Source organism: Dreissena polymorpha, chromosome 16 (assembly GCF_020536995.1).
Source record: "Dreissena polymorpha isolate Duluth1 chromosome 16, UMN_Dpol_1.0, whole genome shotgun sequence".
Lineage (NCBI taxonomy): Eukaryota > Metazoa > Mollusca > Bivalvia > Myida > Dreissenidae > Dreissena > Dreissena polymorpha.
In genome coordinates, this window is record NC_068370.1 from 34,192,903 (window position 1) to 34,458,772 (window position 265,870).

At 35.9% G+C, this 265,870-nt stretch overlaps 9 protein-coding genes, 2 long non-coding RNA genes and 1 other non-coding gene across 29 annotated transcripts; 8 read left to right on the plus strand and 4 right to left on the minus strand.

The window, feature by feature from the left end:
• Positions 1 to 4,533: 4,533 nt before the first annotated feature.
• Positions 4,534 to 136,778, minus strand: LOC127861407 (uncharacterized). Its single transcript, XR_008040206.1, has 3 exons — positions 136,699 to 136,778; positions 7,724 to 7,812; positions 4,534 to 7,106 (listed from the first exon to the last, which is right to left on the minus strand). It is a non-coding gene; the product is annotated as an uncharacterized LOC127861407 (long non-coding RNA).
• LOC127861386 (kelch-like protein 6) lies at positions 18,714 to 26,629 on the plus strand. 6 transcript variants are annotated; one of them, XM_052399824.1, is made up of 4 exons: positions 18,714 to 18,818; positions 22,682 to 22,738; positions 22,981 to 23,029; positions 23,926 to 26,629. In XM_052399824.1, the coding sequence occupies exon 4, from the start codon at positions 23,945 to 23,947 to the stop codon at positions 25,826 to 25,828; it is 1,884 nt and encodes a 627-aa protein (XP_052255784.1). In that variant the 5' UTR covers positions 18,714 to 18,818; positions 22,682 to 22,738; positions 22,981 to 23,029; positions 23,926 to 23,944; the 3' UTR covers positions 25,829 to 26,629. The 6 variants fall into 6 exon arrangements, with proteins under 6 accessions (XP_052255784.1, XP_052255786.1, XP_052255788.1 ...); XM_052399825.1 differs by lacking the exon at positions 18,714 to 18,818 and adding an exon at positions 18,826 to 18,954; XM_052399826.1 differs by lacking the exon at positions 22,981 to 23,029 and having other exon boundaries at positions 18,716 to 18,818.
• On the plus strand, positions 28,772 to 32,967 carry LOC127861385 (ectoderm-neural cortex protein 1-like). 6 transcript variants are annotated; one of them, XM_052399820.1, is made up of 4 exons: positions 28,844 to 28,934; positions 29,259 to 29,301; positions 29,466 to 29,516; positions 30,760 to 32,967. In XM_052399820.1, the coding sequence occupies exon 4, from the start codon at positions 30,780 to 30,782 to the stop codon at positions 32,748 to 32,750; it is 1,971 nt and encodes a 656-aa protein (XP_052255780.1). In that variant the 5' UTR covers positions 28,844 to 28,934; positions 29,259 to 29,301; positions 29,466 to 29,516; positions 30,760 to 30,779; the 3' UTR covers positions 32,751 to 32,967. The 6 variants fall into 6 exon arrangements, with proteins under 6 accessions (XP_052255779.1, XP_052255780.1, XP_052255781.1 ...); XM_052399821.1 differs by lacking the exon at positions 28,844 to 28,934 and having other exon boundaries at positions 28,988 to 29,301; XM_052399819.1 differs by lacking the exons at positions 29,259 to 29,301; positions 29,466 to 29,516 and having other exon boundaries at positions 28,772 to 28,934.
• Positions 57,806 to 57,877, plus strand: Trnap-agg (transfer RNA proline (anticodon AGG)). The gene has a single exon. It is a non-coding gene; the product is annotated as a tRNA-Pro (tRNA).
• LOC127861387 (histone acetyltransferase KAT6A-like) lies at positions 64,784 to 77,882 on the minus strand. Of its 2 annotated transcripts, none has more exons than XM_052399831.1 (10): positions 77,071 to 77,882; positions 76,614 to 76,791; positions 75,443 to 75,555; positions 74,487 to 74,568; positions 73,917 to 73,985; positions 70,751 to 70,799; positions 69,821 to 69,942; positions 68,431 to 68,497; positions 66,366 to 66,519; positions 64,784 to 65,114 (listed from the first exon to the last, which is right to left on the minus strand). In XM_052399831.1, the coding sequence occupies exons 1-10, from the start codon at positions 77,776 to 77,778 to the stop codon at positions 64,974 to 64,976; spliced, it is 1,683 nt and encodes a 560-aa protein (XP_052255791.1). In that variant the 5' UTR covers positions 77,779 to 77,882; the 3' UTR covers positions 64,784 to 64,973. The 2 variants fall into 2 exon arrangements, with proteins under 2 accessions (XP_052255791.1, XP_052255790.1); XM_052399830.1 differs by having other exon boundaries at positions 69,821 to 69,945.
• Positions 79,690 to 91,732, plus strand: LOC127861392 (kynurenine/alpha-aminoadipate aminotransferase, mitochondrial-like). The gene is made up of 11 exons (XM_052399840.1): positions 79,690 to 79,934; positions 81,262 to 81,361; positions 81,879 to 81,947; positions 82,472 to 82,595; positions 82,969 to 83,043; positions 85,435 to 85,710; positions 86,432 to 86,514; positions 87,253 to 87,349; positions 87,825 to 87,951; positions 89,864 to 90,069; positions 90,518 to 91,732. Exons 1-11 carry the CDS (start codon positions 79,862 to 79,864, stop codon positions 90,569 to 90,571), a joined length of 1,284 nt encoding a protein of 427 aa, XP_052255800.1. The 5' UTR covers positions 79,690 to 79,861; the 3' UTR covers positions 90,572 to 91,732.
• LOC127861396 (cell division cycle protein 20 homolog) lies at positions 94,789 to 103,186 on the plus strand. The gene is made up of 8 exons (XM_052399843.1): positions 94,789 to 95,142; positions 95,754 to 95,901; positions 96,284 to 96,489; positions 97,527 to 97,624; positions 98,941 to 99,157; positions 99,514 to 99,639; positions 101,305 to 101,491; positions 102,679 to 103,186. Exons 1-8 carry the CDS (start codon positions 95,104 to 95,106, stop codon positions 102,795 to 102,797), a joined length of 1,140 nt encoding a protein of 379 aa, XP_052255803.1. The 5' UTR covers positions 94,789 to 95,103; the 3' UTR covers positions 102,798 to 103,186.
• LOC127861383 (membralin-like) lies at positions 113,225 to 139,926 on the minus strand. Of its 3 annotated transcripts, XM_052399807.1 has the most exons (13): positions 139,796 to 139,859; positions 131,483 to 131,554; positions 129,077 to 129,337; positions 124,126 to 124,473; positions 122,617 to 122,770; positions 121,860 to 121,970; positions 121,014 to 121,136; positions 120,352 to 120,452; positions 119,357 to 119,414; positions 118,876 to 118,959; positions 117,466 to 117,598; positions 116,700 to 116,799; positions 113,225 to 114,952 (listed from the first exon to the last, which is right to left on the minus strand). In XM_052399807.1, the coding sequence occupies exons 2-13, from the start codon at positions 131,495 to 131,497 to the stop codon at positions 114,140 to 114,142; spliced, it is 2,301 nt and encodes a 766-aa protein (XP_052255767.1). In that variant the 5' UTR covers positions 131,498 to 131,554; positions 139,796 to 139,859; the 3' UTR covers positions 113,225 to 114,139. The 3 variants fall into 3 exon arrangements, with proteins under 3 accessions (XP_052255767.1, XP_052255768.1, XP_052255769.1); XM_052399808.1 differs by lacking the exon at positions 131,483 to 131,554 and having other exon boundaries at positions 139,796 to 139,926; XM_052399809.1 differs by lacking the exons at positions 129,077 to 129,337; positions 131,483 to 131,554 and having other exon boundaries at positions 139,796 to 139,842.
• Positions 139,927 to 140,016: 90 nt separating this feature from the next.
• On the plus strand, positions 140,017 to 160,083 carry LOC127861397 (BRISC and BRCA1-A complex member 1-like). The gene is made up of 7 exons (XM_052399844.1): positions 140,017 to 140,408; positions 147,896 to 147,954; positions 150,395 to 150,515; positions 150,767 to 150,873; positions 151,447 to 151,570; positions 155,778 to 155,864; positions 156,563 to 160,083. Exons 1-7 carry the CDS (start codon positions 140,046 to 140,048, stop codon positions 156,782 to 156,784), a joined length of 1,083 nt encoding a protein of 360 aa, XP_052255804.1. The 5' UTR covers positions 140,017 to 140,045; the 3' UTR covers positions 156,785 to 160,083.
• A 4,409-nt stretch (positions 160,084 to 164,492) lies between these two features.
• On the minus strand, positions 164,493 to 186,385 carry LOC127861758 (leptin receptor gene-related protein-like). Its single transcript, XM_052400438.1, has 4 exons — positions 186,318 to 186,385; positions 173,256 to 173,330; positions 168,953 to 169,139; positions 164,493 to 168,252 (listed from the first exon to the last, which is right to left on the minus strand). Exons 1-4 carry the CDS (start codon positions 186,383 to 186,385, stop codon positions 168,139 to 168,141), a joined length of 444 nt encoding a protein of 147 aa, XP_052256398.1. The 3' UTR covers positions 164,493 to 168,138.
• Positions 186,386 to 188,756: 2,371 nt separating this feature from the next.
• On the plus strand, positions 188,757 to 229,875 carry LOC127862113 (transitional endoplasmic reticulum ATPase). 2 transcript variants are annotated; one of them, XM_052401100.1, is made up of 18 exons: positions 188,757 to 188,911; positions 193,305 to 193,407; positions 194,760 to 194,932; positions 195,358 to 195,438; positions 198,460 to 198,652; positions 200,588 to 200,719; positions 211,875 to 211,977; positions 212,293 to 212,426; positions 213,555 to 213,690; positions 215,025 to 215,137; positions 216,115 to 216,402; positions 216,688 to 216,900; positions 221,338 to 221,422; positions 222,093 to 222,186; positions 223,791 to 223,920; positions 225,143 to 225,301; positions 225,889 to 226,046; positions 229,042 to 229,875. In XM_052401100.1, exons 1-18 carry the CDS (start codon positions 188,895 to 188,897, stop codon positions 229,136 to 229,138), a joined length of 2,409 nt encoding a protein of 802 aa, XP_052257060.1. In that variant the 5' UTR covers positions 188,757 to 188,894; the 3' UTR covers positions 229,139 to 229,875. The 2 variants fall into 2 exon arrangements, with proteins under 2 accessions (XP_052257060.1, XP_052257059.1); XM_052401099.1 differs by lacking the exon at positions 188,757 to 188,911 and adding an exon at positions 189,531 to 189,565.
• LOC127862120 (uncharacterized) lies at positions 216,918 to 220,432 on the plus strand. Of its 4 annotated transcripts, none has more exons than XR_008040459.1 (4): positions 216,918 to 217,975; positions 218,236 to 219,755; positions 219,894 to 220,089; positions 220,235 to 220,432. It is a non-coding gene; the product is annotated as an uncharacterized LOC127862120 (long non-coding RNA). The 4 variants fall into 4 exon arrangements; XR_008040457.1 differs by having other exon boundaries at positions 218,236 to 218,480; positions 218,627 to 219,755; positions 219,894 to 220,432; XR_008040458.1 differs by lacking the exon at positions 219,894 to 220,089 and having other exon boundaries at positions 218,236 to 219,806.
• Positions 229,876 to 265,870: the final 35,995 nt, after the last annotated feature.

Genomic DNA, 265,870 nt, shown 5'->3' on the forward strand with positions numbered 1-265,870 from the left:
GCGCAGGAAAAACGTGAACCCTATTTTAGAAGTTTCACGAAAGAAATGTTCATGCAAAGAGTACTCTTTTGTCTCGAGAGAAAAAAGCAAGGTAGGCATGATTTCTCTGATCAGCACAGCAGCACAGCTGTAACTAAAGCGATGTATTTCGTTCTGTCACCAGGGAATGAGACGTTGATATTTTTAAAGCAACAGTGGAACGATCCCGTCATAGCACAACATCGTTGGTTGGCGAAGATACATATTTGTTCATCTTGTTCCTGCATTACTCCGAAAGGGACAATAAGCAAATCTACTTCCGATACGACGTAAACAAACAGTAAGAGGAAAACAATTATAATATTATCCGTTTGAAAGAAAGTTTTGGCGACGAAGTGAGAAATGAGTTTCAATTTACTCATGCTTAATCAGGCTGTGATTCAACTTCAAGGATTTTCGGCGTCGGAAAGAAGGAAGTCTTTTAGGAATAAATACAACCTGTCCCTATCAAGAAGTCATGTGCTTGTTCATCTTTCCATCCCAACAATGCTATCAAATATCAAATCTTGGCAACTTCATGATGATGGATCTGTTTTGTGGCAACCCTAGTGATTTATTAGAATCACTGCGCCATAACATTTTCACAAAGAAAGTTGCTACTACCGAAATATTCGTCACTCCTGAGCGACATTCACCAGCATTACTTGCAACGTTATGTTATAGCAAACGCATATACTATCAAATCATTCTATGGATGAGGAGTGCAAATATGAAACCAGCAGTATTGGGATGGAAACAGGACAACGACCTGTTCATTCCAGTCATGACCCACAACAATGCTGCACCCGAAGAACTAGGAACAATCATCCATGGGAACTGTTTTGTAGGATTTAAATTCTTTCGATGCAGCTGCAGACGAAATGGACTCCCCTGTACTGCTGTATAAGGCCCCTGCCAAACTAAAAACTATGATAATCCAAACAATTCACAAATGGTCGTTATTAAGAAAGAGGAGGACGACACCGAAAATTCAACGTCGTGATAAAAATCTTATGGCCAAAGGTGATTGTATATCAAGTGATAATAGACATCTTATGTCATAATTTGGATTCTATTATTATTTAACTTCTTAATGATATCAGCAATTCAATCAAAGTGTTATTTGTCTCCCGAACTAAGGCGTTTGACATTACAATCGTGACGTTTCAGTCAAACGTTATGGACTTGTTATCCTTCGTATAGTGTCGGTAATGATGATAATTAATAGGTTTTGGCGGCCATCCGGAGGTTTGATTTCGGTTAAATTTTGATGTGTTATAAAGTACCATCTATTCTTCCAGGATCAGTTTAATACTTCTTGTAGCAATGTTAAGGGGTTAAAGTGTATATTGACCTGACTAGTAAAAAAGGACAAAATAAAAACCAGGTATCTTTCGTTAAACACGACCAACAAAGTAGATAAGGGTGCGTTTATAAACAGCTCATTTTTCATGCAATTGTTAATTCGACTATTTTAAAACTTGCTAAATAAAAAAATGCTATTTAAAATCGTTTTAATAGGACATATCCAACGAAACACAAACGAGATAATAAGACAATATTCTTCAGTCAACACATTGAGTCGGATCATCATTATCATCACCACAAACACTAACATCATCATCATAATCAGCATCACTATTAACATCATTAACATCATCATCATCATAGTCATACAAAAATAAAATTTATCATACCAATAATAATAAATAAATTTAGCTGATGATGATGACGATAATAATAATAGTAATAATAATAATTAAAAAAATAATAATAACGATAATCATCATCATTATCGAAGCAGCAGAATCGTCATCATCATCATCACCACCACCACCATCAGCAGCATAAAATTCATCATTATCATCATCATATAATAATAACCATAATCATCATCAGAAGCAGCAGAATCGTCAGTATCATCATTACCACCACCACCATCAATATTGTTAGAAAGCTTCGACATCAAATGCTACTACGCATACTAAATTGTAACTTTATTGCTAAACAACATGCATGTCCGGGAGACCTCGATCTAAATATAGTACTAATTCCAAGACGTATCGAATTGTCGTCATGGGCGTTCCCTCAATCTTTTGCAGTATAATGGATGTTAAATTGTATTCTACTGGTTTCACTCTAACTAGCAAGATGTCGGAGTTTATTTTGGTTTACTATAGTTATATAAATAATTGTTAAGAATATATTATACTTAAATATACATGTTGACTTCAAACTATACGCTACGAACATCGCCGAAACGTTACTCGGTAATGACCGTAAATTCTTATTCTACAGAGCTGCGTACACGTCATAATTTTTATGACGTCATCCGGAGTGATTCATAGGGTATATAAACCCAGACTTTTCCGAAGCATTCGCCAATCTTTCCTAACACTTTTCCGACGAAACCTCCTTTGTAATTTAAATATCAACCACTCCGGATGACAGAAAGCGAGGTATATCACAAAGTAAACATTCCCGTATTTTCAGAACAGTTCCACCCGGAGCTGCTCCGTATATGTTATAATAAATAACCAGTTACATTCCTGATGTCCAACAATAATAATAAACAGCAGCCATGTTTGTCCATTGTTATGATGAGTACGGATCTCAGAGAGAGTTATGCCTAGATATGACAATATTATAATTCACCAATGTACCAGATGTTGCATGTGTATAACCTATGTACTTGTATGATGTAATTACCAATGCCATTATATGAATACCATGCGAACCCAATAGAAAAATAAATCAATGTCTTAACCGGAACTCGGTCTTCGTCATCCTTTCATACAAATATTAAATATCGTTGTTGTGCAACAACGGACCTGCGTGCATATGCCTGGAACCTTGTCCCGTTACCGTACCACCACGGCAGGGGTGGCCGGCGGCGGAACAATATTATCATAATCATCATCATTATTTATACAATAATAATAATAATCAAAATAGTAATAATAATAATGATAACTACAATAATAATAATAATAGTAACTACTACTACTACTACTACTACTACTACTACTACTACTACTTCTACTACTACTACTACTACTACTACTACTACTACTACTACTACTACTACTACTTCTACTTCTACTACTACTACTGCTACTACTGCTGCTACTACTACTACTACTACTACTACTACTACTACTACTACTACTACTACTACTACTACTACTACTACTACTACTACTACTTCTTCTTTTAAGTACTACTATACTTCTACTATAATAGTCATTCGTATTCACGCGGAACTTAACGTTCAAATAAAAATTCAAGTTGAAACTAATACTTACTTGATAAATTATGGATCCCTGTCCGAGGATAAACACCTTTTCCAGTGATATCCATCTAAATTTTAATCGGCCCGCAGAGAGCATAACGCCCCGAGGGCTTTAGTCCGAGGGCCGTTTGCGACCTGGGGCCGATTAGCACAGCCCGGCCCGGCTCAGCCGTGTATAAACGTCTATAATATATATCTTACTTTGTGTTGTTGTCCCCTACTAATCCAGTCAGTCTAACATTTTGGGTTTAACTAATTGGAACATAATTTTTCTTTGCATAGAGTGAAAGACATCACTGAAATGTATTTCCACAAAAAGTCCCACAACTTTTGTGAAGCATTAATTCGGATAATTTTGTTAAACATCGCTTAAAAGAAATACTTTTATATGGACACATTAGACATCCGTACAAACAGTTTTACCCAAAACGCTCAGAATTATTACGTCACTGAAATCACTCTCTTACACTTCGGTTCATTTTATTTACCTCTGTCGAGGGCTCACGGACTACTTTCCACCGCACGTGACTTTTAGTCACATGATCATAGTCGCATATTCAAATGGCCGCGCCCATCGGCTTTGCTTTAACTGCTAGTATTTGAAGTTTTAAACTTGGCGCATGCTATTAAATTTTATTTCATGCACATATTTAATGAAGTGAACATATTGCAATATTAACAATGAGACAAAGGTGTATATTTTCATGAGAAATTAATATAAAATTATCAAGAAGCAGCAATAATTGCTGTTTTGACAAGATTTTGAGTTAATGAGAAATGTTGAATATAAATATTGACCAAAGTAAATAGTCTGTATATGATTTACCAATACAATGCCAGTTTGGTACACATAGACCCTGAAGATGTTTACTCAATTATACTAATTCTATGGTAAAATACAAATCTAAAAAAAAATATTCCAGGCCAACACCCGTGCAGTTGTTTTGTTATTATTGTTTTAACAAAATACTTTAGTACATTTAATTGTCCCATGCTTTTCCTGTAAGGGGACAACTGGAAGCATCTATCATACACTTACAAGTTCAATCAGCAATATTTATAATAATAAAAAATTATATAAGATAAATATTATAATCTGTCAGCAAAGTACAGAATCAAAACTGCACAGAACCAAGCTGCTATAACATTAATTCAATTCTTTACATGATCTTTTAAATAAATAATATATCACCATAATTGTAATACTCATGCCTTTCCCCAGGCTTTTTAAGCACCAGGGCAACCCTGTGCCTAAATCTTTAATTTGATTATTACATTTTCTCACCAATTTGTGTTGCTGTAATTCATCACTATCATGAAAGCCATAAAAATACAAAGATTCAACAGCTTTTTAAAGGCTGATTAGTTTAAATAATTATATTTGTTCAATTATTGCACTTTCTCAATTACAGTAACATTTGATTCAGTGCCTAAAATGAAACAAATTCAAAGGGGTAACCCAGTACCTGGTGAATCACACATATTTTTCCCAGTGCCTTAGCAAATTTCTGGAGAAAGACCTGAATTGCTGATACAGTAGTGCATGTCCTTGTTTTGTTCAATGTCAATATATTTTATTCAGGATATTCAGGAGATACAGCAATGCATCAAAGTACATACATTTAAACATGATTACATGTGACAGGATTTTTTGGATATTCTTCGCAGGTGCAGAGGATGAGTTAAACAACAGAAAACAATAAGAGAAAAGGCGACAGTGTGGGGTGTAAATTCGAATGTCCTTACTTTTTTCTTTCATACACTTGCATACTTTTCCATAATTTATATCTAATTAAAATAAAAAGGAAAACTTAACTTGACTTCATTTGAAACCGTCATGTTCAGCGTTATTTATGTTTCAACATACGCTACCATACCAAAAACTTATTTTTTGAGTCTCTTTTCAATCTAAACAACTCTAAATATACATGTAAATGCAAGCACTTAAGTATAAAAATATTAAAATTTGATCTTAACATTTTATCTATAGGAATGCCATTCATTCTATATGAATGGGTACATATTGCACTGATAAATGTAAAAATTGATTGTAGAAAAATATTTATGTATTAAATAATAACTGTGACAATTTACTACTTTAGATAATAAATGTTGTAAAGACTAATAATGCATGATGGTATATTTTGTTTAAAAAAAATATTGTGAATAATTTGCATATACGGGTAGGGCCTAATGTACCACAAGCTGTTTCAGAATATCAACTTGGTTGGAAATATAAAACTTTAAAAAATGTCATGATACATGTATATTACATTAAGAATGTGTCTAAATTTAACTTCAGTTATTTATCAAAATTAAAGATAACACATGTATCCCAGTAAACCTGTTTAAAGGAAAGTGTAAGAAATTATACTGTTTCATGTAAAAATATTACTGGTAAGAAATCATGATAAATATAAACAACAACAACAACATTTATTTCGGCAATTAAGCTACAAATAAGCTTCTAGCATACAATTTGATAAAGCAAACGGTAATTCTTCAGGTAAAGATAAATAAACACCAGATATTGAATAAAATCTATGTTTTTCTTAATACTTAAGATGCACATTTATTTGCCTTGTAACTCATGGCTTTTTCCAGCTGATTGTATAGCCGTTATTCGGTCATATTCCCGATGGAAAAACATATCCTTTTTACAATTCCAGTAAAAAAAACACCAAAGGATATCATATTTTTAATTTTAAAAATTTAGAAAACTTATAGTATTTTCTCAATGTTGGTTGAATTAACGCTTGAATTCCCAATTTCATGAGTAAAAACAGCAGTATATTTAATTTTTTAATGTTTTGTGTGTGGATATTTTTCACAAACTGAAGTTGTTTTTAATGGTGTATATACTGGTAATGGGAAGTTGATACTGATATTGACATTATCAAATAAAATATTCAGGATCAGTGCTTTATTTATGTATTTACAATGAAATCTTTGATTTCAGGAATATATATGATATTTATAAACTAATCAATGCAATTTTAAACCATTGCAATAATTGTATTGAAATGAAAGTACCAATTGAATATTATCAATAAATGGTTTGTTGCAATTACATCATCTTCTGGAGCCCCTACTAGGATTTGGATCCAAACCTCTTTCCAATCGGGTTGACTGGAAAGTATTCTCTCTTGAAATACAGGAGCAGAAATGAAGAATTCAGCAATGCTAAGCATTTCATTTAAATTTTATTTTATCTTTAAATGGAAATAAGACCTAGAACTGCAGTTTATAGATTTATAGTTTTAAGCATTGTGAACAGAAACAAACATCTACTATTCTACATGTAGGTTAGTTAATATGTTCAGAACTTGATATAAATGATCAATAGTATGATCCCACAATGGTGGCAGTTACAAATTAGCAGGTTACCGGTAACCATGAATACTGATCAAGTAATTAACTACATGTTTTATTGTCCACATGTATCTAACAGCATGATCATAGGCACTGGCCCTGATAGCAAGGGGTAAAGATTCAAGTTCCACATGGCTTTACAATTTTCCCATCCTGCAACATTTGGTGCCAAATGTGGTACCATGGCACAAGCAACTCTCAACAAAATCGGTTCGTGGTTTGAATGGATCAGGTTTACAATGATTCCTGTGACTTGAATTCTCGAACAATTTCCAGCTTGGCAGAGCAGAATGTCAGTGCACGAACTTAGTGATTGTCACTAAAGGGGAGATGTTTTGTGGCGCCTGATAAGCTCAACCAGAAGAGCAAGGGGTCCCAGGTTTAAATCCCGGACTTGCTGCACAATTTTCTCATCCTGTGTCATCTAAACATAAAATACTATAGTATATTTGCAATGCACACTATTAAGTATGTGTATAATTGTTACTGTAAAGCATTAAAAGCAATGTATTGAACAAGCAAAGAAGAAACATTTGTACAGTAATAGTGCTTAGTAAGTATTAAACAACATTAAATAAAGTTGACTAGCAATATTTCAACAATACACATGCACATTTGTAAAAGTGATAATTATCTACATACACTGTCAATGAATGAATGATACAGTTAGCATATCAAAAATAATTATAATGATTATTTAATTAGTCTTTTTGCAAAAGATTACGCTTTTCAAACATGCAGACTGACGATATATTCCCATATTCAGCTATTTCATTTGATTACACATAAACATACACGATATGAAACTTCCAATGTGTTTGTAGATAAACACAATCTTTATATCACCATTTCGGCCTTTGTTTACATTTTAGCGGAGTGATGCTTTCTTATTTTTTTCTGCGTAAATGGGCATGAAAATAGTTCTCATAATTGTTATTAAATATGTCGATAAATTAACAATATATGCAGTTTTCAAAGATAATTACTTTAACAAATTATGCCTGGGGTTCTATATATTTCCATGAAAGAGCGTAAAATTACTTTGATGTGTTTTGCCAAGATTCCTAAAATTGAGCCCGTTGCAGAGATGTATGTTGAGGCACGAACGACAACTCTGCTTGGAGAATGCACTGGAATGTAAACGTCATAGTTCATAGTTGAAAACCGATTGTTTTACTTAAGAACATTTGTCATTTTTCTTTTATGTCATTAAATTAGTCGTCGGAAACACCTCGACGGTATGTAAATTATTATATATTAAAAAGTCGTTGATATGTGAGAAGTAAAAGTACTTTGAGAAATGTATTATTGAAATTTAAAAAAAATCGTGACCCCACTGTATCGCGCTATTTTTATAACTCGTACTATTTCGATATCACTGCCACCTACCGGTTGTTATCCCCCGCCATAGGCAATCAGGGATTGTCCGTCCTTCCGTCCGCCCTTCCGTCCGTCTTTCCGTCCTTCCGTCTGTCCGTCCGGCACTTTTGTGTCCGGAGCCATATCTTGGAAGTGCTTTGGCGGATTTCAATGAAACTTAGTATGAGTATATATATGGATAAGAGGATGATGCACGCCTAATGGCATTGTACACCATCTGTTAAAAACAGAGTTATGGCCCTTTGTATCTTGGAAAAATGCTTTTTTGTGTCCGGAGCCATATCTTGGAAGTGCTTGGGCGGATTTCATTGAAACTTGGTATGAGTATATATAGAGATAAGAGGATGATGCACGCCAAATGGCATTGTACACCATTGGATAATAAAGGAGTTATGGTCATTTGTATCTTGAAATAATGCTTTTTTGAGTGTCAAATATAACACTTTGGTGTCCAGAAGCATATTGGCGGGGGATATCAATTCAACGAATTTGCTTGTTTACGCTAGTTACTCCGTACTTTCGTTTTGTTGTCGTATTTCCAGCGAAAAATGTTCCGAGTCGTGGTAAGTTGCTTTATTTATCTATCGGAAATGATTTTTGAATTGATTTCATCATTTTGTTGCACATTTTGTCTTAAAAAGTATTTATTTTGCTTAACATACTTTTGACAGTTTGCGGTCGTCTGTTAAGTTTGACAGGTACGTCTTTTCCGGTTTTTTTTTTAAATAAAAACTACGGAAGCGCATAGGAGTCAAATATATATTTTAATATTGACTGCATATTTAAGCAATATTTTTTTAATGCAAACTTTAGCTTTCATTTTTGATTGCATGGCAATATTACAGAATTTGAACTAATAATTTTATTTCATTTTTCAGGAACCTCCACCAAATAACAGCGTCAGCTGTACGACAGAGAAAACCTACAGAGGGCGTTTGACTTTAGGCGGGGTCTCTGCGTACAGAGCCGCAAGGAAGTACTCTGTACCTGAAACGACCCTTAGGGACAGGATAAAAGGTCGTGTTGATACAGAAGCTAAAGTAGGAAACGAGACCATTTTCACCATGGACGAAGAAAAAAGCGGTACTCCAAGTAATCGGTACAGTATATGGGGAAAGAGTTTGCCGAGTCTTTGGGTAAAGTCATGAAAACCGACCAAAAAAGCCTTAGTGATAACTGGTTCTATGGCTTTTGTAAACGATGGCCTTAACTGAAATCTCCAAAACCAAAAACTAGATCTATCCAGAGCAAAAACTTCAAGAGAAACACTCAATAAATATTCTGATGAACTTTTCAATGTACTCATAGCCAACAACATTGTAGATAAACCCCAAACAATATTCAATATCGACGAATCTGGTGTGAACAGTGAACACACCCCACCAAAAATCATATGTAACAAGGACACTGTTCCCCAAAATATAACGTCTGCACTGTAATCGACGGTTACCATCATTGCAGCTGGATATGCTGTTGGTAAAAGTGTGCCAACCTTATTATGTCTTCCCAGGACAACGTTGGAATTATGACTTTATGAATGGTGCATGCTCAGAGTCAGCAGGGGAGATATCAAAGTCTGGATGGTCCAATTCATCGGTGTTCCTGCATTACCTGACGAAACATTTCATTTCTTATGTTCCAACAGACAGCGAATATCCAACACTAATACACTTTGACTATCACCGTTCGCATATTTCGTTAACATTGGCTGAATGGGCAAAAGCGAATAATATCATCGTTCTGCCACCACACTCGAGTCATTTAACCCAGCCCCTGGATGTAGGCATTTTCGGGCCTTTTAAAAATATCTACTATCAGGAGTGTCAGCGCTTCATGAAGTTAAATCCTGGCTTAAACATTACCAAATACAACATAGCCGAACTAACATCAAAGCCCTATCTCAAAGCCCTTTCTCCAGAGAATTAAATAACAGCCTTAAAGAAGACAGGAATTTCTCCATTTAACAAATCGGCAATAGATGACTCCAAGATAGCACCATCAACAATATTTCGTGAACCTTACGTTGCATCTGAATCAACCATACATGATAAAGAAAAATACTACACCAATCCAGATGAAGACTGCATTTGATGCACAACATGAATCTGAATCCCAGGCTGTTGATTTCTTCACCAATAAGACGATAACAAAAGCATTGAAGCCAAAACCCAAACGATCTGTGCCTCCATTCAAAATCACAAGCAACTTGATGCACGAAACAATGTCCAGCAACTTACAGGCGCAGCAAACAAAATTGTTGTCCCACTAACTACTGAAGATAAAGAAAAGAACACGACAAAGGGACCTAGGCCAAGTACATCTGGACTCGGCAAACAATTTTGAGTCCTGAGGATGCGAACAGCGATGAGGACATTGAGACTGACTCGGAATCTTGTTGCGTTCGCAATAGATTTGAGCCTCCAGGCATTGACAAATTCCCATACATAACATTGGTTACATAAGGAAAATGTGACAAATGTCCACATTAAAATTATGTACAAATGTGAGAGTAATACGACGGGATACTGAGTGTCTGTGTCCACATTGTGAATAAACATGTTTACAGTCTAACGATTGAAAACGCAGATTAATTCTCAGTGTAAAAGTTAAAACTGTTATAGCATTCGGATGCTAAACTGTAATTAATGTACTGGAGGACAATAGTTTCATAGACAATGACAATAAAATGCCTACTTAAATTAGAATAAATATAATACTTCTTTTTAATCTTGCAGATCATGGGTCTTTGCAGTATTTTGTCATGAATGCATTGGTGACAGTACTCCAACAGCCCGTCTTGGTCCAAAGGGATGTCAAACGCTATTGGACATAAATAGTAAAAACGTAAATAAGCAGTAATAAGGACTTCAGTTGAATGTTGCATCGGGTGACATTGTCCATGTTCAGTGTAGAAAAGATTTCACACGGCCTATCTAGGAGCCAGATATATCTGTCACTAACAATGTGTCACGTGTGTTACGCTCTGATACTCAGTTTGATTTCAAACAAAATTGTTTATTTTGTGCAAATCAAGCAAACTTTTCTTTACAAACAAACAAGAGATCTAGTGCTACATATCTTGTAAGAACTTTACACTTTTAGGAATCTGTTGTAGACGTTTGCAATAAAAGGAAAGATGAGTGGTCCACAGCAATTTTGGCTCGTCTGCCCCACGTCATTGAACTTCCTGCAGCAGAAGCCATATACCACCAGTCGAGTAGTGTGAACTTCAGGACCGGAAAAGGTATTCCAAAATGTTACCGTATGCTTAACGCGAGGCCGAGGATTTACAGAAAATCGACGTATTCAGTGGCTCCATTCAATGCCCGTAACACTTCAAATTAACAGTGCAATTCTAGACTTTACACAGACTTTATTTAAAACCAGTGAACAACATAAAGAAGTCGACAAAACAAGATCGGAAAGAGATTGTAAGGACATGCATACTATAATCAACTATATGCGAGAAAGAAATCCATTTGCACAAGAAGACATAAGTCCTTGCAACATTGATTCAGATTTGGTCGCCGACTCTTCACTCCATGTAGATACTGCCAAAAACATTGTAGAAATATTTTAAACACTATGGTTGGAAACTATGTTCAAGACTTTGATTTTAAAAGGTCCATGCAAGCTATAACATTGGTTGGGGAAAAGGGTACAAATATGTCAACAGGAGAGCATATTCATATCGACACTCAGCTTCTTTTTCAACGACTCACAAGCGTAGCTGATAGATTTGTTGATGATGTTGAAAATATATTACACTATGAACTTTGTGGAGTGCCCTCAGCATTGTTTGATGATTCCGGCATACCTAACGAAGCCCAAAAGGCGATACTGGCTGAAAATATTTGGAAAAAAAGCGATTGCAGATCTACTAAATCACAAAACAAAGTCGTCACAACTTTTGTTTTTGATGGCGGATCCCTCCTGCACAAACTGATATGGAACAAAGAAAGCATGTTTGGTGAGATTTGTCAGGGCTATCTCGAGTTCATTAGAAGAAACTCTCAAGGGGACTCCTGTGTTGTCTTCGATGGCTATCCAGAGAGTCCAACAACCAAGGATACAGCACACATAAGGCAAACAAAAGGCATATGCGGCCAAGCGGTTATTTTTCCACTTGACACTCCGTGTTTAATAAAGAAAGATGTTTTCCTGATACATCTTCAAAACAAACAGAAATTCATTTACTTGCTTGGTAAATACTTGAGCAATCGCGATGTTGAAATCCATCATGCCAATGACGATGCAGACATTAACATTGTGAATATCGCTATTGAAAAGGCAAAAACGAAACAAGTTGTCCTGTTTGGAGAAGATACAGATTTACTTGTGCTATCATGCCATCATTATAAAACTAATCTTCAGAAAATAATTTTTAGATCGGCGTAACGCAAAAAAATAGCCAACACGAAGAGAAGGAATGGGACATCGAAAAAACATGCAATGTGCTTGGTAAGACTGTTTGCTATGATTTGCCATTACTACATGCTCTAACTGGGTGTGACACGACCCCAAGAATGTATGGCATAAGCAAGTCATCTGCATTGAAGATGTTGTCGAAAAGTGTTTAAAAGACAATGCCGCGCTTTTAATGAAGCTACTGATATCAAAACCATTCGAGAAAATGGTGAGCAGCTCATTACCATACTGTACGAAACAGAAAATCCGATATCACTTGACGAAATGCGTTTCAAGAAGTTTTCTGTTAAAGTAGCTAGCAGCACATCTCATGTAGAAGTCAAATCTCTTCCAACCACCTCAGCGGCAGCGAAGGCCCACTCTTTAAGGCTTTACTTCCAGAAAAAGGTATGGATTGGCGACAACTCGCTGAATCCTATTGATTATGGGTGGCAAGTTGTCCAGGGAAAGATGCTTCCTCTGAAATCTTCACTGCCACCGGCACCTGACAAATTGCTTTCCATCATTCACTGCAACTGTAAGCTGACCTGCGATGCAAAAAATGCATTTGTAGAAAACATGGTATTGTATGTTAATACTGTTGTGGTGGATGCAGGGGAGTATCGTGTTCAAATTCCGTAAGACCTATAGAACTGAACATGGATGAAAATGAGACTAGTATGGAATGAATTATTTGCTAGATTGCCGGTATGTAAGTGTACATAGATACAAAATGTCTGTTATCTTTAATACACACGTTCAAGAATTTGTATACTGAATATGCTATGCAATCAATGATTTGCTACAAAAGTGCAACTGATTTCATTTCAGTTAGAATTTATTTTATTTATGTTACTTGTTTTTCCTCATATGCATGTGGTACAGACAATTGATGGATGTTTGGTCATTTAGTCATTTATATGTTTGATTATATTTTGTATATATCTATAAAAGTACTATGCATGACATGATGAGATTTGAATCTTTGATTTGTTGCTGTCAAAATATACACATATTTGTCTATCACTAGGAAGTTTGGATAAGCCTGACAAAAATATGTCAAAGCAAATTTTTAATTTGCATAGATAATACATTTAAAATTGAAACCGCTTGTTATCGACTATGTAACTATTTGTGTAGATGCTATTTTTCAATACCTTATTAATCAGCGGGTTTTTTAAAGCCAAATAAATATATAACATAACACTATTGATTTGTGCCAATAATATAATCTACATGTATATTCATATATTATTGGGTAAATATTTTTATGTATATCCTTTTTGTTGCAAACATTTTTTCAGTGGTCTTACGTATGTAAATAGTACACTGTTTACAGTATAGAAAATGAATTAGTGGGTGGGGTAATTTGACCCCGAAAATAACAATTTCAAATAAAAAAAGCGCATATGGCCAGTACGCAGTAATACAATTTAATTGTAAATTGTTTAGTATAATAAATGTTGCTGTTGTGATGCGAAAAAAATAGTTGAATTCATTGTCAATCGCTGTGGACTAATTTTACTAAACCAGTAAGATCACATGAATTTTTCAATAACTTTATCACCCTCTTGTCTAGAACTAAACAATCTTGTTAATGTAAGCGGGTACACTTGAGGACTTTTTAACACAGTTACCATATATATGTTGTTGAAAATGCTAAAACAAATTATGTTGCAATTAGTTCAAGGTTCGACACTTTTTTCAGCTAAATTGACTGGACTATACCGTTGAAACAAGAGCAGACTATTGTTTGCGCTCTGTTTGTCAGTCAGTCTGTCTGTCACACTTTTCTGGATCCTAAGATAATTTTAAAAGTTCTTCATGTTTTTTTCATGAAACTTGAAAAATGGATAGATGGCAATATGGTGATTATGCACGTCATTTCATTTTGTTTCTGCGTCAAGAATTCTGGTTGCTATGGCAACAAATATATATAAAAAAAAATACTGACAATGGTGGAGTTTCACCGGTAGGAGACCATATTGCTTGGCAATCTCTTGGTAATCTTTGTTTTGTTATTTTTATTAAATTTATTATATAACAAGCTTTCCGTATCATCGAGTCACCTGTTTCGGTCGATGTTACAAATAATCGAAAATATTTTAGATGTAATACAATAAAGTCGGCAAAATAACAAATACGCACAGCAAGACTTATTTACAGTCCATCAATTCATTTATTGCTTCCCCTTTTTCCATAACACGCCTTCCTGTCATAGTCAGTAATTGACTGTAGGAAGTATCGAGTAGAAGTAGAACACCAAGATTCTGCCATGAACACATACGAGGTAAGTTGTGTGCTGCGTAACCTGTTTCGGTCGATTGACTCCAGACCTCAATATTTCGGCGAGGGTTGTCCTATCACTACATTAAAAAAGTAGTGACTGGAGCAGGCCTCAGCATACTCGGAACTAACCAAATCGGTGTTTATGTATGTTTATGCTTATGTTGTAAAAAGAGCAAAACACGTACCGATAATATCAAAAATTATCAAAATGTCGATGAGATTCAATTCAGATCAAAATCTTTACTTGTTATGTCCTCATTTTTTAATAACCACTGCGAGTAGCCGTCGGTGTTGACATTTGCTATGTACACACAAAACGATGACGTCATTCGTAACTTGGATAGAGCACAAAAAATCTACGACCGACCGAAATAGGTGATCGACCAAAAGAGCTGACTGGACGATACTTTTATTTTCATTCAATTGATTACGCTATTTATGACGTTTTTCTGTGACGTAATTTATGTGACAAAAATCACCAGTTTAAGCTATTCGCACGTGAAAAGTTTATAATTATATTTAATAGTTTTGAAGCATCGAACGAAAACAAAAGCGTATTTCGGTTTGTGCATGTGTCGTGCATAATTGGAAGCTTTGATTCGATTTTTGTTTTTGGTGACAGTGGTTAGCATTCGCTACGATCGTTTAAAAAGTGTGATTCAAAATAAATATAGATAAACGGATAGAATAACAGAAAACGGATTGCACGTCGTTGTTATTTTATTATTAAAGGCATCGGATTAAAGTTGTCAAAGAGGTAAGTGTGTCTTTTACTTTTACTTTGGTAAAACCTGTTAAATCTCAAACAGAGGCATCAATCTAACGTGTAGCAGAGTTTCAGTTTCAATCGATATTTGTATTATCTAAATTGCGCGCAACCTGTCATTAAATAATCTTATTATGATTATTTTGTTGATTTGTGGCTAAGACTGAATGTGGACCATTTTTTCCAGTTGAACATCACACGCACACATTCTGAGGGCCGATTATTTATAATGACCCCGCAATTGTGATAATGGCATCAAAAACTGTACAAATGTGTTACTATATATAGTAAGGTATGTTTTATTCATATATAATGTTTCTTTTTCGTGTCGAGCAGTTAATACACCATACTGATCACTGATGCGTACGAGACGCCATATTCATTTTCTCGCGGTAAGTAGGTCAACAGGCATTAGGTCACTTAATCACAATTAACATAAGATATCTGCTTAGAAGCTTAACTTTTAGAATTAGTATCATTAATCATGAAACATTAAATTTGATTTTAACATGAACAGTTTAACAGTTTATCGATCGTTTGAACTGCACCACAGTAATAATTCTACTCTTCCGGACAATGGATGCACCTAAATGTGCTTCCTCTTCTGAGCACTTTAACGGGTGTACAGTGTGCCAGATGTACCCAATGTTTACAAACATCATACTGTCACCATTTGATTAACTTCACATCTGGAAAGTTTACGAGCTGTGGTGGAAAACTTTGTCTAGACGCGCAACATATGTCATCATAAATGGATACATCAGGTGATGAAATAGTGTGCGCTGTGCTGGCGTCATGACAGGTTGCTGTAGACGGCTTTGGTGATGTTGTATGTGACGTTTGATTGGAAACGGTAGTTAGTGAAACCAATATATGTGTATCGTCCATAGCCTTTGAGTTGTATGTCAGTATTTTGCTCTGACATTCCCATTACTTTTATATGTGGTGTGAATTTCTTTTTGGGTCTTTGAACAATATGCGTTATGGTTTCGTTCTCGATGAAGCTTTTTGCAGTGGTTGTTGTCAGTTCTTAGTTTGAAGTTTCAACTTTCTCGGATGGCGGTGTGACGTCTGCGTCCCCTCTTTCTTCATCCAAGTAAATAGACGAGGGAGCTGTCTGTGATTCAGAAATAATGTTCCTGTCAAAGGGGTAGATGCCCGATTTTCGGAAAGCTGAAATTATGTTATCTGGGGAAAATGATTTTGCGTAAGGTCGAGAGGACAGTTTAGCAACTTCATATCTTGTAACACAGACTCCTTGGTTACTATGCATACTAGTATATGAATGGCATTCATGAGAGTAGTGTTTCTTAAGTGGTCCAAAAACATCAACGTCAAGGGGCTGTGTCAAATGGCTTGAATGAGGTGGTAGAATAAACAAAACAACATTATTTTCTTTTCCCCATTCTGTCAGGGTTAAAGACAAATGCGATTTCTGCCCATCATATAAGATCAGAGCAGGAGGGCCAGTTTCGTCGAGTTTCACATGTTTTGAAAAAGGCCTCTGTTAATCCAACCATTATCTGACATACCACCGGCAGAGCCTTGCAACGCAACATCTAAAAGATCATCTGACAACCTTTTTCCTGGAAGATGTAGAAATTTGGTACATGGTTCCCTACGGCGTTTGCTGCCCCGATGATAGTAATATTCTTCGTCCTTGAGAATAGCTTGTGCGAATGTGTTTTTAGCACAAACAATCTTTGGAGGACTGTGTTCTGTTGACAATCCTGACTCGTCAACATTAAAAATTCGTTCCGGTGCATTGAGCAAACTGTTTTTATTCAGAATTTTTTCAAGTTCCTGAAAGTAATTGCATATGTTGTTGGATGCCGCTTTGGCACCTGGCAATCCAAGCTTTTGTGGAGCCACAACTTTCAGTTTTCTTACCATCTTCCCCAAAATGCATAGACTCAGACCTTCCCGCGCTTTCAAAGATTTCCCAAGTGATCGAGCATAATCAGCAGACATATAAATTGTATGTTGCTTATTGTGTAGCCGTATCCAATGTTGGCCATGTGTATTACATGATCAGCAAGCATTTTTTTTTCTTCTTCATCATTTAAGAGACGGACAGGACCTGACCTACAGTCGAGGGTGACGTTATGCCTGGTTCTATCCTTAGTGTGGATTTTGGAACCCAATACAACCTGCTTGCCCAATAATCCGACAAGCCTGACAGAGATGCTTGGAAAGCTCTCATTTAAGATTTCCTTGTCATATGGCTTCTTACCACTTCTTATTTTCTGCAAATAAAATAATTGATCGTCCCACTTTAAGACCCAACCCTTATGATCATTCAGTTTCATCCAAAAGTATTAAATTAAGTGGTTTAAGGCCTAATCTTTAATAGTGATGTGTAACCTCAGTCATTTGGGCGGAGCTTGGAATATTTGCATATGCATGACATCAGAAAAGAGCGAGCAGACGATGTGTATATAAGTTGAAAAACGTAAAAATACTGAAAAAATAAATAGAAATTTTGTTTAATTTGGTGGAAAAATGTATTTCTGATGGATAACAATCACAACTAACCAAAATATTACTACTACTACTACTACTACTACTACTACTACTACTACTACTACTACAACCTACTACTACTACTACTACTACTACTACTTCTACTACTACTACTACTACTACTACTACTACTACTACTGCTACTATTACTACTACTGCTACTACTACTACTACTACTACTACTACTACTACTACTACTACTACTACTACTACTACTACTACTACTACTACTACTACTACTATTACTACTGCTGTAATATCATTACGATGTAAATACTAGAATGATATATCATCTTATAACACAATATTCACTCAAACAATAACTAAACAATATCAAATACAACGAAGCCGAACCATTGGGCGATTCCGTACATTATCTTTTAGGCGATTCCGTACATTATCTTTCATAGTACATTGAAATAACTCCATTTACTAGATAAAAGCACACGATGGCACATTTTATTAAATTTACGTCTTTATATTCTAATCAAATTATTTAGACTATATTAATGAAAGACTGCTATATAAGCCTTTACAAAGTTTTTTCTATACACACGTTTATTTACATCAGATGAAGTCACCAATCACATGTTGTTGTTTTTCGTCGATTTTTCGTCTTTGCCTGACCCATTCACGCAATATCCATATCGATGACAGGAAACCATAACTATAAGACGCCTCATACTCATAGATAGTTCTCTCCCCTGCTATTTCGTTCAGGTAATATGGGAGAAAACTGTGTGGAATCGGGCAGTCTGTTATCTCAAATACGTAAGTACAAGTGAACATTATTTACTTCAATTGTGTTTCTACTTTCGCGCATTCAAGCTGTATATTTGAAATGTTAAGGTCTCTTAAACAACAATATATATTTAATTTTAAATATAACCTGTTAGTGAATGTAATTGTAAGTATTAAAATTGCAAAATATTTGAAGTTGAAACGTCACTCCTACTTTCGATTTGCATCTTATGTCAATATGGTCTGATTTCGTTTCGCATATTAATGATTAAGTACGTTTGTAAAAGTTGCTTGATTATGTTAGCTTTTATATTTTTAATTCGCAATTTATCGCACTACCAATATGACTTGTATGGGGGATTTGAACAATTTCAAGTGTTACACTTCACCTACTTTCGTTTTGTTTTTATTTTAAGAAAAAGGAGTACAGTCAACTCGCCAATAGGGGGTAACACTTATAGGGGGTCACTATCGTGTATTTCATGAAAAACATATAATCAAATCAAAAACAGTTGTTGCATAGTGTGTCCCTTGGATAAATGTTCAATTTTTCTAATTTATAAAAAGACGCTCCAACTGTTGATCTGACGGGGGGGGGGAGATAATGCTGTAAGCAGTGATCCTTTATTGGCGATAGTTAATGCTTTTGTGTACATCATTTTAATTTATTATAGGAAATGTTTATTTATTTTCAATGAAACCTTTTTTAATCTGCAATATGGTTAGATGACAGCGTTATAAACTGTTTATTTTATAGTGTTTGTGATCATATGATATGTTTTATTGTCGTACTCTCATTGGTCATTTTTGCAAAAAAATCAGAAGTGTACTGCTGCAAAATAAATTAATAATACAGAAAAATGATATAAAAGCATTTATTTTTACATCTTGTCACATATATACAAAAGCCAAAAGGACCAAATTCTAATGGAAATATTTAACTTTTTTGGCATGTGATTCTCCATTGGCAAGTTGATAGTATATCGAATATCTGATTTAACCACGACCTTATTGCTGTGTGTAAAATATTGGTTAATTTATTTGCATGCCAACGTTTTGATCATTTCCGATATTATTGCGTGTCATATTTTTAAATATTACTTCGCAGTTTGACTCGGTACTTGGTCACTAAATCGTCCGGGGAAGACATAATTGACTATCGATAAACGTTTATAGCACGATAGTGCTTTCAAGATTTGGAAACAAAAACTACCGAAATAACAAAAACTACCGAAATAATATAGTGCCATGATAATACAGAACCCGTTTCATTATCTACCCACAAATGGTTGCCGTACTCGTTCAGTTGGTATGAAAATCGTTTTTGAAAGACTGAATAGGCTACCGAAATTTGCCAGTTTGATATAAATAACCAAGATTGACTTTAATTTTCTATCGAAACGTATTGTCCTAAGATGTTCCATTTAGAAGAATCAAAGGTATGCGAAAATTCGTATTTTGCCATATGCGGTTATCGTAGCTACGGTCCAGCCTGCGCATCTCCCAGAAGGTCAGGAGATACATAATAAGGCCACGAAACCTTGTGTGATTTATAGCGGACATCGCAGCTTATGACCAGACTGCGCAACTGCGCAGACGGTGCTTTAGCTACGCTAGCCAACACACCATAAGACCCATTTTCGCGTAACACGGCTTTAAAAGTATGATTTGCATGTTTGTAAAAAAAACTGTATGTTAATCAAATATAAGAATACCATATATTTAGAAGGTAAAAAAAAACCTCATAATAAACAATGTGAGGACACATATGATGTGATCTCCCGTACTATATTTTTTAGTAACGAACATTTACGTGTTGTTTGCATAAACGTGCAATTAATAACACACATTTCATTCGGTAAATATGCGACAAGCAAGTGACAAAAAAAACAATTTAAACCTTTTTATTGAATTTTATTATTAAAAAATAACCCCGTAGTTTTCTAACTTTATTTTAAAGGCAGGATATTTTAGCGTTTTCGATCGACAAAATCGACCATGGCGATTGAATCGGTCAGATTAAAAAAAGTCAAGGCTACTCTATGCATGTATCAGTATTCCCTAATTTAAAAGAGCTCGGTCAGCAGCTGGAGCTTGTACGTCGCGACCGAGGCGAGTGTCACTCGCAGAAGATTTTCTTGAAGACTCCGAAGAATCGCCATGAGGAATGGTAATTGTCAAAAGGTGGATAGTAGATTCACTACATCGTCTGAGTAGAGTCGGATAGGGAACTTCTGTGGGCGGCTCTGTTAATCAAACGAGTACCGTCTTACCTCGACCCGGACGTCCTTTCCCGCTGGTAATTGTCCGTAGGTGGATAGTGGTTTCACTACATCGCCGGAAGATGGACAGGAGCAGCGGAGGTGGCAGCGCAAAGGACGGACGGAGCGAACCTTGGGCATGGATACAGGCAAGATTTTCGTGGGAGATATGAAGATAATGGAAGTGTCCCACGACTGCGGTACTCAGTACGCTGAACGTGCTGGGGAAACCGTTCTGGGGTTCGGATTGAAGGCTTGTGGCGTTTAGAGAGGCCGTAAAAGCGGCGCAGCGCGCAAGGAGCGAGAAAAAAGGTCTTTTTCAATTGTCAGCTATCCCTTGGCGAAGTAACCTTGTCCTTTAAAGGGGACTTTTCACAGATTTTGGCATATTTTGAAGTTTGTCATTAAATGTTTTATATTGATAAATGAATGTTTTATATTGATAAATGTAAATATTGGATCTTAAAAGCTCCAGTAAAAAATCAAGAATCAAATTTAAAAAAGGAAAAAAAAGTAGCCGGTACCAGGGCTCGAACCAGTGACCCCTGGAGTCCTGGCGTAAGTCTGAAGTAAAAACGCAATAGCCCTCTCGGCTATTCCGCCGGGTATACGCAGTTGAGTATTTTATACCCTATATAAGCAATCTTCGTAGTTTCGTAAATTTAAACGACAACAACAGAACTATCCAAATTATTCAATCGTTTTGCGTCGCAACGCTTTATAATTTTTAGGTTTTCAAATCTCAAAAGATTCATATAATGGCTATATTGGACTATGGTAATTGTTCAGTAATCGTCGGTCAATTAAGTAATCGTTTACCGTTGATTGTTTAACAAATAATTACAGTTTCACCATTTACGTAATATAAAACGATAATCAATACAGTACATTAAAGCCAATGTCGGGCATCATCCTCACACACTGTAAACAATAGTTACTTATGAAAAGTTAAAAGTAAATGGTGAGCAATTGAATCCGTATGGAGAGTAAGTTGTGAAAATAATAACCTTTAAAGTTTTTAATTCCATTGTATGTATATTTCGCTTTTATATAGCCATGTGTTCATATTTGCAATTCAGTACATGTAGTATTTTATGATGACAATTTTAATAGGAATAAATGCACACGATAAGAAAGTATTGACCCATTGAAACTATTGAAGAAATACGTTAATTTACGACTTAAACATTGCATTAGATGGTACGTTCATAAAAATATTGCTGACGGGTGGGAGAGTAGAAGAGTTACACGTTAATTTCAGTACATGAAAATGAATAAAAATGAAATGGAAATACATTAAATGAAGCATTTAATTTCAGGCGAAAAATATATTAAATTATAATGCAATGTTATTTGATTGAGCATTTATTACAATACTCTTTGATACCAATACATTTATTATTAGAATTATGTTATTGTTAATTCTTTTTAGACTCATAGACATGTCTTTAGCGCCAACTTAGATATACGTTGAATTTCTTTTGCAGCGATGTTATCATAAGTTGGATTTGTGTGAATCCTGTATGTAATTATGATAGATTTTAAATCAAAGTCATTTTCTTCCTTTGCGGTTTTTTCTTCAAAATCTCACCACTGTGGACAGTAAAAAGTAAATTATATTGGTGTTTGCAGGTTTTGTGGCCGTCCGATTGGTCTACGTTGAAAAGTCGAACTACATGTACTGTCACTGTAAGTAATATTAAATACGTTCAAAGAGCGAACAACTGCTGTGCCGTCATCGCTTTGATTATTGATGACTTAAACAAAATATATATTTACATACATAAATAACTGAAGTTCCACATTGAACTTATAGCAGTAGACAATAAGTTTCGATTTCAGCTGATTTGCATTTCATTTTATGACATAACATGCTCAATGGCCCGACTCCGCCCATTTTATATCACACAAATTAAATTGTTGTGTTTCAGCAACCCATTAGCAAAGAATTGTTGAAGTGGACGACAGCCTTTGCAAAAGGTACGAAATACTGAAAAAATATGCATGCTTATAACTCATACAATAAATTTACTACATCAATGACGCACGTTACATATGATTCATTATAAACAATTGAGAGTGATTAAAAAAATAATCTGGACTTTTTTCCTTTTGTGCCGCCCCGTATAAACCCACCTGTCGTTCAAGATCAGGTCAATTCTATTTGTTAAAAGGATCTTTTCACGTTTTGGTAAATTGACAAAATTGATAAATGTTGTTTCAGATTCGCAAATTTTCTTTTTAGTTAGGATATGTGTGAGGAAACAGTAATACTGAACATTTAATAGTGTCTAATATAGCCACTATATGCATCTTTTGACGATTTAAAAACCTTAAAATTATAGAGCGTTGCAACGCGAAACGATTGAATAATTTGGAGAGTTCTGTTGTTGTTTAATTTTGTGAAACTACGAAGATTTCGTATATATAGTACAAAATACGTCACTCATTTATACTTGGCAGGTTGGCCGAGCGATCTAATTCGTTTTTACTCCAGGACTCCGGGATCACTGGTTCGAGCCCTTCTGCGGGCTACTTTTTTCCTTTTTTTAAACTTTATTTTTGATTTTTACTAGAGCTTTTTAGATCCAATGTTTACATTTATCAATATAAAGCATTTAATGACAAACTTCAAAACATGCCGAAATCTGTGAAAAGGCCCCTTTAAATGTCAAGAAACAATTAAACGTGTGTGAGCATGGGACCAAGAAATCACATTGGATACAGCCATTAGCCTATTCATAAGCGGCTCTCGATCTACTTGAGTTCTCGTTTTTTTACACCGAGTAGAAAAGTTACGATTTGTTTTAAACACAGCTTAATTTATCTTTTGCAACAATGTATTGAATATATGACATGCCCTTTGTCATTAACAGATTGCGCCTCCAGTCAAATATGGCATCAAAGGCATTGGAGGGGCAAGACAAGAGCAGAGACCTATCTGTTGCCATCCACAAGGGTCTGACAGAGCTGTGGTTGGACGAAGTGTGTACAGATTTTGAAATAGTAACTGACACCAAGACATTCCGCTGTCACAAAGTAGTTCTTGCTGCCATGTCAGACTACTTTCGCGCCATGTTTAGCTCCGGAATGACAGAAGCGATTGAGAACAGGGCGACGTTTCAAGATATTTCTGCGGACGCGTTTGAAATACTTTTTGAAATTCTATACCCACGAAAAAAGAACATGAATATCTTCGAAAACAAATCCGAGGAAGACGTTACAGCACTTCTCAATATGTCCATGAGATTTCAAATGAAATTCCTGCAAGAAATATGCACTGAATATTTTGCAGCAACGATGTCTGTAACCAACTGTGTTGAAAGATGGAAAACTGGTCAATTAATTTTATGCGACTCCGTAACTAAAATGGCTTGGGATTTCATTCTCGACGAGTTTGGAGACTTGGTAGAGGAGCCCGTTTTATTGACATTAGAGTTTGAAGATTTAAATAAGATCCTAAATGATCCAAATCTGTACGTTAAAGAAGAGACCATTATTTGGAAAGCAATCAAAAAATGGATATCCGTTGAAGAAGATAGTCGTAAGAAGCATTTCTTTACGCTGTTCAAGAACTGTTGCCTGTCGGAAATCGACCAGGACTTTTTCCTTGAAAATATCGCATTTGATCCATTGGTCAGAGGCAGCGACGATGTGTCGTGTTTAGTAAAAGAAGCTGTTTTACTTACAAAGCACCCAGGTAACCATGGGAACGTAGAACTGACATTTCGTAATTGCTACACAAAACATCAGACATTGATTGCCCTATGCAAATCTAATGATGACTTTGATCAAGTTGGAAAGATAAGACCCTTTGGCAAGAAACAAAGTTCAACGGACGTTGCCACGTTGGATGTGTACAGTTTGGATTTCACTTCACGCAACTTGAAACGCACGGGGTCTCTGGATGGCGTCGGTTCTAGACCTGCTTGCTGTGTTCATGGCGACGCTCTTTATATTGTTGGCGGAACCGATGGCACTTTGATGAAACTTAAAGGGCCATCTATGGGAACCGTCAATCTTGAAGACATGCCAACGCCGCTTGAAGGTCACACCATGGCGGCGGTGGATGGATGTTTGTTTGTCCTTGGTGGAAAACATGCTTTTCAAGCTAACTCTTCCGTGTTCGCCTATTTTTTAGATACCAATCAGTGGAGGGAGGAGGGAGAAATTCTTGCCCCAGTTGTGGGAGCTTCCTCAATTGCTGTCAATGGGGTAATATACATCGTTGGAGGCAAGCTTGGTCACAATCCAGCCGATTGCATACAGTCTTATGATACCCGAGACAAAGCTTGCAGTATTTTCTATTCACTGCCTTCTCCGTGTGAATTCTCTCGCACACTCTGCAGAGGTGTTTTTCTATATATAGTATCGTCATCCGGCGAAGTCTTTAAGATTTCTACGACGGCTGGAACATGTGAAACTGTTGCTATGATTGCAAACTTTAACCGAAAAAACTTCGGAATCGATTTACGCGATGGTAAATTGTATATCTTTGGCGGCCTTGGAGTGGTTGCCATACAAGAGCCTAAAGTGAAGCACCAAGAGCTCGAACTTGATAGCGGAGATGAAGAGGACGAGGAAGAAGGCCACGAAATTGAAATGTCACTTCCAGAGTCATTTAAAGAAGATTCACAGTTGGTTTCGTTTGAAAACCGGATGGTTCATGAAGTCCTTGTTGTGGACACTAAGACAGGAGAGATAACTGGTAGCGAGCCCCTCCAGACGGCCATGCAGGTGATGGGTTGTGGACTCCTCGTACATGACATCGTGAAATGAGGTTGAGTGTTGATGTGTGTTTTGGGTTTGATTTGTTAATTAACCCTATAAACAGTTACATAAGTTGCCATTAAATGCTATGCATGGAGTGCGTTTAATTTGATTGTTGTATGATTTATATATGAGATGAACACTGACATCATTAAAACGTAATTGTAACTGGGGTGAATATTTATTTTATTACTTTGTTAAAATATTTAGTCAGCGTCACAATATGTCGATAACATTTACATGTATTTGAAAATCGAATTATTACTGGTTTGTTTTGTGGTTTGTTGTATGCATTTGTTGAAATAGAATTCATACATTTTTTATTATTAGCGAGGCTGTTTTCGGAGAAAACACGAGGTATTGTCATAGCCTGCGAGTCGTCCGCCGTCAGCCGTCCGACGGCGTCGTGCTAAAACCTTTACATTGGCTCTAACATCAAAGTGCTTCCACCTACAACTTTGAAACTTCATTTGTAGATGCACATTAATGAGTTCTATACGCCACACCCATTTTGGGTCACTAGGTCAAAGGTCAAGGTCACTGTGACCTCTAAAACAAATATATAAAAATATGGCAAGCTTTCGCAGCCAAGCGTGGCACCCGTTATGCGGTGCTCTTGCTTTAATTTATATTATTATGTATGTTTCATGTGAGCATGATTTCTAGATTAATTGCGCAGCGTGTGTAATATCGGAAATTTGTGATATGTTTAATGTTTATTTTGTTATGTTCGACAATAGCTTTTTAAATACAGAGACATTTCAGAATTACTAAATAGCATTGTTATAAAATAAAATGCGTTGGATCGAATGCATTGAGTTTTTTTTTCGCTACATGGACACTTTTGCCCCAACTTTGACGACCGATTAAAAGTTAATGAACCATTTCGCGTTTTCATTCGATTTATAATTTGCATTAATTACATTCAAGCTAAAGGGCAATGCGTGTTATATGGAATGTCCATATGGGATCACAGGACCTGTACTAATCAACAACAGCATGCCTTTTGAAATTAAATACATTAACACAATTATTGGCTTGATTTTACTCGAACAAAATACATCTACAGACTTAAAATCTCAGATAATTAAACGAAAGTTATATTTAAAAGAAAGACTTGACAACATATAACTAAATTCAAGTTTGGGTTATGGACTTTTATGTGAAAGTTCGTACATTGCATTACATTGTGATTGCAGAATCTATATGAATTGCTGAAACATGGACACATGCCCTCGGTCGCTTTACTGAGACCGACGGAACTGAACTGTCATGGGCAGCTTATGTGATGTTTCCTTGACCAAGCAACCTATCGTTAAAACAGATGTTTTCATAGTTTCACAACGATTTAGAAATAATATGACATATGAAGTGTTCATAAGGATGCTTTATATGCTTTATAAGGAAAACTGCCTAGTGATCTGGTTGTCATGTTTTACATTTAATTCAAAGAAACAAACAGGGCGATGCTTCTTTTTACCACACGGACATTATTGGGACAACATTGTTATGAGACCGCAATTCAGTGTTATATTCCAAAGATAACCACTCTGGGTCCGGGCATTGTAATTTCGGGGAAGACTTTGGAAGAAATGTTCCTTTATTAGTCTGTAAAAATCGTGTTTTTCCCATCTGGAGTGGCCTTTTCGACCCCAGGGAATGACTTAAACAGACGTAGTAGAGGACCACTAAACGATGCTGCACCCTTAATCTAATCCCCTGACATTTTCAGTTTTAGAGAAGATTGTGAAGTTTTCATTGTGAATGTTTATTTTAGTCTGATTACCTACTTAAGAAACGTACTGTAACAATTTGAACAACTTCGAGAGTAACCCAAGAATCCTCACTGTGAAATTGTGTTATAATCTGTGTACGGGATCAGGAGTATAAGGTGAATAAAATCATGCTGACGGACGACGGGCATCACAGTATCATAAAGCAACCAATGAGAACTGTGTGTTCATGTGAGCAGGATAACATGACAAATATCAGATGTTTCATAACTTGTGTGCGTTTTTGGAAAGTCTATATGTTGTATTCATACTATTGCAAAATACTGAATAGTGTAAATAAGTTACGTCTTTCTTGATGAATAAAAAAATTGACACTTTGTTGATATTTTAATGTTGACTTAGTTTACATTTATGTCAATAAATAATTCATTAGGTTTTGGTTGCCAAATTGCATTCACATACCTTCAACCAACATACACAAAAAACGTTCAGATATATACGTAAATAACACGTTATAAATCAACAAATCAATTGGGTGTCGACTGAATACTGGTATTCGCTTCACTTCATAATTTATTTTATTCTATGCTTCAAATCAAGCCACCAATTTTATTTGCGATAAAATATACGTACAATATCTAGTATGTATGTGTACAGAAATTCACAATTGAGAAATCTATTTAAATCTAAAACTTATTTGTAATGATTGCTGCATAGTTTGAAGAAATGAGAAAAAAATATACTACCGTTACATATATAAGACATTCTCTTGCATTTAATAGCATTTTAAACCAGACATGGCTAGTTTTCTTAACACTTTGTTGTATTTACATATTTGGACGATAGACTTTGGTATTAATGTTTTCCGTACATCTGAATAATAAGGACATATAAGAACAAAGTGATATTCATCCTCGATATCACGTTAAATTAGCTATGTTATGGATGTTATGTAATCGCCCATTCATGATACGAATATTGGTAGCTCTTCATATATCTAATAGGTAGTCTCCAAATCGATTCGTAACCAGGGCACGATTTAAAGATGAGCTTGAAAGTAACGTCGAAAATTTGAATGGCACCTCACATAGGTTTGCAATAGACAAAATTAATAATGAACTTCGTCTTAATGTGTTCAGCATTGAGACGGTACACATAGAAAATCTAGCATTCCCTATCTTTTGTATCTCTCGACTGACTTATCGATCTGCATCCTGTGTACTTCAGTTTGCTGAATGATAAAACGTGCTATTTATACCAGCGTTCTTCACAGCGCGTTTCACGTTGTTTATGATTATTTTTGCAGTGAATTAAAACGAAACCTGTTTTACATTTCTATTCGACGTTAGTTTTCTGTGGATAACATAAAATATATTAACGAGGTAAGGTGCTGATCTCTGTAGCATACAGTCATGTTGTTGTTGTTTTTGTCAATATTAATTTGATCAATTTATTCAAACTGTTAACCTATACATGACTTATTATTATCTTAATCAAATCATGTGCACTCGACATATCGATATCGTTATGCTAATGAATTCATGAAATGTTTCTAAATGCATTTATACATATTATTAAAAGGCATGGAAAAAACTGCAATCTCTTGTATTCATATTTACATATAAGTAAATATAGCCAGCGCACTTTACGCTGTAAGATCGTGTTATCGGGTAGAGTTATATAATCGGTATTTTGTGTCTTTGTAGTAAGTCGATATAGTACAAAGCGTTTTTGTACACTGCGAAAAACGTAAGTTCTATTGTTTCATATGTATATAAGATAACGTCAAGTTATGTTAATGTAAACACGAATCTTGCGTTAACAATAGTCTGTTTTCCTGTATTCTGTTCAAAACTTTAAAGCTCAGGTTAGGAGTTCTAATTTAATTAAACCACTTCCTCTTTCGTTTTCAGATGCAACTTGAAGTGACTTCGGACGCATACATGCAATATGCGTTATTTTGTGTAAAGGATGTTGCTGTTTTTAAATGTTTATTTAAGTTATTGTGTTGTTTACATTATGTAAAACATTTATCGGATAACATTTTTTAAGTCCGTTATTGTTCGTTATTCTGAATATCTAGTTTCAGCTGTTTCGCTTTCACTGTTAAAGTATGTGTATTGAATCTTACAGCTGTTTCGCTTTCACTGTCAAAGTACGTGGATAGTTTATTACATTCCACTACTCCTTTTTGGGGTACGATGGTCATTTGCTTAATATATTGCTCTAGTGTCTCCTACCGATGTAACCAGGGAACTATAGGTATACCTATTGTCCTCCCGTTCGTCTGTCTGTATGACCGGTTTTCCGCCCTAATCTTGATCTTGCGATAACTGAAACTGTACTTGAACTAAGTTGATGAAGCTCGGTGTGTGCATAGAGGCTACGATGGGGAATGTGCGTGTTATTTCACGCTTTTTTCGTCGGTTAAAAGGAGGTTGCTATGGTTACTGAAATAATTAAAAACTTAAATCTGGATCATGCGATAACTCAAAAAGTACTTAAGTAGGTTTATGAAACTTGGTAAGTGGCCAGAGGGTCGATTGGGTAATATTTACATGAGTTCGTGTGTTCTTTGTTTGACATGACATGGTTACACAAACATCCACAAACTAAAATCTGGATCATGCTATAAGTCAAACAGAACGTAAACTAGGTGGATTAAACTTGTTAGTTTTGTCCGTCAATGCGTCTTTCGTCGAAAATTGTGGGTCTTGCTTTAACGAAGGAAGTACAAGCTAATTTTATTGAACTCTCTGCGTGGACAGATATCCATTTCGGGAATATGCAGCAGACAAAACTGAAATTACAAAAAAAATGTGGTTGATAGGGTTACATAGTAAAAACTATAATATTGGCACAGCGGCAACTCAAAAAGTACATAAACTAGGTTTATGAACGTGGTATGTGAATAGAGGTCCGTATGGTAAATACGCACGTAATTTATGTTTGTTCGTCAGACCAAAATTCTCGTTGCTATTTTCATAGAAGTAATTGAAAAGTAAAATCTGCATCCTGTCATAACTGACAAGTATTTTGGCTGGATTAACGCAACTTGTGGCGATACTTTCTAACGTCGACAATATTAATCCGGAATGATACTTATATTATGTCTGTGATAAAAAATAGTGTTTTCTTTTATTCTCCAGATTAAAAATGACGATTTTATGTCATTTTATTTACAAAGTGACTTTATTTATGTTTCAGTTGGCAGAAATTAGTTTAGGATGGCTAGTGGAAAAGAAGTTGCAGATGAAAAGAATATGTCTGTTATTCTACACAAAGGCCTGACATCATTATGGCTGGATGAAGTTTGCACCGATTTTGAAATTGAAACTGATACAAAAACATTCCGCTGCCACAAAGTAGTTCTTGCTTCCGTCTCGGACTACTTTCGCGCCATGTTTAATTCGGGAATGTCCGAAATGGCGAGCAACAAGGCGACGTTTGAAGATATTTCTGCAGGAACATTTGATATGCTGTTTACCATTCTTTACTCACTAAAGCAGGGCAAGACTGTGTTTGACAATAAAACAGATGAAGACGTTTCAGAACTTCTTAAAGTAGCCAACCGATTTCAAATGAAATTTCTAGAAGACATGTGCGTGCATTTCTTAGAATACAGCATGACTGTTAGCAACTGTGTAGAACGATGGAAGACAGGTCAATTAATGTTATGTGACCAGGTGACCGGGATGGCGCAGGAATTTATTCTTGAAAATTTCGATTCAATAATCAAGGAGTCCATTTTCTTGACCTTAGAAGTTGATGACCTGCTTGACATCCTGAGTGATTTAAATTTAAACGTTGACAAAGAAGAGTCGGTGTGGTCGGCAATTAAGAAGTGGATCGATTTTGACAAAGACGCCCGCGAAAAACATTTTATGGCGCTTTTGAAGACTTGTTGTCTATCGGAAATTAATAACGATTTTTTAGTTGAAAAGATAGCATTTGAACCTATCGTAAGACGCAATGACGAGGCGTCTGCCTTAGTTCAGGAGGCACTGTCTGTTTCGAAACATCCGGGTGGCCATGGCAACATCGAATTAACATTTCGAAATTGCTCCAAAAAACAACAGACGCTTATTCTGTTATGCGAAGATGACGAACGGTCGAAGACTGATGGCGATATAATCAAGCGTTGCGCAATAGAAGAAATTGATGTGAATGTATACTCAATAGATATTTGGACTGACAGATGTAAATCGCTACCACCGTTGAAAGGTGTGGGGAAAAGTCTGGCTTGCTGCGTCCATGGCGAAAGTTTGTACGTGGTCGGCGGACGACGTGGCACGTTGACGAGGTATAACGGAAACTCACAGACGTGGAAAACGCTGAGCGAATTGTCGACGCCTCTTCAAGGTCACACAATATCAGCGACCGACACATGTATGTTCGTGATGGGTGGGAAATCCAAATTTCACGCAAATAACAAGGTGTATGCGTACAGTTTCGATACAGAAAAGTGGACCGAGGCGGGAGAACTGATGGCGCCCGTTTTCGGAGCATCTTCAGTCGCTGTTAAAGGCATTATTTACGTCATCGGCGGAGAATTCAGACGCGAACCAACAGACTGCATTCAGACGTACGACCCACTAGAGGAAATATCCAGTATATTATGTTCCCTACCAACCCTTTGCGCATTTTCGCGGTCCGTCTGTCGCGGAGAGTTTCTGTATATAGTATCAGCAAGGGGCGAGGTCGTCAAAGTGTCCACCGAGACAGCGAAGTGCGAAACGATTGCATCCATTCCTCACTTCAACCGCACTAATTTCGGAATCGATCTTCGAAATGGTAAATTATCAATATTTGGTGGCAAGTCGCATGCTGTGGCCCGAAAGACTGAAGCAGAGAATAGAAACACTGGTTATAGCGATGCTGCGGAACGGGATACAGAAGAAGGCGACGTTGCTGCGGAACGGGATACAGAAGAAGGCGACGATGCTACTGATGGCGCGCGGTCTTTAAGAACGAAACAAGATTTGAGTTCCCATGATGACCCGCTTGTTCCTGACGTCCCACCGGACCGTGCAGTCCTTGTCGTGGACATTAAGACAGGCGAGATAACTTGTGGGAAACCTCTCACTACCGGCATGGAGGTGCTGGGATGTGGACTCCTTGTACATACGCGAAAATCCGTGAAACCAATTCAGATTGGGCCTCACAAACCAATCGGTCGCAAAATACCCGGCACATAAATAAACTGCATGTCCTGCAATTGTCATCTCACTACGTCCCAAATATACCCCAAATGTACTGTGATGCATCAATATTTACTTATTTATCCTATGATACTGTAATACATGTGTATATGCTGAAATAACAATATTTTATACATTTAAAATCTTTATTTTCACTACAGCTGTGTTGCTTATGCGCACAATACATAAAATACTTGCCTCCAATTGTTATCAAGTAGTTGTTTTATATAATAGTATGTTGTATGGACGTGGTTTGTGCGATAGATGTCAGATTTTGCTAGATGCATTCGTTTGTTATGTTTGTTGTTGTAGTGTTTTATGGTTATACATGGTATTTAATTTGTTTACCTTGTTCAATTTTTATAATTTTCTATACAACTTTTGCTGCATTTAATCTGCTCCACCGATGGGAAGTAAACGCAAGAAACCGAACATAACTGTATTCAAGGATGTTGAACAGATAATCTCTTATTATGGCGTATATTGACTCGGTTTTTCTAATTGGAATGAAAGTGTTTTATCATGGTTGCGGGCCCCATGTATCGAGGAATTAGGAAACTAACCTGACAGGTATGGGGGTGCACACTAGCAAACAAAAATTATATTTTTTACCTCTAAGCGACTCTACTCTTTTTTTAATCAATAATAGTACAAAACACTGCGCTAATCTGATACAGTAGTCAATATATAGCCAATATGACATTTAAATATTTTTTCTGTTACGAAATAAATGCAAAGTAGAAACTGATGGAATATCGATCTTTGTCATATCCCCCCTCCCCCCTCCGCCTAGAAGTCTAACTATTTTTATGTTCCCCACTATAGTAGTGGGGGACATATTGTTTTTGCCCTGTCTGTTGGTTGGTCTGTTGGTTGGTTTGCGCCAACTTTAACATTTGCAATAACTTTTGCAATATTGAAGATAGCAACTTGATATTTGGCATGCATATGTATCTCATAGAGCTGCACATTTTGAGTGGTGAAAGGTCAAGGTCATCCTTCAAGGTCAAAGGTCAAATATATGGGTCAAAATTGCTCATTTAATGTACATTTTTGCAATGTTTCAATATTCAAGATAGCAACTTGATATTTGGCATGCATGTGTATCTCATGGAGCTGCACATTTTGAGTGGTGAAAGGTCAAGGTCTTCCTTCAAGGTCAGAGGTCAAATATATGTGTCCGAAATCGCTCAGTTTATGAGTACTTTTGCAATATTGAAGATAGCAACTTGATACTTGGCATACATGTGTATCTCATGGAGCTGCACATTTTGAGTGGTGAAAGGTCAAGGTCAAGGTCATCCTTCAAGGTCAAATATATGGGTCAAAATTGCCCATGTTATGTCACTTCTGCAATATTGAAGCTAGCAATTTTATATTTGACATGCATGTGTATCTCATGAAGCTGCACATTTTGAGTGGTGAAGGGTCAAGGTCAAGATCATCCTTCAAGATCAAACGTCATATACGGGGACATAGTGTTTCACAAACACATCTTGTTTATTTATTATCAGTAAAGGGACATAAGATTGTTTTGATTGCCATCAAGTCTTTAGTGAGTTTTATCGCCCTTTGTGCTCGTATAAATATAATAAATCCACACACAATTTAACGCAAAAACTAGAACCACAGACGTTTGTTGGGCAAATCATAGATTCTTATCGAGTCCATTACTGGAATAGAGTACTGCTATAATTGATTATTATTTTTAATTTAATTTATTTAATTATTTATATTTATTATATTTAAACAGTTTTAATGTGTTTATAATTTAATGACGTTATTATATTTGCTGGATAACACGTTTTTAAAATTCCATTTGTATAAAAGTCCTTTAATAAATACTAAACAGTTGTATTTGTGATAATTGAGAATTTAACGTCAATGCACCCCGGCTGGATTGACTGATCTTAAAAACAACTCGATGCAAGTCACGCTGGGTATGCGAATACTTCGTTGACGGATGACACTTTACTAACAGAGAACAACAAAAGCCACGCGCGAGAGGTGAGTTCTTCAGCTTTTTCGGCGTAAGCTGCATAAGCCAGCTTTTCACCTTAGCCTGACCTTTGTAAGTGTCCAATAAAATTCCAATAAAATTTCCCGCGGCTAGGTACGAATGAATACACTTCATTTATTCCATTGGCTGATTTGAGTATACCACCAGAACATTGGAAACATATCCGCGTCTTTGTAACACTGTTTTACTGTATGAAACAATTTTATCTCGAATGAAAAGGCTTAATAGATAGAACAGTTTTACACTCAATTCTCGACATCAATACAGTTTGTGCGTACACCTTTTATTTTCAGAGTATTACCAGCGCAAGAGCGTTTATACTTAAAAGGCTATGTTCTCATATTTAGTACTTACTTCCTTATTCCTGTCAACATGTTAACATGTAAAAGTATAAAGAGCAGCGGAAGCGAGGCCTCACTTTAAAGCATTGCATTTCAACCCGCGAGGTATATCGGGTCAATTCGCGGACATTCAGAGTTTATATACAGGTCATCACCGGAGTTGGCGGCGAGTAAAATAATCGTTATATAATAAAGACGCTATCCGTGAACTAGGTGACCTGGAATTTTCTTTAGACCAGAAATATGTTAAATGAAGATATTCAGCAATATAATTATGGTATGTAAATAATAGATTCTTAATGTGTTTTCAACAATACAATGATAAATATTATTGTTGATAAATTTAACAATAATTATTCGTCCATATTGCCTAATGTACTAAAGTGATATTATGAGCATGTAACAGTTTATAGGTGTCTATCGCAACCGTTGATTATTTTTGATGTTTCTACTTCATATACACTTATATTAATTAATGCAGCATCATCATACTAAAACAATATACCAGAAAGAGAAAAATAATGCATTTGAATATCAACCGTACTTTCGTTTGATAACTGATCATGCGTTTACGAGTTAAACCTAAATTTAGTTTTAGTGCAGATTTGTTCATACGACACAAAGACACGAAATTGTTTTACGGATCATTTCAGCTTACAGGACTGGGTGGGTCACGTAAGAATATCGAATATAAAATATATTTTTATAAACAACTGGTAGCAAGGTGAGTTGCAGATAATTAATCAGTCACCACATTTTAACTAACTTTTTTGACCTGTTAATTCTTTTCAGCTCAATTCAACAGTGCAAAATGCCCTTAATATCACTTTAAGCATTAGCACGATGATAATTGATACTGTTAATAATCGAATCAAATAGCAATGCCCGACAAACCACTAAAACAGGTTTGTTCGAAGAACGCGCCTATAAATACGGATACTTCTCGTGTGGCCGGTTGACTCATATGTTTAAATTTCACTTCCATTCTTCTTTTGGTTTTCTGTTTTGTATCTATAGGTTTATGACCAGCAATATGTTATAATGTAAAATAAGCCGCGAAAACTCCCCGTAACATCCCGTACTGCGTGTGATGCAGCTAAGAACTGCACAGAAAAAGACATTCGCTATACTTGATCTCATTCATTAAACTATTTACGCCGTATATCTTTTTTAAAGATATTTCTTGTTTGTATTTATGTTCTGTTTATTTGGTTTTTAGACACAGAACATTGTTTGGGTGATTAATGGTATAGCACTTCGTATTGCGAAGAAAGAAATTAGCGGAAAAACGCTAAATTATTAAAACAAAACGATATAATTCCATCGATTAGCAGCATGAATTAAATGATCAGTACATATTTTAACAAAATAAACATACTTGGAAATAAATCAAGAACGTGCTTACTATTCGAAATAAAAGATCAATATATCCAGTAATGTTACAACATGTTACATTTTAGTTTACTAATGCATTTGAGAAAATTCAAATGTTTTAAGAGTCGCATGCACATTTTTCATCTGCACTTCGTTTACCGATCATCTAAAAAAACAATGGCACTTCGTTTCCCGACATCTAGACACTTTTTTCCAGATATAACACACTCGTTTTTTGTGAATCAAAAATGCAGAATTCGCTGTGGAATACTGTTAAAGTAAGCAGGCAATAAATAAAAATGTATGTACTTAGTACGCAAATAAAAAACGAATTACCGAAGCATGTTCTTATCCCTTTGAAATATGATTATGAATTGGTATAAATGTGAAAGATAAATCTTAAACAAATTGGATATGTCTAATCTATATGACCATATATTTTAAATTACGTTCTAAACGGTTGATCTAAAGCATTTATCTTTATGTCCAAATGAAGGTACTAAGGCTATTTACTAATATATTAGATAGCATGTCATGAATGATCACTCTGCTTAAACTGCCTCTCAGAGATTAATATCAGCAGCGATGCAGGTCCGAAATTCTATTGGAACTTTTTTGCTCAATGCCAGTAAACGAAAATAGCAATAAAAGAACGGGCGGGGTCGATTTAATCACACGACTGATGTTAAAAGTTATGCATATCCGTCTTTGTTTTTAATATAAACACAACACATGCTGCATATGAAGTTGCATATAAGTGACACAATTATTTATTACAGAATGAGTGCATCGGAGCTAATGAATGCCGCCGACGGTTCGTTGTTGGACATTAGTTTAGAAGAAGAATTGTGTACAAGCGAACGGTTCTCGTGTGGAATTTGTTAGGCCAGTTATGCTAGGAAAGCCTACTTGAAGCGTCCTTTGAAGACACATGAGGATGGATGCAAAAAGTGCTCAGTGTGCACTCAGTTCTTTAAGACTGAGGAAGATAAAAGGAAACACATCGAGGACGAACATAGGCCAATCATGTGCGAAAGTTGTGGAAAGGTTTTTTCCACTCGTAACTACATGGAATTCCATCTAGATACCACTTCTGATCAAGTTTGGTGAAGATCGGATGAAAACCGAGAGAGCGGACTCATAATACGGACCGACCGACCGACAGACCGACAGACAGACAAGTTCTACTTCGTTTGTGGGGGGTATACTTAGTACTGACTCCATAATATGACATTTAAACATTTTATGTACGCATTCCTTTTTTCCAGAATCAGTTGTTTTTACGATTTAATTTTACCCTTGTTTCTTTAAACTCAACCAATACAGTGATTTAGGGCCAGGTGAATCGCACTTCGAGCAAACGTTAGCGTTGCGTAAAGGGAAGTGCTCCCTATAAGTAGGGCTCAAAATTAAGGGAGTTTTACCATTCTCTTTAATTTTGTTGCTACGCATAAGTATCGTCTTGATGATGCGATTCAAATAAGCACAACCGACATAGGATTTTATGAAGAACAAATGTGTATATGCCTCATAAAGACCCCTTCACTACCGTTATCTAGAGCCCTGCTATCAGTAAAATTAAACACGATTGTGTTGATCCGCATTATCCGTTGTATTTTCATTTCTCTGAATCTCAAGTAACCAATAAAAAACAAGTTCATTATGTACACATTTATTTAATAATAAATATTATCTTATTTGAAAATTGCAATTATAATAAACATAGTATAAATTAATAGTAATGTGATTTTTGAAAAATATATTTTCAAAATGTTTCGTATGAATAGCCATAATATAAATAAATGCATTTAAGGTAGAAGATAAAACTCAGTTATTAGAGTGCCCGCTTTGTTGAAAGTCTCCGTAATCTGAAGTGCCCTTTATCGGAAAACAAAGTGCCTGCAACTTTATGTATGCCACCTATTACAACATGCACTATCTTTGTTTATATTTCATTGAATACTATCAAATTTCAGTATTTGAAGCACAGTGATTACTCTACATGCTGGAATAGCAAACAAATTCTTGCAATAATTCAAGTAGTTTTATTTTGTTAAAATGTTTACTGTTCATCCAGTTTATGCTGTTTTCCGATCGAATTTTCTATTATTTGGGCAAAACTGTACCATTCTTCCGTGAAATTGTGTATTCCCAATACATAAGGATACACCATTTATCAACTCGACCATGTGTCTTGTCTTAAAAACTAATCTTTAGGATATAACTTTAAATAAAGAAGAGGAACTTACCTCTCGCGCGTGGCGTTTGTTGTTCTCTGTTAGTGAAGTGCCATCCGTCAACGAAGTATTCGCATACCCGGCGTGAAGTGAGCATTCAGATGTGAATGCAGCTTTTCATAAATGAGACCGGAAACCAAATCAGATAAACATATGAGGTAAACGTGTTTTATTGCATCGGCCAAACCATTGCAATCTAATGATAAATCGTTTGCTACAGACCTCTTTTCAGAATGCTTTAGAATAGACGTGTCCTCCGCGTAAATCATACAGTTTTCAAATGCGGACATATGGGACAATAGTATAGCACATGTTATGTGTTATAAGTCCTGAGTGTGTGTATCACATCAGTGCTGTTGTCGTTATAGTTGCGATATATTAGTGTAATTCATTTTCAAATCAAAACAACGTCTGTTGCTCAAAGTTAAATATAAACTACATCAGTATGCATGTCCTACTTTACGTGCTTAGGAGAAAGTCGCGGGCATTCTAGCACGTTAAATATGCACATGTTTTGGTAACAAGAATTCGTCAAAGAATGCAACCAAGATGTTCTTAAATTATATCATATGGTTTGAATAAAGCATGCACTTCTGTTAAGTCATAGAATAAAAATGTTCTTTGCTGTTAACAGAATATACGGGTATGAACCAAGGTAAAATATGAAAAATGCGTCGTCAATCATTTCTATCAAAATCAATTTTGTAATAAGAGCAATGTATTAAAGTATGACGCACCTAAGACATCAGTTTAACCCATTTATGCCTAGCGTATAGAAAAAAGGCCTTGGCAAACAGCGTAGACCCAGATGAGACGCCGCATGATGCGGCGTCCCATCAGGGTCTGCGCTGTTTGCTTAAAGGAAGTTCTGTAAAAAAATATTCTAAATATAGAAATACATGTACTGGACATCCCTAATTTTGGGAAAAAAATGATCCAATTTAGAAGAATGTGAGAGTCCACTAGGCATAAATGGGTTAATTTAAGGCAATGCGGATTGTTTCAATTTTATTTGTTACTGTCGAGATGTAGGTCGACTGGCATTATTTCAGTTTTACAGTGAGGTTTTTTAACGTGTAATAACGCTTACCCACTGCGAAACAAAGAGTCCGACAGTGACACGAACATTTCATGTCTAAACAGCTGTGAAAAGTACATCGAAATACAAAACCAGAGAAATGTATTCAACACTATTATAGCAGTCATTCACCGGAAAGATTTGTTTATTTTGTCGATAAAAAATTAATTATGCTTCGACTGTGGAAAAAAATATTCCCAGATGTAAGGCAAGCCCAAATTAACGCGAGAATTAATATCTAACTTCGTAAAGGAAGACCATATAACAACAGTACAAAAGCGATTTGTTTAACCGCCTTCCAAAGTTGTTCCCCCTTATCAAACGAAACTCGTGTTCGACGTGCAATTCTTCAGATTCAGCCTATTTTCTGATCCAGTGAGTCATATGTGTTGTCCTTCAGTACGTGAACTTTTGTAAGTCTGTACGACTGCTGTTATGTTTTGCAAGGGCTTGTGTGTGTGCGCTTAGCTAGATTTATTAATAGGCTCTTGATTGAAAGAAGTTTACAGTGTCGCTCAAAAGGCAATGAGTAAAGATATTCTTTGAAATGCTCTTATCATAAGAGTAATGCATTTGTACCACGTACTTATTTACGGCGGCATAAAGGGGACATAGGAAATATTTTATTTAACTATTTCTATGCGTGCGCACGTCGTAGCTATGACGTGCGCACGCGGTAGATATGACGTGTGCACGTCATAGTTATGACGTGCCCACGTCATAGCTTTGACGTGCGCACGTCATAGTTATGACGTGCACACGCCATAGTTATCACATGCGCTCGTCATAACTATGACGTGCGTACGTCATAGAAATAGTGAAATAAAATATTTCCTATATTATATTATTTAAATATTTCTATGACGTGCGCGCGTCATAGTTATGACGTGCGCACGTCAAGGCTATGACGTGCGCACGTCATAACTATGGCGTGCGCACGTCATAGCTATCGTTTGCGCACGTCATAGCCTTGACGTGCGTAACTCATAACTTTGACGTGCGCACCTCATAGCTACGACGTGCGCACGTCATAGAGACTGTCAACTAAAATATTGTCTATGCCCCCTTTATGCAACTCTATGACGTGCGCACGTCATAGCTATGACGTTCGCACGTCATAGAGACTGTTAAATAAAATATTGCCTATGTCCCCTTTATGCCACCGTACTTATTACTTAAATTATTCAGGAAAATATTGTTATATCATTTGCAATTTAGATTGTTCTTACTAATTATCTTGAATTTGCAAACAGGCATTCTCGTTTTGTTGACTACACAAGATAGCAACCGTGGTGTTTGGTGTTCATAAACTATCGACTTGCAACAAATCAAATTATAGATAAGCGAGCTCTTATCTAAGTTGAGATGGGCATTAACTCATAATTTCCATCAGTATTACGTGTCTTTGTAGTTTTAAACCCAGTTTTGCAAATCGCTATGTTTGTTGCTACGATGTAAACGACAAACATTTGAAATGCAATTTCAAGTTCATCACCATATTGTTTTATGTAAACATCAAACCTTATATTGTCATGTTTTGCCTATGTCTTTATAATTGTATATTTGTTATTTACTTAGATTCCCATATGTTACACTCCGAGCAGGCATGTGTACGGTCCCAATTCGCTCTTGATTGTTCCGTTTTTCCATACATTTGTTCGGGCAAAGTGGAATAAATAAATAATGCGCCTTTAATAAGTGTCCGAAAACAGGATAAAGAAGAGAAAACGCAAAAGAGGAACTTGCAGAAATCGATCGAAGGAAGTTTGAAGTTAATTCCACGAATTCGATAAGACAGCAATCACATTGGTGAACCATTTTGTCTTGCCCGACAAAAACATCCCTTTGGAAATCTGTCGCTGTGTTACACTTCAGAAAGCTGTATCGACGCGGCGCAAATCCAAAACATCCGGTAAAAGCTGTGAAATATAGGTTACCGGGTTAAATGAATCAGATGCCGTAAGAGATCAATCCAACAGAGTATTGCTGACGACAAGCCCTTCATGTGTTCAAGACATTTCAATCGGCAAAAAAGGCATTGGTTATAGTATTTATTTCTGATAAATTGCCAAAGGGTGCTTATTGTAAATTTATTTAGTGGACTTTCCTTTAAGCAATTTTTTTATTTGCGAGTACTTTTTTAGTTTACACACCTTGTCTGGTGCTAGCTAGCTATTTTACAAATACCTCTTTGCAACACGCGAACGCGTTTGAAAAGCCCTTGTCTATAAATCGACATGTAAACAATATAATTACGCTGGTACAGTGAAACATGTTTAAAACGAACGTCATCGGAACCAGGCCAATCATTCGGTTTTAAGAGCTATTGGGTTTATCAAGATTTTAAGTATGTGTCATTGTCCTTAAAACATGCACTTAAGTATATTTCCTGTCTTACATTCGACAACATAATACGTATGTCTACAATTGTAATAGTATTCGTTATATTTTTGTCGTGTGTCAAAATGTTGATGTGGTACATAAAGCAACAACACAATTATCCATAATCATATTCAGGTATCAAAACGTATGTAAAATACAGCACCAACATATAAGCAATAATTATGATTAATGTATTCGTGTATTAGCACACAATTCAAAAATAGATTGACCGTTTCTAGGCGGTAACGACACGTTTATTCATTTGTATATTTGTTGAGAGTGTGTTGTGTCTTACGTATGTGTCGTTCGCCACACTGCAAATTGGTCAAACGACAATAATAAGATAAAACTTCTTATGATGAGGTTGCTCTTATATTGATATCCCCCGCCAAATATATTTTTTATAGGTGGATGAAGAACTAAAAGAAAAGGTGTCTGTGAAGGCTTGTGTCTGTTACTAATTATTTGATGATCTTGTCATTGTCCAAGCTTGCAACGCCAAACTATGTACATGTTTTAAATCATTTATTGATACACTTTATTAAAATTAATAGAACCTATCCAAGATGTTCCAAAATAAAGCTTCGCATTAACAAATCCGTTATCAAGTCGATTTTTTTTCAAGTAACAAAGGATGCTATTAAAATGTGCTTTCATAAAAAGACGGTGTGAAAGGACAATTATTGTGCATCACTCTTCTATCGCCGTATAAACTCTCCACTTATTTGAAGTGAATGTACACAAATCTTATAAAACATAATTTTAAGGAAGAAATGGTGATAGATCCGCTATTAAAAGCTGATGTGCATCGAATTTTGTGTGACCTTGAATATGTACATTGGGACATGGATCTTGCATTTTCCTCGCACTCTGATAAATATGAACAATTTAATCGGGGCATTTTAAAATCCATAGATGTATGGCAGAATCCTAACGAAATAAGGCATATTTAATTAAAATTTGTAAATATGATTCTTGACCTAAATAATTGACCTTGATTTTGCCTGAACAACTGTGGTTAGTTTCATGGCTGTGGCTCATAAAGATATTGGAGATGCAGCTCCAGAAAGAAAAAAATCCTATAGGTTATCTTCAAGTCAAAAGGGCCATAACTTCATTTTTAACAAATTAATTGCGTCGCAATTTGACATGCATTATCCTTTTATCCATGTATATTATATACACTTATACAAAATTAAAACGTAAACTGACCAAACAGACTTGGCTCCATTGTGTGACTCCGGACACAGACTTAAACTAAGTTTTCAGGTTAAAAAGGGCCAAAATTCAGTAACTGAGTATTTGCAAATGGAGTGCGACGGCATTTCATCCTCCCTCTCATACGTACTCCCAGTCTTACAAAGCTTCAATGAAATTGGCAAAAGCTATTCCGAGATAAGGCTACGGATATTAAAGTTTTCCGGACGGAAGGACTAACGGACTATACCAAAACAACATCCCACAGCCTATTGCGCCTTTGAACGTGCACTCTTGCATGAAAAGGGCGCTATATAAATCCGGTTTAATAATAACACCGGAAGATATGGTTGTTTTCAAGTGGAACGTAGAACATATCCGGAACAGACGTTCATTAAATGACAATACTTAACATCCAAACCTAGTACTGCGTGGATTCCTAACCCACTCTAGTACAGTTTGCATGCCGCGAAGAAGCAATGAGATTGTTAAAAATCCGCGTAATGCGAAAATGGGACTTTTGCAATATTCTGCCAGCGTAGCTCCAGTCCAGCTCGGCATGAGCGCAGTCTTTTAAGTATATGCATACTGAGGAGGATACGCTGGAGATACCTCGACACATGCGTGCTTTTCAAAAGCGGAAAGCGTAGCCCTTGACCAGACTGCGCAAGTGTGCATGTTGTGCTCGAGATACGCTGGCCGCATATGACATAAGACCAATTTTCGCATGACGCGGATGTAACAGTGTTTTCTGAATGTGTGGAGAGATAACTGCGTCTTAATCAAATATCAATTATTTAGACGACGAAGAAATAAATCCATTATTAGCCACGTGAGGACAAATGTGATATGATCATACGTGGGAAAATTCACTAGTATGTAGTTTAATATGCGTGCACTACATACCAAACATGTCATGTTGTGGATATGCGACTTTTAAGTGGAAAAGAACACAACAATACTTAAACCTTTGTAATTTAAAAACTTAGAAAAGTAAATTGTCTACCTTTATTTCAAAGTCAGGATATACGCCGAACATCTTTTTAAAGATAATTCTTGTTGTATTTACGTATCAGGCCCGTACGCAGGCCAGGGGCCCTGGGGCCCAGGCCCCCTCTCCCCCCCCCCCCCTGAGTTGGCTGTCAAGGAAGGATTTTTTTTAGAAATGCAATTTTTCTCTCACGAAAGGGCCCACAGTACACTTTCACTCAATACAAAAGAGATGTGTTTTATTGTCCTGATAAACAAGGGGATTCGCGCTATTTTACTCGCCATTAGAGATAAGCCCATAGGCAAGCAATGTTTTCTTATCGCATTGTACACACATCACTGATCAATCAATGGCCCCTTGTGATCCTTAATGCTTCATCTATTGATGGTTAATGTAACACGTCTTTTGATTGGCCGAGGAAAGAGTAGCAGCGAATGGAAGCAAATGATACACGAGGTCGAATGTCTGAAAATTGCCGACGTTAATAATTAGTGAAAAACAAGTAATATTGGAAGCATTTGACCTTTCAACAGCGAGAGTGAATCCACGCCCCCCCCCCCGATTTCAAGGGAGGTCACTCCGCCGAAGTCCGTCATAAAAAGGCTAGCGCGTTTGTTAGTGGATGCTATCTAGAAAAATTCATTATAACTTTTTTATGATCATTGAATAGTTATCTTGAAAATTATTATCGTATCTATTAAATAGTCATAACTTTTTAGCTCACCTGAGCACAACGTGCTCATAGTGAGCTATTGTGATCGCCTTTTGTCCGTCGTGCGTCGTCAACATTTACCTTGTTAACACTCTAGAGGCCACATATATTATCCAATCTTCATGAAACTTACTCAGAACATGTGTCCCAATAATATCTTGGACGAGTTCGAAAATGGTTCCGGTTGATTGAAAAACATGTCCGCCAGGGGGGCGTGGCAGTTTGCTACAGTAAAACCTTGTTAACACTCTTAAAGTCACATTTATTGTCCGATCTTCATGAAACTTTGTCAGAACATGTGTCCCAATAATACATTGGACGAGTTCGAAAATGGTTCCGGTTGGTTGAAAAACATGGCCGCCAGGGGGCGTGGCAGTTTTCCTTATATGGCTATAGTAAAACCTTGTTAACACTCTAGAAGTCACAATTTTAGTCCAATCTTCATGAAATTTTGTCAGAACATGTGTGCCAATAATATCTTGGACGAGTTCGAAAATGGTTCCGGTTGGTTGAAAAACATGGCCACCAGGGGGCGTGGCAGTTTTCCTTATATGGCTATAGTAAAACCTTGTTAACACTATAGAAGTCACATTTTCTTCATGAAACTTGGTCAAAACATGTGTCCCAATAATGCTCGATTGGTCATTGTCGGCTCGGGTACTACTTGCATGTACCCCGGGTACTCTTAAGTATACTTACATGTACCCCGGGTACCGTAAATATACTAAAACGTACCCGGGAAATTTGACGCTAAATCGGTCGTTGTCGGCTTTTTTATTTTATTAAATTATATTCACATTAATGTCAATTTTCTGTAAAATGGCCTCTATATTATCGAAACCCATACTCAAAAAGCATGTTGATGCAGTTTTTATATAAAGAGAAGTTTGTTTAAGATAATCGGTAGCGCGTTTTACAACATCGGATTTTTTGCGGGAATACAACTCGGGTACAGTCTAATATCGACCAGGTACGATTAAGTATATTTACCGTACCCGGGGTACATGTTAGTATACTTAAGAGTACCCGAGGTACATGTAAGTAGTACCCGAGCCGACAATGACCAATCGAGCCCCAATAATATCTTGGACGAGTTCGAAAATGGTTCCAGTTGAATGAAAAACATGGCCGCCATGGGGCGGTGCAGTTTTCCTTATATGGCTTTTCTGTATGGTAAAACCTTGTTAACACTCTAGAAGGCACATTTGTGGTCCAATGCTCATGAAACTTGGTCAGAATATTTGAACTAATAATATCTGGGCTAAGTTAAAAAATGGTTGAGATCAGTTTAAAAAACATGGCCGCAAGGGGGCGTGGCATTTTTCCTTAAATGGCTATTTAGTACAAAACCTTGTTAACACTCTAGAAGTCACATTTATTATCCAATCTTTATGAAACTTGATCTGAACATTTGTTCTTACAATAGCTTGAGTGAGTTTGAAAATGGTTATGGTTTGTTGAAAAACATGGCCGCCAGGGGGGGGGGGCAGTTGTCCTTATATGGCTTTATTGAAAACTTTTTGACACTATATTAGCCACATGTATCGGCCAATCTTCATGAAACTTGGTCAGAACATTTGTCCCAATGAAATTTTGCCAGAGATTGAAGCTGGGTCATATGAGCTCAAAAACTAGGTCACAAGGTCAAATATTAAAAAAAAAACATGTTAAAAGTCACTTTTTTGGTCCAAAATAATCTTCATGAATCAGCTTGCTTTTTTTCAGAATAGTCTAGTTCCTTTGGCTTTAAGGTGAGCGCCTTAGGGCCTGATGGCCATCTTGTTTATTAGTCTACTTAAAAGCCGTTAATTTTATAATCAAAGTAGGCAAAATTATCGCCAATTATCGCATACACTATGAATTGTCACAATACTTTTCCTTGAGTAAAAGATGTTTTAGTTTTTTAATTAAAAGCCGTTAATTTTGCAATCGATGACAACATCGCAAATGTGGCACAGGTAAGTAAATTTATTATATAAGAAGACGAAGAACGTTTTATTGAAATCCGATATAACACATTTCTACAATGCGTTGGTCAAAATGACCCATAAGTATTGTTATAAACGTATAACATAGTCAATGTCGTCAAAAATGTCAAGGGTCATTCACAGTTTGCGGCATCTGTTTTGATAACGGATTAGTAGAAAGCCCACATATGGTGTAAACTGACACTTATTGGCACCTATTGATAATTACTTGCGCATTTTAAAATAGTTGCTTAACTTTAAACGATATAAAACTAGCTACATTAAATTCGGAAGACTTAAACCGAAAGAAATAAAAATGCTTTATTCTATGTGATATTATTAAAAATTATAACTGATTGTCTTTTTTATTACACATTTCATAAGCCTTAAAGTGGCCTTTTCGCAGATTTTTGCAAATTTTGAAGTTTGTCATTAAATGCTTTATATTGATAAATGTAAACATTGGATCTCAAAAGCTCCAGTAAAAAATCAAGAATAATATTTAAAAAAGGAAAAAAAGAAGCCGGTACCAGGGCTCGAACCAGTGACCCCCGGACTCCTGGAGTTAGTCTGAAGTAAAAACGCATTAGCCCTCTCGGCTATTCCGCCGGGTATACACAGTGAAAGTATTTTATACCTTATATAATTAATCTTTGTAGTTACGTAAATTTAAACGATAACAACAGAACTCTCCAAATTATTCAATCGTTTCGCGTTGCAACGCTTTATAATTTTTAGGTTTTCAAATCGTCAAAAGATACATATAATGCCTATATTGGACTATGGTTAATGTTCAGTAATACTGTTACCTCACAAATATCATAACTAAAACGGAAATTTGCGAATCTGAAACAACTTTTTAAAAATTTGTCAATTTACCAAACCGTGAAAAGATCCCTTTAACAAATATTTAGCAAAGTTTATAATGACTCTTTTTAATTAGCCGACTGCATTAGAATGTCAAATTTATTTAACGTTGGCCACCTTTGAAAATATGGTTTTAAATGTTACTTTCTAATTTCTCTATATAGAGGACAAACAAGTAAAAAGTGATACTCGTTTTCTATAGCGTGTCCCTTGCAAAACTTGCATTTACTATTTTCGCGTAGCATCTTATTATAACGACCTTATAACAAACGTAGAGGTGTTTTGCTTTCGGGCGATCGCTTTATATGTTGAGATTAAGCTGTTCATGTGGACGACGACAAAGACGAATCCAACGTTTGCTTTTTTCAAGAGTAGTACGCGGTTTAGGGAACGGAAGAAACGTAGTTCCATCTTTTAACCGTTATGGATACCTTGTGTCTGAATTACAAGTGCCATAACAACACCTTTAAACCATTTTCTTTGTTTAAACACAGAACTACGTATAAGCTTATGTGTCGGACAACGGCGAACTTGACGGACAAAATGGCGGATAGAAACGGGCCTTATCTATGCTGTAATCTGATTGGTTAATAAGCCTGTCGATCAATCGGCTGTCGAAAGGTCAATTAGAGAGGTGATATGGACAATTGGCATTAATCTGAACTGGAAAGTCTCTTTGTCGAAGTCCAAGGCCGGGGCCGCCCATAATTCTGCCAAATCAATGGACCAGAACGAAAGTCATACTTCATCTGTAAGTCATGTAGGTAGACTCACACACCAAATATAAGTTCAATATCTTAAAGCGTTTCGAAAACAGGAAAATAAAATGCCGGACGGACGGACGGCGCTATATACCACACTACCGGGGGCATAATAATCAGCTCAATTTCAGAAAGAGTGCGAAAAAAACGTCAGAAAAACGTTTTTTAAGTTGTCGTTCGTATTTAATCTTCCAGACAGTCGTCGCAGCCAAACATCAGTTTCGTGACCACTTCGCCGTACGTATTTACAAGTTCATGATGTATATACATGGATGCAACACTGTTACATTTGTTAATTCAGTTGTGTTCTTTTATGACATTATGGGTCCTTGACACCAAAGTCAAATGCTAAGTGACTAAGTGACGTCATATCAAGAGCAATTCTTAAAAGCCCAAAATCACTCAAAATCAACGAATATTTCGAAAAATATTTCGAAAAATAAAGTTAACACATAAAAATCTATGTTCCTTATAGCAATAGCAAACATTTCAACGCTAGATGTGGTCTGGTAACAAAGATTCAACAAGTTACAAAATGCTCATGTTTGTTGTTTGTGGGACATTATATTCAACACAGGTTCATGTACCAAGTTAGTGTTCGTATGTCGTATGAAAAGATATCGGTGCGGGAAATTATAACTGCATACATGGTGCCCCCAAAAAATAAAAACGAGCATTTTGTATCTCGTTAAATGTATGTTACCATACAACATCTGGCGTTGAAATTTTGGCTTTTGCTATAAGGAAAATTGATTTTGTACGGGTTGACATTATTTTACAAAATATTTTGCGAAATATTCGTTGATTTTGATCATTTATGTTACTTTAAATTTGTCCAACAATGCGTAGCGGCTGTATTTGTTAGGATCGGCTTCGAAGGAAGGTGAGTGTCACAGTGGTAGAAATGTGCCATTATATGCTGACCTGTATTCCTACTTTGTTCACGTTGAACCATAATGCGTTCAACTCTTTGGTAAATGCGAACATTAATGTGCTGTATTACATGAAATATGAAAATAAGTAAAGATAAAATCATATTGCTTGACATATCTTAATGTAACAAGTGCAGTAATAAGCACACTTGCAATATTGTTTAATTAAACACAGCAAATGAAGCTCCGCGTAACACAGAATTGTTGTTATTTTACGAGTTCTACTAAACACTTGCCCTCCCTATTTTTCTTGCAAATCAAGGCTGTTTGGCATGTTAATGTGGTCTTCTGTAGATTACTTACATATTTTGTAATATTACAGCATTTGAAACTTGGCTTTATAAAAGTAATGCGTTATAATATGTGAAAAACGCTTATTTAATCTAAGAAAGGTGATTCGATTTGACAACTCAACTGCTACATAGATCTGCGTGATATGTGATTTCGTGCAGCATTTTCACGTCGCGCGAATATGTCACTTGTGTCCCTTAAAACTTCCCCCCTCAGAAGCGAATTGAAAATGGCTTTGTGCAAACAGCATAAAACCAGAACATCCTGTGAGTTACTCGCAGTCTGTTCAGGTTTTATGCTGTTTGCTGCTCATCAGTATCTAAGGGTTGGAAATGAAGCCTTTAAAACTTAAATCTAGTAAGAAAGGTCTTGAATTACATGCAACTTTCTAAAGGGTTAATGTTCCCTCCTGTGCTACTTGATTTGAACCATGTTTTGTTTACACTAAATTCCATTTCATTGGCGAGATCTGGGTCATTATCGTATGGCTATTGATGTAAGATTGTGTTTACTTCCGTACTGTAAGTGCAACTGCTTGAACTGTCTTCAGACTGAGCGATTTCTGAACTAGGGCGATATATTAATTGCAATAGTATGCATACATGTTCGGTACGGCGAAGTATCTTCTCTATTTGAGCCCCGTTCTTCGAAAACTGGGCTTATTGCATGAGCATTAACTGCCGTCCTAGATAAGTCTCTGCAAACGCTGCACGGGCTAATTTGAGACAACACTTCGTCCAAATGAATTTAAGTCAAGTTTTCCTAAAACGAGGCTCATTTAAAAAGCAAAACGCCACCTGTGAAAGATATGATTGAATGTAATCAGAAGACAATTTTTGCACACCGCATAGGTATACAGCAAAAGAAGTCTCTATTAAACGAAAATACAGTAAAAGCGGACATGTTTCTCGGATAATAGTGTGCTTCCTTTCTACATTCCCCTTAAAATATAAAAAAAACTTGTTATCAGAAAATGATTAACATTTCAAATTTAGGCCAACAGTTCATGGAGTGACATGTTGACGCTATCCAAAGTTGAACAAATTCACGCTTGGTCGATGATTTGTATGGTGTTTACAGTCAAACCTCGTACTTTGAATTGTCATTAGTTATTCAACCGTTAGGAATACCTTACTACACTTGATTTAATGTGATAAATTACCGGGCGACATGAAGTGCCTTTTGAACATGAATTCGTACAAGATAATAAATCAACTATGATCAGTTTGTAAAAAAGAAATGTCAATGGCCGTAAGAAATTTAAAAAAAGCTCCCTCCTGTCGCACACACAATGATACGTGTGGCGTTAAGCGTTTTACCTAAAAAGACGTTGGACAAACAAACATACAAGTGACAACAACGTTACGTGGATGATTTAACATAGAATAATCGTTCTATGAATAAAGATTTGTTTGGAATAACGCTAACATTCTTTACATGTCTACACATAATCTACGCAGTATTCACAGAAAACGAATTGCTATTTTACAGTGTTCACCGGAAATTGGCGTGAACATTAATGAAAACGGGTAAACACATCATTATGAATTCTATCACTAGTTTGTTGACAATTAATCGCATGATTCTGGGACAGTGAACATTAATGTGACAGCGAGTCCAGATAATTATCTCAGTTATCTCTTGTTGAGCACTTTGTTTATTTGCGATATAAAATCAGTCATGGACCCCGTGTGTTTTGCAATAAAATGAGTCACTGGTTGTTACGGAATTCCGCCGCCGCGGCTTAATCGTCATTTAATAAAATACTCTTTAATGTGAAAATGCGAAGCCGGAAGTCAGCGATCATGAAAATGAAGAAACTACTAGTTGACGAAAAGAAACAACAAAAAAAGCGACAACGACAACAACATTAAGAAAATTATGTTGTTGTTTTTTAATTTCGCCTTTTCGTCACTGTCATTTCGCCTTTTCGTGATCAAAGTATCGCCATTTCGTGTTTTCAAATATTCTTTTATTTACAGTGTTTTACATTTGATAATCTATATTAAATAAATAGGTGGCATAATTGTAACCACACTGTAATTTTTTGTTAATTTAATCGAGTGCCGGTCCCGCTGTGAATTTTCTCCAAAAATACATGGCGTATTATCGTTGGATATCGAACAAGTCTTTGCACGCAGATGTCCAAAGTCCCATAGAATGTATAAAATTAAATACACAATAAACATAAGAAACCATAAAAGCTGTGGAATCGCTTTTGAGCGCGCATTGCAGAGCAATGAAGGCTTAAAGCGATGGAAAAGCATGCCGACCCTCAAATCCATAATTAATAATAATACACTCAAATACACATGTAATACATTTTAAAAAAGGTATCTCATTCTTCATTAGTACGAGTTTCATTCTTCGTTTTTGTGTATTGTGTGTGCAAAAGAATATGTTTTCACTCATGAAAAAACGCTTTTGCAATGAAATAGGAGGAGGAGGGTCATCCCGTATAATCCAAGATATGCGATGCAAAAGCTGATTCCGTCTTTTTAAATTGTCATTTTCGTAACATCATAATGATCTGAGATCTGTTGTTTGGTCCAATCGACTAATTCATACTTATAAATGTCACAAAATTAATGATTTAATATGTTTATCAGCATTGTGAAAATTTTGGTCTGTGCGGAATAGTTTCCAAGACAACGAATTTATTAAATTGCTTAGTTGTATGAACCTTGAAATTAAACCAGGCTTTGAATCATGATTAAGTAGTCCATCACACGTTAATAATTCAACAATTGAAAATAAAATTGTTATTATTGATTTGTATTTTAATTTTTCCATCGTTCTAATATCAAGTTGCAGGTGTGTTTCGAAAGTTGGGGTATTTTGAATTACGTTGATATAGTCTGCGTGTCGGTTTACTATAACTCAATCGACACATCAATAACATTGTATGTGCATACCGAAATTCAAGGGACGTGTTCACGTACTTCTACATTTATGAAAAATATCAAGAGCTGATTTTCAGAACTCTACTCAACTTTATTTTTTTTTTTAATGTAATAACAAAGAAGAATCAAAGTTAATTGGATCAGGATTCGAACCCGGGACCCTCATGAGCAAGGGCATACGTGCTACCACTAGAACCCCCAGGGTTTGATCATGTAGACCATACTTTACTAACAGACGTATTTTCCCAATTATCGATGAGCAGCGTCACAAACGTGAAACGCTGCGTATACGTTTACCGATTTATAACGTTTACCGATTTATATTGATGATTTATCAAGTCGCCAGTTTATTCTTAATCAGGAGTGCTCAGGATTGTTTTTTTAATTAAAATGCATACATTTTGTTTTGAATCTTTGTATCGTCAGTTTGTCACTTTTGTTAAAGGGTTTGCGTTCAAAGGTAAATTCATATCACATAAAAGTTTGAAACATTTCACATTTAAGAGAAATTAAAATTATGAGAAGAAAAATAGAACTAGTATGCCTAGTTTGCCCCTGCTTCGACTATATTACGCCTCTAAGGTTTGTCCTCAATTTGACCTGTTTCCCCAAGGTCATGTAAGGTTGACGGCTTCGGTTTAATTGATGTTGTGTTTTTGTTCGCAAGCTACTTAATTGTCAATTTATTGTATATTTCATCTGATTCGGAATAGCATGGCGGTCACACATGATCAAGCTAATTATTATTTTGGTATCAAATCATCGTCGATACTGGTTTTGTACGAATCAGTTAAACTGGCTAATATCTTTTATGCGATCCTGACGAAAAACAAAATTCAACAAATATCGTTGCTATTTCTTTAGTGTTATCTTTATACTGCAGTTAAATTTCCAGGACCAAACATCAACCATTCATCGCATCGTTTAAAAAAAAATGTCAACAGGATGTTTCGTAACAAAATATGGTCTACCGGAGTTACATAGACCAAGCAGGCAATATCAATAACATCTGTTAAAGCATTATAGCCAATAAGCAGTATGTATATGTAAAAGTGACATTTATACATGTATTAAATCGCACATAACTGGATGCCGCGGGCAAACATAATTTTGCGGCGGAGAAATTAAAAGTCGCTCTGCTATAAACGTCTGTTTTACTTAATAGGCAATTAACAAGTTTGTATCATAAGCCTGAACTGGATGACATCGGTCTGAGCGTTTGCAATTTGTGTGCGATTTATTTGTAAAAAAAAATCCTCGAGTGTTATATTTGTTGAGAAATTCATTCGAAAAATGATTCAATGTGATGCTGATTTGCATAAACTTGTTTGCATATTGCCTCAAAATGTGTTCACCGTCTCATGTCCTAGAGTTGAAACGAATCTCAGGCACGAATCAATGCAAAAGGTTCGTTAAATCTCCGTCAAATCACTTTAAGAACCCGCTTTCTTAAGGACAGTAAACTTATCCGAGACAACAATCGCTTTCCGCTCCAGATTGCTCTAGACCTTGAACCTTAGATCTGCTATCGACTTAGACAGCGCGCGTTATCCACTTGCAAGCTATAACAGAAGGCTGCAAGCGACGCTCGTTTTTTGTTTACCGATAGTTTTGTAGGTCAATTGTGTTTACGTGTCTTATTCTGTGCGTTGAAATGAGTCATTATAAACATTTTCACTACGAAGCATTATGTACAGTTTCAAATCTACATTTTAACATCGTAACATGTATGCAGCATGTATGTGTATTTGCGTTTTATTTTAAGGTAGTGCACCTCTAATGGGCACATATCCAAATATAATCTAATTAATTATTTTCTTAATCAGCATCATTTCACTGAACTACATGCAAATTTGTAGGTAGGCTTTCCATGCTTTTTAAAAAAATATACCGATTTTTTCAAAACCACCCCCACGCTCGGCTTTTGTCCAGTTTATTTTCACCCCTGGGGTATATAAAAGTTCCATAATTCATTCAAATTTCCAAATATGGGCATGTAGTTGGTGTGTACAGATGCTGTAAAGGTGTTTAAAGTTTAAACAAGATGAAATAAGTATTCTTTTACAGACATTTATTTTTTACAATTTTTTATCTATGGAAGAGCACCATGAAATGTAAGTGATTTCAGCCAAGTAAAAACTGGGTCGGTTAAAAACAAAGTGTCATAAAATTCAAAATAGTATCATTTAAGTCATATTTTAAACTTAGTTTTTATAGAAACACTATATACAGCAAAAATACCAAGAACTAGACAGATTTACCGTTTACTTTTTGAAATAAAAATAAAAATGCAACATGCATGGTTCGTATTTTCAACAGTAAATCACCCTATTTCGCCATAACGTTGTTTTAATTTTAATAATTGAAAAATGTGCATAAAAATTGCAACATATTTAACAATAAATATAGCTTATATGCCATATTAAATCAAATTACGTTAGAAAATAAATAAAACGCGTCGCAAAAAAGTATACGTCGTCGGCAGGATTCGAACCTGCGCGGGAATATCCCAAAAGATTTCTAGTCTATCGCCTTAACCACTAGGCTACGGCACCTAATAGTAGGCTCTTCAACCTTCGAAGAAATCGCGGGAAATCATTAGAGGTGCACTACCTTAATGCGGTAAATAACAAAGTAGAAATAGAAAGGAACACACAAAATACGCCGTTTCGTCTTTTTATTTCAAAAAGACATTGAACACAAACAAGAAATATTTAATAATTCAAAATCATGCCCTCAATCTAATGTACAGCACAATCATTCTACATATCACCTTTATGTACAACATTGTATTTCTACTACATAAACCGAATATTTCAATTTGATTCAAATCATTAATAACATAAATGTATTTCAAAATCAAAAACGGTACACGTTTATTCAAGAAATGCAAAATATCTCCCAAAACCATAGCCAATTTTACAATCGCATGGGTGAACACTGTAATACCATGTTTCTTCTAAACAAATATGGCAAACTGAAAAGAATGAGTGTCATGACTCAATGAGACCATAAAAAGTGGCGATTTCAACTGCACATTTACATGGTCCATACAACACAAGCAACTACTCATTAACAGCAGCATGGACAAACACAATACACGAACTAGGTACTATGTATGCAAAATAATACATCAGTTGCGCCCATATCTACAAATTTTCCGATGAAAATCTTTACGCCAATCATATTTAAGGGAAGTTCGTGCTATTTACAAACAGGATCACTTGACACGTGCAAAATGACTCGCATCACGTGACCTGCACCAATATGAGGTATAATGCCGCAGAATCCGTCTACGTCATAATCTTGGTCGAGTCGTCGTCGATCGATAGTGTACGCTGGCGGGCCGGGAACGCGAATCCGTTAAGCGTCGGCGACGACCCGGATGGCGTCAGAGAGGTCGGTGACTGGTGATATTCGACGTTACCCAGCGACATCTGCCGGGTGATCTAAAACCGGAAAATGTGTAGACAAAGAGTCAACTTGGACAACACGACGCTTGCTTGAGAACGTCAACATGCAAAGTCAACAGCTGTTACACAAATTAGATATAGGTTTATGAAATGCAAATCAATATGCAATTTTCTTTTAAATGACGAGGAGTGGACACAGTTTAATCCTAGAAAGGTATAACAATCTTTGCCAAACTTAAGGCATGGACAGTAATGGTCCTTACGCTGAATTTGGCTAAACTTGCTTTCCAAAACATAAATGACAGAAAAATACAAAGTATCCAGTGCAAGATATGAAATGGTCGTGAAAGCTTGCAGATTTATGGCATTTTTCTACGCGCTACGCACCTGTAACGGTTTGGTTGATCTGACTCGGTCCCAAAATCCCTGTTTCGGTGGTGAGGTGATAGGGTTCAACTCCGGGGCGAAGTGCTGAGTGTAGTGGCCCCTGTATTCACGTGCATCGCGGGTTTTGTCCATGATATGACTAGAACCTAGGCATACACACACTATAACAGGCTAAAGTATCAAACGAGTGCAGTTTTTAAATGCTGTTTCTCAATGGTGGATATTATACGTACGCTTTAATTACAAATTCAAATTATCTGATCGCTAGATGATTGAATGCAAACTAAATTACATGGTTTATTTATCGCCACGTGCACTTAAATTGCACCACGCGGATATTTATCCGTCGAATAAATTTTGTTCTTTTAATAGAAGAACCTTTCTAGTTTATTACTTTTTGTAATGATATAGGGCCTATATAAATATCGCATTAAATTAATAAAGCTTATAACGTGTTTCTCATTTTGATTTTTCCAGAAGGGAAACAAAGTCTTTTTACTTCAGTTTAAATACCAGTTAAAATATCTGAATAAATATTGCGGCGTTCCACAGACTAAAATTAATAGCTACAATGTTCTCAAATAAACTGTTTTTCAACTATTTCGCTTACCGTATTTTCACAACGCAAAATAAATCCTGCTTTCTTTCTGTTCTAGATATCTTTCTCGTATTACGTCGCAGTAACGCATAGATTCGTAATATGTACAAGAATGATGTTAAAACCGGTCTGTTCACTATTTATACTTGAAATGCTCGTGATCCCCAGGGACCTACAACCATTCTCAAAGTCGTGCTGGAAAATATGTTTATCTGTTAGTTTGCGAAAATAGCGCAGAATTTGTTGCAAAGGGTTGTAGCCGGGAAATTGTAAACAACGTGGCCTTGAAAACCACGTGGATCGCAAAGGCGTCTGTTTACTAACAAAGTCACGTGACTAGATACGTGTTATTTAGCGGCGAATGTAAAGAACTATAAATAAACATAGCTATATGTCTTTGTCTTCATGCTTATTTTATATACTGTGCAATTTTCTTGGTGTTAACACTTAATTAGTAGGCCTTTTTGCTTCCTGAATTATCTTTTAAACAAGAAATGTATTAAAAGTCGTTGTTAAGAACGAGTTTATACCACCAACTATTGTACTAAGGGAACTAACATTGCTAAAAGTATTATTGTTATATTCCAACCACATTTACATCGGCTCGTTGGTCTAGGGGTATGATTCTCGCTTAGGGTGCGAGAGGTCCCGGGTTCAAATCCCGGACGAGCCCAATAACTTTTTAAAAATAATTTTGAAAAAACATCGTCCGTTAATTTTCTTGATCGACAACAACAAACATACCAAAAATAAAACTTTTAGGGAAAGCAACCACTTTCCATTATGTAAAAGATCATACTTTTTTATTAAACCATAAACACGCACATAGATGAGAGCAATATACGCTCCGTGACCATAAACCATCTATAAACTTTACCCACGAACGTTTGCTTTATGCGTCTTTTCCCTCGCTCCACTTTCTCTGCTCACGTACTCTAGATGACATCAATATACGCTCCGTGCTCTGCTTTAAAGAATTATTTCCATATTATGGTTCTTCAAGGGATCTTTTCACGCTTTGGTAAATTGACAAAATTGAAAAAAGTTGTTTCAGATTTGCAAATTTTCGTTTTAGTTATGATATTTGTGAGGAAACAGTAATACTGAACATTTACCATGGTCTAATATAGCCATTATATGCATCTTTTGACGATTTTAAAACCTAAAAATTATAAAGCGTTGCAACGCGAAACGATTGAATAATTTGGAGAGTTCTGTTTTTGTCGTTAAATTTTGTGAAACTACGAAGATTACTAATATAAGGTATAAAATACGTAACGTATGTGTTCTTGGCGGAATAGCTCAGTAGGCTAAAGCGTTTTTACTTCAGGACTCTGGCAGGATTCCAGTGGTCACTGGTTCGAAACCTGCTCCGGGCAATGTTCTTTTCCTTTTTTTAATTTTATTCTTGATTTTTTACTGGAGCTTTTACGATCCAATGTTTACATTCATCAATATAAAGCATTTAATGAATAAGTTAAAAAATGCCAAAATCTGTGAAAAGGCCCCTTTCATGTGTAGATTGATATTGCATAAACAGGCTTTGTGTCACTTGATGAGCTTTGCATAACTTAAGATTTTGGCATGTATTGAAGCTTGTCATTAAATGCTTTATATTGATTAATTAAAACATTTGAACTATAAATCTCCAGTAAAAAAACAAGAATACAATTTTAAAACAAGAGGGCCACGATGGCCCTGAATCGCTCACCTGACTAACCTTGCTACATCAACTTAAATTCTATCAGACCCACATACAAGCCCAAGCCAGATTTCATCAATTAATAAATTCTGACAAAATTTCACTAAGACGTGATGAAAACTGTGACCTCTTTCATCTACACAAGGTTTTACTAGAATTGACCAGGTGACCTAATTTTTGACCCCAGATGACACATATACAATCCAAACTCAGATATTATCAAGATAAATATTCTGACCATATTTCATTATGATCAGATTAAAGCTATGACCTCAATTATCTACACAAGGTTTTTCTATTATTTAACCTTGTGACCTAGTTTTTGACCCCAGATGACCCAAATACAATCCTAATCCAGATTTCATCAAGATAAACATTCTGACTCAATTTCATAAAGATTGGATGAAAACTGTGACCTCTATTGTCTACACAAGGTTTTTCTATTATTTGACCTAGTGACCTAGATTTTTTGACCTAGTTTTTGACCCAAGATGACCCAAATACAATCCCAACCCAGATTTCATCAAGATACATATTCTGACCAAATTTCATAAAGATCGGATCCTCTACTGTCTACACAAACAAATTGTTGACGGACACACGCACACACAACGGAGCTGGACATCACACGGTCACATAAGCTCACCATGTCACTTCGTAACAGGTGAGCTAAAAAGGAAAAACAGTAACCCTCAACAGGATTCGAACCACTGAGCCCTAGATTCCTGGAGTCCTGGAGTAAAAAGCCTCCCGCCTAGACCACTCGACCATCCATGCTCACATTCAGAGCAGATGTATTGTTTAGCTATATAAGCAATCTTGTAGTTTCCCAAAATATCGAATCGCGTCGATATGATGCTTATTCTTTTGGACGACCCCTTTAAGCATACTAACTTAAAAACAGTAAAACAAATACAACACTACTATTTCATATCACATCAATAAAATAACAGATCAAAGACTGTGCATGGATATATTATTCAATTGGTCGAAATGAGGTGCATGTGATGGTGAAATCTTAATTTATTCTGTAAATATTGAACATGATTATGATAATGTTGATGATGATGATTCATATGATGTTTATATATCACAAGAGGGCACAAGGCCCTTGGTGGCTCACCTGAGAATCAGATGAACTGTACTGTTTTGAGCAATTTTTGTGATGTTCATATCATAATTAAATGTGGCTTCTTACCTCACTTTTACCCAGAACAAGATTTTCAAGGACGTTGAATTCTGATTATGAAAACTCTAAAAAAAAATTGCTTCAACCCCTTGTGACCACGTGTTTCAATGGACCAAAGCCATTATGAACTCCATCAAGACATCATTTTAAAAAAGGTCTGAGCAAGTTTTACTATTGCCATTTTTTCAAACACTGCCAGGATATAATAAGAAAAAATCTTCTGAGCAAGTTTGATGATGATTTGACTAAAATTGAGCTCTACAGCATTAGCAAGGTTTCACTATAGCTATATTAAGACTATACCCCTGACTGCTCTACAGCATTAGCAAGGTTTCACTATAGCTATATTAGGACTATACCCCTGACTGCTCTACAGCATTAGCAAGGTTTCACTATAGCTATGTTAGGACTAAACCCCTGACTGCTCTACAGCATTAGCAAGGTTTCACTATAGCTATGTTAGGACTAAACCCCTGACTGCTCTACAGCATTAGCAAGGTTTCACTATAGCTATGTTAGGACTATACCCCTGACTGCTCTACAGCATTAGCAAGGTTTCACTATAGCTATATTAGGACTATACCCCTGACTGCTCTACAGCATTAGCAAGGTTTCACTATAGCTATATTAGGACTATACCCCTGACTGCTCTACAGCATTAGCAAGGTTTCACTATAGCTATGTTAGGACTAAACCCCTGACTGCTCTACAGCATTAGCAAGGTTTCGCTATAGCTATATTAGGACTATACCCCTGACTGCTCTACAGCATTAGCAAGGTTTCACTATAGCTATGTTAGGACTAAACCCCTGACTGCTCTACAGCATTAGCAAGGTTTCACTATAGCTATATTAGGACTACACCCCTGACTGCTCTACAGCATTAGCAAGGTTTCACTATAGCTATGTTAGGACTAAACCCCTGACTGCTCTACAGCATTAGCAAGGTTTCACTATAGCTATATTAGGACTATACCCCTGACTGCTCTACAGCATTAGCAAGGTTTCACTATAGCTATGTTAGGACTAAACCCCTGACTGCTCTACAGCATTAGCAAGGTTTCACTATAGCTATATTAGGACTATACCCCTGACTGCTCTACAGCATTAGCAAGGTTTCACTATAGCTATGTTAGGACTAAACCCCTGACTGCTCTACAGCATTAGCAAGGTTTCACTATAGCTATATTAGGACTATACCCCTGACTTCTCTACAGCATTAGCAAGGTTTCACTATAGCTATATTAGGACTATACCCCTGACTGCTCTACAGCATTAGCAAGGTTTCACTATAGCTATATTAGGACTATACCCCTGACTGCTCTACAGCATTAGCAAGGTTTCACTATAGCTATATTAGGACTATACCCCTGACTGCTCTACAGCATTAGCAAGGTTTCACTATAGCTATATTAGGACTATACCCCTGACTGCTTTGTTTTTCAACAGACCTGAATAAATTTGGATCTGGGCTGATATATCATTAGCAAAAATCTTCTAGCAGGTTTAATCATGATTGGACCAAAAACGTTTCTTGCTAAGTGCAACAAAGGTCTTTCTAAAGATATATAAGGAAACCTGACACACTCCTGAGGACATGTTTTTCAAGGGCCAGTGCCATTTTTTATCACAGCCAATATATCATTACAACAAAGGTTTTGACCAAGTTTCATGAAGACTGGACTAAAATGTTACTTCTTAAGAGTTAAATAGCATCATAGATGTAGATAACAGAGATGTAGATAACATATTAGCTACGTCTATGATAGCATCATCTTTAACTTGAAATAGTGACCTAATTTGTTATCTCACATTACCCAGTTTTTGCACAGGGCAAAGATATCAGCTAGGGGAACATATATGCTTACAAGGTAAGTGTTGTTTATGATTTATGTGTTCAGATGAGCTACAACTGAAACCATGTTTATGAGTGCATGAACATATTTAAAATGATAACCTCGAAAAACTGTGTCTGCAAGCCACCGATGCCATCACATTCCGCATTTGTATAAAAACTCCACTTGGCGGAGTAAACTGAACCAAAACATGGAAGTGTGCAAGTTCACATGCTGGTTAAAATGTTTGTAAAGTTAAAACCTCTAGCAGCAATACTGTTTTAATGCCAGCCAACACAACTTAAGTTTTTTGCTAGAGGGGCCACAACTCCTGTTGTGTTGAATTCTCCAAACCAAAATATAGAAACTCACAAGATCACATGCTAGCAAACATGTTTGTAAAGTTTTATTCCTATAGCAGCAATAAATAGTTTGCGAGTTACTCACACAAGCTTAAAATGTAATGTTTTGATACAAAAAGGACCACAAAAAGGACCATAACTCAAGTTGTGTTCAAAACCTGAGAGCCAAAATATGGAAGTGTGCAAGAGTATGTGGAAGCAGCAATACTTTTTTTTAGTCATGTGCTATACAAGTTACAAAATTTAATTGTCTGCTAAAACGAGGAACCACAACTACGGTTATGTTGAAAATTTCTAAACCGAAATACATGTATAAAGGTACACAAGTTAACATGCTGGAAAAGTGTCAGCGCTCTAGAAGCACCCTTATATACATTACCCGCAACATAAGTTGTTTTCTTAAAAAGGATTATTTGGAAATTATTGGAACTCAAATATACTGGTGCTGAAGTTTCCATGCTAGTTAATACATATGAACACTTTCATCCATCTTCCACTGCTGTTTGTATATGTGCGACCCAAAAATTGTGCAATGTACAGACATAGCGATGGACACACAAGGGCAAATCTATATGCATACCCCCTCTAATAAAGTGGGGGCATAAAACAGAATCACTTTTCATGAAAATGTCATGGAGAGGTTTCTCCTTTACTTCAAATATAAACAGAACATTATAAAAATACATTAAGAACATGCAATGAACAGTTGTGCAAATCATTAATAAGATTTTTGTTTTTAAGTTTGACAAATTTATTTTCAATTCATATCATACACTGTTTTTGGGTTATATGACTGGCAGCATATTGACATTGAGTGCACAATATAGTACATATAAAATGATAAATGCAAAAAAAACACAATGCAAACAGTATTAGTTCAATAGAATTTTAACATATACAAACAATAACACCACAGTATACAATTCCTTCACAACACAAATATTGCATCAAAATTATGAAGCCACTTCTGAGCTTCTATTGAGTTGCATGTTTTATACTGACTACATAATTGGCACACTTGAAAATGCTTAGAGATCATACATTAGCCTTTGTAAGTCAAAAGTTAGAACAGATTACATAAGCATAACATAGTGACAATAAAAAACAAGAGGATCAATATAGCCCTAGATTGCTCACTTGTATCATTGGGTGAAGCAAGTTTCGAACCCAGGCGAATGATTTGATAAATCTTTGTAGAAAACCTCAATCTTATGTGAATAACAAAATATTAAATCAACATAAAACTTTAAACCCCCCACCACACCACTAAGCATGGCCACTGTTGAACCCAGGTGAATGATTTAAGTTTTTTTTCCACTAAATAAGTCCATTTAAATTATGTGACCCTGAAATGTGGCAAGATTTGACCCCAGGGGCATGATTTGAACAATGTTTGAAGGGAGTCACTAGATGATGTTACACACCAACTATTTAACCCCTGACACTGGCAGGTACAGAGATTCTTTAAGTTATTGAATATATAAGTCTAAAGAAATCAAGAGAACCCTTGGATGTTGCCAGTTTTGATATCAGGAATGATTTGAAGAAAATAAGTGGAGGACCTCTAGACAATGTAACACACCAAATATTAAACCCCTGACCCTTGCGATTTAAGAGTTGAATATTGTTATTTTCCACTTTTAAATATTGTTTTAGCTCTGGCATCTTTCAAATGAAGTGGACTGAAACAATTTGAACAAGGATACTTAAGTATCATTGAAATCTGCACAGGTGACAGCAGTTCTGGAAGAGACATTGTATAAAGGAAATTTTTGTTGGCGGACGAACCGTAGAGCCACACACCACAATATCTCACCATGAATCCTTTGTGCTAAGTTGATCTAACTTAGCCATGATGGCATTTTGCGCTCAACAAATTCAAAGTACCAGTACAAGTTACCACATAAGCTCAGCATAAGTAGTAATATTTCATTTAATGTTGTATAATATATTAGCATAGATTTTAAATCAAACCTTAAAGACTTCATAGCATGGGTAAAATCATATAAGAACTAGGCAGACAAAGCACAATAAGTTGTACCATACAAAATGTTCTATGATTTGTCAGCTTCTATTATAGCATCACTCTGATTTCCCAACATGATTATAGGTTGAGCATATGATTTTCTAGAAGCATGGTTAGTTGCAATCTTCACAATGTTCAATGATGTATTGACCTATATATGAGCCACAATGTTCAATGATGTATTGACCTATATATGAGCCACAATGTTCAATGATGTATTGACCTATATATGAGCCACAATGTTCAATGATGTATTGACCTATATATGAGCCACAATGTTCAATGATGTATTGACCTATATATGAGCCACAATGTTCAATGATGTATTTACCTATATATGAGCCTCGTTCTGGGGAAACTTTATGAATGAGTGTTAGGTGTCATCCCAAATTTGCCTGCGCAGTCCGCACAGGCTAATCAGGGACAACACTTTCCGCTTTTATGGAATTTTTAGTTTAGTTTTTAAGGTTATTTTTAGTTTAAAGGTAGTTTCTTCCAAATAAAATTCCATAAAAGTGTCGTCCCTGATTAGCCTTTGAGGACTGCGCAGGCTGATCTGGGACGACACTTTATGCACATGCATTAAGCCAAATATTCCCTGATGGAGACTACTATAATTAGTGCCTAGTCTAGAGTCTAGTGCCCCAGCCTTATTATCAGTCAAACATGTCGCTTTTACTGTGCTGCTGTATCCTCAAGATCTTCTGGAATATTTTCAACGCCGGTCCAAGTTTGAGACCCAGCGCTGTTAGAACATCATTCCGTCTCATCAAGAGTAGCGAGCGGCCATCCACTTCCTATAAACCACAATTCCAGAAAATACGAGTATATATGTGCCTTGGTCTGTAAAGAAAAGGCTACCGGTAATGTAAATGCATAATAAATGCAGAAAACAAGGCTACCGGTAATGTAAATGCATAATAAATGCAGAAAACAAGGCTACTGGTAATGTAAACGCATTATAAATGCAGAAAGTGTCATCCCAGATTAGTCTGAGCAGTCCGCAACATCAAAAGCTAAAGAAATTTCATGACTTACTGGGGTAAATACACTTAGATTCCTCTATTAATTAGCTTAATGACAATAAGCTTCTAAGGTAACATAACTCAATTACAATTGTTTCAATGTACATGCACAAATTTAGATTTGAAAGAAATCTTCATTTTCAACACAACATGTTTACATGTTGCTTTGATTCAATGTTTTGATTGCTTCAATATGAAAAAATAAAATACAGTTTTGTTGAGCATATCAATTTGACAACAGTTTAGTTAATAATTCCCCAGACGTTAAACGGTGAGAATATGTAGTAGATACTGAGTGGAGTATTCCGTTATCTTAATGAACAAAGGGAAGTAATCCAAACTGTCATTATCATTACCAAGAAATGTTTGTTCAATACACAATAAACATTATAAAGAGAATTAAATATGATTTGCATGTACAAAAACTTTATCAAACCATTTACCTTATTGTTACTTGAAATTTAAAAGGGACCTTTTCACAGATTTCGGCATGTATTAAAGTTTGTCATTAATTGCTTTAAATTGATAAATGTAAACATTAGAACTATAAAATAGCTCTAGTAAAATACAAGAATAAGAATAAAGCAAGAACAAAAGTAATCCTGAACTGGACTTGAACCACTGACCCTTGGCGCAAAAGTCAAGCACATAAACCACTCAGCCATCCATTCTCATGTAATGAGATGCTTATTTAAAACTTAATAAACGCAATCCTTGTAATGTCACAAAATATAACGATAACAAAAGAACTCTCCAAATTATTCAATCATTTCATGTTTATTACCCTTTATAATTTACAGGTTTTTAAAATATGAATATAATTGATAATTTAGAGCATAGTTAATGTTCAGTAAATATTACTGTTTCCTCGCAAATATCATAACTACTACACAAATTTGCAAATCTGAAACAATTTGTTTCAATTTTGTCAATTTACCAAAAGATTTATTCTGAGCAGGATCATTTTCCAGTCATCATTAAATTTAACATTTATTGCCTACAATTTGTTTCTGTATTTATTACCTGTGTTCTGAATACATGGGCATGCTCCCCAAATCCGTTATCATTGAAGAACTGCTCCACATCCTCAATAGACCAGTTTGTGGCATCTTCATACTCTATATGGTCACTTCCAATAGTTACTCTATCACTGAGTGTTGACATTTTCACCTCGTAACTAAAAATGAATATATTGTTATTTTTCTTACTCAGGTTGCAGTCTTTGAGAAGATCTATTGCTCGCAAGTATCACATCTCTAATTCTAATTTTAAGCAACATTTCGAGTATTAACTAGAGCTTTGTTACAGACGTGACATATACCCCCATATGCTGCATTGACACAGAATATTTTGCATGCTGTCTTCACAAAACAAGAGAAGCTAATTTATGACGATTTTTAAGAATTATTATGCCATAATCATTTATGGCCATTTTGACGTTTGAACTCTTGAATTCTTTCACATGACACGTCGTCCAATGACTGTGAACAAAATTAATGAAAAGACTCATTTTAAAATCTCATAATGAATGACATAGTTATGGCCCAGACAAAGTCATTTTTGGCCATTTTTGACTTTTAAACTCCAAGTGTGACCATGACCTTGGAAATATCGACGTAATTCTTTTGCATGACACACCGTCCAATGATTGTGAACAAATGAACCAAATAATTTTAAAATCTCACAATGAATGACAGTTATGACCAGGACATGATCATTTTTGACCTTTGAACTCAAAGTGTGACCTTGACCTTGGAGATATTGACGTTATTCTTTCCCATGACACATCGTCCAATGATTGTGAACCAATGTACCGATTAATTTTAAAATCTCACAATGAATGACATAGTTATGGCCCATACAAGATCATTTATGGCCATTTTTGACCTTTGAACTCAAAGTGTGACCTTGATGTTGCAGATATCGACGTAATTCTTTTCCATGACACTCTGTCCAATGATGGTGAACAAATGTGCAAAATGATTTTAAAATCTCACAATGAACAACATAGTTATGGCCCGGACAAGCTCATTTATGGCCAGTTTTGACCTTTGAACTCAAAGTGTGACCTTGACCTTGGAGATATCAACATAATTCTTTTGCATTACGCACCTTCCAATGAGAGTGAACATATGTGCCAAATGATTTTAAAGTCTCACAATAAATGACAAAATTATGGCCCAGACAAGCTCATTTATGGCCATTTTAACCTTTGAACTCCAAGTGTGACCTTGGCCTTGGAGATATTGATGTCCTTATTTTGCAAGACACACTGTCCCATGATGGTGAACAAATGTACCAAGTCATTTTAAAATCGAACAATAAATGACATAGTTATGGTCTGGACAAGTATTTTGACCTTTAAACTCCACATGTGACCTTGAACTTGGAGATATCAACATACTTCTTTTGCATGACACACCGGCCATGATGGCAAAAAATGTACCAAGTCATTTTAAAATCTAAGATAAATGACATAGTTATGGTCCAGACAAACTTTCAGTTTAAAACGCACTAAGTGGCCCAGTGACCTAGTTTTTGACCCAGCATGACCCATATTCAAACTTGACCTAGACATCATCTAGATACAACTTCTGACCAAGTTTGGTAAAGATGGGATGAAATTTTTGGGACAGATCTACCGACAGACCAACAAATAAGGACCGACAGACGGACAATGTGTCTCCTATATAACCCCTATTACCAAGGGTAATAGGATGTAATGAACATACAAATACCATGCCATGACTCTAGCTACCTGACTTGTCCAATGTCACAGGGATTGTTTTATATATGACAATACGGCCAAGCCTTCTTAATTTGGGAATTATATTTCATCAAAACTAAGAAAGGAACAGGGATAAAAAGTCAAGCTAAATGATTTGTTTTACTGAAAATCATGTTAAAGAAATTCTCATAGTAGACAGGGCCTATATAAGTCTCTTAAAAAAAGGATTAAAAAAAACACCTGCTGACATATTTCTATTAAATAACAATAATATCTTGTGATATATTGTAACATATATTACATATTATGTACATTTATCAACTTCCCCAAGTATTAAAACAAAAGACAGTGGCAGCTTACTCGAAGGTGTCTCCGGGCCGCGGGGAGGCACTTGGGGTTGGAAGACAGGGAGCTCCAACTGTCCCATCTATATAGAACACAAACAATCTACAACCTACTGATACAATGTGTGAGGAAAGTTGTCTAAATTTCAGATAAATTGAGATAGTTTGACATAAATTGCTTTTAATGTATGAAGCTTTTACAAGATAAGCCATCATATTTTCAGAATTAATAAGTCAATGCATTGGCAACAATTCCATTATTTTGGAGACTCCACAATCAATCTCATTTGACGTTTAATACTTTTAGTAAACAATTAAAGTAAATAATTACATTTTCTTCCATCATTCTTACTGATAATGACATTTCCAGATTCCTGAAAAAGTACTACTCTATGAAGAAAACCATACACAGTTTTGCCCTTTTTTACACTCATTTATCCCCGCCACTGCCACATCCAAAAGAATCACAATGTCAAGGTAAAAATGAACAGATTGAGTAAGTAGTATTGAATCAAAGGGTCAATGTGGGTAAACCAAGAATTTCATCCTCCGGAATTAGTCCAAGTCCAAAAGTAAATGTCAAGGTCAAAAAGAGGTCAGGTAATGCCATGTGCTGAGTGTTCATTGATAACATTCATGCAAGTATCAAAGCTTTGCAGAAATTAGAAAAAACATAAGACGCAATGAGTAATTTTCATTTAAACAATAATTCTAACCTTTCTGAATAAGTCTTAGTCCAAAAGTGGGTAAACATTAAAGTCATAATAAAGTCAGGATATGTGGGCTTGTTGCCAGTGTTTAAAGACATCCACCAAGCAAGTTCCCAACTTTGTAGCAAGTGGTATTCATGTTAGACAAACACGTCATTTTGGGTTAACAAAGAATTGAAACTTTCAGAATTAGTCTAAGAACAAAAATAGGTCAATATCAAGGTCAAATAAGGTCAGGTGATAAGGGAAGGTTTTTTAGTGTTCAAACATATTATCCATTCAATTATCAAAGCTTTGTAGGAAGCATTATTAATTTTTGAAGAAACGCTTCATTTTGGATTTACTTTGAACATACATAAAAACGCATAGGCCAACCGCTATATACCTCTCAGCATTTATAAACGCTGGGGGCATAAAACAAACCAAATCCATATTTATCATAAAAATAACATTTTATTAATAATAAGGTGATTTTTTATGTGGCAAGGACTTGATCAGAGCTTTGCTCAGAAACAATGTAATATTGGCATACATGCTTACCGGTGTGGCTAGGAATGTGATACTGGCATACATGCTTACCGGTGTGGCTAGGAATGTGATATTGGCATACATGCTTACCGGTGTGGCTAGGAATGTGATATTGGCATACATGCTTACCAGTGTGGCTAGGAATGTGATACTGGCATACATGCTTACCGGTGTGGCTAGGAATGTGATCATCGTATCCAGTCGAGGATGTGGAAGCTGCAGATCGAGAACGCTTCACCGATGACACCGAATCATCAATGCTCAGTTTCCGCTTCTCACCCCTTCGATTGCTGCTAATAGCGTAGTATAAAATATTAATAATAAGGAATGCTTTTCTTTAACCCCTCTATGAACTGAAGAAATTGGTAACATCCAGATAAAATTGAATCTCACTAACTAGGTTCTGAAAATTATCCCCAAACCTGTGTGTGTGTGTGTGTGTGCATATATGCATTCATATGAATACAAATGGGTGTGTGTATTTCAAAGTTAATGAGGTCAATCTATGACTGAGAGTACAAAATATGAGAGCCATATTATGTTCTAGCTCTTTCAGTGCTGGAAGCGAATTTTGAAGGCCTTTGCAAACAGTTTGGATCCAGATGAGACGCCACAGAACATGGCGTCTCATCAGGATCCAAACTGTTTGCTATTCTGATAGTATTCGTTGAACAAAATCGAAGAAAATGCTAATGTAAGAAATTCAACAGACGACATTTTAGCAGACGACAAATTTCCCAGCATGCAAAGGGCTAGCACTAATTTACTTACTAGACTCTCACCTGTTGGAAAGAATTTTGATTGAGGCTGCCATGTTCAGCTTTTTAGTTATAACTAGAAACTAAGCCTGAATTGGCATGAGAAGCTCCTGTTCCAACAACAGGGCTAAGCCAACACAAAATTATGCCCATACCTTATATTAAACATACCGGTATCAACAAATCTCATAATAAACCTTACCACTTTTAAATAAAATTCATTATGATTAACATAATCTCTAAAGTGATTGCTGCTACAAACTAAGGAGAATGCATAAATTCAGAAAATTTGAACTTGAAATGATTTCAACAAAACCAATAACAAACGAAGAACATATACCTGCTCTCTCCATCTTTGGAATCATCCGGATCCGAAACTTTCAATGAAGCTTTATGAAAATAAAACATTGAAGTATTGAAGTACCATTCAGTACAAAAACTAAGTCTACAAGAGGTTTGATATTTATTTTGATCAACAATAATCAGAAGTTATATCAGTGATTTGCAAAAACCACCTTACTTCTGATCTTGTTGTGACATAAATGATATAACATTATGGAAGTACATGCAAATCAATGATGAAAATAGAATCTAATAGAATAAATAATTGGTGATAAGTAAAAATAACAAGAGCTGTCAAAAGACAGCCGCTTGAGTATTTGAGTGCTTGACAGTATAACGTAAGCCATCATGGGGAAATTGTTCATATTCAATAAGGTCACGGTAATACAGTCATATTCTAAGTTGAAGAGGATCATAATTGAAACATATTGATCGCTTCTGTTTTAAAGAAGTTGTACTTTATAGAAGATTCTGAGTTCAGGTATATTTTCCACAATCTATTGAACATTTGTAAAGACATAAAACAAACTAATAAGATTTATTTCAAGTTTGATATCAATAGCTTGGGTGGGATGGTTGGACGGTCCTTCAAAAATAAAATAAATAAATATTTGTGTTTTTTTAACCATGTTTCAAAAAAAAATCTTTGGGTGGGGATGGTGGGGTGGGTATGTGGAGGGGGGTATAATGTGGGGGTATGGTCATACATTAGATGATCTTTCATAAATAAGAAAAAAAAGGGGAAAACATCTTTTGGGGGGGATTCTGGGGTGGAGTATGGGGGATGGTTTGGGTGGAGTCCATTGTGGTGTGTCAGGTAAGTGTTGTTTTGTCAAAGTATGAATCAAATCTGATCATAAATAAAGAAGTTATGGCAATTTAAGCAAAATTTATTAATTTGACATTGAGAGTCAAGGTCAATCAAAGGTCAAGGTCAAATTCAACTTGCTAGGTACAGTATCCTCATCATAGTAAGAAAGTATTTGAAATTTGAAAGCAATAGCCTTGATACTTTAGAAGTAAAGTGGATCTAAACACAAAATTTTACAAAATATTCAAAGTTACTAAGACAAAAAAGGGCCATAATTCCATTAAAATGCCAACCAGATATTGCATCTTGCCCTGTACAGTCCCCTTACCTAATCTAGCCAGTTTTCCAAGTCATAAAGCAATAGCTATGATACTTTAGGAGTAAAATGGACAAAAACACAAAACTTAACCAAATGTTAAATTATCTAAGTATAAAAGGGGCCATTATTCTGTCAAAATGCCAGTCAGAGTTACATAACTTTGCCTGCTAAGTCCCCTTATGATAGTTAGAAAGTGTTGCAAGTATGAAAGCAATAGCTTTGATACTTTAGGAATAACATGAACCTAAACACAAAACATAACCAAATTTTCAATTTTGTAAATATAAAAAGGGAACATAGTTCTTACAAAATGCTTGATACAGTTGTCTGCTCTTGTTTATAGATTGGGGTCATGTTGGTAAAGAAGTATACAAAATATAAAAGCAATATGACAAGGTACATAGAAAATATTTGAGGTGGTACGCAAACTTTAACATAGATTTATCAATAATATGCATTTTCTAAGTGAAAAATGGGCCATAATTCTTACAAAATGCTTGTTACAGTTGTCTGTTCCTGTTTATAGATTGGGGTCATGTTGGTAAAAAAGTATGCAAAATATATAAGCAATATGTCAAGGGACATAGAAACGATTTGAGGTGGTACGCAAACTTTAACATAGATTTATCAATAATATACATATTCTAAGTGAAAAAGGGCCATTATTCTTACGAAATGCTTGATACAGTTGTCTGCTCTTGTTTATAGGTTGGGGTCGTGTTGGTTAAGAAGTATGCAAAATATAAAAGCAATATGTCAAGGGACATAGAAAATATTTGAGGTGGTACGCAAACTTTAACATTCCAACGCTCGCGCTAATGGGAACGCTGACGCCGAGGTGAGCAGGATAGCTCCACTATATATGTTTCATATATAATAGTCGAGCTAAAAAATGATTTGGAGTTCAATTGTAGATCAATTATTATTTAGATCCTAACAAGAATATGTGCAATTGATATGGGATGTGCTCAGATTCAACAATTATTTTGCACTATGAACAAGTATCTTTATAACACAGGTTGTGTTCTTTCTTTACACTAACCACAGTATTATTACATATATATGACTTAATCAATGTCATAATAAGAACTATGACATCATTGGAACTAAGACATAATAGGAACAATGACATCATGCAAACTATGACATCATACAAACTATGAAATCATGGAAACTAAGACATCATGTGAATTATTACATCATGGAAACTGTGATATCATGGGAAGGTTGAAATTATGGGAACTATGACATCATGGAAACTATGGAATCATGGAAACTGTGACATCATGGAAACCATGGAATCATAGAAACTGTGACATCATGGAAGCTATGCCATCATGGAAAGTATGGCATCATGGGAACTATGACATCATGGTAAATATGACATCATGGAAACTATATAACTTTATAACACAGGTTGTGTTCTTTCTTTACACTAACCACAGTATTATTTCATATATATGACTTAATCAATGTCATAATAAGAACTATGACATCATTGGAACTAAGACATAATAGGAACAATGACATCATGCAAACTATGACATCATACAAACTATGAAATCATGGAAACTAAGACATCATGTGAATTATTACATCATGGAAACTGTGATATCATGGGAAGGTTGAAATTATGGGAACTATGACATCATGGAAACTATGGAATCATGGAAACTGTGACATCATGGAAACCATGGAATCATAGAAACTGTGACATCATGGAAGCTATGACATCATGGTAAATATGACATCATGGAAACTATAACATAAGTGAAACTTTTTGGAGTCTTGATATAGTACATCTTCCAGGTGCATGTTAGTCTCAAAGTCTTGATATGGTACATCTTCCAGGTGCATGTTAGTCTCAATAATGTTAAACACCCAGCATAACACAAAACATCCAGGGTTCAGTCTGAAAACATTCTTTGTGCCATTTAATGTAAAGTTTCCAAATTTTTAATCATAGAAATAATTCAAGCTACATGTAACTAATGTATAACAATTTAAAAATAACTATTTTAAAACAAAAACTACCTCGTCTGGTTGCATTTTTGTTGGCAGCTCTGTCCTGGCTCCGTTTGCAAGAACTGCACACCCATTTTCCTAGTACACAAACAATGTAAGTTTATGCAACACATAACAAGTTCAGTTGTTTTTTTAAATCAGTTAATAGAAATATAGCAGGAATTTCATGATTTTTACATTATTTAAACATTTTTATATGATAAATATAAAACAATCAGCTATTAAGAATATCAATTTCAATTAATTTTTTATGTAGTGTGTGCATTTATCTCAATGGACCACTTTTAAATGAGCCAGTATTCTGTTAATACCTCATTATCTTTTTTTTATGCAAGCATATCAGAAAGTTTTTACTTTTTTCATAATACATGTGCTTAAAAATGTTGATACAAAATTAATGTGCAACATTTTTAAATGGCTTTAACTTTTAAATGCTGGGAAATACTACTACTTTTTACAAAGCTAGTTTTAAAATACTATTTTGTGCCACACACATTCTTTGTTTGGCAATGGATGTGTACACATGTAAATTCATGCAATACACCCTGTGGTATAAACTAATGTTAAAAGTAGCAGTACCTTTAGGTTTGGTCATCACCGGTGGGTTGTGACAGATCATGTGATAGCCCTTGTCACAGGCATCACAGAACAGGATGAGATCCTGGGGAAAAAAAAGCCTCAATCTGAGAAAACTGGTTTTAGTTTATGTGCGTAAAGAGTCCTCTCAGATAAGCCTTTGCAGTCTGCACAGATTAACCCTTTGCTTGCTGGGAAATTTGTTGTCTGCTAAAATGTTGTCTGCTGAATTTCTAAAATTAGCTTTTTTTTCGATTTTTTCAAAGAATACTATTAGAATAGCAAACAGTTTGGATCCTGATGAGACGCCACGTTCTGTGGCGTCTCATCTGGATCCAAACTGTTTGCAAAGGCCTTCAAAATCCGGTTCCAGCACTGAAAGAGTTAATCAGGGACTCCATCTTCCCACTTATTGGTATTTTTCAATTAAAGGAAGTCTCTTCTTTGCGAAAATCAAAATTAAGCAGAAAGTGTTGTCCCTGATCATCTTGTGCAGACTTCACTGGCTGATCTGGGACGACACTTTACATACATTCATTGAGCCCAGTAATCTGGAACGACACTTTACGTACATTCATTGAGCCCAGTTTTTCCTTAACAAGGCACATATACAAATACTGGTGCAAGTAAATGTGTTTTACTCTGAAATGTAGGATACACACCAACAATGTAATTAGGATTTGTTTATATAAGTACAAGGCCAATTAAGTGCTCAGAAAGAATTTAATATTTTTTCATCATTATTTATATATTAGCATTACTTAAAGAGTCAAATCAGTGTTCTCATTTATAAAAAAAATCTTAATACATGGTAATAAGCAAATAAGGTTCTCTAAAAATTTCAATAAATGAACATTAAAGGTTACTTTTATTGAAAATAATGCATTATTTATTTACAAACGTTTTACAAAGAGAAGAAAACACTTATTATTGTTGCTGAATAGTACCATCATACTAACATCGTTTTCTGCTCCATCGCACATACAACATGTCTTGCAGTCCATACACTGCCAGGGAGAGTTCAGGGCCCTTTGAGCAAGCTCCGGACTGTAGTCCATGCATGAAGGGTGGGCTAAAATGTACAACATTTGTTTGTAGTTTAGCTCAGCATGATATCCATGATGATGTTCAGTCAGAACAAAATACTTGTCTTACAGTGCATTGCTTTGCATTTAGTGAATGGAAGAATCTGTTGTTGTATTTTAGAGCTTATTTGGACTGGTCTCAGTGCCGTCTTCAGTTGGTTTATGATGATATTTGAAATTTAAACAGTTAAACACAATACAGTAAAACCCTTATTATTCTTACAACCACTTTAAGGTCTATTAAAAATGGTCTTATTAGAAGAGTGCTTATTTCAATGAGGTATAGCAAAGTATGCACAATTGCATATACATGTACTACAGGGCTCAACATTAACCTAAAAACCAACTTGCCAAGTTCTTAGAAGATCTGCTTGCCCTTAACGTAAAGCCACTTGCCCAAACATGAAATATCACATGAACTGTAAATCTCACATTTTTAAAGAAATAAATAAATGATACACCACAAAACCTTTTTTTATTTGTGAACATTTAACAAAATAATTACAGCAATTAAAGTCTAATTAAAGTCTAAATTAAATGCTCTTTTATTTGGAACTTGCCCGGGTGGACAACTAGATTATAAAATAACTTGCCCAGACCCAGCTTTTACTAGCCAGGGGCAATAGGACAACCATTAATGTTAAGCCCTGTACTTCTATGTTTAAAAGCAAAAAATAAATAATAAGTGACAGAAAATTCAAATTAATTTCCTATAAAATTTTAATATTAAGTAAATGTTCATATAATGCAACTTATCATATGAATATGAACCTGGCGTATATTAAATGGTGTTTATCTTTTAACAGTGTTAATCTATAAAATCAAAAGGTTTTATTATTTATAAATACAATTTAAATATTTCCTGAAAGTATTTGTGTTTTTTTCGGCTCAATTCAGAGTCAGAAACTTTTAAATACAGATCAGACAAAAACACATGTAGTTTTGGAATTTAGAATGCGTTCTCGCCATACAATTTTCCTGATATTTAAGGAAAATTGAAAAATAACCTCAAATTAAACTAATGCTTAAATTATTCTATTGATACCTCTGGAGTGGCAATCTTTACACATCAGTAAGTCTTCAAACACCCCATCTTTATTGGCTTCTGAAGTTCCGGCGCAAAAACCACAGGTGAGGTCCCCAGAGGTGCTTTCTCTACTTGCAGCTCGTTTCAGCTGTAATGGATTCTCCTCAAAATCTGGCCCATGAGTTTTCTTAAATTTCTGAAATGGAAAAATGCACATTAACATGCTGTTGTATACTTACTTTTTTAGATTCATGGATAGCAAAGTAGTCAATTGAGTGGACCTTCCAAGACATTTTAAGATCTTGTACAGATTTGGTCAGCTTAAATATTGTAATATTTATTAAAAGCTTATCACTGTAGGGGTTACTGTGCAGAGGTTTCCTTATTTTGTAATCATTACATGTTATGTCCTTGTTTCATTTTCAGCATATTTAAATAACTAGTCTTGTTAATTAGTAGCAAAATGACTTTTTACTTTTCTTTTAGATAAAGGTCTGCCTCGTTTCAAGGATTCCTCGCTTGGCATGTCCATGCTTTCTTGTTCAGGGGTAATTTCCTTTTTTATATCTGACTCTGGGTCGAGTTGAGTTTTAATGTCCGCAGTTTCATCATCTTTAGTTTCCACAACAGTTTCCTCCTCTTTCACAACTTGCTCTTTGTCAGTATCCTCTTTGGATGGACCTGCACTTTTCTCTGTCTTATTTGGCAAGGTATAACAATTGTCTGCTAATTTTACAACTGTTTTAGCATTTATCTGCTTCTGAATAGCATTTTCCAGCCTGTTTTTTACGAGCCTAGTCTCAGGGTTTTTTGAGATCAGCCAGGACTCCAGTGTTTTGAATGAAACAGGTTGACCAGTTTCTTTTGTTAATTTCCTTATGGCCGATATAATTCTGAGACTGGTAGTATGCTCCTCAGACTGAGGGGACTTTTTGATCTCTCCTGTTGTCCGTTTTCGGTAACTTACAACGCCTTTAAACACAACTTTCGTTAGACTACCTTCTTCCATAAGAGACGAAAGACACTCCTCGGTTTCCGATTCGGTTAGGCCATAAGAGCGTTTCAACATGTGGGCGATTCGCTCAAGACTTGGTCGAGCTTTCCTTAACTTTATGATTTCTATCATATCTACACACCATTGCTTGTGCTGCATGAACAGTTCTTTGTTTACTTTACCCGACATCGTGAAGAAACCTAAAATAACACCCGTTTGCAGAATTTAACTATCAAGCTTTTGCCGAAATGAACTTCCGTCTGTTATGCGCATGCCCAAATAGATAAATTTCGCACATTACCGAAAACGAAAGTAGGTCAGTAATAAACCGGATACCAGTATGAACACCAAGCCGAGCACTAATTAATATAAAGACTTCTTTGCAATGCATAATAGTGTGTTTAGCAATTTTATCGCAAGAATTGAGATTTCGAAATGATCTGCTCATTAAAAAAAAACAACATATTTTGGGAAAATTAGTATGAAACTGTTGCACCATGGTGCATATTATTGTGCCTGGTACTGGGTGCTATGGAGTTACGTAAGAATTTCCAATGCAAAATGTTTTAGTTTAATATCTTACCTGTGCTCTTATCATATGTTAAAAAGTTAAACAACTGTTTTTTGTAAAGGTCACGGTAAGCTTAACAATCTAGCCATGTGATCCATTATTGTATTTATTACAGCAACGGAACCGTCCATAAAGTATTTGTCACCATGATGACCATTTTACTCACCCCTTTACCCATGTCAGAAACTGTCACAAATCTAGGATCCCTCCACCCCAACACCACCCACAACCCCCACCCCAATAAAAAAGAAAATAAAAAGTATGTCACACTTTCGAACTATTTTTTTAATAAACACGCTACACTATCAAACTGTATTAAAATATATAATATCCACTTAAAAGAATAATCACAGTATTAAAATGATTTTAATAGTAGAATAAATAATTGTCAACGGTTGCAACAGTTATTCTTTGAAGCAATAACTCAATTTAAATTGAATTGGAAAACACAAATTTGATTTGACAATTATATAATACATGTACATCACTCATCTCCTGTTGTTTTTATATACACTAGGTTTAAGTTTTGGATGATCTTACGATGACGCAATCATTCTACACAGGATACAAAATTACGTTAACTAAACTTTATATTAATAATAATAATAATAATAATAATGATGATAATAATAATAATAATAATAATAATCATCATAATAATAATGATTTGATAATATAAATATTACATCTTAATCATCAAAATTTGGCATTGTAATAGTAACTATGATATGTAAAATGAAAGTCCGAATTTATCGCTTATGGACATAATTATGCAACAGATAATAGAAATAATAATACTGCCGGCATAACGAAATTTAAGACTACCGGTGAACATAAAACAAGGTTCGCAACAGAAAACTGGTACTAATAGCAAGATAAATCGTGAACAACAGAGTCATGAGATACGCATTTCATATGCCATGTTGACATTAAACAATTTCAAATGTTTCACATTTTTTAATTGTTTTTAAAGCTATTTAATTCTACTAATATAGAAAAGGATTTTAACAAGTGTATGACGTTACACGTGATCTGATCCCCTCCCCCTGTCATAAACTGTCTCGCTTTCTTACACCCCTCCTCCCACTAGGCCATGACGTACTTTATGGAAACACAAATTGTACACATATGATCATTATTCACAAACATTAGTCATTGCTTCTTGGTTTGTTATTCGTATTCATATGCCACATATTTATGTCAAAGACACTAACACAAGCTTAATCCAACTTCCGCAAGTAGAAAAGAGATAAAAGTGCACACAATTTGTAGTAAATGTCTGCTCTTTTGGCTCAATGAAGATCAACTTGAACTACTGGAATATGTCTATGGGCATTATATGTTAAGGTAAAAAATCAATGAAATGCGTTTATTATTAACATCAGAAATGATTATTGTTCATACATTTATGTGTGCTTACAACTTATAACATATTATACGAGTAGAATATAATAACATTATCATCACCGCTACCCTTACTTAGTACTGTAATGTTCACCGAATGCAGTACTTTTGGTAAAACACGTAGGGTTTTCTCCCTTAGTTGTAAAATTGCCAAACAATTAGCTGTCATTTCCAACATTTAACAATACGTTTTGTGTTAAACACGCATGCATTAAGGGCAAAATGAGTGTGTGTGGGCTTTAAATTATATTTGAAAAGAATATATTCATTTGAAACGAAAAAAAGCAATTAAATAACATGAAAATGAATTACATGAGATTTCTCAACAAGGTCAGTCTGGGTAGGAAGCCTTCTCCAATCAGAGTGCTCAGTAAGTATATGTGTATATATATTAATAAATGTATACCGGCAGCATCAGATTTTACAACAATTGTATAGGTCCCTGATTTTACTTGATGCACTTGTTACATGTCAGAAAAATTAGAGTAGCCCTTGTAAGTATTTCATTTTATTTTTGTTGTTACATTATTGTTGTTGCTACTGTTGTTGTTGTTGTCGCTATTTGCTGAGACGTAGTTCTACGTGTCTGCTATTTGTGTTGTTATTATATGCTAACGGACTTGTCAAAGAATTTCTTGTGTGGTTTTTAGAGGTGATTATAGCCATTTACAAACAAAACTACAATATTTGAAATAGTTTCAAATGAATTTCCAGTGCTCCAGCTAGGCCTAAATTTGAGGGCGCCCTGCCCTTCGAACCTCCGCCCTGCTCTCCCGAACCTCCGCCCTGCCCCCCCCCAATATGATCATTGATAAATCTCTTATTACATTACAAGTAACTAATTTATTTCATTTTGTAGACATTATATAAATGGTTTAATAATAATGGGAATAATATATTCTAACAATTATTAATAACATATAAATTAAAATGCATGTGGAAGCATTGCAGAAAAGCCTGCGCACTCGAAAGTGCCCTTTTGACAAAATTCTACGCGTCGAAAGTGCCCTTTTGGCAAAAAAGCCACCCTGCCCTTTTTAAATCCTAGCTGGAGCACTGATTTCAAATATTATTATATAAATAAAGCTAAATATAAGTTTGTTTACCTAAGAGTTGAACTTGGGTTATGAAGAAGACAATCCTTACACATTATCACTCCACCACTCATACTTTTAAATTCAAAGCGTATTTTATGTGTGACATTAGTTACACTGGTAATTGTCAATTTTCATTGTGCAAAACTGTGAACAAGTCGATTTAAATTAAGTAAATAATACTATTCTATTGACAAGTAACATGGTTACTAGCAAATCAAATCAGGCCATGTGCGAATGTTGAGCAAATGTTGAGCTACCTATATGTTTGCAACTGTAGGGTATTGAGCCCCATTAAACAATCACACTACATCTGCCTGAAATGTTTTTAATATGTCACGGTCACATCATGAAACTTAAAATACAATTTTAAAATACAGAAGTCCTTAAAATGGTATCATTGAAGAGCCCTCTGTGCTTTAACAGTAAATCACGGATTACTATAAAAGAAGAAGAACTGCACCCTTCAGGTTACTCCTATTGTAATGCAATAACATTTCTTCGTAAATCTTTATCAGAACTTCCAATCATTTTTTAATTGTAAATAAAAATTTATATATTTTACATAAATTTTTTAGTGTCACCAATAATACTCTATTTTAGCTGCTATTCTCCAGCAAAGTCCCCCCTCCATGATCTCTATGGCTGGTGGAATGCCAAATGTTGGAACATTTCCAGTGGAGTCTGCTTCATTTAAGCTAAGGTAAAAACGTAGATAACCAAGTGCATACCGGTAAGTTATATTAATTTATGAAATATTATTTTACAAAATGTAGTTGGGTCAAAGCAATAGTGCCTTAGAAACACAGATGAATTTTCATGACTTTGGTATAGACACATGGAAGTCATTGCTATTGCTTGTTACATGTTGATGCATAAATGGTCTTGCATTTGGTACAGATACATAGAAGACGTGGCTAGTGCTTGTTGTTTGTTTGTTTGAATGTACATTGTATTTAATATGATAAAACATACTACATGCAGATTAATAATTCAACTTTAAACTCATGATCATGCTATAGACAGATTCTGTTCTAGATTTGTTCAGAGACGTAGATCTACGTCTCTGATTTGTTTTTAATTGTGTTCTCATGTAATTGAGTGTAATGGTAAGCAATGTGCATATTTCTCATTAAAGTATGCAGTTCAGTTGTACTATTGCAGTTCAAATGGTACAATATTATGATAGACACAGTGCAAGTTTGCGCATCTTTCTGCAGGGATGGAACCCATCTGGAGATGAACCCAACTTTGATGAAGCAAGCTCTACAGTACTGTCCAACACCAGGGTAATGTTCAACAGAGAGTATGACATTGTAAATGCAGTTACTTATTACCAATAATTGCTGGTACTATAGAGTCATTTTAGGCAGGTTTGATTTCTCAGCTCATAGTATGAATGTTGTTGAATTTATTAAACGAAAATCATAAATTTATAGTTTGACATAATTTAACATATTCAAGTATGAACATATAAATTGACTTAGTGTATAGAAATCTACAAAATTTATTGACTAAAATAACCATAATGTGTTAAGTAGTAACAAATGAAACTTACATTAACCCATTTATGCCTAGCGTCTAGAAAAAGGCCTTGGCAAACAGCGTAGACCCAGATGAGACGCCGCATGATGCAGCGTCTCATCTGGGTCTGCGCTGTTTGCTGAAAGGAATTTCTGTAAGTAATATTCTAAATATAGAAATTAATATATTAGACATCCCTAATTTTTTACATAAATTGATACAATTTAGAAGGATGGGAGAGTCCACTAGGCATAAATGGGTTAAACTGAATTCTGATGCATTATTGAAGGATGCCAGGGTTAGTTGAATGGTTGAAGACCCTGCAAGAACGGAAACACAACCAGCATGGGCTGCTGAACATGGAAAGTGTGGATCTTTTAGTCACCACTGGTAGTCAAGATGGTATCTGTAAGGTACATTGACAGCTGTTCATTTTAAAGCTACCGCTGTTAACAATTTCTTTATCTTGATGTAGTTTATAAGCCATGTAGTGATGAATAACATCTGTTTAACAAGGCATGTTTCCTAATTACAATATATAAAGTGTGTTTGCAAAAGAGTACATTTGTATTTACATAACTGCCTTTCTTAAATTGAACTCTGATTTGGTATATTGTTGCTTCTAATAAAGATGTGCCATTAACTTATAAAGACAATTATGTTTCAAACAATTATGATATCCATATTAAGGCATTTACTTAATTTATTATGTTAAATTAATTTTAATAAATTATCATGATATGCAAATACTGCATTATTTTTGTATTGCTTGATTATTTACAACAGGCAATGGAAGCCATGGTGTCACCGGGAGATAAAGTGCTGGTTGAAACACCTGTATACTCAGGAACCTTAGCCATTGTAAGTAATCTTACATGGGTTACCACTTAATGGGTATTGACAGATATTTAGTTGTTGTCTGTTTAGATTTATGGTATATAATTATAGTGTTAGTCAAATGTGTATACTTGATATCCTGGATCACTGTGGGAGGAGCTGTTAAATAAAAACAGTTTTAAATGATTTCTATTCAAATGGAGAAATGATGCTTGAGTACAATTTAGACTATTATGAGAAATCTTTTACTTCGTATTTATCATGTTTGTAGATGTCAAACAATTTTTTTTCATAAAAAAGAATCTACTGGTGAAGTTTATAGAAAGGTGCAATTAAATATCTTAATAAATGCAACCACATATCCATGTAAATGATTATTAACAGTAAGATTAAACGTTTTAAGTTCCCGAGTTAATGAAATTATTGGGCTCATTATATTTAGATTGCTGATTGAAAAACCCATGAGTTGTAATAAAAAATATAAGAACATTACTGCATTGTTCACATGATAATAATGGGGGAAAAAATCTCAACATCCAAGTTGTTAAAAACGTACAATACTATCTTTACACTCACAATACTATCTTTACACTCACAATACTATCTTTACACTCACAATACTATCTTTACACTCAAAATACTATCTTTACATTCACAATACTATCTTTACACTCACAATACTATCTTTACACTCACAATACTATCTTTGCACTCACAATACTATCTTAACACTCACAATACTATCTTTACACTCAGAGTCAATAAAAAGTAAGTATACTCATAAGCACTATTTATTTTGCTTCTACTATTTTGCCTATTTATTACCTATATAGAAATTTACCAGTTTTGTATTCGTACTAAAAAATAATAATAGCATCATACCATTAACAAGCTATCTTGAGCAATGTGCAATAAACGTTATGATCGACTTAAGCCACTCTGTCAGAATCATCTCTGTTGTTTGTGGAATGTAAATGTAGGACATATTAAATACTTATTTCATTACATGACTGCGCATTTAACTCTGATTATGAAATGAAATGAGGAAAATCATCATAAATTATGTTTGGCTCTTGTGTAAAGTTTATAGATATTTTATAATTATATTTTAACTGCATAATTTAACTGTATTTAAATCATCTGAAATAGGCAACTGGATATGCTTTATGCTAAATTAGTTTGCATATACACTGTACATGCTGACTGACGTGGCAGCTGGTTATTTTTATGTCCCCCACTATAGTAGTGGGGGACATATTGTTTTTGCCCTGTCTGTTGGTCTGTTGGTTGGTCTGTTGGTTGGTCTGTTGGTTGGTTTGCGCCAACTTTAACATTTGCAATAACTTTTGCAATATTGAAGATAGCAACTTGATATTTGGCATGCATATGTATCTCATGGAGCTGCACATTTTGAGTGGTGAAAGGTCAAGGTCATCCTTCAAGGTCAAAGGTCAAATATATGGGTCAAAATCGCTCATTTAATGTACACTTTTGCAATATTTCAATATAGCAACTTGATATTTGGCATGCATGTGTATCTCATAGAGCTGCACATTTTGAGTGGTGAAAGGTCAAGGTCATCCTTCAAGGTCAAAGGTCAAATATATGTGGCCGAAATTGCTCATTTTATGAGTACTTTTGCAATATTGAAGATAGCAACTTGATATTTGGCATGCATGTGTATCTCATGGAGCTGCACATTTTGAGTGGTGAAAGGTCAAGGTCATCCTTCAAGGTCAGATATATGGGTCAAAATTGCTCATGTAATGTCACTTCTGCAATATTGAAGCTAGCAATTTTATATTTGACATGCATGTGTATCTCATGGAGCTGCACATTTTGAGTGGTGAAGGGTCAAGGTCATCCTTCAAGGTCAAACGTCATATACGGGGACATAGTGTTTCACAAACACATCTTGTTGCAAGTAATCTTGGTCAAAAGTGCACTTAGTCAACTGCACCAAAATATTACCATAATTGCTTGTGGTTTGTGTTTAATTGTTTTTTCTTTTAGATTATCTTTATTAACAACTTGATGAATATTGAGATATGTTTGAGGCAGTTCCATGGTATCAATTATAGAATCAGTTCTTTTGAAAAATAATTGTATTGAACAACACAAGCTTAATTTGTATTTTTCACAAAAATACTATTTTTATACTTTTTTAACTGATCAATTACATGAATTCAATGATGTGATTTTCGAAAGATCTTTTAAAAAGTAAACACTCTTTTCCCCTTACCGATTTCTACAAAAAAATTATTTAAACAAATCATGTAACTTTAAAAAAAAAAGAAAGAAATGTTTAATTATCAATTTTGTTATTGAGATGGAGCTGAGTGAAAGACCCATAACATCATGATTTGTGTTGAGTTTTTTTCAAGTAAATTTAATTTGTATTATTTTTTTTAACAGTTAAAGCCAATGGACTGTGACCTTTTACCTGTAAGGTCAGACAGCAATGGCCTTGACCCAAGTGACCTTGAAAAGACGATGTCGAAGTGGAATCTCTCAGATGTCAAGGATAAAAACAGCGACATTCCAAAACTCCTGTATATCATTCCAAATGGTGGAAACCCAACAGGACATGGCTTGACGTTGAACAGAAAGAAAGCTATATATGAAATTGCTCGGAAATATGATCTCTTAATACTTGAAGATGATCCCTACTATTACTTACAGTTTAATGAAGTAAGATTATTATACCGGGGGTACATTTAATTTGCTGCCGTCCTAGCAGAATGTGTAGTCATGATGATATTTTATAATAAGTAGTGCATTCTTTGTATTACAAAATGAAGACATTTACTTTCTATTAGATGTATATCATCTTAAATATTAAAAAAAAATATTGTCTGAATACGTGTATTGATTTTCAACAAATATTATGTCATGTTCATGTTTTGTCACAAGTGAAAGTACTTCAACTGCAAGTGCAATGGTAACATTTTGGTAACAATAAATTAATACAGTTAAATAGAAACACTTATAATCATGCATTGTTTTTATTTTTAAGAATTTTGTATAGACATACAATTCAATGAAATTATAATTTTATATGAATTATGTCACTTTATGAGTATGACTTTTTGTTTCACTAATAATTAGTAGGAAACTTCAGCCTGTACTTAGTGATTATTTTCCTGATAACTGTTCATAAATAAACAATCACATATTTTTAGTGTAATAGCCTGGTTGGTATGATACAGTGTCTGCAAATAAAAAATCTAAGAAGTATTCAATTAATTCTACAAAATTTACACTAAAAGATGTTACTCATTAACATATAAAGGCTACTGATATCATATGAAGAACAATAATACACAGTTATCGTGTGACCTGGCTTAACCAATGAAAAGTGAGTATTCTGCATGACTAATAATTCTCATCTTGCTCACTGTGCTGCTTTCAGCCCTATGTGCCAAGCATGCTGTCAATGGATGTGGATGGTCGAGTGGTCAGATTTGACTCCTTCTCAAAGCTTATATCCTCTGGGTATGTGTGCATATTTGAAGTTTAACCCTGTGCATGCTGGGAAATTTGTCGTCTGCTAAAATGTCGCCAGCTAAATTTCTAAAATTAGCATTTTCTTCATTTTTTTTCAAAGAATACTATCATAATAGCAAACAGTTTGGATCCTGATGAGACGCCACGTTCTGTAGTGTCTCATCTTGATCCAAACTGTTTGCAAAGGCCTTCAAAATTTGGTTTCAGCACTGAAAGGCTTTAGCTGGTCAGATATATCTCTAGCAGTAGGGGTTGGTTGAAGATATTGATAAACTTATATACGGGCAATATTGTCTCACAAAATTAGCCCCTTAGAAAGAGAAGCGCTTATTTCATGTATCAAAGGTTTTATACTTACTGACTTGTCAGAAAACATGTCCTGGGTTGGTTTTATAATGCTCCTTAAGGAGATCTTAGGGTAAAATTTTGAACAAAGATACTCTTCAGTTTGATTATCAAAGATGTATACCCACTGAATAATTAATTTAACTTCATATGGATTGTTTTGCAAAATAAAAAATATTAAAAAAAAAACATTCTTAATGTGAATCAAATTTTGAGCCAGAAATAAAATGCAGTTGAAAATTATTTTTAAATATTTAGCAATAAATTAAATATAATGGACTTGAAAACCATTAACTATAAATGAATTACTAGACATTCAAAGTATTAATTAATTTTAATTAAACATTACCCGGTATGCTTCTGCTCTATCTATTTGAACAGCATGAGACTTGGCACTGTGACAGGTCCGAAGATTATATTGGAGCGAATCTCTCTTCACATGCAAGCCTCTGTGATGCATGCCAGCTCTCTGTCTCAGGTAGGATTTACCTCTCTTCTGTTACGCCTGCCAGCTCGCTGTCTCGGGTAGGTTTTATCTCTCCTCAGTAACGCATGCCAATGGTCCTAGTATGTGATATCACCTTTCATATACAAGCCTCTGTGATGCATGCCAGATATAAAGTTATGCTGGTGCAATGTTGTTTATGATCAGACATTTAAAATGAATATTTTGTGGGAGGAGAGGGGGCGTTTTCATCACAACTTTGACGAGCTTGAGTATATGAATAAATACCTATGTCAGATTTCATTGAACTAAAAGTACTCAGAATAGATACTCATTAAATGTTGAAGCGTGAATGTATGCATTTGTAACTGAAAATATTTAATTAAAGTATTTCTGTATTCAATTACGAATAAAATTTAAAAGAAAGAAAAAGGAAACATTGAAAATTTAATAACTAAAAAGCTTTAGAGTTCATTTGTCCACAAACATTGCGCACTGTGTATTCCAGATGCTGCTGCTGCAAGTGTTGAGTCACTGGGGCTATGATGGTTTTGACCACCATGTCCGTGAGGTCACTCACTTCTACAAAGAGAAGAAGGACCAGTGTATACGAGCCGCCGAAAAACACTTGAAAGGTTTTTAGTTTAAATGTTTGTTATCTATTTTTGTGGAAAAATTCTGCTGTCTAAATATGTATTCTAATATCTTCCAATGTTAAGCTAAATGAATGTATATTATTAAACAGAGATCTACTAACATAGATGTAGCTTTGAATTTATTCACGTTTGTTTATGCCACCAAAGGGTTTCATGTTGTTTCCACACTCTCTGTCCATCAGTGAATCCTCACGTATTGGTTTCCTATTGCTATTAAATTCAACTAGTTTTCATTTGATTGCCATCAAACTTTCTGAAAAAAATATTAACAAGAAATAAGGACAATTTAAGTAACCAGGTAAATCTCTCTAGGCACTTTTGAGTTATGGAATTTCTTAAAATATGTCTCTTTTATGATTTTTTCTCTATAACTCAACCAGTTTCCTTGTGAAATATTAGCTGCCATGACATGATCATGTTTAACAACTGTCTCAATACGTTTAAGGTCAAAGTCACAAAAAGAGGTCAAAGATAAAAAATTACCATAAAACAGCTTGTCTAGACTGTTACTTTTTCATGTATTTTTGTCTTTTTTTTAGCTCCCCCCCCATGATAATCATGAGGATACGACATGTCGTATGTGTTTAATCAGTCTCCATGTAACAAAGGTCAAGGTCAAACTTAGAGGTCCAATTCGGCCATACAAAAGCTTATTTGGACTGTGATTTTGTTTTTCACCATGCACTTCAAAAACAACTGACTACATGTGAATCACCCGTCTTATAACCTCAAAGGTCATTAAGAAGCTTTGCACTGCACAAGAGCCATAACTCTTGCTCCCCTATTTTGAGAGTTATTACCCATTAATATATTTTGGTACGGAGCAGATCTAAAAAAGATAAAAGTTGTGTCAATTTAATATGAAGGTATATCTCATAAAGGGAAGTGCAGTGCACAATAAACTTAAATCGTGTTCACCCTATTATTACAGTTATAGCCCTTATTTTAAGTGGGTTAATTTTGTCTGGTCAATATCTTGAAAACAAGATATTTGAAACTGTTTAGGTAGGAAGATATGATTTAGAGGAAGTTCAGTGTACAATAACCAACTCTTACTCTTGTATTTTTTTTTTAGATATTGCCTTATGTTTATTGATGTACTAACTGTTGTGGAGTTTACATAATGACCATATATGGATCCCAAGGCATTAAGCGGGGGAACCTGTTTACGATGGACACATTTCTTGATTCATTGTTGTTTACACCCACAATGTGTTACTTAACTACCAGTATAGGTTTATTACGGAATCTGGATAGTGCCATCTATAATTTCGCCCTTCTTTCATCAAGGGCGACACACGACACGAGAAGCGATACACGATATTTTGCGCGACAGTCGCGGCGACGCACGATATGTTGCGCGACAGTCGTTGCGATGCACAATATTTTGCTCGACAGTCGGGGCGACGCACGATATTTTACGCGACAGTCGCTGCGACGCACGATATTTTGCTCGATAGTCGCGGCGACGCACGATATTTTGCGCGATAGTCGCGGCGACGCACGATATATCGCCTTTTGGGCTACCTACATAAGGACTATATTTCGTGGTGCATTCTCGCGCGTCGCTTCGTGTATCGCGCAAAATATCGTGCGTCGCCGCGACTGTCGCTCAAAATATCGTGCGGTGCCGCGACTGTCGCGCAAAATATCGTGTATCGCTTCGTGTGTGGTGTGTCGCCCTTGATGAAAGAAGGGCGAGACTATAGATAGCACTATCCGGATTCCGTAGTTTATAATTATAATAAGTATTACTATTTTTTATTATAATTATCATTAATACATGTATAATTATATCAAAGCATGTACATTTATGAAAACTAATGAATAAATCATAACAGCTTACACTAGTTTGTATTGTTTAATAATACTGATCAGTGCTTTATTTCAGGTCTTGCTGAATGGTCAGAGCCCTCTGGTGGCATGTTCCTGTGGCTAAAGTTAGCGGTACCAGACACGTATCCGATGATCACAGTGAAGGCACGCAGTAGAGAGGTGCTCTTTGTCCCTGGCAACGCATTCCAACTGGACGACAGAAGGCCCAGTCAGTATGTGCGGGCGTCTTACTCTACGTGTACAGAAGAGGATATGAATACAGTGAGTTTCATGCTTTGTGAATGTATATGGTATGTATAGTACTAGTACAATCGATGTATAATTTAAACAAGGTTAATGTTATGTTTTAAAGGGTAGTAAAACTAATCACACACTATTGTGGCTGTAGCTAAATTAGGAAAAAAGAACTTTAAAGTAAGGTGTTGCTATGGTACTTTTTACACTTTCGCTGTAATACCTGCTAAAAAGATTATTTTTTTCGTTTTGCATATTCATACATTTTGCAGCATGTCGCACAAATGTTGCATTAACAATACGATGACAGCTTCCGACCATACAAAAAGTATACTGGTAATAGCTGTCTGATATTTGTAATTTCCTGCTAAGAAAACATATATATGCTTTGGGTTGATTTAAATTGAACAGAATTGAGATATACCTTTGACAAAGTGGACAGTAGAAATTATAAAATGAAATCTATACTTTTCAGGCATTTAAAAGACTTGCAGGTTTGATACAGGAGGAGCAACAATCTGCTAGATGAATGTATTAAGCAACAAAGTACGATAAGAGAAAAGCAACATTCAGTAATATATGCAATTAAAAATCACCGGCTATTTTGGCAACACGTTGTACAGTAAGCCAGTACACATATTTTCCTGATAATGCCAAAATAAAAACCTCAACTTTTTAATTCTATTAATGTTTTTAGCTCACCTGAGCACAACGTGCTCATGGTGAGCTATTGTGATCGCCTTTTGTCCGTCTTGCGTCGTGCGTCGTCAACATTTACCTTGTAAACACTCTAGAGGCCACATTTATTGTCCAATCTTCATGAAACTTACTCAGAACATGTGTCCCAATAATATCTTGGACGAGTTCGAAAATGGTTCCGGTTGCTTGAAAAACATGGCCGCCAGGGAGCGTGGCAGTTTGCTATAGTAAAACCTTGTTAACACTCTAGAAGTCACATTTATTGTCCGATCTGCATGAAACTTTGTCAGAACATGTGTCCCAATAATATCTTGGGCGAGTTCGAAAATGGTTCCGGTTGGTTGAAAAACATGGCCGCCAGGGGGCGTGGCAGTTTTCCTTATATGGCTATAGTAAAACCTTGTTAACACTCTAGAAGTCACATTTTTAGTCCAATCTTCATGAAACTTTGTCAGAACATGTGTGCCAATAATATCTTGGACGAGTACGAAAATGGTTCCGGTTGGTTGAAAAACATGGCCGCCAGGGGGCGTGGCAGTTTTCCTTATATGGCTATAGTAAAACCTTGTTAACACTCTAGAAGTCACATTTTTAGTCCAATCTTCATGAAACTTGGTCAAAACACGTGTCCCAATAATATCTTGGACGAGTTCGAAAATGGTTCCAGTTGAATGAAAAACATGGCCGCTTTGGGTGGGGCAGTTTTCCTTATATGGCTTTACTGAATGGTAAAACCTTGTTAACACTCTTGTTTTTATATTCATGTGCTTGGGTTTTTGTATTATTTGATAATGTTTAGAATTTTGTACTCATATTTATTACTGTTTATTATTTAGAATTTTATAATGTCATATGAAATGCAGTGAATAATTACTGTATTTTCCTTATCAAAACGTTTTTAATTGGTTGCTATGGTATTATACCAAGTAGTGGAATGATATTATGTTTTGTGATATTATAGAGGTGAAAAAATAAACTTGAAGACGAGGAATGTCTCCGTTTGTTCCTTCATTTTCAATTTGCTTTTATACGTTTTAATATTTGAATTTATTATGGATCATGTATTATGTGACTGAATACAATCGGTAACTGTTTGCATGCGCCCATGTTTTGTCAAAGAAAATTACGTTTAGAAAACTGTAAGTTTATAGATGCCAGGGGCGTTCCTGAGGCTATTTCAATTATACGCACGAGCGAAGCTGCGAGTGGGGGGTAGGTGCGGGAGGGGGTTCCCCCCTCCTGCTAGGGGGGTTTGGGGGGCCTCCCCCTAGAAAATTTTGTTAAAATTCATTGCAGATGGTGCGTTTTGGTGTTATCTTTCAGCCACGTTTTGGCAATTGAATTCGTCGATTTCTTGCTTGAAAAAGACCGATAAAAGAAAAAAATTAAGCCCGTCATTATTTTCTGCTGAAACTGATTTTATGTGGGGTATTTGGTAAAAAGAAAATTAAATTCTTTTTTAATTAAACTGTAAAATAAACACTGTTTGAATGAAACAACAGCATGCTCGCTGAGTATTGAGCGAGCATGCTAAACTTTTATTTAACTCTATCAATAAAACCAGTTTGGACTATGTGTAATTTATTAAAAAGAAAACATCCTCTAATTTCACATAAAACACAGGTCCACTTGTATGTGCAATACTACACCCTGAAAAGTAATGCTTATCTTCGATCTATTCTTTGTGCAAAAATGTCGACCACATGCTCAGCGTTACTTTCTCTTTCCCTTTATACATTAAGGAGTCCAAGTCCAGACAAGCGTTCCGTCCCCATTGTACTCCGCAAGTATGTCTTGACCCTTCGCATTGTGGAAAACGATCTTTCTGCAGTTGCGGTGGAGACAGGCATAACGAAGAGCAGCATGAAGCATTTTCTGATGCTGGGGTATAGCTGCTTACTCGCAAAAGCTATGCTCTCTTCAAGTGTTTCAGAGGGGTCAAATCTACCCATTGCACACTTAAAATTAGTCGCAATCATGCACCGCAATGCAGGATTAACTTAAAATAAACCTTAATTAAAAGTTTAAGTGTTTGAGATAGTTTTGGTATAAAGTTAAGATAATTATATTTTTCTACTGAAATTAAAAATAAAAAATAAACTAGGAAATGGTTATATTAGAAGAAAAAAAGTAAAGTGAAAGGTTCTTGTGGGGATCGAACCACTGCCCTTCAGGTCAATAATGGGACAAAATGACGATCAGCTTACCGATTGCGCTACAGGGGCAAGTACTTCAGAACGTCATTGATTTTTAATATAGCTATATATATATAAACTAAATAGTGAAGAACAATTTCGAATAAAGATACCTACAATAATTTGAATGAAAAAATAACTTGGGCATTGCCTATCATTTTATAATGATTTGAACGTCCAGAAATGTGAAAATTCATAGAAATGCTAGATTTCAGAAATACATTTCAAATTACATTTAATATTTTCCCACTTATCTGTCAAAAGAGCTAGCTTCTGAGTAGCATCTCATGTTTCGCTGACGCTATCTCTAAAAACATCTGGAGCCGACATTTTTGAAAATGTGTGCCATGTAAACATGATCTGGTACCCGTGACCGAATATTGGTTCACAAAAAATTGAAGGGCGACAACACAGTCGTAGAGTAGTCTACACAGTGATTACTACCCCTCATCAGTGAAAAAATACTTAACTTGTTATGTTTGGAGTTAAGACTGTGTTGTGTTTTGTACCCACTGTTATTTTCTAAAAGTGGACCTCTTGTTTGCTTGTTTACATAATTATACCTCTAACCCCCCTAAGTCCTCACTTTCTATTGCATTTTTCGAGTTTTCATTTTTTCAAGTTTGAAACTTTATTATACGCACGTGCGTACTGCCGTATGCCTAGGTACGCCCCTGGATGCCACATGGTGCATTTTCCGTAGAACTGAAGTAACGCAAATGTCAATGTTGCAAATAAAAAGGTATATGTAATGATATTAGTATCTTTGAAACGTTTTTTGAAATGCCGTTCGTCCTGTAGTGATACGATATGCGTCCTCTATAGTCATCTATCCACAAAATAGATTGTAACACATGAAGACGCATATTATGAATCTGAATCATAAAGTGAAACTTCAATAGTAACAGGCGATGTTTAGAAACCATGCTTTTACATAAATCAATGAGGCTGCCCCGGCATAAAGAATCAGAAATATAGCTGGCCAAAAAATATGTACACATTCATACTGTATAATATACAAAACATGATAATGTATATACAAACAAAATATTTAAAGATTTCAACATTCGCCATCCGTCATTTTCACTGCAGCAATAGTATACCAAATTAATTCGACACTTTCCGTATAATTCTTTCAACATAGCGATTACGTTTATGGTTCAATGCGGACATTGGACAGGTCGTCAAAGAGCGAGTGATTTCCATACAATTAAGTATATACGTCTAAATATGCATTTCATCTGTTACCGGCGACTACCAAAACAAGTAACAAGCGTATTTTATATGAACTGCATATAAGTTTCTAAGAGATACATAGTTCTTCCTAAAACAAACAACGCCGCGCATATATATACATACATTCACTCTACCATCGCATCACCATGAATGTATCAGCTGACAAAAATAATTTACGAGGCACTGGTGAAATCGCGCCATCACATTTATTTGAGGATTTTTTTTTAATATAGTTGTTTGTCTGTTGTTGGTCACGATCTATACAATTTCATAACACTACCGATAGCATTGTGTCTTGATCCTTTGATTATTTCTATGTTAAATATAGGTGCTTTCTAAATGACCACTTGATGAAATAGGTGCAAAACGGTGGACTTTTGGTACTTTACAGTACTAAGATAGGGCGCCTATGGAAATTGCATAGTCTATGTAACCCTACAATATACAATTTGCATGAAAGACACAATACATAAATACTGTAGTATGCATCATGTATTTAACGTACGCCTGCGTACGCCTCCCTGGACTATGTGTGTTTTACGAAATAACCAATAAATCAATAACGGTAATCCATTACGGTGCACGAGGAAATCGTCTTTTCCCCCCAAGTCCGTGCTCAGGTGTTTTTGTGTACACAATAAGAATCACGTCGACAATGAGATGATTTCAGTTAACAATTTTGTAAGCAACAATTAGCAGCTTAGTAAATGAGTGAACAGACAGTTCAAGATGGCTACACGGCACTTTTCAGTTACACAATATCGTCCGTCCGATAGATTTATACCGTTTAGGCCACATCTTGACGTCGAATCTTCTTACGCCAGGATCATGTCGACGTCATCAGAGTCCCCAGGTTCCGACTGCGGTCAGTTCAAGACGTCCGTTTCAAAGACATACAAAAGACTTTTGTCGCAATCTACTCCTGTTGGACATGGCAATATTTTACCAATTCGCAGAACACCATCAACCAGTAAGTGACCTGCGTTCGTTGCATACGAATTTTATGAATATGTTCACTACTTCCCGTACTGCAATTATTAATCCATTAGATGTATACGGAACAAAACATATGTTAATGTAAAACACTTTTAGCGATTGAATGGATTTTACTGAAATATTATGTTTATGCTACAAGCGTATGGGCTGAAGGAACAGATTTATGTAGTGATTTAAGGTCACTTCCAACAGCCGTGCTGTTGGGCTAACTCTTCAGCGACGCGGTTAAAGTGTCTGACTACCACTCTGGAGATTCGTGGGTTAAATCCCCCGCCTGAGCTCCGTATTTTCACAATATTTGTAATGACGCACGGCACAAGTAAAAAATACAAACACCTTTTCCGGTAATAGGCCCTGTAGTTGTCTTAAAACTTTCAATGTATACAATTTGTACGCGACGTACAGTCGTAGTTTGTGTGTAACGCATATAGTCTGTACACAGTAAAAAAAATACATGTTCATTATCAAATGTATACTATTTACTAGCTACCCTCATATTATCCGTACCACATAACTCTACACTCAACTATCCTCACACCCTACTGTTCCAACACACCAATCTTCCAACAAACCGCATTCCCACAGGTCCTTTCAGCAGACGGATGCAACACCTTTTCCAGGCGAGCCCGGACTGAGGGATACGACTCCCCGGGGCAGAGGACCGGAAGTTATCGCCGCGTGCCCACGTCGCCAGAGTGCATCATGGACATGCCCGGCCTGAGGGACGATTTCTGTGAGTTGAGACGTTTAGTAGTTAGTAAGACGCTTTCTCGAGGTTTAGATTGCCCATTGATTATACGCGAAGTAATGGGTTGGACTCCATTTAAGCTCTATCAAATTAAATAAAAGACTAATTAAGCCTCAGAAAAGTTTTGTCTTATATTTGCATAGTTATGCGCGAATATTTGAGACGCCAGACAACCTAACGCTCTGTGCGTTTTGTTTGCAAACACAAACTGGACGGGAGCTCCCCGGTCTACAATAGCATCCATTTAAACCCTTCTTAAAAGTCGTTAGTTAATTTAGCCACCGAATAGTTTTTATTTTCTTACAAATTTTTACTTCAGCGACATTTCGGTTTACCTAACTACAAGTATAAAATCGTTTGCTCGCAGACACAAACCTGCTGGACTGGAGCTCTCGGAACATGATCGCCGTGGCGCTGCACAACTCCACGTACATCTGGAACGCCGACTCCAAGGTGTGCCAGCGCGTGCAGATCAGCGTGCCGGGTGCCTCCCCCGCCTTCTACATCTCCTCGCTCAGCTGGGACCCCCGGGGCCGCTCCCTCGCCATCGCCACCAACGACGGACACATTAATGTAAACACGTAGGCGTACACAAATAAAACGCGAACTGGAAAAATGGGCTTAATGCATGTAAGTAAAGTGTCGTTCTTGATTAGCCTGTGCAAACCACACATGTTTATAAGGGACGACAATTTCAGATCGCACGAATTTTGTTAACATGAAATCTTTTGTAAACGAATATAAATTATAGGCATAAAGTGTCGTCCCGGTTTGCACAGGCTAATCTAGAACGACACTTTATGCATATGCATTTAGCAAAGTTTTCTCAAAACGAGGCTCAGAAGTTTCTCTTCATTTACACGAACGAACCTAATTGCTCGAGACGTCCCTGAAATTTAGTTTTGGGTATTCCAGCTGGTATTCCCGATCATTTTTGCTACATCGATCTATCCGCTTTAAATACTGTTTATATGTTGAGAAAGAACGATGAATAGAAATGTGGAAGATTTCTGTCGCTGCACATCTATAATAAAACAAAATTAATAAATGGAATACTTCGTGTATACAAAAATATGTTTCTGAAAAAAAGGTTTTGCAGACCTGCCTATCTTTTTTTCTTTTATTTATTGGACATTTTCGCCCTATGCTCGGTGTTAATATTTGTTCTTAAATAAATTCTGCGTGTTTACTATTAACGACTATTTCGTATTATGATCCTGTTTGAAAATGACAAAGATACCGGTAAGTCACGCTGGTTGACGATCTATTTCAAATCTAACGTGATATGACAAAAAGTTTTGTGATTGAAATAAAAACTACATTACTATATTAAACTTTATAACGATTTCATGGACAAATAAAATTGACTAGTCTGAGCTCATTTTTCGTTATTTGAAAGTGTAAGGCATCTAGTTGTGTTCAACTGATTTGAAGCGCTTATTATATTTGACGTTATTTTAAATTCTGTCTATGCTCGACGGGATCTGTATCCGATTATTGTTATGTTGTATCGGCAAAGGCTTTTCGTTTTATTTAATAGTTCCGGGTAGTTTAATTAGTAATAACTAATATTAGTTATAGATTACTAACTTTGTCGAATGTGGTGTTAGGTGTGTGACGTAGAAAAGATGACGAACAGCAACCATTCACAGCTACGCGAGCGGTGTCCAATAGGAGCCATGTTGTGGACTGACATAGGAATCATCAGGTGAGATCCATGCTCCTATAGGAGCTATGTTGTGGACTGACCTAGGAATCATCAGGTGAGATCCATGCTCCTATAGGAGCCATGTTGTGGACAGACCTAGGAATCATCAGGTGGGATCCATGCTCCTATAGGAGCCATATTGTGGACAGACCTAGATATCATCAGGTGAGATCCATGCTCCTATAGGAGCCATGTTGTGGACTGACCTAGGAATCATCAGGTGAGATCCATGCTCCTATAGGAGCCATGTTGTGGACTGACATAGGCATCATCAGGTGAGATCCATGCTCCTATAGGAGCCATATTGTGGACAGATCTAGGAATCATCAGGTGAGATCCATGCTCCTATAGGAGCCATATTGTGGACAGACCTAGGAATCATCAGGTGAGATCCATGCTCCTATAGGAGTCATGTTGTGGACTGACCTAGGAATCATCAGGTGAGATCCATGCTCCTATAGGGGCCATGTTGTGGACTGACCTAGGCATCATCAGGTGAGATCCATGCTCCTATAGGAGCCATGTTGTGGACAGACCTAGGAATCATCAGGTGAGATTCATGCTCCTATAGGAGCCATGTTGTGGACTGACCTAGGTATCATCAGGTGAGATCCATGCTCATATAGAAGCCATGTTGTGGACTGACCTAGGAATCATCAGGTGAGATCCATGCTCATATAGGAGCCATGTTGTGGACAGACCTAGGAATCATCAGGTGAGATCCATGCTCCTATAGGAGCCATGTTGTGGACAGACCTAGGTATCATCAGGTGAGATCCATGCTCATATAGAAGCAATGTTGTGGACTGACCTAGGAATCATCAGGTGAGATCCATGCTCCTATAGGAGCCATGTTGTGGACAGACCTAGGAATCATCAGGTGAGATACCTGCTGTCTGCGGTGTCAATCATGGGGAAGTTAACACAATACTACAATGTGTCAGTACTGTTTATCACTGCACAATCTGGTATGTATTTAATCACAATCATGATAGAGGAAACAATAATGTCTTTAAAATACGTTCGGCATTAAAAAACGCTCATTGAAAAACGCTGACACCATATTTGTCATGAGGTGGTAAGAGCTAATGTCAAAGGTAAAAAACACACTGACAAACAAAGTTTTAAATTAAGATTTTTTCAATATCTTTTGATATTTATTGACTGCAATCAGAAAGTAATGAACAAATAATTTACAAAAAGCAACGAAAGGGCGAGAGTACTATCAAAAAAGAGAAAGATATTAATTAACTATTAAAGGTCATATTAATGAATGCATGATAAATGTCTTGTTTAAAGTTTAATTTTCATCGCAGTGGCAACCGGAAAGGTGTTATCGCTGTGGAGGACCTAAGAGCAAACCACATCCGGAAATGTCTGTCCGGAAGTAGCGATCGTGAAGTGTGTGGACTGTCGCTGGCGGTGGAAACTTCATGCCTCGCTTCCGGTTCGGACGACGGTGTCGTCAATATTTGGGACCTACGAATGATGCAGCGGTTACGTTCCATCGAGGCGCATAGCGCATGCGTTAAGGCAATAATTGCAGTTGTTTGTGTTGCCATAAGGGGGCTACATTTGATCTCATTTTTTGTTCGTTGGCGATTTTTATTAAGTCATTTAATGTATAGCATACGCTCGACTATAATCATGTCAACTAGGTTTGATTTTGCATTATTTAGTCGTTCAAGATGACATTGTCGCGCATGAAAAAAATGAAAAAACAAATCGACAAAATGTCAAAACTACAACAATCTTCAATGCAATACTATTTTTCATTGTAAACAAAGGCTCTTACTTAACGAAGACAAGGCAAATACCAATAAACGTCTTACATCAATTTGTCAGCAATTCATAAAATAAATGATCCAACCTTTCTATTCTGTTTGCAGGCATTGTCATGGTGCCCATGGCGTCAAGGTGTCCTAGCAACCGGAGGCGGAACCAGTGACGGTCACATTCGGTTGTGGTACGCGCATTCTGGCGAGAAGCTGGGGGAGACATACACACGTGCTCAGGTCAATAGTTATATTGTAATACTGGCTAAATATTCTTCATGTTTGTTTCCTAAATTCCCCCGCAAAACGCGGACTCATATCGATTTGGCGTTTTCCATCAGTACGTCCGTCCTCTGTCAGTCCGTCCGTCTTCCACAAACTTCAAGATTTCAACATGAAACTTCAAAGGTGTAATGGTATTTATGATGAGAATTGCCATACGCGAGAACCATAACCATACACTATCTTAAATATGAGTGATTGTCCTTTGTATTTTTTTTAAGGATTCTACATGTACCATCTTTTATTATAAAGGGATTTGCACCCATCTTTACACAATTAAACGAATTCTTGTTTAAGAAGCGTGTTTTTTTTTAGCCCGCTGGCGGTAAGCTAGATATAACTGGCATATGTGTTATTGCGTGCATTCCTGCATGTGTCCGTCTGTCAAGCTTGTGCGGACTGAAACTTCATAATTCATAATGTAATTTGAAAATTACCTAAATGTTCACCATGCGGACAAGGCGGTCGCCTGTGAGACCCCATGCCTATAGGTAAAATATCAAAGGAATAATTTTGGAAACCTTGTTTGTCCGAACTGTAGCATACAGTTTATCGTGCAATAGTAAAAAATATTTCGAAACATGCTTCAACTGTAGGATACTTCGTGTTTCGTGCAAGGATTGGTAATAATACAGCTTGTTCATTAATCATCGTCTCTGGTAACCAAAGTTCGAGATTAGATTTAGGGGTCCAATGTTACCCTTTGGCTATGTGGTGCTTGCAAGGCATGTGCCCTAGCTGAAAGGTCATGCAAAAAGTAAACTGCTAAAAATATGGGCACAATGCAGTTTAATGAATGAAACTTTTAACCGGAATTTAGATATAACTTTTGATAAGCTAAGCTCGCTGAATATAACCAATTATACATTTACATTTACATTCGCGTGGGGCCAGTTTTGATAAAGGTTGTTCCCAATGAAACGTTATGATTAAAAAATAAAACTAACCTGCCTTACATGTCGCACGTGTTGACAGTTATGACAGAGCTGCGTCCCTCTATGGTCAAGGTCACATTTTTTTTAAATAATGACAAGATAATAAAACAATACTTGACTGTAAATAATAATAATAATCAAGTCAACAGCAAAAATACAAATAAGTAAATAATAATACAAACAACAACATCAACAAAAGCAGCAATAGCAACAGCAGCAACAATAACATAATGAAGATATCATTATTAAGACTCGCTGTAATGATTAAATGAAAAACTATGCACCAGTATTGCTTTTTTCCACAAACACATGTCAAAATAACATACAATATGAACAATACTGTTAACAACAAGATCACAACAATAATGCCAGCATTTACAATATCCATACATCTGCAGTCTAGAGCCAGAAGAACGCATCAGCATTCCGAGCAAATAAGAACCCTTTGACTTTTAATAACTCGACTACACAAGCCCTCACCAAACGTATGATCAAACACAAATTAATAAAAATGTAAACATTCAATGGCCGGAGATTGCGGCTTTGATTTAATATTCGCACCAACTTAAGAAAATAATACGTCATGTGTGTGGTGAACAGAGTAGGTATTACATTCTTATAATAATTCTGATGATGTTAAATGTGGTAATTAATGATTGTATAACAAACAATACACATACCTCTGCAGGTATGTGGCCTGGTTTGGTCGGACGAGTACAAGGAGCTGTTGTCCTCAACGGGGTCGCCCGAACCAGACAAGAACGACCTCCTGCTCTGGTCTATGAAGAACTGCGAGTTTGAACCCCTTGGGAGACTCCGGCAGCATCTGGGCCGACCCCTGCACATCGCTATCAGTCCCGACAAGACCACCATAGGTAACGTGGTTTAACACACCAATGGTCATTACAACAATCCCAATGATATACGGTTAGTCCAGGCAATCCAATTTACTTTAGTCTGCAGTAGTATCCAATCTTTTCATGTGTATATTACGTATTAGCTTGTAAACCATTTCTACATAAGAGCATATTCAGTTTGAATAGACCAACAAAAATAGCTAGGGAGGAGGAGAAAAATCCGGATCCGTCTTTATATTTGTTTTTTTTTTCAATGAGGACCCAATCCAAATTCTATATGAGCAATATCTGACCATAAGTCTAGAATTATGTCTCTTTGAATTTAAAAATAAAAGTGAAAAACTGCTTGGTTAGGTGATTATGTCAACATTTTTCATCAGATTCTTTCCAAACTTAGTGTCTTCATATCAATGAGCATTTCTACCTGATTTAAAATGAGAAACATCGGGACAATAAGTCAAGAACTTTTTTCTATTCAATTTGACAAAATAAACAATTTTCACTTAATTTAAAGATTTAACAACTTTCGCCTGAATCTTTCCAAACTTGTAAAGTGTTTTTATATCAGTATTGCTCGAACCCTATTGAAAATGATGAATATCGGAGCAATAAATCTATTATGATCTTTTACTGAATTTCAAAGTATTGTGAAATGCAGCTTCTTTATACAATTTACAGTTTTCATTCATTTTTTTTTTCAAACTTTTACAGTGTTTTCATATCAATGAGTACTCAACCCCTATCGTTAATGAGCAACGTAAGAATAAGTTCAGAATCATCTCCCCTTGAAGTTGAGAAAAATATGAAAGTACGCTTACAAGATGAAGCAGATTTTTTAAAACCTACACAGTTCTGTTCCATTAATGAAAACTGCACACGAATACCAGTAAAAAAGGAAACCAATGTTAATAAAATGAACTATGAACTATTTGTGAGTTACAACACAAAATCATAGATAATGGTTATTTGGGGGTTATAACACAACATCATAAATAATGGTTATTTGGGGGTTATAACACAAAATCATAGATGATGGTTATACCAGTATCTTTTTCTATTTTGCTTAAAATAATCGGCCAATATATTAATATTTTCAGTAGAAAAAAAATCGTTCTATGTAACTTCATTGAGTGCCTTTTACACTGAAATTCCCGACGCCCTTTGATGCTTTGCATCAATACTTATCTTGTTCTATCATGTTCCAGCGTCTGCTGGAGCCGACGAATCATTATGCCTGTGGAACACTTTCCCAAAGCGGTGTCGACGCAGACTCTGGAACCAGTGGGACAAGTCCGTCTTCAACCCTACACGTTACATCCGGTGAAAATACGCATACCACAATGATCGGGAACCAACGCCATAGAGAGAGATCCGAAAATTTTTGAAACGTTCTGAAGCGCTCAGAATGTCGTCTGGTGATCAAGTTTGACCTGTCACCATGCATACAGACGTAATTTTGTACCGTCATCGTTTCGTAGTTCATTTAATAAACAAAGTGCTCATGCATTAATAAAATCAGTATTTTGTGTACATATAACGTATCCCGACAATGTGATTTGATATGTTTATTTATTTAACAGTTTATTACTTTTTGTTTCCTGTTATTTTTTACACATGTTATAAATGATATACTATCAACATATTTGTACAAAATTGTGTTATCAAATACATTTAAATGGATACAATAAATAAGGAAAGTAATTACTAACCATAGTTATTTCGCGTTGTTGTTGTTTTTAATTTCAATATAGATTGGGAGCTATTTCAAAAACCATCATAAAACGAAACTTAAATATTAAAAATACGCCAAAACAGCGACATTGTAAAATACACATTAAAAAATAATAACATAAGGTACGTCAACCCTGGAATGGCATTTAGTTACTACTGTGTTGCTTACATCGCTGCTTATATGTTACTTGTTATGTGTAACTACATATTTGTTATATTAGTTACCATTTTGTTCTTCCATTTTGAAAATCAGCAGACACAAGGATGGAACATGTCGAAGAGTACAAGCCAATATATCTTCCTGTTTCTGTGCTTGTTTGTATTAAGCGGGGTTTTGTTCCTGCAAATAACATATGTCAATTGCCTTCAAATTATGTACATGCAAGCTGATATGAATTGATTACAAACATTTTCTTAAATGACTTATGTTGAAATAGTATTATTGTTGCTCAGCAAACATGATTTTAGAATTTCTGTCCGACACTTAAAACGTACCGGGGTATATAGTGAGTCATGAATCTGTGGAGAACATGTTCTGTCAGCTAAACAATATATTAAGTCAATTATTGTCCCCTACCGGCTTCTTCAAAGATATAATGGGCCTGTGCGATGTTTGACATGGATAACCCTATTGTCAATGAGTGCCTGTTTTGCGATAGCAACTAATGCTCTACAAACAGATTTGTACCCTGTTGCACGAAAATGGAATCCATATAGCATGATAAATAAATGCGTTACGATGAAATGCCTGAAAGAAACCCGAATGTAATATATTTTGTTCTCGAGCTCATGGATAATTAATCACAATATCTTTGTTGGCATGGTGCTCGTGGCGGCAAAATATGCTAGCAATCGATTTCGGAACCAGTTCAGAAACGTCGACAAGCACACTCTGGTGTGAAGCATGGCAGGACGAACGCACGGCCGATGTTACTAATGTTACTTTTATACCTGCAGACATATTTGCCGCGTTTAATTCTCTGTTCGGAACACGTTATAAATGCGTTTACTATATGGTGCTAATGCCATATACATGTGCGTAAGTTTGAGGTTAGGCATGTTCCGGTACATCGGTTTATTTCATTGATTAAATTTCAGGGCATTGACCTCAGTTTTACAGTCAGATGAGTATCGTTGAAGATGGTGCCGTGCGTGATGTCTTGTGCAAGAAGTATGCGTTCTCTTCCCTTCAATACAATCATCAACGGACGTGAACAATGTCACCTTGTCATTGTCATATCTCTTAAGTTTCATTATTTTGTATAATTTATCAGCGTCTGCAGGAGCCGACTCTACGTTATGCCTTTGGAATACCTTTCCGAGGGCTGCCGATGTCGAATGGAGACCGTGGGACACGTCCTTTTTAACCGTACACAATAGATCTGGCGCGCGTTCCAGATATGCGTTGAAACACGATAGGTGCAGTGATATCTTAGGTGTTCCAACAGTTACTGAATGTCTGACAGTGCGACTGGTGACCATGTTTGACACATGATGAGGATTATAATGCAGACATCGCCATGCCGACTCAACCTTTGTCTCACATTATCGTTTGTATGAGAGACGTAGATAACATACCGCTTGTTTGTACCTACATCATCCGACGTACTTTATAAAATGTACTACGTGTTCTAAATATAAACAAGATTTCCGCGGTCGGAGACATATGCCTCTCAAAACATGGCTTTAAACTAGTGACCCCAATTTGAATAGGGGTCACCTACTGTCCAAGACCAATGCGCATGTGAAGTATCAAGCCAATCGGTCAATTCGTTGACGAGTTATTCCAAATTTCAATAGGGCTAATTACTGTCCAAGGCCAATACACATCGGAAGTATCAAGCCAATCGGTGAATCAGTTGACGAGTGATTGATGGGAGACGATTTAATTTAAGTGTATAACAGTGACATTGACCTTTGATCTAGTAACCCCTAGTTCAATAGGGGTCATCTACTGTCGAAGGCCAATGCACATGGGAAGTATCAAACCAATCGATTAATCAGTTGACAATTTATTGATCGGAAAGGATTGTACAATTAAAGTGTATCAGTGACCTTGACCTAGTGATCCAAATTTGTATAGGGTTCTTCTACTGTCCAAGGCCAATGCACATGTGAAGTATCAAGCCATTCTGTGAATCAGTTGACGAGACATTGATAGGAAACGATTTTCACACTTATTGTGATAGTGACCTTGACCTTTGACCTAGTGACTCCAATTTCACTACTTTCCAAGATCAATGAACATGTGAAATATCAGACCAATCAGTCAATTTATTGACAAGTTATTTATCGGAAACGATTTTCACACTTAGTGTAATAGTGACCTTGACCTTTGACCAAGTGACCCCAATGTCAATAGGGGTCATCTACTGCCCAAGGCCAATGCACAGTGTGAAGTGTCAAGCCAATCAGTGCATTCGTTGACGAGTTATTGATCAGAAACAGCTTTTCCACTTATTGTGTCTGTGACCATGACCTTTGACCTAGTGACCCAAATTTCAATTAGGGTCATCTTCTGTCCAAGGCCAATGCAAATGAGAAGTATCAAGCCAATCGGTGAATCAGCTGACAAGTATTTATCGGAAACGAGTTCACACTTAGTGTGTAACAATGACATTGACCTTTGACCTAGTGACCCAAATTTCAAAAGGTGTCTTCTACTGTCCAAGGCCAATGCACATGTGAAGTATCAAGCCAATCGGTGAATCAGTTGACAAGTCATTGATGGATAACGATTTCACACTTAGTGTGTAACAGTGATCTTGACCTTTGACCTAGTGACCCCAATTTCAATAGAGGTCATCTACTGGTCTAACTGGTCTACGGACATTCTTGGTCTACGGATAAACAGCCAGCAAACAATATACCCCTTCTTCTTTGAAGAGGGGCATAATAACACACAGTGTTTTGGTGTTTTTTAAACATTCATTAACTAAACATTTTTATGTACTTACTTTCTGCATTGTTTATTATTTTCGCGTGTTATTAAATGTTGAATAGGTCAACATTTTGTGTTCAAAATGTTCTATTTTGTTATCAAATGCAATTGAATTGATGTGAATCCATTGAACACGTGCTTTCTGTTGAAACTTGCTTAATGTCAAATTAAGATATATTTTACATAAACCACTACTTCTCATTTATAATTTTACAGATGTTTACAAATGTATTATTACAGTAGGCAGGCTATTGCCTGATAGTCAAGAACAACTTTTATTAAGATATCCCAGCAGTAATCAAAACAACACGAACAGATACTCCAACAATGATCTCTTAACAAGAGCTGTCAGAAGACAGCGCGCTCGACTATTCGAGTGTTTGACAGTATAACGTAAGCCATCATGGGGAAATTGTTTATATTCAATAAGGTCAAGGTAATACATGTATAGTCATATTCTAAGTGGAAGAGGACCATAATTGAAACATATTGATCACTTATGTTTTAAAGAAGTTGTACTTTATAGACGATATTGAGTTCAGGTGTATTTTCCACAATCTATTGAACATTTGTAAAGACATAAAACAAACTAATACGATTTTATTTCAAGTTTGATAGCAATAGCTTGGGTGGGATGGTTGGACGGTCCTTCAAAAATAAAATAAATAAATATTTGTGTTTTTTACCATGTTTAAAAAAATCTTTTTTGGTGGGGGGGTGGGGGTAGGGGGGGGGGTGGAGAATGGGGTTTAATGTGGGTGGGTGGTAACTTATTAGATGATCTTTAAAAATAACAACAAATAAGAAAAAAATATTTTATGTTTGTTTAGGGGGGGGGGGGGGATCTGGCGTGGGGGTGGTTTGGATGGAGTCCATTGTGGTATGTCAGGTAAGTGTTGCTTTCTCAAAATATGAATCAAATCTGATCATAAATAAAAAAGTTATGGCAATTTATGCAAAATTTATTAATTTGACCTTGAGAGTCAAGGTCATTCAAAGGTCAAGGTCAAAGTCAACTTACCAGGTACAGTTCCCTCATGATAGTAAGAAAGTATTTGAAGTTTGAAAGCAATAGCCTTGATACTTTAGAAGTAAAGTGGAGCTAAACACAAATTTTAACAAGGGCTGTTTGTAAAACATGCATGCCCCCCATATGGGTCAATAGTCAATAGGGGTCATCTGCCAGTCATGATCAATGTACCTATTAAGTTTTGTGATCCTAGGCCTAATTATTCTTGAGTTATCATCAGGAAACCATTTTACTATTTCAAGTCACTGTGACATTGACCTTTGACCTAGTGACCTGAAAATTAATAGGGGTCATCTGCCAGTCATGATCAATGTACCTAAATAAAGTATGAAGTTTCATGATCCTAGGCGTAAGCATTCTTGAGTTATCATCCGGAAACCATTTTACTATTTCGAGTCACTGTGACCTTGACCTTTGACCTAGTGACCTGAAAATCAATAGGGGTCATTTGCAAGTCATGATCAATGTACCTATGAAGTTTCATGATCCTAGGCCTAAGCGTTCTTGAGTTATCATCCAGAAACCATCTGGTGGACGGACCGACGGACGGACCGACAGACCGACATGTGCAAAACAATATACCCCCTCTTCTTCGAAGGGGGGCATAACAAAATATAACAAATAAGTTAAGGACAAAAAAGGGCAATAATTTCGTTAAAAGGTAACCAGAGTTATGCAACTTTCCCTGTACAGTCCCCTTACGATAGTTAGTGAGTTTTCCAAGTCTGAAAGCAAAAGCTATGATACTTTAGGAGTAAAATGGACCAAAACACAAAACTTAACCAAATGTTCAATTATCTAAGTATAAAAGGGGCCATAATTCTGTCAAAATGCCAGTCAGAATTAATTAACTTTGCCTGCACAGTCCCCTTAAGATAGTTAATAATAAGTGATGCAAGTATGAAAGCAATAGCTTTGATACTTTAGGAATAAAGAGAACCTAAACACAAAACTTCACCAAATTTTCAATTTTCTAAGTATAAAAAGGGCACATAATTCTTACAAAATGCTTGATACAGTTGTCTGCTCGTGTTTATAGATTGGGGTCATGTTGGTAAAGAAGTATGCAAAATATGAAAGCAATATGTCAAAGGACATAGGAAATATTTGATGTGGTACACAGACTTTAAAATTCCAATGCTCATGGTAACGCCGGGATATATATATATATATATAGTCGAGCTAAAAACCTAATTGAAAACAATAATTGCAATAGGTTCTCATATTTGAACTTAAAAGACAACCTTTACCCTCTTACAGTTCATGCAAAAAGGGTATCCTGTACTGTGCAATATGTTACACAGGAATGTAAAGCACGCAAATGCTAGTTTCCGATTTACCCGGTATTATACTAAAAAAAAATTAATACTTCATAAACATTTTACCACAAACGTGGTACGAAATTATGGAAAAGCACAAACGCGTTGATCTGTTCACAGCAATAAACAGAAGAAATATGATAGTAATAAGATTACAAAAAAAAATACAAACACTGATAATGTAATAAAATTTAAGGTATTTAACAAGTGATTTCCTTCACATGTAGGCTCCGTAATTTCACTGTGGTTTGGTGTTTTGGGAATCTGGCATGATAATGTTAGGAAACTTCCATTACACCTGACTGAGGATGAGAAAAGTGTATAAATAACTTAATAAATATCTGATTCATTAGTACATAATAAGTTTCAATTTCAAGAGCATGTCATTTTGTTTATGGTAATGTCGTATCAAATTGTACATAGGAGCAGTACCAGTCAAATGAACATTTACACAGATTGTGTTGTCAATCAATATTTTGATCCATAAAGAAGCAGCCTAATTAATACAGGAATTGTTGATAGTTTTATTAAATATTTTCAACAATATGATATATGACGTGCATATTCACTTATATTTTGCACAATAGAATAAACATGATCAAGAATGGTCAAAACAACATGACTGTGTATTTCTACACATTTTACTTATTTCAACTTCAATTGTTTTTTCTTTTAAATAATGGAACATATGAATAATTTGGCTAAAACCCTATATCAATAGCCTTTTTCCATTAACAATAATTGAAGACAAAAAATGTACCATTCAACCATCAGTGTTTAATTTACTAACTTTTTAAAATCTGATTAATTATATTTATTACAGCATTTTAATGTGCACCAGATGTACAAATAGTTTAGACCAATACTTAAATATAAAAATATTTACAACGATAAGGAATGTTACAAAAAGTTTTAAAAAGTCATATACAGTATACACTGCAACGCCGATATATCGCGGTTGTTGGGGTCCAAAGATCGCGAGCGCGATATATCCGGCGCGCGATATAACTCGAGAAATGTCTAACTAAATTGTATTGCGGTTAATTTGTCAAATTTCCCCAATGTTTTCATTTTATATATGGCGCTACTACATATTTGTATAGTGATAATTGCAAACCAATTCTACAATAAACATTTTTCATAACTACATAATGTATCTTTATTTATCATAAAAACCAAAATGTAAATTATATTTTTCATTTTCATGTACGATCGCTCGCGAAACAGTTCAAAACAAGAATTCTTGCCGTAAAAAAAAATGTATAAAATATAAATGTGCATATATTCGAATTTACGCTTATAAATAGTCCTAATGAAGGAACTGAAACAGCGTAACGGTAATGATACAGCGTGTTTGAATTATTTTATTAAGAGGAAATGTCAATGCCACATAATTCACGAGATACCGCGGTACTTTAGTTGAAATTTACAACTAAACTTTTAATGGAAATAAAATTATCTCAATGTTGTACCCGCTACGAAACTTTTATTTAGAAATAAATACACGCGCTTTTTATCAGAACAAAGAAATTCATGACCAGTACCGAAATTTAACGATTCATATACCAGTAAACTGCCATTATTACCTTTGAAATGACACTAATTGTTTATTTGTTAAGTGTTAAAAACAACCCCAGCCGTGTGTACACAACACTGTCACTTATCGACTGTTTTTCACGCTTCACGGCGTGCCATAGTAAGCCACGACATATAGGGTGTTAATACTAGCTAGAACCGGTTATTTGCTTAAGTTAGCGAATTCTCAGATTAAAACATGTAATTTAGTGATCATGCTCGTCGGATTTTTGGGAGCCATAGCCAAAGCGCGATATATTGGACAGCGCGATATAACGGTCCGTGATATATCGGCGTTGCAGTGTAGTTCTATGTAACTATCAACAAATACAAATTAATTTATGATTATAAATGTTTGTTTTTTCAAGTTAGTCCAGTTTTGATTGTAAAAAATGCACTGTAAGAGAATGATTAATTTTTGCCATATACTGTCAATTGTGTCTGCAGTTAAGGCAGAAGACACAGGGCCACTAGAAACACAAAAAACAACAACAAAGAAATACTTTAACCCCATTGAACCTTCTTGTTGAAATGAGTAAATTCAAGAGCTGTGTTTGTGAAACACAATGCCCCCTACTGCGCCGCTTTGAAGCTATATATTTGACCTTTGACCTTGAAGAATGACCTTGACCTTTCACCACTCAAATGTGCAGCTCCATGAGATACACATGAATGCCAAATATAAAGATGCTAACTTCAATATTGCAAAAGTTATGACCAAGGTTAAAGTTTTGGGACAGACAGACAGACATACAGACAGGCCAAAAACAATATACACCCGATCATTCGATCCGGGGGCATAAAAACGCATAGTTTTCATACATATATTGGTATGATATATATTACATAACAGTAATATATCATACTATTTCTAGATGACAATGGGTTTATTAATAGTGTTATTTTTTTCAATTTGAATACAGTGTTATTACTGTTCCAGTCTGCTTCAAGATGTCTAACATGTTGTCTATTTACAGAGTTACAATTCTTAATAAAACAAGAGATGTGTTTGTCAGAAACACAATGCCCCCTTCTGCGCCGCTTTGAAGCCATATATTTGACCTTTTACCTTGCAGGATGACCTTGATCTTTCACCACTCAAAATGTGCAGCTCCATGAGATACACATGCATGCCAAATATCTGAAGCGACATAGAAGTTATGATCATTTTTCGAAACCTAAACGCAAAACCTAAACGCAAAGTGTTACAGACGGACGGTACGATCACTATATGCCCTCCTTCGGGGGCATAAAAATATATCTCTAATAAATATGAAGTTTTATAAAAAACAACAAGAGGACCATGATGCCTACAAAGGGATCAACTGAGTTCAAAGTTCACCGATTGCGGAAGACATGATCTCGTGATTTATTTTTTTGACATAAATGAGTGTAACCTGTCATTCAACTGGTCCAAGATGATGCCAAGATAAACATTCGGACCAAGTTTCATCAAGATTAACCCTTTACAACTTAGATATGTATTTTGACACATTTGTAGTCCCTTCAAAGGTTAAATTTAATTAAAGACCTTTTATATTCGATTAAGTTTTAAAGGCTTCATTTCCGACTCTAAGATACTGATGAGCTGCAAACAGCATACAACCTGAACAGACTGCGAGTGGTCTCTAAAATGGTAACAATGTTTTTATAAGTCTTGACCTAGTAAATTAGTTCTTGGACACATATAGCTCTCATTCCAGATCAATCTGGAACATGCTCATCATGTTCAATCAAGATTGAGATTTTAATGCGGCTTCTTGAGTGTTTTTGTTTTGTTTTAATGTTTATACATTTTGACTGGATGACCTGGTTTTTGACTCACATGACCCAGATTCAAACTAGAGTTAACGTAGGGACTCTTAAGTTTTCGGAAACTCAAGTTTTCGGACATCCCCATTTTTGGCCAAAATAATTATTTTTTGTGACTCTTAATTTTCAGACATGCGCGTTTTCGTCTATCAGAAAACTTTACAGCGCTATTTTTACCAGATTTCAGCACTGTATTCGCTTGCCTTGAGACACTTTGATCATGGGTTTTTACAAATAGATTAAGGTCATAAAACCTGTAAGATGCATGCCAGAAGGCAATGGGCCATAACATTTGCGTAATTGGGTAAATAACCATGTATAATGGTAGAAAACAATCGCTTCACCCAACAGCATTTTAAACGATATCTTCCTATTAAGGAAGTAGTATGTTTAATGTTTTTATTTTTTTGTTCTGTATCATTTCAGACAAAAGTAAGCAACGCTGTGAAGCTGTTCTAATTTGAATGTTCTTATTTCAAAATAGATACACTATTGTGCATTGATTTATTGCTTTTATTTCAATATAATTATAATTTTTCGGACATTTAATTTTGTCTCAATTTTTTTCGACATTTGTTATTTTGAATATTTTCTGTATCTTTATTTGTTGGGACTATATCTATCTTATATTTACAAATATTCCAGTGTGGTCTTCACACAACAAATTTTGAAGGACTTGCCAATTTAGGTACTAACCATACACTGTTAATTTGCCCAAAACTATATCAATTATACTGAAACAATAGATGTTGGCAAAATATTAATGCTGCCCAAACCTCCCCAAACATGCACAAGTTCTTACTATCTCTCCACTACACTTATATATCAGCTGTTGATGAAAAGCTGTATACGGTTAAATTAACAGGAACTCAGATTTTGCAAAACATTAATTTTGAGCGCAATTAATTATGGCATAGCGATTCACGGTCCTGTATTTATTTTAGTGTTTTATCATCATTAAAAGACTGCTTAATGGACTGTTATTCTGTCAGACCAAATTTCATGAAACTTGGGCAATAAAAGTAGCTTCTAGAGAATTCACAAGCTTTTCCTTTCATTTATTTTGACCTAGTTTATGACCCCATGTGACCTAGTTTTGATCTTGGCTGAGATATCATTGAGATAAATGTTTTAAATAAGTTTCACAAAGATTGGGCCGAAAATGTGGCATTTATAGTGTTCACATGGCAAATGATTTCAATGAACAATCCAAGACAGACATTTAGGAGGTTATCATAGAAGCTCAAAATGAGCGTGTTGTGCGCATGCAAGCTACATAAAGTTGCATGGCTGGGTTGTCGTTTTAACCCTAGATTAACAGTCCAGCACTTACCAACAGATAGCAAGGGTAAATTGTTTAATTATCTGAATAATAAAACTATTGATTCCGGTTATCACAAAAATTTTCATGCGAGAACACAATATGAAAATAAAGACAGGCATAAAATAAAACAAGGATATCAGTAAAACTGATGGATGTTCCCAATTGATGCTTTCGATATATGGTTTAAATGTGTGGACAAAAGTGTGACCTTGAAAAAATCTATTATTAGCCTCATTGAGATTGACCTTGACCCCAGGCCCCAGTGACCTCAAACCTCATCAAAAAGGTAGAGGTCCATGCAAGGTACCTACATCCCAAATATATAAGAGATCCATCAAATATTGAAGGCGCTACGAGAAACTGTAACCAAAGTGTGACCTTGAGAAAATCTATTATTAGCCTTGGTGACCTTGACCCCAGTGACCTCAAACCACATCAAAAGGTAGAGGTCCATGCAAGGTACCTACATGCCAAATATGTAAGAGATCGGAAAAATATTGAATGAGAAACTGTAACAAAATTGTGACGGAAAAATCTATTTTTAGCCTCGGTGACCTTGACCTTGACCCCAGTGACCTCAAACATCATCAAAAGGTAGAGGTCCATGCAAGGTACCTACATGCCAAATATGTAAGAGATCGGCAAAATATTGAAGGCGCTATGAGAAACGGTAACAAAAGTGTGACGGAAGTAAGTAAGGATACCCAAACTGGCAACTACTATATGCTTCCCATATATATATAGATATAGATATAATATTATATATATATATATATATATATATATATATATATATATATATATATATATATATATATATATATATATATATATATATATACAGGGAGCATAAAAAGATGACTGGTAACAAAAGCAATAAGAACCACAACTCCACCTACAAAATGAAGGTCAAAATGCATTAATATCGTTTTCTTTACACTTCAGTTCCTTCACTATCATCACTTGTGGGAACTTGAGCAGATGCATTTCCACGATATCTTAAGGAATTTCCTCTGTCAGTTGTATTTTCTACTATTGCACCATTGAAAGACCCAAAATTGCTTGCCATTGCATCCATATGTTTATCTTGAAAATCACCTTTATCTGATTTGTTAACAGAATTACATGACTTAGACTGCGTCTCACAGTCTGAACTTAAACTATCACCACTAGATGTCAAGCGAGGGTCACAGTTTGTATTAGAATGTGCACCTAGATCTGTGTTATTTGCAACATTTACATCTTGTGAAGTTGGTGAAAAAGCCATTCCACTAGCACTAGGTAGATCTTCTACCACATTGTTCATCACACTTGTGGCAGACAAAGTCAAGCCACTATTAACAGCCTGATTATGATGATTCTGAATTTCTTGGATCTCCTCTTCCAAGTTATGCAGAAGCTGCTGATCAATATTAAAGCCTTCCACCTGTACATCATCTACTCCATCGAAGATTTCATTGAGTAACTCCTGATCCACATTATTCTGCAGGATGTGACCATTCTCAACCGGGTTCAAAATCTCCGTGGCAATATGGCCATTCAAGAGGGGCCCCCCATTCATGATTGGATCGCTATCAGCAGCAGTCGCGTCGGGGGAGCCAGTGTCAGGGTTTGCAGCGTTCTGATTGGCTGGATTCTGGTTCCCGGCCCCTCCTCGGGACCGGTTCCTGTTCAGCAGTTGTTGTATCTGAGCCTGCTGGAGTATGGCAGGCAGCTCATAGTGATGGAAGAAGTACACCATGGAATGCTGCAAGGGAACAAATAAGAAGTGACACAGGGCTTCATATGAGCTGCGTTCTGAGGGAACTGTGCCTAATGCATGACTTTTAAGTGTCAGCCCAGATTAACCTGTGCAGTCAACACAGGCTAATCAGGGATGACTGGTTGGGCCTATAATGGATTTGGGTTTAGAAGAGACCTCATTGAATTTAAAAAAAATAAAAGTGGAAATTGTCAAAATGATTAGCCTGTGCTTACTGCTAAGGCAAATCTGGGTTGACACATGCAATAAGTCTAGTTTCTCACAACACAGCTTAAATATGAAGTAACACAGTGCTGCATATACATGCTTTCCTTCTCCTATCAAATTTAACACACCATACAATGCTTCAAAGGACCTCCAGACATGAGTGATTACGGTAATATTTTTTATTTCAACAGGTATTAAACCGTGAAAGAAGAAAATCTAATAATCAACATTAATTCCATGTTTTCAAATATTTTAATTGTATGTGTCTAAAATCTAAATACAGAATAAACCAAAATAAACTATCAAAATCTGACTAAATTCGAAGCAAAACTTAGCTTAAACATACACATTTCATGCGTATAAACATACACATTTCATAAGTATACAAACACCTAAAAAACATTTTAAGTGGAATACTCTTTCATCTGAATTTTACAAAATTTAAGTATCATAAACAATATACATACTGTGCTCAAACTGATTAAGGTTACCGTAATTACTCTATGTTTTCAGACACTTAAAAATAAATTATTAGATACGAAAAATATTCACAAAATACAGGTGTCCGAAAACTTAGAGTCGAAAATTTAAGTGTCCGAAAAAAGCGTCAATTGTATCAACGACTACCGGTAATAGAACGCGCTTGTAAAATACCATGCCGTATAGTATAAATTACAGTTATATTTTTTTGCACTGCATTTTAAATAATTTTAAATGCTTTATTTATTTGACAGAAAGTTACTGCAAGGTTGTACTTTGACCAACGAGTTCAAAGATGAGCATGTGATGTACCCATACTCGCTAGTATGAACCTGTAATTAACGCATTAAGAAAGCAAACTATGAATTCTTTGTTTGTTCATTTCCGATATTTGTATGTCTAACTCCTTCCATTGTTCGTAAAACTTGCAATAGGGTGCATCACACTTTGAAGTGTTTAGTACTTGTCAACGTTATTTTACTGAGAAGGGGTGGTACAATTTCGGTAGATAATTGAACTGTCAATTGGCACTACCCATGGTAATTGTCATAACGCTTATTATACTTCGCGCGAAACAATTGTTTAATACCAGTTTACAAGGTTATTTACCCAATAACGCAAATGTAATGGTCCGTTGCCCTCAGGCATGCACCTGCCATGTTTTAAGATGTTAATCTGGTTGTAAAACCCCATGATCGAAGTGTCATTAGATATCGAAAACAGGACCGAAATTTAGTAAAATAACGCTGTAAAATATACTGTCCGAAAACTTAGAGACATTAATTATGGACGAAAACTCGTGTGTCCGAAAATTAAGTCACGAAAAATAATTATTTTTGCTAAAAAAAGGGGTGTCCGAAAACTTAGAGTGTCCGAAAATATAGAGTAATTACGGTATACATGTTTGTTATGTATTCACAAATGCATATGCAAATCTGTGCTCACACATCAATTCATCATAAGATTTCTAATATCTTTGTATTCATGCATAAAGGTGAATTTCCAGCTAGTTTGTACATGACACATAATAGACAAAGGAACATACCTGAATAAAAAGCCAGGATGTAAACAAGGCCAGCCCACTGTATTGGCCATTGAATCGGTAGTGGTAGGCATAGAAGGCAAAGTGGTACAGGTAGAAGAACCTGCAAATGAAATATACAGACATGAATGAAAAGTGTATATGTTAGTCTAGTTTTTTATTGTATTACTGCCATGTATACCAGTTTACCTCCTCCACATAAAAGAGCCAAACTTTTCCCTTATGGTAAACATTTGATGTATTTCTTACTACAGTCAACTAAAGCTCAAAGAAATAGTTAACTTCCAGTGTTTTTTTGCATAGCTGATTTTGTGCTTTAAATAGTGTAAGAAAAAAACACTTTTTTTCATGTTGAACCAAAAATCTTTTTATAATTGATTCTGTATGCTGCACTGTTGTTAAATGCCCAGGTTTTGTCTTGAGTGTTTATATATGAGACATGTCCAAATTAAATAATAACTGCCTTTAACATTTCGTAATTTAGCTCCAACAAAATTACATCACACATTATAGACCAGACCATTTTTACACAATATTTTGATAAAAATCACAACATTAAAAAGCTAGGCCCCATAAAAAACTCTGAAAAACTCAAATAACATATCAGAACCTAGCAATTTTTGGCAATTAGGGCATATATTGTCAAGGTCTGTTTCCTGAATGTGTGCATTACTTTAAGGTTTATTTTTTATGTTCCTGTTTAGAAAATAAAATATAGTAAAGGTATGGCGATTTTAAGCCATAAATTAAGATAGAAAGACCTGCTCACCGTAGCCAGTGTCGTTTGCTAATGTTCTGGTGGCAGCAAATAGCATCATACTGGTCTGCAATCCATACTATTAGGATGATGTAGAAGGCAGTGGTGGTGTCGTTGAAAAACTCGGACATTATCGCCTCCATGCCTGAAAATCAATGTACGAACATTTGCTAGAAATAGGATAAGAAAATTCAGAGCAAAATGTATAAAGCAAAACTTTTTTTGCTTTTCGTGTCCAGAAATTGGGACATTTATTAATACTACATGTATTTTGTTGAGAATATATTTAAAACCTTCTGTGTAATAATATCACTGTTTTTATTAGCAGTTTGCTACTTGTTTTTAACATAATAAACTTCTTGTTAATTAATATTACCAGGAAAGTGTATTTTGTTTCTGACAATTTGAACCAAGTGTGCTAATAAAGATGCAAATATTTACCAATTTTTGGGTTGACTGGGGTTGGTATTCTAATAAAATTAATTCCAACTTTTGCTGAAACTAACCAATATGATTGATAATCTCTTGATGGTCAGAACTGGTAAGCAATATTTGGACACACCCTCATACTGTGGAATCACTATTTTTTCACTAAAGTCGGATTTTAGTATTCTACATGTCAAATTCTCAGCAGATTAAACTTTGTAAGTTTGGACTTTTTTTTTTATCCTGTCATATTGAGAAAAATATATGCATGCTTGATGTGGGGCGTAAATTAAATTTAATATGATATTCAATTAAACATGTGTACGTTTTACAGGAAATGATAAATATTTATGTGACGTTTTCTAATCTGCCAATGTTGTTATATGTGAACCAATTATGAGCTTAACCCAATACCGACAAGTGCATGTGTTTATTGCAATAGAAAAACTGTATATTTAGGCATTCCTATGACTATTTGCAAGTACTTGGGCATCACATGATGTATTTTAGCTTTGTTTATGGTACCTTTCACAATTGACACAGCACAAATTAAAAAACCCCAAATATGTCCTTGAAAAATATTGCTCTAAATTTGTTCATCACTAATTTAAGTAAATTTAACCCTCTCAGTGCGGGAACTGAATTTTGAAGGCCTGTGCAAACAGTTTGGATCCAGATGAGACGCCACAGAACATGGCATCTCATCAGGATCCAAACTGTTTGTTATTCTGATAGTATAACTTGAAAAAAATCGAAGAAAATGCTAATTTTAGAAATTTAGCAGACAACATTTTAGCAGATGACAAATTTCCCAGCATGCAAAGGGTTAAACTGACACCTTTTACCTGCATGGAATGACATAACAAGGAGTCTCACATGATTGAAACTCAGGTATAATGTTTCATGTACTTTCAAAATATTTGTTGCATTGACAGCACTCTATTAGATGCCACACTAATCTCTATGGACTGTTGAAGATGTTCCTAAAAGTCTTACCAACAAGGGCCAAGATAACTGTCAGAAGTGGGGCAGCAGGAAACGCTATGGTAACGTTCATCTCTAACATTTGAAGGAGGTCCACTAAAATACATTAATAATACAAGGTATATAATCCACACTTTCACAGATTCACATGTTCTGTGTTTATAAGAATACAGAAATAAGTACAAAATAATTCACTTAACCATATTTGTTTTCCTTATGTTAATATATATCTGGAAGAAGGACCCACTCCACATCCCAATTTTGATTTATTTGTGAATCTACGCACAACATTAAGATATTACCGGTACTTTTCATTTGCCAAAAATGTGATTAAGATACCAAATTACCACCATCAATTCTTCAAGATATCCACTTATAAATTGAACTAGAAATGTTTCCACATTTCTAGCTTTCTGGACTCAAAACTTTTGAACTTGGCAAATTTTCAGCATTGCAAAACATTTGTGTGAGATTCCAGTTGAGCACTGCATACCTATAAACATGAAGATCTGGTGGTGGGAGTATCTCAACAATGTGGACACCGACACAGTCTGAAATGTATGAGCAGAATGAAGGGCAGAGAACTTGAGGGTAGACCACAGAGAGAGAAAACACTCTTTGGGACTACAAATCATAATGCGTATTTCAACGTTGCCATGTCAATTACACACTCTTTTAGTAATAATTGAAATATTTTGACATGAAGGCATAAAGGAATAAATCATGGACAAAATGTCAAACTTAAATAAAGTAAGAAATGCAATTTTCATTTTGAGAGCTGTGTACAGCATTTTTTCTTGGTGCGCAGCAACCATGATTGTGCAGCAACCATGATTGTGCAGCAACCATGATTGTTCAGCAACCTGAATTGTGCAGCAACCAGGATTGTGCAGCAACCAGGCTTGTGCAGCAACCAGGCTTGTGCAGCAACCAGGATTGTGCAGCAACCAGTACTATGAAGCAACAAGGATTGTGTAGCAATCAGGATTGTGCAGCAACCAGGATTGTGCAGCAACCAGAATTGTAAAGCAACCAGGATTGCGCAGCAACCAGTACTATGAAGCAACCAGGATTGCGCAGCAACCATGATTGTGCAGCAACCAGGATTGTGCAGCAACCAGGATTGTGCAGCAACCAGGATTGTGAAGCAACCGGAATTGTAAAGCAACCAGGATTGTGCAGCAACCAGTACTGTGAAGCAACCAGGATTGCGCAGCAATCAGAATTGTGCAGCAACCAGGATTGTGAAGCAACAAGGATTGCACATATACTTGGGTAAAGATTTAATTAGGAACAGCAGCTAGAATAAATTTGTATATTATGGGATAAGAAACTGAAGCAGAAGACAGATGGATGATCCTTGCAATTTAGAGCAGTAAGCACTTTGATAAGTGCTTTTTTTATTAACTCTATACAAATGTTCAACACATTTGTTATGCTCATTATGGCCATGTTTACAGACTAATGTTACACAAGAAAGATACCTACAAAGACCAGCATGATGAACGCTGCGGCCACGTATGATGACCTGGCCATCCACATGCTAATGAACCTATAATGATCTCCTGATACCACATTGCGCAGGTAACCTGGAAGTAGAACAACACGGGAACACAACAGTAAAGGTCTGGCTTATTGTCTGATATTGATAACTTGTGATATATTCAGCAGACTTTCACATAAGCAGGGCTTACTTTGCCATTCGCCATATTAGCCAATGGCTACAAATTGACCAATTGAGCTAAAGGAAATTCTATTTGGCTACAACTTTTTCTTCATTTAAACTTAAAAAATAGCCCAAAATTATTGCTTTAAGTTGTAAAATTTAATTAATATCCATCTGATTTATAGTTTCAAGTGCGAGTTCAGAAAAAAATCTCCATCTGAAAGCGACATAATTATTTTTGCAGCTTTTGATATATTAGCACAACATTTAAAAGAAACCCTGGCCAAAGTTGTGTTTGCTCACTATCTTGCTCACTATCTTTATAATTAAATAAAGTTATTTATACAGTCCTTTCAATTTTAAGTTGTTACAAACAATTTCAAAGTATAACGTTTGACTAATGAAATAACAGACACAGGCCAGTAATCCTTAAGAAACCTCCAGAACTAAGGGACTGGATGAGTGACATCCAGAAAATGCATACCTTTATTATCTTCCTGCTCCGCCAACCCTTTGATGCTGGACATGAGGATGTCATCGTACCCTAGGAACTCATCTAGCAGGAATCGACTGAATGGATCACCAAAGCACTCATCTCTTTCTGGGTCTGAAAGTAATGAAGTGATCAAAGTATAAGAATTTTATTTAACTGAAGCATTCACTTTAAGCCTTGAAATACGTGGATAAAATTTTTCTATTCACTGATGACTTGGAGTAGTGCGACCAGAAATTAATATTACAGATAATCACAAGATTTTTTTTATAAAACACAAAATTACAAATTACAAAAACAATATACCCCCTCTTCTTCGAAGGGGGGCATAAAAAATTGTATAAAATACTTTTTAAATGATATATGCTAAATAAAAACATGACTTAATTATGCATTATCAAATAACAAGGGATTTAGCCTGAAGGACCATTGAAGAAGCAGGATGACTTCTTTCATGAAAAATTGCTAGATTGTAAACTGGGTACATTGTACATGTTAGTAACATAAATTACATCAATTCAGCATATATTCCATTGGGTATTTTCTTTATTTAAAATAATTCGATGTTAATATTAAAAGATGAAAAAACTTCTGTCTTCATGTTAATCTATAAAATCAATAATAGCCAGTAAAAAAGCACGTCTGGTGTGTCAGTATTTACAAGACAAATGAAAAGGGGACAAAAGAACTGTAGACATACAATTTGTAGACATACATATATTTGTAAAGGTAGGGTTATAAATATGGCTAGGGTGGCCCTATCATTCTGATTTAGCTAAAACCCCACTAAAGTACAATATTCAAGTGCATGGCAGTTCATACATAGTATGGACCCACCTAGAGTGACCAACATCACCGTGATGTTCAGTTTCTGTCGTGTCTTCGGTGACAGCCGCAGGAAGCCATATTCCAGTGCATACTCTACTATGTACTTCTCTTCTGGCCAAACTGTAATTTAACATTGGAAGTTTTTGTTGCAGTTCAAAATAGCATAGGAACATTTGAAGGCAGTTACAGTACACTGCATGAATTTTTCTTTTTCAAGATCATGTTGACATTTAAAACCCCATTTTTTTACCAGTCACTTGAACCAAGAAGGGCAGTGAATTAATGTATTGTTAAGTCACTATGATTTCAGCAAAAATACAAAAATAATCATTATCAATCGTTAATTAAAATTAATATTCCACCAAATCCAACAAATATCCTTTATATATACTACATTTTATAATATAAAAAGATTTCAACCCCACAATCCAAGACGGGACAAATTTTTACCACAGGGCATATTACACATCTTGGCCTTGTTGCTTTAGAGATATTAAAGGGTATTTAACTATAAGTCTATGTAAAAATGTGACCCTTGTGGCGTGGTCAGTTTTGAGTATTTATAACATATTAGTTTCAATGGGTTTAGTTACTTTCTTAAAGCTATCACTTCAATTTCTATTTTAAATATTGTTTTTATAAATATCATTTGCCTCAAAACACACATTTCTACATAAATGATTAATTATTAAGAAACAGGAAAACATATCATATACATATATAGTGGCAAAACAAATGTTTCCATCATATTTTCTGACTGTCTTACCAACTTTAGCCAGCATCTCCAATTCAGACAGAGTTTCTCTGTATGGAACAGTATATTTAGTAGTCTTTACTGGCACAGTGTCACTTCTATTGTCAGTGGAATTCCCTGCATTCACTGATTCAGTGTCCTCATGCTCATCTTTGATAGCTTCTTCCTGCAATCAATATAGATAGATAGATAGATAGATAGATAGATAGATAGATAGATAGATAGATAGATAGATAGATAGATAGATAGATAGATAGATAGATAGATAGATAGATAGATAGATAGATAGATAGATAGATAGATAGATAGATAGATAGATAGATAGATAGATAGATAGATAGATAGATTTATTTCGATAATGAGCAACATAACATAATACAACAACACATACATAAATTAACATTTAACAACATTTAAAGTATGTTATTAATGAAATGCTGTGTAATATAAACAATGTCAAACACTCACAATTAAATGTACAGGTAGTGAAGTGTTTTTTTAAACAAGACTTCAAAAATCAATTTATAACCCACACATTAAAGACTACAATTTGAACAAGGTTTGTGATTAATCCTCAATTAACTTGTCAATTGCATAAGAATCCCAAAATTGGAAAAGGTTTTTAATATTTTTAAAAACATATTGTCAAAAGTTTAAAATAATAATACTTTAAAACAATTATTATTCATGGGGCACTTTTTGTGTGAGGATCAAGTGGTTGAAGCTTACCATTATGCACTTGTCCAACAAATAATAGAGCAATTAGTGTGCTAACAGGACTCAACTTATCTTCCTTAATTTAAGTTTTTTAGGATGTATACATGAAAAAACAAAATATGAAAAAAGTGTTTATAGCAGTGTAATTAAGTATTAAGACTTTGTTTTATACATCATAAACTTAAACAGAATGTGCATTTCATACCATAAGGGCAATAATATAATATCCAGTTCATTTGTGTGAGGCATTCTCTTTTGTTAATCTGCTTGCAAGCAAATGTGCGGCTTTGATGTAATACACAATGTACTTGAATGACATATTAGATATACAATTTAGCTGCCTATATATTCAATGATATGTTTTTCAGTTAAACAAGTAAACAGTTTAGTTACCATTAGGTGCTGCATTTACTAAGAGATTATTAACTGTTATTTGCACCTTGGTACTTAGTAATGTCAAATAGTTTGTTTATAAATGAAATTGATTGACATTGATTGGTAACTGGCTTCGCTGTTTTGAGCATGAGTTTATTTTGAATCTTTGTATTGGGGTTCATTTGAAAAAAATGCAATTGGACCCTACCTTCCACGGTACTGTGAATTGTTTGCATTAAAGGTGTTATTTTTTAAATTGAGAGGTTGATAATGGAGTACACTCAAAATAGTCTTAACTCAGTTTTGATCCTATTGCATGACAATCAGAGTATCACGATACAGTCTCAAGCTAAACGAATCACTTGGCAGTAATTTTGTATATGAATGCAAAAAATCAGTGTCAAATGTATTTTTTCATCCTAAACTCACCTTGTCAGTGACTTCCGCATCCAAGCCATGTTGCCCATTGACATGAATGAAGGTGTAGTTAGGCTTCACCATGTGACGAACGACCTCCACACCCCCTCCCTCTTCAGAATGGTCTATCTCCACATCCTCCATCTCTGTCAACAACCCTTCTATGTACATGGCCCCAAAGTCTGCATATTCTTTCTCATATGAATTCATTATGGTGTAGTTTTCGGAGGCGTTTCTTACAATCTCCACCCGAAGTATGCCATTTCTGGGCCAGACTTTCTGCACATGCTGTAGACAATTGATTGGAGTGCGGGCGAATACGATATGAATGTAGGCAAGGATACCTAGCACAAGCAAAGCCTGAAATACAAAAAATACATGCACATTTTCAAAGGTTAGGTACCAGTGACTAAACTTAGAAGTTACACCTAACCAAAATTTAACCATTTATATTGAATTATACCACGCAGAACACATTTGTTTCTGAATTTGCTCTTTAAAATTCTGAAATATTGTGAATAGTAACATGCTTACAAAATTAAAAGAAAAATATAAAACAATTCAATCAACGTTCGATTGATTAAATCGCAACCTTAAATATAGTAAAATGCTGGAAATATCTATTATAAGAACTTATAATACTAATAATTTAAATTTTAACAAAAGATTATTAGACACCCTTACTACTTAGACTAACTACTTGCCCAACAGTTCAAAGATAGCAAATTTAAATCAATTCTGGCTTGAAGAAATTTTGAAATATATCTTGTCATGCTTTTGGAACCTTCACTCATTTATTATGATCATTTAGGCAAGTGAACACAATAAATAAGGCTATTGTCAAGCAATATGGTCCCCTACCGGCTTCGCCATTGTCAGAAATTCCACCTTTTTCAGATTTATTTATTTTTTGGTTGCCATAGCAACCACAATTTTTGACGCAGGAACAAAATGAAATGACATGCATAATGTCCATATTGCCATCTATCCATGTTGCAAGTTTCATGAAAAAATATAAAGAACTTTTAAAGTTATCGCAGGATCCAGAAAACCACCATTTTCAGCAGTATTTCTAGTCTATTTGTAGCCATAGCAACAAGAATTTTTGACATAGGAACAAAATGAAATGACGTGCATAATGTCCATATTGCCATCTATCCATGTTGCAAGTTTCATGAAAAAATATAAAGAACTTTTAAAGTTATCGCAGGATCTAGAAAACCACCATTTTCAGCAGTATTTCTAGTCTATTTGTAGCCATAGCAACAAGAATTTTTGACATAGGAACAAAATGAAATGACGTGCATAATGTCCATATTGCCATCTATCCATGTTTCAAGTTTCATGAAACAAGAGGGCCTGAAAGGCCCAATGTCGCTCACCTGAGATAAAAAAGAAATGACCTGTTCTTCAACAACAATGTGACTAAACTATTTTTATTCTTTCCAAACATTCATCATTTATACTTAAGCAATAATGCAAACAATACAAACAATTCATATAGAAATACAGTTCATAAACTTTCAAAAGTTAATCATAGTTAAAACAAGGTTTCGAAAACAATTATACACTTTCATGTCTAAACTTGGTCAACAGTTTGTGTTCAGTATGAGGCAAATGCCTGTATAAAGCACTAGGATAAACAAACACCCGTGATCACTATAATTGAATTCACTCAATTCACTTCTCTGAACAAATAATTAAGAACTCACTTTCATTGTATTATTCACTTAAGTCTAATGTAAGACACTTTCAGAAAACAAACAGTTTAAATCCATTTCTTCGGCTTTGATTAATCACTTATAACTTGTGTTAATCACAACACACTAAGTCACTTTAATTAAAAGATTAGCTGAGATTTGTCATTTAATAAATTCACTATGTTCACTCATCACTTATTAAAAACACTAACTTGCTGTTGCATAAATTCACTAAGTCCTGTTCTTTATTAAATCACTAACTCAATATTTTCACTTAGAGAAAAACATACTAATTCACTTTGCCTTAGTAATCACTTAACTAATAATTGCACTTAATTAAAAGAACTAAACTAACCCCACTAACTTAACATTCCCAGTTAGTGAAATACAGTAAATCATTTATTCAAAATTTTCATTTAGAGAAAAATAAAACTAAGTCACTTTTACTTGGTGAAATTTTCAACTTAGAACATACATGCCAGACGTCCCGATATCGGCGGGACAGTCCCGCTTTTGGGCCCTTTGTCCCGGCGTCCCGATATGAGATGATTTGTCCAGACATTCGTAAAAAACGATGTAAGGTCTATAGGTTCCCAATAAAATTCGCTATTCAAGCACTGTTTCGCTAACACTTACCACCGCTAATCCCTTTATTGCCCCCAATTAACAATCCGATCCTACTTCTCGGGTGTACCAGTGTTGTTTATGACACCTTATCAGCGATTTATCGGCTAATTATTGATTTTATCAGGCATTCACACCATGGTGGTCTTCAAGATAGTGGTCGCTTATTGCTATCGATAGTTGTATTATAATGAAATAAATGTTGAAAATGTGTTTGTTTTTGTCTTTGTTTGAAACAGTTTACAAAACTATTGTTTTGTGAAATTAACTCTACGTCATTAATGAGTCTTTTACATTCAATGTTTAGTTCCAAAATAGCGGGGTAATCCGAATGTGCAATATACCAATATACGGCCGCGCATTCCGTGTCAAGCTGATGTAACGGTTCGGTAGATAGTTTACTGTAACCCGTACTTTCAATGTACTGGATAGCCTCCCCTGTTTGCAATTGAACGTAATATAATAAGTATTTTTATTGTCGTAATGTTCCAGATTTTGTACTCTAAAAAGATGAATATTATCTTCGTTGTTTGCTATTGTCTTATTTAATAAAACTGTTATTGTTATGTTTTAGATTTCATGCTTCATATCAGATGTTTTATGTCTTGAATAAAAGTATCAAGAGTTTTTGTTAGTACTATACTGACTACAGTAAAGGTGGAATGATAGATCGTTTTAGGTGTCCTGCTTTTTGGTCAAATGTTCCGACAATTTTTTATGGAATGTCCCGCTTTGGACCTAAAGAAATCTGGCATGTATGACTAAGAACATTAAACTCACCTCCATGATAAAACTAACAGTTGCTACATTAAACAGGTCTGGCAGATTAGTAATTCACTATCCTCAATCTTTCAATTAGTGGACTAACTCTTTCAACTTAGAGCCAGGGGGTCTAGCATTAGTCTTTCACATGTATACCCAGATGTTTAGTTTGATTAGTTTTTATGGGAGAGGTCAACAATGTGCCAGTTCCCTGATTCTGAAGTGTAGCAGGCATAGTAACATAGGTAAACATCCAATCAAATGAGAGCACTGCTATTCTTAGCATCCAGGTAAAGATAAGCACTGATCAAAGATCATCACTGACCACTGATGTAAACTATCTGCACTTACAGAGAGTTTAAAGCATTTATTTCATTTCTTAAATAAATAAATATAAGGAAATTGACCCCCCTGGCGGCCAAGTTTTTTACCGGTCCAAACCATTTTAGAACTCAACCGTCATATCCAAGAAGTTCACAATCTGTCAAAAAAACTGATATAAATATTAGTTTCTGTTAGTCTAGAAGTTGCTTAAAAAATTTAGTTTATAAAATAAGTCTAACTTAATATAAAGAACACAATTTATGGAGAGTGGAAAACTCCAGTTACTCAAATGTAAAAAATAAGAAGAATTTACAAAAGTTATTTCAATCAAGAGTCTTTATAACTTAGAAAATGCCAAATAACAAGGTTGACATGAAAACAGTTTCATAGCACAGTAGTCTGCTAAATACACCAAAACACAGTACATGTATGTTAACTTGGCTTATCAGTAAAGATCAAAGATAAGGCTCTACAGTGCATTTGTACATGTACATTTATTTTATGAGATAGGTTAATTAAATGGTATGCAAACTACTGTCTATGTACACCACATTTTATGAAAGAAGTCCCAGGTTTATACAAGGGAGTTAACTATTACTTAACTCTTAGAAAGTATGTACAGGTTATCTTTCTTTAACATTATGGCTTATCACAAATAGACTGTTTTCACTATATACATATAGAGAAAACTACCCGTCCTTTGCAGCCATGTTTTTCAAGCAAATTTTACCATTTCTGAACTCATCCAAGATATCATTGGGACAAATCTTCTGAGCAAGTTTCATGAAGATCGGAAAAAAAATGTAGCCTCTAGAGTGTTAACAAGGTTTTACTATAGCCATATAAGGAAAAATGCCCCGCCCCCTGGCGGCTATGTTTTTCAACCAACCAACATCATTTTCGAACTCGTCCAAGATATTATTGGGATGAATCTTCTGACCAAGTTTTATGAGGATCGGACAGTTAATGTGGTCTCTAGAGTGTTAACAAGATTTTGCTATAGCCATATATAGCCATATAAGGAAAAATGCCCCGCCCCTTGGCAGCCATGTTTTTCAAGCAAACGTAACCATTTTCAAACTCATCCAAGATATCATTGAAACCAATCTTCTGACCAAATTTCATGAAGATTGGACAATAAATGTGGCCTCTAGAGAGTGAACAAGGCAAATGTTGACGTTGCACAACAGACGACGGACAAAAGGCGATCACAAAAGCTGACCATGAGCACGTTGGGCTCAGGTGAGCTAAAAATATTAAGAACTTTTAAAGTTATCGCAGGATTCTGAAAAGTGTGACAGACAGACTGCCAGACAGACAGACGGACACACAGAGCGCAAACCATAAGTCCCCTCCGGTGAAACCGGTAGGGGACAATAAATTAACTGATGTTTAGTATGGCATTAATACTGATTTGTTTCAAGCAAACATTATTGTTACAGTCTTATACAGTCATAACAATGTACACATTCCATGACACTAAATTACTAAAGGTTATCATCTTGTAAGAATACACAATACCTCAGAGACAAAAAATGCTTCAAAAGTCATACCTTTAAAAGTATTGCAAACTCTATCACTCTTCGTATTGATCTTGGAAAAGCTCTTGCATACGCGAGAGCTATTCTGTAGAAGAGAGCATGGAAGAGTCTATCTCTCACATTTAACAGGGGGTTTGTTGGACCTCGTCTCCCTGTATTGCGGGTTGGTCCATTATTGTTATTTTCTGCCTCCACATTTGGATTTGTTGGACCATTTTGATTCATTTTGGATTCCCGCAAATGATTCCAGAATAAATTAAAAAATAAAATATTCTGAAATAAAAAATTACAATGCCATGATTTACAAATGCTATCAAGATTGCTTTTTTACTTTTTTTCCCCGTTTTTCTCAGGTTTATGGGTAACACACTGGTGCTTTAACTTAATTTGAAATACGATTAACTATAAATCAACAAAGTTATTACATTACATTCCATATTATTGTTATCTGAAAATTGCAGACAAAATAGTATATCCTCCAGTGACCAAATACCAGTGTATTAAAAAAAAAAGAGATGTGTTAGTCAGAAACACAATGCCCCCTACTGCGCCGCTTTGAAATAAAATTTCTATTTATCATTTGGCAGGTATAGAAATCATATCCCTATAGCCAGAGTTCATCATGTATCTATGGACATAAGTCCACAGGTATGTAATGAACCCTACAATTCACAAATAAGTACAGGAAAGAAATGATATTTATATAATTTAAACAAGAAATGTGTTTGTCAGAAACACTATGTCCCCTTCTGGGACGCTTTGACTTTTTTTGTTGACCTTTGACCTCGAAGTATGACCTTGACCTTCCACCACTCAAAATGTGCAGCTCCATGAGATACACATGCATGAAAAATGTGTTTGTCAGAAACACTATGTCCCCTTCTGCGCCGCTTTGAATTTTTTTTTTACCTTTGACCTTGAAGGATGACCTTGACCTTTCACCACTCAAAATGTGCGGCTCTATGAGATACACATGCTTGCCAAATATCAAGCTGATATCTTCAATATTGCCAAAGTATTCATAAAATTAGCGATTTTGGCCACATATACTTGACCTCTGACCTTGAAGGATGACCTTGACCTTTCACCACTCAATATGTGCGGCTCCATGAGATACACATGCATGCCAAATATCAAGTTGGTGTCTTCAATATTGCCAAAGTATTCATAAAATGAGCGATTTTGGCCACATATATTTGACCTCTGACCTTGAAGGATGACCATGACCTTTTACCACTCAAAATGTGCAGCTCCATGAGATACACATGCATGCCAAATATCAAGTTGCTATCTTTAATATTGCAAAAGTATTCATAAAATGAGCGATTTTGGTCACATATATTTGACCTCTGACATTGAAGGATGACCTTGACCTTTCACCACTCAAAATGTGCAGCTCCATGAGATACACATGCATGCCAAATATCAAGTTGCTATCTTGAATATTGAAAACGTTATTGCAAATGTTAAAGTTGGAGCAAACAGACCAACGTGCAGACCAACAGACAGGGCAAAAACAATATGTCCCCCACTATAGTGGATGGGGGACATAAAAAAACTTTGACAAATCAATCATTTGAGTTATAAATAATCCAAAAAAAAAAATCTGTACAGTAACTGTGATAAGAACTTAAATTTCTTGGTAAGGAAATATATAATCTGATATATAATCTGAGATTTATAATTATATAAATTACTTCCCTTGAAAATAATTGTCTCTAACAAATCTCTATTTTTAGTAGCAAATAATTAAATAATTAAAAACCACAACCGTGACTGTAGATTCACCACTCAAAATGTGCAGCTCCATGAGATACACAGTCATGCATGCCAAATATCAAATTGCTATGTTCAATATTGAATAATTATCTCCCTTTAAAGCTTATTACTTTCCTTGGATTTGTATTTTTGACCTTAGACCTTGAAGGATGACCTTGACCTTTTTCCAAGATGTGTTTGTCAGAAACACAATGCCGCCTACTGCGCTGCTTTGCTTAATTCAACAAAAATATATAATTTGGCAGGTCAGATAATTATGTCGATTTAAATCTTATTACTTCCCTTGGATTTGCTTTTTCCACCCCGTGACCTAGTTTTTGACCCGGCATGACCCATATTCGAACTTGACCTAGATATTGTCTAGATACAACTTCTGACCAAGTTTCGTAAAAATCGGATGAAAACTATTTGAATAAGAAAGCGGACACGAAAAGTGTGACATACAAACAGACAGACAGTGCGAAAACTTCGAAAGGGGGCATAATAAACACGTAACAGAATTCCTGAACTATCACAAAAAATTCAACAACCTTCAAATACAATTTACCTTCAATATAATTATTTAATTTCAGTGAAATTCTTGTCAAATTTGTAATTTTTTACAGCATGTTTAACAATGATAAGCCTATAGTTCCATACCCACTGCAATAGCATTCACTTCTTGGTTGATTGACCTTTTTCTGGTGACATCACCCCAAAGGGAGGGTGCATCTTCGAAATAATGAACTGTGTTTACACAAGTGGGGAAATCTGCTTCATTTTCAATTTGCAATTTATGTGGAAATTTCTTTAAGACAAATAAAACCTTTACATGTATGGAATATTGATTAATTTTGACTATTTTATTTAACATTTAACATGAGCACAGCATAGCGGGTGCCAACACGCGGATGCGGGTGCAGTTATGAACAAGAGCACCGCATAACGGGTGCCACGCTTGGCTGCGGGTGCAGTTTTTAATAAATGAAAGCTTGTCAGATTTTTAATATATATATTTTTTTAGAGGTCACAGTGACCTTGACCTTTGACCTAGTGAACCAAAAATGGGTGTGGCATGTAGAAATCATGATCAAGGTGCAGCTACATGTGAAGTTTCAAAGTTGTAGGTTGAAGCACTTTGATTTAAGAGCCAATGTTCAAAACCTTAACAAAATGTAAAGGTTTTAGCACGACGCGGACGCCGGACGCCGAGCTGGCTATGACAATACCTCGGGTTTTCTCCGAAAACAGCCGAGCTAATATATGAAAGCTTGTCAGAAGAATAAATTATTTTTTTTTAAAGGTCACAGTGACCTTGACCTTTTACCTAGTGACCCAAAAATGGGTGTGGCGTGTAGAACTCACCAAGGTGCAGCTACATATGAAGTTTCAAAGTTGTAGGTGGAAGCACTTTGATTTTAGAGCCAATGTTAATGTTTGAGCACGAAGCGGAAGGTAAACGGCAGATGCAGGATGAGCTGGCTATGACAATACCTCGGGTTTTCTCCGAAAACAGCCGAGCAAAAAAAATTTAAATGCAATAAACAGGGCTTTTCATCTGGAAATTGGGAAGAAGCCCTAGCCTTGCAAATTGGGAAATTTAAGCGCGATAAATGGCCATTTTGGGAAAAAAACTTTTAAAGCATTTCATCACAGGTAAATCATTTAATCAATTTTAAACAGTCACAATAATGGTTTGAACTTTATTTTTGTTATGAATTAATGACCTGGAAATGTTTTTTTTTAATCCGCAGTCGAATAAAGTTTTTTGATCTTCTTTAGTGTCCAGGAGCTTTCGTTTCTTAACTGATTTTAGGTAATATTTACCATTATGTGACATTTTCAAACTGAAAATTCAGCGATGACACTGGTGACCTCCCTTGCGGCCCTCGTGCAAAAACCGACAATAAAACCCGTACTACGCAATATTCTGTTCTAGACTGGTACACAAATACAATTAAAATTCGGCTTAGCGGTAGTGGGGAAATACCTGAACTGAACTGGTAGCGAAAAAATCGATACCAGACAACAATTACGCAAAATAAACCTTCATCTTTGTTTATCGCTCGTGGAAGCTTTCAATGAAATTACAATCATCTACAAGACCAGTAAAACTATACCGAATAGTAACTTGGCTACAAAACACTATCCGCTGTGTTTATTTTTTTGATTTTCAGGGGAATTTCAATCGTTTTTTTTGGGCAGTCTTTCAGCCAGAGTTGGGAAAAAATAAGGCTTTTTAGAATTGGGGGGGAGCCGAATATCGGCCTCTGTTATATAAGGATGAAAAGCCCTGATAAAGCATTATTTTTTTGTATTTGTATTTATGTACTTAGAGTTTTTTATTAAAACAAAATACTAAAAGCCCATGCAAGTTTCTTTTTCAAAATACAGTCTTTCCGAAACGTCGTCGGACCATCGGACATGTCTGGTGAAATGCTCGCCGGTCCGACAGATATTCTGTCATTGCCGGACCGACTGTAAGGTAAACATTTGATCCGCATAGGTTAATATTTCAACCGATTAAACGTTCAAAACAGTTTACATATTCTCCTACAAAACATTGGAAAAGCATCGGTCTTAAAATAGCGCATCGAACTTATGCATATCTGGTACCCTACATTTGTAATTTTCCGTCGCCAACGCAGGAAAACGGATGCCGCACATATTTTGACCTCTTTTAAAGGAATCTTTGCAAATGTTACAACAGTGGATTCATTTCTTTTCGAAATTTATTTCTTTTTTGTCGCAATGGTTATTCTAATTGCATCTAGTGCAGATTAGTGTTTCTGGGGCATTAGGTTGAATCTATAGATTTTATTTTTACTTAAATAATCTTTGCTAAAGCTATTGTCTCCATGTGACTTGAAATAAATGTGAATACTGACAGTATCTGTAAGTCCAATTGTCTTACCGTTTAGAATTCTCAAAATTTTGCCCAATGTGCCTTGTCTTGTTAAATATTTTTCAGTCTGGTGAAATGTGTTTCTGTCTGGTAAAATGTCAAAGTTTACCAGACCGAATGTCCTGTAAAATGTGGGCAATTTTTTGAAAGACTGACAATAGTTCTCATTCTTTATATATAAAAAATGAAAGACTGACAATAGTTCTCATTCTTTATGTAATAAAATCACCGGAATAAGGTATCCACCGATAATAGCCTAGTAGGGCTCGATTGTTCTTTTTCGGCTCAGGTACTACTTACATGTACCCCGGGAACTCTTAAGTATACTTACACATACCCCGGGTACGGTAAATATACTAACACATACCAGTGAATTTTAACGCTTAATCGGTCGTTGTTGACTATTTTTTTAAATTAATTATGTTCACATTTTTGTCAATGTTCTGTTAAATGGCCTCTATATTATTGAAACTAATACTCAAAAAGCATGTTGATTGAGTTTTTTTAAAGAAAAGTTTGTTTAACATAAACAATATTGTTTTATGGTAATCGGTAGCGCGTTAAACGACATCGGATTTTGGGCGGGAATACAACTCAGGTACAGTCTAATACTAAGTACATTTAAGTATATGTACTGTACTTAGGGTACATGTAAGTATACTGAGGAGTACCCGTGGTACATGTAAGTAGTACCCAAGCAGACAATTGCCTTATCGAGCCCTAATAGGTCAACATAGGCCTATCATATTACAGTACACTCCACGCGTTTTCCCCAAAAAACGCGCTCCCTCCGCGGGTTTTTTCTGCTAGCGAGTGTTCACGCGGCGTTGGAAGAGCGAGGTGACCTCGATAAAACGCTCGGCGTTACGCCGCGTTCGCTAATTCCCGCGGCGTGTATTACTTTAGGCTAGTCGGTAAATGCAGACACCTTCCGTTCTTATCAGTGATCGCCGCGCAACGCCGCGTTAGCAGTGTGCTACTGGGCATGCCAAAAAATAAAAACATTGTTATAATAAATTGTTTAAATACTGTAGTACATGTATAAAAAGATAATTGTATAGAAAATTAATACGTATAAAAATTATGTTTTTTAATTCACAGGTACGTCTACAATATGAATTAGTCTAATATAATACATTTGACAAATTAATATTTAAATCATAACACATACGACACAAGAATAAATGTTCCGTAAAATTTCCAAATGAGATAATAATTAGTAATCCGAAACACACTACAATTTTTAATTGTTAACACGACGTTTACAAATGCTTCCAATATACAGTCATGTATATTTAAAAGCGCGCGAAAATTATGCTGCAATGTACAAGGTCAAGGTACAATGTATACTCCTGCAAAGCGTGCGTGTATTGATTTTTTTGATAAAAACTTTGTAGCGCAGAGAACATTGTTGATTTCGGTTAAAAGTTTCTTTGGTATTTATTAACGAAATTATATCGCGAATAAGTTGATATTTCCTCTAAAATAATTTCAAATCGAACACGCCGAATCTTTATCGTTACGGTATTTTAGTAGAGTAATTATTTTAACACTAATTGTACTGTAAACTGATAACAGAAGACATCTGGGCGGAACTGGATTTTAAGTGTTTGACGTTATGAAAACACGCAAAGCTTGTCTACTGACCTATTGTGTAGACTGCTGTATTCGGTGTTTTGACAAAAGGGATTAACATGTGTGAATGTCACTCTGCCGATTTGGTCCATAATTACTGGTAAACATTGTTTAGAATGTCGACGCAACAAGAATACAACTGTGAATATTAAATGCAATTATCAACTCAATAGTTACCACCTTTTAGCAATCAATGGAATAACCTACAAACAAAGAGAAAATCAATGCATTAGCGAGCAGAGAATAGACTTTGTTCCGACAATTAAAACCATTCCTTATGCATTCGTTGAACGTGTTTACTTGAGTAAATTATGCCTTTAGACAGGAAGCGGCTTTTCTTTGATTACGTCAAACTGTCAATTCACACAGATTTGCGAGATTTTTAGGGTCCTTGGTCATTTGTATACATGTTCATTATAGAAAATCACCTGCTAACATGAAAACTTTGGATTAAATTATCAAAATAAAAACAATGTTGCAAACTGTGTTTATATTAATTGGTAAGTATTAGTTAAAAGACGACGTTTTGTGTGTCGTAAATCAACGAGTTTTCTATACAACCACAAATACTTCTACAACCACGTCGGGATCGATCTATCTTGGTTGTTTTTTTTAAGTGTAAATATTATACTACATGTACATGTATGTACTTGTAATAAATGTAATTTTATTTGAAAATCAGGAAGTCAAACAAAATTAAATTGATCGTTATCTGGTAAAATGCGGAGTTTCCCCCGCGTTGCCAACGCCGAGGGCCGCCGCGTCGGTTTATCAGTTTTGCCGATCGTTAACCGCCGCGTCCAAAATCATGCAAACGCCGCGTATAGCGGGATTTTCTTAATCTCCCTCCAGGTCGAAACCCGCGGAGTATGGAGGGAAATTGGGGAAAACGCGTGGAGTGTACTGTACATAGTATCCTACCGTAACCCAAATTCGCCTACACCTAAATTCGACAATGTTCTATTTGTATTGATTAAATGGATTATTATTGTCTTGGAATCATTTCAAAGTAATACAGCCGAGTTTAAAATTATTATTTTGTGCTATTAAACATTTCATTATTTGTTTCATAATTTGCTAAATATTTTTTCATGTAACCGTTATATCGTCGAATTTGGGTCACACTTACTCCTATAAATATGAGGTCGATTTACATCGACCTCATATCGTTTAACGTTATTTTGCAATAGCATCGTTCCGACATGAATTCATGTCGGAAGCTTTAACGGCATCAAATTCATATAACAGCACAGAATAATCATGCAATAAATTATTAAACATAAAATATAAACATTATTTTACTAATTGCATTAGAAAAATGTTTATACAAACTTACAAGTAATGATAGTCCAGACCTTAAAACACTACCACTGTTCAAATTCCATATTGTTGCCATATAGCACTGTGTAAATTGAAAGTTGCATAATGTAAATTCATTGGTCGGTTATAAATACATTGTTTCTCTATATATAGTATTCGATTTAGACGAAAATAATAATTTACGTGGAATGTCATATTAGTTTTCCATTAAAACTTTGATCTTGCCGTGTGTGTTTATGGACGTTAATAATTATGTTATACTTATTTTTGTATTTCATTAAGAATTAGAACGTGTAGCCCTTTTTGTTAACTGTTTTTAGCAAACGATTCGCGGCTTAATAAGACACGGAAAATAGTTAAAGCGACACTTTCATTTAAAGGTTTAATGTGAACAATATTAAAAATCTTTTTTGGTATTAATATATTTTATTGACATGTTAAATTCGATACTTGAAAACGTGTTTAGTCTTTAAAAAGATGTCGCTGATATTGTTAATTTCAATAACTGTTAATATGCTTAATGTTGTATAAGAAATTGAATAGTTTCACTGAGTTGTATTCCCGCCTAAAATCCGATATCGTAAAACGCGCAACGGTTAAGAATAAGGTCTGAATAAGTTTAGGTATTCAGATCCGAATATCAGCAGCTGTAGCAGCTGTGCCAGCTGGGAAGCCCCATTTTGGCTTTAACAACCGCAAGCGAAACAACATACTTTTTTAAGTCTTGCACTAAGACTCCATGATCACAAGTATATGTCCCTGCTGTGGCGTATGACACCATAGTGTTATTTAGTATTGGTCGGCACAGTATCTGATCATAAAGAGATAATTGGTTTGTGCTGAACACAGGGGCAATAAAACCACAGATCTATCAATAAACAAGATTATTGAGATATCTTTTGTTGAACACCGCGATAAAAATGCTCAAACCACGGACTCTAGATTACACGGATAAGAAACATGGCAACATTCTCAGAATCATCACTGCTATATGTGTAATCACCTAACAATTCGTCTAAAAATAATTTATATATTTGAGTTGAAGACGATGTACTGTTGTATAAGTCTGAATAAACTATCTGTCTGCCTGTCTAAATCTAAGCCGTCGTCGTCCCAGTGAAAAAAAATCTGATTTTGAATAGTTGGACATGATGCCCTGATGTCAAAATACGAAATGACCCGCGTAACACCGACTGTGATTTTCAAGAATCTTTAATAAATTGTTAATTTAAGGTAAATAACATTTCATATAATTATACATAATTCCCTCGTTGATATTTAACAGCAAACGATGAATGTTTTTGACACCCATTTTATTTCAAGTATGCATGCAAAGCCGAATAAAATCGAGAGGGTCCGCTATATACGCTGTTTCATCATAAATTTATCACCCTTTCTTTGTTATAAACAAGAGCTGAAATCGTTAATTTATTAAGATTTATTTATAATAAGCTTTATTGATATGTTTCGTGAACAAAATACCACAATATATTCCATAAAAAATACAATAATCATGGCAAAGGAAATTCAATGGCCGGTTTCTAAACAAAAGCATAATCGCCAAGACCGTAGCATCAGTTCAGTGCGTTAGGAACGCGCGCTACTTTCTTCCGCCTTCATTCCTTAATTACTTTCGTTTTTAAACAATTTTTTTTTCTATCGTATACAGAATTCTATTTTCCTAAGCAAGATGTAATTTTTAAAACTGAACTCCAAATATAAACGCTACAAATTGGTATTAAGTACGAACATGTCAACCGTAAATCTAGATTCTAAAACTCCAAAACGGTATAATATTTGCAAAAGTTAAAGTTATAACTCGCCGGGCTGTCGAAATCAGAAGAACGCTACAAATTGGTATTAAGTACGAACATGTCAACCGTAAATCTAGATTCTAAAACTCCAATACGGTATGATATTTGCAAAAGTTAAAGTTATAACTCGCCGGGCTGTCGAAATCAGAAGAAAAACTTAATATATGTTCATATATCTGTTTACTACGTAACGTAAGCTTTCTAATGATATATAATTTGTCAAAATCGGCCGAGAAATGAAACTATAATTCAACAAAAGACGTGAGTGGTTACATCAAAATGTATAACCTCGGCGCTTCGCTGTACGCTAATTGTACAAGATTGATAGCCACAACACGGTAAAACGCGCGGTGGTAAAACATAAAATGTGTATTTCTTGTATTTATCTCGCTATAAATCCATTTATAGCAACGGGAGTATACTAAAACGTATATTTTTTGAAAGAGGAATTAATAAGCAACAAGATAACGTATAAACCAATAAAATCGGATGAGTAGTTTTTACGAAATGATTGAATTTACTACAGTAAGGGTCACATACTCGATTCATCTCCTATCAATTTACACTTCGTGATACAACTGGTAGTTTTAACACACACATATAGGTTTCATTTAATTAAAATGTACAGAAAGCTAAAAAGTGATGTGGTTTGTTGTACAACAACAATTGGTTATGTGTAACCTATTCAAAAAATAATTTCGTTCAATATAATTCAATGTAATTCTATAAACGACAAACACACTTTGTGTGTTGTGTATGTTTATTTTAAAAAATGTACATAAGTGGTTTAAAAGCACAATTTTTACACATTTAAGAGGTAATCGCTCACATTTATGTCTAATTAATGATAATTTTATGCATTAGCAAAGATTTAACGAGAAAAACTGAAGTTTAAGTTGAACTCAATTTGCTATAGGAAAACGACGGTAGCCGTTTAGACGTAAGCGGGGTAGCTTACGTCTAATTTTTTGGACTAGGTCACACTGGGATATAAAGGTACAAGACTAACAGTAAACAATCAGCTGTCAGCGTGTCATGTTAAACAGGTCGGATTATATTGTGTGATTTTTTTAAACCACAATTTAATTTAAAATACATACATTGATCGTGCATGTGCAACGTCAAAAGTGATTAACTTTGCAGAAATAAAATGGGTGTGTAAAGTATTGGGTACAAATGATCAACACACATGATTAGGCGAAACTCAATGTAATCTTGTACGATCGAACTTTGGCAATGATTAAATGACACACATTTTTTATGTTAACTCGTTGCAGAAAAGTTCATCCTCGTTTTTACCTGACAAGTGGTCTAGTTTTTACATTGTCAATATGCTGTTTTCCGGAAGTGATTTATTTACTCTTTAACCAGTTTTAAAAGTAATACAAAACACTATTTAAATGATTAAGTATATAAAATATCTTAGGTTTTCCTACATCAGTTATATTTTTCTATTTTATGAATGAATTAATTGTATTCCAAGGACTGGTTAGCAATTCATTGTATTCCAAGAACTGTTTGCAAAATGTAGGACATAGAGGCTACCAAAATGGAAGACATAGATTCAAAACAGAGAGAAAATCACAGTGAAAATAAACATTTAGTAAAAGCAAAACATAAAATCGTTAGTGACATTCGTGAATATGATGTGATAAGCGATAGTGAAGTAGAAAAATGTGTTGGCATTAAACCGAAAGTGACAGTCAATAATAATTTACCTCAGTGTCCAGGACAGAAAAATGATGAAGGTATTGAAGCATCCGGTAACATGTTGCGAAACTCCGGAACAAAACACAAGGAATCAACACAGATTTCTAGCAGAAATAGACTATCAAGTGCAGATAAAAATTGTCATGGCTTGGATCAGACACCAGCTCTGAGATGTCCTCAAGTCAATACTAAAGAAAAAATTGTGAGTATCCTATATAGTATATAGTTGTAATAATCCAACTCCCAGCTATTGACCTTCCGGGTCCTGGGTATGAGCACGTATGTACTCATAAAAGCTCAGAGCATTCAAGAAAGACTAATATAGTATATAGTCCATATAAACGGACTCCCAGAGCCTTTGATAATTTTTGCTATGGCGGCTCTAGGACTCCATATGCACCCCTTCATAAACATGGGTGCAGTTCAGCGCTTCACTTAACAGACATCGTTCGAGACAAATTGAGGAAAATAATGAATAAACTTCATAAACATGTTAAATTTACCTGAATGGCAACCTATGGATGTTATCTATTGCATGCACCCTATAAAAACACAACGATGTTTCAACACACTTTTCTCGCAGACATTTATGTTTAAATTTGAAACAGTGTATTCTGTATCGAATACCACATCGTTTTCAACTTTAATATCCTCCATCACATAACCCGACGTGCAAAATATTGGTGTACTGCTACGTAACCAATATTGGGTCAATTTATCAATATGGCGGATACAGCCTACGAAAGAAAAACTAAGTCAATAAAAAGCAATTATTTCTTGCTTTAATGGTACCATTTGGATGAGTTTGTGGTTTAGACAGGTAAACTTTAATAAGTTCTTGCAGTTTCAGTGTTCCTTAACCCTTGCATTGTTGATAACATTTTGCATCCATGGACAAGAGAGAGAGTGCATTGCAACTCTCAGCAACCCATTGGGTTATAAAGCTGAGAGTTGAATTATTGCAACTAATATAGTATATTCTTGTGTAGTCGTGGGTATATAACTTTCATAAAGCTGCTATATCACAAATATTTTATAAATATCCTCCGATTAAGGATTAGATGTATGGAGCGGTAAAGGGAACAAGTTAAAAAAATTTGTAATTAATGCTAACAATGCCCCAAAAACGATTTAGCTTTAAAGATTTATTTAATTCCCATTAAATCCATGTCAAAATTGTTTATTTGCAGCGTGTTTAACAACGCAAAGCCAATATTTTCATACACTAGGGCCCTTGCTACACTTTGGGGGATTGGGGCTATATTTTGCTATGTTTTAATGTAATTTACATAAATATACATTTTATCAAAGCAGAGCTCCAGATAAAAATTTGGTCAAATTCTTATTTACTCCCTATTTTAAAAATTAATTCTTATTTTACCCCCTATTTATGAAATTAATTCTTAACAATATATTACTAAATAATGTTTTATTCATTGTTTTTGACACATCAACAATTCAACATTTTAGTTTATAGTCTTGGAAAAGCCTGGCTTTCCTTCTCCATTTCTTTCTTTCCCATAATCAGACAGCTTCGCAAGAGCTTATGAGTTCATCAATTATTGACGAAACCATGCTTTGGGTATTTGAATCTAATTGAAAGAACGCATGAAGCGTGGACTTTTGACACTGAAATGGCTTTTTTTGCCTTTCACGCTTCGAAACACCGCTTCGGTCGACCATTTCCATTTTTTATGTAAAACGGTCACTGACACTTCGGCTTAGGTCATAATTGCCTTTTGGTCGCCGTTCAAGTCATATCAAAAACTATATTTAACATTTAATTTTAATGACATTTTGAATAGGTATACAGTATATTACTTGTGTGTAAAAATTACGATAAGTGTAATTAAAAAGGTACAGTAAACAATAATGACTCGCCTGCAATACTAGGAGAACATAATCGAGACCGTTTGGCCTATTGGGCCTATTGACCGTTCTTAGGTGTGGCTTTTCATCACAGCAAATGCTTGAGTGACGTTCACTTAAAGTTGTAGTTTTAATTGAGCGCCTAGACGAGTCAGAACCGGGATGAAATGTTTACCGTATATAATTTGCTACTGGAAGTTTTACGCACGTTCGAAAATTTCGAATTTGTGTTTTATTTTTTCAATGAGTAACTTTACGCAAAGATTTTAAATTTAAATGCTTATTTAAGAAATTTAATTCGTTTTAACGCCTTTACGCATGTTATCTGGAGCACTGAATCAAAGGTTAATAGCACATTACCAGCTTGCAGCATAGGTATAGAAGTAAAAAAATAAATAAATACTATTTTAAAGGAGGAATGGGGCCGAATTTCGGCCCCAAAAACTGCCAAACGAGGGCCCTGTACACACTCTCAAATTACATCCACCTGTTGTATACCTTATATCGAGACATCACATCCAAATGCAAGAGAATGCGAATGTAATATGCATTAGGCCAACAAAATTTTGAAAATTCTATTCACTGAACATATTTATACAAACTAAAAAAGTAATAAAACTTTTTTCAGCTCATCTATATTTTGAAAAAAAAAATTATGAGCTATTGTCATCACCTTGGCGTCGGCGTTCGGTTAAGTTTTGCGTTTAGGTACACTTTTCTCATAAAATATCAATGCTATTGCATTCAAACTTGGTGCACTTACTTACTATCATGAGGGGACTGGGCAGGCAAAGTTAGATAACTCTGGCTAGCATTTTGACAGAATTATGTGCGCTTTTTATACTAAGAAAATTTAAAATTTTGGTTAAGTTTTGTGTTTAGGTCCATTTTATTCCATAAGTATCAAAGCTATTGCTTTCATACTTGCAACACTTACTAACAATCATAAGGGGACTGTGCAGACAAAGTTATTTAACTCTGACTGGCATTTTGACAGAATTATGTGCCCTTTTTTTACTTAGAAAATTGAAATTTAAAAAAGTTTTGTGTTTAGGTCCACTTTACCCCTAAAGAATCATAGATATTGCTTTCATACTTGGAACACTCGCAAACTACTATAAGGGGACAGTAAAGGACAAGTTGCATAACTCTGGTTGTCATTTTTACGGAATTATGGCCCTGTTTTGTCCTAGTAACTTTGAATAAATTATATGGTTACATTTTGTGTTAATATCCACTTTACTTCTAAAGTATCAAGGCTATTGCTTTTAAACTTTAAAAACTTTCATGCTATCATGAGGGTACTGTACCTGGCAACTTGGATTTTACCTTGACCTTTGAATGACCTTGACTCTCAAGGTCAAATTATTAAATTTTGCTAAAATTGAAAATTGCCATAACTTCTTTATTTATGATTAGATTTGAACTTTGACATACATGTAACAACTCTTACTTGACATACCACAATTGACTCCGTCCAAACCATCCCCCACGCCCCCCCCCCCCCCCCCCTCAATCCCCCCTCATTATTTTTTGTTAATTAAAGATAATCTAATAAATGACCACCACACCCTCACACTATACCCCACCCCCCACCTCAAAAAATAATTTTTATGCCCCTGGTAGGGTGGCATATAGCAGTTGAACTGTCCATCAGTTATGGTCAGTATGTCAGTCAGTCTGTCTGTCCGTCCGAAAAAAACTTTAACATTGGCCATAACTTTTTTCACTTTTTAAGATACATGTAGCAACTTGATATTTGGCATGCATGTGTAACTCGTGGAGCTGCACATTTTGAGTGGTGAAAGGTCAAGGTCATCCTTCAAGGTCAAATGTCAAATTTATGGTGTCTGTCCGTCCGAAAACTTTAACATTGGCCATAATTTTTTCAATATTGAAGATAGCAACTTGATATTTGGCATGCATGTGTATCTTATTGAGTTGAACATTTTGAGTTGTGAAAGGTGAAGGTGAAGGTCATCCTTCAAGGTCAAATGTCAAATATATGGCGTCTGTCCGTCCGAAAACTTTAACATTGGCCATAACTTTTTACATATTGAAGATAGCACCTTGATATTTGGCATGCATGTGTATCTCATGAAGCTGCACATTTTGAGTGGTGGAAGTTCATGGTCAAGATCATCCTTCAAGGTCATAAAAAAAAAAAATCAAAGCGGCGTTCTCATGAAGCTGCACATTTTGAGTGGTGGAAGTTCAAGGTCATCCGTCAAGGTCATCCTTCAAGGTCAAAGGTCAAAAAACAAATAAAAAATTTCAAAGCGGCGTTATCATGAAGCTGCACAATTTGAGTGGTGGAAGTTCAAGGTCAAGATCATTCTTCAAGGTCAAAGGTCAAAAAAAATAATTCAAAGCGGCGTTATCATGAAGCTGCACATTTTGAGTGGTGTAGGTTCAAGGTCAAGGTCATTCTTCAAGGTCAAAGTTCAAAAAAAAAAAAAATCAAAGCAGCGTTATCATGAAGCTGCACATTTTGAGTGGTGGAAGTTCAAGGTCAAGGTCATCTTTCAAGGTCAAAAATAAAATTTTTAAAAGTTCAAAGCGGCGTTCTCATGAAGCTGCACATTTTGAGTGGTGGAAGTTCAAGGTCAAGGTCATCCTTCAAGGTCAAGGTCATTTTCAAGGGCAAAGGTTTTTTTTTAAATTCAAAGCGGCGTTCTCATGAAGCTGCACATTTTGAGTGGTGGAAGTTCAAGGTCAAGGTCATTCTTCAAGGTCAAGGTCATCCTTCAAGATCAAAGGTCAAAAAAATAATAATTTGAAAGCGGCATTTTCATGAAGCTAGTGTTTTTCCCAGGAGGGCAAAGGGGCATGGCGCATTACTTTCAAAAAGGGCATGTTAGCGCGCAGTTTAGGCAAAAAAGGGCAAAAACGTTCCCTGAATACCTGAATTACGGGGCAATATGTAATCGCATCTGAAGCAGTTGTGGAAAAAATAACATATAAACAAGCACATTTAATGGTAATTGATGTATTTAACTTACTATGATTTATATTAACATATTTACCTTGCCATGTACATTTAAGTTCCATGCTGTTTAAAACTGAACAGCACGACAAACATAATAAAGCAATATATGCATATGAATCTGATTATACACAGATCCACTAACATATAAATGAAACCATGTTTGTCTTGTCCCATTTGCTAATAATAATCTTGCCAGATGTTTAAAATAACATTGCGAGTAAATTGATGGCTAACAATATGCAAACACTCGTTTCCGTAACATACATCCACCAAGTAGATTACAAATAAATAAATAATGTTGTTGCTATCTAAAACATTTTTATGCATCGTTGATTATCACAGACATTTCATTAATTCCTTCTTAATGTATAATCTCCCATCATTAATTTGATCGTTTACGACGTTATTTGCCATTTTTGCCGAGTCGCAATTTAATTCTGTATAGTCCGCCATGTTGTTCAAATGTCAAATGATGTAAGCGACAGGTGCGCATAGCAACATTAAATCATATACGCTATTCGCATTTTGTTAAATTAGTCTACGTCTCAGTAATTATTTCAATAATTAGATCTAATTATCTTAAAGGCGAAAGCGATAAAGAATACATTTGTTTGTGTTTTTAAATGTAATTATGCGTAAATATATATGTTTTGATATAACTGAATAATGCATGCAATGCACAATTGCCACGAGAATAACATCGAGTTTTTCATCAAAAGTCTCAGAAGTAATGATTTTATCGTGGAGGAGTACACATTGTCGACCGAAAAGTGCGCTTGGTATAACATAGCCTCTGGCATTATCGATTGATACTGACACGGGATTATTCATGCATGACTAATTCACAGCTTTGGAGCAGTCTACCTATAAATCGAGCACTGTAATATATTAAATCTGCTCAAATATAGTCAATAAGACGTTGACGCCTCTCGAGTAAATCAAGCACAGTCGGAGCGTCACAGACAATCAAGGACGCTGATTTTGCGGACCAAGTTAGATCGTAAGGCCAATAAAGATGTTATTGCTCAATAAGGGCGCGTGGCGAAATTTGCCTTTGAAAAGAAGGGCGCGTGGCGAAATTTGCCTTTGAAAAGGGCAGCGTGATGATCAGGGAGGGCGGCGTGGCTTTTCGTCACGCTAAAATGGCCTGGGAAAAACACTAGAAGCTGCACATTTTTAGTGGTGGAAGTTCAAGGTCAAGGTCATCCTTCAAGGTCAAGGTCATCCTTCAAGGTCATAGGTCAAAAAAATAACATTTCAAAGCAGCCTTCTCATAAAGCTGCACATTTTGAGTGGTGAAAGTTCAAGGTCAAGGTCAGCCTTCAAGGTCAAAGGTAAAAAAAATTAAAAAAAATCTTCAAAGCGGCGCAATAGCGGGCATATTGTTTCTGACAATCACATCTCTTGTTTTTTTCAAACATGGTTAAAAAACACAAATATTAATTTTTATTATTTTATTTTTGAAATACCGTCCATCCATCCCACCCAAGAATCCCCCCCCCCCCGCAAATGTGTTGGCATTTTTTTTGCATTTTTGGAAGATAATGTAATAAATGACCACACTATACACCCCTCTCCACTCCACCCCTCCCTCCTTTGTGATTGAAATTGAGAAAGGTCCCTACACCTTTAAAAAGAAAAATAGATGAGCGGTCTGCACCCGCAAGGCGGTGCTGTTGTTATAACTTCTATTTACAATTTAAAAAGTTTTCTTTTAATATTTCAATCTTTTGAGTTACAAGGACACATAAAATTGCTCAAGGATTGCAAAGACACAAATGTTTGCCATTTGTTCTAATACAATTTTGGCATGTATTTTACTATTAAATGATGTGATGAAATTAGCTTCTAAGCGGGACTGGGTACACCCACTGAACATGTGTAAATCGTCATGTCACCTATTTTTGCGATGTGCGCGCACAGATTGATCCATGCAACATTTTCTGAGAATCAGGGAAAAAGTAAAAGAATTTTCTCTAAAATAAATTAAATACATGAAAGTGTAGTGTTTACACTAGCGCAGTTGTCTGCCTCATTTTGCAATTTATGTGGATGTTTAATGAAGAGGACTGAAAAAATTGAATGGAATAGGAATAAATTTGGATTATTTCAGTTGAAGTAAGATGGAATAATACTTGTTTTTTTTCTCATTTTGGTTGTGTCTGTATTTATTTTCAAGTGTAGTAATGTATTAAATTGAAACAAAATACTTGGAGCGCATGTGTGAGAGGTCATCGCGAGAGCCGCATTGAGAATGAAAACAAAGTGATTGATATCAGGAGACGAGAAACCATTAATTGGGAATTCTATTTTGGACAGCAATTGGGATTTTTTTTTTTACCAAATTCGGAAAGTGTCATTTTTGGTACATTATAAACCCCGCTTGTAGAAAATCTACGTGAACGTACCTGGAAATAAAATAAATTGGTCGTTGTTGGTTCTTTTTGTCAAATTAATTATGTTCATAATTATGTCCTTTTTCTGTAAAATTGGCGCATATATTTAATATAAAAATTTATACTAAAAAAAGCATGTTGGGACAGGTTTTGTCTGTTTTACCACATCAGCTATTGTGCGGGAATAAAACTTGGGTGCAGTCTTATAATGGCTGAGTGTCTTTAACTTTAAGCATATTTTCCATACTTGGGGATGCATTGTAATATACTTAAGAGTACCCTGGGTGCTTTGAAGTAGTACCCAAGCCTACAATGACAATTTGAGCGTTAAAAAGTGATAAATATTTAAAATTGTGTGTTTTATTATCTGCTCCAATTTTTTCCCGTTTCAGATATTGTGTGTGTTATTCTCAGCTTCAGCTTTTTATATTACAGATATTTTGTGTGGATGTAAGTGCTGATATGGAGAAGCCAATATTCAGATCAAGAGCTGGGTAAGATGTGTTTTTGGAGCATAAAATATTTATTGTGTAGGTCTTTTTGCATCCCCGTGTGGACTACACTTTTTTAAATCTTAGATTTGCCCCCAAAATGGGGGTGCAAACTTATGTATATTACACCTTCTTAAAGGGGCCTTTTCACAGATTTTGGCATGTTTTGAAGTTTGTCATTAAATGCTTTATATTGATAAATGTAAACATTAAATTTTAAAAGCTCCAGTAAACAATCAAAAATAAAATTTAAAAAAGGAAACCAAAGTAGCCTGCAGCAGGGCTCGAACCAGTGACCCCCCCGAATCCTGAAGTAAAAACGCATTAGCCAACTGAGCTATCCTGCCAAGCATACATAAGATGCGTATTTTATACATTATATAAGCAATCTTCGTAGTTTCACAAAATTAAACTACAACAACACAACTCTCCAAATTATTCAATCGTTTTGCATTGCAACGCTTTATAATTTTTAGGTTTTTAAATCGTCAAAAGATGCATATAATGGCTATATTAGACCATGGCAAATGTTCAGTAATACTGTTTCGTCACAAATATCATAACTAAACTGAAAATTTGCGAATCTGAAACAACTTTTTTCAATTTTGTCAATTTACCAAAACATGAAAAGATCCCTTTAATATTATAAGTATGCGCTTATAATATTATAATATCATGTCTGACAAGAAACAATTTTTGATATTTGTTTGCTTCTTTCTTGATCAAATATGTACCTGATCTTTTGTGATTTTCACAGTTAGTAAGATTCATCAATTAGTGTCATCTTAGTTTCTTAAACAATTAAAATATCTCAGCTTCATGTGTATATTGCTTAGACATTTGTATTTGTATGCCCCTGTTCGAAGAAAAGGGGTATATTGTTTTGCTGGTTGTTGGTAGACCAGTTTGTTTTTGATCACTAACTCTTTTTCAAATTTACCACATGTGAAAATCATTTTCAATCAAGAAGCCATGAACGGTTTGACCCTTTGGCATGATACTTAACATATGCATTGGCCTTGGACAGCAGATGACCCTATATTGAAATTGGGTTCACTAGGTCAAAAGTCAAGGTCACTGTCTCAATAAGTGTGAAAATCATCTCCAATCAATAACTTGTGAACGAATTGACTGATTGGCTTGGTACATGTACTTAACATGTACCTTGGCCTTGGACAGTAGATGTCCCCTATTGAAATTAGCGTCTGTAGGTCAAAGGTCAAGTTCACTGTCACAATTAGTGTGAATTTTATTTTTGATAAATAACTCTTCAACAAATTGACCAATGGACTTGATACTTCCCATGTGCATTAACAGTAGATGACCCCTATATTAATTGGAGTGACTAGATCAAAGATCACGGTCAAATGAAGTGTGAAAATTGTTTCCGATCAATAACGCATCAACGGATTGACCTATTGGCTTGATAGTTCACACGTTCGTTTGCTATGGACAGAAGAAGACCCCTATCTAAATTGGGGTCACTAGGTCACGGGTCAAGGTCACAGTCACAATAAGTGTGAAAATCGTTTCCAATCCATAACTCGTCAACCAATAAACCAATTGGCTCGATACTTCCCATTAGAATTGGCCTTGGGAGAAGATGATCCCAATGAAATTGGGGTCTCTTGGGCAAAGGTCAAGGTCACTGTCACAATAAGTGTGAAAATTGTTTCCGATCAATAACTCTTCAAAAAATTGACCGATTAGCTTGATACTTCCAATATGTTCATTTGCCTTGGACAGTATATGACCCCTACATAAATTGGAGTCACTAGGTCAAGTTCACTGTCAAAATAAGTGTGAAAATAGTGTCTGATCAATAACGCGTCAACAGATTTACCTTTTGGCTTGATATTTCACATATGCATAGGTCTTAAACAGTAGACGACCCCTATCAAAATTTGGGTCACTAGGTCAAGGATCAAGGTCACTGTCACAATAAGTGTGAAAATTGTTTCCAATCCATACTTTGTCAACAAATCGACCGATTGGCTTGATACATCCCATATGCGTTGGCCTTGGACAGTAGATTACCCCAATTTAAATTGGGGTCACTAGGTCAAAGGTCAATGTCACTGCTACAGTAAGAGTGAAAATCGTTTCTGATCAATAACTTGTCAAAGAATTGACTGATTCGCTTGATATTTCACATGTGCATTGGCCTATGATAGTAGATAACCCCTATTGAAATCTGGGTCACTAGTTGAAAGGTCAAGCTTTCTGTGACATTAAGTGATAAAATGGTTTCTGATTGATATGTCAAGGCCCTGTTTTGGATGGGGGCATCTGTCTCTGAACCCAGAGCTCTTGTTATTTGTTTACTTTTCGACTGCTCAATACTTATATGCAGTGGAATGAAAAACAATTTAGTGTTGGTATAAAGTGACAGTTTTCAGTGACATTGTTACCCATAATTAAACTGTTTTTTTTTGCCCTTCAGAGACAAGATGACATCCAAACAGCTTGTTCGAAAAGGCTTGAGTATTTTTTTGCAGTCGAAGCAGAAACTTGATAAGAAGCATGAATATGCTCTTATATTTCTAAAGGAGGATGCAACTTGGGTAATTTATGTTACATAATAGATAGTTTTCATGTTTGCTGTACATTTTGTTTGTGCCTGTTTGATTTACAAATTGATTTGTATACTAGAAAGATGTGCTCTTTGTTTGGTACAAATGAACTAAAGCCAACTAATGATGCGATGAAGGTACTTAAATTATTAAAGAATAATGTTGGTGTTGTCACACCCCTTTACTGCTGTATTGAATTGGCATTACATTACATTGTGTTGTAATAATGTATATTTTTTCAGGTTCGTGATTTCACCAATGTACCCCGAGACATACTGATTGTACTGGATGACATCTTTGAATGGTGTGAGTGTGATTCGTGTGATGCTGACTCTGTATTCAACACAGTGTGAGTCATTCGGGGTTTCTAGTAAGGTAACACAGTGGGAGGTATAGTGCGAGTACCGTGGACAATTATCCTGAACAATAATCCCATGGTTATCTCTAAAATGAATTTTCCTGACGCTAGCTTAAATATTACTTAACCTACATTTACATCACTTTATAAGTGTCTTAACCCTTGACGGCTTAGATATGTATTTTGACGCTTTTTTGGTCCCTTAGAAAGTTACATTTAATTAAAGACTTTTCTTACTAGATTCAAGTTTAAAGGCTTCATTTCCAACCCTTAGATACTGACGAGCAGCAAACAGCATAAAACCTGAACAGACTTCAAGTTTCTCGCTGGCTGTTCTGGTTTTATGTTGTTTGCACATAGCCATTTGTACTTTGCTTCTATTGGGAAAGGGTTAGTTAATCATGGCATAAATGTGTAGATATGAGTTGTAGGATTTAAGTACAGTTTTGGTAGATTGAAAGAAAGCATGCTTAAAAATTCATTTGTATAGAAATGTTTTCTAATCCAAAATTACGAAATTGTCCCATTAACATTCTGGTTAATGGTAAATATTGTTTTTTTCAGAGCAAGGAAGGTGGAAATGCCCAGCATAGTAGGTGACATAGAAATGATCCCACCAGAGTTTACAGTTAGAGTCATCATGTTATATGGTCGTCCCAACTGTCCACTTGTGTTCAAAACTAAGGAGGTAACAAATGAATTAGGAAATTTAAATCTGGCCCCTGCTGTGTAATGCGAAAATGGGTCTTGTGCCATATGACACCACACAGTTCAAGACCAGCCAAGGAGTCTGCGCGGTCTGGTAAGGAGCCACCCTGTCTACTAATGGGACAAAGTAACCTTGCGAGCCATTATAGTGGGCAGGGATGTTTGTGGCCAGACTGCGAAAATACTTGCCTCATATGACATAAAACCCAATTTTGCATTATGTATTCCTTTATAGCTCACCTGAGCACAATGTGCTCATGGTGAGCTTTTGTGATCCCCTTTTGTCCGTCGTGCGTTGTCCGTTGTGCGACGTCAACATTTGCCTTGTTCACTCTCTAGAGGCCACATTTATTTCCAATCCTTATGAAATTTAGTCAGAAGATTGGTTTTAATGATATCTTGGATGAGTTCGAAAATGGTTACGTTTGCTTGAAAAAACATGGCTGCCAAGGGGCGGGGCATTTTTCCTTATATGGCTATATATGGCTCTAGTAAAATCTTGTTAACACCCTAGAGGCCATATTTATTGTCTGATTTTCATGAAACTTGGTCAGAAGATTCACCCCAATAATATCTTGGACGAGTTCAAAAATGATGCCAGTTGGTTGAAAAACATGGCCGCCAGGGGACGAGGCATTTTTCCTTATTTGGCTATAGTAAAACCTTGTTAACACTCTAGAGGCCACATTTATTTTCCGATCTTCATGAAACTTGCTCATAAGATTTGTCCACCTGATATCTTTGATGAGTTCAAAAATGGTAACCTTTGCTTGAAAAACATGGCTGCCAAGGGGCGGGGGATTTTTCCTTATATGGCTATATATGGCTATAGTAAAATCTTGTTAACACTCTAGAGGTCACATTTATTGTCCAATCTTAATGAAACTTGGTCAGAAGATTCATCCCAATAATATCTTGGACGAGTTCGAAAATGATGCCGCTTGGTTGAAAAACGTGGCCGCCAGGGGGCAAGGCATTTTTCCTAATATGGCTATAGTAAAACCTTGTTAACACTCTAGAGGCCTCATTTATTTCCAATCTTGATGAAATATTGTAAGAAGATTTGTCTTAATGATATCTTAGATGGGTTCGAAAATGGTAATGTTTGCTTGAATAACATGGCCGCCAAGGGGCGGGGCATTTTTCCATATATGGATATATAAGGCTATAGTAAAATCTTGTTAACACTCTAGAGGCCACATTTATAGTCCGATCTTCATGAAACTCAGTCAGAAGATTCATCCCAATGATATCTTGGACGAGTTCAAAAATGATGCTGGTTGGTCGAAAAACATGGCCACCACAGGGGCGGGGCTATTTTCCTTATATGGCTATAGTAAAACCTTGTTAACACTCTAGAGATCACATTTATTTTCCGATCATCATGAAACTTGCTCAGAAGATTTGTCCCAATGATATCTTGTATGTGCTCGAAAATGGTTTTGGTTGCTTTTTAAACATGGCCACCAGGGGCGGGGCTTTTTTCCTTATATGGCTATAGTAAAACCTTGTTAACACTCTAGAGGTCACATTTATTGTCCAATCTTCATGAAATTTGGTCAGAAGGTTGGTCTCAATAATATCTTGGATGAGTTCAAAAATAATTATGTTTGCTTGAAAAAAATGGCTTCCAAGGGGCGTTTTTCCTTATATGGCTATAGTAAAACCTTGTTAGCACTCTAGAGGCCACATTTACTGTCCGATCTTCATGAAATGTGGTCAGAAGATTCATACCGATAATATCATGGATGAGTTCAAAAATGAACATGGCTGCCAGGGGGCGGGGCATTTTTCCTTATATGGCTATAGTAAAACCTTGCTAACACTCTAGAGGCCACATTTATTTTCCGATCTTCGTGAAACTTGGTCAGAAGATTTGTCCCAATAATATCTTGTTATCTCAGGTGAGCGACTTTGGGCCTTTCAGGCCCTCTTGTTATTTTTTGTCTGTTATAAGATTACTATTTTTGTTTGCATTAAACAAGCATTTGAAATGTTGTTAAAACAACATAATATATTCAATTAAAATTGTGTGTCAGATAATCAGATTAATTTAAATTTAGTGTTGTTACTTCAATTATAAAAAAAAATTTGTTTGACTTTTTGCATCAAGTAAAGTTGGTTATCTTAAAGAACAGTCAAGGAATCAGGGCCAAGTAACCAGATTATTTCTTCAGATGAAAACTAAAAAAATATTGATGGACTTCATATAATGATATAAGACTTTGAGAAGAAGTAATTGAAGGAAGAACAATAACTCTTTCTTTGATATTTATCTATTTATTGCTCTTTGTTAAATGCTATATTGTTCTTATCTTTGCTATCAGATTAAAATTAAATGTAATGAAAATTCTTCATAGAGGGCATTGGGATTTTTGTGTTTCCAATAAATCAATAAAACTGGTTTTCCCCAACTTTGAAGATCAAAGTCACACTATTGGGTCAAGACTCAAAAGCATACTGTTTTTTTAGCTCATCTATTTTTTGAAAAAAAATTATGAGCTATTGTCATCACCTTGGCGTCGGCGTTGGCGTTGGCGTTGGCGTTGGCGTTGGCGTCGGCGTCCGGTTAAGTTTTGCGTTTAGGTCCACTTTTCTCAGAAAGTATCAATGCTATTGCATTCAAACTTGGTACACTTACTTACTATCATGAGGGGACTAGGCAGGCAAAGTTAGATAACTCTGGCGTGCATTTTGACAGAATTATGTGCCCTTTTTATACTTAAAAAATTGCAAATTTTGGTTAAGTTTTGCGTTTAGTTCCACTTTTCTCAGTAAGTATCAATGCTATTGCATTCAAACTTGGTACACTTACTTACTATCATGAGGGGACTGGGCAGGCAAAGTTAGATAACTCTGGCATGCATTTTGACAGAATTATGTGCCCTTTTTATACTTAGAAAATTGACAATTTTGGTTAAGTTTTGTGTTTAGGTCCATTTTATTCCTTAAGCATCAAAGCTATTGCTTTCATACTTGCAACACTTACTAACTATCATAAGGGGACTGTGCAGGCAAAGTAATGTAACTCTGACTGGCATTTTGACAGAATTATGTGCCCTTTTTATACTTAGAAAATTGAAAATTTGATTAAGTTTTGTGTTTAGGTCCACTTTATTCCTACAGTATCAAAGCTATTGCTTTCATACTTGCAAGATTTATGAACTATCATAAGGGGACGGTGCAGGCAAAGTTATGTAACTCTGACTGGCATTTGGACGGAATTATGGGCCCTTTATACTTAGAAAATTGAAAATTTGGTTAAGATTTATGTTTTGGTCACTTTACCCCTAAAGTATCATAGATATTGCTTTCATACTTGGAACACTCACAAACTATCATAAGGGTACAGTAAAAGGACAAGTTGCATAACTCTGGTTGTCATTGTTACGGAATTATGGCCCTTTTTTGACTTAGTAACTTTTAATATATGGTTAAATTTTGTGTTTCGATCCACTCGAAGTATCAAGGCTATTGCTTTCAAACTTCAAATACTTACATGCTATCATGAGGTTACTGTACCTGGCAACTTGAATTTTACTTTGACCTTTGAATGACCTTGACTCTCAAGGTCAAATTATTAAATTTTGCTAAAATTGCCATAACTTCTTTATTTATGATTAGATTTGATTGATACTTTGTTGAAACTACTCTTACCTGACATACCACAATAGACTTCACCCAAACCATCCCCCGTGCCCTCCCCCCCCCCTCCCCCCCCCTCCCCCCCCCCTAATTTTTTTTTTTTTTTTTTTTTTTTTATAAGATCATCTCACAAATGACCACCACACCCTCACACTATACCCCCACCCCACCCCCCCCACCCCCCCCCCCCAAATTTTTTTTTGATTTTTTTTTTTTTTTTTTTTTTTTAAGATCATCTCACAAATTATCACCACACCCTCACACTATAACCACCCCCCCCCCCCCCCCCCCCGATTTTTTTTTTTTTTTTTTTTTTTTTCGCTTTTTTTGGAAGATAATGTAATAAATGTCCACAACCCCACACTATACACCCCTCTTCACTCCACTCCTCCCTCCTTTGTGATTGAAAATGAGAGTCCCTTCACCTTTAAAAAGAAAATAGATGAGCGGTCTGCACCCGCAAGGCGGTGCTCTTGTTTAAATGCTAGTTGTACCTGTAGTCAGTCATTATTGAACATTCACACATTTGTTTTACCTTACAGAGTTTCAACTTGCTGAATACCTCGCCATATTTCTTCTTAGATGCCTTGTATTTTCACGAACCACTCAGCGATGACAACAAGTGTCAGGTGAGTTGTAAAGCCATGACTAATGACTTATCACAAAAATCCACAAGACAATGACTGGTAAATTACATCTTTATGCATTTCCTCAACTTACATGTTTCATGACCATGAATTAAAAAAGCAAGTACTAAAACTTTAAGGTCGCCGTGGTGTAATGGATATGGTGTCCGCCTAGCGACCGTGAGGTCACGGGTTCGATCCCCGCTGTGGGAGCGTTCTTTCGATCTCCCATATAGACACCAAGTACTGGTTCTAGGCCCAGGAAACGGACTCGAGAGCATTTCAAATAAGTAGGAATTACTTTCTATGCAATCGAGCTAAAATAAATAGGTTTAAACTAAACTAAGTACTAAAACGAACAAGAGATTGCCAAACAATATGGTACCCTAGCGGTGAAAGTCCACCATTTTCAGTATTTTTTTTATAAATTTGTTGCCATAGCAACCACTATTTTTAACATAGGAAAAAATGAATTGATGTGCATAATCCCCATATTGCCATCTGTCCATGTTTGAAGTTTCATAAGCAAATACGAAGAACTTTTTAAGTTATTGCAGGATCCAGAAAAGTGTGACGGACTGACAGACAGACTGACGCACAGAGCGCAAACCATAAGTCCCCTCCGGTTTCACCGGTAGAGGACAATAAAACTTGATACTTTTGAAGTTTGATAAAAAAAAAATAACCTGTATGTTTTGCAGGAAGTATTTGATTCTATATGCGACTTAGATCAGAAAGGACTGTCCTACATTTTTGGAGCGAGTCGCAACCAGACAAAAGTGTATGATGCCATGGCCCAAATGTTGGCCCACCCTCTACAGAGACCTATACAACATGATGCAGCGTACAGGATTGGATCTATCTCAGTAGATGCTGTACATCAAATTGTGTCCTCTATACCCAATGTGGACAGTGTTAGATGAAAGTGGTCATACGTTAAAAGTTGTTTGATGTAATGCTATAGTTGTTTTTACTTTTAATAATTAAGTGGCTCTAATGATGAAGCAATTTAAATGACTATACCTTTCCAGTGCAAGTTTTCACTTAGTCTAATGCCAACAAAATTCTGATAAAATTAATTCTGAAGTTTTGACAATGTTTACTGTTGTTTAATATAAAAAGACTTTTCAGTGAGGGATTTCATGTCATTTCATTTAATTTACTTTAAAAAAATGTCAAATTTGCCAATGAAGCTTTCTAGTGGTTTTGAGAATATAAACTTATTGTTTTACTTCTCCAAAATTGAAGGTAGAAAGTATCAATCTTGTTTTTAAAATTTCAATTTGATAGTAAAATGTTCAAATAGCCACATGTTTTGTTCAATGTTCAGTCTTGTTGATGTTTAAACAAAATTTCCTAAACTAAAAATAAAATGAAACACAAGTGCATTGGCATAAAAATATACATTGATTCCATTCTATTGATTATTATTAAGGCAGCATTTTTAAAGCTGATCTCTGTACATGCCTTTACTGAAACTCAAATTTAGAATTGTTTAACTTTTGGCTTTGTAAGCATGGTACTGTTTGTTTTTTTAAACGCCTGCTATATTTGCTCCACCGAAGTCTGTGCAGTCTAATGAGTAGCTACCCTGCATGCAATACAGTTCCGCAAGGTCTCGTGGTCTCAGGAGAGGACAAGGTATCCTTACCAGACTGCGCAGGCATTGAACTCTCCCATTTTTGCAAATGGAATAAGATCCATTTTTGCATGGCCAGAGGCATTTAATTTTGTCTTCTTTGTGCAATGGTGCTTTTTGTAATGATTTTTGACAAAGCAATCAAATCCATGTTTCTTGTTTCATGTTAATTGTTATGCATGTAAATACTGTACATATGATACGGTTTCATTCAGAGTAGAACATCGTTTACAGGATAAATTTCCCATGAAAAGTACGGTTATTACTCTTAGTTTTTGGTCATCCCCTGTTTTAGTCAAAATAATTTTTTTTCTTGACTACATTTTTTGACACTTAGGTTTTGTCTATAATTAATTACTCTAAATTTTTTGACAGTATATTGTGCAGCGCTATTTTACCTAGTTTCTGCCCTATTTTACCTAGTTTCTGCCCTATTTTACCTAGCTTCTGCCATGTTTTGGCTTATCTGGTGACACTTCCATCATGCCTTTTTACAACCCTATTAAGGTCTGAAAGCCTGACAGATGAATGCATGAGGACAATAGACTATGACACATATGTTCATTGGTAAATGTACACCGGTAATAAACAATTTTTAAACTTGACAACCATGTTTAATAATCCGCTCCTTTGTGCTTCAAACGTCTGTTTAATGACCCCCAAGTTCGAGCAGCAATTTCCAGTTTGTCTCTGATCTCCAGCAAAATGGACAAAAATGTTTGTTCGCATAATATCTTAGCCATATTGCAGAAACATTCAATTGTTGTCAGTAAATGGGGTGCTTTGCCATTTTTACTACATGTATACATGTACAATGAAACTTCATATTTTAAGTATTGTCCAAGATGGTGCATTACATCTGTGTTTTATCAACAGCCATTTAAGCAAGAAGAAATGCTCATATTATTCTGATAACTTGTTGTCTGGTATATGAATAAATGTATATGATGCTGTGAAACCAATATTGTTGGTGGGATACTTATTTGGATGCGACTTCTTAACCACAAAATCAAATGTTCAACGTTCAAGTCAGAAGTCTTATATCAGACAATCCACAAATTTAATATCAAACAAAAATGGCGGGTTTTATGAATCCATGAAATTTCATGTAAACATAAATAAATAAACATACAGTATTTGAAATACAGGCTTCAAGTAATACGACTCACTATCTAAACAATTCCTTGAGCCAGCCATAACTGTGGTTACAATATTATCATTATTATCCCCTGCCATAGGCGGATATTGGATATTGTTTTGGCGTTGTCCGTCTTTCCGCCCGTCAGTCTTTCCGTCCGGTACTTTTGTGTCCGGAGCCATATCTCGGAAGTGCTGTGGCGGATTTCATTGAAACTTGGTATGAGTATATATATGGATAAGAGGATGATGCATTCCAAATTGCATTGTACACCATCTGTTAATAACGGAGTTATGGCCCTTTGTATCTTAAAAAATGCTTTTTTAGCTGAGTGTCAATTATAACACTTTTGTGTCCAGAAGCATATTGGCAGGGGATATAAATTCAATGAATTTGCTTATTGTATTAAGTTTCTTGTGTATAAAAACTAACATATTTCTTTATTGATCATCATTATGACGACTGTATTGTTATATTGAACAATACCTTAAATATCATTAGGTTTTAACTTTTAACATTTATTTAGTCTTATAGCTTGATTAAATACTTTGTATAGGCAGTAGTGATAATGATGTGTTTCGTAGTGTATTTGTTTCCAGCATCATTTCATTTGGTAAATTAACTGAGCCTTTAAATATTTTGTTTTGTTATTTTGCAATCAGGGTCTACATTTATAAAGCTAAATGATAGAAACGGTGTAAGGTATGGGTTTTTTGTGTAAATCAAGAACAAGAATATTTCTGGTTTCCTTGTGCATTTAAATTAACATCTTGGATAACTTGATGAACCTTGTCAGACGTTTGAAATGCAAATTTATGAAGAGTCCATTTGGGGGCTGTTGATGTTTTACAATGTTCAATCCTCCTGATTGTGTTTTTTATCCCCTGACATAGGCGGAGGGATATTGTTTGGGCGTTGTCCCTCTATCCGTCCGTCCGGACGGAGCCATATCTTGGTGCTTAACCGGATTTCATTGAAACTTGGTATGAGTATATATATGGATAAGCGGATGATGCACGCCAAATGGCATTGTACACCATCTGTTAACGGAGTTATGGCCCTTTGTATCTTGAAAAAATGCTTTTTAATATAAGCTTACAGCTTTATCTCCATTAACACATGAGCCAGAGCCATGAAACTTGCCATAGTGGTGGTGCTTCACATTCAACACTTATAATCCTAGGGGCTAAGGTCAAGGTCACACATTGAGGTCAAAGGGCATTTGTCCATCCGTCCAGAAAACTTTTGTGTCCAGAAGCATATTGGCGGGGGATATCAATTCTATGAATTTGCTTGTTTACTATATTTTGTTGTCAGGTTAATTATCATCTATTACATGTACTTCTAACTGCAGTATTATACAATGGATTTACTGTATCTTTGCTGTAACCCTTAAGGGTTAAATATATTTTCCAAATCCACAATTGTGGAGGTTATAAAAGATAGGAATGAGACTGATTACAAAAGTATTGACAGATATATATACTCAAGTATTTGTTAGCTGCCCAAATTAACAAACTCAGCGCAATTTGAAAACGATTTACTGAAATGTTCTTGGTACATTCATTAAATGTATTGGTGGTAAAATCCTGCTTTTTCGAAGGCTTCAAGTAGTTAACAAGAAAATCAATGTTGAAAAAAAAATCTCAAGAATAATGCATGATGCTAAGATATGTGGCTTAGTGATGGGTTTTTACAATACCAACAAGGTAGTAAAAAAGACACCTTTCACCCCTGCTAAGATTGTTTTGACCTAGTTCTGGTTACCATAACTTTAAACGTCGCTTTTTATGATTTTTGACTGGCGCGACTTTATAGTTATGGACCAACCCCATTAGGAAAGTCAACCAGAAATTCCCGAAAAGTTGACAGTAAATAAATACCGGTCCAAAACAGCTTTTAAATGCAGTTAATGTCCCAAATCAACCACTTGATCGGAAAGATTGACATTTTTTACATTTAACTGATATAATCTTTCACAAAATACTATCTTAAACATTTAAAATTTATCTATTCTGCTTTTACAGCGATGTGACAGACTTACTTGAAATGCGAATCTCCCGAGATTTTACGGTCATATGACGTTATTTCTATTTTTAGTAACATACCATGTGCTCAAGTGTTTTCAAATTCAGAATGACATTTCCCGGTATTTTAGATTATTCTCGCTTGTTTTGTAAACAAATTGTAGTGTAAATACAAACTCAAAGTGAACATTATTTAAAACTACCGGATTCACACTGAAATCAGTCTTATAATCCACCAGACGTAAGTTGTTTATCACAAATAATAGATTGCAGAAAACGAAAGAAATGTTTACAATTTCAGCAAAAAATGTCAAGGTCGATCTGAAAGTATCGAAATGAAAACTCGTCACGTGACAAAGCGACAATGGCGTCAAAATTTGTGAATTTTAGATGATGAGAGTTATTTTCGTATATTGTAAGATGCATTTGAAACATTTGAACCTTAAAATAATCCCCGATGCAGTATTTTATATTCATTCACCAATATATGTAGAAATGTATCCAAGAAAATGAGCTTTCTTTGATTTATAGCGTGACATAAATATGTTATGACTCTGGTTGACTTTCGATACGGGGTTAGCTTCAGCTTACAGGTCTGTCAATACTATGTAAACTGTACGCTGAAGTTTCTTTAGCTAATTTTGACCTTGAAATGTAAATTTATTATCTCATCTTTTTTTTGAAAAAAAAAAATGAGCTATTGTCATCACGTCGGCGTCCAGTTAAGTTTTGCATTTAGGTCCACTTTTCTCATAAAGTATCAATGCTATTGCATTCAAACTTGGTACACTTACTTACTATCATGAGGGGATTGGGCAGGCAAAGTTAGATAACTCTGGCGTGCATTTTGACAGAATTATGTGCCCTTTTTATACTTAGAAAATTAAAAATTTTGGTTAAGTTTTGTGTTTAAGTCCATTTTATTCCTTAAGTATCAAAGCTATTGCTTTCATACTTGCAACACTTACTAACTATAATAAGGGGACTGTGCAGGCAAAGTTATGTAACTCTGACTGGCATTTTGACAGAATTATGTGCCCTTTTTATACCTAGAAAATAGAAAATTTGCTTAAGTTTTGTGTTTAGGTCCACTTTTTTCCTAAATTATCACAGCTCTTGCTTTCATACTTGCAACACTTACTAACTATCGTAAGGGGACTGTGCAGGCAACGTTATGCAACTCTGACTGGCATTGTGATGGAATTATGGGCCCTTTATACTTGGAAATTTTGTTAAGTTTTGTGTTTTGGTCCACTTTACCCCTAAAGTATCATAGATATTGCTTTCATACTTGGAACACTCGCAAACTATCATAAGGGGACAGTAAAAGACAAGTTGCATAACTCTGGTTGTCATTTTTACGGAATTATGGCTCTTTTTTGACTTAGTAACTTTGAATATATGGTTACATTTTGTGTTTAGATCCACTTTACTTCTAAAGTATCAAGGCTATTGCTTTCAAACTTCAAATACATTCATGCTATCATGAGGGTACTGTACCTGGCAAGTTGAATTTTACCTTGACCTTTTAATGACCTTGGCTCTCAAGGTCAAATTATTAAATTTTGCTAAAATTGCCATAACTTCTTTATTATGATTAGATTTGACTGATACTTTGACAAAACAACTCTTACCTGACATACCACAATAGACTCCACCCAAACCCCCCCCTTAACCCCCCCCCCTCCCCATTTTTTTATTTTTTTTAAACATCGTCTAATAAATGACCACCACACCCTCACACTATACCCCCCCACCCCAAAAAAATAATTTTTATGCCCCTGGTAGGGTGGCATATAGCAGTTGAACTGTCAGTATGTCAGTCAGTCTGTCCGTCCGTCCGAAAAAAAACATTAACATTGGCCATAACTTTTTCACTATTGGAGATAGCAACTTGATATTTGGCATGCATGTATATCTCATGAAGCTGCACATTTTGAGTGGTGAAAGGTCAAGGTCATCCTTCAAGGTTAAATGTCAAATTTATGTCGTCTGTCCGTCCGAAAACTTTAACATTGGACATAACTTTTTCAATATTGAAGATAGCAACTTCATATTTGGCATGCATGTGTATCTCATGAAGCTGAACATTTTGAGTGATGAAAGGTGAAGGTCAAGGTCATCCTTCAAGGTTAAATGTCAAATATATGGCGTCTGTCTGTCCGAAAACTTTTACATTGGCCATAACTTTTTTAATATTGAAGATAGCAACTTGATATTTGGCATGCATGTTTATCTCATGAAGCTGCACATTTTGAGTGGTGGAAGTTCAAGGTCAAGGTCATCCTTCAAGGTCAAGGTCATCCTTCAAGGTCAAAGAAATAAATTCAAAGCGGCATTCTCATGAAGCTGCACATTTTGAGTGGTGGAAGGTCAAGGTCATCCTTCAAGGTCAAAGGTCAAAAAAAAAATTTTTTCAAAGCGGTGTTATCATGAAGCTGCACATTTTGAGTGGTGGAAGTTCAAGGTCAAGGTCATACTGCAAGGTCAAAGATAAAAAAACATTTTTTTTTCAAAGTGGCGCAATAGGGGGCAATGTATTTCTGACGAACATATCTCTTGTTTTTTTCAAACATGGTTAAAGAACACAAATATTTTTTTATTATTTTATTTTTGAATTCTATCCCACCCAAGAATCCCCCCCCCCCCCCAAAAATTTTTTTTTTTTTTTTTTGCATTTTTTGAAGATAATGTAATAAATGACCACACCCACACACTATACACCCCTCTCCACTCCACCCCTCCCTCCTTTGTGATTGAAATTGAGATAGGTCCCTACACCTTTAAAAAGAAAAATTGATGAGCTGTCTGCAACCGCAAGGCGGTGCTCTAGTTTTAAGTTAGCATGATTGATTTATGAATGGCATTAACTTTTTTATAAAAATCCTTCCATTGGTATAGGAGATATGAAGCAGATACATAAACCATGAAGGCTAATGTCCTTTGAATGTGACCTTGACTCTGGGCTAGACTGGCATATGCTTTCTGCATTTCATCTCAATGACATAAAGATTTAAGACTTTAGGCATTGGAAAGATGAAGTGGAATTAAAGAGTTTCATTAATAATTAAAGAGTAAAATAAAAGATGTGTTTTATTGATATGCAGTATAATATGTATAACGTAATACAATGGATAGAACATGTGGAATCATTAGCATTATATGTTTTGTCAATTCATCAATATTTCTGTGATTTGTGCAATAAATACTTTGTTTGTAATACGATTATATTCTCCACTTTTCTTTCGATTTATAATTTAGTTTTAGGTGTGCACTTGTGAAAATCATGCAGAAACATTTAGAAGATACTGGTACATGGAGATAGTATCATTAAAATTCAAGGAGAGAACTTTTTAACATTTACTAAACTACACTACGTCTAGCGTGATTTCAGCCTAAAACACAGTCGGACCGTGGACAATTTTTCGCCAGCGTGGACAATCACCATGACCTGAACATGCTTCCACCATAATAGATTAGGTGACATTAGGCGAGCACCGCAGGAAATTAAACTCACAGTGGACCACAGTGTATCATATTGATGTAATTGCATGGATAGATCTGTGAAGGGCCCTTTTTTGCCAAACCACTCTTACACTTGAGAATAAAGGACTGACTGGAGTCAATGTAATTGGAGGTGTAAACTCTACCTGGGTAATTTAAACTTCACATATATATTTTATAGAACGTTGCAATTGTATTTCTATTTTGTATTCAAAGACTTGGTCTCCAATTTGGTAAAAAATAAATATGGGCAAACTATCTACTACCTTCTTTAAACTTGCATCCCTAGCTGCAGAGTAATAATAAATAAACGAACGCTAATCTTAAATAAGAAGTTTTATTCATACGATACAAATAATATCAGTTATGTACACAATAAATTAAATCAACAAATATCATTAACAAAACAATCAATCAAGACCCCATGATGAATAAGCTTTGATTATTTTTTTGGTTATTACAGGGCATTACACATGCAAATTTTCAAAGTAGCAAATATAAGCCAACTACAGAAAACATACTTTGAGAACTAAAATGAACATTAGCGATTCACAACCTTACACACATCTATTAGGATGATAAACAATAACGAAAAATTGCCAGACTTAAATTTGCATGAAAGTTTTAGCAGCTGGGAACGTACTTTTTCATAGAAATAATTTGCTCAATTCTGCTTGTTTAAAGGAAGTTTCCTCAGAAATATTTGATACAAACAATACATTTTTGTAAACTAAGTATGCCTGCAAACCTACCCCAACTTATAACAAATGTTTAACAAGCAATCCAAATCAATGTATTGGAAATAAATCTGTTTGAAAAAAATATTAATATTAATACCATACAGGATTACAGAATATCCCTGACTTTTTTTAATCACATTTAAAAGTCATCTAAAAAGATTTATTTATGGGTATTACAGAACATAAAAATAAAACAATTATTGTAACTACTGAATTTCATGATATGTGAACAACACCCTGAAAATCGCTGAGCGTCTTCTGTTCTTTCCAAGTAACCATAATACCATTTTATGCCCCCTTTTTGAAGAAAAGGGGGTATATAGTTTTGCACTGTCTGTCAGTCTGTCACACTTTTCATGTCCGCTCTCTAATTTGAATAGTTTTCATCCGATCTAAACGAAACTTGGTCAGAAGTTGTATATAGACAATATCTAGGTCAAGTTTGAATATTGGTCATGCCGGGTCAAGAACTAGGTCACGGGGCCACTTAGTGCATTTCAAGGATTTAGTATTTAGGTTTCAAAAAATGCTCATAACTTCTATCAAAGCGTTTATAGGAAGCATATGTCATCCTATGGTGACAGCTCTTGTTTATATAAAAAAATGTCTGAACATTCTCGATCTAAGGGGCAGAAATGACCAACTGACTGACCAGGCCAATCCAATATATACACACTTCTTTTAAGGGGTCATGATAATGTCAAGTTATATACATTTGTTCAAAAGTGACAAATAGGGACATTTTTAAGTTGGGAACATTTTTTTGTATGGGACTGGAAACAAGTGAACCTAAGCTTGCCATTTGTAATGATAAAAATGATTTTAGGTGTACCAAAATCCTTTTCATATTAAAGTCTTATTCAAATATAAACAGTGTTCTTTTATGGTAATCTAGAGAACTTCTATGCCAAGTATTTATAATAACATCTTATAAGTGATAAATTATAACTTATAAGTTATATATTTTATTATTCAATACAAGATAAGCTTAGAATAAAGAGAATTTTAAAATAATGAACTACCTCCATAGGGAACGAAATCCTGTCCCATTGTAAATTTTAGAGTGCCTTTAAAGGTTAGAACATACAACAGAAATTGTGAAAGAACAAAATGGTGGCGTTCAACAATTGCTGATGCCCTGGTGGAAGCCTTATGGGTACAGATCTTTTGGCTCATTTGTTTTAGTCGCAATTGGGTCAGTGTCAAGAAAAAAATGAGGTCAGATGATGTAAGCTGAATGTTAAATGGAAGTTAAAATAACAATATTTTTAGTAAGAAATGTTGATGTTTATTGGTGTATTTTGCTTAACCAAGAATCTTGACCTTCTGAATAAGTCAAAAGTCCAAAAGTGGGTCAAGGTCAAAATGAGGTCAGGTGATGTGTGTTAATATTATTCCAAGACCTCATCAATTCAATTACAAAATCTTTATGTGAAGCATTATGTGTCATTTTGGGTTAGCCAAGCATTTGTTCCTTCTGAAAAAGTCTCAGTCCAAAAGAAGGTAAATGACAAAATGCAAAACATTGATGTGGTATGTTGATTGTGTTTATCGATATCATCCATGCAAGTATCAAAGCTAAGTATCGAGCAGAATATATGGTTTATGAAACATGTCATTTTGAGGTTCACTTTTTACAGAGGAAAGAAACAACAAACAGGCCCAAAAAATCTTACTCTAAAAATCACAAATCAATGTTAAGAGACAATGCACTTGAAACCAATCGATGATGTGGGTCTAGCTAAATGACATGTATAAAGTTGCTCATAATATCCTTGGTATTGAGTTGATTTCAAGTCTGGCGTAAGGAATAAATCAGGGCTGTTAGAACAATTTACAAACAAAACTAATAACAACATGCATTAATTGCTGTTAAAACACCAAGACTATTACATTTTTAATATAAATATATGTTCATTTCCTAGATGTTTATTAAACATGTATTTGTGAAAATAACAATAAAATAACCATCTAAGTAATTGAAGTTTGAAACTGAATCAAATTTTATACAAGTAAATGTATTATCTTAGTATCGAATGGCTTTAAAGGAATTTTATTATGAACATTCCTATACATAAAATAATAATCTGGTTAAATAAAGGTTAGTTATATAATGGCACACTGAATTGCTTAATATACAAAAAGCTTCATAAAAAATAATTATCCTAAAAATGGAACTTGTACGCTTGTGTGTTTTAATTGTTAACTACACAGAATCTCAACAGAAACTGTAATCAGCTCTAAACCGGACTATTATCGAGGTACAGGGGCTGTCTTGTTGAGAGGGGTTCCACTGTACATGTATAGCACAAACAGGAGCAACATCAGATGTAGGGGTATGCTTTCTCAAATTGCATTGCCAGCAAACAAAGAACCATTTGCATTATGTTTTCACATAAATAGCGCTTTTAGAGATCTATTTGTTTAATATCCATATTGTGATAAATAATGTTATTTATTTGTCAGGGCCGGATCCTGATGAAATATTACTTAAAATCCACAAAGAGAAAGTTATGACCAGACAACCGTAAGAAATTGGGTACTCAGCTTGGGACAGCATTTAACATGTTTGACACACTGATTGAGAGTAATAACAAAAAATACAAACAAAATTATGTTACACTGTGAATGTCTGACACATTTTGTGGTGTGAGAGTTCCATAAAATAATGTATTTATTGAAGTATGCAATCAAAACTAAACAAGAAAAATACACTAATTATGCCATAAAACAAAAGCCTAGATAAATTTAAAAGCAAAGCTTCGGCGAGCAAATCTCACACTTAAGTATAAAGGGAAAGAACTAGTACCCGTAATGGGAAATGTTAGGGCTAAGCAGTCTGTCCTGAAGTCTAACCACACCATACTTTTGGTGTTCTTCTGGGCGGGTAAACACATACAGATTGATTCAAACATATAAGCAAGTATTTGGTAACCTCATGAAGTTATTTCACCCTAACTTAACATGAACATAATATGAACAGACTCATAAATTAAGTTATGCGGAGTTTGAGTTTATCTAACTTTTATAGTCTAAAAATGTATTTTAGTTTCTGCTGCATAGGTAAAAATGTACATTATGTAACATCCTAAGCAGATTCTGATCCAAGATATTTCCTTAAGTAGAAAGACACACACTGCAAAGAGCAGTTTTACTACATATATTAATGACCATGTGTTCAGATCTTGGTACAACTGTTAACCACTTGGCACGCACTGTTAATGCTCCCTCACCACTGCGAATAATCCATGTCGTCATCGTTAAACACAAAAAAGTAGCCCAAGATTGTCAAGAACACTACCACACTTCCCGATGTGACAAGTGCACATGCACCTGGTTCAATCTGAATAAAAAATCATTTTGATACAGACATCCATAAAAAAAGGCTTAAAAGTAACTTCACATTTTCATATCCCATATTTATGTTCCTGAAATTCTTCTCAGGCGAAAATAAATATTGCTTGTTTTCCCTTCCACAAACCATGCTAATTAAAAGAGACTCAATTGCTTGGAACATTGATTAAGTTAATTTGCATTAATGAAAATTATTTGGTTTTTTATTTTATAAATGTTGTATGTTTACAAAGTTATGTTAGTGATTGTATACAAACTTTTATTTCAATAAAATGGGCCCTAAATTTTACTGTAACCTCTTTGTACAAGTATGTCTAAAATAATGTATCGGTCATTGAAAGTTTTGAGTCTGTCGGATTTTGCTTATGGTTGGTTTTGGGAAGGAAAACCAATACCAGGCCTTATATTGCTGGAGCTCTACAGTGTTTCTGTGACTATGAAATAACCATGCCAAAAATTAAAATACTTTAATCAATTGGCTAATTTTGAAAAATTTAGTGGCAACAAGAGACATAACAATTGAGATTTGTAGAGAGCTTATAATTTCAAGAGTACTGATTTCTATGCTGGAAACCAATTGATAAAAACTAAGATATGTACATGTACATCAATAAGATAATAATTTAAATACCAGTAGGCTATTTACATTATACAAATAAAACTGAAAAGGTTGGTCAAATATTACTCACTGTCCCTTTATGTGCCAACACAATCGGTAATGCTATGCATGAGACAACAATTCCCGTGGTAAGGAAAATACAGAGTTCCACGCAGGCGTTGCTGGCTGAATCATAGCTGCCGGACAAACGCCTCGATATAATGGTAGGTATAGGAACCAGGAAGTAGAATATCAGTACAAACATCGGCCACCAGTTGCTGCAAGAAGCAATTAAACAAATATGTAGATTAAGGCAGCTATGCCAAGTTTTAGGAGGAATTACTAGTCCCTTTTAAGGTTCAGAATACATGTACATGTAATACCCCAGAATAAAACAATAAATTTTATAATTTTATGCAATCAAACTCACATGTTATTATGTTATTTAATTAACCAGTGCTCACGCTGCTGCCAGACATTTTGCCAATGGCGATTATTTTATCCAACTGGCTATTATTTCTTAAAATTGTCTAGAAAAAATGGCGATTATTTTATCCTCCTACATAAAAAATTAAAGTACTGACAGCACTGGTGTGACGATGCTTTTGAAGAGGATGGATATAAAAGCATCAATTTACGTTTATCTACATCACCATAATTGTGTATGTGGGTGCGAAAATGTTGGCTACGAAAAAATGGGTACGAAAATTTTGGGTACAAAAATTATGCCAAAAAAAAAATGGGTACGCAACAAAAATTTGGTTACGAAAAAATTAGGTACGAAAAAAAAATTGGATACCAAAAAATATTTGGGTACGAAAAAGAATTTGGGTACGAAAAACAAATTGCCAGCGTACAAAAAAATTGGGTACACAATTTTTTTTTGGGGGGGGGGGGGAGGAGGGGGGGGGTACGGGGAAGTAGTACCCGTGGGGAACTTGACCCATTCAGCGAAACTGGGAGGGGGGTTACATTCTCTATCAAATATAACAAGAAAGATCTTTAAAAAGATTTCCGACGTGTATTTTCTGTACCACTTATCTTCAAAAAACTTTATGTTACAGTAAAATGTTTGTGGGTTATAACATTACGTTATGTAGCAGATCTATTCAAAACGTGACATGCTCTTTAATTACACCATGCTCTTGAATTTCACATGTATATCATACCAAACTGTATATTTCGTTGTTTCCTTTGCTAAGTTAATGATGTTATTTGTTCGGACGTGATTTCACATGCCCATGTGCATGAACATATAATTTTTCTCTTTTGATTATCGTTTTTTTCTCTAATTCAATAAGCTTAGGCATGTTTGTTCGTTAAGTACGGCAATAATTTCATGATGATTCCCGCAAGTAGGTATGAGCACATAGTCGAATACGACTTGAATACGTGAGTTCGCCCATTAACACATGGTAAGGTTAACTAAATCTCTGCGATATGACCTAATATGTGTTTAAAACAGAAAACAATATCCAACAAACAAATGAATTATCAAACATAGTGTGTGCACTGATGTGGCTCTTGAATTTATGTTTGAAAAGTTTATTAAATATGCAAAATGAGTGAGCACGCATAAGAGCTTCATAAATGTCGCACGGCTATTATGCTGTTTATATACCATACTCGCTTTAACGTTTACAAATGTCAGGTTCGTAATAATTCGTTTTCTTTACACTCATGATCGCGTTAAACATTAATTATACACGTTTTCATTAGCAATTTATTTACAGAGTCACGACAAATGTCAAATACAAGATAAAACATGCATAGTTGTTTCATTGATCTATAAACATATAATGGATTGAATATAACCGATTTAAAATTAAAGTTTTCAAACTATTATTAAATCTTTTTCCCAGAATATGCTGTCCTATTTATAGCTGAGCTTCCTTTACCTTTATATAATAAATAATAATCAGCGAGGTATGCCGATAAAAAAAATCAAGCTATCTCAATCGGACTGACTCGGTCTTTTACATAGGTCGCCATTGTGAAGATTTTTTTCATGGTATGATAACTTAGACGAGCTGCTTTGCAGCATCGTCAAAAATTGCCTCTAAAAGTTGTCTGGCGAGCCTGTAAATCGGGCCATCAAACAGGATAAATCAATAACAAGATTACCTGTGTACACACTCAACCCTGTGTATTGTCAATAACTTCTGCGACATCGTGGCCTTGAGCGTTTTTCTCAATCAGTGTCGGACACCAGTGATATATTTCGAAACAAGATGTGTTTGTGAAACACAATGTCCCCCTATATGATGTTTGAACTTGAAGGATGTCCTTGACCTTGTGAAGGATGACCTTGACCTTTCACCACTCAAAATGTGCAGCTCCATGAGATACACATGCATGCCAAATATCAAGTTGCTATCTTCAATATTGCAAAAGTATAAATAAAATAAGCGATTTGGGCCACATATATTTGACCTCTGACCTTGAAGGATGACCTTGACCTTTCATCACTCAAAATGTGCAGCTCCATGAGATGCACTTGCATGCCAAATGTCAAGTTGCTATCTTCAATATTGCAAAAGTATTTATAAAATAAGCAATTTGGGCCACATATATTTGACCTCTGACCTTGAAGGATGACCTTGACCTTTAACCACTCAAAATGTGCAGCTCCATGAGATACACATGCATGCCAAATATCAAGTTGCTATCTTCAATATTGCAAAAGTATTCATAAAATGAGCGATTTTGGCCACATATATTTGACCTCTGACCTTGAAGGATGACCTTGACCTTTCACCACTCAAAATGTGCAGCTTCATGAGATACACATGTATGCCAAATATGAAGTTGCTATCTTCAATATAGCAAAAGTTATTGCAAAATGTTAAAGTTGGCGCAAACAGACCAACAGACAGACAGGGCAAAAACAATGTCCCCCACTACTAAACGTCTTAAATCTCCCTGTGCTTTACCAATTATCGGTAACTTTTAGATCTTTGTTAATTTTTTCGCCAATTATTATTCAATCGTCATTATTGAAAATCGCTGCGAATATTGTCAGCTGGTTTTGTTTTTCACGCCGTTTTTTTCTACAATTACATTACGTTGAACATTGCTTGATGAAATAATTATTAAATCGCCATCAACTAATTATCCCTATAATTACCACTGTTTGTCGTCTGCTTTAACATTTCTTGATGTGTGATAATGATTTCAATTTTTAACCAGGTAACCTGGTTAAAAATAATACTTAACAACACTTCTCAATTTGAAGCATTTTAAGCAAAACAGCAACAACACAAATCTCCCAATTTTAGTCAAAACGCTGCGAATTTTTCCAATTCAAAGGGTCCTGGCATATGCCATGGCCAGTTAATTTAAACGAAACATGAGTTTGGAATTACACTGAGGTGGTGTACTTTAACTCACCAGCTGTGACGTTATTTGATGTAAACATGATCGGCATAGCGAAAGTGTTATTGTTGGAATAACTCATTTACAGTTGATATTGGCCTCTGCCTACAATATAGCGGCCGATGGCAAACGTCCAATTAACTTAATAGATAACGCAGTCGAACGATATGCACATTTTATTTCATGTGCAAAACGCGTACAATTCTTCGGATTGCCGTTTTCGGATACTGTATTTTTTTCGTTGATTATGATTTATTTTCGAAGTTCATAACAGAAAAAATAGAATGACAAATACACATCCGGTTATACGAAAGGTGTGGTTTATTATATTTCGAATTTTATTGTCCATAAATTGCAACTTAAATCCAATAGATATACATTTAATATAACATAGATAACATGAGATTCATTGTTTTTTTCTTTTTGCCTTCAGTACCATTTTGCGGAAAAGTCAGCGTCTGTTTTGGCTATTATTTTTTTAAGGAAAAAAATTATGGCTATTATTTTCTGTGGGCCAGTGTGAGCACTGAATTAACCCTTTACCAATTAGATACAGTTTTTTACGCATTTGCTGTCCCTAGAAAGTTATTTTTAATTTAAGACCTTTCTTACTAAATTTAAGTTTTAAAGGCTTTATTTCTAACGCTTAGATTCTGATGAGCAGCAAACAGCATAAAACCTGAACAGCCTGCGAGTTGCTGTTTGCACATCGACATTTTCACTTTGCTTCTGAGTGGGAAAGGGTTAAATACAACTGTATGTATACTGTTAAAATACTTATGCCTTACATACATGTTTGAACTCCTATTACAATAAAAGACCTCAATCCTATACTTTTGTCACAACTTAAATCAAATGGCAATGATCTATATTCTTATATCACTTTAGCATAGTTTTTCATTTGAATAAGATTCAATGTTTATATACAAAAATGAAGCTTAGGAAAGAGTATGTTGTCAGCAGTTCATAGTTATGGGGTTGGTGCTATGAATATTATCCTTTAAAAACACCCCACATACTTAAAGGACTTCAGTGCACATCCCAGCACGAGCAATGTAATCCCAACAGCGGCTAAAAAGGCAAGTCCTATCAACCTGAAACAATATTTAAAATTGAGTTAACCAGTTACTTAGAATTTCAGTAAATTCAGTTCTCAAAATTTTCTTTAAGTTAGTACCACTACTTTTATAAATGAACAGCATTTTTTTTTACATTTTCTGGCCCCCCAAAAAACATTTTTACTTATAAAAAAAACACAAAAAAAACAACTTATTTTCAGGCAAACAAAGAATAAAATAAAAAGTAGACTACACAAGTAAATTATTGAAAGAAACATTTCCATGTGTAACAAAGTTAATTGATTGGAGAATAAACACTTTTGCAATATAATTATATGAATACTTACGCTGTTCAAATCAAGGGAGGCACAACAGCACATGAAAAAGAAGAGCACTTCAATATGAATAACTTTCATATTAAATAGGTTTAGACTACATTAAATTTACAAATGTACCGGTATTGTTGAACATGAGGGCCAAGATGGCCCTAGTTCGCTCACCTGAGAGGAGCCGGTTCATTCAATCTTTACCAAATGTCAAACATGACCTACATGTAGATGTTGTCCAGACAAACATCCTGGTCAAGTTTCATCTTTATTTCATCTGCGAGTCATGATCAATGTACCTATGAAGTTTCATGATCCTAGGCGAAAGCATTCTTGAGTTATCATCCGGAAACCATTTTTCTAAGTTGAGTCACCGTGACCTTGACAGCGATAGTGTGAATACATTTTTTTGGCACTGTGACCTTGACCTTTCACCTAGTGACCTGATAATCAATAGGGGTCATCTGCTAGTCATGATCAATATACCTACATGTATCAAGTTTCATGAACCTAGGCATAAGCGTTCTTGAATTATCATCCAGAAACCATTCTACTATTTCAGGTCACCATGACCTTGACCTTTGACCTAGTGACCTGAAAATCAATAGGGGTCATCTGCGAGTCATGATCGTTGTACCCATGAAGTTTCATGATCCTAGGCCTAAGCATTCTTGAGTTATCATCCGGAAACCATTTTACTATTTCGAGTCACCATGGCCTTGACCTTTGACCTAGTGACCTCAAAATCAATAGGGGTCATCTGCGAGTCATAATCAATGTACCTATGAAGTTTCATGATCCTAGGCCCAAGCGTTCTTGAGTTATCATCCGGAAACCACCTGGTCGACAGACCGACAGACATGTGCAAAGCAATATACCCCCTCTTCGAAGGGGGGCATAAAAAGATTACAAATTTAAAAGTATAAATTTGTAAGCATAAAATCAACAAAATAATTTCCTAATTTTAGGCAAAAGAACGGCAACGTGATATTTCCCAATCCAAAGGGACCCAGCCACATTACCAAAATGGTGAAACAAGAATATCAGTGAAACTGGTGGATGCTCCCCGATGATGCGTTTTGTCAATCTATGTTTTAATTGTGTGGAAACTAATTATTATTCAAGGGGCCATAAGTCCTTGAAAATTCACTTGAGTGGAACAATATGACATATTTAGGTATGCCCACCATGAAGGATAATGCATGGTTACATAAACTTTGGATAATATGTTCCTGACTGTGAGCTATCACAGAAGCATCAAATTCTTTAGATGTCATATAACTTATCATATCGAAGGGCAATAACCACCTAAAAAATCTAATATTAGTTGACCTTGACCCCAGTCACCTCAAACCTCATCAAAAGGTAGAGGTCCATGCCAGGTACCTACATGCCAAATATGTACAAGTGATCGGTAAAATACTGAAGGCGCTATGAGAAAAAAGATATTGTTAGCCTTAGTGACCTTGACACCAGTGACCTCAAACCTCATCAAAAGGTAGAGGTCCATGCATGCCTTATACATGTATGTAAGAGATCGGTCAAATATTGAAGGCGCTATGAGAAACTGTAACAAAAGTGTGACGGAAAAAAATCTATTATATTATTAGCCTTGGTGGCCTTGACCCCAGTGACCTCAGACCTCATCAAAAGGTAGAGGTCCATGCTAGGTACCTACATGCCAAATATGTATTTTTTGGGGTGTGTTTCGACTATAATTATAGATATGGGTATGGTTTTTAGCATCTAAGTATAGATATAGGTATTGAAATCAGAAATTTGCTTGTATATAAATGCATATAGATTTGAAAGTATCAGTATCAAAATGGGTATGATAATTGTCATTCTTGTATATAAATGGGTATCAATCAGTAGCGAGAAAGATGCAGAAACTTGACTGTTTTTCCCGCTGTTTTTATCTGTTGCTTGATCGAACAAGATGATACTGTGACGTCATATATTAACATACGTCATATATTAAGTGTCGAAATCGTTACATAATCTAAAAGTGCCGGGAAAAGTGCATTTACTGCGATTGATTTATGAAAATTGTGTCAGAATTAGACGACAGTCAAAATAACCGACTTTGCGCTACATGACGTGTACAGAGACCCTATTGTATCCAGTGATGGTACACGAAAGTCTGTCCGCAAGAGGAAGGCAATATTTTTTTAATCGGTGTGGTGTCTGTCATACTTGTTTTTCTATAATTCTTGTGCGCAATAGGATTTTCCATTTTATTCATTTTACATTGTTGGTAACGGGATCTTAATTAATTGTCGTATGACAAATTATTAACTTATTAATAACTAATATCCTCCCCCCAGGGCTGGCAACTATATGCTACCCGAAAAAAAATTTGTTGAGCATAAAAACACACTGGGCATTAGGCCAACTTAACCAATCCAAACAGGAAAATTCCCACGTGCTTTTAATCTGAAGAGATACATGTGCTCAGTTTTTATAAACAAATCTAAAATGATTTCAAGCAACATTTTCTGAAAATAGGGAGACAGGGAAAGTATTTTTTTTTAGTAAATCAAATAAATGAAAGTGTTGTATTTACACTAGTGCAGTTGTCTGCTTCACTTTGCATGAGTGCTGCAGCTAGGCCTAAATTTAAGGAAAGCCCCGCCCTTCTTTTGTAGACATTATAATCTATACATTTTTTTTTTAATTGTAATTAATTTATTCCTCATTGTAGGCATTTTATTTGCATGGTTTAAATTTAATATTAATGGAAATTATATATTCTTACAATTATTAATAACATAAAAATTAATATGCAACAGGGACCATTTGGATACAACCAAATACTTGTAAGTGCCATTGTGAAAAAATACTGAGCGTTGAAAGTGCCCCTTGAAAAAATAGCACCCCCCCTGCCCTTTTTAAATCCTACTTTCTAGCTGGAGCACTAGTGTTCAGTGCTCCAGCTAGAATTTGAAAAGGGCAGAGGGGCTTTTTTGTCAAAAGGGCACTTTGGACGCGCAGTATTTTGTTAAAAGGGCACTTTCGACGCGCAGTATTTTGTGAAAAGGGCACATTTGAGCGCGCAGGTGTTTCTGGAATGCTTCCTATTGCTTGTTAATTTATATGTTACAAATAATTGTATTATTCCCATTATTATTAAACCAGTGTCCGACAAATCCATTGCCCGGAGCCCGGGGGCTACCGAAATTTTTCATCGGGCTACTGAAATTTTCAAACTGACGCCCGCCGGGCTACTATAAATCTATAAGAGCGGTAGCCCGGTTTATTGACAGACATACGTAGAATAAACACGCTGACCATGTGTTTGTAGACTGTGTATTGCTTTAAATCCGATAACAAAGTGCAATCAATTATCTAATCAGTCACCGATCACTTGCGGTAATGTCTTAAACAGTAACAGTGTATTTTAATCATCCAATCAGAATCAACATTTGTCGTCTGCTAATAATATAATGAGAGCCGGTTGGATAGTTGGCGCACATGATGCAACATCATTTCGCAGTTTGGAATTTTTTGTTAACCGCAACAATGAGTAATAGCGACAACGTTTTTGATGTCGTTCAATATCCAAGGACGCCGAACATTAAATAAATCAAAACAATAGCGGATTCTTCAAAACGGTAACGAAACCGAAAATGAATATTAATAAAAAAGATGTGAACGCGGTTAACACCTGCTAATTAGTTTGCATTGTCAATTAATAATTGGATTAATCGACTGTTAATCAATAATCCCATATATGCCCGATTTATATTTTTAAAACCAAACTATGGGTTGGTAATATAGACGATAAGAGTCATAAACACAAACGTTTGAAATTTTCTAAAGCGTCAAATGAATTTCGGCATATGGTTCTATTTAAAGATATGATGAAATAAGCTCCCAATCAGGACCGTTGTATTGCAACATGCGTAAATCACCTGCCACGGTTTGCACGCGTTGTGTACAGCTATTTTAGGTTACAAAATTCTACATTTAAGAAATGAATTCTTTTGTCCAGATAAAAAGCGCGCGAAAATTGGCGTGGGTGTATTTATTTGTAAATAAAAATTTCGTAGCGGGTACAACATTGAGATCATTTAATTTCCATTAAAAGTTTCGTTGTGAAATTCAACTAAAGTACCGGGGTATCTCGCGAATAATTTTGCATTGACATTTCCTCTGAATAAAATATAATGTAAACACGCTGTATCGTTACCGTTACGCTGTATCAGTTCCTTCATTATTGAAACAATTATTGTATTGTATACTGACTGCACACAAGTGTCGTAACATACGGATGCAATACGTAAATTCGGACAGTACTTAAAGTCGGACACAAGTAAATAAATGATTTAATACTCTATTTCTTGAAACTCGGTATTTGTTGTTAAAAAGGGCAATTGCATTGATTAACACCACACAAGTCAATCGTATTGATCATCTAAACGCTTTATTTACGTTTACGACTTAACGTGCTGTCCGAATTTAAGTACACATACATGCGCACATACATGTAATATCTACATGTAGTATATGATTTTCTTTGGTACATTTACATTTACGTACACGGTGCCTGTACTGTAACATTAATTTACGATATTGACTGTGTACATCAGACTACTTGCTTTTTTATGTATATGTATGTATACATATTATGTATATGTAAATGAAGAAATAAAATAAAGATGAAAACCTGCCTCTTATCATTTTGTAGGAAATTTTTTTTATGGGCTACCAAATATTTTTATTGGTAGCCCAGTGGGCTACCTGAAAAATAAGAAATTTGTCGGACACTGATTAAACCATTCAAATATAATGTCTACAATGAGGATTAAACTCATAACAATGTAATAAGAGATTAATGAATTATCATATGTTAAAAAAAATTATTTATTATTTTTTGAGGGGGGGGGGGGGCAGGGCGGAGGTGTGGGAGGGCAGGGCGGAGGTGTGGGAGGGCAGGGCGCGGCGCCCTTCGATTTAGGCCTAGCTGGAGCACTGACTGTTGTACATGTCAGAAAAACACACTGAAATTGTTTACATAAGGTGCCTAATTTTGTTAAAAAAATATCGCATTTTAAACAAAATGACTTAAATATGCTGTATGCAATGTATCATCCAAAATAATAACTATTAATCGTGATACGCATTCTTGAACATCAAAGCTATTGGTCATGGTCCGTTAATGGTAACTTGACTGTACATAGAATTTTCATTATTTAAAAGGTGTACGCATTAAATTTGATGTGAAGTTAAAATATTTGTTGGGGTTATTCTAAATTAAATTGAAACTAGCAAGTGTTTATGTTGGTAATTGCATGATATGAGTATTATTTATTTTAAGTTATGCAGAAACATAGTTTCAATTATCTTGATTTGAATAAACCTGAAATTTGTTGATAATTTGAGATTCATGTGTTCACTTTTCCATTTAACTTGCCCTACAGTGGTCTGTTACTTTATGAGATCTGAATGTATTTAGAACAAAATCATGTGACTGGATCAACATGTTGACAGTTCATTATTCAACACACTTTTACAGTTTCAATTGCTTGAGTCATCCGATTCACCAGAATGTAATGTGAAGTCCAATAGAACACCAGTAATAATATTTTGAATGATAAATGTAAAAGTGAAATGCATTGATTGATGATAGAACTCTGAATTTAACAGTAACTTTCAGTTTGAGAATATTTACCTCTGATGCCGGCCATATTTTTTGTTTAATATGACGTCATGCGATGATATTGCTACCGTACAATAATACATGGTTACACTACACTATTAAAATATTATGCATTTCCTTACTATGAGGCAACACTGCGGTTCATTACATTCATGTATGTTGAGGCACGACCGACAACTCTGTTAGGAGAATGACTATGAGGTGATGGAATCTCAGCCGAACACTTTAAGTGTGCAAACGAAGAAATTTCTCCAGCAATAGCCGAAATTATTATTCTATATTCACGGAGCTAAACGTATAGCCGTCTCTAAAACGTGGAATATTGACCTATACACTAAAAGAGTAAGGACAAACTTCTGCCGGGTAACTATAGAGGGACCGTAGTCTCGGGCATTTGTGCAAAAATCCTTGAAATCATTTTGAAGATAAGGGTAGACAAAATCTTTTACCCTCAGCAAAACCAAATGCAGCGGGGATTCACGGAAAAAAGTTCTTTGATGAATGCGGCATGTATAGTCTCTGAGGCAATGGAACATCACAATGAGACACACAAACCACTAATCTTAGCGATTCTAGACGCCCGATTTAGGTATGGTATCATTTTTAACAAGCTATACCACTTGGGGGTTAAAGGTCCACTGTGGATACTTCTACGTAACCTATACCAAGAATCAACGGTACGAGTCAGTTGGGATGGTGATTTGTCAGATGCCTTCATTCTGAAACAATGTACCAAACAAGGGGCGCAACTGTCTTAACTCTCTACAAGGTGTACCACAACACTATTTGAGACAGTGGCTTGGGGGCGCACCATAGGTGATATACGCCTAGCGACACCAACATGTACAAACGATACGGCTCTCCTTGGAAACACACAGGAAGAACTCCAAGTCATGCTAAATATTGTTGAGTACAACAACAAGTGAGAACTTGTTCAGACAAGAGATTGCCAAGCATTATTGTCCCCTACAGGTAAAACTCCACCATTGCCAGTAAAAAAATAATGTTTTTTATATATTTGTTGCCATAGCAACCAGAATTCTTGACGTAGGAACGAAATGAAATGACGTGCATACTCTCCATATTGCCATCTATCCATGTTTCAAGTTTCATGAAAAAATATGAAGAAGTTTAAAAGTTATCGCAGGATCCAGAAAACTGTGACGGACTGAAAGACTGACAGACAGACAGACTGACAGACTGACAGACAGACTGACTCACTGAGCGCAAACCATAAGTCCCTTCCGGTTTCACCGGTAGGGGACAATAAACCCGGATAAGTCAGAGCTTCTCACACTGGAATGCAAGCAACCAATAGAAGTAACTCTAGATGATGCACCTATAGCTACAGTTACATCTGTCAAGCACCTCGGAATTGACCGCACTGCTAAGAACACAGTTGACCCGGATGTAAGAATAAGATAGCACAGCGAATAATACATGCTGCACAAGGGCCAGGACTGTATGCCAGACGAGGACTAAAGGTCTCTTTTTCATGTCTGGAAAATGTACGTCATCCTGCGGTTCCTATATGGTATAGAAGTACAGGTGCTTTCATCCACAAATCTCAGGAAACAAGAGGCCTTTCAAAGAAAGATACTTCGACATCTACAGGGTTGTCAGAGAGATCTTCGAACGCAGCTGTCTATACCTTGGTAGGGGCCAAACCCGTTGAGCTGTTTATTGGGAGAAATCGCATGGCACCTTTCTTGAACATAGCACGTTTACCATGATCAGTTGAACATCAAGTCTTGCACCGCCAACTGGCAATGTCAAATCCAGATCGTAACTCATTTTCAACAAGCATACGTGACATCCTGCACAAATACAATCTCCCTCCACCGGAAGACTTACTACAGAATCACCCGTCAAAACATCAATGGAAGACCACGTTCAGAAATGCAACAACAGACTACTGAGAGAGCACCTGGAAGGAGGAACTATCAACACAATCTACTACAAAGTACATACAGGTACAATCTGCACCTATTGGACATCCACACAATCGATGGACATCGACCGATCCAAAACCACATGAGGTCCGGAGAGCTGAACTCAAAGCCCGGCTCCTTACAGGGACCTATATCCTGCGAAGAAATACAGCCCGGTTCAATCGGAACGAGGTATCTGCTACCTGCAAGCTATGCAATACGTGTGACGAAACCAGGGAGCATCTTCTACTGTCATGCAAGGCTCATACAGAGGTACGAAGCGAGGGAATTAACATGCTGCAACAGATTATTGGGAGACAGGAGTTTGCTGCCATTCGTTGTAATGGGGACCTACTCATACAGACCATATTAGACTGCACACATGTATCACTACAGCAACACATCAACCTATCGAGAAAGCAGAAGACTGATGTCGAGAGATGGTCACAGATCTACTGCGAGCGAATCATTTCATCACGAACTGGCCAACTTTCTGTAGCAATATAGTGGGTATCTCAATTATGTATCTCCCCTCATAAATGGTCCTTATTATACTGTTGGGTCTTGTGAATGACCAAGTAATATAAAGAAGTGAAACTCCAGCTGCTGGAGCAGTATTGAATTCTTATTATAAACAATTAGTTGGTCCTTTTTTTAAGGCAAGTGACCGATTGCCCAAACAGTACAAAACAGCACAAAACAACACAATACAAAACAACAAATACACATATAAGAATAAAGCTGGGGCCACCGCCTTGGAACGGTCAATGCAAAGCATTGGGAGTTTAAACCGGTTATAGAGCGCTCAACCTCACACTTGGCCCAGCAATATTCATGATACATTTACGTGTAAATAAATTTAACCTCATAGCATTGTAACTCAAATTTAACAATAATATAAGGGAATTAAAACGCATTCAATTTAATTACCATTTAATTACTCAATAGTATGAAAGATACCAGAGCAACAGAGTTACAACTTTTTGAGGAACGATGAATTGAAACTACGAACAAGTATCAACTACATTCCTTCTTTATAGAAAAAGATTTTAGAATATAGCGTCATGAAGTTAATATTTCAGATCATCATCGCGCACATACAGGAAGAAGCAGCAATAATGGGTGTTAAAGATCCATATTGCATAGCTTGGTTGTTTATGTGAGTGCAAAAAATAAATCAAACAAGAAACGCCTGTTAGAGAAAATATAATTAAAATTGAACGTTTTAAACTCAATGACCTATGCATGTAGATTAAAAAAGTTAAAGTATGTGGTATGAATATAAAGAAGCAATGACGTCACAAAAATCAATGTAGCCAGGAACAGAGAGAGAGTATCATATGACGAAATTGACAAGCGAAGACACGATGACGTGAACAAAATCCAGGAGCAGTAGTGTAACATTAAAATAAAAATATTAAAAGGGTGGTACTGTAAAATTGAATAACCAACGAAACCAGCTACGGTGATTGAATATTTAAGAATCAGACGTATAAAATGGTAATACCATTAATGATTCCAAATTTTAAGAGAAGAAAGATGTAGTGAATCGAAAACTTAAAAAGCACGTGTTTTTAAGTACGTTAACATCATATCCTTTTGATACAAATGAGTTTATTAAATTAAAAACTTTAATATTAACTTTTCCTTAAATATATATTAATTTGCGAACACGCTTCAAAACATCTCCATAAAATGATGTGAAAGTCCATTAGTTAAATGCCATTTTAAAGAAACATTATATATAGAAATTAAATCAACATACTTTGAGTGAAATTTGCGAATTTATTTCTAAGATGATGATACGGAAAACCTTTTTTTAGCAATTTCTTTGTTAATATGCGATTACGATCATTAAAATCTTGAATACATGAAAATGCTCTGGCATAACGTACCAACTGCGAAATGTAAATACCATAGGATGGACCTTTAGGGATGTTGCCATCTAGGGACGGAAAATTCACGATTTCAAAGTTAAAGTCGTCCCGTTTGTCGTATAAACTAGTTTTGATCATATTTTTTATTAATAGTAAGATGTAAGTCTAAATACGCAGCATTTAAATAAATAAATAAATCTAAATAAGCCAAAAATTACATAAACTGACACTAAATTATGATAAAAGGGCAAACTAATTGATGTGCATGAAAACTTTATGTAAGTTGTGTTCTGGAGCTGTACATATGTGGATTGTGAATAACATTGATTCAAGCTATCCTCAAGAAGACTTCTACTTAGAAGATTGATCCGAAGCAAACGGATAAAGTCCCAAGACAACAACAACAACAACGATGGTAACTATATTACGAAAGGAAATACCGATGTGTACGTAACGAATGCATTTTATTTTATCATACCTTTATGCTGATACTGGAATGATACAAAGATGCCTGATATATATTTGTTTCATATCAGGTCAGTAGGCGTTAGTATCAGTCCATCTTGAAAGTCAATTTTGGGAGTTAATACATTGATAAAATTGCCAGCACAGGGAACAACAAAGACACAGGGGACGTTAGGGTTTACGTAACATGGACCATATGGCCCAGACTATACGGTCCAGATTAGTGGATATACGGCCCAGATTTGCGGACTATACGGCCAGATTTGCGGACCATACGGACCACATTTTTTACGTCGTGAAGGGAATTTTAATACACAATATACTGCAATACTTAATATGCTGTGCATACTATAATAATATGCCTAACGGACCGATGTCATTGAACACACTCAGGTAAATATGTTGTTGAACGAAGAGTCAGAAAGTGGTGATGTTCTGGATTTTGTGGCAACAGACCACGCAACGTCAATGTCAGTTGCTGAATGGGGAAGAGGACAACGACAACGAGCGAGGCATGGTATTGTAATGCGCATGGGGGGTTAGAGGGTTAGTTAAGGGGTAGGGTTAGGGTGAGGGGTCGGGTTTGGGTTAGGGTTAGCCTTAATCCTAACCTTAACCCTAACCCGACCCCTAACCTTAACCCTAACTCTAATCATAACACAGGGTTATCTCCCTATACCATGCTTCGCTTGTCGTCGTTGTCCTCTTCACTGCTGAATGAGTGTTGAAGATTGTATGGCCATGTGTGAACTGTTGAGAGTGAATATATGTCTGTTTGTTTGCTTGTTTATAATAAAAGTTTGTTCTTGTACATTCGCTGTATATTGATCACTCGAAAGTGTTACACATATATTTTTGTTTTACAGTTATTTGTTATATCTTTTTTGTTTGTTTGTATGTTATACTCTTTGTTCTTGTACATTCGTTTGCCCACAAATCTTGAAATTGTTAAAAAACAATAATGGAATTAACAAATGTATCAACATTTGCGTAATGTTTTTATATTTAATACTTTCTTACAATCTTGAATGGACATTAAATACTTATTAATTAAGACATGATCCGTATGGTCCGCGAATGTTCAAATTTAAACAAGTATGTGTCATTAATGTCATTACAGCAACTTACATATTTTATTAAATTTATTAATACAATATTGAAGGAAGTAAAACAATCCGCAAATCTGGGCCGTATAATCCGCAAATCTGGGCCGTATGGTCCGCGAATCTGGGCCGTATATGCTGGGCCGTATGGTGTATTGTCCGTATAACCCAAATTCGAACGTTAGAACACTCCATGCGTGCGAAAAGATCCAATGTCAGATGGCTAGGCTTCCGAGAAACAACAAAATACTAAGAGCACAAGATATGGTTCAGCGGGAAGTATTATTTTATTAACGTCATCTGTTGCACCCCAGTCCTCTTCATCCGTATCTCAGCGAGACCTCATAACATCATCATCATTCAGACTTACGCACCAATATCAGACTACGACGACGAGTAGATCGAAAAGATTTATAAAGATTTATAGCGCATCATACCAAAGGTCCCGAAGAAAGACATTCTCATCATTCAAGGGCTGGAACACCAACGTTTGGCCAGACGCCTATCAAGGACAGCAGGTAAATTTTGCATAAGATAGACCAACAACAGATAGCTGAGACTTCTCTCGTTCGCTAGTAACTTACTATATATATATATATATATATATATATATATATATATATATATATATATATATATATATATATATATATATATATATATATATATATATATATCTATATATATATATATATATATATATATATATATATATATATATATATATATATATATATAGATAGATCTGTTTCATACTGGCGTATCGCCAAGAACCCTCTCGTGAGATTCGAATTGGAGAAAACAAAAGGTCCAGAGATAACAGAAGAATTACACATATAGGTGGCGAGTTTGAAACCATGAATATCATTGACAATGACATCGACACCATCACCAACAACATCAAAGAAGTCCTGCTGGGCCAAGAGGGAGTGGATTGAGGGACAATGTATCAATAATGACAAAGCGATTACCACAGAAAACAGTAAGAAGGCATACTGCACACTCAAGACCCTCATAAAGACAAGTCAGCACGAGGCCATTTTCATTACAGACGCTGACAGGAACAGCCTGGCCGAGAATGCCGCAGTCCTAAACAGGTGGACCTAATACCGCAGCGACATTTACAACTAACCACTTCAATCATTCAACAGTCACATTCAGAGCGATCGCAAACCAGAAGCCAACGACGTAAGTCTATCCATTCTAACGACAGATGAGCGGGAGGCAGTGCACAGTCTGAAGGCATGAAAACTCCTGGCTATCGACTGTAGATTTAGCCGAGGAACTGTTGGCGGAGGAACAACATGCTTGATTCAGAGCTGGACTGAGCACAGTGGAATCTTCATTTGCAGAGCCATCATTGAGAATCATCTGCAACACCAACGTGAGCTCTCCACAACTTCGTCGACTTTAAGATAGCGCTTGACCACATGTGACTTGATGGCTTATGAGTGGTTCTAAGAGAATTCAATATTTACGACTGGATGCTGCAAATCACACAAGAACTCTATTGAAACGCCAGGAGCGCTGTTCTTCTCAATGGGCATATGTGTAACATTTTCAGGATAGCAGTAGACGTCAGCCAGGGATATCTTCTTCCCCCCCCCCCCCCACTATCTGTTTAACCTTTTTCATAAGAAAATTATATAAGAGACCCACCAAGACCACAACATCGCGATTTCCATCGGTGGCAGACTCTTCTTCAACTTGAGATTCGCTGATGACATTGATCTCATGGTTGGCATCCGCAATGAACTCAATAGACCACACCAGACACGTTTATAACAGAGGGGGCAAACGGGATGAATGTCAAAACGGAGCAGTCGAAGATCATTATGACCAGCATGAAAAACACCAATTCAGACATCACAACGAAAGACGAGAAGCTGGAGGAAGTTATCAGCTTGAAGTACTTTGGAGCAACTCTCTCCAATGATGGTACCTGTACTGCTGAGGTCCGAGTAAGAATTGCTATGACAACCGCAGCGATGGCCAGACAGAGCTGAATGTTGACAAGCACCCCACCAGCCTCCCCACCAAGCATGTCTTTACATGTCCCTGGTTGTCTCCATTCTCCTGTTAGACTGCTCAGCATCTCCAACATGGAGCACAAGACCAATGAGTACGTCCGGGACAAGTCATGTGTACTTGTTGGCCCACACGTGCCCCTCATGGCGACCGCCAAACTTCAAAAGCTGTCTTTTTACTTGCCTGGTGATTCATAGAGTGAGTTTTTGCTCGTTTACTATTTTGGAAGGGATGTGTTCGTGGGTGTCAGCAGTCAGATCTGTTTTCAAGAATCCCAAAGTTCGTGGACCGATAATTAGTTATTGAACATGCTGGGGATTGATTTTTCAAGATATTTCGATTGCTTTGATCTTAAGGAGAAGATTAAAGAAGATACTAAGATGTATTTTCAATAAGTCCTGCTCAGTCTCTAGTTGGAACTACTTATGGTATTGCCCTGTCCACTGTCCTGACATTATGGAAATTCTATAGTTGCCGCGAACACCTGCTGCGATCATGCCGCAAACAGCATGCCGGAAACATCAGGCGAACATGGCGCGAATGAACGGATGAAATAGATAAAAGTATTCGCAGGATATTCGTTTGGTGTTCACTTTTCACATGCAAATTAGTTTTGCCGCGAACAGTTCCCGCGAACCTCCTGCGAACATGCAGCGATCCTTCTGCGAACATGTTGCTGCGAACATCCAGCAAACCTACCACAAACATGTTGCCGCGAACATCCAGCGAACATGTTGTGGCGAATATCCAGCAAACATGTTGCCGCAAACATCCCGCGAACAGGTTTCAGCGAACATTTCGCGAATAATGAATATCTTCATGAAGCAAACCCCTGCCCTTAAGGATTTTATGCATGCATGTTCATTGAATAACAAAATGAAGGTGGACACAAAGAAAATTGCAAACATGCGACATTGTCTTAGTATACCTGTAATTGATTTATTCACTTGGATGGATTCTAATTTACATCCAGTGGATCCAAGAAGTGACAAAACACTATCATCAATCTGTTCACATTATCATTTCCGTTATCAAGCTTCAAACTGCACTTAGTGAATATTCGTGTGACAGCTGCTTTTAAACTTATATTTGCCATACTATAGCCTCAAATAAAACATAAAAAGGTCTACACTTATGACATAAGAAGCATACATTTAAAGGAACATTTTGAAATAATGAAAAGCACAAACCTTAATTCATTTGTTATTCTATTGATAGACAGACTGCTGAAATTCTGTATACATCACTCTTTAACAACACTTCATGTCACTTTCCAAATTATATTAATATACATTATTGTTTTAAGAAGGTGTTGGTAATGGAAAAACTCATTAACTCTACTTTATGTGAAATTATAACTTCATTTTAATAACATGTTTAACCTGCATATTTTCTACCATGTCTACTCCAGTATAAACTTTCTGAATTTGAATTCAGCAAATCAGAAAAGGCTGTTATATGTTATAACCAAAAGATTAGCAGCAGGCAATCCAACATTTGGCGCAAATGCAGGGCTTATCAGATGGTTTGTTAATTAAAAACCTGGACTGTAGTTTGATATTGAGAGAAATCAGAGTGTACCTCTGGCAAATATGCCGCGAACATGGTAAAAAATGTTCAAAGTCCTTGAAGTGAATATGCCGCGAACAGTTTGGAAGAAGAACAAATTTCTAAGTTCTTCTGATGAATAAGCCGCGATCATTGGTCCCCCCGCGAACATCTCGTGAACAACCATCAAATCAATCGCAGGATGTTTACGGCTAGCCGCAAATATCTCATGAATAGTTTCTACGAATAGCTGTGTTCGTTGCATGTTCGCTAGATATTCGCGGGATGCTCACATCTTTTAGTTTTTTCGTAAGGGCGGTCTAATCAAGGGACCTATATATATTTGTATAGGCCCTTGTCTAATCATACTGATGTCGACAAAGAGTGTTCGTCTGACAACGATGCATAATGTTTAATTATAAACAATTTAATATTTTTATATTTCGTCCTTTTTATCTCCCCAAAACTAACTATATAATCGTTTGAATAAAAAAATAGTGTTGGGTGTATATTATTTTTATTTAAATATATAACTTCATACGACTCGTTCTAATCACGTGTGCACGTGAATTCATTCAACCATATTCGCCGGTGCGGACAGGAACAAGTTTCGATTTTTAAAGACACGTAATTCTTGAAATTTATCTCCAAAAAACTATAATGGCTGAAGGATCCGGGTCAGTAATGTGAATTTTACGTATCAAATTTAGATTTAACTTCGTATTGTCGTTTTATGACAAAACTAGGTCATTTTCAAATTAGTATTTTTTTGCGTTGGTAAATTTTTGTTTCAATTTTCATTTGTCATCATGGAGAAACTTCAAATGTCAAAACAATTGTGTTGTGTCATCTAGAATCGGTAGCATTTCAATCATATAGATGGAAAATAGTGAACTTTTTTCCAACATGTATTGCTCTTTCAAAAATGTTTACATAATAACTTGTCTCTTTGTTTGTTATAAGTTTAGTTGACAGTTAAATTGTCATAGGCAAACCAGAATTCTCCTAGACTAAACTCAAAATAAGTCTTTTGAAGTGTCAAACTTTGATATGCAATCAAAGTACATAATTGATAAATATGGTCACCCATTTACAATATTTGGTTAAGTCAATACCCTTCTAGAACTATCTAGAAAATGTTGCAAACTAAAATATTGTCATGTCACAGTGCAAAGCAAAAGTAATGATGCTATTTTTAGCTCAACATCATTGATGAATCACAGTTTCACACAAATTTTACCTTTCATCTTAGAATATACAGTTTACAATACACCATTTTAATAGTGAAAAGACGCATTAATAGCAGTAGTAATGGAATATTCACATGCAAGGTATTCATTAAAGATATAAACACATGCTTAAACAATGTGCTTTATAGCATAAATGTTTTAAATAACTTGTTAAGCCAATGTTTGTCCACGATAATAGTATTAATTAAAACAAAAATCTGTATTGACAAATTTTAAGTCTAAACAATGATCAATGTCACGATGAAGTAACATCCAGTCTGGAGATTAAAATGAAACATTGTTATTGTTAATAATAGGATATATTACTTTTACAACAGGTTATATATCTATATCTATATATACTGCCATGCGCCCTTTCGAGCATTACTGGCAGAGGGACATTATAGAGTCCGTTTCCTGGGAAGAACCAGTACTTGGTGTCTATGGAGGAGATAATGAGAATGCTCCCCGAGTAGAGAGCGAACCCACGAACTCCCGATCGCTAGGCGGACACCTCATCAACTACAACACCGCGATCTTAAACAATGATGGTTATTTCAACTAATGTCAACAACGTTTACAGTTTTGTTAGGTCGCGAAAATACATGTAAATATCAAAATTACATTTTACTTGCAGAGTGATAAATCCTCCTTCCAAATAAGCTCTTTATTTGTTGAAATAACAACTGTCTGCCCCTATTCATGTTAAAATTCATCATGATTGAGGACAGACAGTGTTTTAAAGTTCAGAAATAAAATCCAAACACAAATATGTTTTTCCATGCCGTAATTTCGGACAAAAATTAACCGCATATTCGCATTAAAAAAAGATGATTCATTTTCAAATTTTAATAGGTACTTTGAATTAAAATCACTATTTTTGCAAACAAAAAATCATAGCCAAAGAATTCAGAAGTTAAAAAAATTCAATAGTGCTGAGTTTAATTTCATTCGAGTGTGATTGTGCCTAACCAAGCGTGACCTCAGAGATTATCTTTCACAGCATGTTACTATCGTCTGCAACTAAAGGCTAATTACCGTATACGTGCGCTTATAAGACGCATTTTTGAGACTTAAATTAATAAGTAACAGTTGGGGTCGCGTCTTATAAGCGAGATACTGGTGAAAATAAACAAAAAAAATCAAAATATCGAGTTTACTGGGCTTATGCTAGCCAAGTTGGACACTTGAAAGTTGTTTTGAATCATCGCGGCAGCCATTTGCATTTTCTCTAAAGTCTGTATTGGCCCGTACCGTGTATCGGAACGCTATGTTCAGTTACCGATTTATTTGTAATAAAATGTATTGTTACTGATTTTGTTGTCTATTATTTTTAATTTGAATTTTGTTATTTTTGGGGCGTAAGACGTTATATTGTCCGTGATTATTCTTGAAAAGGTTTTATCACCTGATTGTCTGCGCGCGACGTCGTTAAATGCCATATAAATTGGCCATTATAGTATACGTGTGTAAGCGGCAACACGATGCCAACATGCTTAAAACAACAGCAAAATCAATTCTCAGTAAACACGCTGCCGATTACAAATGCTATTTGACAAGTTTGTATCACCTGGTCGTCTTTGTTCCACGTCGTTAATTTTCAATTAAGACATAATTGGCAATTAGGGTATCCTCTGAAATAAGTTACCAGTTTGCAACTGTCAATTGTTAAATAAACACGTTTATTCAGACGAACCACTAATACCGATGACACATTATTTATTAGGGGCCAACAACGACGGGAGCAAAGAGCGACCGCATGCAATTATCCGCATATGGCTTTCTTCTTGACACGTGATTTCGATCTGCGCTTCGGAGTCTATCACTCTATCACGCGATTGGCTAATTTTATGAAAGTAGGCGTTACCTATTGTTGATAGACAATGGGCGTAAAATTTGCATAATCTAGGTAATAAAACTAAACGCTTTCAAAATATCGGCCTATTAGATTTCAATACCTGGCAAACAATACAATTAAGATGACTGACACGATCAATTTTGCTTGTGCATTGATATTACGAACGTAATATGTTTAATGTTTGCAATTGTTTGCAATTGTTAGGGCAAATGATTAATACGCAGTTGTTAGAAATTTTGTCAATTTGATAATTATTTTTATTGCATGAATAATACTTATTTAATTATTATACTAAATTAAAACCCACTAATATATCATAAAATAAACAAATATTATTTACTTTGTTGTTTGATTGTTTTATTTTTCAGACTTGCGTGAATTACTAATTGTATGCAGCGCGAGTTTGAAAAATTCTCAATGTTTTACTAATTGATGATTTTCTTTAACATTCTGCCATTTTTCGGCCATTTTCCGGCCGATGAATACGGCAAAATTTGACCGCGTCTTACACGCGGGTCAATCTCAAATCCACCCATTATAAAGTCCGAAGTCGCCAGTCGGGGTGCGTCTTATAAGCGAGGGCGTCTTATAAGCGCACGTATACGGTAGTGATCTGATAACAAATCATGCCCTTGGGGCTTGTTTGTTCAGAATGTGTTGACTTGATACGCCCCAGGTAGTCATGTACCAGTAAGGGTGTTTTCTGTGTATTCATGTTGATGTTTCTGGCGATTTATACGGCCTGATAACAGGAATTTAGAGACCAAAAGGGCATTTGACAGAAAAATACAGGGGCGCTTTTTAATGGGGCAAATTTTAGAGGGGCGCAGCGCCCCTCTAATTATTGCTAGCTGGAGCACTGTACATTATACTCTTACGTTATGGGTGAAAATATTACTTCTGTTTATAAACAAAATCACAAACAATAATTGTTATGTCTTAGTTGGCGTTATTTTGTTATGACACTTTTAGACAAAGGGCAGGGCAAGGCCTCGGAATGGCAGGGCAGAGCACCCTTCCATTTAGGCCTAGCTGGAGCACTGGTGTAATAAATATTATGAATTTAATGATACATACGCCTACCACATTACTCCAGCTAGGATTTCACAGATTTTTTTTCTCCTTCTTTGTGACCCTTTCCCCTCCGATTTTTTGTTCCCCTCAGCTGGTAAATTTTCCCCTAGATTTCATTTTCCCCTCCCAAAAAAAAAAATAATAATTTTTTTTTCTTTTTTCTTAGAACCTTTAAATATATAAGTTAACCTGATCCAGTGTAGAAAAAAGAAAAATATTGCATAATTAAATTTTCTGTTTCCTTGAATTTGTTTTAAAAACAGTAAAATATGCTTAATTGATTATATAAGACTTTCCTTATTTTCCACAAAATCCAGCGTTTCGTGTGATTTTTTTCCCCAAAATCTGGCGTTTTGCGCAATTTTTTTCCCCTCAAAAAAGGCCAGGCCCTTTCCCCAAAATCAGATGAAAAACCCTGTTTCAAAAGGGCAAGGGGAGGGGCATTTAGTAAAAAAGGCACTTTAGACACGCAGTGTTTAGTCCATGGCGCACTTTCGAGTGCACGGTCGTATCTGGTATGCTCGCTGTTGAATATTATGATGTTAATAATTGTTAGAATATATTATTTCAATTATAATTAAACATGCAAATAAAATATCTACAATGAGGAATTCATTAATTACAATGTTGGAAGAGATTTATAGATTATAATACTGGGTATGTCTATAAAAAAAGGCAGGACGGGGCGCCTTTCCATGTAGGCCTAGCTGGAGCACTGCTATCATTATCTACAGACTATACTGTATCTGTAATGGGCAATATAATGTTTTCATGTTTATATACCAGATTAAAATAAAATAATAATTACTGCATTAAATATTAAACATTTGACTTTAATTCTTTCGTTCAGACAAGCAAATAAAATTATTTATACACATATATAAGAATATTATTTTTGTGTCTTTTCAGTGATGACTTGGCCACAGCAATTCTCCGTAAAAAGGAGAGGCCAAATCGTTTGCTGGTAGAAGAAGCAATAAATGAAGACAATTCAGTTGTATCACTTTCACAGGTAAACTTTCTCTTGACACCTCGTGGCTTGCTGTCACACATGGTTCTGTGTGTTTTCTCTATATACATTTACATAATTATCCCGCGCCATAGGCGGAGAGATACTGTTTTGGCATTGTCCATTCCGTCCGTGGGGCACTTTTGTGTCCGGTGCCATATCTTGGAAGTGCTTTGGCGGATTTCATTGAAAATTGGTATGAGTATATATATGGATAAGAGGATGATGCACGCCAAATGGCATTGTACACCATCTGTTAATAATGGAATTATGGCCCTTTGTATCTAAAAAAAATGCTTTTTTAGTGTCAAATATAACAGTTTTGTGTCCAGAAGCATATTGGCAGGGGATATCAATTCAATGAATTTGCTTGTTAACATACTGGTTCTTAAGACCTTATAGCAGAGGTGGATGGGTCCAGGTACTAATCACAAGACCAAGACTCTACAGCCTGATTCCCAATCTACAAAATATGTTTTTCTCAAATCAAATGAAATTCCCAATTGAACTCCCCCCCCCCTTTCCCCCAAAAAAGGAAATAAAATTAAAGACAATAATTAAAACATTTATTTCATACCCCTTTCCTAAGTTGAAACTTAGTGAACATAATATTAAAACACTTATTCTAAATTTTGAAGTAAAATGTATTTGAAAGCAATAAAAACAAACACTTTTTTCCCAAGTTTGGTCAAAATAACAATTTTCCAATCTAATTGGCTTCCGCCCCATTTCTCAAATTGTGAGAACAAAAAGTGTAGGGATATAAACTTATATTTCAACAAGACAAGATTATATATATATATATATTTTTTAATTTTTTTTGATGACATGTTTCTTCTGTAAATCTACAAAAGTACAAGTTGAGCACAATTGTTGGGGCCAAGGTTTGTGGGCTAATTCTTATGTCAGTATGTTCCTTGAAATATTGACCCAAGGTCAATGACCAACCTATCAAACATTATGCATGATGTTTCCTTCAGAAAATTCCATGAGTATAAAGCAGGTTAAGCTTCATTATCAGTTTGGAAATAACTACAGCTATATATTGCAGGATCAGGTTTCAAAATTCCATTCATTGAAAATACAATTCATATTCAATTGTTGGAAAAATACATCAAAACACGATAGCGAGCTCCCTTTAATAATTTAACATTCCTTATCTGATACAAAGATTTGTAATCACATATTATACAACAATCATGTTATTTCATGTTGAAGAAAATTGAGGATGTCCGTATATAGCCTAGAGATACTGTCAAGCCTTTTAAATTGTTTGACAATGTTCTCTGGTTTTGCTATGCAGTAAGGTAGAGAAAATTACGATAGCTGATATTAATACATTTTTATTTTTTCAGAAAAAAATGGACGAACTTCAGCTTTTCCGTGGTGACACAGTATTGTTGAAGGGCAAACGTCGGAAAGAGACTGTTTGTATTGTTCTTTCTGATGATACCGTCACAGATGACAAAATCAGAATAAACAGATGTGTTAGAAATAATCTCCGTGTTAGATTAGGAGATGTTGTCAGGTAAGATATAAATATGAGGGTTTGTGTAGATATACTTTAAACTATGATAAATAATGTAAAAACAATTCAGAATATATAATTCAAAGAAGAACATGGCAAAATTAAAAAGTGACATTTAAATGTGTGGTCAAACTGTTGTGGTTGATGAGCCAAATGAACAAATTGCTAATCTAATTTAGTAATTTGATTTTTGCTTTGTGAATGATCAAACAATCCTTACACCTTAATTTCAATTGCCTCAAATGGAAATGATTGAAGGTACATGAAAAATAGTATCTCGTTTATTATACAATATCTACTGTTAACAAGTTTTTTTTATCATACAGGACTAAAACTAGTTCACTTGAGATAGATTATTTGAAACACCCATGTCAACAGTGGCTGCTTTTCTTCAGTTTGTTATTGTTGATAAACTACCATTTCAGCATACAAGCATGTCCAGATGTTAAATATGGCAAGAGAATCCATGTGCTGCCTATTGATGATACAGTTGAAGGATTGACAGGGTATGCTGCTTTTAATTTGAATCATCTTGATCTATGTTAGATGTCTTATAATACTCACCAGTGGTGGCAATAATTCAATCATAGTATGTATGTACAGCTTGTCTGAAAGCATGTATTGAAAATTCAAACTTTATAATTTCCTTGAATCTGTTTTGTTATAACTTTTATGTTTTAAATTTAATTAGTTTGAAATCCCATTTTTAGCCGGATTTTTTTCGAAAAAATCTCGGCTTATAGATTGATGTTGTCGGGCGGGCGGGGGGGGCGGGCGGGCGGGCGGGGTGGCGGCGTGCTCGAAAATGTTAAAGTTCTTATTTCATGGTATAACTTTGGTATGCTTGGACCTAGAGTCTTCAAACTTGACATGAAGGTTGGCCAGGATTAACAGATGACCACTGGTCATTTCAAGGTCATTCATTTGAAGGTCAAGGTCACTGTGACCTTCAATATAAAAAATGTTAAAGTTCTTATAACTTTGGTATGCTTGGACCTAGAGTCTTGAAACTTGACATGAAGGTTGGCCATAACTAGTTAGTAACCACTGGTCATTTCAAGGTCATTCATTTGAAGGTCAAGGTCACTGTGACCTTGAATGTAAAAATGTTAAAGTTCTTATTTCATGGTATAACTTTGGTATGCTTGGACCTAGAGTCTTCAAACTTGACATGAAGGTTGGCCAGGATTAACAGATGACCACTGGTCATTTCAAGGTCATTCATTTGAAGGTGAAGGTCACTGTGACCTTCAATATAAAAATGTTAAAGTTGTTATAACTTTGGTATGCTTGGACCTAGAGTCTTGAAACTTGACATGAAGGTTGGCCAGAACTAGTAAGTAACCACTGGACATTTCAAGGTCATTCATTTGAAGGTCAAGGTCACTGTGACCTTGAATGTAAAAATGTTAAAGTTGTTATAACTTTGGTATGCTTGGACCTAGAGTCTTGAAACTTGACATGAAGGTTGGCCAGAACTAGTAAGTAACCACTGGACATTTCAAGGTCATTCATTTGAAGGTCAAGGTCACTGTGACATTGAATGTAAAAATGTTAAAGTTCTTATTTCATGTTATAACTTTGGTATGCTTGTACCTAGAGTCTTCAAACTTGAAATAAAGATTGGCCAGTACTAGAAGATGACCACTGGTCATTTCAATGTCATTCATTTGAAGGTCAAGGTCACTGTGACCTTAAATGTTAAAATGTTAAAATTGTTATAACTTTGGTATGCTTGGACATAGAGTCTTCAAACTTGACATGAAGGTTTGCAAGCACACTTAGATGACCACTGGTCATTTCAAGGTCATTCATTCTAAGGTCAAGGTCACTGTGACCTTGAATGTAAAAATGTTAAAGTTCTTATAACTTTGGTAGGTAAAAATGTTAAAGTTCTTATTCCATGTTATAACTTTGGTATGCTTGTACCTAGAGTCTTCAAACTTGACATAAAGGTTGGCCAGTACTAGAAGATCACCACTGCTCATTTCAATGTCATTCATTTGAAGGTCAAGGTCACTGTGACCTTCAATGTTAAAATGTTAAAATTGTTATAACTTTGGTATGCTTGGACCTAGAATCTCAAACTTGACGTAAAGGTTTGCAAGCACACTTAGATGACCACTGGTCATTTCAAGGTCATTCATTTCAATGTCATTCATTTGAAGGTCAAGGTCACTGTGAACTTAAATGTTAAAATGTTAAAATTGTTGTAACTTTGGTATGCTTGGACCTAGAATCTCAAACTTGACGTAAAGGTTTGCAAGCACACTTAGATGACCACTGGTCATTTCAAGGTCATTCATTTGAAGGTCGAGGTCACTGTGACCTTGGATGTAAATATGTTAAAGTTGTTAATACTTTGGTATGCTTAGACCTAGAGTCTTCAAACTTGATATGAAGGTTGGCCAGAACTAGTAGATGACCACTGGTCATTTTAAGGTCAAGGTCACCGTGACCTTGAATGTAAAAATGTTAAAATTCTTATTTCATGGTATAACTTTCTTATGCTTGGACTTACAGTCTTCAAACTGGACATGAAGGTTGGCCAGCACTAGTAGATGACAATTGGTCATTTTAAGGTCATTGAAGGTCAAGGTCACTGTGACCTTGAATGTTAAAAATTAAAAGTTGTTTTAACTTTCGTATGCTTGGACATGGACTTTGCCATGACTAACAGATGACCACTGGTCAAGAGAACAACTGGTCATTTTAAAGTCTTTCAATTGACAGTGACCTTAAATGTGAATATTTTTTTCATGATTTAACTTTGGTATGCTTACCACTGGTAATTTCAAGGACATTCAATTGAGGTTCACAGTTGCGGCAACTTCAAATGTGAAAGGGCTCTAAAATATTATAATTTTTGCTGTTTTACTTTGTTGGGGTAGCTTTCAGTCCACTACAAGACAAGGTTTTTTTTATTTATTTTCTTACATTTGATAATGAAATTGATGGAAACTTCAAACAATATGTTACTAATTTGCTAATAAAAAAATTGAGATCAAACTTTCCTAATTGTCAATTCAAGTTCATATTTGTGACCTTAAATGTTATTGTTGTTCATGTATATGCATGCATTCAAAACATAACACAAGGTTTGCTCATGCCTTGAAAAGTACTTACATTTCATTTTGACCTTTGAACAATATTTCAGTAATTTAAGTATTGCATTGACAAAAACACGAAAGGTACTTTCCTGTCATTTAAATCAAAAATCCGGCTTCAATGCGGTCATCTCCGACCGCGGAACTCTTGTTAAAAATAGGGACAATTCAAAGTAATGGTTGTTTATCAATGTGACTTTTCTAATCATTATGATTTGACTGTACTAGTTCAAGGCGTTATTGTTATTTCAAGAAATGTAATCATGTACGATTTTTTTTGCACCTGTGATAATAAAGATATTCATACCGATAGTTATTTTCAGCTTTAATATGAATGTATGATTTAAATGCTAATACACAACATATTGTCGTTTTTATAAAGATGTTTATGTTGGATCACAATTCTAATAAATGTTTCAGAAACTTGTTTGATGTGTTCCTGAAGCCATATTTCCTGGAAGCCTACAGACCTATCAAAAAGGGGGACATATTTATTGTGCGCGGAGGCATGAGAGCCGTAGAGTTCAAAGTAATAGAAACAGACCCAGCCCCATACTGCATAGTCGCTCCAGATACTGTTATACACTGTGAGGGAGAGCCAGTCAAAAGAGAGGTACGTATTTAAATTACATGAAAGGCCATATAAGTTTCTTCTTAAACAAAATATGTTTGAAAGAGAACCATTCCATCAGTGATTGTAATTAAAATTAACACAAACCTGTAAACTCTTAATTGTTCAGCTTTTTATCAGACTTTCTCTTATTATTAGCTTTATATAGATGATCCCATTACATTCACTTACTCCAAATTAATTTAAATTCGATTGCTTATTTTGAAGACTAACTAATTTATATAATTAGCGAGGCTGTTGTCATAGCCAGCTCGTCGTCCGCTGTAGGCATCGTGCTAAAACCTTAACATTGGCCATAACTTTTTAAATATTGAAGATAGCACCTTGATATTTGGCATGCATGTGTATATAATGGAGCTGCACATTTTGAGTGGTAAAATTTCAAGGTGAACATCCTTTAAGGTTTAGGGTCGAAAAAACAAAGTCAAGGGAAGTAATAAGCTTTAAATGGACATAGTTATCTGACCTGCCCACGTATATATTTTTGTTAAATAAATCAAAGCGGCGCAGTAGGCGTCATTGTGTTTCTGACAAACACATTGTGGTAAAAGGTCAAAGTCATCCTTTGCGGTCTACGGTAAAAAATTCAAATTTTAGGGAAGTTATAAGGTTTAAAAAGGGAGATAATTATTCAATATTGAACATGGCCACTTTATATATTTGGCATGCATGTGTATCTCATGGAGCTTCACATTTCGAGTGGGCAATCACAGTCACGGTAGTGGCTTTTAATTATTTGCTACTAAAAAGAGATTTGTTAGAGACAATTATTTTCAAGGGAAGTAATTTATATAATTATAAATCTCGTATAAAATATTTCCTTACCAAGAATTGAAGTTCTTTTCACAGTTACTGTACATATTTATTATGTTGATTATTTATAACTCAAATGATTGATTTGTCTTTCTTTGAACATACCTGTGGACTTATGTCCATAGATACATGATCAACTCTGGCTATGATCTCATAATTGACTGTGAGACCCTCCCCCCCCCCTTTTCCCTGGTTGGATTGGACAAAATTCAAGGGAAGTAATAAGCTTTTAAAGGGAGAGGATTTCTATACCTGCCTAATGATAAATAGCAATTTTATTTCAAAGCGGCGCAAAAGGGGGCATTGTGTTTCTGACGACCACATTTCTTGATATAATTATCACTTCTTACCTGTTCTAATTTGTGAATGCTAGTTTTCATTAAATAACAGTGGACTTATGTCCATACATACATGATGAACTCTGGCTATGATCTCTTTGATAAACCAAAGGCCTTGGTTGTCAGTGATGTCTGACTTGGTAATTTTTGACTGTCAACAGACCTCCCCCCCCCCCCCCCCCAGTTGGATTGGACAAAATCCAAGGGAAGTAATAAAGCTTTAAAGGAAGATGATGTCTATACCTGCCAAATGATAAATACAATTTTTATTTCAAAGTGGCGCAATAAGGAGCATTGTGTTGTTGACAAACACATCTCTTGTTGGGGCACTAGGTCAAAGGTCAAGGTCACTGTGACCTAAAAAAAGAAAATTCTGACAAGCTTTCGCAGCCGAGCGTGGCACCCGTTATGCGGTGCTCTTGTTTTAGTTTTTTATGCCCCCGGATCGAAAGATCGGGGTCATATTGTTTTTGGCCTGTCTGTCATTCATTCATTGTGTGTGTCCCAAAACTTTAACTTTGGTTAAAGCTTTGCAATAACCTTTGCATTATTGAAGATAGCAACTTGATATTTGGCATGCATGTGTATTTCATGGAGCTGCACATTTTGAGTGGTGAAAGGTCAAGGTCATTCTTCAAGGTCAAAGGTCAGATATATGGCTTCAAAGCGGCACAATAGGGGGCATTGTGTTTCTGACAAACACATCTCTTGTTCATTGGAAAATGTAAGTAAGAATATGCCTAAGCATGTGTTATAACTTATATAGGAAGAAGAGGAAGCTCTGAATGAAGTAGGCTATGATGACATTGGAGGCTGCAGGAAACAGTTGGCACAAATCAAAGAGATGGTGGAACTTCCACTGCGCCATCCACAGCTCTTCAAGGCCATTGGTGTGAAGGCAAGTTACAGCCATGCAATTTATATATAAGCCTCTTTTGAAAAACAGGGTTAAATGCATATGTGATAAGTGTCGTCCCAGATTCTGCTGTTAATAGTTTTCGTGAAAAGAAAATCTACATCTGTGTTACATCATGTGTTGTTGATGGTGTTTCAAAAAGTGCCCAATTCACCTACCCCCTTATTAGACGTGAGAATAAAGGATACAAAATGTTCTTACATTCACTTTGTACAAGTACAAGTGTTGCTTATGCAGTAATAAATTATTATAAACATTGTTGGTTTTTAGCTCATCTTTTTTTTGAAAAAAAATTATGAGCTACAGTCATCACCTTGGCGTCGGCGTCCGGTTAAGTTTTGTGTTTAGGTCCACTTTTCTCATAAAGTATCAAAGCTATTGCATTCAAACTTGGTACACTTACTTACTATCATAAGGGGACTGGGCAGGCAAAGTTAGATAACTCTGGCGTGCATTTTGACAGAATTATGTGCCCTTTTTGAACTTAGAAAATTGAAAATTTGGTTAAGTTTTGTGTTTAGGTCCACTTTTCTCATAAAGCATCAAAGCTATTGCATTCAAACTTGGTACACTTACTTACTTTCATGAGAGGACTGGGCAGGCAAAGTTAGATAACTCTGGCATGCATTTTAACAGAATTATGTGCCCTTTTTAACCAGGTTTTCCGAAGGAAAAAACTGGTTATTAGATTGGCGAATGCGGGCGGGCTGGCTGGCTGGCGGGCTGGCTGGCGGGCTGGCGGAATAAGCTTGTCCGGGCCATAACTATGTTGTTCATTGTCAAATTTTAAAATCATTTGGCACATTTGTTCACCATCATTGGACGGTGTGTCGCGCCAAATAATTACGTCGATATCTCCAAGGTCAAGGTCACACTTTGAGTTCAAAGGTCAAAAATGGCCATAAATGAGCTTGTCCGAGCCATAACTATGTCGTTCATCGTCACATTTTAAAATCATTTGGCACATTTGTTCACCATCATTGGACGGTGTGTAGCGCGAAATAATTACGTCGATATCTCCAAGGTCAAGGTCACACTTTGAGTTCAAAGGTCAAAAATGGCCATAAATGAGCTTGTCCTGGCCATAACTATGTCATTCATTGTGAGATTTTAAAATCATTTGGCACATTTGTTCACCATCATGGGACGGTGTGTCCCACGAAAGAATCACGTCAATATCTCCAATGTCAAGGTCGCCACGACTAAAAATAGATTTAAAAAAAAAAAACTTACAAAGGGGGTTAATTTTTTTTGGTCATTTCAATAGTTCAGTTTGAGTTTTCTCCCTTTATCAGATTTTTTTTTCACAATGAAAACCTGGTTTTGTGACAATTTTGTCCCTTGTTATACTTAGAAAATTGAAAATTTGGTTAAGTTTTGTGTTTAGGTCCACTTTATTCCTAAAGTATGAAAGCTTTTGCTTTCGTACTTGCAACACTTACTTACTATCATAAGGGGACTGTGCAGGCAAAGTTATGTAACTCTGACTGGCATTTTGACAGAATTATGGCCCCTTTATACTTAGAAAATTGAAATTTTTTGTTAAGTTTTGTGTTTTGGGCTGCTTTACTCCTAAAGTATCATAGCTATTGCTTTCAGACTTGGAACACTCACAAACTATCATAAGGGGACTGTACGGCACAAGTTGCATAAATCTTGTTGTCATTTTGACGGAATTATGGCCTTTTTTTGACTAAGTAACTTTGCATATATGGTTAAATTTTGTTTTTACATCCACTTTACTTCTAAAGTATCAAGGCTATTGCTTTCAAACTTCAAATTCTTTCATACTATCATGAGGGTACTGTACCTGGCAAGTTGAATTTTACCATGACCTTTGAATTACCTTGACTCTCAAGGTCAAATAATTAAATTGTGCAAAAATTGCCATGACTTCCTTATTTATGATCAGATTTGGTTGATACTTTGACAAAACAACTCATGCATGACATACTACAATAGACTCCACCCAAACCATCCCTCATGCCCCCCTCCCCGAATCCCCTTACCCCCCCCCCCCCCCCCCCCCCCCAAAAAAAAAACAATTTTTTTGTTTCATTTTTAGCTCATCTATTTTTTGAAAAAAAAATATGAGCTATTGTCATCACCTTGGCGTCGGCGTCGGCGTCCGGTTAAGTTTTGCGTTTAGGTCCACTTTTCTCAGAAAGTATCAATGCTATTGCATTCAAACTTGGTACACTTACTTACTATCATGAGGGGACTGGGCAGGCAAAGTTAGATAACTCTGGCGTGCATTTTGACTGAATTATGTGCCCTTTTTATACTTAGAAAATTGAAAATTTTGGTTAAGTTTTGCATTTAGGTCTACTTTTTTCAGAAAGTATCAATGCTATTGCATTCAAACTTGGTACACTTACTTACTATCATGAGAGGACTGGGCAGGCAAAGTTAGATAACTCTGTCGTGCATTTTGACAGAATTATGTGCCCTTTTTATACTTAGAAAATTGAAAATTTTGGTTAAGTTTTGTGTTTAGGTCCATTTTATTCCTTAAGTATTAAAGCTATTGCTTTCATACTTGCAACACTTACTAACTATCATAAGGGGACTGTGCAGGCAAAGTAATGTAACTCTCACTGGCATTTTGACAGAATTATGTGCCCTTTTTATACTTAGAAAATTGAAAATTTGGTTAACTTTTGTGTTTAGGTCCATTTTATTCCTTAAGTATCAAAGCTATTGCTTTCATACTTGCAACACTTACTAACTATCATAAGGGGACTGTGCAGGCAAAGTAATGTAACTCTCACTGGCATTTTAACAGAATTATGTGCCCTTTTTATACTTAGAAAATTGAAAATTTGGTTAACTTTTGTGTTTAGGTCCACTTTATTCCTACAGTATCAAAGCTATCAGGGTTTTCCCTTCCTTTTATTTGAACAGGCCAAATAAAAATTTGAACCGGCCAAGCAAGGCACTCCTGCTAGTGGGGTCCGGGGGCATGCCCCCCCCCGAAAAATTTTGAAAATCTAGACGCAAAATGGTGCATTTTGGGGGGGTTTGGACAGAAATTTTAGAAATGAAAATTACTTGTTTTTTTGTGTATCACTTATGGAATTTTTCTAATTTTTTAAAAAATTTGTGAGGGGAGTGCCAAATAATTATACTGTGCATAGTGTGCGATGAATTTTGAAACAAGTCAATAACTAAGCTACTGGTTATGCCAAAGCCATTTATTTCTCATCAAGGGGTCGGGTTTGAACACGTGTATTTGGCTAACACAGCATTGCAAACTTTATTCAACTAAAAGTATTGTTTGAATAATTTCTTTCATGCATTTTCATCGAGATTTTCATCAATACAAACCTTTCTGACGTTTTGAAGGCGCTGTCACACTGAAAAAATCTCTCAGGGTTCGTTTCATTTTGAGAAAACCATGTGGTTACGATTTTTGTAGTTATTTGCGTACTCAAAATAATCAGCCAATGAGAAGCGCCGTTTTGTAGTTATTTGCGTACTCAAAATAATCAGCCAATGAGAAGCGCCGTTATAAATTATACTTGTTCGGTAAAACGTACACACGGAAGTATAAAGAACATAAACAAAACGATGTTAAATCGATGTTTTCGCTTGTTTAATTTCGTCTTTTCTTAACTTTAACAATTACATCGATCAAAGTTGCAAAACCTCTCATTATTTTTTTTGTTACCAGCATTTGAACCGGCCAGAAAATCGATTGAACCGGTCAATTTGGCCGGCGGCCGGTTCTTAGGGAAAACTCTGAGCTATTGCTTTCATACTTGCAACACTTATTAACTATCATAAGGGGACTGTGCAGGCAAAGTTATGTAACTCTGACTGGCATTTGGACGGAATTGTGGGCCCTTTATACTTAGAAAATTTGGTTAAGTTTTGTGTTTTGGTCCACTTTACCCCTAAATTATCATAGATATTGCTTTCATACTTGGAACACTCGCAAACTATCATAAGGGTACAGTAAAAGGACAAGTTGCATAACTCTGGATGTCATTTTTATGGAATTATGGCCCTTTTTTGACTTAGTAACTTTGAATATATGGTTAAATTTTGTGTTTCGATCCACTTTACTTCTTAAGTATCAAGGCTATTGCTTTCAAACTTCAAATACTTTCATGCTATCATGAGGTAAAGTGGACCTAAACACAAAACTTAACCGGTGCTCTTGTTTATTTTGAAAGATCATCTTATAAATGACCACACCCTCACACTATACCCCCCCCCCCCCGGACCCCACCCAATACCCCATGAAACATGGTTAAAAAACAAAAATATTTATTTTTATTACGGTATTTTATTTTAATATCATAAATACGTTACCTGTTATCTCTAGCTTACCCCTTTCCAAGGGAGTTATTTCATCCGGAAAATATTCAAGCGCTGGAAATCGTCCACCTCTATAAGAATCCAAATCAGGTTAAACATAGTACAATGCAACCTAACAGGAAATCAAGAACCACAACTCATCTTTCCTTTCCGGATAAAACCATGTGCACGCCTATTTTAGGCTCAGGACTTATGTGTTCTTTTCACTGTGTTTTTGGTTTAAAAGGATAAAGTTTATTTATCTTTTATTTGTATCATTCGGTTTATATTTCTATACTTTTTGTTGCAGTAATTGTCATATTTCTGCTTGTGCTGGGTTTCTTTGTTTGCATCGTCACTCATGTACATGACGTCATGAGCACGTGAACCACGAGGAATTCGTGCCTATTCCCCAATAAGTAATTGAGGTCAATTGGACAGCGTTCTTTGTGTTTACATTTTGTGGTTTAACTTTTTATTTGAATTTATAATCATTAATTTGTTTTTTTGTAGGTTCTTTCTGTTTCTTTTATTTCAGAATGAACTTACAGGATAGAGGTTCTTGTGGTCATATCAAAGCAAGGTGGGATTCCCACGATACTTGCTTGGCATGTACCGGGTGCACATTTAATAACAAATGTGCGGTTTGCGATTTGTGGGCTTATGACGTATGGACAAAAGCAGGTCGCCGGAGGACGTCGATCAGCCGCAAACGCAACGAACCTCCATCCGACGTTGATTACCCGGTGACTCCACTGGTCAAGGATGACCAGCGGTTTTGTCAGTCACCGGGTACCGGGCAAGATGGTGTTGTTGTCAGTCGATCGTCATCAGATCTTATGACTCACACCATGCATACCGGCGACATTGATCATGGAACGACTGGATCAATGTCAGACCACATGGCAGCCGCCATTCTACGGTCTTTGTCCGGTGACGTAACCGGTCATAATATGACCGGCCGGTCACCGGTCCGGTCCGGTCCGGTCACCGGTCATGTCACCGGTCCGGTCCGGTCACCGGTCATGTCACCGGTCCGGTCCGGTCACCGGTCCGGTCCGGTCACCGGTCCGGTCCGGTCATTGATCACCGGTCCGGTCACCGGTCAACAGTCATCAGTTGGGCCTGCCACCGATAACACCAATCGCCGGTCAAGAAGAACTCGGTCTTCATCATCGGCGTATTCTTCTACATCCGATTCGTCGTCGAATACATCGTCTTCATCAAGGAGTGGACATCGGACACGCTCCTCTTCGTCGAGCAGTTATCATCGTCGCGGCGCTCATAAGCGATCACGTCGTCACTCACGGAGACGGTATTCCAAAAAATCTCGATCACATCGCAGCCGATCCACATCTCGACAGCGCAGCCGATCCAGATCTCGACATTGCAGGAAACGAGGACGTCGGCAACGTTCACGTAGACAGCATCGGACTTACCATACGTATAGTCGTTCACCATCGTGTTCCGTTATGGAATCGCATGTTTCCATGCCAAATGTGTCGGTTCCAACGTTGACTGCCACACGTATTGCATCTTCAGGAGCTCATCTCACTACTACGGCGTCAGTGTCAACACCACGAGTATCATCTACAGTATCTAGTCGTGTACTCCCTACAGCTACCCTGTCGAATCCTGATACACTATGGATACAGAATTCAGCGGGACATTTTGTACCGGTCAATGCTGATAATTTACCTTCTTCCGGTTTACATTATCAGTTTACTGACGTCGGGGATGATCATTCGCTGTTACCAGACAATTACAATCCGGTACAAGATATTCTCACTTCTGTTCCTGCTGATTCTATACAAACCGCTGGTGTTGTAGAGAGTGAGGCTGATTCAGATGCAGAATCTAATGTTGAGACGGATCAATATTTAGCTCCGATTGGTCAGATCTATGAACTGATGTTTCATACTCTTGGTGAAGATTACTGTCCAAGACCTGCTGAACTGTCTTCAAATGCGACGATTTCTGTGACAGAACAACTTTTTCGTACATTTGATCCCAACAGGGTTATTAAGTCGACGGCTCGTCCTGACCCACGACTTCCCATTGGTTCTACTGTTCTATCTGTTCTTCAATCATTGGAATCAGCTAATAAGACTATTCCAAAACGAGGAGAAACATGGAAAATTCCTAAGGAACTAGCTGATCCAAAACACCAGGAAGGTAGTAAAAGTTACAAACCTCCTGTACCACATGCAACATCTGGGTTGGATTTTTCAAAACTTCCGGTTCCAGATCCGGACATAAGCAAGCTATCTCTTGTAATGCCAAGTGGTTCCAATTCAGTTTCTGTTCCGTTTTCAATGTTGGAAACTTGGGAAATGAGGGAACGTAGATCATTAGGTTTGACTAACCAAATTGACTTCATGCTAGCGACAATTTTACAAATGGTGTGTGATTGGTCGGAATCTGTTCCGGAGGAACTCCGTGATTTGTTAATTTATCTCTCACGGACCACACTGGCCTTATCTCACACTTCTGCTTCTTCAATGTCCGAGATGCTAAGGATTCGTAGAGATCTTATCCTTACTTCTTTACCTAAAGATTTTCTGTTGGAACCTGGTATTAACTCGCTCAGAACAGCTCCTCTCACATCAGGGTTTCTTTTTGGTGGAAGGATACAAGAAGCAATCACAGCTGACAAGGATGACCAACTTCATGCTTCTTTAGCTAGAAACAACTCTGGACAACGCCAAGGGGTCTTTAAGCATCCTGCTTCTAGGCCACCAGCAGTTCCAGCATTCAAGACGGCTAAGAGAAATAACCTTTTCTCTAAAAAGCCTTCTTTTAATCCACGGTCAGGTCCTAATAGGCAGTCTTCCTATAACAGACCTTCTTTGTCACACAAGTCTTCTAATAAAGATTCTGGAAAAAAGGGCAAACCCAAGCCGGGACAGAGGAATTTCAAACCTTCTACCGGCAGGGGCGCACCTCCTGCTTATCAGCCCTAGGTCCCTTCCCTTTCTACCGCCACAACCTCCGATGCCGGAAATACCAGTCGGGGCCAGACTTTTCCACTTCTCAAATCGATGGCTTCAAATTACTTCAGACGCATGGGTTCATTCTCTTGTGACAAAAGGCCTGACTTTTCAATTCGAAAAAAGGCCTCCACTTTCTCGCGTCCCTATAGAGCTGGTATCTCGGCATCCACATATTCCAGAGTCCATTCTCGGGCTCTTGGAAAAACAGGCGGTAGAAAGGGTTCAAGATCCTTATTCTCCAGGATTTTACAGTCGTCTTTTTCTTGTTCAAAAGGAAAATGGTTCCTGGAGACCAGTAATAGATTTAAAAGTGTTCAACATGTATCTCCTCAAACCAACTTTCAAAATGGAGACTCCTTCTTTCATACGGGAATCCATCAAACCCCTGCACTGGGGGGTGTCTTTGGATCTGGAAGATGCTTACTTCCATGTTCCTATAAATCCCAACTACCGAAAGTACTTGCGATTCGCCTTTCAAGGCCAAGTCTACCAGTTCCGGTCTATGCCTTTCGGGTTGGCGACAGCCCCACGAGTTTTTACCAAACTAATGTCGGCAGTCGGATCACACCTCAGAGTTCACGGGATTATTCTTCTTCAGTATTTCGACGACTGGCTCTTACACCAGCTCGATCGTCAATTGCTTCTGTACAACCTAGAATTCTCTTGGAAGGAGCTCCTCTCGTTAGGGCTCCTTCTCAATGCAGACAAATCAGACCTCATTCCTTCACAGGACTTTACGTTTGTGGGAATGAATTTCTTGACCCACATCAATCGGGTCAGAGTGTCTATTCAACGTATATCAGACCTTCTGATGAAGGTCAACTGGGTTTTGTCCCAATCTCATATAACAGCTCAAGAATTCCTCTCTCTCAACGGTATCCTGAGCTCAGTAGCAGACTTTGTGCAGTTGGGACGTCTCTTCCTACGTCCTCTTCAGCACTATCTCTCAGCTTGTTGGAAATGGTCTCCAGGCAATCTATTAACACAGATTCCAATCCTTCCCTCCTTAAGGTCTCATCTTCAGTGGTGGCTAGACGAGGAGACTCTGTTGGCAGGAGTACCCCTTCTTCCCCCGCAACCGTCATTATATCTAATAACGGATGCGAGCAAGGAAGGGTGGGGTGCTCACCTGGAACCTCTCAGTCTGATAATTTCAGGGTTGTGGTCTCATCAGGAATCTCACCTTCACATCAACAATCTAGAAATGCGAGCAGTATTTCTAGCTGTATCTCATTTCCAATCACATCTTCGAGACTCTTGTGTGATGGTGTCAACAGACAACACATCTGTGGTGGCTTACATCCAGGCACAGGGGGGAACACATTCTCAATCCCTGTATCTGGAAACCAGAAAATTACTTGTTCTTTGCAAAACACTCAACATTCATCTGCTGGCAAAATATATACCAGGTCGCCTCAACGCCCTGGCGGATGGTTTGTCTCGCAAACACCAGTTACTTCCATCGGAGTGGACACTTCATCAAGAAGTGACCAACCAGATCTTTTTCAAGTTCGGTTATCCCCTGGTCGATCTATTTGCAACCAGACACAATCACAGACTTCCTCTGTATGTGAGTCCAGTTTACGATCCAGCAGCGTGGGCAATCGACGCGCTTTCGTTCGCATGGGACCAACTGGACGCTTACGCCTATCCCCCACCTATTCTAATTCCCCAAATATTGGGAAAAATCAGGGTGAGCTCTTGCAGGATACTCCTGATTGCCCCTTGGTGGCCCAGAAGATCTTGGTTCAACGATCTTCTCAGTCTCCTGTACGATTATCCCAGGAATCTTCCTCACAGGTCAGATCTTCTGTCTCAAAGCGGCAGACTACATGCGGACCCAAAAATGTTCCACTTACACGTCTGGCCGTTATCAGGCAATCTTTGCAGAAGAAATGTTTTTCTGTCAGGGCTTCAACCCTCGTTGCTTCGGCAAGGAGAAAATCCACCAGAGCAGTCTATGATGCTCGTTGGAAACTCTTCTCCAATTGGTGTTTTCGAGGGAAAATTAATCCCCTCAATCCCTCTGCTAGACGAATAGCGGATTTTCTCATTTATCTTTTTGATGATAAGAAACTTTCTCTTAGTTCCATCAAAGGATACAGATCTATGATTTCGCATACATTGGCTTTCACTAAGTCTTCACAAGTCTGTGCTGATCCAGCTATTTCAGAACTTGTTCGAGCTATGGAACTTAGTCGTCCTGTATCTCGTACACTTGCTCCTAAATGGGATTTAGCTTGTGTGCTTGGTTCCCTTATTAAGGCTCCCTATGAACCTCTTGATCAGGCTTCATTACAATTCCTAACATGGAAGACCGTTTTCCTTCTTACTATGGCTTCAGCCAAACGGAGAAGTGAAATTCATGCTCTTTCTATCGAGGATAGTCATCTTCGTTTTGACTCTTCTGATGGTTCTGTTACATTGTTGTGTCAGTCAGGATTCCTTGCTAAAAATCAACTCCCCTCTATGGCTTCCAAACCCTTCAAAGTTCCAAGTCTATCTAGAACTTGCGGACATGAAGATGATGATAGACTCCTTTGCCCGGTCAGGGCTTTGAAGTTCTACCTTAAAAAGGTAAAGTCTATTCGAGGTTCTCGCAAGAGACTTTTCATTCCATTAAAAGGGGGGGGGCGATGTGTCTGCGGCTTCTATTTCTCGTTGGATAGCCTCGACTATAAGGAAAGCTTATTCTTCTCTTTCATCGAGGGATTTATCCCTGTTTAAGATAAGACCGCATGAATTAAGAGCTCTTTCGGCTTCGTGGGCTTATATTAATCAGACCCCACTATCTGAAGTGCTTCAAGCTGCTTTCTGGAGGAATCCGACCACCTTCTCCTCTTTTTATCTTCGTTCTCTTGAGTGCCAACAAGACAATTTGTATAAGTTGGGTCCTCTTGTAGTGGCTCAAACTGTAGTTTCTTCTATGGCGTAAGTACACTGGTGCCATCCGAGAATTAAGTACTATACTGTACTAACAAAGATTATAAGAGGACTTGATTCTACTATCTCTGGCTGTAAACCCTCTATATGGGTTTTGCTGTGATGGGAAAAAATATGCGAACCTTCCCGCCGCAGCTGCAAAATCAGCTAGAGATAACAGGTAACGTGTTTATGATATTAAAACAAATTTTCTTAAGTAAAATTCATTTTAATTATTAAATACTTACCTGTTATCGGTAAGTCCCACCTCCCACCCCGCTCATCGCCTTTTTATGTTTGCGTAAAGGAAAGATGAGTTGTGGTTCTTGATTTCCTGTTAGGTTGCATTGTACTATGTTTAACCTGATTTGGATTCTTATAGAGGTGGACGATTTCCAGCGCTTGAATATTTTCCGGATGAAATAACTCCCTTGGAAAGGGGTAAGCTAGAGATAACAGGTAAGTATTTAATAATTAAAATGAATTTTACTTAAGAAAATTTGTTTTTGAAAGACCATTCAACTATCCCACCCAAGAATCCCCCCCCCACAAAAAAAAAAATTAAAATTGTTTTTATTTTGTTTTTGCATTTTTATTTCTTATTTTTTGAAGATAATGTAATAAATGACCACCCCACCCATCTATTTTTTTTGATTGAAGTATTGAGATAGTTCCCTTCACCTTTAAAAAGAAAAATTGATGAGCGGTCTGCACCCTTAAGGCGGTGCTCTTGTTATACAAGTGGTTGAAGGCCTTTAAGAATGTACATTTATAGCAGTCTTGGAGCATGATGGTTTCCACAATAAGTTTCAGATATAATTGGTGAACTCCGGCCTATACAGATGTGATTGCTATGTTGCTCACCTAGAAAAATCATATTTAAATAATTCTCATTAAGGTGTGTTTATGGTTTCTTACAGCCTCCACGAGGTATTCTCTTGTATGGGCCACCAGGTACGGGTAAAACCTTGATTGCCAGAGCTGTGGCCAATGAAACAGGAGCTTTCTTCTTCCTGATCAATGGTAAGTACATGTTACTGATGTTCTAGTCTAATATTGGCTGAGACTTGTATGTCTGCTTTGTGTGTTTGGCTTCCCTAACACAGATACATGGTTAATATTAAAACATGTTTCGGTACGTTTATTATTTTTAATTAAAAAAATAAAGTTTAGTGATCTTGCGTTCTAATTACAAATTTAATGCGCTATGTTGTGCTCTATAAAAGTGGGTATTAAATTTATATTTGACACATCATAATAAATATATACATACAGAAGAAACAGTTTTTAAATGCCCAAAAAAATCTAGAATAACCTAAATGTCTGAATGTTTTTCAGGGCCTGAAATCATGAGCAAATTGGCTGGAGAGTCTGAAAGCAATCTGCGCAAGGCATTTGAGGAAGCTGAGAAGAACTCCCCTGCAATCATATTCATTGATGAACTGGATGCAATTGCTCCAAAGCGAGAGAAGGTATGGAAATATAATCGAATGAGTTGCTTTTACATGTTCAAACGTATGTGTGTTGGTCATTTAAAGGTTAGTACAAAATAGAATGTTGTGTTGGAACTTAAGGTGATTAAAATACAAATGGAACATTGAAGTGAATATATTTTTATAAGGTCATCTTTTGATCAGTTCAGTTATTATTTGCTTTTGTTCCTTTTGACCTTTTTAGCTCACCTGTCACCAAGTGACATGGTGAGCTTATGTGACCGTGTGATGTCCGGCGTCCGTCAACAATTTGTTTGTGTAGACAGTAGAGGTCACAGTTTTCATCCAATATTTATGAAATGTGGTCAGAATGTTTATCTTGATGAAATCTGGGTTGGGATTGTATTTGGGTCATCTGAGGTCAAAAACTAGGTCACTAGGTCAAATAATAGAAAAACTGTCAACAATTTGTTTGTGTAGACAGTAGAGGTCACAGTTGTCATCCAATCTTTATGAAATTTGGTCAGAATGTTTAACTTGATGAAATCTGGGTTGGGATTGTATTTGGGTCATCTGGGGTCAAAAACTAGGTCACTAGGTCAAATAATAGAAAAACCTTGTATAGACAATAGAGGTCGCAGCTTTCATCCAATCTTTATTAAATTTGATCAGAATGTTTATCTTGATGAAATCTGGGTTGGGATAGTATTTGGGTCACCTGGGGTCAAAAACTAGGTCACTAGGTCAAATAATAGAAAAACCTTGTATAGAGGTCACAGTTTTCATCCAATCTTTATGAAATTTGGTCAGCATGTTTATCTTGATGAAATCTGGGTTGGGATTGTATTTGGTTAGTCAGGTGAGCGATTCAGAGCCATCATGGCCCTCTTGTTAAATAATATTCTTGTAATTTACTTGCAAAAACAAATATGTTGTTATGCCCTCGGTAGGGTGGCATATAGCTGTTAAACAGTCTGTCAGTCTGTCCGTCCGTCCGAAAACTAGTATTGCCCATAACTTTTGCAATATTGAAGATAGCACTTTTTGAGTTGAGAAAGGTCAAGGTCATCCTTCAAGATCAAAGGTCAAATAAATGGCTTCAAAGTGGCGCAGTAGGGTCATTGTGTTTCTGACAAACACATCTCTTGTTGTTTTATGTAATTCTAGACACATGGTGAGGTGGAGAGAAGAATCGTATCTCAGTTGCTCACATTGATGGATGGTTTGAAGCAGCGTGCACATGTTATTGTTATGGCTGCCACAAACAGACCCAACAGTATTGATGCTGCTCTTCGACGATTTGGTATATTGAACATTTGTGAAATGATTTTTGCAGGATTTAAAATCCAGAAAAACAACATAACATTGTATCATGTTTTTTAATTGACTATGCAATGAAGACTATGCGATGAAGCTTTAAATATACACTTCAACACCGTTATTTCGAAGTCGTCGGGACCGTTAAAAAAACTTCGGATTAACAATAAATCGAAATAAACATTTGACAGAAGACTTCTTTGATTCCTTAAAAATAAAACGTGGAATTCGCATGGTTCAGTAACATGCTTACTTAAAAACGTAAACTAGTCAGATAGCAATAGATTTCTACTCGTAACAAACGGGGGAATAAAACGATTCTTTTTCTTGTTTTTTTTTTTTCTCTAATTACAGTACATATAAAATAAAAAGAATAACACAAATTATCAGACATACATACATATGAATACATTTTCGGAAATGAATTAACCTTTTTTTATAAATAATACGCGATGTCTCTCTGAACACTGGCTAGGCGCAGACGACAACGGTGTAATTATAGGCTTTTGACGCGCCACGACAAAGGTGTGAAATTACGCTCAGTTTTTTGCAGTTTTGACTTCGAATTGATGATAAATAATTAGGTGCGAATTATAGTGTTGGGACCGACAGAATCACTTCGAATTAACGATTTCTTCGGTTTAACCAAGTTCGGATTAACAATGAAATTTTACATTTAACAAAATTCAAAATCGGGACCCGAAAAATACTTTGAAATAATGGTGACTTCGGATTATCAGTGTTCGAAATAACGGTGTTGAAGTGTACATCATATAGATGTTAATTTTTGTCCTAAGCCCATTTTTAGCTTGGCTGTTTTCGGAGAAAACCCGGGGTATTGTCATAGCCAGCTTGTCGTCCGCCGTAACATTTGCTCTAAAATCAAAATGCTTCCACCTACGACATTCAAACTTCATATGTAGCTGCACCTTGATGAGTTCTACACTCCACACCTATTTTTGGGTCATTATGTCAAAGGTCAAGGTCAGTGTGACCTCTAATATTCTTCTGACAAGCTTCCATTTATTAAAAACTGCACCCACAGACAAGCGTTGGTACCCGCTATGCGATGCTCTTGTTATTTTCCAGAGCTATTGCACAGCATCATATTTTTTTCTAGTTATTGCCTTTATTATTCAAACTAAGTTTTTGTCTTTACACTCTAAAAAGAGTTCTAGTTTTATTATGAAACTAAAACGTATTTTAGCTCTGGAATACACAGGTTGTTAAATCTGGAATAAATATTTTACAGCATATTATTGCCACACATTATAATATATAACTTTAAATCAGATATTCATGAATGTGTTCCTTTATCAGGTCGATTTGACAGAGAAGTTGATATAGGCATCCCTGATGCCACAGGCCGTCTTGAAATCCTCAGAATCCATACAAAGAACATGAAACTGGCTGATGATGTAGACCTGGAACAGGTATACTATTCTTTATTGCGTTGGATATAAAATGTAAGCTATTTAAATAAAAAATACTACAGACAAGGTTAATTGTAAGTAGGTTTGAAAATTAGTTTGAGTTTTTTCTAAGAGACCGGGGCTATTAAAATTTGCATTTTCTCATCCACTGATTTAAAACTGCAATATCTCGGTATCTGTATAGAAACCATCTTAAGGCATGTAAATTTAAAAAAATGATTAAAAACTCATTCATTCTATTTCAAATTTGTACTGGACTTGCAAAATACTGAACAATCATATGCAAGAGGAGATAATTCTTCCTCCTTTCAAATAAATATCCCTCTTTATATGTCAAAACTGCTTTGCTAATAGTACTTATAGCATGTCAGGGGTGGTATTCCAGAAGCATCTTAAGTTAAATTTTATTTTTATCCTTTAATTGGGAATTTTTCTGTTTCATTTCATACTGCAATAGTGAGGCATCGAAAATTACATCAAAATAACACAGCATTATCTCAGTGTTATTTGAGGAACATCAAAACAACATACATGTCTTTATTTAGTAAAGAAAAACAAAACATTGTAATTTTGAACTTAAGTGAAAATATTAAAGAAATGACTTAAGATGTTTCTGGAATACGACCCCAGTATTGTGAAACAGTGGTCCTGACCTCAAGCTTTTTAATTCTGAATAATTTAATAATGAACAAACATGTTTCAGGCATTGATAAATAAGAACTTCAGGCCTGAAAATCATAGATTTTTCCAGGCATGGGTTTGGTACTAAATCTTAAAACAAATGACAAAAGAGCTTTGGTGAAGTCATTGATGAAGGAGTGGTCATGTATTTCCTCCTTAAGCATTTGAAAACGCATCCATTTAAATTATCCTCACAGTTACTGCAGATCCTTAAAGCAGGTAATGGAGACACTTTGAGGCTGGTAGGGTATTTTCCCTCACTGTATAATAAATGCTGTGCAAATTGTCTCTCACAGGTTGCCTCTGAGACCCATGGTCATGTGGGTGCGGATCTGGCAGCTCTCTGCTCGGAGGCCGCCCTACAGCAAATCCGAGAGAAGATGGACCTCATAGATCTCGAGGATGAGCAGATTGATGCAGAAGTCCTAGACTCTCTTGCTGTTAACATGGAAGACTTCCGCTGGGCGCTGAGCAAGAGCAACCCAAGTGCCCTGCGCGAGACTGCAGTGGAGATTCCCAACGTTACATGGGAGGATGTTGGAGGGCTGGAGAACGTCAAACGAGAACTCCAGGAACTTGTACAGGTAAGTGCTAAAAATATTTGGTGTACAAAAATCTTTACTGTTTTTCAGAAGTATATTTTTCTTCAATCTCATTAAAATCATCTACAATTAACATAACTCAGTTTTTGATCAGTTGAAAAATGGACTTCTGCAATTTAACTGACTGGTCTACTGAACATCATCTTATGCATATCAGATCTTACCAATGATAAATTAATCAGTGACTGAATTGATTTTAATAAAATATTTTTACAATATTTGCTTTTGATGTTTTGAATGGTACATTTTTACCAAATAATTTCACAGTATCCAGTGGAGCATCCAGAGAAGTTCATGAAGTTTGGCATGACCCCATCCAAGGGTGTTCTGTTTTATGGGCCACCTGGTTGTGGTAAAACTCTGCTGGCAAAGGCCATTGCCAATGAGTGCCAGGCCAACTTTATCTCAGTAAAGGGACCAGAAATGTTGACCATGTGGTTTGGAGAGTCAGAAGCAAATGTCAGAGAGATCTTCGATAAGGTTAGTTTTTGTTTGTCGCAGAGTTAATTATCTTGAATCACGTAAGGTACAGGGTGCTGTGAAAAAGATGCAGGTTAGAAAGCCAACTATTCTGATGAAATATTCAAATAATGTGGTAAATCCAAATAATGTCTTAAACAAATACTTAATTAAACGTCTTAAGCATAGTCATTCACTTGTTTTAAACAGGGCTCTCTGAAACACTTAATTATGCGTATTTGTACGCATAAATTTGAAAAAGAACGCATGTTCCAAACCAATCGAGAGTCCCTGGTACGCACGTTTTTTTGCAATAAAAATGTGTACAAATAACGAAAATTGCGTCATATCAAGCAGCTGAAATGTACCAAAATTGTCCACCATTCAAATCCGGACTGGTTTTCAATTTGGTTTCATTGTCAGCGTAAGCATTTAAACAAAAAGCGAAACCCGGTCTGCACCATGTAAGCGACCACGCATGACCTTTTTTGTTATGGAAGCGTGCATGCTAGCTGGGCCAATCAATATCAAGCTCGCTTACACCCGAGATAACTTTGTTGAATGAAATGTTAGAATGGGCGGAGCTAACAGTTCATAATCCGAGTATGACGCAATATACACTGAAAGCACGCGCTGTAACTAAACAAAACCAAAATATTCCGATACATTTTCTACCAGAGTGATAATCCGGTAATATAATTATGAATGAAAGTCACGGATCTTATCGACAGAACAGCCGAAAGTTATTATACCCCCACAAACGAAGTTTAGGGGGTATATAGGAGTGAACTTGTCTGTCTGTTGGTCGGTCGGTGGGTCTGTTAGTCTGTCTGTCGGTCTGTATTAAGTGTCCGCCCTCTAAATCAAGTAGTTTTCATTTGATCTTCACCAAACTTGGTCAGAAGTTGTATCTACATGATGGCTAGGCCAAGTTCGAACATGGGCCTTGCCAGGTCAAAAACTAGGTCATGGGGTCACTTAGTGCATTTTGAACATTCAGCATGTTGTCCGCTCTCTAATTATGCCCCCCTTCGAAGAAGAGGGGGTATATTGCTTTGCTCATGTCGGTCGGTAGGTCGGTCGGTCCGTCCACCAGGTGGTTTTCGGATGATATCTCAAGAACGCTTGGGGCTAGGATCATGAAACTTCATAGGTACATCGATCATGACTCCCAGATGAACCCTATTGATTTTGAGGTCACTAGGTCAAAGGTAAAGGTCACGGTGACCCGAAATAGTAAAATGGTTTCCGGATGATAACTCAAGAACGCTTACGCCTAGGATCATGAACCCCCTTCGAAGAAGAGGGGGTATATTGCTTTGCTCATGTCGGTCGGTCGGTCGGTCCGTCCACCAGGTGGTTTTCGGATGATAACTCAAGAACGCTTGGGGCTAGGATCATGAAACTTCATAGGTACATTGATCATGACTCGCAGATGAACCCTATTGATTTTGAGGTCACTTGGTCAAAGGTCAAGGTCAGGGTGACCCGAAATAGTAAAATGGTTTCCGGATGATAACTCAAGAACGCATACGCCTAGGATCATGAAACTTCATGGGTAGATTGATCATGACTGGCAGATGACCCCTATTGATTTTGAGGTCACTAGGTCAAAGGTCAAGGTCACGGTGACCCGGAATAGTAAAATGGTTTCCGGATGATAACTCAAGAACGCATACGCCTAGGATCATGAAACTTCATGGGTAGATTGATCATGACTTCGCAGATGACCCCTATTGATTTTGAGGTCACTAGGTCAAAGGTCAAGGTCACGGTGACCCGAAATAGTAAAATGATTTTCGGATGATAACTCAAGAACGCATACGCCTAGGATCATGAAACTTCATGGGTAGATTGATCATGACTCCCAGATGACCCCTATTGATTTTGAGGTCACTAGGTCAAAGGTCAAGGTCACGGTGACCCGAAATAGTAAAATTATTTTCGGATGATAATTCAAGAACGCATATGCCTAGGATCATGAAACTTTATAGGTAGATTGATCATGACTCGCAGATGACCCCTATTGATTTTTAGGTCACTAGGTCAAAGGTCAAGGTCACGGTGACCCGAAATAGTAAAATGATTTTCGGATGATAACTCAAGAACGCATATGCCTAGGATCATGAAACTTCATAGATTGATCATGACTCGCAGATGACCTCTATTGATTTTGAGGTCACAAGGTCAAAGGTCAAGGTCACGGTTACCCGAAATAGTAAAATGATTTTCGGATGATAACTCAAGAACGCTTTTGCCTAGGATCATGACACTTCATAGGTACATTGATCGTGACTTGCAGATGACCCCTATTGATTTTCAGGTCACTAGGTCAAAGGTCAAGGTCACAGTGACAAAAGTCGTATTCACACAATGGCTGCCAGTACAACGGACAGCCCATATGGGGGGCATGCATGTTTTACAAACAGCCCTTGTTCAAGTAGTTTTCATCCGATCTTCACCAAACTTGGTCAGAAGTTGTATCTACATGATGTCTAGGCCAAGTTCAAACATGGGCCTTGCCGGGTCAAAAACTAGGTCACGGGGTCACTTAGTGCCTTTTAAACATTCAGCATGTTGTCCGCTCTCTAATTCAAGTAGTTATGCCCCCCTTCGAAAAAGAGGGGGTGTATTGCTTTGCTCATGTCGGTCGGTCTGTCGGTCTGTCCACCAGGTGGTTGTCAGACGATAACTCAAGAACGCTTGGGCCTAGGATCATGAAACTTCATAGGTACATTGATCATGACTCGCAGATGATCCCTATTGATTTTGAGGTCACTAGGTCAAAGGTCAAGGTCACAGTGACCCGAAATAGTAAAATGGTTTCCGGATGATAACTCAAGAACGCTTAGGCCTAGGATCATGAAACTTGATAGGTAGATTGATCATGACTCGCAGATGACCCCTATTGATTTTCAGGTCACTAGGTCAAGGTCACAGTGACCAGAAATAGTAAAATGGTTTCCGGATGATAACTCAAGAACGCTTAGGCCTAGGATCATGAAACTTGATAGGTAGATTGATCAGGACTCGCAGATGACCCCTATTGATTTTGAGGTCACTAGGTCAAAGGTCAAGGTCACAGGAACCCGAAATAGTAAAATGGTTTCCGGATGATAACTCAAGAACGCTTAGGCCTAGGATCATGAAACTTGATAGGTAGATTGATCATGACTCGCAGATGACCCCTATTGATTTTCAGGTCACTAGGTCAAAGGTCAAGGTCACGATGACCCGAAATAGTAAAATGGTTTCTTGATGATAACTGAAGAACACTTATTCCTAGGATCATGAAACTTGATAGGTAGAATGATCATGACTCGCAGATGACCCCTATTGATTTTCAGGTCATTAGGTCAAAGGTCAAGGTCACGGTGACCCGAAATAGTAAAATGGTGTCCGGATGATAACTCAAGAATGCTTATGGCTAGGATCATGAAACTTCATAGGTACATTGATCATGACTGGCAGATGACCCCTATTGATTTTCAGGTCACTAGGTCAAAGGTCAAGGTCACAGTGACAAAAAACATATTCACACAATGGCTCTCACTACAACGGAGACCTAGGTCAAAGGTCAAGGTCACAGGAACCCGAAATAGTAAAATGGTTTCCGGATGATAACTCAAGAACGCTTAGGCCTAGGATCATGTAACTTGATAGGTAGATTGATCATGACTCGCAGAAAAACAATATACCCCCGATCTATCGATCCGGTGGCATAAAAATTCTGTCCCAAAACTTTAACCTTACAGTAAAGTTTTGCAATAACTTTTAAAATATTGAACATAGTAACTTGATATTTGGCATGCATGTGTATCTCATGGAGCTGCACATTTTGAGTGGTGAAAGGTCAAGGTCATCCTTCAAGGTCAAAGGTAAAAAAAAAAGCGGCGCATTAGGGGGCATTGTGTTTCTGACAAACACATCTCTTGTTCCTTTTGGACTCCTACTTTTTCCTTTTGGACTCCTACTTTTTCCAAGGAAGACTCCTGTTTTAAAATCCTAGCGAGAGCCCTGAGTTTATATATATATATATATATATATATATATATATATATATATATATATATATATATTGAAAATATATGTAATGAAAAAAGTTGTTCACACTAAATATTATATTTACCTGTCAAGAGGGGCAGAAGGAGGGAAGTATTAGGCAGCAAAGGGCTGCAACTTGCAATTTCACTCTAGACCTTTCCCTAATATTTTTTGTACTTATGAACTTAGCTCATTCTACAGTTAGTTCAAATCCACTTTAAATTGTCTTTTATCCAGGACTTACATTTGTACTTTGTCCAATTTAAGATTCACAAGTAATTATCAGTTGCTGTTTGGAGCATGTGATTGGCTAATTCAACTTCATAGACTGGAGCAATTGCAAGATCTTCTGTAACGTTGTAGTTATTATATAATCTTGCTTGTAGTGATGATGTATGATTGAATCCCTTGCAGGCTAGATCTGCGGCTCCATGTGTGTTGTTCTTTGATGAGTTGGACTCAATTGCAAAATCCAGAGGTGGAAGTGCTGGGGATGGAGGTAGGTGATGTTGAGTTAAGACTCTTCATGATGAAAAGATCATTAATGTGAATACTACATTTCATCCTATGAGATCAAGGTCCCAATAACTATTAAAAGAAAAATGCTTTGCACTATATAACAGTAGTTTGATGGAGGTATTGCACCAAATTGTTTGTGTCGGTAACTATCAAGCAGACCTTTCTTGTGATTGCACAACTATTGAAATTAATAAGTAAAATGGTGAAAACCAGGTTTGATTGAATTGCCATGTTTCTTGTTCAATCTAATAGGTAAAATTCTAGACATAAAACTTGCTTTGGTTTTGACCAAGGTTTTGTAGCCTATGGACAGGTTGTCTGTATGTTTCATGAAGTTTCTAGAGGAAAAATTTCAATGATTATATCAGCCTCATTCTGAAAAAACTGGGCTAAATGCATTTGTGCAAAATGTTGTCCCAGATTAGCCTGTGCAGTCTGCTTAGGCTAATCAGGGAAACACTTTTTGCTGTTATGGCAGTTTTGTTGTTGAAAAGAAGTCTCTTCTTTGCAAAAATCCAGTTTAGAAGGAAATTGTCGTCCCAGATTAGCATGTGTGGAACTGCCCTGGCTTATCTTGGACATGCATTTTGCTGAGATATTCCAAAACACTGCTCATATTTTTGAAGAACTCTGCTATTTCTGTTAACTAGGTGGTGCTGCTGACCGTGTTATCAACCAGCTGCTCACAGAGATGGATGGCATGAATGCAAAGAAAAATGTCTTCATTATTGGTGCAACAAACAGGTAGCTAAGTGTGCATCACCATATTTATGCCCTCCTTGGAAGAAGAGGGGGTATATTGCTTTGCTCATGTCGGTCGGTCCGTCCGTCCGTCCACCAGGTGGTTGTCATATGATAACTCAAGAACGCTTGGGCCTAGGATCATGAAACTTCATAGGTACATTGATCATGACTTGCAAATGACCCCTATTGATTTTGAGGTCACTAGGTCAAAGGTCAAGGTCACGGTGACTCGAAATAGTAAAATGGTTTTTGAATGATAACTCAAGAATGCATACGCGGCCAACAGGGCACACTCTGAACAATATTACTGAAGCAACTGGTCTGTAATCCTAAATCTATAATTATCAGTCCAATGAAACATCATCCTTTTAGTAAAATACAGTGGATAAGTAAAAATATTATCAGAATATGAGATTTTTGTATATTTTGTATATTCAATATTGTGTTAATGTTTAATTTTGTTGATTAATATAAATATAAGCAGGACAGGGGAGGTAATACACTCTTATATACAGGGGAAACAAATGCAATAAGTTTAAATTTATTGTTACAGCATTTGCCTCCCTTGTAATATATTTAAATTTTACCAAATGTAAGGCTAACTGCATTTTTGTAATGCATACTACTACTACTACTACTACTACTACTACTACTACTGCTGCTGCTGCTGCAGCTGCTGCTACTGCTGCTGCTACTACTACTACTACTTCTACTACTACTACTACTACTACTACTACTACTACTACTACTACTACTACTACTACTACTCTACTACTACTACTACTCCTACTACTACTACTACTACTACTACTACTACTACTACTACTACTACTACTACTACTTCTACTACTACTACTACTACTACTACTACTACTACTACTACTACTACTACTACTACTACTTCTACTACTACTACTAATACTATTACACCACCACCCACCCACCCAAAACCCACCCATCCCACCCCACCCCACCCCACCCCACCCACCCACCCACCCACCCACCACCACCACCACCGTTCACAGTGACAAAAAACGTATTCACACAATGGCTGCTACTACAACTTATAGCCCATATAGGGGGGCATGCATGTTTTACAAACAGCCCTTGTTTAACCCTTTACTGCTTAGATACGTATTTTGACGCCTTTGTAGTCCCTTAGAATGTTACTTTTAATGAAAGACCTTTCTTACTATATTCAAGTTTTAAAGGCTTCATTGCCAACCCTTAGATACTGATGAGCAGCAAAAAGCATAAAACCTGAACAGACTACGAGTAACTCGCGGCCTGTTCTAATTTGATGCTGTTTGAACATAGCCAGTTTCACTTTGCCTCTGAGTGGAAAAGGGTTAATGACTCTGGCTATAATATGGTTTCTCTCATGCTGTTGCAGCCGAAGTTTTGCTTTCTTTATATTTTTCACTTTCAGTTGTTATATTTTAGTTTTGTGACTTGTGATTATACAAAATTCATTTATTGCTGCTTTCGAATGTGTTGTGTATTCATGTTTTATGTTTAAAACAAATCTGAAAGAAGACAACATAAAATGCAAAATGGATATATATTTTATGTGATATTTAAAACTGCTTCCTGCATGTTTTCAGACCAGACATCATTGATCCCGCCATTTTGCGTCCAGGCCGTCTTGATCAGCTTATCTATATCCCATTGCCAGATGAGAAATCTCGTATAGCCATCCTGAAGGCTAACCTGAAGAAGTCACCAGTCGCTCCGGTATGTACTTTAAATTGAAATGGTCACATAATCAATTAAGATCTTTATCTGTTTATGTCACATAAGTGGCTGCTACCAAAGCACAATTTCTTTAACATCTTCCACTTCTCTGAAATTGACTAGGAAATCGCTTGAATGTTTCTTCCCAAAAAAAAATCTTGCGCTCTTGTCCTTCAGCCTCTTTGTTAAACAGCCCCTTTGAATTTTACGTGTTCAAGTTAAACTGTTAATTGTTTTAGCACTTGACACTTTCAAGCCAGTGTTTCTTTTTGATTTTGTTATATAACATGATTCTTGTTTATTGTTTCGAATAAGTTAACAACAACAAACTTAATTTGTGTTAATATTCTTTAGAATTAGTAAGATTGGAATTAAATCTCAAATAACATGTCAGTATAAAGGCAACCCATGCAAATGTTGGAACTAGGACATATCTGGTAAAATTTGCTGAGGTCCGATAATATTTCTGAAACTGTCAGACCGTGTGTCCGACAAAAAAAACAAAACAATATGTAAAACTTTGGTTAACCATGAACACGAATCTAGGAATATGTAAAAATAAATAAATACTGGTTTACATTTTTTTAAGTTTGATAGATTATTTAATTTTAAAATAAAACGGATTCGAACGGCTGTCTTTGCTGGTGACGTGCCAACTCAAAATATGCTTATAAAATTCTTAGCAAGTTAAGTCCAGATATAATGCAAATATTAGTATGAAATAAACTTTCTGTCTTATATGGCTGGAAACTGAGCAGCATTTAAAAATTAAACAAAAGTGGCAAAGGGTATTAAACGGCGAAAAATATCTGTTTCGGTTTGGACGTCGCCATCTTGATAGAGACTAAGGGAGAACTAGAGTTTTATAATGCTGTTTTAAATAACTTGAAATGTATATAAAAAACAATCAAAAAGCTTTCTTCACTGTTAAATGAAATTTTATCCATATGTTTTCATACAACGGGTTTTAATTAAAATTTTAAGTTATTGTATTTAGAACTGTTACGTATTGTGAACGTCATAATAACAAAAAATAAGCTCTATAAATGGTATTTTCTATTATTTGGTTAAAGAAGAAAGAAGAAAGTTATCAGACCTCCTGTCCAGTAAGATTTTTTTGTCTTTCGCATGGGTTGTTAAAAGGTATTGGAAGTGTGTGCACATGGCAGTGCTATATTAGAATCTAGTTGTACACATCATCAATTCTGTGTTCCTACCTCAGGATGTTGACCTGAACTACCTGGCCAACGTGACCCATGGCTTCTCCGGCGCTGACCTCACAGAGATCTGCCAGCGGGCCTGCAAGCTGGCCATCAGACAGTCCATTGAAGCAGAGATCAGGCAAGAGAAGATGAGACAGCAAAACCCTGATGCAGATATGGTAAGTACTGTGAATAATCTGCAAGATTTCTTGTTTCTAGCCTTGTTCAAATTCTGGATTATGGCTTTCTACAGTTTCATGGGTGGATTGTAAAATGTTATAAATATGCCTATGAATCAAATACTTACACATTTTTGGAGGGGTTAATTTTAAACATTGATATATGTTATCACCATGAAGTGTTGATGTGCAAGACACATGTCATCCCCACTTATCCATATATTCCTGACTTTCCATTGAACAGAGCTCACAATGCAATGCAGGGGTATTAATCATGTCTTTGACCAAGCTCTAGTTTTAACTGCATATTTACTATTATGATGGAGGATCTCCATGTCACATACATGGTAATTTGGTTATATTTGTGTCTTTATACAAAAAATATCACAAAGATCTAAATTCCAAAATGTCAACATATTTTTAATATGTTCTCCAAAGGAAATAAGCATACTATATTGACACATTTGAATGATGAAATTTTCACTATAACTTTTCCATATATACTAGTGATCTAATATACACTGAATGGATACCCACTAGACCTGCCTGTGACATAGTCTTACAATGTTTATTTACTGCTTGCACAGGAGGTGGAAGAGTATGACCCAGTTCCGGAGATCACTCGTGCTCACTTCGAGGAGGCCATGAAGTTTGCACGTCGCTCCGTCAGTGACAATGACATCCGCAAGTACGAGATGTTTGCACAAACCCTTCAGCAGAGTCGTGGATTTGGAGGAAATTTCAGGTTAGTGGATTCATAAGTTACCCATGTGGTTATTTACTATTAAGTGGGAGTTGATTTACAAAGCCTTGTGAAAATGATGTAGACTACAGGTTTGTGTAAGATTTTAATTGACGTAGGCGTGGTTATAAATCTCTTGGCTTAATAAATGTTTGTTTTATGTCATGATTTAATTTTTAGCACAAAATGGTTCTGCTTTGTTTGTGGACATAAATATAAACTGCCAAAATAATTATTATTGAACCGGTATCTAATGATTTTGGTTGCCCAAAATATTTTTACGCCAACACTATGTCAAAACCTACCCATATTGTAAAACTAACTGTGATCTACCATTTATATAACTGATAAACTTTATTCTTTAACATTTCCTTATACTAAAATATAGACAGTTATCGTCAGCCCTTTAAAGGGACTGTCAACCACGAATGACGAAAAAAGAAAAGTTCTAAAATACAGGATTTTTTTACAATTATTATGCCCCCCTTCGAAGAAGAGGGGGTATATTGCTTTGCTCATGTCGGTCTGTCCGTCCACCAGGTGGTTGTCAGACGATAACTCAAGAACGCTTGGGCCTAGGATCATGAAACTTCATAGGTACATTGATCATGACTCGCAGATGACCCCTATTGATTTTGAGGTCACTAGGTCAAAGGTCAAGGTCACGGTGACCCGAAATAGTAAAATGGTTTTTGAATGATAACTCAAGAACACATACGCCTAGGATCATGAAACTTCATGGGTAGATTGATCATGACTCGAAGATGACCCCTTTTGATTTTGAGGTCACTAGGTCAAAGCTCAAGGTCACGGTGACCCGAAATAGTAAAATGGTTTCCGGATGATAACTCAAGAATGCATACGCCTAGGATCATGAAACTTCATTGGTAGATTGATCATGACTCGCAGATGACCCCTATTGATTTTGAGGTCACTAGGTCAAAGGTCAAGGTCACGGTGACCCGAAATAGTAAAATGGTTTTCGGATGATAACTCAAGAACGCATATGCCAAAGATCATGAAACTTGATAGGTAGATTGATCATGACTCGCAGATGACCCCTATTGATTTTGAGGTCACAAGGTCAAAGGTCAAGGTAACGGTGACCCGAAATAGTAAAATGGTGTCCGGATGATAACTCAAGAATGCTTTTGGCTAGGAGCATGAAACTTCATAGGTACATTGATCATGACTGGCAGATGACCCCTATTGAATTTCAGGTCACCAGGTCAAAGGTCAAGGTCACAGTGACAAAAAACATATTCACACAATGGCTCTCACTACAACGGAGAGCCCATATGGGGGGCATGCATGTTTTACAAACAGCCCTTGTTAGTTTATATTGATTAAAGTATCACGACTGGTATATTACGTTACTTGAAAAAAGTTCATATTTTCAGTATATTCGGTAATAAAATTTTGCGATGTGAACAATATACACACTATAAATAACGCAAGTAGATTGATCATTTTATATATATAATATTTACAATTCACTATGCATGCAAAATTTGCATTCCTGGGTTTACCACGTGACTATGATGATCAATCTACTGGCGTTATTTATAGTTAACTGGTAGTTACCTGGTGGACATACACAGTAAAATTTGTTAGCGAATATACTGAAAATATGAAAACTTAACAATTTTTGTATATATAAACTAATAATTGTAAAAAAAAATACGGTATTTTACAACTTTTCTTTTCTACGTCGTCGTGGTTGAAATCCCTTTTAAGAATCAAAAGTTTGAGACCTGTTTAGGTGACAGATGCTTTACTAATTTATTATGCTTCCCCAAAATTTTTTTTGGGGGGAGCATATAGTCGCCGCTTCGTCTGTCCGTGTGTGCGTCTGTCTGTCCGTCCGTGCACAATTTTTGTCCGGGCTATTTCTCAGCAACTAATGACCAGAATTCAATAAAACTTTATGGGAAGCTTCACTACCAAGAGGAGATGTGCATATTATCAGCGGGTTCTGGTTGGATGATTTTTCACAGAGTTATAGCCTTTTGAAATTTTCCATTAACTGTACATTTAGTGCAATTCTTGTCCGGGCTATTTCTCAGCAACTTTTGACCGGAATTCCATGAAACTTTATGGGAAGCTTCACTACCAAGAGGTGATGTGCATATTATCAGCGGGTTCTGGTCTGATGATTTTTCACAAAGTTATGGCCCTTTGAAATTTTCTTTAAAAAAAATCTTGTCCCCCCCAACTACTGTGCCCTAAAAACATTTCCTTTTATCTGAATATATAGTGCAAAATTGTGACAAAAAAAACCTTTGGGGAGCATCACCCGTCTCCGACGGTTTCTTGTTTACATGAGTTATACTAGTGCTTATAAAAAAGTTACACTGCCACTATTTTCAATAGACTGGCCAATTTTAGTGCATGCATGTCAGCAAAAAGGTTTTGTTCTAAAATCGTTTTGTCCCTTTGTACATTATCTTGCAAAACATTTCGCCAGATGTGAGGAGTACTTGTCAACGCACAATCTTGACAGCCTGTCATTCATCAATATACATCTTAGTCAAGCCTTCTTTATGGCTGTGTTTAATTGTAAATTAAAACTAGTCTATGCTTCGACTTTGATTTGCAAGACATCTGTACATGTATTAATTGTTTTTCTGCTTAAGGTTTGGTTGAACAAAAATTATAAAGATTGTAAAAAGGTTTTTCTCTTTACTTTATAAGTTTTGTAATTCTGAATTATTGTACTGGTAGTTCACACTTGTTCCTTGATGTGTGTTTGTCTTTGTCGACAACTCTTAATATTTAAATTGTTGTGGGCCCATATCCAGAAAGTTAGTGAATTTCTTACACTCATCATGTACCTTTTTTGTCATAAAAGTAAACATACATTATTTGGCAGGACTCTGTGACTTAATCTGTGTAAAAATATCATCCATACGTAATTGATTTGTGTGTGGCAGAACACAGGGGTGGAAATCAAGAGTTTATACAATATTCATAACATTACCCACATAATGTGTTGCAGGTTCCCAGGGGCTGGGGGTGCGCCAGGCCAGGGTGGACAGGGAGGAAACCCAGGTGGTCAGCAGTTTGAAGATGGTGATGATGACCTCTACAGTTAGATGTTACCTGCTCCACATGATGTCCATAAACTGTTGTTACTGTGTCTCACACACATGAAAACTTACTGAAGTGTCCATTGTCTTACATAATATATTTTTGTGAAATATGACTTATACTGAAATTGTTCCCGGCTCTGTTACAGATTTAAGAATAGAAGTTTTTGCTTGTTTCATATCATAAGTGAAAACAATATAATACTTCAACAGAAACTCCACATAAAATGAAACAAGCTTCATTACATTGTGATGATGTTACATACTTTTAATGTCTAGGCATCTTCCTGTCACAAATGTGTGTAAACTATATGTTTATTTTTCATTTTTTGGCAAGATTCATTTTACTTTAGGTATATTTTGTGTGGAATTGATGTTAAATGATTTATAGAAAGATAGTTTCAACTTGTTCTTTAAGGGGAAATTCATCAACATTTATTGGTGTAATGCTTTCTTTTACTTTAAACCGTAAATAATGACAGTTAATATCAGAGCTATAAGGTCATTTAGAATGTACAATTATATCCATTGTTGTGTTATGTGTATATTTTGTTCTTTTACTTTATCCATAAAATTGGTGCATTAAAAATATTGCAGATAGTTGTTAAATTTCTATGACACAACTTACAATATAATAACAAAGGCACCAGATGCATATGCATTTCCTATCTACTTTACAACAACACAACAATGATTATTTATTAATATATTTAAGTCAATTTTCAATAAAGATTTATTCAAAATCTGTTTTTGTATTTTATCCAGTAAAATCCTGTAAATTGTAATTAAAGGATGAGGCATATAAAGACATTGAAGTCTCATTCCCAGTAATTTGTGACGTGGGAAGTTTAACATGCTTTAAGGGATCCATATTGCTCACGTCTTTGGTGAAATTCTGGTTCTATATCTAACAGACCACTGATGGCTTATATAAGTAAATTGGTTGGTGTAAATTTGCTTGGTATTAATCTGTGGACATCTGGATTTAAAACTGACTACTTTTTACAACGAATCTTAAAATCCTGGTGATAAGAACAATATTTTGCATGTGGCGATAAAGACGTGGTTTACAGCATTGACCAATCCTGGATGTAGCAAGCCTGTATAGAAACTTTGGTCGGGATTGTTTTTTGGGCATGTCCGGTCACGGTCCCTGTTACTTAAGCTAAAAAAATGTTTCCTTTCAATGAATTGATTATGGATGGTATATCGACTCAAATTCTGTAAGTAGTTTCCAAGAATAACTGGTTTGGGTTTGCATTTAGGGCCAGTCGGGTCAAGGTCACTGCAACTAAAAATACAGTAGCATCACATAAGTTATCCATGGTTAATAATAGTTTGCATTGAGCTGTCTTGATGAAAGTTTGCATGAAGGGCCAGCTCGGAATTGTATATGGGGCATGTTGTGTAATGTCTAGGTAACTGGGTGGTGCGGTAGTCGAGTGGTAACACACTGGTCTACCATTCCAGAGGTCCCCGGTTCAATTCCTGGCCGGGGCACTGGAAATTTCAGAAATGCTTAGTGTTTCCCACCCAACTAGAGATGTACTGGTATGTAACGCAGGTAATTCTCGCGTGTGTCGGTGCTATACACTGAGCACGTAAAAGAACCAAGGGATTTATTCGCAAAAAGCTAGGGTATCGCACCTGGATTCCTTGTTTCTTAATACTGTCTCTTCTGCATGCTGTCTCTTCAGCAAAACCAAAGAACCCCATTGTAAATAAGTGCTTGCACTTTCATGGGTTATCCTTGACTGCAAGGTCAAAAATAAATATATATATACTCACTGCTTTATAAAATGGTAACTTTTTCTCATGAGTTACACGGTACTAGATTTAAATCAAAGTACTGACGGTACTGGTGTGGCGATGCTTTTGAAGAGGATGGATATAAAAGCATCCATTTAAGTTTATATACATCACCACAATTGTGTATGTGGGTACGAAAATGTTGGGTTCAAAAAATAATTTGGTACAACAATTTTGGGTACGAAAAAATTATGCCCCCCAAAAAGGTGGGTATGAAAAAATAATTTGGGTACGAAAAAAATGGGTACTAAAAACAAATTTGGGTATGAAAACAAATTTGGGGGTACGGGGAAGTAGTACCCGTGGGGGAACTTGACCCTATCAGTGAAAACGGGTGGCGGGTTACATTCTCGATCATACCTCAAAATAACTACATTAAGGGGTTTTCACAGCGTTTGAAGTGCAATCTGGCAGTTTCCTGTCCCGAACCTCTCGATAAATTTGAAAGAGGACGGGAACCAAGCTGCCTTTACCTTTATCAATGATAATCAGCGAGGTATGCCGATTGAGAAAACTTAGCTAACTCAATCGGACTGGCTCGGTCTTTTACATAGGTCGCCATTGTGAAGATTTTTTTTCATGGTATGATAACTTAGACGAGCTGCTTCGCTGAAGCAGCATCGTCAAAAATGTGTAGTTTGCTTTTATGCAGACAAAGCATGGGTTTTCATTTGTGTCTGGTTCGGTATAGATCACTATCACTAAAAAAAACAACAACTGCATTATAACTTAAAAGCCCATAAACATTCAAAATCAACTAAAATTTCGTAGCCTACAATATTTCGAAAAATAAAGTTAACACATACAAAAATTCCATTTTCCTTATAGCAATAGCCACAATTTCAACGCTAGATGAGGTCTGGTAACATATATTTAACAGGATACAATATATTCAACATAGATTCATGTACCACTTTTGTGTTCGTGTGTCGTATGAATAGATATCGTTGCGGGACATTAAAATGGATTATATTGTGCACCAAAAAAACACGACCATTTTGTATCTCGTTAAATCTCGTACCATACCACATCTAGCGTTGACATTTTGGCCATTGCTATAAGGGCAACTACTTTTTTATGGGTAAACTTTATTTTACGAAATATTTTACAAAATATTCGTTTGATTTTGAGTAGTTGTGTTTCTTAAAGTGTACAGATATATAGTACTACATTTTTGTGTAGGTAGCTTACATGAATACCATGTATGTGATTCTAATTTGGGACCAACGGAGTCAAAATCAAAGTTACCGTTCTCACATTAATAAGGCTGTTTGGACTCGATAGCTTGTATTTTATTCGGTATTGTTCTGAAATGGTATGCTGGTGGCGAAACTGCTGAACTTGCTTCAAATTTTCCCATTTAATATTGATAACGGAAAATGTTGAGAACTTGGTTTTGTGGCGTTGCCATTTTTCTCGTTAAATTTTACAATATGAACCTTTTATTATTCCATTGATCTTGCCAGTTGTATTTTGAAAAGTAGACCGATGATATGAAAGTTGTAAAAAAATGTTGGCGTTGGTATGAAAAATTTAATACACAACACGTGTGACAGTTCGCTGTACTCATACCGATTAATTATAATAAACAATATAAAGAAGAATATATGTAAAACAAACTACACAAAACGAATATTTAGATATAAGTATAGATTGTAAGACTTAAGTAATGACGCTGAGGTCATGTTTTAGACATTGTTAAGATTATGTTATTGCAGCAGAATTGTGGTGACTACATGACAACATTTGAAAACATTTTTTATCAGCTCACCTGAGCACAAAGTGCGCATTTATGAGTGCCGTTTGTCTGCCGTTCGTCTTCTACATTTACCTTGTGAACATTTAAGAGGCCACATCAATAAACCAGTTTTCACGAAAGTTGGTCAGAACATTTGTCCCAAAAATATCTCGACCGAGTTCGTAAAGTAAACAACTAGGTCACAGGGTCAATTCAAATAAAACAAATCTTTTTAACAATCTCGAAGTCTCATTTACAGGTTAATCTTCATAAAACTTAGTCAGACCATCCGTTCTTATGATGTCTGGGTTGAGTTTGAAATTTTTTAAACAGTGTTATCATGATGCGGGGCAGTTTCAGTTATATAGCTATAGTGAGCCTCTACACGTTTTGTTCCAATTATCATGAAACTTGCTCTGAACAGCACTTTTAGTCTAATGGTATCTTAGCCGAGTTCCAAATAAGGTACGGTTCGCGGAAAACATAACCTCCATGGGGGGGGGGGGGGGGGGGCTGAGGAGTTGTATAACTACTGCGTCTTATAAATTACAATCTATAATATCGCTAAAGTGAAACTTATCACACTCTAGAAGTCTAATATTTGGCTTATCGATGGTCACCATTAAAAATGCCGAACCTACATTTTTTGACATTTCGTGATTTTTGCACTGTGTTGGGCGGGAAATCAGTGCGCACATGCCCAGAAAACGGCGAACCGCCTAACCAATCAGAACACGCCAAACCATAGGATCAGATCATTAGTGGACTGGTTAACAGTGGCCTTCTGTATTAATAAAATAATAGGAGACATTTGTATAATAAACAACTAATTTCATTAAAACCTAAAGAACTATAGTTGAGCGTTACACAAAATGTATCACCTTTAATCGTATATAATAGATTCTATACACAAAGACGCTCAATACACTATCAACTTATAATTTCTTACTATACACAGGTGCATTATATATCAAAGATAATAAATATACTATCGCTGCTATTTACATAAAACATGCTACACTACTATTTATTTACTTATGTAAAAGTGTCTTCTTTGTAAAATTAAAAAGCAGGTTTTGGCTAAGATTCTTGTTAATCCTTCATTGATAAAAAAGGATTTCAGCTTAATAAAATAATATTCATAAAATTTGGAGTAGAATCAACAGCTTTTTCAACAAGATTATATCTGATATCATTATACATGCTACATTCTAATAATACATGACATTCATTTTCAATTGTATTATCTCTACAAAATTGACAGAATCGCCTGTCAGCAGGCAGACCTTTATACCTTCCTGTCTCAAGGCGAATCGGAGCAACGCCACACCTAAATTTACACAGGGCCGATCTATGACTCTTAGGGATTATTTATTTGCAATATTTCTCAACACCAAAGTTCTGCTTAAATGTACAGTAGCTTCTAAGCTTATTTCCACCTCTACCTGATGCACCATTACTAGAGTTAATTCTATGTAGCCAATCTACTTTATATTCATTTAACATAAACTGTTCAATGTCCTTAACAATAACACCTTTGGAAATAGGTCTAGAAACATCGAAATTATGTCTAAGATTGCAATGAGATAGATGCTTTCGCACAAAGAAAAAAACAATTTTTACATCTTTCTGATTTGGTGCTAGCCCAGAGTGCTATGCGCTTGTTTAATCTAGAGGAATTGGTAGTGGAAAGACGGGCCAAGTAATTTGCCACCACTTTCCATTGGCGGATAGGGACTGGAGTCCAAGCCATTTCTCCAGAAACACCTAGATTTGGAGTGTATTTACCCACTCCTAGATAAAACCGCATTGCCCTGTTCTGGAATGCTGTTACACATGAAAAGGATTTATGCCCCCATATAGCCGCCCCGTAAGCAATGACTGGCCAAACAACGGAGTCGTAAAGCTTCGTGAATACATCGTATGGTACACCACCAATTGTTTTAACTTTGGCAATAAGTAAACCTAAAGCTCTACTAGCACTCTGAGCTACCATCTTAGCAGTGACATCAAGATCCAAAAACTATTTTCAAAACTAAGCCCATATTTATACAGTGAGGTCGTCAGTTCCGAATCACTAACGAAATTATCAATGTATGCTTTAAAACAGCAACCGACAAAGATTTCGAATTAAAGGATTTTGTCAGATAATTTCAACCTCGATCCTGTGCTCACCTTGAGTAACATGGAGTTTCTAAATATTAATGTGTGCTTATGGTTTTCCTCGATCGTACAGTTTCTCCATTTCCGGTTAATATTCTCCAATAGCGAATCACGTGACAGCAAGTGCATATTCATTACAGGGGTTGTCTCAAAACAAACTTTAACTGTCAAAATCGTTTATTTATCATTCTTTAAATATCAGCAACATAACCTGATTGGTATGTATAAATCACAGAACGTGTAATAACAATAACAATAAAGAAAACAAAAATAAAGAAAACAAAAACAAAGGGGCCCTTTCAAGAGAAATCCCAGTGCAGTGCATATATTGTTATCTCAGATTAGCCTGTGCAACTGCAGTCCACACAGGCTGTTATGTGATGAATGTTTCAGTTAAAAAAAAAATAGATTCTTAAAAAAGAAAATACAAAGAAAGGGTAATGGATTAAGCCTGTGTGGACTGCACAGGCTGATCCTAGATAACATAATGTAATTGATGCAGATGCACTATACCCGGTTTTCTCATGAAATGGTCATTTAATGAGTTGTTCTGTACAGACCTGAAAGAAATGGCACTTTCTGGTACCATTGGCAATGAACAATAAATAAATAACATTCATGTTGTGAAACAAGAGCTCTCCATTGACTATTTGGTTCCATGTCAATAAAGAATTTTCCAACTTCAAAAGGGGACATCATTTGGCGAAAATACTGGTCAGAGTTATTGGAATTTGCATAGAATCTTACATGATAACCCTAAATATATTGGTAAAGTTTCAAGTGAGCACCAAAATAAAAAAAATAAAAAAACTTAAAAAGTCAAAGTAAAAAGAGGCTCATGCTAGTAATTCAGATAAAATTTTGATCAAAATTACACAGTTGGGCATATGACCTAATATTATGACCACGAAACAAACTGTATTTTATAAACAATAGTAGGCAAGCAAAAATCACCCATGCATTTTAATTTATGCTTTTGGTGTGGTTTCAATTGACAGATCTATAGCAGAACATTCGGGTGATTTTTCCAGAAGCACACAGCTTGCTAAAGCTAGCCTTGATATCAGAGTGATTTATCACATAATTACAAGGTAGCACAACACCATCCCCTTCTTCATTTGGGGCTGGCCATGGTGGAAAACTTGGCACTGGCTCCCCCATTACCTCTGCTGTTATGGTTCCACCCTCGTTTATAATTGAAGAAAAGAAATTTTACAAAATTTTAGGAACATGTCCTATTGGGAGGCCTGCTACATCTGATAATGCCAGCTGGCGCTTTTCATCTGTAACTGTATCATGGACACTTTTAGGAAATCTTTCCAACGTTGGAAACTATACCAAACATGCATTTAGATCCTTTTTATTACTATATTCTCTGTCAACAATCAACTGTGTTGGTGGACTAGTGATAAATGGTCTAATCTTAAACACATGGTAACCTTTTATTACAGAGTTCTTCAGTGTCATTTTGTTTGAGTCAAAAGTTGTAATGTTGGGGGTAGGGTAACAGTCTGTAGTCCTGTTCTCATGGATGTTTGTTCCACTGATGTTACCTGATGTTGAAGGCGTTTCCATGTCGGGCTGAAGGTTAAAGAATTTTATCTGCTGATTAAACGAAGATGACATACATACAAATGAACAAAAGCTGTCTCCATAGTAAGACATATGCCCCAAAAAAACGCTTTTTCGAAACCTAAATGCAGATTTTGAAACCTAAACGTGGACCTTACGTTCAAGGTCAAGGGCAAAGGGGTTTAAATGTGTGTGCGTATGAAAAAGCCTTGTCCATATACACATGTATACCAAATATAAAGGTTACATTTGAAGCTACATAACAGTTATGGGCTTTTTTCGAAACCTAAACACAAGTGTGATGGACAGAAAGACGGAATTGCGATCACTATATGCCCACCTTTGGGGGCATAAAAAAAGCATGTTATAGTTACAAGTAATTTATTTTTGTCACTATGTTCTTATGACACGTGTTTGATCCCCACTGCGGGAGAATTCTTACGAAAGACACCAAGTAAGTATTAAAAATTATTGAGTGGGCTTCAATGTCATCTTATGAATGACTTTCATGTGGCATGTATAATACAAATATTCATCAACCATAATTTTCAGACCTGATGAAATAAATGTGTATCTACAGGCAATTAGAACAAAAGAAAGGCTCGTCTTCTTCCAATGAGTATGATAAACACTCAGAATGAACCCAGCCATCACACTTGTCGCACTGAACCCACACACGTTCCAGATCCAGTTCTTGGTCTTCTTCCCAAGTCATATGGCATGCTTTACAAAATGCTTTGGGACTGTCAATGTCTTTTTTGTCCATAGGAACTTTGTCTTTCTGGTGTGATGTTTTTAGCTGTTTGATTATAGGCCTTTTCCCTCTTTTTGAACGTGGCTCTGGTTGTTTCCTCTCCTTTTCTGGTTTTGTGCTTGTATTCTTTTTCTTGAGGTCCTGTCTCCAATCGCCTGTCCCGCACGCCTTTGTAATATTAACACATTTATATGGTATAGTTTTTTGTATAGGTTTCAAAGATAAACTTACATAATATTGGAATATAACTACAATCCCAATACAAAACCGTCTATCAATCTATAATGAATTTTGCAGTGTGTCTACTATTGTTAAAGAGCATATATTAAAGTTAGAAAGTTTAAAGAAATGTGAAACAAGAGATGTGTTTGCAGGGCTTTTTTTCCTGACTTTGTGAAGCGGCCCTGGCCCCTCACTTTGTGAAAAAATGAGTCGCGAACTTGTCAAAATTGTGAAAAATTGAATCGCGAACTTTTCAAAATTGTGAAAAATTGAGTCGCGAACTTCTTAAAATTGTGAAAAAACGAGTCGCGAACTTCTTTAAATTGTGAAATTCAAAGTTCAATGCATTAGCATAGCTAAAGCATGTTAAAAACTTGAATATTATCAAAATTTCCTTAAATAATGCAATAAAGGCATATTTTCCTTCTATGAATACTGTATTTGATACCACAGGTGGTTAGCGTGTGGCTATGATATTAATTAGTGAAAACATCATTTTGAATGATAAATAATCATATTATAACAAAAAAATAACTTTTCTGAAAAAAAAATTTTCACTATCAAATATATATATAACAAGGTATGCAACTCAAAATCACCCCAAAACGGGGTGCATCGCTTTGAACAGCCATATCTTCATCAATTGTGCAGCGATTTTCACGATCTCTGTCTTATTCAACGCAGAAATGAATTTCCTTTCTGGAAATGTATATGTCTTGCAATATTTTTACAAATGCTGGGTCAACTTTTAAGAAATAACACGATACACAACACGCATGATCCAGTTGACAGTGATCATGTATTCTTTATGAATGAAATCTCCAGTTGTAAAGACACACCTCCGCATTGGACCAATGAAATCACTCGTATGTTTAAAATGTCAGTTAGTTGAAATGTATGTAAACAAAGGTTTCAAACGGCGCTGGACAGTTAGTCTTGATGCAGAATGTAACGACAAGAACGGTAATAATGTTTTTTCATACGTTTTATTGAATTATGGTATCGAACTACATGAACTTTGTAGGGAAGTTGCCCTTTACTCCGTGAAGATTTCAGTCTTAAAGACAGCATGATCACTGTCAACTGGGTCATGCGTGTTGTGTATCGTGTTATTTCTTAAAAGTTGACCCAGCATTTGTAAAAATATTGCAAGACATATACATTTCCAGAAAGGAAATTCATTTCTGCGTTGAATAAGACCGAGATCGTGAAAATCGCTGCAAAATTTATGAAGATATGGCTGTTCAAAGCGATGCACCCCGTTTTGGGCTGATTTTGAGTTGCATACCTTGTTATATATATATTTGATAGTGAAATATTTTTTTTTTCAGAAAAGTTAATTTTTCGTTATAATATGATTATTTATCATTCAAAATGATGTTTTCACTAATTAATATCATAGCCACACGCTAACCACCTGTGTTTGATACAATAACAACACATATACATATATCTGATTTCCAAAAAATTATTCATGTACCAAATGCAACTAAAATACCTGGTCCCAACAATTCTTTACCACAGGAATAACATTTATAAACATAGAACATTTCAAGGGCACATAACTCAGACATGTTCTGGACTTTACAGCTTTAGAACTCTGTTCTTTTTACTCTTGAAAATGTCAATAATTCTCTCAAAATCTGAAGAGGAAAATTCCTTCTATATGATTATTTTCATGTTCTGTGAGCCTGACCCTCGCCAGTGTATGATGATCTCCCTGGGAGGTTGTCATTTGATCTGAAACATTAGGTATACATTGAAAAACAGTACTTTTGTAAGAAATGTAAACAAGTTATTTTATTTTTCACATTTTTTCACAAAGCATAAATAGACTACATACAAAGTTTTAATCATGAATATGTGTCATGAATATGCATTTAAATGAAAAAAAAATATATATAAAATTATTACATGTATTTTAACCAAGATTTCCAATCGTAAACAGATACGAATAACAAGTCTCGGTCATCAATACTAGGGGACGTTTTGACTAGGGGCCGTTTTGACTAGCTTCTATCAATACATAAGCCGCGGCAGATACTTTCACTTTTGTCAAATGACTTTCCTTATAATGTTATCAATGTGCATGTTTCAAATCTTACCCTTTTGTAGAAAGCTTTTGTTTCTTTACTGTTATCCCAAATTTAAATAAATCGGGATTATTTTGCGTTTTTTTAAATTTTCTTCGTGTAGTAGAGAGCGTTCGGCGTCGCCATTTTTCGGCGTAAGCTGCATAAGCCAGCTTTTCACCTTAGCCTGACCTTTGTAAGTGTCCAATAAAATTCCAATAAAATTTCCCGCGGCTAGGTACGAATGAATACACTTCATTTATTCCATTGGCTGATTTGAGTTTACCACCAGAACATTGGAAACATATCCGCGTCTTTGTAACACTGTTTTACTGTATGAAACAATTTTATCTCGAATGAAAAGGCTTAATAGATAGAACAGTTTTACACTCAATTCTCGACATCAATACAGTTTGTGCGTACACCTTTTATTTTCAGAGTATTACCAGCGCAAGAGCGTTTATACTTAAAAGGCTATGTTCTCATATTTAGTTCTTACTTCCTTATCCCTGTCAACATGTTAACATGTAAAAGTATAAAGAGCAATGGAAGCGAGGCCTCACTTTAAAGCATTGCATTTCAACCCGCGAGTTCAGAGTTTATATACAGGTCATCACCGGAGTTGGCGGCCAGTAAAATAATCGTTATATAATAAAGACGCTATCCGTGAACTAGGTGACCTGGAATTTTCTTTAGACCAGAAATATGTTAAATGAAGATATTCAGCAATATAATTATGGTATGTAAATAATAGATTCTTAATGTGTTTTCAACAATACAATGATAAATATTATTGTTGATAAATTTAACAATAATTATTCGTCCATATTGCCTAATGTACTAAAGTGATATTATGAGCATGTAACAGTTTATAGGTGTCTATCGCAACCGTTGATTATTTTTGATGTTTCTACTTCATATACACTTATATTAATTAATGCAGCATCATCATACTAAAACAATATACCAGAAAGAGAAAAATAATGCATTTGAATATCAACCGTACTTTCGTTTGACAACTGATCATGCGTTTACGAGTTGAACCTAAATGTCCAGTTTTCTCAGAACAAGACACGTCTTATTTTAGTTTTAGTGCAGATTTGTTCATACGACACAAAGACACGAAATTGTTTTACGGATCATTTCAGCTTACAGGACTGGGTGGGTCACGTAAGAATATCGAATATAAAATATATTTTTATAAACAACTGGTAGCAAGGTGAGTTGCAGATAACTATTTTGACCTGTTAATTCTTTTCAGCTCAATTCAACAGTGCAAAATGCCCATAATATCACTTTAAGCATTAGCACGATGATAATTGATACTGTTAATAATCGAATCAAATAGCAATGCCCGACAAACCACTAAAACAGGTTTGTTCGAAGAACGCGCCTATAAATACGGATACTTCTCGTGTGGCCGGTTGACTCATATGTTTAAATTTCACTTCCATTCTTCTTGTGGTTTTCTGTTTTGTATCTATAGGTTTATGACCAGCAATATGTTATAATGTAAAATAAGCCGCGAAAACTCCCCGTAACATCCCGTACTGCGTGTGATGCAGCTAAGAACTGCACAGAAAAAGACATTCGCTATCCTTGATCTCATTCATTAAACTATTTACGCCGTATATCTTTTTTAAAGATATTTCTTGTTTATAGTGACGTTGCTGGGCAGAGCTTTTACTATTTACGCCGGTTTCACCAGTTAAACAACACTTTAAAATCGATTAAAACAAACAAACATCGGTAACGCGAGTCGACAGTTTTTCGCGAATTCGGAATTAAAAACGAGGTTATGAAACTTATATTTCTGTTCCGAAATGGCCGTTTTTGACAGTTTTGAGCACAAAAAGTCCGTTTTTCACGATTTAAAACGGCCGTTTTTGTAAATATTCACGGCCATGTCAGGTTTGTGAATTGGCCGTGTCAAAATTGTGAAATGTCCGTCCACGGCCAAACGCAAAGAAGGAAAAAAAGCCCTGGTTTGTCAGAAACACAATGCCCCCTATGGCGCCGCTTTGAAGCCATAAATTGACCTTTGACCTTGAAGGATGACCTTGACCTTTCACCACTCAAAATATGCAGCTCCATGAGATACACATGCATGCCAAATATCAAGTTGCTATCTTCAATATTGCAAAAGTTATTACCAAGGTTAAAGTTTTGGGACAGAATGACAGACGGAATGACAGACAGAATGACAGACAGGACAAACACAATATACCCCCGATCATTCGATCCGGGGGCATAAAAACTAGTCATTCTAGTAAATGTACCTCGGACTGTTGAATACGAGAAGACTTTGGACGCCAATGACGTGACGTTTGGATGAGAGGTCCCGCTATACACTAAAGCCCGCCTCAAATCACCTGTCTGTGCATACTTTAATAATAATGAACACACATATATGATTCAGCATTTTGTCAGTTTTAAGATAAACTTTAGTTATTTTCAATTTTCAAGTAGTATTAAGTAATACAATTTCTTATTGTTTTACAAAAATGATACAGATATGCATATTCATGAAGGGTGCACACAAGATATTCCCATTTTGAGTTGTTTTATTCCATGAAGATTAACTGCAAACATATTTGATATGTGATCGATGTCTAACGTTTTCGTTGACACGATATTATACAATTTAACTAGAGCTATCATTTAATTTCAATTAAAATAAAAAAATAAGCTTTTTATTAAATTCAAACTGTCCGTGTACTTTAATTTACGCAAATAATTCAAATGTCAGCTACTCTGACCTGTTTAAATAGCTGTGTGAAAGTTAATAAATACATTTGAGACAACCCCCGTTACGCGAAACGGGTGTTTCGAAACTGACATCTGTACCAGACTGTCTGTTTCATGTGTTTTAATCAACAGTTCAACTATAAATGTACACAAGAAGTTGTTTTCTAATTCTGTGATTAATATCCTTCAAATCGATACCACGATCACTTACCTTTGACAATGGATAAGGAAAATAATCGTTTCTTTTTCACGCAACACCATGCCCGCAGACAGAGTATTCGCGCCATTCGAAAAAACGTCTGTGAGCGTTTCATTGATGGTGACTGTTTAGAGTTGTTTGTTTACTTCCGGTTTTTGAGGGAAAAAACATCAAATGTTATTGTTCATGACTGAATAATTTGTTTAGTTAAAAGTGTTAAGTTTTTTTTGTAAATGTTAAATTAATTTCGATTTGTTTCGGAACTGGCGACTTTTCGGAACTGACGACCTCACTGTACTGATTTGCATATTCTATCACTTGGTCACCACATGTGAACACAACATCTCGGCATAGATTTTGTACGAAAGTGAACAATATTACCTTTACCTACATTAATATCCATGCTATTTCTATTACACCATTCATTTAGTACATTTAATAGTATTTGAAGGTTTTGCTCATTATCGGCCAGAAGTACAATATCATCAGCATATAATAAAACACATACAATCTCATCATCAATTTAACACCAATATCTGACGATTTCAAATGCAATGCTAAATCATTTATAAATATATTAAACAGAATAGGGGATAAAATACACCCCTGTTTAAAGCTACAATTTACTTTAAACCAATCCGTTTTATGCGAATTTACTCTAACACAGGAAGAATCAGAATTATATATAGATTTGATTGCCTGTAGCATTTTTCCTGACACACCATTACTAAGTAATCTATTCCAAAGTTTTGTTCTATCTATTGAATCATACACCTTTCTTAAGTCATTTCAGGCAGTAAATGTTGCTAATTTATGCTGTTTACGGGTTTCTATAATACTTGTTAGAGAAGATAAGTAATCAACAGTACTACGTGTTTTCCTGAAGCCATTCTGTTCATCTACTAAAATACTATTTCTTTAAATATAAGTGCTCAACCTATCATCAAGTATCCTACAGTAGACCTTGTAGATTGCAGACGCAAGGGCAATGCCTCGATATGACACCGGGTCTCTAGGATCTAGCGTATGGGACTTGGGGATAGGATTGATGATTGGATTGACATTTACTCCAAACTGATGGTACAATTCCATTATCAAAACATAAATTGAACAACACATGTAAAAAAATGAATGGATGTATCATTAAAAAGTACTTCAGAGTATCATTTCGATTCATTATTAAAAGGGATAATACTTTCATTACCAAGATTAATATTATCGCTATCAACATCAGATAAGTCCTGTACATTTCTATTATTAAAGGGGCCTTTTCACAGATTTTGGCATTTTTTAGCTTATTCATTAAATGCTTTATATTGATAAATGTAAACATTGGATCGTAAAAGCTCCAGTAAAAAATCAAGAAAAAAATTAAAAAAGGAAAAGAACATTGCCCGGAACAGGTTTCGAACCAGTGACCCCTGGAGTCCTGCCAGAGTCCTGAAGTAAAAACGCTTTAGCCTACCGAGCTATTCCGCCAAGTACACATACTTGTCGTATTTTATACCTTATATAAGCAATCTTCGTAGTTTCACAAAATTTAACGACAAAAACAGAACTCTCCAAATTATTCAATCGTTTCGCGTTGCAACGCTTTATAATTTTTAGGTTTTAAAATCGTCAAAAGATGCATATAATGGCTATATTAGACCATGGTAAATGTTCAGTATTACTGTTTCCTTACAAATATCATAACTAAAACGAAAATTTGCGAATCTGAAACAACTTTTTTCAATTTTGTCAATTTACCAAAGCGTGAAAAGATCCCTTTAAAGAGTGAGCTAAAATCATGCTTCCATTTATTCAACACATCTGAAATTGATGAAGAGACTGTTCCATTGTCCAAAACAACTTGCTCTGGGATTAGCTTTTTCTTGGGAGTTATTTACACCAATTTTTCCGATAGACTTCCAAAAGTTATTTTGATCAATTTCACAGTCCTCCAACAATTTATTCTGTAAATTAAACCAATATGTACGCTTAGCTTTTTGTACCTCACGGTCAAAGTGCTTGCGTAACTTAACATAATCAGCTTTACAAATATGTTTAAGACTACGAACAGTTCAACTTAACTATTTCTTTTCAGCAGTACATACTTTAGACCACAGATCTGTAAGTAAAACACTCCACTAAGGTTTGCATATGTGCTAAACTTGCTAGACATATTATTTACAATAATTTTATGAGGAACACTCTAATACATATTATTTCTAACCATATCACACCAATCTTGGTAAACATTATTAATGTAATTGCTATTTACCTCGACCATTACTTTCCAATCTATTTATTAAAATATTGATATCTTCTAAAACAGACCGATTATTTAAAAAATCATTTGGTACATTCTCCAGATCAAATTTGACATGACTAGAAACACTATTAGCACCACGGCTACCTTCGTTCTTTAAGATGAAATAACGCGATCCAATTAGTAATACCATCCGATGGTATGCTGGTATTGTCTAAATTATAGAACAAAAATGAAACTCAAGAATTATATGGTTATAAAATACACGACTAGCATGACCAGTTGAGTTAGAAGCTGCATTGGATTGTAAATGTCTGTTTTAAAATCTTGCAATTCTTTTTTTTTTAATTCTTTCACATTAAAAATTACACATTGTTTATGTAGAAAAATAGCATTCATGACTCATCTTTCATACTCTGTATTTGAAGAAATGCATAGCCACCATTGCCGATTTGCGGAATTTGTTAAAAAAAAATATCGTGTTGTTTCATAACCATTGAAAAATACTTAAATGGATGTTAGAATGTCACCGTTAGAAAAATTGTGTTGCAAGCATTAAAATTGTTCTTTCAAATTATGTGTAAGTTGTGTCAGACATGTCTCAAGATGTTTCGCAGGCATTCTCGTTTGAGTATTTTAAGTTTCGTCCCAGATTAGCATGTTAAGTCCCACAGGCCAATCAAGGACGACACTTGATAAAGCTATTGTACGCTTTTATGGTATTCCTTTGAAAGGAAGTCTATTCTAAGCGAAAATACGGTTAAGGCGGAACATTTCGCCCCTGATAAGCCAGTGTGAAATGCACTAGCTAATCCAGGATGACATATTACGTGACACGTTAAGTAAGCCCCGTTTTCCAAACACGAGGCTCGTATTGTTGTTTTTTTCTCCATGTTTCAATGTAAGTCACTGTACTGGGACCATTTTATTTCGCCTTAAATACTGTAAAGGCTTATCCGTAGTATAAAAAATCCCAAGTTATTTTGTGTTATACTGTAATAATATAATATTTTATCCCATTGAATGCGTGAGGTAGGGATACGTAGCCAGACAGAATCATGCGACATCCAGAACACTCGCGACTTTAAGTCATTACTCGCTTTGTTTTTTCGTTAAGCGCCAGCACATAATTCATAATTAATTCGTTGGAATATAGCATGTAGTATTGTAAGACAAACGGTTGTTTAGGTTTAATCAAAGTGTATGTACATGTTGCATAAATAATGAAATTATAAGAAAAGAATTGCTAGACTTATTCTTAAAAAATGGACACATATATATGGAACGCCAGCACGTAATGTTGTTACTAATGCACATAATGATGCAACTGCTGCACGTAATGACGAATGTACAGAACGTAAAGACGTTTGCACAGCGCATAATGATAAAACTACTACACATAATGAGTCATGACGAATGTAACGAACGGAAAGAAGTTTGCACAGCACGTAATGTTGTTACTACTGCACATAATGATGTAACTGCTGCACGTAATGACGAATGTACCGAACGTAAAGACGTTTGCACAGCGCATAATGATAAAACTACTACACATAATGTTGAATGTACAGAACGTCAAGAAGTTTGGACAGAACATAATGGTGTTACTACTTCGCGTAATGCTTTAACTACTGCATTCAATGACGAATGTACCGAACGTACAGAAAATTGCACAAAGCATAATGTATATTCCACTGAAAATAATGATTAAAGTACTGCAAACAACGACAACAGTCATATGAAGTCAGTAATGGCGTTCCATATACATATATATCTCATCCCGTTTTATGTGTAGCTGTTTTTAGCTCACCTGAGCTCAAAGCGCATATGGTAAAATATGGTGGTCACCTAATTTCCGTCGTGCGTCGTCGTGCTTTGCTCGTCGTTCGTGGTGCGTCGTGTACCGTCAATATTTATACACAATGACAAATCGAATCGGTCTTTGTACAAATAAAGTCGATTATTTAAAAAGGAGTATACAAAGTGAAAAACGTTTGCTCGTTCATTAAGGAAAAGAAATCATCGACAACTCTGAATTACTAAAATTTCTCAACACAAATGTTAACACAGCCCGTTTAAACCTGCGCTCTTAACTAGCAAGTTTCTGACCACAGGAGACCATGCTTAAAAATAACAGCATTTTGAACAATAGTTCTTCTTACACTGTAAGTACACAGCTGTACTCTTATTTTTAAGAAATTAATAAGCATTGAAAGAAATAATTTATTTTGTGCGTATTCTAACATTCAATTTCCGCGGTCATTGTAAAACTACAAACAAATAACACGACGACTACGATTGAACAGTAATAGATGTCGGTCGTGTTTTCTATGGGAAGTGGAATATTAAAGGAGAGGTTGTTATTCACAAATTGGTGCCCATATATATCCGTACAATGATGTATGTCAACATCCATGGCTAGAGAGGTTTGGAATAAACGTAAATCGAAATTACATTGAATGGGTAAAATTAATGCGATTCAATAAATGCACTTTAATTTAATAAACAATCACTTGTTGAATTAATCCCATACAAAAAACACAATCCGTTAGACTCAACCAGGCGTTATTATATGCGCAAATAATTATTTGCATATCTGTCATTTATTGCTCATTTTGCCGTACGAAAAAAAAAACAACGTTTCCATGTGGAAAAGAAAGATATGAAAGGTTTTTTACACAGATTTCCGAATTTGTTGAACGAATGTCATTATATTTTGAACCACTTACCACTGAGCGTAAATGTATGGTCTGAACATGTGAGCCTGCAGGAGAAGCTATACGGACAGGCGGAAGCTGAACGGAACTCAACCCGCTTCATCATTGCCTCCAGACTGCAATTGTAGCGGCAATCTTTGAAGAAGAAAATAACAAGGAATCGAATAAAAATGCAAAATCCCTGATGCTAGATGCAAGGACCTCTCGAAATAAAAGCCACTACAACACGCATGCTTTTGAATTTATGGTCGCAGTTTAAACGTTATCTTGGTAATAAACTTTTTTGCTTAATTTATAAATGTCGATTTCGATTAATGAGTGAACATAAACCAACCGATATTTTAAGCATGTGTGCAAGTCAGGAGTGTTAAATTGCTTGTTTAAATTCAATGCATACATTTTTTTTAAATAAGTCAATTTTTTTTTGTGAAAATTTGCATTTTGCCAAACGCGGAGCATTATGATTAATTAATATACTATTAGTTTGTTACATACTTAATTTGTTTCTATTCAATGAAAAAAATGTTTTCTTGTATTGGTAAGTTTTACTAAACTACATGGCTCCAACACAACCATCTGATTAGACACAAAACAAGCACAGGGCAATTCATAAAGCATATTGAAAAGATATTTCTGGTAAATGTAGTCTTCACTTACCCTCAATCCACTTTATTTATGTACACGTTTTTTTTTATCATGATAATAGAAGGCTTAAAGGGGAAGTGCATAGTACAAGCACCATAACCCATCTTTTCCTGATTTCTTTAGCTATTGCCTCTAAGAAAAGTTTCTTGTAGAGAGAATAGGTTCTTCCGCGTTCTCATTATCATGTCCATGTTTCGGCAATATTCGCGCCCCGATTCGCCTGTCTTAACGATATGTGATCGCGGGTACTCGGGCGGTTTGACGTACTCTACAGGATTGCAAAAAGACGGGGTTTTAATTCTTGCTGCGTCCGCCATCTGAAGATTGCCCTTGTTCTTCGCGTGTTGGTCGTAGTAGAAATTTTACCTTTCTCGCAATTCTAGAAACTCCGATGCGACATTGTTACTGGTTGTTTCGGGTTGTCGCAATGTGTGTTTCATAGAAATAAGTGTTTTTGTTTATCAAACGGTGCATTGGTGATTCGACGTTGTCGCGTGGTGTGTCTCTTAGTTCTAACAGGGCTTATAAGATGTCGCGATCCCCTTTTCGCTAAACTTGTTATTAGATTTTTTTCACGGTTTGTACAGCCATTTCGGTAAGGCCGTTTGTTTGTTGGTGTTGGACTTAATATGGCATATTTTTCGATGAATTCTCGGAATTCAGCACTAGTGAGCTGTGGACCGTCGCCCGAGATGATTGTGTCCATGATTCTATAACGAGCCACGTTTTGCATGATGTTTTTAAAGATGACACTCGTTCGAGTGTCTCTTTGCAATGTTGCTACTTCAATTACGTTGGAGAAGTAGTCTACACTGATTAGGTAATGGCTACCTTCGAGTCCATTCAAACTTCTCTCCAAGGTAGCTCAGGAACTGGTTCGATAATCATGGCTCCTCCCGGTCCATTTTGCGATGCATAAGACACCCACTAAACTTGCCCACAATATTATTTTTTTGTTCATGCCGGGCCAAAAATACGAACTCGCTCGCCTTCTTTTTACAGTTCACTACCCCTAACTGCGACTTATGTATCGCTTTCAACGTTTTCGCTTTAATTTCTTTCGGGATACAGACGCGTTTCCCTTCGTTCAGAACTCCATGTTAGAGTGATATTTCATCGAGGTAATCCCAAAACGGAACGGCTTCCACGGGAATTTCGCGATAAGTTTCTGGCCAACCACCTTGGCCATAACTTGAAATTGTTCTTCCACTTGTGTTGCGCGTGCTATTTTGTCATGGCTTCAACACGACAGCATGTGTATTCTCATGATTAGTCCAAAATAAACAAAAATCATCCCATTATCTGGGCATTAATCGAACACTTGATATTGTTTATGCTCTCACAGCAATGTAATCGTACCTAACGCTTTCACTGCTGGCCTGCTGACACCGCTTTTAAAAACATCACTCCCTGCGATCGACCATACCTTTCCAAATAGTTATGCAGTTCCATGTGACATGATGTACTCAAACCCGGTTAACTCGCGAGTCGCGGTATTTAATTAGCGCCCTCTGGATTTTGTTTAAAAACAAACTTGCGTAACCTACTTGTCAAATCTTACAGAGGACATCTCTTGCTACTTGTTGGAATCGATTTTTTGGCAATTTAGTGTCGTAAAACTAAGACTTTAACAATATTTGAATTTTTATAGTTCTTTTACTTGTCGTAACAAAAAATACGACATTGCCTGAAATAACTGTGCTATTTATTTTATTTGATGTCTTAAATTCCATATATTTAAATTGTTATATACATAATTGATTGTTACTTTGAAGAGTATGTCAGAGCTTTGATAATTCATGTTTAATCTAAAATTGATGCTGTTTAACCTATTTACCGCGAATCTACCGGGAGAAAAAATACACATCAATGGCGGACAGTGGTGTTGGATTTGTTTCTTCGGCAGTTAATGTTGAAGGATTTTCGCCATAAAAAGGAAGTTGTCCAATAAAGTTACGTTAAATATGATTGTCCTTTAAATAGTTTATTTATGAAGATCGTTTCTAGTTACAAGTGAATATTCCTCAAGTACCGCGAGTCAACCGTGTTGCAGTATACTGCACAGTGCGCCACTGTCGATTTTGAATGTCACCGTTTTACACGCTATTTTCAAGTTGGCGGACCATTCATGATTATCTGCACTCGATTTCGCGTTAAATATATACGTCCTTCGCATCCACATGTTCAAACTGTTCGGCCTTTTCGTTGACCTTGTCTTCCTCGGCTTCTGGGTTGTTGACACGTCGTTGACCCCCACGGCCCCGATAGCCACGGTGGTTCCCCCGATAACTTCCGTGATTAGGCGGTCTACGCCCGTAGCCACGTGCCACATTGTGTGATGCTCCCTTTTGTTTATGCGATGCCCCTACCATTGCTGGGCATACCGGTAATTTTGAGTTCCTTGAAATGGCCAAACTCACCGCAATTGTCCAACTGTTTTTGATAGGCGGTACACTTCCAAAGTTCATGCTTTCTGTAACACTTGATAGATCTTCTTGAATGCTCTGAGCTTTTATGAGTACAAACGTACATCTAAGAGTTCTTCCTGTTAACAGATTTTTATTGTAAAAAACTTATGGCTCACGCATGTCTGTAAAATAGGGTTCAATCATCCTAATACAGCGTAACAATACCTGTTATCATCGACATCAATTGGTGAGTCATTTGTGGTGAAATACTCAAAACAAAATTTTTACAAAAAAGAACGTTATCAAACCGAAAGCCGAAGTTTTGAATTGATCTCTCTGACGCAGGTTCCGGAGAAAGTCGGTGTATTACGATTGGTTTATTAGACACGAGATCTATCTCGCGGAGGATTCCGGAGATAATCGATAGCGTTTTTTAGAATTAGGAATACTCGGCTTTTTCCATTGCGAAAACTTACACATTTTCATGAACCGTTGGCGTGTTTGAAACTTTGGTGTAACATCAGTATTATTATTATTATTATCTGTTTATTTTCACTTATGCCACAAAATATTTTATGTTGCTCATATTACTGATTGAAGTGTCGCCTGGAATCCGGGCGGCAGACTTTCAGACATGAAATATGCCGTAAAACCAGTTGCAACTCCCAGCGACCCGGAGGTGGGAGTTGGATTATTGCAACTACAACACTTGGCTGAGTACTGTTTTGCTTATGAGGGTTAATTGCGTTTTAGCAATGTAATCATTTATGCCCAGGTTGCCACGCTTTTGTTGAAAAATTCCTTGTCTTTTTATGTTGCGATAATTACGCACTTCGAATTTTTCGAAAAACATCTGGATTGTATTTTTCCTCGGCTGGGCCGCAATTGCAGCTTCCTCGTCGGCAGCTACTTCCGGCGTCAACGCAAACGAATCGCAGATCCTTACGCACTCTTTTCCCATGTTAGAAAGTAGGACACCAACCCGTCTTCTGCTTGTCATCCAGACCTAGCGCGTCCAAATGAATGTGAAAGTCCCGTTTGTAATCTTGCAAACGTAATGCACATTTGGACGGGTTAAATTTCGGTATTGCTTTATTCTCGTCGAAGCCATAACGCTGTTGTGTATATTGAATCTTAATTGTAATATATAATTGTCAAGCAATCTCCCAATTGCAGCGATTTAAGCAGATTTCTGACACCATGTAATAAACCACGTAAAACGCCATAAACGTCATCCAGAAACTCACTTTATTCAACTAGGTAACACTGCACATGTTTACAACAACAACAACGACAACAACGAGTTACACATGATCAGAATGAATATAATGGTTGTAATGATGATTATTGCACGACCGTTGTATACTATACGTGTTTCAGATATGTATCTCATTTGGTTATCATACATAGACATTTCGAAGAGATATCATTAATGCCTCGGTCACACTGTCACGAATCAGAGCTACGAATGAACTACGATTCAATCGGCTAAGAATGACTACGAAATTGTCAAAATTCGTAGGCCGATACGATTTCAGTATGGAGCACAACGAATCTACCATCAACATGTTGGAAAACGAACCAGGAAAGGTACGGACTGCTACTGATCGACGCGATTTAGTACGGAGCGCCACGAATCGGTACGATCAAACTACGAATCCGATTCGGTCTTGTACGATTAAGTACGATGCTACGCAAATCAGTGCGATCTAACTACGGATCCGCTACGGTCTAGTACGTGTAAGTACGAACTAGAACGGTCCGTTACGAAGCAGTGGGAATTGGTAGGAACGAACTACGATTGAACATTGCGCCCACTGCCTCTTGTATTGTCATACACAGAATGCCTCCGAAAAGAGAGCATGCAAGCGGCAGAAACAGCGCGTAACAGAAATAATGGAATCGGCCATGACTGGGTAAAAGTCTACCTCCTCCATCCAAACCAAGAGCCAGGTCGTCTTAAAAGCCTGTCTCTTGCCCACCACCTCGTTTTTCTTGTCTGACCTGATAAAGTATGTAATTATGATGTACAAACATAGATTATGCTAAGGAAAGTATGATTAATTTTGTATTTATTGTGTCGGCTATTAATTTAACAATTATTAAATCACGTAAAAGTAAGAGCAAGATTCAAAAGTCGTATGAGGCAGACACTTACCTGCAAATAAAAAAAATAAAAAAAGTCTTACTAGTAAGTTCAAATTCTAATATTTTCAAAATAGGTAACATTTAGCACAAAGCTCTTTTAGTTATACAATATTGAATCATTATTACCTCTGTGCATATCGTCAAGCAGCTCGACTACGGCCTTTGCAGTTTGTGCCATATCAATATCCAAGTGTAACATATTTATCGCAAACACAATTTGCTGGCGGTTCATCATTGTGAACTCAACAAATGTACCGTTGCTTTATAATTTCAATGATATATTTCAGTATTGTAGTGGACCGTACATGTCCGTATTGTTTCGTGCTGAAATGTAGTACATCGTTCAAGATCGTGCAAATTCCTGCCTATCCGAAGTACAACGTACTAGAATATTGGCTTTCCGTAATATATCCGTGGAATAGTCGTAGCTAATACGTAGCGTAACCGTACTGCTCCGTAGTTCTTCGTATCAATCCGTAGAAGTCCTTGAAAATCTTTTGGCCTACGAAAAAGTACGGACGACTACGGTGTCGTTACGAACAAGTACGGATCAGTACGGTTTAGTACGGACTGCTACGGATACGCTACGGTCGATAAATTCGTTGCAATTTTTTGAACATGTTCAAAATGTGTTAAGAGTCGCTACGGACATCCAAAAACTACTACGACTGATCACGGATCAAGTACGGAGAGCCACGGTCCAGTAAGATTAGCTACGAACTGTGCCGAAAAGCATTCGTAGTTCGTTCGTAGCTCTGATTCGTGACAGTGTGACCGAGGCATAAGGATGCAAAGCGCTTTCAATACATCACTATAAAAAAACAAGACTGCCCCAAACGTAGGGCCAGAAGCAGCGGTCAATGTGTCTCTAGTAGACTGAAAAGTTGAGCCCAGATGCCTCAATATTTTATCGTATTTCCTATGACAGCTGCAGGAAATATGTTTGATACCCAACCTTCATTTACAAATATTCTTATCGATTTAAAAGTAATTGTTTCATTTTAATTGTCTTCAAGAGTTACGAAAAGCTAGTTTCTTATTCGATTTAAATAAGGAACTTTTTATTTAAATTAATATATTTTGTGTAAGAAAATGTCAGTGCATTATTTGATTTGAATACGGTATTAAAACACTTTATTCGAACCTTATAAGGAACTGGGTTATAATTTAATAAAGTAAGTAAGAAGAAATGTATTGTAAACATATTTTTGTATCAAACTTTGTATACAATAAATTTCATTTCTGTGGTACACTTTGGTTCAATTAAATTTTTGTTGAAGTAAGAAAATGCCAGTTCCTTATCAAGCTTGAACATGGAATAAGGACTATAGGCTCCAACACAAACAGCTGATTAGACACAAAATAAGCAGAGGACAATACAATAATCATAAGAGAATTCTGGTTAATGTAGTCTGCATTTACTCTACCTAAATAAAGACTGGTTCCTTTTTTCTTATTCAGCTGTAAAACTGGGTTTACAGTAATCAGAACTCCGTAGAAATGTATTGCTATGAATACTTTTATATCCAACAAACATGTACATATACATTTAATAAGTAAGAAAACCAGTTCCTTGTTTTATTTTAAATGAAGAATAAGAACTTAATTTTTCCTAATACTTTTAATAGTCAACCTTCATATACAATGACCATTATTTACCGCTAGTACAAGTTTGGTCTTTTAAAATTAATTTTCAAGTTAGAATATGCTTATTCCTTGTTTATGCTATTCCTTTGACATACATTAGAAACTGGTTCCCCTTTTCATATCCAAAAAATTACTGGAATAGAAATAAAAACTAAATATGTTGAAATGTACTAAAGTGCATCTTCTACAACTCATAAATGTAAGAGAGAGAGAGGGGGGGGGGAGGGAGGAAGGGAGGGAGGGAAGGAGAGAGAGAGAGAGATAGGAAGAGAAAGAGGTAGAGTGAGAGAGAGTTGCGGATTTGGATTATCTTTCAGGGATAACATACCAATGGGATTATCGACTAATACCGGTAAGTGTGGTTTCATTGAAAATTAGTTTAGCCTTGTATAAAATTTTGCTAACTTCAGATTTTTAAGTGTATAGGCATGGTTATAAATCTGTTGGTCTGCTTTGTTTGTGGACATATATAAATTCCAATTACCATGTACTAAATTCTGAAAAAATGTATTTTTACTTAAAAAAAATAAGTTAATAAGAAATGTTATGCAACTTAATTGTATATATCTGAATCTGAATGGGTACGTTGCAAGGCTTTGCATATGTCCCAATGGGAAATAGATATAAAACAATTTGTTATGATGTATTGTTCAATCACACAAATGGGCGATTAAACAATATTTGTCATTGTAACAAAATGATTTAAACGCGCATCACACTTTTAACACCAATATTTCTTCAAAACTAAACCGATTGCCAAAACAAATTAGATGACCTATCAAAATATATGATTAATATCACTCTTTAACATTTCTTTAAACGAGAATATAGACATTAATTGTCGGGAGCTCAAGAATCAGAAGTTTGAGATCTGCTTCAGGCTGCAGGTTGCAGGTGTTTCGCTTATTTATTCACATTTGTTATACACTAACTTCTATAAAAAGTTGCTTTGACAGTTTGTTTCAATAACCTGACCTAGGTTAGGGCATGAATGTCAGCAACAACGTTAAGTTTTGCTAGAGTTTTGTCCCCTTGTACATTATCTTGCCAAACGTTTCTTGTTCAAGGTGGGGGGTCGCCAGATGTGAGGTGTAATTGTCAACGCACAATCTTGACAGCCTGTCATACATCAATATAAATCTCAGTCAATCCTGTTTAATGGCTGCTTAAAATTGTAAACACAATAGGCTGTGGCTGTATAATTAAGCTGGGTGATTAAGTGTTTAAATAGTTAAACATTTTATATGACCATGTTTAAATGAGTCCAACTGATAAATTGTTTACTCATTTAAATTGTTAACTAAATTGTTTAAACAATTGTTCGAAATTGATTCAAAAGACGTCGCTTCTGGGCCCATAATCAGAGTCACAAACGTAAAGGTAAATTTTGTACACTCATCTAGTTTCTTACATTAGCTTGATCTTTGTAAACAAACATGATTTTGCTAGAGCTTTATGACTAATCTTTTATACTTGACCGGTGTTAGCAAAGAACACTAGGATTTAATTAACATTTCATGCAATATTCATATTATTTACCTTGTGCGTGTTGCAGGTTCCCCGGATCGCGTGGTGTTCAAGGCCAGCGTGAGAACCCGGGTCGTCAGTTTGAAGACAGCGATGATTAACTCTACTTATTTTTTCATACGTTGACCATAAACTGTTGTTTCTACGTCATATTTATTTGACAACTTATTCTTACTGAATATGTATGTACAATGAATATTACTTAAATTGTTCCGAGCGCGCAAGTCTCATTGCCCCTCGTCAACTTCATCGACTATGAGAAGGCATGCAACAGCTTTGACCGGAAGTCAATTTGGGAACTACTGACATACTACGAAGTTCTCGAAAAGATAATCAGACAGTCAAATGAAGAAATTACCTTAGACCGTTTATGGCAGACAGCTCAAAGAGCTCTTCGGAGTAGAACCGGAGTGAGGGACGGTTGCATAATGTCACCTTCATCCGTCTGACCACTGGGTCATGAACATTTCGACAGTCAAGAAGCAAAACGGAATGCAATTATAAATTTGGAAGCAGTGTTGGACAACGTGGAGTTTCTTTTTCCGACGATCTGGCTCCTTTCTCTTACACCCAAAGACATGTGTAGGAAAATACTAAAATCGTTGCGGAAAACGATAGGGTACGTCCGGGAAAATACGGACGATTTCTGAAACCCGTTCCTCGACAGGTTGTTATGTGTGTGCTACCAATACGCCGGGTGCCAGTCATTAAATAATGCATTTGCGAAACCTTTTCCTCGAATATTATCGTCAACATTGATATGTGTTCGCGTCTTAAAACGAGAAACAACACGGTTTTTAACATCAGTGAAAATCGGTAGAAAATCGGATGGCACAGGATAAATACGAAAACGACAGGGTGAAAATACGGACATCAAATTTTTGATAGGGGAAATACGGACAATAAATTGTTTAAAAAAATATATTATGAAGCTTGGTTATTTTATTATATATATTTGTGTTATATCTGTTGAAAACTGAAACATGATTATTTAACAGTTCAATCGACTTCATTTTCAAGAGAAATGGTTGTAACGAGATGATGTTATAAATGTTAATTTACGCTTGCCTATTATATTTTGTAGGCTAGGCCCCTTCGTCACTCGCTTTTTTTCCGCTCAAGATTTCAGTTTCTTTGGTTTAGACTTAGCACTTTTGCTAAGTTTTTTTCCAACTTCAAACGCTTCTGTAGCAACAAGTCTGCACTGGTCAAAAGCTTTTGACTTATGCAAATTTCACGTTTAGACTTCCCGACTGGTCTTTCGGTGGTTGTGGGCGGTAGGAACAGGGCTTCAATGGTGCTGAGCACTGTAATGTTGTCTGTCTCGCTGTAAGCACGTTTGAGCGGACCAAAAACGGTGCGGTCAAGTGGTTGAAGATAATGTGTGTAATGAGGTGGGAAGGCCAAAAGGATGATGTTTTCTTCAATTGCCCTTTCAATGATAGAGAGGGTTTCATGGGAGCCATGACCATCAAGAAGTCGAAGTTGTGGTCTATCGGGTCCACAATGTTTGAGAAAGACCTGGTTAAACCATTCCTTACCGATGTCATCCGATATCCATCCATTTTTTTGGTACGTCCAGACTGAACCCTCTGGTGCATCCTCTGTCCGGTATGTCAGCAGGGAGTGTGAAGTTTTACCTTTGGTTATGAACATAGGCGGGATTCGAGACCCAGCAGCGTTGACAGAGGCCATTACCGTCAAGTTTGACGATTTGGCGCTTACTTTGCAGACAACAGAACGTTCTCCTTTGTCAGCATACGCCTTCACTCGGCAAGCCTCGCCGTTATATTATTCTAAGTCTTGCCTGATATATTACAAAAAGATCAGGCAGTTCCTGTTATTCTGTATTTACCTGTTATTCTCTATATGAAGTACGGACTAGGAGAAACCCTCTGACAACACTGAAAAACAGGTCTTCATCAACATCTGCCTCTGACAGATCCTTACGATGCGCTGGTCAGACGAGATCACTAGCGCATAGTTACGGATAAGAAAAAATCCCGATTTGAAAAAGATATTCTTCAGAGATGCTGGCGATGAATAGGCCTCACCTTTCGAAGCCTGCATCCAACTCGACAAGGCAATATCTCACCTGGAAGCGTCAATGTAAGAGGAAGAGAATGGCAGATCAACATATGGTACCAAGACCTACATGGCCATGCAAAGTAGATGGGTAATGCGTGGGAACAGCTGGAGAGACTCGCCTATAACTGATATGCTTACAGGGAGCAGGTATGTGACCAGCGTCCCAGACGGTACTAGAGGCAAAGACGAAGATGAACAGTACAGAATAAAACAGAACATAAATGTATAACGACAAATCGTCAGTCTTAACCATGAAATAAAAAACATATAAAAAGGTCATGTGGAGATAAAATGATCATCCAGCACGAGAAGTGTACATACAATCTAACTTAATACATGACAGAAGTTTGGATAAAATCTCATTTTTACAAAATATTTATTCGACAGGGTAAAAATCATGCTATAAACATTTATGGAAATAAATTACAAGGGAACAATGATTATCATGCGTGCACCGTGTCGACTATTATCCTATTAAAATAGTAAGAATAATAAAAATATTTCGCATATATTTAATATGGCAGTAAATTTATAGATCAGACATGACTGTTTTACATCTGTATAAAAGCACTGAAATATTTGTACTTGTTTTAACATGTTTAAACATATATTTGAAATGGAACATATAACAAATACAATATGGTTAATTATGCTTATATTCCACACGCTGCAGCACATATTTTTTAATGATTGAAAAAAAAAACTGCAATGTAACAAACAGATTTATTTTTATTGCATTTTTTATCGTCTGTTGTTAAAACATTTTTAATGTTAACCACTATCTGAACACGAAATGTACATCACCCAGCCCGCACAAGGACAACGAGAAATGTGTTTTTGAAGAAAGATTTTATTGCACCAATTTTATGCTTTAAAACTTTATGGTGACAAATTACTTCAATGAAAAAGCAATTTTATGTGTTGTATGCGACATCACATGTGCATTTTAGACACATACGTTCATTAAATGCACATCTTGTGTGGTCTGTAAAGAAAATGCATAAATGGTAAATTGAGATATGATGTTTATCATTTTACTTTACTCTAGAGTAATGGGCATTTATGATCATGCACTGAAAATTCAGTGACATTAGTTGCTGCAAACCACACAAATATCAGAGCCACTTACCTGTGAGACTGTTTTACAATTGACAATTAAAAAAATGTAAAAAGAAATATGTAAAACAATAAGCACTACTGTTGACAAAAGTTGGATTAAGTCAATACAATTGGCACAAGTTATAACGCATCATGGGGCGAAAGAGTTTAAATTTGCTGAAATCCTCTTCATAATGTTCTGCCCGCCGGATTGCCCGAATATTTTTTACTAACTTTACAACTTTAAACGTTAAAGGGGGCCTTTTCACGTTTTGGTAAATTGACAAAATAAAAAAAAATAATTTCAGATTCGCAAAATTTCGTTGTAGCTATGATTTTTGTGAGGAAACAGTTATACTGAACATTTACCATGCTCTAAAATGTCCATTATATGCATCTTTTGACGATTTAAAAACCTGAAAATAATAACGCGTTGCAACGCGAAACGATTGAATAATTTGGGGAGTTCTGTTGGTGTCGTTATATTTTGTAACACTACGAGGATTGCATATGTAAAGTATATCAAAACGCTGAAGGCACTAAAGTTGTTCGCTATTGCATATTCTTAGACGCAACTCGGTTTTCAAAATTATGTTATAGCTTTTTATATCGCAAGTTTGAAATGAACACAACCCATTCAAATTTATGAAGAGTGTTTCTTACAGCACAGATCGAGATGTGTTTGCACTGTTATCCTCATATTAATGTTATAGAGATAACTAAGACTAAATAACAACAACATTTATCCTTTTTTCGCAATAGGTTGCTGCACTGGCAACCATCTTTAGAATTTGGGTTGCCTTGCTAAAGAATAACAAGCCTAGAATCATGTACATGTTGTGCTATGTGTATCTAATATTTTTTCTATTTTCTTTAAATTATTGAGCAACAATTTTGCCGAGATGACAGACTTTTAATGCATCATGTTTCGTTGGGAGCCGGAATTGAATAATTTCCTAGGCCTAATTGATCCACAGTCGCCAATGTGTTCTATGTTTAATTGAATTGAGTTGTTCAAGCTTTGAAAAAGCTAGTTTTCCTGCTTTTAGCACAACTGTAACCAACTTTTGAAAATTAGTTCCATGGCTTAAATCTACTGGCCCCAGGCTATCAAACAACCACTAAACCTGTAAGTCATTCATGATGTATGATCTGACAGTGTATTGAACTCATTCAATAAGCAAGTCTGAAAACATTAAAGGGACCTTTTCACGTTTTAGTAAATTGACAAAATTAAACGGTTTAAATATTTGTAGAGTTTTGTTGTTGTTATTATATGTTTTCATAGTATGAGGAAAGCTTATGTAAAGTATAATATACATCTCTCATTGTATGAGCACGGATGGCCAAGTGGTCTAAACGATAGACTTTTATTCCAGGGGTCAGTGGTTCGCGCCCAGTTGAGGGTATTTTTTGTGTGTTTCTTTTGCACCAGAAAGTGTCGTTGTATAATATACATCTCTCATTGTATGAGCACGGATGGCCAAATGGTCTAAACGATAGACTTTTATTCCAGGGGTCAGTGGTATAATATACATCTCTCATTAAATCTCATTAAATCAGAAAGTGTCGTTGATTAGCTTGGGCGCATTGCACCAGAAAGTGTCGTTGTATAACATACATCTATCATTGTATGAGCACGGATGGCCAAGTGGTCTAAACGATAGACTTCTGGGAAAACATCATTAAATCAGAAAGTGTCGTTGATTAGCTTGGGCGCATTGCACCAGAAAGTGTCGTTGATTAGCTTGGGCGCATTGCACCAGAATGTGTCGTTGATTAGCTTGGGCGCATTGGACCAGAAAGTGTCGTTGATTAGCTTGGGCGCATTGCAACAGAAAGTGTCGTAGTATAATATACATCTCTCATTGTATGAGCACGGATGGCCAAGTGGTCTAAACGATAGACTTTTATTCCAGGGGTCAGTGGTTCGCGCCCAGTTGAGGGTATTTTGTGTGTTTCTTTTATTTTATTCTCTTTTTAATGGAGCTTTTAAGATCCAACATTTTACATTTATCAATATTTATCATTTAATGAAAAACCGTGAAAAGGTCCCTTTTAGATGTTTACGTAAAAATGCCACAAGGTAAAAATGTAGAACTCATTGGTTGTTTATTTGATTTAAAAGTGATTTTGTTTGTTTGCCTTGTCAGCGAGGTTACTTTCAAGTTATTATCACTTTTATCTTCTTTTTTTTCAAATCATTGTTAGAAAAAATAATTTAAGCTTCATTCTGGGAAAACATCATTAAATCAGAAAGTGTCGTTGAATAGCTTAGGCGCATTGCCATCATTAAATCAGAAAGTGTCGTTGATTAGCTTGGGCGCATTGCCATCATTAAATCAGAGAGTGTCGTTGATAAGCTAGGGCGCTTTGCACCAGAAAGTGTCGTTGATTAGCTAGGGCGCTTTGCACCAGAAAGTGTCGTTGATTAGCTTGGGCGCTTTGCACCAGAAAGTGTCGTTGATTAGCTTGGGCGCTTTGCACCAGAAAGTGTCGTTGATTAGCTAGGGCGCTTTGCACCAGAAAGTGTCGTTGATTAGCTAGGGCGCTTTGCACCAGAAAGTGTCGTTGATTAGCTTGGGCGCTTTGCACAGGCTTATCTTGGACACCACTTATTTGACATGCATTAAGCCCCGTTTTCCCTGAAAGCAGCCAATATGTACAGATGTCAATGGCAAACTGGCCAATGTCGTCGCACAAGCTGTGAAACACTTTTGATTACATACACACACTCTCTGCAGTGTACCTGTGGTGAAGTATAAACAGGCAGATGCGGTGGTTATCGTTCTAAGCGTAGTTAAGAGCAGACCGACTTGCAACACATACCACTCAACTTAGTTGTCCGGAAGCGAACAATTAAAAATACAGCACTGCTTCTGTGAGCACGGATTGCCGAGTGGTCTAAGCGTTTGACTTTTACTCCAGGGGTCAGTGGTTCGAGCCCAGGTTAGGGTTAGTTTTTTATTTCTTTATTTTTTTTAACTGGAGCTTTATAGATACAATGTTTACATTTATCTATATAATGCATACTATTGACAAATTAAAATACATGCCAAAACGCTTGAATAATTTGGAGGAGTTCTATTGCTGTCGTTATATTTTGTTTCATAACGAGGATTGCTTATATTAACATTAAAGTATGAAATACATCACTGCTTGTATGAGCACCGATGACCGAGTGATCTAAGCGTTTGACTTTTACTGCAGGGGTCAGTGGTTCGAGCCCAGGTGAGGGTTACTTTTTTATTTCTTTAATTTATTCTTTTTTATTTTTAACTGGAGCTTTTTAGATACAATGATTTCATTTATCAATATATAGCATTTTCTGACAAACTTCAATACATGCCAAAACACGTGAAAAAGCCCCTTTAGACAGTTAAGGGGTGTTGCGGCAGTTTATTTAACCGAGAATATATTTATAGCAATACACATGATGCTATTATCACAACTCAATATTTTTGTTATCAGTATCATCAGAAATGACCGAGTTGGTTCATAATTCAATTGTCGGTGGTTCGATCCCAGGTGGGGTTAACTTTTGTTGAACTTTTTTTTTTATTTCTTTAATTTCATTCTTGTTTTATACTGGAGATTTTTAGTCATGTCGTTTAAATTTATCAATTTAAAGCATTTAATCACAAACTCCTAAACAAGCCGAAATCTGTGAACAAGTACATGTAAGGTCGAGTTTGATACCGTATGGTATTATGTTTGTGATTCAATATTGTTTTTTATTAATGTCTTTTGGTAAGCTGTTGTGATCCCAGTTAAGATTGTAAACAATTTCTAATGTTTATGCATATTTCTTACAATATATGTACCGGTACTTGGGTTTTGCCTAATTGATGTATTTTTTATAAAATTTGACGTAGACGGTAGGGAAAGTTAAAACAAAAAATCTCGGTTAAAAGTGCGGTGACCCCCCTTTTTATTTGTGTTTTATAATGACAACACGTAGTTGAACATATTTGAGCAGTTTTGCAGATTTCTATTGGACAGATTTTTTTAAATTACATTTTGGTGTTAAAAATATTAAAAAATTGATGTTTTTTGGGGTGACATAAAAATTAAAAAATATAAATTTTTAATTGAACTTGTGTTCTCCATTTTTTTTGGCATTGTGTTGTTTAATTAAATGGTATTTTATGTATCTCAGCTTATATAATATCTATATGTTGTCTATTTCATAGGTTATTAATTGGTTTGAGGCAATTAGAGATTTTCCACTTTAAATGAAAAAGTACATGTTATAAAATGGTGAATTGAATTAAAACAAGGCCGGTGACCCTATATTTTTATTTCATTTTTCATATAGCATTTGTATATAGTACTTGAATATAAATTTTGAACAAAATCTATTTGGTGGAAAAAAAAATAAACTGTAGCAACACCCCAATAACATTCATCAAATTATTTTACATTATTTGGTAAGTTGTGTGTAAAATAATTATAAAACTTTTATCTGTTTGATATATTATAACTCTTAACCTTGAGTGTTTGGTTTCTTTACAAGCGCAAGTCATAAACTACATGCCAAGTTTATTAGGCCACTGGCAAGAGGTGTTCGCTATCTCCTCGACAAGGTTATATCTATTGTCTTATTAACAAACATAAACTGAGATGGAAGAAATCATAAAACAAACAATGTGACATAAAGTTAACAGCACATCTTGGTTTAAATGAGCGTATGAACCCTTTATTTATGAGAACGTAGCGTTGTTGCCCAGTATGAATACTATATTTATGATACAGCTACTTATTTTTTTCTCAGAACTTCTTTTTGATGATATTGATGGCCACCCATGCTTGTCATTAAATGCTTCAGTGGCCTTTTTATTTCTTGACGGAGCATCTTGAATCCATGAATACAACTATACCAGCAAACAGTTGTGTGGTTAAGAAATATAGGCCAATGTTTAAGATGAAAGTATTTCATTGAAAAGTCATTAGACGAGTAATGGTCACGATTGAAATAGTGATGTAATAATCCTGATGTTATTTTTGACAAAATTGCATATAAAAACATTTATAAAGTGGAAGGTTGATTTAAAGGTAGGAACTTTATCACAAAGACAGCAGGATGAACTTTACTTGCACACACAGACAACGAAAGTTTGACTAACTTAACTAACTTGAGAAAAGTATTCTTTTACTTTCTATATTCATTGTTTGAAAACTTTCCTTAAATAACAAAATTATGTTTGTCAGGGTAACAGGACATTTCTTATGCTCGCTCAATTGTTGTTACTTTGCAAAGATAAAGTACGATCTGAAGTGAAGATAAAAACGAACTTGAATCACATTCTGTTGGTGTTTAGAATTCATGTAGATTGACCAAATGTGGTAACCCATGCCTTACCGTACTGTTCAACAATTTCGATGTGTTGTATCTATTTACCATGCGCATGAATTTTATGATGATGTGAAAAAAGAATACACACCTAAACAAATTTTGAATGTTTCCTTTGACATAGGTACCGTTAACAAACTATTTATTTGCTGAGATGTGCCATAAAAACAAATCACATGGTGATTCCTCTATTTCCGAATCAGACAGTTCTTCACAATTACATACACAAACTGCATCAATTAACAGTAAACAGTATATTTCTGTATGTTTCCCGTATTCTCATAGTATTGGACCTCCTCTTAGTATCGTGACCTTAACGGAAAAAACAACAAGAATTGCTGGAAAGCGAATGGTGTGTTTTTATTTTTTTATTTTTAGAAGTTTTAATTTATTTGATGGTTATCCATGACTATTACGATGATCATTCTCATGAATTGCGGTGTTCATTGGAAAGCAGGCCATGTTTATCCCAGGGTGGTTCTATGATTTTTAAATTTCGTATCAAACAATCATGTTAGTTTGTGTATGGATTAATTGTAGCTTTATCAAATGTTTTATATGCTGCTTATTTTTGGATAAAATTTAAAATTATTTTTATAACAACATTAACAAGAGTTTCGTTTTTCTATTAAGATACTGTTTTAAGAACAAACACATGCGCAAAGTACATGTAACAATCCTTAGCAACCAATCAGAAGGGCCGATATTATGAGAACCATTGTACATGATACAACAGGGAGCTTAGTATCGCCAGTATTTTGTCAAAACAATGCCGATTTAAATACAGTTATTATCTCCAAGAATACACATTTAATTATAGGTTTACATATAACACATGCTTTTTTTGTATTTGTTCACTTTCAAAATTCGTATCTATTCATTAAGAGGGCCATTACTACGGATAGACATGCTATATATGCTACTACGCTCAGCAAAGATTGTTGTACGTTTTTTGCCCGAAAGGGCTTTGGAGGTTTTGACATTTATGTTTTCTATATATATTGCTACCTTTTATAAAAATCGTTTCAGACGCACATTTGGTTTGCGATTAATTATGTGTAGATGCGAGAATATGCTGGCCCTGAAACCGGCCAAACGATATGCATAGAGCGTTTCAAACGGTGGTTCCACAGCATTTACTGTGTATAATTGGTGTTCTATTATAAAATGTGTGGAGAAAAACAACAATTTCTTTCGTAATATAGTTTGTAGATTTTCGTTGTTTGCTATTATCAAGATAACCCAGTGAATCTCAGGGGCAGCCCCAAGTTTTCTGGTTAGGTGGGGGGGGGGGGCGGGATATTGATATTAAAAGATTTGCTGGTGATCAAGGGGGCCTCTAGGGCCCCTGGCGGGTGCAGGGCAAAGCTCTGCTAGGGAGTCCAGGGGGGCGATGCCAACCGTAAGCTTCACGATTTTAGTGATTTCGAAGGCTTTGGCAACCACTTCTCGAGCATGTCACGCTTTATACTTTCATCAAAGTACGTTCTTATAATGCCAAAAAAGTGCATAGTTTGTCGTTTAGGGGGTCCAGGTGGCGAAGCCACCCGGAAGCTTCACGATTTTAATGATTTTGAAG

Excerpts from the sequence above, each read along its gene's own strand:
- LOC127862113 (XM_052401099.1), top strand. The coding sequence starts at position 189,546 with ATGGAATATTCACATGCAAG. Across the intron at positions 189,566-193,304 it reads ATGGAATATTCACATGCAAG|TGATGACTTGGCCACAGCAA; the intron begins GTATTCATTAAA and ends GTGTCTTTTCAG. Across the intron at positions 212,427-213,554 it reads TTGCTCCAAAGCGAGAGAAG|ACACATGGTGAGGTGGAGAG; the intron begins GTATGGAAATAT and ends ATGTAATTCTAG.
- LOC127861396 (XM_052399843.1), top strand. The coding sequence starts at position 95,104 with ATGGCAATATTTTACCAATTCGCAGAACACCATCAACCA. Across the intron at positions 97,625-98,940 it reads ACTGACATAGGAATCATCAG|TGGCAACCGGAAAGGTGTTA; the intron begins GTGAGATCCATG and ends TTTTCATCGCAG. Across the intron at positions 101,492-102,678 it reads TCCCGACAAGACCACCATAG|CGTCTGCTGGAGCCGACGAA; the intron begins GTAACGTGGTTT and ends ATCATGTTCCAG.
- LOC127861387 (XM_052399830.1), bottom strand. The coding sequence starts at position 77,778 with ATGTCGGGTAAAGTAAACAAAGAACTGTTCATGCAGCACAAGCAATGG. Across the intron at positions 75,556-76,613 it reads TAAAGATTGCCACTCCAGAG|CCCACCCTTCATGCATGGAC; the intron begins GTATCAATAGAA and ends TGTACATTTTAG. Across the intron at positions 65,115-66,365 it reads CCCATGTATTCAGAACACAG|GAAGTGGATGGCCGCTCGCT; the intron begins GTAATAAATACA and ends TGTGGTTTATAG.
- LOC127861385 (XM_052399819.1), top strand. The coding sequence starts at position 30,780 with ATGGCTAGTGGAAAAGAAGTTGCAGATGAAAAGAATATGTCTGTTATT.
- LOC127861383 (XM_052399807.1), bottom strand. Across the intron at positions 121,971-122,616 it reads GGAGATGCTGGCTAAAGTTG|TTTGGCCAGAAGAGAAGTAC; the intron begins GTAAGACAGTCA and ends GTTAAATTACAG. Across the intron at positions 117,599-118,875 it reads AGTTATCTTGGCCCTTGTTG|GCATGGAGGCGATAATGTCC; the intron begins GTAAGACTTTTA and ends ATTGATTTTCAG.
- LOC127861392 (XM_052399840.1), top strand. The coding sequence starts at position 79,862 with ATGAAAATGAATTACATGAGATTTCTCAACAAGGTCAGTCTGGGTAGG. Across the intron at positions 79,935-81,261 it reads TTCTCCAATCAGAGTGCTCA|CTGCTATTCTCCAGCAAAGT; the intron begins GTAAGTATATGT and ends ACTCTATTTTAG. Across the intron at positions 82,596-82,968 it reads GTCAAGATGGTATCTGTAAG|GCAATGGAAGCCATGGTGTC; the intron begins GTACATTGACAG and ends TATTTACAACAG.
- LOC127861397 (XM_052399844.1), top strand. The coding sequence starts at position 140,046 with ATGGAAGACATAGATTCAAAACAGAGAGAAAATCACAGTGAAAATAAA. Across the intron at positions 140,409-147,895 it reads TCAATACTAAAGAAAAAATT|ATATTTTGTGTGGATGTAAG; the intron begins GTGAGTATCCTA and ends TTTATATTACAG. Across the intron at positions 155,865-156,562 it reads GCGATGACAACAAGTGTCAG|GAAGTATTTGATTCTATATG; the intron begins GTGAGTTGTAAA and ends TATGTTTTGCAG.
- LOC127861758 (XM_052400438.1), bottom strand. The coding sequence starts at position 186,385 with ATGTCATCAGCGAATCTCAAGTTGAAGAAGAGTCTGCCACCGATGGAA. Across the intron at positions 173,331-186,317 it reads ATCGCGATGTTGTGGTCTTG|GTTGATAGGACTTGCCTTTT; the intron begins GTGGGTCTCTTA and ends ATATTGTTTCAG. Across the intron at positions 168,253-168,952 it reads TGTTGGCACATAAAGGGACA|ATTGAACCAGGTGCATGTGC; the intron begins GTGAGTAATATT and ends TTTTTTATTCAG.
- LOC127861386 (XM_052399824.1), top strand. The coding sequence starts at position 23,945 with ATGGCATCAAAGGCATTGGAGGGGCAAGACAAGAGCAGAGACCTATCT.